Genomic DNA, 227,070 nt, shown 5'->3' with positions numbered 1-227,070 from the left:
TCCTCTCCCTTCCATTCGTCCAATAGTGCAGCAGCAGAGTGTGGTTGGTTTGGTTCTTTTTTTACAGCATTTTTCCGCATGCAAATGTAGGAAATCTTCACTGCTGTCCACTGATCTTATTTGCATGTGCGATTTTATTAAGAATGTCTCAGGTGTTTAGATTCGATATAAAAACAGCTGCGATAGCAGACTGTCGCTTCTTAATGCGGGTTTTTGAAAACCCTGGCCTTAATCCTCAACTGCCTCGTAGACAGACTGTGAGACTTCTCATTCAGATACAGAAAATGATTTGTAACCCGTTCTTTAGCTCCTTTAGAAGGACTGGCTAAATTAATAAATGCTATAGGGTGTTTTTTTTATAAGTTGTATGCATCTCTTGGCAACATGTACTCCCACGGCCCACTTGTACCTACCCTTGGCAGGTGCACGCTAACAGATTCTGTATAGGTTGCCCAAAGTTGGGCATGGATCCTAGCTCAACATGTAAACTAATTAGACAATTAAACTTTAGCATTCAATTAATTGAGCTGGGAGGCTGAAGGAGCAGAAAAAAACTCCTGGGCAAGAAAGAAAAAGTAGAACTGTCATTTTTTTATTGGTAGAGTTGTTAACTGGCTCCAGATTCACCTGAAAAGGTTTATCCAGCCCTGGGTTTGCCCCATTGCCTGCAGGGACTTGTAGTCTTGCATTACTTAAGGCATGGTCCCCAACACTGTCCTGGAGGGCCACCAGGCCAATGGGGTTTTCAGGCTAGCCCTAATGAATATGCATGAGAGAGATTTGCATATGATGGAAGTGACAGGCATGCAAATCTGCTCCATGCATATTCATTAGGGCTAGCCTGAAAACCCCATTGGCCTGCTGGTCCTCCAGGACAGGGTTGGGGACCACTGCCTTAAGAAGCCCAGTTTGGAAATCAGAACTACAAGTCCCTGCATGCAATGAGGAATTCTATGAGCGTCGGGAGCAGTGCGGCGCTCTGCACGCTCTCTGTGCTAAAAACCGCTAGCGTGGTTTCGTAGAAGGGGTCTGTGTCTGTGTTCAATAAAGTGTGGGATGAACACAGAGAATCTAGAATCAGAAAATAATAGTAAATATTGAAGAACTAAGGCCAGTATTGGGTAGACTTGCATTTTCTGTATATGGCCGTTTGGGGGAGAATGGGCTGGGGAGGGCATCAATGGCTGGAAGGGTGTAGAGCAGGGGTAGGGAACTCCGGTCCTTGAGAGCCGTATTCCAGTGGGGTTTTCAGGATTTCCCCAATGAATATGCATTGAAAGCAGTGCATGCACATAGATCTCATGCATATTCATTGGGGAAATCCTGAAAACCCCACTGGAATACGGCTCTCGAGGACCGGAGTTCCCTACCCCTGGTGTAGAGGGACTGGAGTGAGCTTTGACAGAGACTTCAGTAGTTGGAACCTAAGAACAGTATCGGGCAGAGCTTTGGATTCTTGCCCAGAAATAGCTAAAAAAAAATAAAAATTTTAGATTGAATCAGGCTGCGCAGACTTAGATGGACCATTCGGGTCTTTATCTGCCGTCATCTATGTTACTATGCCATCGCACACAGTAATAGAGTCTGAGAGACAGGGCCGACGCCACAGAACCAGGCATTAAATGTATTTTTGAAGCCAAGAAGAAAGTGTCATATCACATCGTTGAAGCCTACTCTATGCTCCCCGGGTCTCTCTCTCATTATAGAGGTATCGGTTTTGATCTGTTGAAAACTCTACGCCAGGTGTAGGGAACTCCGGTCCTCGAGAGCCGTATTCCAGTGGGGTTTTCAGGATTTCCCCAATGAATATGCATGAGATCTATGTGCCTGCACTGCTTTCAATGCATATTCATTGGGGAAATCCTGAAAACCCAACTGAAATACGGCTCTCGAGGACCGGAGTTCTCTACCCCTGCTCTACGCTATCACATCAGCTACAAAATATCCCTTTAAGTTTTCCCTGGAAGCCCCCCTTTGTCTCCTCCCTTTGTCTCTTTCTCCACTTCTTTGACAGAGATGAACGTATTTTGATCTACAGCAGACTGGACAAAAGAGCAACAGCTTTACAATAGATCTTAGTGAAAGTGTTTTGCTTTCATGAAGCCTTGTCTAACAGTGACACCCATTGGTTACACTCCTCACAAAGGTCAGAGTAAAAAAAAAAAAAAGATTTCATCACTTAAAAAAAATGCAAGCTATTGCAATGATCGCATGCAGAAATTGATAACATGCATTTTGTGATTGGTAGGCTTAAACCTTTGTAAGTCGTCCGACGCCAACTAAAACATCCTTCATCTTTACATAGGAATAACTTATTTTTATACTTTTAAAGAGCAATCCAGTATATTTTTTCCATGAACTGCCTCCAGAAAATGTCTTTGAAGGACAGGATGCTCTCTCTCTCTCCCTCCTTCCTTAAATGAGTCCTTCTGGTCTTCACCCTCCCCTGAGGGTAACGAGAATTATGTAGAGGAACATCACTTTCCATGTCTTAAAAGGGAGTTCCCTGATGCTAATAAATAGGAGTGCTGTCAAACCAGCCAACTGGTATCTGAGATCCTGCTTCAGCCTGCAATGCACAAGTGGGTTAAAGTGAGGCCATTGGTTTGAATGTGCTTTTTTTTTTTTTTTTTACATTTTGCAACAAATGAGTGAAGTCAGACAGGAACTTCACCAAGGGCCAACGAACTGAAACTTCAGGCCACCCATCCCTACTGTGCACACCAGGGATCTCAAATGAATATGTATGGAAAGCAGTGCATGCACATAGATCTCATGCATATTCATTGGGGAAATCCTGAAAACCCGACTGGATTGCGGCCCTCAAGGAGGGACTTTGAGATCCCTGGTCTAAAAGGATCTCAAAGTCCCTCCTTGAGGGCTGCAATCCGGTCGGGTTTTCAGGATTTCCCTAATGAATACGCATTGAAAACAGTGCATGCAAATAGATCTCATACATATTCATTGGGGAAATCCTGAAAACACGACTGAATTGTGGCCCTCAAGGAGGGACTTTGAGATCTCTGGTCTAAAAGGATCTAAAAGTCCCTCCTTCAGGGCTGCAATCCGGTTGGGTTTTCAGGATTTCCCTAATGAATATGCATTGAAAGCAGTGCATGCAAATAGATCTCTTGCATATTCATTGGGGAAATCCTGAAAACCCGACTGGATTGCGGCCCTCAAGGAGGGACTTTGAGATCCCTGGTCTAAAAGGATCTCAAAGTCTCTCCTTCAGGGCTGCAATCCGGTCGGGTTTTCAGGATTTCCCTAATGAATATGCATTGAAAGCAGTGCATGCAAATAGATCTCATGCATATTCATTGGAGAAATCCTGAAAACCCGACTGGATTGCAGCCCTCATGGAGGGACTTTGAGACCTCTGGTGTACACTGAAGAGTTATCTGGAATGTAAATGGACTACTTTTTTAACCTCGAATCCCTTCCACAGACGTGCTGGGGGAGGAAATCTCAGCTTTATCCCATTGCCTGGGACTTTGTTGCCCATAACCCCAAATAATCTGAATTTTTTTTCTTATCTGCAGCTCATCTGGATGAATCAGGCAGTCGATGGTGGATTCATAATCCTGCATAAATCCTCTTGAGTGCGACCCAGAGAGTTCAATTACATTAATCAGAAATTATGTTTTAACTTTCTTGAAGGTTAATTGGTTTATAAGCCGCCGTCCAATTTACCAAAAACATACAAATCTTGAAGATTGGGTGAGGGAGGGAGGGAGATTCAAGTCAAACTATGAATGCATCTATCTGTAATATGCAAAAAACTATTAAAATCGCATACACTATTATAAGATGGAACTACAGGATGCCTGAGTAAGAATGTGAGTGAGAGACTGAAGTAATGTGGGAAGAGGTATAGAGTGTATGCGGTTTTAATAGATTTTTGTATATTACAAATAGATGCAGTGTCGTCTATTGAACCCTTGAGAAAGCCTATATAAAGGGCGAAACAGGTCCCGTTGGGCTTTGGATCATTTGCATCTATTTAAGATAAATTATTCAGTTTCTTTGCTGGGTGGATAACGATTTATATAATAATAATAATAATAATAATAACTTTATTTTTCTATACCGCCATAGTCAGGCGACTTCTAGGCGGTTTACATTGTAAGAAGGCTGGACATTCAGCGAATAACAAGTACAGTACAATACTAATACAATACAATAAATCCACATATAATACAGTAGAGTGAGTCCAAATTCAATACCATACAATAAGTTTAAATACAGTACCGAATAAAGAGTCTAGATGCAGTACAATAGTCTAAATGGTAAACTTACATACTAATTGGAGATCTAAGGGTAATGAGTGTCTGAAAGATTTAGAACATCCGTGAGAGGGGTCTTAGTGGGGGAGGGGACCGTTTTAGCCTATAAGAAGAAGGATCCACTATTGGAAGTGTTTTAAAGAAAGAAATAATAAAGAACTGACTTTACAATTCTAGAAGGAGGGGGAGGTTTTGAGGATCAATGATTGAAACTTGGAACTTGTAAGTCTTGGCCGTGAGACCCATTTACGTCCACGCCGGCTTCATATGTTAAGAGTCCCATTGTATATGGGAGTAGGCGCCTTATCTTTGAACTTTTTTTTTGCCTTTTGTATACCGCGATACACCGTGAAGTTTGATGCGGTAAACAGGAATCAACTAAAGTCCGTACATAAGCGGTAAGGGTACCAATGCGAGCAGCCCCCCTTCGGACCAAGACGAGATCAGCGTCAGATGCAATCGTGGTAAATTAATACGCGGTATGTTTTGCTTCATTCTTTGTCCTCTATGTGACAGCACTGAAGAGGACATGAAGGGGTCTTGGTATTGCAAATACACTTCTCCCTTCGTATCCGCGGTTTCCATATCTGCGGATTCGCTTATTCGCGATTTTTTTTGGCTGTTGTCTCCGCCCCCCCCCAATTACATCATCATTAAAGTTCTTTTTCCTTTTACTGTGCCGATAAAAAAAGTTTATCGCTTACCATTAACTCTGAAAATTGCTGCTTATAAACTTTCTCCCAGAAATTCGCTGCTTCCCTGCTTCCCAGTGTGCACTGAGAAAAACGCTGCTTCCCAGCATCCATAGAGAGAAAGGCTTCTTCCCAGCATGCCTGGAGAAAATCACTGAGAATCGCTGCTTCCCAGCATCCACAGAGAGAAAGGCTTCTTCCCAGCATGCCTGGAGAAAATCACTGAGAATCGCTGCTTGTCTGCTCCAAGAAAGCCCTGAAATCGCTGCTTGCCTGTTCCAAGCCCTTAATTCTTTGGGAATCGCTGGGAATCATTGGGTATTCCAGTACTGAACTCTCAGTATTAAACTTTTTTTTTTGCCCTGAGAATATGACTGTACAGGTATTGTTGTATAATAAAAATTTGCAAATTTCAATAGCAGTAACAGTGCCTTATTTCAAAAACCGCGAACAACAGTTTCAATAATAAAAACTACGCCGTTTTCTAAAAACCGCAAATAACATATAAAAAGTTATTCGCGGTTTTTCCATATTCGCGCCTATGGTCTGCCCGCATCCTCCGCGAATACGGAGGGAGAAGTGTAATATTTTTCTCTTTATGGAGCAGATCAAGTCCTTAATTGGTTTTCTTCTTATCTTACCAATCGAACCTCTCATGTCAAATTCAACAACGAAGAATCAGAAGAATATACAACAACCTTTGGCATCCCTCAAGGTTCAATCCTATCTCCCCTGTTATTCAATATTTATCTTGCACCATTACTGAATCTGTGCCAGTCTATAGGATTCACTGCTTTTTCATACGCAGATGATATACAATTAATTCACCCATTTAATCCTGAAAATTACGAAGACATCAAATCTTTAAATGTAAAACTCAAACAAGTTCATAATTGGCTTAACAATAATAAATTATCATTAAATATAAATAAAACAAAAGCTATGATTTTTAACTGGAAAAGAGATATCGGACTTAATTCTCCTTTCCTCCTTAACAATAAACCCATTGAAATCGTCCCCAAAACGAAAATACTAGGCGTAATAATTGACGATAGTCTGGAATTTAAAGATCACATTAATAATCTAGTTAAAGCCTGCTTCTACAAATTGCGCTTAATTCGATCTCTTTCTAAATTTCTCGAACTCAAATCTCGCAATATCTTAATTCATTCTTTGGTTATATCAAAACTGGATTATTGCAACTCTTTGTTGCTCAATATCACCCAAAAGCAAAAACGACAAATGCAAATAGTTCAAAACTCGGCCATAAAACTAATTTATGATGCCAAGAAATTCGATCACGTCACTCCACTCTTTAAAGATGCACATTGGCTTCCAATTTGCCAACGTATACAGTTTAAAGTTTTACTACTTATCTATAAAAACTTGATCTTCAAAGAACCACAATGTATTTCTAAGATGCTAATTCCCTATTGTTCTGCACGTTCTCTCAGATCATCTTCCCAAAACCTATTAGTAATTCCATCTTTGAAAATTATAGGCACCCGTAGATTGGAAATGTTTTCGGTCGTCGGCCCCCAATGGTGGAACTCTTTGCCCCAATATATAAAAAACGAAAAAGATGTTCCTTCTTTTAAGAAATCTCTTAAAACTTATCTTTTTAAAAAAATTTTTAATACATAAAAATAAAAAACAAATTCTCCCATTTTTAAAAAAAAAAAAAAAAAAATTTAATTTTTCGTTTCAAGTATTTTAATACCTCCTTGATGTTCTATCCTTAAATGTAATTCTCTTTTTACGATATGTAACTTTAACCTCCCTTTCCTCCCAATTGTTGTTGGTCCTGTCTAAAATCTAATGTTTATTTATTGTATGTTATTATTACTTTAATGAATTGTATGTTTTTATTATCTTATCAAATTGTATTTTAATGTACATCGCTTTGTATAATGATATAGCGATCCATCAAATATTTAATAAACCTTGAAACCTTGAACTGGGAGTCTGAAAGCAGCTGAAGGTGGGGCATTTGTTCTGTAACATGTGGAATGAATTACTCAAATGAGAAGCAAATCCCAAAATGCAGCAATCGACGCGAGAAAGAGCTGTTGAGTATAATCACTGTTGACCATCGCTTTGGATTCATCCACCGCCAGTGTCAGCAAATTATAGCCATGAAAACTATAATAATATCAGATAGTGAGGCACAGAGGGCATCCTGAAGCCAAAACATAGGATCCCCATGAAATAAGGAGGATTATTTGTCCAGCTGTGAAGTTTAAGCCAAAGAGAAACAACAGGTGACTTTCTAAATAGCTGATTATCAAAGTGTAAGCCCCTGATATAGACAGAGTAAAAAACCCAACCCGCAAAGGGACAACGCATGACATGTAAACACGAGAACCACACGTTTAGCTGAAAATCCATCTTTAAAATAGTTGCCTATTGCCCCACACTGGAACACTTCTGGTCAATAATATGACTTTGTAAACATTGCTTTCTTCTTCTTTTTTTGATTGGCGTTTATATTTTGTTTTAAGTACTGATCACTAGGGGTCTGGTCTGCCTGGCATCCAAGCTGCATTGGCTTTTGCAATATCTAAAGCGATCTTTTATCAGATAGATTGGCATACCTTTGGCATGCGAGCCAAGTTCATTCCCACATTTTTTGGTTATCTTGAAACTCAAACCAGTTTGTAATTATCAATGGTTTGACCTCTGACACTAGAAGTTAAAGTAGGGATGCACTGGTGCTGGGGGGGGGGGAGGGGATGGGAGAGCTCTCTCAAGCCCTCTCTTAAATTATTTTATGTAACTGGAGTGTGTCAGCAAATAAAAGATATGTAACTGTTAAAATCTCAAATCTCAAAAGGAGAAGCTGTTTCTTACTAGACCTAAAAGCCAATTTAGCAGCTGTATTCTGTAATATGTGACGTTTAGTTCTGGATTTTATTGTCACCCTTGACTATCAGGAATTACAGTAATCCAGGTGAGAAAGGATCAGTGTCTGGACTAGAGGGCAAAACTGTTCTTTATAAAAGTAAGATCTTATAAAATGCAAAACATTGACACTCCCTGATTACTACTATGAATTATGTCTATAGCGCTGCCAGACGCACGCAGCGCTGTACAGAGTCACAAAGAGTAAGAAAACAGTCCCTGCTCAAAAGAGCTTACAATCTAAACAGGCAAGACAGACAAACAGGATGTCATGGATACATTTAAGGGGAACGGTTAATCAGCTGGCTGGGTTGGAAGGCAAAGGGGAGTTGCAGGACAATCAAGCCATTGTGACATCACTGATGAGATTGTTTCTTATTGGTGGAATGAGGCATTATGACATCACAATCTCAGCTCTGCTTCCCAAAGACAAACAGGATGTCATGGATACAGTTAAGGGGAACGGTTAATCAGCTGGCTGGGTTGGAAGGCAAAGGGGTGTGCAGGACAATCAAGCCATTGTGACATCACTGATGAGATTGTCTCTTATTGGTGGAATGAGGCATTATGACATCACAATCTCAGCTCTGCTTCCCAAAAACAAACAGGATCTCATGGATACAGTTAAGGGGAACGGTTAATCAGCTGGCTGGGTTGGAAGGCAAAGGGGAGTACAGGACAATCAAGCCATTGTGATATCACTGATGAGATTGTCTCTTATTGGTGGAATGAGGCATTATGACATCACAATCTCAGCTCTGCTTCCCAAAGACAAACAGGATCTCATGGATACAGTTAATCAGCTGGCTGGGTTGGAGGGCAGAAGAGTAGGGTTAAGGATTGAAGGTGGGTTTTCAGTCTGCTTTTAAACAAGGGAAGGGACTTGACGTACAAACTCGGGTAATTTATTCCAGGCATAGGAGGCAGCTAGATGAAAGGAATGAAGCCTGGAATTGGCAGTGGAGGAGAATGATAACGCTAAGAGTGACTTACCTGAGGAACGGATTGACAACAATCTATGATACAGTAGAGGAGAGTTGTGCAATAAAGTTTTATCTTATTTTGTACAAATTCTTCCCAACAATCTAACCTTGTACAGATAATCTGGTTTAAAGCTAAACCTTGCGCCCTGAAGGAGAGGGTCAAAGTACATCACAAACCGTATGCAGCAAAATGGCACCACCGGCCACCCAATTTAGGGACAATCAAGACGGTTTTATTGTCGGACCGGACACGGTCCGTGTTATGGTGAATCGACGCCTACTTCAGGGGTCAGAAATGACGATGGAAACTGAAAATGAGAATTAATGATCTCAAATACCTGAAGAAGTAAACTGCAGTTGCCCGCAAAATTGAGCACAATAAATTAGCTTTTTCGTGCCATTTTTTTGCTGTGGAAACACTAACAGCCCTGCTCGTTGGGTGCGCTTTATTTCTTCAGGTATCTGAATGATTGTGAGTTCGCATTTTCCAATTTTCATCCTCATTTCTGACCCCTGAAGCAAGCATAGATTCACCAAAACACAACATGTACTTGAATAAATTCATGTAAACCATTCTGAGCTCTCCTGGGAGAACGGTATAGAAAATTGAATAAATAAATAGTGTAAAAAGTTTCAGCCTCTTAATACCAGATCTGGTATTGTGACATCATAATGCCTCATTCCACCAATGCCTAAGAGCCAACCTCGTCAGTGATGTCACAATGGTTTCATTGTCCTATACTTGGCTCACTTTTGCTACATTTTGATTTCTAGAGCGGCAGAGTGGTTAAAGCTACAGCCTCGACACCCTGAGCTTGTGGGTTCAAATCCCATGCTGTTCCTTGTGACCCTGGGCAAGTCATTTAATCTTCCGTTTGCCCCAGGTACATTAGATTGTGAGCCCACCGGGACAGACAGGAGACAATGCTTCAGTACCTGAATAAATTCATGTAAATCATTCTGAGCTCCCCTGAGAGAACTGTATAGAAAATTGAATAAATAAATTATATGTTTATCCACTGGGTGGAAAAAAGCACTTCTGCAGAAGGTCGACTAGATAAATGCTTTTGAATATCAACCTGATAGTATCATCCATAAGACAAAACGTTCAGTACTTCACTTACAAAAAGACTTGCAAGGAGAGGGAAACGCCTACTATAAATGAAATGAAGTCACCTTCAACTACTACTGAAAAGGTGTGTGCTAAATCCAAAGAAATAAAAATACTCTTAAGGGATTCTGAAGTCTTATATAGGTTTTAAGAAAGGTTTGGACAATTTCCTGTTCTTGAGAAAGACATGGGGAAGCCACTGCTTGCCCTGGATCGGTAGCATGGAATATAGAAACATAGAAAGATAGAAAGTGACGGCAGAAAAGGGCCAAGGCCCATCAAGTCTGCCCACTCTATTGACCCCCCCCCCCTAGTTACCCTTTGAGAGATCGCACTCTGATGACCCATCCCCTCTTAGAGATCCGACAGGTACTAGTGACCTGGATTGGTCACTGTGAGAACGGGCTACTTTGCTAGATGGACCATTGGTATGACCCAGTATGACTGTTCTTATGCTCTTATGTGTGCCAAATATAGGACAATTAAGCCATTGTAACATCACTGATGAGGTTGGCTCTGAGGCATTATGACATCACAATCTCAGCTCTGGAACGTTGCTCTCATTGGGGTTCCGGAATCTTGCTGTTCTTTGAGATGCTGGAATGTTGCTACTCCTTGGGTTTTGGCCAGGTACTAGGCACCTGGATTGGCTACCATGAGAATGGGCTATTGGGCTTGATGGACCATTGGTCTGACCCAGTAAGACTATTCAATAACTTAGAATATAAATCTTTTAAGTTTTCCCACAGCTGTAAGATTTCCTTGTTCCGTCTCATCCCGCGCTTGATGTTTGGGTTCCGTTGGCCTCTACATTTTATTATTTTTCTTTGTTCAGATGCCATCTGCGTTCTACGTACATCACCTTGTTCTTTTAACTCCTGTTTTTTGTTTTGTTTTTGTTTTGTTGCGGTTCTCAGTGTTTTCACTTCACATGCTTTGGTTATTGGGTCCCTTTCAAGTTCAGTTTTCATTCTAATTTGTTTGCAAACTTTAGCATTGTATGGATTCATCTTCATCTTGATTTCATCATGTGGTCTTGTCTTGGATGAAGGCCGTGCTTTGTTCTTTCCTTATTGCTTTCTTTAATTTCATGAGTCAACACAGTTTTCCATTATTGTGCTGATTGTCATATTTCTGTCCACTCTTATTTTGTCTGAGTTCTTCTCTTTCCTGGCAAACCCCCGTCTTTTGCCTCGACTGTCTCTTTTAACCAGTTTCGCTTTTTCTGCTACGTTTAGAGATGTCCATTTGACATAGTTCCAAATTGCCCTAGTTAAAATAATTATTTTCTTTATCACGACTCATATAATAAGATGAAATTAAATAAATATCTCAGCTTGCCGAATGTGTTTGACACATCAGGTAATATACAGTGACACACAGCAAATGAGGGCAGATAAAGACCCACACAGTCCATCCAGTCTGCCCATTAAGGGACCAGTGTTCTGGAACGCCCTACCCTTAGAATTACGACAGAGTCCTACTTCTCTGCAGTGTAGAAAAGGTCTAAAAATGGCCTTCTTTGAGCACTGCTTTGCAAATTGATTGGATAAGGAGGAGATGAGGAGCAAGACCATTCTTTCCCCCTTATTTTCCTATTATATCTGTTTTAGTTGATTTATCTTGAATATATGCTTGACTATTTATTTACGTATTTGTTACTCTGTATGTTATGTCGTAAGCCGCATAGAATTGTTGGATATGGGGGCTAAAAATATTTAAATAAATAAATAAACAAACCTAATTTTAGGCACAAGCATCTTCGCTAGCTCAAAAGCTGGGGTAAATGTTTGCACTAGAGGTCTGCACGGGAACAGGGATCGCGGGAATCCCCCCTAACCCACGGGATTCCCACGGGGACCCCCCTCTAGCCAACGGGACTCCCACGGGGATGGAAGGCTTTGTTATCCGCGGGGACGGGAACGGTGATGAATTTTGTCACCGTGTCATTCTCTACTTCCGGGCCCCTCGTCCAGCCGACACGGGCAGCAAGTTGTGCTGTTGCTCACGCCAGACGAAGAGGGAGACTTGCAATCAGATGGCCGGGCATTTTGGGAAACAAGCCGCGGGGTGACGGTGGAGGACCTTATCTGATTGGCAGAAAAACCAATCTCTTTTTTGAGATCGGCAATTCAACAAGTCGCAAGGACTCACGCGTGAATCGATAGCACCTAACGACATTTTTTTTCAGTGCGGATCTATTAGACCAGCGTCTCTCAAACTTTTTTTTTTTTTTAACTCCGCAACACTAACCCCCTTTTTCACTAAGGCGCACTAGCCATTTTAGCCCACTCTAGATATTAGCGTGCGCCAAATGGTAACGCGTCCATAGGATATAATGGATGCATTAGCGTTCAGCGCGCCTCAGGGCTTCTTTTATCAAGCCGCGCTTGCGGGTTTAACGCGCGTGACGTTTCATCACGCGCTAGCCCCCGTGCTGGCCAAAAAACTACCGTCTGCTCAAGGGGAGGCGGTACCGGCTAGCGCGGCCGGTGGTTTAACGCACGCTATTACGTGCATTAAACCGCTAGCGCGGCTTGATAAAAGGAGCCCTTACTAAAAGGACCCCTAAATGGCGCTAACGTTTTTCATGGCACACTAAACAAAGCAAATGTTTTTCGTGGCACGTTATAATTGAATTATTTTATCCAAACGACACTCAATTTTTATATATAAATGTTCTTGTGAGGATCACCAATCAAACTCTCACCAAGATATATACCAAGCTCAGAATATATCTTTTTTTTTTTTTTTTAAATCTTTATTGATTTTCAAACTTTGACAGTGCAATACAGTTGATTGAATATATCTCAAACTCCTCACCTCCAATATATAATCCCCAGTGACGGGTCAAAAGCGCGCAAGGACAAAGGCGCGCCGACAACCCAGCGCAGGCAACTGAGCGCAGGGCTTGAACGCGCCGAAGAAAACCCGTATTTTAAAGGGCCCCCCCCCCCACTCTACTTAATAGGGATTGTGCTGCCTCACGCTGCCGTGTTGGGGGGGGGTGTAACCCCCACATTATACTGAAAACTTAACTTTTTCCCTAAAAATCAGGGGAAAAGTTAAGTTTCCAGTATAATGAGGGGGGTTAGCTTTTGATTGTGGTCTTCTTTTCAGGAAACTAGAAGCCAACATGTTTTACCTACAGAAGGTTTTTTCCAAGGCTTATCATCCCTATTTTTAAAAAAACAGAGCTGTTTAATTTATTTCAGAAACATTTAATATACTAATATCCATCTATTAACTCACTCCTCATGCAAGTATTGTTAAGAAATATATAGGTTTTACTAAAAACATCTCTCTCTTACCTCTTAGCAAGCTTTACACCGACATATTGGACCACTGAATGTTGATTCAAAATGGCCGCGGCTTCTTCCTCTCTCTTATACACACCCACCAGGACCGATCAGCTGACACTTATGTCGGTACTATCTACTTCAGCATTGCGGGCCCGGGAGGCCGCATAGGGGCTAGGTTAAAACTACCGTTACTTTGAAAACTAGTGAACTAGTTTTATAAGCACTCTCCATTTATAAAGAATCAAAGGACAACCTTCTGTAGGTGAAACATGTTGGCTCCTATTTCCCCTGAAAAGAAGACCACAATTAAAAGCTAAGTACCCTCAAAATATGCTAGAAGGGTTATTAAATACAAATTTAAAAGCAAAGTTTGTTAGTAAAAATTGATAGCGGCTCCAGTGAGGAGGTACTACATATAGCCTAGGGTAGTGAAAACTTGTGAGCCCTGGTGGTCCTTCTGAGGAGCTGGGGATTATACATTGGAGGTGAGGAGTTTGAGATAAATACCGAGTTTGGTATATATCTTGGTGAGAACATTATAATTGAAATCACAAAACCAACAAAAAATTAAATTTAAGAGTTATTTATTTAAAGTTCTTTGAACTATGTATGGTTAATTGCAACAATGGTGAAACTAAAGTAGATAGAATCGAATTGCTAATCAATGCGATGGATGTGCTTGTTTGTGAGAGCAAATTAACTCAAAACGTGGCTCGATAGTCGACAGGCAAACATGCATTTCATCATCCACCGTCTACCGTCGTTCTCTCTTTTTTTTTTTTTTTTTTTAAATTCTGTCAGAGCTGCAAATCCAAGTTCGTAAAGATAAGAAGATCTAAATGGTAACAAAGCCTTCGTTGTTTTGTGGCTCAAGTTAGGATAACTACTGTGTAAAAAAATAAAAATAAAATGACTTGCCTTTAGTTTTCAAGGACCGATCACGTCAAAGAATGATGCTTGTCTGGGCGCACAGATGCTCATAACATTGACAGACTCTTCTGGGCACGACATTTAATATACTAGTGTATATTTAGGAAGTGAATTTGGCCACTGTGAGAACAGGCTATTGACCCAGTAGGGCTATTCGTAGGTTCTTAAAAATAAAGTGAAATTCTGGAATCTCTCCTGGCACACCTTCGGGGCACGCCACTGTGCCTTGGCACACATTTGAGAGATATTATATTAGATCTTTGCCCAGACTGCCAAATGTATTTTATGAGGACTACACTCCCTTCTGAACCTAAAAAGTCCCTTTTAAAGGAAGGAAAATGAATGTTGAAAACTGCTGTTTTGTTTCAGATGTAATTCTTTAGCAGTGTCCTTTCACTTCCAATCTCTAATTGTTTCAGCATGACAAGGGATTGTAGGGAAGTGGAAAAAAAAAGAAGCCTAAGACAATAGCCCTTAGTGAAATGTCCCGAACGAGTGTCTCATTCCTGTCTCCTGTGAAAAGTTGCCAGCGAAGCCACTTGGCACTGGCCCCCGTGCTTGGTACCGTCATTAAGCGATCATTGTAATTGATCACAGGATTATATGGTATGGCAGCATTTTCTCGGTTCCCTAGGAAAAGGCTAAGGATTGTTTTTCCTGTGGAAGAGTCTCTCAGGATATGAACTGTGCAGTAAATCTCTGAGGTTTTGGCAACGTCTCTGATCCTTTTGCGAAAATCTGGAGTCGTTTAGAAGAAACATTGAAAGCTGTTGCCTGCACAGCCTTGCTTGGAGGGTAACAATTTTTTTTTTACAAGCTGAGCTGGCAAACCCTGGATCTCCACATGCACGCTCTATAAGGAATCGTATGTATAGGTAGGCCGAAACCCTTACCCTCAATGCTTTAGAAGTCTTCAAGAAGATGAATTATTTTCCACCTTTTATCTCATCTCGTTTAGTGTGGGCAGAAAGAAGTTAATTTTTCCATCTCCCCACTGCATTGTTCATTCCTTCTCTCTCCCCAACCTTTATTAATCTTTTGTTTTATCAAATTTCACCTAATACCTACTGTGCTGTTAGTTATTGATCCAGGCTTACTTGAAAGCTCATGGCACTTAGCTTCTTTGGCTCGGCTGAGACAATAATGCTGGCGATTTTTTTCTTAAATTGGAAAGCTGTTAATAATGTTGCACTCAACGGAGCGTCTCCGTTTCACTCTGTTAGGAGCTTCATCAGGAGGCCCATGAGCCTGGAGAAAGAACTAACAGCAGCACGGTTTAGAGAGCTAGCTGACTGATTTTCATCAGTGTTTAAAAGAAAATAAAGGCAATCAAGACCGGTGATAGATCACGTTTGGCTGTCTGGGCAGGTAGATTTCCAAACCCAGTTAGCTGTGAACACTTGAGGTCTTTCAGCCTAAAAATACATCAAACCTCATAATATTGTATATGTAGGATTTTTTAACCCTCTTATATACATCTATTTTCAAGGGATTTTTGTCATAGACTTGGTATACGGAGGATTAGTGTGCCTTCAAAGTAATACATATCGCCTTGTCAATCAGAAGACATTAGATCAAACAAACCAAATAATAACACAGGAAGGTTCTGGAAAAGATAAATCATATATATATATATATACACACACACGGACAGACTCACTCTGTCTTTGACTCTCTCACATACAAAGTCTCTCTCTCTCTTTCTTTCTTTGACTCTCTCTCGCACACAGGACACACACACACACACACACGTCCCCAAGAAGCAGCTTTGCAACAGCTATGTGTAACACCTGCTCGCATAAACTTCAATGAAACGCTGTCATTACAAAAGGTTCCTTGAGAGAACCTTTTCCTTTCAGTCGGCCAAAATGAACGCACGGCTTGCAAAAATTGTTTTAGAAGCTTCCTCCTATCTTGACTTTAGGAAACAGAGAAAAACACATCTATTTAACAGGCTAGAATCTCAATGTTGTATATTTTTTAACCTAACTTTTATCCTTTTAAATTGTTTGTATTTCTTTACATAGTTAGCATTTTATTATGTGGAATCTTCAGAAGATTTTAATCTGATGTATGCATTTGTATTGTATATTGCATTGTATGTAATGTAATGTAATGTAATTTATTTCTTATATACTGCTACATCCGTTAGGTTCTAAGCGGTTTACAGAAAATATACATTAAGATTAGAAATAAGAAAGGTACTTGAAAAATTCCCTTACTGTCCCGAAGGCTCACAATCTAACTAAAGTACCTGGAGGGTAATAGAGAAGTGAAAAGTAGAGTTAGAGGAAAAATAAAAATAAAATAAACATTTTAACAAGACAGCATTGATCTAAATACTTTGGAAGGTAGAAGAGAGGAGAGAAAGGAATAGAAGCAGAAGGGGGAGCCGTTGAACAGTAGAATTCTGGAGAAATTTAAATGATAGAAATAGAACAAAACAAAGACAAAAGGCAAAACAATAGATAAGATTAAAGATAAATCATAAGCTGGAAAGAAAAATAAAATGTATGTACTGTCATTCATTGTTGTAAACCACCTAGAACTCTCAAGTATATAAAAATAAATTATTATTATTATTTCTAAGTACTGTACATTTGCAATAAGCCTATTTCACTATAAAACACTTTTTTTCTGTTGTCTTATTGTGCTCCAACCCCACTGCCTCTGAGAAGTACCCACAGGACTAAAAGAAAAAGGAACCACTTAAAATCAAGATGAAAAGCAAACATTACATTGCCCTATCATAGAATGGCCCCTTTCATGTAGAGAAATTAGAACCCTGTAGGACAGGAATTTTTCATGATTTCACTTTGCATAAACTCAACTGTTATGGAATTAATTGCCAGACATACGTGTATTACATTTCTTTTTTTTTTTTTTGCTTAATTCTAATCCTTGGCCAGCAGTTTCTTTCTGGTCCTTTGGGCTTTCCTGCAAAATCAAAACAAGCCTCTATCAGGCGATTGCATCATGAGCCTACACTTGTAACCTTATGGGGTAGTTGCGCTATTTCTAGAACTTTCTTGAGCTCAGCCATTGCAGTGACAGTTTTAGACCAGGGCGTGCAGATCACCGTTCCCTCTTCAACCCACGACACATGCACTCTTATCTCCAGCCAGAAGGTGTGAGCAATGATCAAGACTCTCTCCTCCCCAGGGGGAGTCATCCTGCCTCTGTAGCATCCTGAGTTCTCTGGGGAGTAAAAGTCAGGCCTGGTAAGCATACCTGATACCTTCACCAAAACTACAGCTGTTCCACTGGACCACGCTGACATCTAGCTATAGGTAGGATTATCAGATTTTCCAAATGGAAAATCTGATCCCCCTAGATCCGTCGGGTTCCACCCATACCTGGCCAATTCCACCCCGGTCCCACCCCCAATCCCAACCGGTTCCACTATCTGGGGAAATCCAGACTGTCTGGTAACCCTAGCTATAGGTCTACATAAGAATAGGAGAGTAAGGCATAATGGTCAAAGCTACAGCCTCAGTACCCTGAGCAGTCCCCCATTGCCCTAGGTACATCAGATGGATTGTCAGCCCACCAGGACAGATAGTGAAAGTGCTTGACTACCTGATTTGTAAACCCATTCTGAGCTCCTTTGAGAGAACAGGCTAAAAAAAAAAGTCAAAGAAATAGTCATACTAGGTCAGACCAATGGTCCATGTAGCCTACTATCCTCTTTCCACGGTGGTCAATCCAGGACACAAATACATGACAGAAACCCAAACAGTAGAAACATTCCATTCTACTGACCCCAGGGCAAGCAGTGGCTTCCCCCATGTCTGTCTCAATAGCAGACTATGGACTTTTCCTCCAGGAACTTGCCCAAACCTTTCTAAAACCCAGCTACACTAACCGATGTTACAACATCCTCTGGCATCGAGTTCCAGAACGTAACTGTTCATTTAGGGACAAAATATTTCCTCCTATTTGTTTTAAAGGTATTTATTTCCATGTAATTTCATCGAGTGCCCCCCTCGATTATTGAAACAGTGAAAAATCAATTCACTTTTACCCGCTGCTCAGAATTTTGCAGACCTCAATCCTATCGCCCCTCAGCTCTCTTTTCCAAACTGAAGAGCCAAAACCTCTCTAGCCTTTCCTCGTTCGAGAGGAGTTCCATCCCCCTTTATCATTTTAGTCACTTTTCTTTGAACCTTTTCTTATTCCACTGTAGTTTGGCATAGGGTGACCAGAACTGAACACACTATTCAAAGTGCGGTCGCACTATGGATTGATTTAAAAGCATTGTAATGCATGAAACAGGCTATTTTCTGTATAGCTATGGCAGCAGGCATGGTGCATCCAATCAAAGCTAAACAGATGAAACCATTAGGGACACGTTCATACACTGGTGCGTAGGTGTTAATACTCAGATCTCATTATGTGCAAATTGTGCACTGGTTCAGAAAATCTTTGGCAATGTATCTTTCACGGAGAGATTTCTTTTCTCTCTTTTTTTTTTTTTGTTCCTATCACTTTGCGTTGGTTCTTTGGACAGAATACTTTGGAACAGCAATAGCTTAAATCAACCTTCTGAGTGGGAAATCTGATCCTGTGTTGCAGGAGTGTAGACTGCAGCCATCTGCCTTGCCTTTAATCAGGAACAGCTCCTTATTTCTGTAGAATAATGTAGGTTGTTGTACAGTTCTTGTCCACGCCAAGACAGATTGCATCCTGGAGCAGTAAATGAGCTTGGCTATGGGGAAAAATGCTGTCAATTTTTTTTTTTTTTTTTAAATAAAACCTCAGGTTCTATTGTCTGCAATCCTTATTATTAGTTTTGTTTAATTATGGCCCTCCTTTATAAAGCCACGCTAATGACTTTAGCGCCGGCCGTGGCGGTAAAACCTCTGATGCTCACAGGACTTCTATGAGCGTCGGAGTTCTTACTGCTGCGGCCGGTGCGGCTTTGTAAAAGGAGGGGAATTATTTGCTGAACTGTCTTTCAAGATAATTGTCAAGGCAGTGTACAACTGGTCAATAGAAAAATATACACACGGTAATTAAATTTAAATAAAATCAGTAGTTAATAATAAAAGTTAAGTGTACAATTTTAGAACAAGAAAGAGCAAAACATCTGATTAGCAATATGCAGACAAAGATTATATATCACCAAGAACAGTTGAGAAGACAGAAGTAAGGCACAAAAGGATAAAAACAGGCAGACAGTCCCCATGATTAACCTGGCTCATCTATAAGCCAGTGGCATGCGGTCAGGGCCTTCAGGAGATTCACCCAACCCCATGAAGGCCCTGAGGGCACTGCTCCAAATTTGATTGGCTGAGCAGGCAGCAGGCAGAAGCTGCTCAACCAATCAAATTCCAGATCAGTACTGTTAGGGCCTTCAGAGGGTCGGGTGAATCTCCAGCCCTAGAGCCCTGCTTTTTTATGGTTTACTTGTTCCTTGATGCAGTTTGACTGGTTGAGCAGGCTGCCTGCACAACAAATCAAACTGCATCAAGCTAAAAGTAACCCCCCCCCCCCCAGGGCTGTAGAACTGGGGAGTCACTGAATCCCCTGAAAGCTCTGACCACACATCACTGCTGTAAGCGAACTATAAATATATATATTTTTAGTCCCTACTTAAATTTAGAAAATCAATCTTCATCTCTGAAGTAAAAAGAGAGTGCATTCTACGGCACTGGAACGTGACAGAAGAAAACAGATTCTAGGATAGTCTCAAAAGCCCAGGTTCTCTAAACAGCACCGATATCGGTGGCCGCCTAAGATGCAGCCGCCGATCGCGTGCTAATCGCGCCACGGTGCCATTAAGAGAACTGCACCTCCAGGAAAGATAGATGCTGGAAATGGAATCCAGTGTTTTCAAAGCCTACATCTATGGCGCCTATCTTTGCCGTGAATCATACCTACAGAGGTGCTGTACGGTGCCTAATGCCGCTTCCAGGATTAGCCACGCCCATAGTGGCATTAAGCACCGGTAGGAACCTCTGGCGCTGTGATTCTGGCGCGTTTTGTATAGGTAATCATGTATAAAGAATATAACCCACTAAATATAGAAAGTGCAACACAAACTTAAATCCTAATCCAGGAAAAGGCCTCAGAATTTGAGCCTACGCGTAGTCCTATCATGGACTGAACTGTCAGCGTAGTAAAACACTCCACGCTCCAGGCTCCAATTCTGAGGCCTTTTCCTGGATTAGGATTTAAGTTTGTGTTGCACTTTCTATATTTAGTGGGTTATATTCTTTATACATGATTATTTATAATTTGGACCACTAGGGTAATTGGGATTGCGTTTTGTATAGGCACAGGTAGGTGCTTTAAATTTAACCTTAACTGCCTTTTCAAACAGCGTTTCCGAATTAACTTAGGTGCCATATGTAAAATTCCCTCAAAATGAATTGATAGCAGAAAGGAATGTCAAGAAACTTCCTGCTTGCAAATGCCTGAGCTGGAGTGGATGGTATTAAGAAACTGAAGAGATATTCTGGTTCACCTGTATGCAATGCCTTAGGTACCAGAATTGGGGACGTTTGAATTTGAGAAACTAGCAGTGAGGTATTCACCTTACTGGAGGGGATGCTACAGGCTCAGTTATTTTAAGCATTGTAATCATTTTTATCACAGTGTTTTGCATTACATTTGAAAGTGTTTAACGGTGGATAGAATTCAAATAATCAAGGTGAGACTGGGTGAACTCGTTTCCGCAATTTGTTGATGATCTGTGTAGTGTTTTACTTCCCTCTTGAATTGTTATAACGCTACCTTTTTTTTTTTTTAGGGTGGTGTAATTTTCTTTGTTATTACGCAACAGATTTAAACATAAAGGGGGAGAGGAGGGGGGGGGAGATAGTTGGCACGAGAACGTGACTGACATTTTTCGTACCGTCATATTTTTTTGTCTCGGTGTAGATTTCTGTAGTCGTCAATAACATTCCCCCTCTTTTACTAAGGCGCGCTCGTCAATATAGGGCGCAGTAAATCGGCTCGCACGCCTTAGTTATAGGACCCCCCCATTGGGCGCTGTTGTTGGGGTGGGGGAGGGAGTTCTTGGAGGATAATGCAAAAATGGGTGACCAGGGCATTCTGAGAAACTGAAGGGAGATAGGTTCAGAACAAATGCAAGGAAGTTCTTTTTCACCCAGAGGGTCGTGGACACTTGGAATGCGCTACCGGAGGAAGTGATCAGGCAGGGTACGGTCCAAGGATTCAAACAGGGATTGGACGGATTCCTGAGGGATAAAGGGATCATGGGATACTGAGGGAGGAGCTGGGATGTAACAAAAGTATAGAAAGTTTGTCAGGTAATGAGTATAAACCAACCAGGTCGTGCATGTGCAGGACCGGAGGGCTGGGACTTCGATGGGAAGGCAGGACCAAATTGGGAGGCCAAGGTGGCAGGGGAGCCCCTTCAGATGATTCAGACAGGTCGTGATCTGTTTGGGCCGCCGCGGGAGCGGACTGCTGGGCAGGATGGACCTATGGTCTGACCCGGCAGAGGCACTGCTTATGTTCTTATGTTCTTATGTTATACGCTGTTTATTGTTGTATTTTTGTGCAGTCATCAATCAAAACCATTGAATATAAAATATTCAAGATGAGAGTGAAGGATGGCTTTAAGGGGCTCAGCTCACATAATATTCTTTGACGGAGATCTTGAAGAAGTAATCCTTGTGACCCTTGACACTGAATCTCTCTAAACGAATATTCCTCAAATAGAGGCAATAAGCGTCATTGAAAAAACTTTGAGCAATAGAAATACCTCAGAACGCAACCCTAATAGATTTATTATAACAGTGGCAACCATGGCTCTCACGTAAAATTACTTTTGTTTTTTTAAATAAGTTTTACCTACAAATTAAGGGGACAGCATACAGTGCGGGATACATCACTTTAAAAGAAAAACAGTTCCTGATTATAGAACATCCAGTGATACCCACCATATATATTCTGCCTAAAATTCACAAAACACTTGTAGACCCTCCAGTGAGGCCTATCATATCAGCAAATGGATCCATCTTAGAACCTCTATCAGATTTCACAGACTTTTTCTTACGTCCACATGTGCCCAAGATACCCCCAGAGAGTGGTGGAAAACTGGAACGCTCTTCTGGAGGCTGTTATAGGGGAAAGCACCCTCCAGGGATTCAAGACAAAGTTAGACAAGTTTTTGCTGAACAAAAACATGCGCTGGAAAGGCTAGACTCAGGGCACTGGTCTTTGACCTAGGGGCTACCACGGGAGTGCACTGCTGGGCACGATGAGCCACTGGTCTGACCCAACAGCGGTAATTCTTATGTTCTTATCCTCTTCTCCCTCAAACAGAGGAGATTGAGAAGGGACATGATCAAAACATTCAAGGTGCTGAAGGGGATAGACTTAGTAGATAAAGACAGACTGTTCACACTCTCCAAGGTAGGGAGAACGAGAGGGCACTCTCTAAAGTTAAAAGGAGATAGATTCTGTACAAACGTAAGGAAGTTCTTCTTCACCCAGAGAGTGGTGGAAAACTGGAACGCTCTTTCGGAGGCTGTTATAGGGGAAAAGATCCTTCAGGGATTCAAGACAAAGTTCTTGCTGAACCAGAACTTACGCAGGTAGGCTAGACTCGGTTAGGTCACTGGTCTTTGACCAGAGGGCCACCGCGTGAGCGGACTGCTGGGCACGATGGACCGCCGGTCTCACCCAGCAGCAGCAATTCTTATGTTCTTATTAGCGCCTAATGCTGTTTGGTAACAGGGCCCCTAAACAGTGGCACGGTAAGGGTGAGCGGCACCCCCCTCCTCCGCCCCCACTGCGCATGCTCGCCCCCCTTCCCCCGTACCTTTTCAGCTTCTTCGGCGTGCCCTTTGACATCACTTCCTAGGTGCGGGTCCCGGAAGTGACATCGGAGAGCGCCGACGTTGACAACTTAAGAGAAGCTCGAACTTGAATTTTGTTTCTCCACGGGTTAAAGGATGTAAATTTAAAAGACACCATCAACATCTCTTCTCTTATCAGGCAGCATTATGGGGTAAAGATCTGAAACAATTACTCATGCTCGTGAATACGTATGGGGAATTTAGGAGACACCTAAAAACATATTTGTTCCTAAAGTACTTAGGCAGCTACACTGAATTTTTCCCAATAACTGACTGTTAAATCTTAACTCTGTTAGTACTACTCAATCTGTAACTTTTTAATCATTGTAAACCGCATAGAACTTCACGGTCCTGCGTTATATAAACTGTTATTATTATTGCTGCTCTTCACAATGAAGTGAGGCCCCTAGATAGAAACATAGAAACATAGAACATGATGGCAGAAAAGAGCCACGGCCCATCCAGTCTGCCCACCCTAATGGCCCACCCACCCCCTAACTACCTCCATGAAGAGATCCCACATGCCAATCCCATCTTTTCTTAAAATCTGGCATGCTGCTGGCCTCAATTACCTGTTGTGGAAGATTATTCCAGCAATCAACCACCCTTTCAGTGAAGAAATATTTTCTGGTGTCGCCATGAAATTTCCCACCCCTGATTTTCAACGGATGCCCTCTGGTTGCCGTATGCAACATTCATGTCATCTATTCTAGAAACATAGAAATAGACGGCAGATAAGGGCCACGGCCCATCTAGTCTGCCCACCCCAATGACCCTCCCCTACCTTTCTCTGTGAATAGATCCCACGTGTCTATCCCATTTGGCCTTAAAATCAGGCACGCTGCTGGCCTCAATCACCTGAAGTGGAAGACTATGTCCAGCGATCAACCGCCCTTTTAGTGAAAAAGAATTTCCTGGTGTCCCCGTGCAGTTTCCCGCCCCTGATTTTCCACGGATGCCCCCTTGTTGCCGCGGGACCCTTGAAAAAGAAGCTATCATCTTCCGCCTCGATGCGGCCCGTGAGATACTTGAATGTCTCGATCATGTCACCCCTCTCTCTGCGTTCCTCGAGCGAGTACAGCTGCAACTTATCCAGCCGTTCCTCGTACGGGAGATCCTTGAGTCCCGAGACCATCCGGGTGGCCATTCTCTGGACCGGCTAAGTGCGCTGATCCGTGCGCCTAACTTCAGGCGCCGTGTATAAAATCCGGGCCCGTGTGCATCGATCGTCAACGTTCACCGGTTGCTCCTGCAAACTTGCATAATTTCCAAACTATGCGCTGTGCCATTTAAGATTCATCCAGCCAAGTTCCACAGCATACGATTATGCTCCTCTTCCGCCCTCTAAAGGCATGTTGCAATTAAGGAATCGGCTGTTACTCTATTTTCCAACTAGAGTTAGATATAAACGGATTTATTTTTATGTCCTCCTTTTCTTACCAAAGCCACAGAGACGTGGAATGGTCTTCCTGTGAATATTAGTACATCCACTGACTATTTACAGTTTAGAAAATGTCTTAAAACTTGGTTATTTCAGAAATTTGTAAATCAAGACACTTGAATTGTATTTGATTACTGTACTTTGTATTTTCCCTGAGTATTCCTAGGTTTTTTTTTCAATTGTTAATTGCATTGAACTAAGTTAGGGATAAGTGGGCTATAAGCATTGCATTGAGATTGGTATTGTATTATGTCTTGCTGTGTGCTCAGAGTTCATGATCCAGATGCATCAGCGATGTAGCGAGGGAAGGAGACACCTGGGGCAGTGGAACCCAGCAATGTCATGTACTCTTCCCTGCCATGCCCTCCCCTCACACATACTTTTTGGCAGGGGGCTAGCACCTCTCCTCCTTTCTGTCCTCCCATCTGTTAATATATTCACTGACAGCAAGTGGCATCATCTACCTGTGCTCACACCGGCCTCAGCTCTCCCTCTGACATCACTTCCTGGTCACGGGGCCAGGAAATGACATCAGAGGAAGAGCCGAGGCAAATGTGAGCAGCAGGTAGGAGATGGATGGACAGCGAGGAGAAGACAACACCCAGGGCAGTCCAGCCCCTTGCTATACCACTGATATGCATGCACACATACATTCAGCTTACAGGGAAACACTGGACTCTACTCCCGTCTCTAGGAGTTGTATATGTCATCTGCTGCGGCATCTTCAGCCCAAGGAGCAGTGGCCATGCCCAAGAATTAAACTCAGGTCCTCCGCATGGCAGTGCACAGCAACCAATGTTTTCAGGTTTTCATACAGTATCAATTTGCTTTTTATATAATACAGCTATTTCTGTTGAGATCAAGCATTCAAAATTGAATTTGGACGTCATATTGAAAATGCCTCTCCATATCTCTTTGCTGTTGTTGTAGGTCCAAACACAGGGCTAATCGATTCAGTTTGTTTGATTTTTTTTTCTTTTTAATTAAAACTTGTTTAGGCTGTCAAAATTCTAAGCCAGAGGCGTGACTCTTTTGAAATGGCATTTTGGGGACAGGAGCATTTTACTCAGACTATAGAAACTCTGTTTTGGAGGCAAGTGCTTCAGCACTGAATGGATTTTCTCTCATTTGTACAGAACATTTTGTCACATTTTTTTTTTTTCCACTCTACTCTTCTGCTTGTGCAGCGCTTGAGATCCAAGCTGTCACAGTATTTCCAGAATCAGCCAAGAACCTCCCACTTCTAAGCATATGCCAACTGTCTTACCCTCACTTTCAGAGCTGGATTTACCACTAAGAGACTTTTTTTCATCCCAAAATCAGGAATATTTCTGAAAATTATGAAAATAAATCAACCCCCCCCCCCCTTTACTAAACCGCGATAGCTGTTTTTAGTGCAGGGAGCCGCGCTGCTCCCAACGGTCATAGGAACTCTATGAATGTCGGGAGCAGCGCAGAGCATTCAGCGTGTCTCCCTGCGCTAATAACCACTACCGCGGTTTACTAAAAGGAGGGGCAAATTTCCTAATACGCAGACTAACCATAATAGCACATGCCTTGGATTTTCCTTCATGTTTTTTTCAATGAATTATATCAATTCTCTGATCATAATTCCTTGAAACTATCAAGTGGTTAAGCTGCAGTTAAGAGTTATCCTTATTATAAAAGGCAAGCACATCTGGCCTCTGCATGATCCCCACCGAGCCATCGGAACTGCTGAGCTGAGCTCATTCCTCCCGAAGCTCTGCTTAAGTGGTACCAATGGAAGACTGCTGCCTCCAGTGGACATAGGAATAACTTCAAGTAATTCCTGATCCTTCAAGAACAGTGCATATCAATTTTTTATGGCTGTGATCTCATGACAGCAGCCAAATAAAATTGTGTGACCCAGTAGTGTCGCCACTGACAGGCAGCAAATTTGGGTGGATCTATGGGGAAAATGGGTGGGCGAGACAACCGGATTTTCCCGGACATGTCCTCCTTTTCAAGGACATGTCCGAGGGTCCTGGAGAGCTCTTCAAAACCCAGCACTTTGTGCGGGTTTTTGAAAAGTGTACACCTAGCAGCAACGTTGAGATGACATCTGCGCATTCGCGGATGCAACACGGTGACATCATGCACTCGCGCGCATGTGTGCGATGTCAATGCATGCGTAGATGCCCTTCCAACAAGTGACCAGGTTAAGGGGGCAGAATGGGGCATGTCTCGGGCGGAACAGGGCATGACTTGGGCAGAACAGGGTGGGCTTGGGGATGTTCCTGAAAATCTGGTAACCCTATGGGCATGGAATGTCTACTGTGCCCCTCACCCCACCCCGACTCTCTGTCCCCTCCCAACTCAACTTAAGATATATATATCTGAGCTGGCAGGGATCCCTAAGTCCCACCAACTGAAGACCTCCTCCAAAGGCATATTCATGATGCTGGGTTCTATGTTAGGAGTCACTGCCCAGGATCTAGGTTCTATGATGGGTTTTATGTTAGGAGTCATTGCCCAGGATCTAGGTTCTATGATGGGTTCTATGTTAGAAGTCACTGCCCAGGATCTAGGTTCTATGATGGGTTCTATGTTAGAAGTCACTGCCCAGGATCTAGGTTCTATGATGGGTTCTATGTTAGAAGTCACTGCCCAGGATCTAGGTTCTATGATGGGTTCTATGTTAGAAGTCACTGCCCAGGATCTAGGTTCTATGATGGGTTCTATGTTAGAAGTCACTGCCCAGGATCTAGGTTCTATGATGGGTTTTATGTTAGGAGTCATTGCCCAGGATCTAGGTTCTATGATGGGTTCTATGTTAGAAGTCACTGCCCAGGATCTAGGTTCTATGATGGGTTCTATGTTAGAAGTCACTGCCCAGGATCTAGGTTCTATGATGGGTTCTATGTTAGGAGTCACTGCCCAGGATCTAGGTGTCATTACTGAGGATATGTAGAAACCCTCAGCTCAATGGGTGGCAGCAGCTAAGAAAGCAAATAGAATGATAGGAATTATCAGCAAAGGAATAGAAAACAAAGATGAAAATGTTATTATACCCTATGGTATGGCCACACCTCGAATACTGTGTGCAGTTCTGGTCGCCGTATCTCATAAAAGATATAGCGGGATTGGAAAAGTACAGAGATGGGCAACAAAAATGATAAAAGGGATAGGATGACTTCCTTCTGAGGATTGGCTACAGCACCTAGGTTTCTTCAGCTTGGAGAAAAGATGGCTCAGGAGGGATATGATGGAGGTCTATGAAATAATGAGTGGTGTGGAAAGGGTAGAGGGGAATCTTTCCAAAAATGCTAGGACTAGGGGGCATGCGATGAAGCTACTAAATAGTGGACAAACCAGAGGAAATAGTTCTTCACATAATGTGTAAATAAACTCTGGAATTCATTGCAGGAGAATGTGGTGAAATCAGTTAGCTTAGCGGGATTTAAAAAAAGGCTTGCATACTTACCTAAAAGAGAAGTCCATAGGCCAATTTTTAGATGACTTGGGGGAAATCCACTGCTTATTCCTAAGATAAGCAGCATAAAATCTGTTTTACCGCTTGGGATCTAGTGGGTTGGCCACTGTTGGAGACAGGATACTGGGCTTGATGGACCTTCAGTCTGTCCCAGTATGGCAATTCTTATGTTCGTATGTGAGCCAAGTATAAGGATACTCAAGCCATTGTGACATCACTGATGAGTTTGGCACTTAGGGCACTGGTAAAATGAGACATTATGACATCACAATCTCAGATCTGGAATGTTTGGATTTCTGTCAGGTACCTGGGACCTGAGTTGGCCACTGTTAGAAACAGGATACTGGGCTTGATGGACCTTCGGCCTGTCCCCAGTATGGCAATTCTTATGTTCATCAATATACATAGCATTCTCTGAAGATCCCCTGTGTCCCATATTTCTAAGGATAATGACCAAGTCATTTAAATATATATGTTCATAGATAGATCCCAAAAACTTTAAAAAATATGTGCTGTCGTATACTGAATGTTGTGAAATATACTGATCTCATAATAAAAGATACAAAATGTTTCTCTAATTTTGTTCTGACATGGAAAATTCTTATTAAATACGCCTGTAAAATGGTTAAGTATTACTTCCTTGTTATTAATCTGACACTAAATCTTTGTTCTTCTGATGCAAGCAAGTCTAAAAATATAACATCTAATTGTCTTACTGTGGTTCCTACTGTCTCCTCCCATTTTTGCATGTGGAATTCATTATTATATTTACTGAACAGGCTCAGATGAGGCTGCAGAAGCAACATCAAAGATTCAATTCCTATAAATAACAAGCCCCCTCTTTTACGAAGGCATAGCGCGGGTTTAAGCGCCGGCAGCAGCTGTAATGCAATACTCCAGGTGCGGTCGCACCATGGAGCGATTCAGAGGCATTATAAGATCTTTAGTCTTGTTAACCATACCTTTTTTTTAATAATTCCTAGCATCTTGTTTGCTTTTTTGGCTGCAGCCAGACATTGGGAGGAAGGTTTCATCGTATTATCTACAATGATACCCAGTTCACTCTAGTGGTCCCTAGGGTGTCTCACTTAGGGTGATCATACATCCGGATTTCCCGGACATGTCCTCCTTTTGAGGACATATCCCGGGGTCCAGATGGCTTTTCAAAACCTGGCAATTTGTCCGGGTTTTGAAAAACCTTCTCTAAATCGCGTCAGGCAGACACGCGCGGATTTCCTCCTGCCTGAAGGCAGCGGGGGCTGGGGCATAATGGGGCAAAGATGGGTGGAACTGTCAACCCTAGCCTCACTGCTCTGCTGGGATGTCTGTGTGGTCAGGCTACTAAAAATGCTGTGCTTTAAAAGATAAAAATCACTTTCTTGTTTGAAACACACACTTCCACGCTCCCCACCCCCCCCCCCCCCCCAGCACACAACCTGTTCCTGGAGTGCTATTACAGCACAGTGTCAAGATCATGTTCATACCAACCTTAATGGAAATTGGACCGAACAAAGTGCCTTTATGTATTTCATCAATAGCAAAAGAGGAGTTATCATTTCAGTCTGACAGTGTTCTTTTTGCTAGCCACAATGCTACTTCATACTCCTACAAAAGATAAAATATGATTTAAGGAACACTGGACAAGAAGGAACACCATGTAATATGCATGCTCTTTCTGCAATGATTTTTGATTTTCTATCATTTCTAACCAATTACACTTGAATAAGAGGCCTCTAGGTAGGAATATAGATGCTTATTTTTGTGCATATATTTATTTATTTAAAAGATTTCTTAACTGGAATAGACTTAATTACTGTTTTTGGTGTAACTCTGTATGCCATATATATAAAATGGAAAGGACACTAGCTGTCCAAAAAGGAAATTATAGCAAATTTCAAGTTGAAAGACTATTGTAAAGATTAAAAAATATTCTTCCCTGAATAAAATTTTAAGACAATAAGGGGGGGGAAGGGAATATTTGATTATTAATGAAATAAATTATTTACATGTATTGAATGGATGAGGGAGGGGGATAATATTTTAGAATAAGATGATCAATTGTAAGAATTCAAGTGTATTTGAATGTTCAATTGTTAAGTCATTATTGTACTTGATCTAAGATATGAAATGAATAAAGATTTATTTAAAAAAAAAAAATTTCTTAACCGCCAATAACTAGGCAATAAAAAGACAATCATATAAAATAAGAAACATACAGCACATATTAAACAAATAACAACAGGTCATTCATATCAGCCATACTTTACAGAACTCGACAGCGTATCAATACAGAAATATTCAGAATCCTGGGGGGGGGGGGGGGGGGGGGGAGGGAAAAAACATTTATTGAAACGCTTCTACAAATAATGTAGCTTTCCAAAGTTTCTTAAACTTCTGAAAATCTACAAGAGCTCTTAGTGGTCCAGTCAACTTATTCCACAGCGTTACTCCCATGAAAGAGATAGCGGAGGGCCTAGTACTCTTACGGTGCGCCGCTGAGAAACCTGTCAGCGACAATCGTACTGCCTCCTCAGATCGCAGTGCTCTGAGTGGCCTATACTGTGCCATAACCTCTGGTTGTATTCTCTCCAAAAACAAATGCCAGGTTTTGGAAAAGTCCGGCCTGGAGCCCGGACAGTCCAGGTTTTCCTGGATGTCTGGTAACCCTATTCTCAGGAGCATTGTCTGTAAACACAGCACAGTGGTGAATGCCATATATTCATTCAGCATGGGTCAGTTGGGAGAACCTAGGCACCTCCAACTTCTTTGAAACTTCCTTATGGGTTCTGCTTTAGGAAATGTTCTATTGTCTCCTCTTTTTGCACACATTGGGCCAGATTCAGTACATGGCGCCAACGACAGATACTGTTAAGATCTGCGCTATGAGTAATGTGACCATCCCGTTTTTAATTAGCTTGTCCCATTGTCCCGAAACACAGCTTCGGGATGCCGAAATGTCCTATTTTTGTGCAACCCACTGCAGTGTTCTCCCTAGCGCAGGAGTGCCCAAAACGAAGGCAACGTGAGTCGATCGCCCGGCAACATCGGCGACGCAGGAACAGATCAGGTACATGCAGTGACTGCACAAGCCTTCCCCCTGACGTCAATTCTGATGTCGGAGAAGACGTTTTGGGTCAGCCAATCGCTGCCTGGCTGGCCAGGAACTTCCTCTCCGATGTCAGAATTGATGTCGGGGGGGGGAGGGGGGGGTAGTAGGCTTGTGCAGTCGTTGCACTCACCTCGCCTGTTGCTGTGACGGTGGTTTGGAGAAATCGATGGAAGCAGCTTGGGGGGGGGGGGGGCGCAGGGAGAGAGAAAGAAAGAAAGAAAAAAGGAGGGTAGGGAGAGAGAAAGAAAGACAGAAAGAAAGGATGCACAGTCAGAAGGAAGTACAACCAGCGACTCACCAAACAACAAAGGTAGGAAAAATTATTTTATTTTCAATTTAGTGATCAAAATGTGTCTGTTTTAAAGATTTATATCTGCTGTCTATATTTTGCACTATATTTGTCTATTTTTCTATAGTTGTTACTGAGGTGACATTGCATATTTTAGTCATCTGTCTTGACCTCTTAGAAAAAAAAAAACGACTATAAATTATAATTAACATTTTTCTCTGCATACAGTGTGCTCTGTGGGTTTTTAAAATTTTATGGTTACCATTATGAATTAATAAGATATTGTGTGTAAATGAACAGAGCATACTTTCAAGATTATTTCTGCCATTTAATTCATTCTGCCTGGTTAAAGACAGAAGCTTTATTGGCAGTTGCCATTGATGCAGAAAAAGCTTTTGACCAGGTAGAGTGAAATTATCTGTTTCATACCCTATATAATTTTGGTGGTCAAATATATTTTATTGAGCTGAACAAGAAATCAATATATAAAGTTAATGAAACTATTATACACATTCCTCTCAGCAAGAATAGCTGTAAATGATGAATTATCAATCCCCTTACTATATAGAAGTGCTCATCAGGTCTCCTTTCCTGTTTAATTCAGCTCAAGAACCCTTTTTCATTAAAATTAGGAATTCTTTACAGATCTAATGGATATGAATTAATGATATGGAATTAAAATTTATGGCTTATGCAGATGATATCTTATTATATCTATCCACCCCACAAAATTCTCTAGTAGGAAGTTGGTTGGTTGATCTGAGAACTTTTCAGCACCCCGTCTATCTACCACATTGTCTTAGGTTTAATTCTGTTCATGTTAGAACTTTTGCTTTCTCTTGTTGTTGGAGTAACAGTAGTTGTTATGCAAAGTTTGATGATTACACAGTTTTTGTAGAAAAAAAAATATATTTTCTCCAGTTTAGTACTTGATGACATTCATGAATGTTTTGTTTGTTGAATGTTTCTGTATTTTATTCCAAAATCAATAAAAACATTGATCTTAAAAAGATTAAAAGATGTAAAAAAACAAACAAACTCATTTTTCCAGCCTATATGCAACGCCTCTTCGGACGCGGCAGGTGGCGCTGCGCAGCCGCCTGGCGTTCTATCGCCTCGGATGCGACGCGTACCGCTGGAGAGTGGGCGGGGAGACACACCCGACGTCGATGACGCCGGAGAGCGACGTCCGCGCGGCCGCCGAGCCTTTCCGGGCTCGGGCGCCGTCGGTCTGACGCCCTCCCCCCCACGACGCGTGCGTGCCTACGTCCTAACCCCTTTCCTGACGTCTCTCGCGCGTGCCATCTTCACTTCCGGACGCGCCCCCGTGACGTCGCTTCCTGCGAGCCCCGGCGGCCGTCTCTTCCCGCGCCGAGAGCTGAAGGTGGCGCGAGCCGCGGCCCCGGTGACAGCGACGTGCTCGTCTCTCTCCCCCCGCCCCCGCCATGCCTCTGGAGAACCTGGAAGAGGAGGGGCTGCCCAAGAACCCGGACCTCCGCATCGCGCAGCTGAAGTTCCTGCTGAGCCTGGGCCCGCCGCACGGGGACACGGCGGTGAAGCAGGAGCTGATGGAGTCCGTCCGGCACAACAGTGAGTCGCTTTTTTTGACCGGGGGGAAGGTGGGGAGGGTGGAAGTGCAGCGTCATGCGGGCCTCGAGGCCCTTCCGCCCTGGGCGCGCGCTCCCGGCTCGCACTTCCTGCTCGCTCCTCGGGGGGGGGGGGCTGAGAGGAAAATGTTGGCTGGTTTGGGTCAGGGGTGCAGCGCTTCGGCCCTTGCAAGGCCGGCTCTAACGCGCGAGATCAGTAGGCAGACGGGGGGAAGCAGTGCGGGCGAATGGAGCTCGCTGGGGGAAATCCTGAAAACCAGGCTGGATTCGGCCCCCCCGAGGGCCTGAGCGGTGCCTCCCTGGTTTAGGTGGGTGGCGGGGAAGTGTGGCTTCTGGAGCCAGGGGCTGAGTCACGGTTGCGGGGTTGGTGATTATGGCAAGTGAAATGGTTGTCAGTCCCCTGTTTTTGAGATAATCTAGAGCAGTGGTTCCCAACCCTGTCCTGGAGGAACACCAGGCCAATCGGGTTTTCAGGCTAGTCCTAATGAATATGCATGAGAGAGATTTGCATATGATGGAAGTGATAGGCATGCAAATTTGCTTCATGCATATTCATTAGGGCTAGCCCGAAAACCCGCCTGGCCTGGTGGTCCTCCAGGACAGGGTTGGGAACCACTGGTTTAGAAGGTAACCCTTCAGATCAGAAATGAGATGTCAAACAAACAGCTGCTATGTAGCACACCTAACGGATTGGTGATTCATGTAGTTCAGGGGTAGGCAATTCTAGTCCTCGAAAGGGGAGCCAGGTCAGGTTTTCAGGATATCCACAATAAATATGCATGAGATAGATTTGCATCTCAAGGAGGCAGTGCATGCACATCCGTCTCATACATATTCATTGTGGATATCCCGAAAACCTGACCTGGCTCCGGCTCTCGAGGACCGGAATTGCCAACCCCTGGTGTAGTCAATGCATCTAAAGCAGACATGGGCAACTCCGGTCCTGGAGGACCAGAATCCAATTGGGTTTTCAGGATTTCCCCAATGACTATGCATTGAAAGAAGTGCGTGCAAATAGATTTCAGGCATAGTCATTGGGGAAATCCTGAAAACCCAATTGGATTCTGGCCCTCCAGGACTGGAGTTGCTCATGTCTGATCTAAAGGCTAATAATATTAATTTTCAGGTTTCCTATGTTGTGAGGATATCACCTTTGTCTTAGGCAGGAGCCTTGCGTCTTGCCTCATTTACTTTAGTTTTCAGTGATCTCACCCTTGGTAGCACAGATTGTTGTTTAGAGCAGTGGTTCCCAACCCTGTCCTGGAGGAACACCAGGCCAATTGGGTTTTCAGGCTAGCCCTAATGAATATGCATGAAGCAAATTTGCATGCCTATCACTTCCATCATATGCAAATCTCTCTCATGCATATTCATTAGGGCTAGCCTGAAAACCCGATTGGCCTGGTGTTCCTCCAGGACAAGGTTGGGAATCACTGGTTTAGAGCTTTGCTCTACTTTTGGAAAATTTAGCAAAAATTATATTTATTGCCAGTTACAAAGTTTGTAATAAGGTTGATTGTGAATCAGTTCTGCGCCCCCCCCCCCCCCCAAATAGGATTTGCTACTATTGCATAGGAGTTTAAAAACAACAACCTTCCAAATGGTTCATGGCAGGGTGGATTTCATTTAAATCATGCCCTGATATTATGAATGGAATTCATTTACCCAAAAATGTAAACATTGCATGAGTATACAGCCTCAAGCTACATAATTCAAAACAAATCCTTATTTCATGATGAATAATATTTGGACTATAATGTATCTTAAATTGAAAACTATTTTTAGATAAATTTTTCTCAAAAAAGCTTTAATGGGAAAAAAAATCCAGTTTAGATAAAATAAAAATCCTATTAAAAACATCCCCCCCCCCTTTTACTAAGCTGCAGTAGAGGTTTCTACCACAACCCGGAGCACTAAATGCTGTGACGCTGCTCCAACGCTCATAGAAACCTCTACTGCAACTCAGTAAGAGGGCCATTGATTTTTATCCACCCTGGTTCATGGATTGTATTACATAGTTATTATTTATTTATGAATGTGAAATGTTGCAGTTTGGTTTTAGCAACAAAATCTTTACGCATCGCTTTTTATTGTGTATGTCTGAAAATTGGAATTAATCTCTTGGTTTGAGGTCACTATGATGGCATCTATTATTGTAGGACCACTTATAAAAAGTATGTATGTATGTGCGTGATATATTTTTAAATTCAAATCATACCATGCACATATTTATATAAGTTTATGCATGATTTTTTAAAACTTAATGCAGGCAGGCCCTGGGTTATTACATTACATTACATTAGAGATTTCTATTCCGCCTGTGCCTTGCGGTTCTAGGCAGATTACAATATAGAAGATGTCTGGGCATTTCCAGTTGAATTGCATTACAGGAGAAGAGTAAATTACAGGTAACGGTAAAGAATTACAATACATTCAAGATTACGGAATATGTTACATAACAACAGATTCAAGTTACAGCGGATGGAGGGTAACAACATATACATGTTGGCGAAGGTGGTTACATAGCGTTGATGATTACATGACGTTGGTTACATTATGTTGATGATATAGTCTGTAGAGGTGTTTAGTTTGAGGATTGGGCAAGTGTTACTATAAGGGTGGTAATGATGAGAGAGGAGAGATATGATAGAGATGTTCAAATACTTACATGATATAAATGTGCATGGGTTCATTTGAAAGGAAGCTCTGGAATGAGAGAGCATAGGATGAAGTTAAGAGGTGATAGGCTCCGGAGTAATCTAAGGAAATACTTTTGTACAGTCTCCTGGAAGAGGTGGTGGAGACGGAGACTGTCTGAATTCAAGAAAGCCTGGGATAAACATGTGGGATCTCTTAGAGAGAGGAAAAGATGATGGTTACTGTGGATGGGCCATTTGGCCTTTATCTGCCATCATATTTCTATGTTTTTTTAAACAGCTCTTAAGATGAATTTGTATGTAACTCGGATCCTGTACAGTACACAATCTATAAAAACATTAAAGAAACAGTACTCAAAATAAAGTACTGTAGTTTAAATTGAAAGAAAAGATAGGAAGTTTACACTTACTTTCGTCTTCATCAGTCCCACTGTTCCCTCTCCACTGCCATATCCAACATTTTTCCCTCTCATCCCCATGCATCTGTACATCAGGCCTCTCCCACCACCATGTCCAATATTTCTCTCTCCCTCCCTAAGCCCAACAATTCACCTCTTTCTTCATTTCCCCATGTGCATCATCCCTCTTTCCCTCTCAGACACCTATGGCCAGCAATTCTTCCTTTCTATTTCCTCCCCACCTCAGCATCTCTTTCCCTCACTCCCTCCTGTGTCCCAAGTTCATGCTCCCCTCTCTCCATTGTGTCCCAGCTTCATGTTCCCTCCCTCCTTTCCTTCCATCCTTTGTCCGAAGTTTATCCTCCCTGTCCAGGATTTGTGACATAGAAAATCCTTGAACCCCCCTATTCCAAGAGAACTCAGTGTCAACTACATAAGGATGTAATCGACCAAGTCAGACACAGATAATAAAACAGCTTTCTGACCCTTCCCTAGCAAAGATCTACCTTCTACCAGTATAGCTGCAATTACTGTCTCTATTATAATGTTTACAAAATCTGGATTGTGAATAATGCAAGATGTTAAATCTTTCCAAATAGGACTCCAACTGCAATGATGAAAATTTTCAGTTTGTACTACATATGATTTCAAATGGTTTTCATTTTTTTTTGGTAGGTGTTTAACCCTTTATTTGGCATTATTGTTCAGAAGCAACATGTATTTTCTATGGCTCTTATAGGAGATGTGCATCTTCAAACGCCTGTTACTTGGCACTGTTCTCTTTATTCAGCATCAAGTTATGTAAAGCAGCCGTTTCACCATCTGCCAATTAAAGGGTTAAAGTGGTATTAGTGGGTAAAGGAAATTCATTTCTTGAGTTTACTGGTCATTTGTAAATAATGTAATGTTATTTTTCAGATATGGCACCATATTATGAAGGACTTTGTAAACAGCTTGACTGGCAAGTAGATACTGACTTGTTAAGTAAAATGAAAAAAGCTAATGAAGAAGAATTAAAGCGTCTTGATGTTGAATTAGAGGATGCAGAAAAAAATCTGGGAGAAAGTGAAATCCGTGATGCAATGATGGCTAAAGCAGAATATTTATGTCGAATTGGAGATAAGGTAACTTTGTTTGTATTTCCCTGCTTCTGTCCAAAAGCAATCACATGTTCATTGACTGGTGTCAGGTTAAAACCGTGGCAGACAAAGGCGCGCGCCAAAGAAAATAACTGTTTTTAGGGGCTCCGAGGGGGTGGGGTGGGGGGAACCCCCCCCCAACTTTACTTTATACAGATCGCGCCGCGTTGTGGGGACGTTGTGGGGGATTTGTAACCCCCCCACATTTTACTGAAAACTTCACTTTTTCCCTAAAAACAGGGAAAAAGTGAAGTTTACAGTATAATGAGGGGGGTTACAACCCCCCCAAACCACCCACAACGCCGCCGCAATCTGTATTAAGTAAATTGGGGGGGTTCCCCAACAAAACCCCATGTCGGAGCCCCTAAAAACTGTCATTTTCTTCGGTGCGCGCCTTTGTCTTCTGCGGTTTTGTCTATGAACCTCATTGACTATCTATCTTGGTAAGTACTCATGAATCTGCAAAAGTACCCTACCTTGAATTCAGCCCGCTACCCAGTTAGTTTTTTATTACTGTAATTGAAAATTTTAACATAACTACCGTGTTTCCCTGAAAACAAAACAGTTTCTTGTGCTTCGGTTGAAGGTAGGGCTTGTTCCTGGTCGGTGGGGAGGGAATGATGGAGGGGTTCGGCAACGCAGTTGGGGGAGGGGAGATTGAAGAGTTGCCAGCAAATCCCAGGACTAGGGCTTATTTTCAGGGAAACACTTTTATTGAACAGCAGCTGTAATTGAAATACAATGTAACATGCTTCTGGTCAGAGAAAGGAATCATAAGATGATGTACAAAAGTTTTCAAAAAAAGGGTCCCATCTTCAGCTGTCATACAAAGAATTTTAATTGTGTGAGAATGTCAGTAATGTTTTATGCAAATTGTCATATATTTGTAAATCTTATTTTTATATGTTTTCATTGTAAGGTTAACAATTTCTCAGGTGTTGTGTGTGTTAACTTTTTTCAAATATTCATTTCATAAGGATGGTGCATTGACTGCATTCCGGAAAACTTATGACAAAACTGTGGCTCTGGGTCATCGTTTGGATATTGTGTTCTATCTCCTGAGAATTGGCCTTTTTTATATGGATAATGACCTCATCACACGAAACACTGAAAAAGCAAAAAGGTAGTGAGCTTTTTAAATTTCCTTTCTGTTTTGTGTTCCTATGGAAGCATATAAATTAACTACATTTTTATATGCCACGTTTTGAACAGGGCTGTGGAGTCGGTAGATAAATCCTTCGCCTCCTCAGTTTCTGGTACCCAGGGCTCCGACTCCAGTACCCAAAATTGTCTCCGACTCCACAGCCCTGGTTTTAAATGCATTGGGCCTCATCTATCAAACTGTGCTAGTCATTTTTAGCGCAGAGAACTGCGCTGAATAGCCCGCACGGCTCCCGCTGCTCATAGGAACTCTATGAGCGTCGGGAGCAGCAAGGGCCATTCAAGTTTCAAGTTTATTCAAAATTTGTTGAATCGCTTATTTAAATTTACTAAGCGATTTACAAAAACAAGAAAAATAGTACAAATACGAGGTTCAACTTTAATACAATGTTAAAAACATAAAATTGAAATTATACAGACTAACGGACATATAAGGAGAGAAGGGTAAAATTACATATGTATAAAAAAAAAATAAAAAGGTGTAAGGTAAAAAACATGAGGTAAGGGAAGGTAATGAGGAGAAATATAAGTTTGATAGAAGAGGCCTATAGTTTGTGTATTGCAGTCAGGGAAGCAAAATGATCAGTAATTTACCTTAATCCATCATGTTGGTACCATAGCACCCCTTAATCCACTGAAGTAAAGATGGGATAATTCAGTCTCGCTAACCATATGAAAATTTAAACTATGTATTTCGCGCAAATATTCACAAATAACCCCCCTCCCCTCCTTTTTACAAAACCGTGGAAGTGGTTTATAGCGCATGCTGACGCACTGAATGCTGCTCTGCGCTGCTCCCAACATTAGAGTTCCTATGAGCGTCCGGAGCATAGCAGAGCATTCAGCGTGCCAACCTGCGCTAAAAACCACTTTTGTTTTGTAAAAAGGGGGAGGGGGGGTCTTTGATATAACTTGAGCTTGTCCCTGCTGCTTAACCCTGTGCATTTGCTTTTTTTCCTGTGGAGCTCAATAAAATATATTTGAATGTAAAAGGGGGGGAGGTTTAAAGTCTAAAATGCACTTACTTGCTCTTTTTGAGGTCTTCCCACACTGTTTCATGAAAGTACACTGTTTTTATTTATGTCTACTTATCAATTGGTGTTGAAAAATATTGGGATCTATATTCACTTACTGCAATGATGGTATTAATTTAAGCACCAGCACCTAATATGCATGTTTAGCACTGCTATAGGTATAAGAAGCAACACCGATAAAGCATGCACAATGTTGATGAGCGCTGTGTGTGCTTAGGTGTGATGCGCGCATATGCGATTGTTTATCGAGACGGCTTAATTTGGGAGCTGAGAACCTGGCAGCGGGATCTGAGCCGGCGGACAGCAGAGGCATCGCACTGAAGCGGGAGGGCAGCTGTAAGGGGACCCCCAAGGGTTGCCAGCACCTGGCCACCTGAAGGAAGTCACCCTTTTCACACGCTGATAGGTTAGAAAGGCTGGGGCTCTTCTCCCTGGAAAAGCGGAGACTTAGAGGAGACTTTCAAGATCATGAAAGGCATAGAGAAGGCAGACAGGGACAGATTCTTCAGACTGTGGGGAACCACAAGTACAAGGGAGCACTCGGAGAAACTGAAAGGGGACAGGTTTAGAACCAATGCCAGGAAGTTCTTCTTCACTCAGAGGGTGGTGGACATCTGGAACGCGCTCCCGGAGGTTGTGATAGGGCAGAATACGCTTCGGGGATTCAAAGAAGGATTGGATAAATTCCTGAAGGATAGGGGGATTGAGGGGTACAGATAAAAGTAGAGATAGGTTAGGAAGAGTATAGATAGAAGAAAAAGGGGAGATTATAGGGCTAAGTCAAGGAACACCTGACAGGTCATAGACCTGATGGGCCGCCGGGCGCGATGGACCCAGTGGAGGCAACTTCTTATGCTGAAGGGGCTGCAGCACCCGGTCATCATCCAGGCAGGTACCCACCCCTGGGCCACCATAGCAAACCTTTTGTGTTGTGGAACGAATCGTCTGAGTTTCCTTTATTGCCTATGAGAAATTTGCTTTGCTATATGAGTGCTTTGGATTACGAGCATGCTTCTGGAATGAATTATGCTCGTAACCCAAGGAACCACTGTATTTGAAAATATATACCAGAGAATGACACAGGGACAAATTTGTCCCTGTTTCTACCCCTGCAGGATCTATCTCCATACCCATCCCTAAGCTCTGTCCTTATCTTCACAAACCTTGAACAAAATACAGGGGATGGGACAGGGACGGAGATAGATCCCACAGGAATGGGAACAAATGTGTCCTAGTGTCATTCTCTAATATATACAAGGGCTTGTTCTATGTATGTCCGTGTCCAGTGAATTTATAACTAGCTTTGAATAATGGCCTGATTCTGTTTAAAAGTCATTTTGAGATTTGAATACTATAACAACAGAAACGATGAAAATTCATTCCATCTGTGTCACCTAATATATATAAAAAATCTTTTTATGTTTTTTTTTTAAGCCTCATCGAGGAAGGAGGCGACTGGGACAGGCGAAATCGACTGAAAGTCTATCAGGGTCTTTACTGTGTGGCTATTCGAGATTTTAAGCAAGCAGCAGAGCTCTTTCTGGATACAGTTTCCACGTTTACATCTTATGAACTGATGGATTATAAAACATTTGTAACTTATACTGTATATGTCAGCATGATTGCACTAGAAAGACCCGACCTCAGAGAGAAGGTAATAAAATCCCCTTTCCAAGTTTATAAAAAATTTGTTATACCGCCAAATCGAACTTCTTGGCGGTTTAAAATATAATAAAAGGGTATAACATAAAAGCTAAAAACAGAAAGTAAAACAAGCAAAGAAATGATGATAAATTATCATATAGTGCCTTTGTCTTTGAGATCTCATTTAGAGCACTGTGTCCAGTTCAGGATGGAATTAGCCAAGGGGCAGCCCCTAAAAAGTAGTCTTCATCATCAAACATCTGAGGAGATCTCAATATAAATCCTTTGGATGACAAGCAGGAAAATTAAGAGATATTTATAGACCTGTTTGGCATAAATGCACAAGAGGCAGGTCTGAAAGGAAGCACTGAAGTGAGGGGGAATAGAACAGAGGTTAAAGGGGATATAGTCAGGAAATGCTTCTTTATGGAAAAGGTGGTAGAGTGTAAGAATTGCTAGAGACAAGGATGGAATCTGAGGCTCTCTAAGGAGAGGAAAAGACAATAGAAATTAGTAATTGGGATGGATGGGTAGGTGGACAATAAGGAAGGTCTTTGTTGTCATGTTTTTTGAACTTTAAAACTATTTGAGGGTACATTTTTGGTATAATGTCAGCAGCTGGGATTGAAATGTTGTGCTTCTCTGCTGAGAGTGTTTGTTATGTTCTTAGGTTATTAAAGGTGCAGAGATCCTAGAGGTGCTACATAGTTTACCAACGGTGCGACAATATCTGTTTTCATTATATGAATGTCGGTACTCCGTTTTCTTCCAGTCATTAGGTAAGAGTGGATTTAATGAGTTTTTGTTTTCATTAGATAATATACTGTATATACTCATAGGATCTATAAGTCAAGAAATTTTTGCTTCAAGATCCCTTCAACAAACCAGGGCCATCTTATTATCTATGGGTCATTTTCATCAGTGCCATAGCTAGTTCAAGGAAATATGGTGAAAAGACTGGCTGTGCTGAAATTCCTTCACAGGATACAGCTAGTGCCATATATGTCCACAGTGTGGGAACAGCTCTTAATTCAGGGTGAGCATGTTCTAATTAAAGAGAAGAAGTTTGCAGGAGGTATGGAAGTGAGACTGGGAGAGTGATAAAAATAAATAGTACCGTATATACTCAAATATAAGTAGAGACTCCCCATTTTTCAACCCAAAAAGGAGGAAAAATGGTTGACTTGAATATAAGACAGGGGCTTATGTTCAAGTGCCAGGCTCTGCACCCTGTCCCACCTCCCTCTTCCACCTGGTGGTCTAGTGATAGGCCAGGACAGGAGAAATACCTCCCATTTCCTGTCCTGGCCCTGCTGATACTAATAATTTATTTCCCCCCCCCCCATACCTTTTTTTGTTATCCCTGGTGGTCCAGTGGTGCACCTCCTTCCGGGCTTGGGGCACACAGGCACGCAGGAGCGAGCTTCTCGAGCTCACGCAATGGCTGCCGCCTGTTCTCACAGGACCAGGTGGGAGCTCAAGAACTTCGCTTCTGTGTGCCCATGTGCTGCGAGCCCGGAAGGAGGTGCACTGCTGGACCACCAGGGATAATAGAAAAGATACGCAGGGCAGGGAGGTTGAAAATAAATTCTTAGTAGTATCGGCCGGGACGGGAGGGATCCCTCTTGTCCCGGCCTATCAGAGGTCTACATCAAGTCCGGCCATTTTTTGGGGGCCTAAAAATCTCGTTCTATATTCAAGTTTATACTGTAGTTATAAATTTGTAAATGTTCTGGCTGGTTGTAAGTTTGTTGTGAGCATGTAAACTGAGAAGGGCATGCCTGCAAGGATGACCTGGTGACAGCTATGGCTAAAAGCTTAAACAGTAGATTCAAAAAGGAAGTTTAGCTGAGATGGTGTTGAAAGAGGAGGTGAGTGAAATTGATTTTTTTTTTTTTTAAATAAAAGAAAATCAGGAGTATGTGTAGGTCCTGAAAAATACTGAATGAAACATTCTCCTTGAATAGTATTTGAGAAAATTCTTTTTGCCTTATTGAACTTGCCAAAGCTTAGAGTGAGGGGCTTATCAGTAGGAGATTAGCCTCGCATACGGAAATCTAATGATTTAACTGTTTTCTTCTGTGGTTGCTCTGGGTTTGGGAAAAGGAGGAATGTGAGACTTGGCCTCGACTGATCACGCCATTTTTGGCTATTTTTAGTCCTAAAACTGCTCTCAATTTAAACACAAGATCGACTTATAGACTAGTATATATGCTAGTTCTTACTTTTTCCATCTAAAAAGTGTGGGTTTTAAGTGCATTTTGGGGTTTTTGTCTTACAGCTACTGTAGAACAGGAGCTTAAAAAAGATTGGCTGTTTGCTCCTCACTATCGCTACTATGTAAGAGAGATGAGAATCCATGCATACGGCCAGCTATTAGAATCCTACAGGTCACTAACACTTGGTTACATGGCGGAAGCTTTTGGAGTTAGCGTGGAATTCATCGATCAGTAAGTCCAAGTGGCTTTTATTAATAATATATTTCCATATATTTGTTTCTGTAAGGCATTCAAAGAGAACAGTTACTTATTGAGTAGCTTTTTTTTCTCCCAGGAATAGCAGGATTTAAATAAAGCAGGCGATGTCACCAGCAGAGGCCGGTGCAGGAATCAGTACTCAAGCAACTTTCCAGAAACAGTTGGGTAGCTTCACCACACATGCTGGCTTGTTCCCATCGGCCGCAGTCATGTAGGACCTTCTTAGTTCATCATAATCTAAAGGAATACAACTCCTTGGGGAGGTGAGCGAGTTCTGAGTGCAGCTTTGTAAAAGGAGCCCTAAGTGTGACTGTGAAGCACAAGTTCTAAAAAATCAGATTTACAAGAATTTTTGACAGCGACCATGTTCTTGTGCGGTTTGAAAAGTTTGGTAAAAAGATAAAGTTAAGATAAATATTTTTAAAAAGTTGGCGGGATGGAAAAACTGGACACTCGCTAGACTATATTGAGAAATTATAACTTTTTTACCAAACTTTTCAAGGCTCCCTATAATGTATGAGCAATTGCTGACTTGCTCCACTTAAGAGGGAACATAGCCCAGAGTCCTGAGTTTCGTCTAGCTGAAATTTTCTGGACTCTCCCAAATCCTTCCATAGTGTAAGTCAAATTGGTTATCTTTTGCTGTGGAAGAAAGACAGTTGCTTGAATCGTGTGTAGCAAGGCTCCTGTGAGTTGGAATGAGACTTTGGATAATTTGACAAACCCTTGTAACTCCAGCAAATATTAAATGAAAGGATCTTTCTGCACCGGCCAGTGTCGGCATACTGCTACATTGTATTTTGCAAGTACTGTATATGCTCATGAAAAGCTAATAGAATGCTATATGGGCTGAGAGCATAGCATTTTGAAACACTTCCCAAAATGCTACAGTGGCCTAGCTCTACCAATGTTTGATGCTGCAAGTGACTAAGACATTTTCGATGTCCATGCAGCTCCTGTCATATGGAGGTTGTTATCAGTGCTTTTTTTCTTGTTCTCTTTGACATCTGTGAGCAGAGAATACAATGAGAAAGGATCGTGGTTGAGTTCCAGACATTGCAGGCACCATGAATAGGTATCTCAAGTGATAATAGTCTCATTGCACTGGGAAAACCTTTTGAAGCCTTTGGGTATTATCTTTTGGGACATACACTCTGGAAGGCGATTTAAAATGAGCTAATATGAAAAAAAAAGGTAAACTTCAAAATGACAACGTAACTAAAGAAGGGCCAGGTACTTTGCAAAAACCCATACAGCAGGACTTGGAAAGAAAGGCAAAACCAAAAAACCTGGAAGTGAAGGCACCGAGGTGACTGTAATGAAAAAAAGGTCTCCTATTAAAGTGGCAGGCACATTGCACGCTGAGCCGACCTAAATGCTTTTGGAAAAGATGCTGGGGTACTGCTTCCTATGCGGTGATATCACTGGAGAATTTTATAGTCCATGATCTCAGAAAAATATTAAGTGTAAGAAATGACTAATATTAATTGCTTCCATATTTCCTCGCATCTGGCAGTGGAGTATTTGTATAGCATGTGGATAATGAAGTCTCCTTTTCTCTTCATCAAATCACAATGTGAAAATAATCAGTAATGTAGTTAAGAGGTTTTTTTTGTGTTTTTTTTTAATGCTATGTTAGTAAAATAATTTATTAGCAGTTGTTAAAAAAAAGGAGTTAGCTGGCATGATGTTCCAGAAACATTAGAACGCACAGAGATGTTCTGTTTATATTCTTCAGTCTATCCAGATATATTTTAGAAATATGCGTTTTTATAAAGTTTGCAGACTTTTTATTCACCACTGCTAACAAATATATTTTCTTATACTTGAGTGTGTCTTAATCCCAAATATGCTTTTGTATTTCCCTTTTAATGCCATGGAAAGTGATTTGGATTAGAGGACAGCATAGGGACAAATTTTTTTCCGTCTCCACGAGTTCTTTTCCTGCCCCTGCCCCATTCCTGCAGGCTCTATCCTCACCTGCACAAGCCTCAAACATGTGTTTGAGGCTTGTGCATTTAAGGCCAAGCTTACAAGAATGGGGCAGGGACGGGGAAATTGAATTCATGTGGGGAAAGGGACAAATTTGTCCCCGTGTCATTCTCTAATTTGGATCATTCTCACAGAGGGCATGCAGGAATGTAGAGCCTGTAGCTGCAAGTCTGGACATCAGATGGACAGTGGGAGAATATGCTACACCGTCTATCATACTTCTAGGTGGTTTACAATATAAAAGATGTCTACAAACATGATATTAAAAACTAAGGGGAACCGACCAAAGACTAACATAAATGAATGGGTAAAGGGATGGAAATCCATTACCATAATAAAGCTGTTCAACAAAGGGGTAAAAACAAGAGGTAGGGAAAGACTCATCATTCTAGTGTCTTTGTTTTATAAAAAGTTATAACTGATGTCTGATGAAAAGCAGTTTAACAAAACAGACAGACACTAACCATAGAACTTTAGGCCCCACTCCCAAAGAGCCTCTTGGTCCCTCCTCATGATGTCTAGATACATTTTGTATTATTGTGGCGCAGATTCTGTAACCAGCGCTGGGTACAGAATCACACCTCCAGCAAAGGTAGGTGCCAAAAATGTAGGCGGGGATTTTCCAGGCCTCCATGGGTACTTTAGGCTACCTTAATGCCATTTCTGGCATTGGCCTAAAGCGCCTACAAAGGTGCAATTCTGGGGCTGATTTATTCAGGCACCTTGAAACTCAGTTAAAAATGTAATTTAAACTGGTTTTTACTGGTGCCAAAAAAAAATATCGGTGCCAGTTAGAGAATCTGGGCCTGTATGTCCAAGTTGCCTGGCTTATTAGTGATGCATTTTTATTGTTCTCAAACTTGATATTTTAATGATGTGCTGCATCAAATACCATAAAATTGACAGTTCTAGTCTGTATAGGTTGAAAGTTTGCTTAGATCAACCATTGAATCAATACTCAACTGCTCTGGTCTTTTTTCTTTTATGCCACTGCCGCAGTCCAAAAGTATCCGGCGCTGCTATTTAGATAGTGTATTCAGCGTTAGAACAGTCTTTTTGTTGTCCTTATTTATCAAAACAATCTGGATAAGTTCCAACACATCCAGATAGGGCCAAGGCACTCGTGAGAATAGGTGCTTTTGAATATTAACCTCAACGTTTATGAAAATGCAGTAACTTCAGATACTGATGAGTGGTTAATGTTTAGTTTATGACTTGTGTTTGACTCTTCAAGTGACCACCCTGTGATCTGGCTGTAATACGTTGAGTGTCTCTAGAAGAAATCTCCTCTTGTCCCACTCTAAAAGCTGAGCTACTTTGGACAGTGCACTGACCAAGATGTATTAGAGCTGAAGCGTTTGGATGAGAGGTTATTTCCTCACTAATACATTGGCTACACAATGGCTCTGGTTTTCTGGCTAGCTACTTACCTGTTTACCCATTCTCCTTTGCATTATGTTGTGAAGTAAAGAATAGTCCAGAGTTGATGGGGGGAATGTTGTGGCAGGAATATTTCTGTCGCTAGTTTGCTTTGCAAATATAACTTACTTATACTATAAATAATAATTTATTCAACCAGATGTTAGATTGATGCATTTTTTTTTTCTATGAAGTTGACCTATACTAGTATTTGTAGTACATTTTGGTTTGAACGGATATCTTGGCTTGTAAATAATCAAGAGTGCTTTCACCCACTTCTAGATAGTAGCAAGATCAGGTGCATTATACACTGCTGAGCATGGCACAGTGAACAAAACCTAAATTGTGTGAGGGTTTTTTTCCTATTTAATGTGGGACTAAAGCTGGAGAAAGGTTTAAAGTGTGTTTTGGAAGGATATCATTTTTCTCTTGTGATTATTTTTGAGCATGTGGATGTAGTGGCTAAAAACTGACCATACTGTATTTAACAAATAATGGCAATCACAATATCCCTTACCAAGGCCCGGAGTCTGTATAGGACACCCCTCTGCAGAATCCGGGCCCAAATGTGTACTCTGCTTTGACATTTTATTAGTAGAATATAAATGTTAATCCAGTTTTGTTTTCCTTACTCATCAGGGAACTTTCAAGATTTATTGCAGCTGGAAGGCTACATTGCAAAATTGATAAAGTAAATGAAATTGTAGAAACCAATAGGTAAGTATCTAATTATGCATATTGGAACAGTTAAGGGAGAAGACTGTAGACTTTCTTGATTAAGGAAGCCACTGGAAACAGTCTGTTTCTAGCAAATATACTGCACAGCTATTTCTATTAAGCTCAAACATTCTCAACCCTTATTTTTTGTACAGACCAGACAGTAAGAACTGGCAGTACCAGGAAACCATCAAGAAAGGAGACCTGTTGCTGAACAGAGTTCAGAAACTTTCCAGAGTAATTAACATGTAGTTTTTTTGAAAACAAGCCGATGACTAGTCAAGATGAATCACACCATTTTGGAGATTATCTCTGGATATATTATGTACCTGGGTATGAAGAGTGTGTTGTATGGTATCTAGTTTGGAATTGAATTCTTTTTTTCTGTGAACATTAATGCCTATATAAAATAAATGTTCTGGTTTCAGAATTGTTTGACTCTTATTGCAACTATCAGTGTTGTCACTACTCAAAGGCAAAAATGATCAAAATTACATGATCAAATTTATATGTTGCATCTTTTTCAAATGCACTCACTTCTTACATTTATAGGTTTATTATGTTAAATTTTATTGTATTTTTCAATAAATAATTATGGCTGTATGATTGTTACCCATGTCATTTGTGTATAGGGGGGAGGAATAGTGGATGCATTTTCCCTCAAAATGCCTACTGGTGACCAAGGGAAAAGAATGATCCACTGCGTTCCTAAACTCATTAAGCTGGGTGGAATGTGATGAATGAACTGTTCCACTTGAGTTCTAGTTTTTTTTATTCTTTAAAATGAAGGTGTAAAGATGAAAGGCAGTTACAAACACATTAAGCTTTGGCTTCCTCACTTCTGAATGGGGTGTAAGAGTATATTTTAATTCCAGTGCCACAACTGAGGAATTAGAGGTTAGTTTGGGTGGGTTGTTTTTTTTAGGTGTAGTGTGCTTTTAATGTAGAGGCTGAAAAGCATTTTTTGGAAGGATATTTAACTTAGACTGTCACAAATGGATGCCCCTAATCTATCGTGCATGGATTCATGTCAGATTTGTGCTGGATGGCTGTGGGGGGGGGGGGGGGGGGGGGGGAAGCAAGCGCCAACCTTTTTTGCAGAATCTTCCATGTACAAAGCTTATTTAGATTCTCCAGAAGCTGCTATGCTGTAAAAAATGTGCCTGCACTTCAAGGAGATAGTCTCCCCCCTGGTCAACATTGAATGGTGTCGGGCTTTTATTAGAAGGCCTCTCTGCTGGGAGGGGAAAGGTAATTAAATCTAATATCCAAAGGTTCACTACTTAACCCCCTCTTTAGCGCACACTGAACGCCAACGCGTCCTTAGAATATAATGGCCACATTAGCATTTAGCGTGCCTTAGTAAAAAGACCCCTAAATTTCAAGAAGTGCTTTTCAGACTAGCCCTTTACTTCCACTGTGGGGCAACCCCATTAAATTCTACAAGCATATCCTACAAAGGATAAAGAACATATTGAATGCAAGCAGTCACTCTTGAAAGTTACTGAAAACTCAGGTTGGATCCATTTCTTAGACAATACTGTAAAACACTGAATGATAAGGATTGAGGGCTGTTGAACAGCTGTATTTTTACCCCCTTTGTCTATTAAAACAAGTTTTTTTTCCTTTTATCCAGAAAACAAGGCACAACTTTTTCTTATAAATAGTATAAATTATTTTATTTACAGAAACCTGTTACAAAACAAATAGACTATATATTTATTTTCTTTTAAATAACCAAAGTAATTTTTCTATCCCATGACATTTGTTCATGAACTATACAGCAGCCAACACAAAGTCCAGCTGATCAGATGCTCTTGATTATGTATACAAATTATCAAACTATTCACACATTTTACATAGGAGATTGCTTTTAAAACCAGGCTCAAAACAGAGCAAGATGCTTTTTAGGCCTACATTCACATTGACAAGATGTAGTGCTCACGTAAATTACCTTTGAAAAAAAAAAAGATGATTTGCACAACCGCATGTAAAAATGGTTTCTGCTAGACAGTGACACCTTTAAATATCGGTTCAAAGTCCTGCTCCCCCCCCCCTTCCCCCTTAGTAGGACAGAATGCTTGAGAAAAAGAAAAAATTCCTTGGCAAGAGAACTCTTACAGGAAGACAACTACATCAGAAGTTGCATTTGGAATTCAGTCAATTTAGCTAATGGTGCAAGAGGTACTCGTTTCTTATTTTTGGAATATTTTTTTTTAAACATCTACCCAGTCACATAACTTGGATACACTAAAAAGTGAGAACAAGATTCCCGCTGTCATTTGATGCACAAGTGACTAAGATTCCTTCAACATGATTTAAAAAAAATATGGTCACACAAATTACCAATAGCAGTAAATTACCTGATACTCCCATAATTAAAACTCCATAACTTAAAATCGGGTGGAAATAGCAAGGTCTGCAAATATAACTGAACATTCAAGTCTTTAAGGAAAAGCTGTCTAAACAGTCCAACATTGAAACTATTAAAATCAGGCACTTTCAGTTTCTCCATTAAACACCTACGGATGAAGTGAAGCGGTTATCTCTTAGGTAAATGTAGTCTTCTGGGAATCCAGCAACTGATGTAAGCAATGCGACAGACCATTCAGTTGTTCATGTATAACCCACTCCCATGACATCAAAAGGAATGCCACTTTCAAATGGAAGCATTCCTACAAAATGTAAAAGGTACGTTATATAGCATAAGTACTGGTTTGGCAGTGAACCTCTTCAAATGCTAAAAAAGTATTTCTTTTTTTTTTTTTCTCCCTGTGTTGTTTATTTTTAATAAATACTAGATCAATTGTACCAAAAGTGGATATAAGAAAAAAAAGCCTGTGCAAAAATACATATTCAAATATGTACAATCAATTTTTAACAAAATATGTTTTTGTTTTTTTTTGTTGTTGAAATAGGGATACCTCAAGATTTTATAATTAATAGAAGAAATTCCAAAATAAAGATATAAAAAGTATGCTTTTGTATAAGTCTTTGTTCATCGTGCAGCAGTTTTTCCAATTGAAGAAAACTGCAGGAGTTTAAAAACAAAATCTGTAGGCCAGAGCATTACAAAAACAAAAAATGCACCTTTCGTCTCCAACCAAAATTGGTCTATAAATAACCACTACTGCAAATTCACTCTTGCAGGTTGAACAGGACTTGTGCTCTATTTGAAACTTCCTACAGCTTTCATGGTATTAAGCCTTGAAAACACATGGTTAAAGCCACTGCCACAAAGTCAATATAAGCACTGCCCTGATGGAGCTCTATGCTTTTGTCACCCCAATGAATAAGATGTGATCAGGATCTGGAGCAAAGTGGATGTCTTTAACCTACCAAGGCACAGCTATTGTTTAGCAGTGACTTTCTAATCCCTTGTGGGTACAGCAATGCTCCAAGCTGCTTGACAGCTGGCCATTTGCTGGCTTCTTGACAGGAAACAGCAATGGGATTTCAAGAGAGATGTATTTCTGGGGGTTGTTTACAAAATTTGGTTGCAGAATGCTTCAGTAACTAGTACTGGAAATGTCAGGGCAGCGTTTATGTTGGTTGGTGATGAAATACAGTAGCAATACGAAGCATTTGGTAACTAACCCACTGCACCTTGCTCTATTTAGCCTAAAAAGAAAAAAGCCCTGCCGTAAAAGCCTCAAGGCTAAAAACACAACAAAAATTTAAGAAAACAAATATTTTACAGTGCATACTACTGCTGTCATGTATCGTTTAATTTCAGAACCATATAGTTTTGTGAAAGTTTAGTACTGTAAAAAGTCTTAGAGTCATTTTAATTCATCAAAACCAAATTGCACTTGTGATTGAAAATAGCTTTTTCTTTTTGCCCAGTTGAACAATAAAATACTTTGGTTCAGATAAACCAATGAAACAGTCAAATTTTTTTCCCCCTTCCAGGCTATATTTTTCATGGCTCGTTTGGAATTCATGGTCTTATGTTTCATTGATAACACTGCAGACATCTTTTGCTTAAAAGGATTCCTATTTAAATGTCATTATATGTAAGGGCCCAAGATTGGTTTTCTATTTTGTAAACAGCAAGATTAGAGGGCTCTTTACAGCAGTAGGTGGAGCACAGAGTGCCTTTTATCTGCATATAGAACAAATCATTAATTGGATTTGTAGATTAGGGACTGCAATACATGGAAGGCACTTGCACTGCCTTGGAACTTGCTCTGCTAGAAAAGGGATGAAGGAACAACTTCAGACTACCTTCAAAGCCGTGTATGTATGTAGCAGACAAGACCTGTGCCAATGTTGACTGAGCGATTCAAGCTTTACTAATGAATAAAGCTCCAACAAGCAACTTCAAAACCTGTCGTCAGGTCCGTAAAATTGTAAATTATAACAACGTAAGACAATCTACATTGGACAGGGTTCTTGTATACAACTTGGAAACATATCAGCCAAGCCCTTTGTATATGGATAGATTAAGGGTGATCTGTCACTATTATGAGATGAAGCAAAATGTAAATGGAAGCAAATACCGCTACTGCCCTTTTGCAAGGTGGAAGTGCAACTTCCTTGCATAAAATAAGTGGCCTCAAAAAAAATAGCTAACGTTTGCACACTAACAGCAGCATGAGAATTATTCCAACATTTCAGCTGTGGGAAGAAGAGCAGCAAACCATCTGATAATGATTTGGTTAATGTTTCAACACTGTAAACAGAAAATGTCATAAACCTTGGGAACAGATATAGACTTATCTATAAAACTAATTTCTCTTCATTTGCATTATATTTTCCTTTATGAAGCCTAATTAAACGTTTTATTTTCCAGTTTTGGTTGAGTGATTTACTAAAATCTGCTTCTGCGTTGTGTACTCTTTTGGAGTACAGCAGATCACTTAGTAAAATCAAATATTTTAAAACTCCCGACAGCTTCTTACTCTAAATTACTTGCAAAAGGCTGGGCAATACATAGGTTTTATTATTTTTTAATTGTGCTATTTCAATATCATTGAAATATTGCTACAGGAAAACTAAAGCCGTATTTTCTTGGTTAGGATGCTTGGGTTGTGCTGTGCCTATCTGCCCGTTAACAGCATGGAGAGGAGACGTGCAGAAGTCTACAGCAAGGCTTTTCTCCAGATTTTTTTTTTTTTTTTTGCCCAGTCCCCCAAATAAAGAAAAAATGCCAAACAAAAACACAAAATTAAAACAAAAAACAACTCACAGATTTGTAGCAAACCGTTCAGTCCCACCATTAACACTGATAAAAGCAATGCGGCTTGTGTGGCTGAACACCTTCCAGTGTCTACAAATAGTATTCACTGCTACAGGCATGGCTTCAGGGAATTCCTAGGGTCGCTGACAGTCCAGCACATCGTCACACCTGAGAACCATGGGAAGCTGAGATAACTCAAAGGCATCGTGGAGTCCAGAGTGCCAGATGGAGGTTCTGATTGTAGTGAAAGCTGTCCAGTTTCTTTCCTCACCACTTTAAAACCAGCTGTCAGGGCCGTGCCTTTGGCTTTAAAAGCAAAAGTAAACGAGATAAGCAAGCAGTAATGAGTCCAAATTCATTTGCAGAGGCAAACAAAGCAAGACTGTTCACCCTCTCCTCCCCTTCCTCCCCGATTAACTCAAAATGAGGGCTGCAATCCAGTCGGGTTTTCAGGATTTCCCCAATGAATATGCTTTGAAAGCAGTGCATGCAAATAGATCTCATGCATATTTATTGGGGAGATCCCAAAAACCCGACCGGATTGCAGCCCTCGAAGATGGACTTTTGACACCTCTGGAAGAGCTGGTCCTTTCTAAATAAAAGGCAGCAAAATTACATTATTTCTATTCTACATATTAGTTCCAAGCTGATTACAAAAACAAACAAACAAAAAAACCTCCAAACCACAATATTACAATAAAAGCACCAATAACAAAATAAACTCACTACTGGCATTAATTTATGCATGGAAATCTTTCCAAATCTATGGAGCTGTAACTGTCAGGGGGCATTTTCAGTATCCTCCCATGCAGTAAGTCTATTGAAAATGAGCAGGGATGCACTTGTTGCCTTCTATTTAGGAAGTGTGAGCATGCAGTGAATTAACAGTGCACTAACGGCAATGCACTCTTATGTCCACTCCACCCATAACAGAGTATGCAGTTAGGGTGTAATAATTATTGTTAATTCACAAGCTAACTGCATAGTGTCCCTGTACTAAAGCGGTCACACATGAACTGGTGCACACTGTCATGTCAATACAATTAGCAGTTACCATGGCCACGCAATAAAAAAAAAAAAATTATCGCATGCTAATTCATATGTGAACTGCTTAGCGAACATTAGCAAAAGGGCCCGTAAATTAGTCACAATCCAATTAGCTAGTTTCATATTTTATAAGCCTATGTAAAAAGAACATAAAAAGCCAAGTTAGGCAATAGTAGCAAGCTAAACGCCCCCCACTCCCCACGTCTGAATATTAGTAAATTGGGAATTAGAAAACTGCTGACAGAACTGGTACAGCCACAGAGATGCAAAAAGCTCCCATTTCTGCTGAGTCATTTCCTTTTCAGTTTCTGCTGCATCTGTTGCTTTGATTGGAAATAGTGAACCAAATATCAAATTGTGTGCGACCCTAAAGATAGCCATTTTCATTTAAAAACATAAACACCCCCCCCCCCAACAGCTGAACATTGAAAAGAAATGTAAAATAAAACAGAGTGTCACTGAATGACTACAATAACGAGATGTTTATTTTGGATATTTTCCATGTCACACTTTATACTTATATTAAAGGGTTGGTCAAGGGGGTCAAACACAAAATAAAATTATATACTTAAGCAAGTTCTCACCTGTGGACAAAGTCACTTACAGCGCTCTGAAGCAGACACTGCGCAGTGATCTGTAACTTCTACTAGCCTTTGCCAAGGCCCCACCATGCAGGCGTGAGTGACTTTCTGTCTGCCTGAGTCATGCGAGACCCACAGATTTAAAAAAAAAAAAAGCACGGAGAATGCTATTCCTAGGGGAGGTGGGAGGGTATATCATAACACGTGTTCTGATGTCCTCAGAGAACACCTGCTCCAGGTAACTTCACTTTCTCAAGGACAAGCAGAACACAGTATTTCACATAGGGGAATCTCTACCTACCAGGCTTACCGAAAAACAACAGTGGTCGATAAAGACTCTTGCAACGGCAAGATCAACAAGAACCAACAACGCTAAAATAGGCTTGTGGTGGAGCCTGGAACATAAAGAAATAGGCCTAGGGAGTAGAGTTGGATTCTGGGTGCCAAACAAATTCTAATCTAATCTGAATTTCTGTATCGCACTTATCCAGTACAGGTTCATGGCGATTTACAAGAGGCCCATAAAGAAGTATGCAGAATGATCACATCAATAAGTATAATATATTTTGTTGCAAGTAGATAAGGTGATGAGAAGAAAAGGTTACATTAGCACAGAAGGAAGGGATAAACAGTAGAGGGAGATTGCAATTGCAGATTCACAAATGGAATAAGGGGAATATAGAGAAAGCACAGTTACTTACCGTAACAGTTGTTATCCAGGGACAGCAGGCAGATATTCTCAACAGTGGGTGACGTCACCGACAGAGCCCCGCAGCGGACAGCCTCGAAAGCAGACTTGCTTGAAGATCTTTGTAAGGACTGAAGATGTTGAGGTTGAGGCCGTCCCCGAAGCTAAGGTCGAGACCTTCTCAGGCGGTTGGTCCATAGTGCCAAAAAGTTGGAGAAACTCAGCATGGCGTCGACGAAAGGCCCGAGGTTGAAGGGTAGCACAGCGCAAGCAAGCGTTGGGGCAATGTTCAGGACCCAAACAAACAATACACCGACTAAGGGTATCGGTGATTGAAATGGTCTTGTTGCACTGGCTACACCTTTTGAACCCGGTAAGAGGCTGGGACATAGAAAAAACAAAGTCCGACGTTCCGAACGAGGTGAGCGGCCAGGCCTAGGCCAAAAGGCCACTGACAGGAAAGAAAAAACAAAAAAAACGAATGGAAACGCGAGCACAGCGACTTAATAAAAATAATAAAAAGCCGCGGTGAGAGAAAGCAACGAAGGCTGCAGAACTGAAAAGAAGAGGACTTCTCGGCTCCGCGGAAAACGTTGAACTGAGGTTCCTCACAGGAGACACGTGCCCTAACTCGGGCGGAAAGGCACTCGCGCATGCGCAATGCAGCACTCAGAAGCTCTTACAAAGATCTTCAAGCAAGTCTGCTTTCGAGGCTATCCGCTGCAGGGCTCTGTCGGTGATGTCACCCACTGTTGAGAATATGCTGCCTGCTTGACCTGGGATAAAATCAAATGGGATAAAAAAAATGTTGACAATTCTTAGCTTGGCAGGTAGGCTGAGAATAGTTGTAAGGGATTTATCAAACAAAAAGAAATGATGAACTTACCCTGGTAAGCTCTTTTCCAGTAGACAGGTGAGACATTCTAGACCAGGGGTAGGCAACGAGGGATGCAATCCAGTCAAGATTTTAGCATTTCCACAATGTACTGCCTCCATTGTATGCAAAATGGAACTCATGCATATTCATTGGGGAAATCCTAAAAACATGACTGGATTGCGGCACTTGTTGCTCTAGAATGTCTCACCTATTGCACTGGAAGTACGTTTTTAGCCCTTTCCTGAAGGTGAGGTAGTTGTGCGAAGGCCATTCCAGCTTCCTATGGCTGCATAAGTGAACAGTGTTGAATATTCATTTGCATTTCACTCCCCTGGATGAGGGGATTATCAGTTGGCGAGCGTTACTGAACTTGAACTTGGGACACAGAATGGAGGGAGTGAGGGAAAGAGATGCCGAGGTGGGGGAAGGAATAAAAAGGGAGAAGTGGGTGTCTTGAGTGAGAGAGAGAAGTGGTGCATAGGTGGAGATGAAGAAAGAGGAGAATTATTGGACACGGTGATGGGAGAGGAGTGAGGTAGAGATGAGAGAGAACAGTGGGATGGATGGAAAGGGAGGCAAGAGGGGCCTCAAGGAGGTGGAGAAGGTGGGAAGAATACTAGGATTCGAGTTACATACAAATTCAACTTAAGAACGGTTTAAAAAAAACCCAGAACCTGTTCTTAACCTGGGGACTGCCTGTATATTGGAAAAGGTGCAATGTATTTGAACCTGTGAATTTCCTTTCCTTGAGTCTGGCTAGAACAATACAAATAACTTGTGTTCCTCTACTAGCTCATGGAAGTAGAGAACTTGAACTGTTTTAGTGACAGCACCTGTATAAGGGTAAGTGCAGGCCACAACACATTAGTATGCTATTGCCAAAATAGAACAGGCTATATTCTACTCTTAAAACTCTTCAAGGAACTATTGCAGAATAATAATAATAATAACTTTATTTTTGTATACCGCAATACCACAAAACAGTTCAGAGCGGTTTACAGGAGAAGATGCAGAGTCTGATTAACCAGGGTAAAGTAACCAGTAACAGTAACAATTAAAATTAAAAAGTAAGATAGGTACTTAGAAATTCCCTTACTGTCCCGAAGGCTCACAATCTAACTAAAGTACCTGGAGAATAACAAAGAAGTGAAATATAGAGACAGAGGAAAAATAAGAAATAAACATTCTAACAAGACTACATTGATCTAAAATACTTTGGAAGGATGAAGAGAGGAGAGAAAGGAATATATACAGTTACAAGGGAGTGCAGGATGAGGATAGTAAGATCAGGGGAAGGAGAGGAAAGGAAGGAAGAATGGGGTTAGAGAAATTTGTCAAAGAGGTAAGCTTTGAGAGATTTTCTGAAGGATAGGTAGGATGGGGCAAGAGAGATGAGGGTGGTAAGGCAATCATTCCATTTGCCAGCTTGAAAAGAGAGGGTTTTGTCCAGGAATCTTTTGTAAATACATCCTTTTGGCGAGGGGAAAGGCAAACAGGTGGGCATTGCGTGTTCGGTTAGAGCCTGGGAACACAAAGTGACGTGACAGGTATATCGGGGATATCCACCAGAAATGAACTATTTCAACTAGCCCCTGCCAGAGCCCAACTAATATGGCTGTCTTCCAGGGTGGGTTTTGGCAAACTGGTACAAGTATATTTCATCTTCCTAATCATTTGTTTCTGTTAGACCAGTCCAAACAATTGGGATGTACAAAAGCAATGCCCAACTGTGAGGCTGATGCAAAAAGAATCCTGTAAATAATGAGCAGTCTACACACTCGTTACTAGCTGCAGGTTGCAAGAAAGGCTCCTGTGTTGAAGTTAACTCACATGGTAGACATTCACACACAGCCTATTAAAATGTATGGTAAGGAAGCTTTTAGTAATCCACAGCAATGTAAAGCTGTGCCTTGATGTCTACCCTGTAGTAGAGAATGACACAGAGACAAAATTTTCCTTGTCCCCACGGGAACTCATTTTCCCATCCCTGTGAGTTCTTTTCCTGTCCCACCCTTGCAAGCTCCGTCCTCATCTACACAAGCCTCAAACACTTTAAAATCATAAGTGTCAGAGGCTTGTGCAGTTAAGGCAGACTTACAGGAACAGGGCAGGGACAGCGACAAAACATGTGGGGACAGGGAAATTGAGTTCCCACGGGGATGGGGACAAATTTGTCCCTGTGTCATTCTCTACCCTGTAGCACAACACTAAAAAAAAATTTAAAAGTCGCAAGATTTGAGGCTGCATAAAGACCAACCTGGTAACTTTCTACATTACCCCCCAACATGACATGGCCTGACCCGATCAACTGTTGACTCCACCCCTGATATGACATGATTCCTCCCCTCCTACTCCCAACAATCCCTGGTAGTCTGGCAGCCCCAGACCCCCTCACCTCTCCTCCTGGCATTCCTGCTAGTCTAGTGCACCCCCTCCCCTCCTTGAGGCCCTAAACTCACACCACTTGGAAACTGGACAGGCAGGAGTGATGTCCACTTGCCCTTGACCCCAGTACCAGACTCATGGCGGTGCATTGCAGTGCCTTGCTGGATGTCAAAGCCACCACATGAAGGCCTTAGCCTAAACCTCAAAGAAACAAAGCACAAACCACAGGGCTGTATGACCTAACTGAGCATTGTACTGCACTAAAGCCCCTGACCAAAGAGGCATCCTCCATGGCATTGCAGAGATCTAAAAACTGTCCCCTGAAGGTAAAAACTAATAGCCCAGCACCTTGAGATATGCTCCAGCAGATCATCTCAGGCACTCCCACTTAGCTTGGGTGTGGTCCTTCCATTGACTTTGAAGGCCTAATTAACCAGAGAGAATTTATCCTGGATAGTCAACAACCACCCAGCCAGAAATCAGGACCTAGAAGGGAGCCAGCCTACCATATGTAATGACTTAACTCCCACTGGCACTCAGGTATTGCCACTGAAACAGTTTGAGTTCTCTACCTCCATCTGCTAGCAGGGGACAAAATTCCTTGTCTGGCCTGGTCTATCAAGATTAAAAAGAATATTTGTTTATAATATAACATACCTCAATCCCAGTGGTTTATGCATATAACATTTTAAAAATAAAAATTTAAGACTTCTATAAGATGCATCATCAAAAGCTTTGCTAAACCCCAAACCTATGTGCAATGCATGTTCCTGGTAGAAATTAATATAAAGAACAAGATGACAGATCGTTTGAGCATGGATTTAGTTAAGGGAAACCTTGCCTCACCAATCTACGACATTTCTTTGAAGGGGTGAATAAACATGTGGATAAAGGTGAGCTGACTGATATTATATATTTGGATTTTCAAAAGGCATTTGACAAAGTACCTTATGAAAAACTTCTGAGGAAATTAGAAAGTCATGGGATAGGAGGTAATGTCCTTTTGTGGATTAAGAACTGGTTGAAAGAGAGAAAACAGAGAGCGAGTTTAAGTGGTCAATATTCACAATGGAGAAGGGTAAAGAGTGGAGTTCCACAGGAGTCTATGCTGGGAATGCTGCTTTTTTAAAATCATTATCAATAATCTAGAGATGTAAATAACTAGCGAGATTATTTGTTTATTCATTCAATGTTCCATATCGCTCTCTCAGGGGAGCTCAGAATGGTTTACATGAATTTATTCAGGTACTCAAGCATTTTTCCCTGGCAGGCTCACAACCTATCTAATGTACCTGGGGCAATTGGGGGATTAAGTGACTTTCCCAGGGTCAAAAGGGGCAGCGTGGGTTTGAACCCACAACCTCAGGGTGCCGAGGCTGTCGCTTTAACCACTGCGCCACACTCTCCCCATGATGGCACAAAATTCTTGAAAGTTGTTAAATCACAAGAGGATTGTGAAAAATTGCCAGAGGTTTTTTCTAGGCCGACAACTAAAATATTTGCACCTTTCAGGAAGGTACAGCCAATGTGCAGAACAACAGAATTGATAAATACACAGAATGAAATCACCACCAAGATGAGGAATTGTATTATTTCTGGAATGAGAAGTAGCCTAGTTGTTACAGCAGAGGGCAGAGAACAAGAAAAGCCAGGGTTCAAATCTCAGCGACGTCATTGTGATCTTGGGTAAACCACATAACCCTCCATAAGCCTATGCGGACAGAAAAATACCAACTATACCTGAATGTAACCAGTCTTGAGCTGCAACGATAAAAAGGTGTAAGCTAAATCCCCCAGGATTTCCCCATCCCCACCTTCTCCTATGGCTATGGACCCCAAAACAGATGCATTCTAGAGCCCGGCCTTTCAAGCTGATTTACTAGAAATCATTTTCCCGCATTCAGTAGCTGGAACCACTACATTTCCTCTTTCCCACCACCACCTAATGCTTACCTGATGAAGTAAAGAACTGTTTGCCAGTCCTTGTGTCCCTGGGACTGCACTGGCGTGTTTTGTGTGATTGTTCACCGATGGCACTTTGGCAATCTTAGTGGATTTGCTGCTGTTGCTGTTCATGCTGCTAGAACCAGGCGAGCCTTTCCGCTTTTTTCCTATTTTGTCTAGGGAAGCATGTGAATGTGAAAAATTGCTGTGTGAATTTACAGGCTGCTCACTCGACTGATGGACAAAGGGTCCCAACGACAGGGTCGAGTCACTGCTGTTCATCACTACGCTCATCCGCTTTATCGATTCTGCCGGGCTTCCTGTCGGAGGACCCCTCCCTGATTGGTCATGTTTGAAACTCACAGAGTTAGCTTTATTAGTCATACAATTGAGGCCACCGCTGTGCAAGCCACTGTGGGACAAGGACGCCATCGATGAGTGATAGGAGGAGGTCGCAGAGTTCGCCACACAGTTTTTCCTAACAGACTCAGTGGAATGAGAAGAAGAATGTGCCAGCAGCGGGGAGCTGTTTTTTCGTTTCTTTCCTGAGCCGCCACTGCTAATGTTGCTACTGGTACTGTTACAGTTCAGGCTGCTAGCAGAAGATTCCTTAGGTTTTAAAGACTTGCTGGATTTCGGTTTCTGAGGTTTGCTGGACATGGGTGATGGGACAGAAGAAAGCACTGAAGGCGTTGCAGGGGATGGAGACACGTGTCTTGATTGCATACTACAGAGAGGATCCATGGCTCCCAGAACAGCGGGATGGGCGTTTAGTGTCGTTCCATATGACAGGACCTTACTATCGAGGGGTGTACAGGAAGGTGAAACCAGTAGCGGTGATGACATAAATGTACTGGGCGAAAAGAAGCCTGTTCCACTGACACTGTACATAGGCATTGAATTTGTGCTGATCCGGTGTGGAGCCTGCGCTGATGCCGAATTACCAGATGCTGGAGGAATTTTTCTACAAAAGCAAAAAACCAGAAGATATTGATTAGCACAAATATATGCGCAGTGAATGCATTTAGAATTTTTGGCCTCATGGAATGCTTTTATTCAGTGCACTAACAATTGTTCTCTTCTGGATTTTAAAATCTGTATTTTCTATGGAAGCAAAATATTAGAGCTTCTTACTGTGGGCCAGCGAAGTAAATGATCTGACGCTCGTAGGAACCGAATGAGCGTCGGAGCATTTACCTTACTGGCTCCTGGTAAAAATCTCTACCGTGGTTTAGTAAAAAAAGGAGCCCTAAATGATTAAACAGTAAGTGAAGTTTTACTGTTTAGACCTTCAACAAGCTAACTTTGGCTGACTTTATTGCAGAAAGCTTAGAATAGCTTTAAGTTGACCCTCGTCTGACTTCCAGGTTTCTTTTTCTAATATACTGCACTACTCTCCATATTGGGCAGAGTGAACAACTACTGGCCAACCTGGGGAATGCATGAGCACAATACGGTGGTGACAGGGAAGTGGAGGAGACGGGGAGAAAGCAGGCACAAGGTTGGGGGGAGAGGAATCTCTCACAGCTGCAGGCAGTTCTAGTGTAATTATCATCTTAACTATTTTAACGGTGACGCGTCAAAACCGGAGGACAACGGCGCACCGACAATCCCGCGTAGCAGAAAAGCGCACCGCCGCTTCCATGCCTCCCCTTTTGCGCTCTAAGGGGGGGGTGTAGGGGGAAACCCCCCACTACACTTAGAAGTCCTCGCGCTCCCATGGGGGGGGTTCCCCCATACCTCCCCTTAGAGCACAAAAGGGCAGGCATGGAAGTGGCGGTGCGCTTTTCTCCTACGCGGGATTGTCGGGGCGCCATGGTCCTCCGCAGTTTTGACTTGTCACGAGGACGAGGACTTCTAAGTGTAGTCAGGGGGTCCCCCACACCCCCTCAGAGCATAAAACCGAAGGCCTCAAAGTGGCAGCGCGCTTTTCTCCTGTGCTCAAATGTCGGGGCGGGATTGCTGGCGCGCCGCTGTCCTCCACGCTTTTGACACTTTACCATTTTAACTAATGGTATTTACATCCATAGAAGTTATAAGCAACACTTTTTCCAGCTTAAAAATAAATGTGTTTGGGAGAAATTTTGATGATACGAAGTACTGTGCTTTAAGCATTTGAACAGGCATCAAATAAACCAAATGGATAAATATTGCAAACCACAGCTGGTAGCTGAGTAGCTCAGACTGCGACAGATGAGCCAGAGGTGCAAACAAAACAGACATCATTGGGCTAGCTGAATATTGCTCAATAAAAACTTAAAAGATTTTATGAAAGCACATAAAACAAAGAAGCAGGTGGCCAGTCAACTGAACAGGCAACATTTATCTTCAGACTGGCAATGTGAAAATGGTCATTTATATTCTCTCACTGGCTCAGCATCAGTTTTGCTTTATGACGACTCTGACTTTTGGAAGAAAAAGGCGAGTTGCCCATGAGAGACATCTTTTATAGAGGCATTTGTCGTCCTGTCCCTTTCTATAATGGGGTGGGATAGCAATGTAGTTGTTAAGACAGAAGGCCAAGAACAAAGGAAGCCAGGGTTCAGATTCTGCTGATTCTCCTTGTGATCTTGGGCAATTCACTTGACCAGTGGTGCTACCATGTTAGCGCATGCTAAGACATAACATGCATTGCTACTATATAAAGTTCTATACTCCACTTCCATGTTCGTGGGGATTAGGGGCAAAGCCAGCCCGCAAATAAGAAAAATTTGCAAATAACTTTAGAGCCACCTCTGACCCAACCTCACCTCCCTCCCGCCTCCCAGACCCCTCCACATCTTACTTAGGACTGACTGGCCCACACCCACCTTCCTCCCACTTCCCGGACCTCTCCACAACTTACTTTTTAAAGCCTGGTGGTCTAGCGGTGAAGGAATGATCTTCCTACGCTCCTGCCCTGTGCAGAGGAACGAACAGAAATAGCTGTTGTGAGTTCCTGCTGTAGTCTCGGAAGACCACGGGAACTCATAGCAGCCATTTTTGTTCATGGTTCTGCATGGGGCAGGTGCAAAGGACGATCGCTCCAGTCCCGCTTCACTGTTAGACCACCAGGCTTTAAAAAGTAAGCTGTGGCGAGGTCCGGGAGGCAGGAGGGAGGTAGGGGGCGAGTCAGAATCAGCCCTAAGTAAGTTGTTTAAGCTTTAAAAAGTAAGTTATGGTGAGGCCAGGAGGGGGATCCATTCATTGCTTTTTCCTGAGGCATTCTTTAGTGATCCAGCAGATTGACTATTGTAACTCACGTCAGAAAGATATTTGAAGGTTCCAATTAATTCAAAATACGGCCATCCGATTGTTTTAAAATCGACCTAAATTTGATCATGTAAGGCTTTTTTTGAAAGAATCACATTGGCTACCCATAAATCATAGAAACACCTATAAAATTCTCTTATTGACATTTAAAACTCTGGATACTGGAGAACCTTTATATATCTTATGGGTTTGTTAATTCCATATACACCATTAAGGCCATTGAGATCCGGAAACCAAAATCTTCTTTCAATTCTATCATATCATGAAATACTTCACGAACACGTTAGGGCTGCCATTTTCTCAGTAGTAGGCCCTAAATTATGGAACGCTCTACCATTATCCCTAAGAATATTGAATTCATTGGATAAACTTAAAACCGATCTTAAAACATTTTTACTTGCAGACGCTTATCATACATAATAACAATAAGTTTGGAATACTGGATTTTTCATGCGCTGGAGAAAGATTGAGAACACAAGATTAGCATTTTAAAAAGATTACCTCATTTATAAAGTAAATTGTATTTCAGTTTTAACTTTGGATTCTAGTATTGTTTGTTCTACTTGTTTATAGATAAAACTGTCATATTTTAGATTGTAAACAGCCCAGAAGGGTAATCAATGGGGCAGGATTGTAAGATTTTAATAAACTTGGCGAACAATCAAAGTCACGCGTGAAGAACCCCGTGAATATGGAGTGGGGAGTGTATTGTGTATAAAAGAATCTACAGCAAACAGTGTGTGCAAATGCGTGTTTGTGCCCAGTAACCCCTTTTAGTACATCTCGTAGTGCAACAGTAAGCTCTCTTGAGACAGGGAAATATCGGTAACTTGCCTTGAGCTAAAAACCCAAATAACTTGAAAACTTCTAAAGTTGATAAAGTACCACTGAGCTCCAGTGTCATCAATCACACTGGATCTAACTTCCTGAATTCATGTAATATTACAGAGGGAAACGGGAAACCAAACACCTACTAATTAAGAACATAAGAATAGCCTTACTGGGTCAGACCAATGGTGGCCAATTCAGATCCCTAGTACCTGGCCAAAACCCAAGGAGTAGCAATATTCCATGCTAATGATCCAGGGCAAGCAGTGGCTTCCCACATGTCTTTCTCAACAACAGACTATGGACTTTTCCTCCAGGAAATTGTCCAAACCTTTCTTAAAACCAACCGACGCTATCTGCTCTTACCACAACCTCTGTCAATGTGTTCCAGAGCTTAACTATTTTCCGAGTGAAAAAATATTTCCTCCAATTGGTTTTAAAAGTATTTCCCTGTAACTTCATCGAGTGTCTCCTAGTCTTTGTAATTTTTAACGGCGTGAAAAATCGATCCATTTGTACCCGTTCTACTCCATCCAGGATTTAGTAGACTTCAATCATATTTGTGCTGCTCAAATCCCAAGCAGCATTTGGTTATCATATACCAACCCTGCAAATAACACCTTTTCAAATATTAGAAGTTACTGATGGGCAGCACACCACCCCATTATAAAATAACCTCTAACATTTTCAATTACTGCATATTTAGAAATATCATCAATCAAAACAATTAAGAGGCCGCTTTATTTGGTTATACAGTATATAGTAACATACATAGTAGATGACGGCAGATAAAGACCCGAATGGTCCATCCAGTCTGCCCAACCTGATTCAATTTAAATTTTTATTTTATTTTATTTTTTTAAAATTTTTCTTCTTAGCTATTTCTGGGCAAGAATCCAAAGCTTTTCCCGGTACTGTGCTTGGGTTCCAACTGCCGAAATCTCTTGTTAAGACTTACTCCAGCCCATCTACACCCTCCCATCCATTGAAGCCCTCCCCTGACCATCCTCCCCAAACGGCCATACACAGACACAAAAGACATAAAAAGACAAAAGCAAACCTTCAGTGCAGATGGAAAAGCATTTGCAGATATACAGATTTTAACTTACTTCCACATCTGTGAATTAAGATGCTTGTCTACCATGAAATTAAGTGCACATCGGATATGGTCCCATCGCTTATCAAACACATAACAACCTCTTCCGATCTGTCGGCTACCAAAAGCACAGAACTGGGAAGAAAACAAAAAATACATAAGCAGAAAAATAAGCATCTTTAAATCACATCACATTTAATAAGAAAAAACACTCTATCCCATGCTTTTCTTATAAAACTGATTGCAAAAGGAATCCTAAAACCTTTTCACTTACCCAAAATAATCCTATTGTGATTAGACGTCAATATTAACTGGGATATCTCATTATCAACATATATCCCCCAGTGTTGAAACAATTACATTAGCTACCTGTAACGTTTCACATGGAATATAAAATCTTGATGATTTTACATCAAGTAATATATGGAAAGGCACCTTGGTACCTAATGCAAGTCATCAGAAAATGTCTACTACTATCTCGTTCTTTGAGATTTGAATCTGCCATGAGGTTGAGCCTTGAGCATGGGTATGAGGAGTGTTATAAAAAGCATGGAGGGCAACAATTTCAATGGCAGGACCTCGATTATGAAATGATTTGAATGGGTCACCGAGGTTGTGTCAAGATCTGAAGAGTTAAAAAAACCCCCAAAAAAACAACTTTGAAAACTCACTTCTTTGTTAAAGCTTTTTGCTAAACTGGTAGCCCTCTGATGATGTTAAATTGGCATTGAATCTATGGTTCAGTCTTTTTACTTTGTATGTTAATTGTAATCCGCTTAGGTGAAACTTAAATATGCTGGCTAGCTCTCCATCTGCTACAAAGAGAACCCACTATCTCAAGAGTATATCTTTATTGGAGTGAATGTTTTCTCCTGCTCCTTTTAACTTTAATCTCAATCAGAACAATGGCTGGGATTATCCAGGGGTGTCTGCATTCAAAAACATGTTTATAAAATAAGCACATAGATGAAATCAACCACAATTTAGGGACACTTATTATTTTACCCATGTAAGACGTTTGACTACCCCCTTAACGTGGGGGCATGCTAGTAGCATTGCCAAACCACCAATATTGGGTGGGCACAAAAATTCTCTCTCCACCCCTGCCTCCTCCTACATATCCCTAATTCTCAGCATGTGAAAAATGAGTATGTATAGCAGGCCAGGAGCTAGATTCACTAAGGACACCGATCGTGTCTTGACCACTTTGCGACACCCGACCCAATTCACCTGTGATCCGATCCTCACATGCAAATGTAGGCAGGCAGTGATTCACTACAAAAAAAAATGAGGAACACCGACTGTGCTGGCCGATCAAAAAATAAGTGACTGCTGAGGTCCTTTCCGACTGCCCTGCTCTCTGCTCCAACTCGCCGCCCTGCTCTCTGCCCCGACTCTCCTGCCCTGCTCTCTGCCTTTCCCCGCAGTGTTAGCCTGTGGTTTTAACCCGTGGATTTAAAGCGGGTTAAAACTACAGGATCGTGAAACAACAGGAACAAGCTTGAAACATTTGAAAAAGATGAGTGAAAGTAAAAAAAAAATAATAATTCTAAAACTCTGTAAAAATGTGCAGACCATCTGCAGGCAAATAGGACGGTCTGTGCAAGCGTCGGGATCGCTGTTCAGCGATCTGTGCGGTCAGTTGGGGGCGCGATTACAATCGCCCCCATTTTCATGAGGGCGCTTCGTGAATCAGCCCCCTGGCCACGGATGGGGCTTAGTGAATCTAGCCCCAGGAGCACAAGGGTACTGCCTCTGTCTACTGAGCTTGGCAGGAGTTCTGGCTGCCAGATGAGGTGGTCTTCAACTGGCAGGGTTTGACGATCTCTACCAGCCACAGTAAAAAAGTGCATTGCAGCTGGGTGGGGCCGTCTGTCTGTCTGGGTCCAGCTGTGGCTACTCCTCCAGCACACATACTTTTATCCAACAAAGATAAAGGGGCAAAGTTAAATTTGGGGAGGAAACTGTGTGACACAATTTCATCTTTAAATCACAGCACGTCCTTCCTAACAAATATTTTGCATCTTTCAACATTCACTTGCAAGCCTGTGGATTCATAGCAGCCATGGGCCTGCAAACTGACTGCAGAGTTTCATTATTGCCCAATCTGGCTGTAGAACCAAAAGACAAAATGCAAATAAATACAAATGAGAATTACACTCGGAATTTGTCTAGTCTAGAGCCATGCTTTTCAGCCCTTTCTGGAGGCACACCTCGCCAGTAAGGTTTTCGGGACTACCACAATGAATATGCATGAGATAAAAGTTACATATACTGAATACCTATTATATGCAAATCTCTCATACATATTAATTGTGACAATCCTAAAACCTGACTGGCTGAGTGAACCTCCTGGAGAGGGTTAATAGAGAGCTGCACAGGAAGGGGGCCGACGGGAATCCTGTGGGTCCAAGGGGATACCTTGGGGTTCCTTCCGGGCTTGTGGGTATTCCACAGGGTGGAGGCACCTTGAGGCGTACCTATGTGTTACCTCAGAAGTGCCTCCTCCTTCCTGCCCTCCAGCCGCACTCACCCTCCACAAAGCTGCATGCAGCGCTCCCAAGCATGCCACCGAAGCTGACCTGGAAGCCTTCCCTCCAACGCGAGAGCTGATGTCAGAGGGAATACTTTCATGTCAGCCACGTGCAGTGTGCAGGAGCTGCTGCTTGCAGCCCTGCAAAGAAGCAAATGTAGCTGAAGGCAGGAAGGAGGCGGCCCACCTGGACGGCCCTGGTACACACCTGCGAGGAGGGCGCATGAATTTGGCCATAGAAGGGAGGGAGTGAGCATGTTGGGACGTAAGGGAGAGAGAGAAGATGAACGTGAGACAAAGGAAAGAAGGCAGCAGGGGGAAGGAGCGCATTGGGACATGGGAGGGAGGGGCACGAACTCAGGACATAGGAGGGAGGAAAGGAGTGTTTGGACACAGAATGGAAGGAAGAAGAGGGCATGAACTTGGGACACAGGAGGGAGGAAAAGAGATGTTGAGGTAGGGGAGGGAATAGAAAGGGAGACTTGCTGGGCATGGATGTGTGAGCAAGAGGGAAAGAGATGGTGCACATGGGGAAAGGAAGAAAGAGAATTGCTGGGTACTGGGAGGGGGAGGATGCATGGGGAACAAAAAGATGAGATGGAGAAATGTTGGATATGGTGGCGGTGAGGGAGCAGTGGCACAGATTGAAAGGGATACAAAAGGGAGGAATGTTGGACATAGTGATGGAGGGAGAGATGTGGCATGGTGCTGGAGAGAAGTGATAGGAGGAGAAATGTTGGGCATGGGGCTGGTGGGCAGGGGCAGAAGATTCTGCACATGGTCCAGGGGATTCGAGAGGGAGAAATGTTGAATATGGCAGTAGAAAGGGTGAGGGGGAGAGATACAACCTGGATCCCTCCCTCTCTCTTTCCTCACTCCCTTTGCAGTAAGGGAGGGAATGAAAGAGATGGTGGACAGAGAGAGATGGAGACATGTTGCACGAGAGGGTGGAGGAGAGAAGAGGAAATGCTCTGTAGGAGTGGGGAGGGGGAAAAAAAAGGGAGAATGAGCCAGGATAGAAGAGAGTGAGAATGCTGGAATCAATGGCTAGCAACTGTTTGAAGAAGAATTTGCAGAAGACAGAAAAGCAAAACAATCTCCAGACAACAAAGGTTAAAAAAAGGAATTTATTGACTGAAATATGTTAGCTTTAAGAAATGTCTATAGCAGATGTCTTTGTATTTTGTTCAGCAGAAAAGGAAACGCATTTCTGGTTTTATTTCTCCAGTGTTGAAGTACTTGCTGACCCTTGCTGTGACTGGTGGGGATTCCCAAGCACCACCAGTTGAGGACCTCCTCCAAAGGCAGCCAGAACTTCCCTCTACCAAGTGTAGCAGTCGCTGGCAGCATCCCTGAGCTACTAAGGTGCCAGCATCTGTGACTCAGGCACCCTGCTGCTGCCTGCCAAACTTGGCAAAAGGGACCCCCGGCTACCTTCAAAGGAAGTCCTCACCTGACATAGCTTGAGGGTCTTTATCAGCTGGAGTATTTATATTTTATATTTATATTACAGGCTTATTTGTAAATGGGTCTCTACCAGAGCTTTTAATTTAGCAGCAAAATTAAATAAAATAACTACTTCTGTACTTTATGGGGTTGGGCGGGGACGGAAGAGATTACTTGCGGAGAGGGGCAGGGACGGATTCGATCCCAGCAGGGACGAGTCTGATTTCTGTCCCCATGTAACTAGTTGTGAAGCACTGATCTAGTGCATTATCTGGCAAAACTTAAGTACCTTAATTTAAGTACAGATAAATAAAGTCACACCAAAACACTAAATACAAAAATGAATTTATTTAGGCACAGTTAACCCATAAATGTGTGTGTCTGGACAACAGCAGCCAAGTAAACCGGACTGACTAAATGTCAGCCCTGGTATGCCTGTGATCTGCTGAAAGCTAGGTTTCCTGAGCCAGCGGAAAATAGATTTTCCAATTAATAATATGCATTGACAGGTGCATATACTTCATGCTCTTCATAGCTTTTAAAATAGCTTTCAAGAGGAAAATTTTCAAAACAATTTTCACAGTAAAGTGCAGCTGTATTCTTATGTCTGATTTATATTTATGCTTATGGAGAACCCTCTCATCCCGTGGCATGGAGGGAGTTCCTGTGCAAGGGCCACCTTGCTGATCCTTATGCCCCCCCCCTTGCCGTGCTCTTTCACCAATGCGTCATTCTCCTCTCTACGAAACTGAGGCACAAGTGTATATAGGCACTTTTTCTTAAGCTAATTTTCAAAATCAAAAGAACCCGTATAATTTTGCAGCTATGCGAATAGCCATGACTCCCCCCTGAGCACTTTCACAGTGATATGCCAGAAATGTTTCACCCCCTCCATAACTATTGTGAACCTTCATAAATTCCCAACCATAAGTCTATCAACCCAGAATCTGAATTTAGGAATCTATTTATAACCAATTACGGCCTCAAAAATAGGCCCCAAAACACCTAAATTACATGCCAAATTAGACACATTACCCTTAATTTGGCATAATTCGTTACTAACTCAATTCTACCTTATTTAAGGATCCTTGTCTTAAGCACGGAAGGAATTTGATGGTGTTGTGCTGAAACGCAAGGGGACAGCTTTGATGCAGCCTGTGGGGCGAAACATGTCAGTTGAAGTCCCCAACCGACAAGAGCTTTGACTATAAATATAAGTGCTCTGGCTCAAATTTAAAAAAAAAAAAATAATAATAATATTGAAAAAGGAATAAAAATAATTTTAAAATAGTTATATTAAGGATCGATGATGATTGAAGCAGTCTTTTCTAAAAATTAAATGAAGGAAAGATCGCTGCATTATACTCTGAGGATCCTTAAATAAGGTTGAACTGATTTAGTAGCGATTGCATATATCTTGAATTTGAGTATAGCAATTAAAACACAGCATTCACCTGGTTCTGCCTTCTTTTATTTTTTTTTTTTTTAGGAAGCTTGTGAGAATTTATGAGCCTAAATTTAGCTACTCAGGCACATTCAACTTTCCAGAATGGAGCATCTTAGCCTTAAAGTTAGACACCTAGATCCACTGAATATCAGTATATTTGTCCCTCTAGCTGTTTCTTAATGGGATGTAGGAAGGAACAAGAAATCATACCAAGAGTAAAGAAGCCAAGACCTATCCAGAGAACTACAACTATTACTCAAAAGGATATTTCAAAAGAGCTGCAGAGGCTAAAACGCTACCTAGACCATTACCCAAAGGCCAAGATCAATCAAAGGCCATGAGCCCCTAACTAGATGGAGGCTAGGGTAGGGGAGAGTGGGCCTTTGGGCACTGCCTCATTGGTCAACAGACAGTCTGCCTTGCCCTCAAGAGAGTAATACTGTCATAAGACAGACAACTGTTCATATTTGAATCTCATCTCAGGCTGCATTCAACATGTGGCATCCTGATCAACTTTGTAGAGGCCTTGAATATTGCCAGGGATGAAATATTCTTTCAATGCGGGCTGCCTGGTTTTAAGGGTGTCACTTTTAAGGGACATCTGTCCCCTTCTTGGGAGAAATTTGGCAGTTGCTCTGGACAGTTTGATGTTATCGTATATATACTTTCTTCATATGTTTCATTATATCTTGCAATATGTGTTGTGTTGCGATATGGCATGTCTTGGTTGAATTTCTTGTTTTATGTTATATTTGAAAGCCAATAAAAAAAAAATTTAAATATTAAAAAAAATAAATGTTCTTTCAGGGTATATATTGCAATATTTCTGTGTGTGGCATTTAAACTCAGGCTAGCAAATTGCCTGTTTAGAAATTAAATTTTCCTCAACACCGGCTATGAAACATAAAAACTCAGGTTACAGGAAACATGCCATGACACTTACAGCTGCTGGCTGGGGATGGTGACCAGAATAATGACAGTCCAGTTTGTCAGCAAGTTCCTCTTTCTCGTCACCTTCTCCCTCATCACTAGACAGACGTGATGTGGCCTCGGCAGCAGGCACACCAGGGTGTAGAGATTCATTCACTGAGGGAGCGTCAATAAGAATATCCCCACTGTGCTGAGCTGGGTAGCCAGCAGGCCTTAGTGAAGAAAACAACACATCGTATTACCACAGACCCCATTCCAGCTGTGAGACTGATGTTTAGACAGACGTGACCCGTAATATTAAACACAATGCAGACAATGCTAAAAAAAATATCTAGGAAGATTATAAAGCTTCCACCTCGACCAATACTGAAGATACTCTGGTCCTAATTGACCTTGTATGAATATATCCTTCCAAGCCCCAGTCTTATCAGATTTTTCTCTTCCAACTCTAATCTCCTTGCATTTTGTCGAGCCCATTAAAATGTGCTACATTTTGATATGGGCAAAATATGGCCACCAGCAGTAGTTGAAGGTGCTCATTAAGCCTTATGGGAAGCCATGTATAGTATCTTCCATTTATTTATTCCCCAGCAAATACTGCTACAAGAGTTTTTATGGATTTGTTTCATCGGATCTTCTGATGTTCCAAGAAGAGGTCTGTACAGGAACGAGGATCGCGAGAATCCCCTTCTAACCCATGGGACTCCTACAGGGACCCCCCTCTAGCCAATGGGACTTCCACGGGGATGGAAGGCTTTGGAAGCAGGGTTCGTCCATATAATATAATGGACACGTCAGCCTTAGTAAAAGAGGGGGTTTATAAGTTAATTACCTGAACAGAAAACAAAAAAAGGGTCTCACCAAAGAGATTCCACAAGGAAAACAGCAGTGCAAACACAAAAGAAACTGCTTTTTATGGGAACGGGTGGGGATGGAGGTAATTCCTTGCGGGGACGGAGAGGATCCTGGCGGGGACAGGTGGGGACGGAGAGGATCCTGGCGGGGATGGGTGGGATTTCTGTCCCCATGCAACTCTCTAGTTCAAAGCACGTTTTTGAAAATTTTCTTGTACGAGTCATGCATTTGACATATCACCTTTTTGTGGTACAAATAAAGAAGTTTACATATTACATACAGGTACTTTCTCTGTCCCTAGTAGGCTCACAACTTATGGTTTGTTTGTTTTTTTAATTTCTTTATTCATTTTAAAGCCATAAGTAAATATAAAATACAATCACGTAATTCTATAAAAGCACTTAAAATACAATTACAATTATAATCTATGACAAAAAGATTATCACCCTCCCCCCCATAATTATATCTAAGAACTACACTCTAATGGAGAATTGAAAAATACAATCCAACCCGCCCTCCCATCCACCCACCCTGGACGTGTATAACCAAAGGGTATAATCAGCAAATCACTCTTTGCAAAATTTTGTCAATGGCTCCCAAATCTTCAGAAACTTCTTATAATATCCCTGATGTATGGCCATATTACGTTACATCTTAAAAACATGGCAGAGAGACTCCCACCAAAAGGAATAGTTCAGTCTATCCCAGTTTTTCAAATTCCTTAGAATAAGCTGTATGGCAACCCCTGTCATAATAAAGAGAAGCTTATTATTGTGAGATGATATTTGGCATTTAGCTCTCATCATAGTGCCAAATAGCACAGTGTCATATGTTAGTGCCACTGGATTTTCCATTACTTTGTTTACCTGATCCCAAATGGATCTTCAAAATTGAAGTATCAAGGGACAATAAAATAAAAAATGATCTAATGTCCCAGGTTCGAGATGACAGTGCCAACACCTATTAGACTTGGAATTATCTAATTTCTGTAACCGAACTGGGGTCCAAACTGCTCCATGTAACAAAAAGAAAACCAAGTCAACTTATGTTTTGGTACCTGAGACAATGGAGGGTTGAGTGACTTGCCAAAGGTCACAAGGAGCTGCAGTGGGAATCGAACCCAGTTCCCCCCCAATTCTCAGCCCATTGCACTAAGCCTTAGGCTACTCCTCTATTTTGGACTTGAACATTTCTGTGGTTGAAAATGGGGTATGAAGTTAGGCATTAGATGTCCTTTGGACGTCCTGTCGGCTAACTTGTCCAAGTAGGTGATTTCCCCCCCCACCAAAAAACATTTGTGGGATAAACAGCAATTCGCCTTTCGAAAATGGACATTTCTGTGCTTCTAAATCTGAACGTCTTGCAGGAAACGTCCAAATTGGACTAAGACGTCCTTTTTGAAAATGGCCCTCCACATGAGTTAAGAATGCATGTGTGTGCGATATCTGTGAGAAGATGAATTTTTATGTATGTTCACTTTGTAACCTGCCTAGGTTTTAAGCGAGAAATAAATTAGAAAAATAAATATTTCTCCCCCATCATGCATTCCCTGTCTCCAGACTGATGGAGAATTTTGGATTTCAGTACTTGGCCTTGTAGTTTGATGTATTAAAAGACCACCACCAGTTATCTCCAATCCCAGGGTCTGAAGACTGTGGCAGGAGTTCTCACCTTGGAAGACTGACATTGTGAGGTCTGGGTTTATTAGGTACTGAAGGCTTCGATTCTACAGGAGCAATTCCGTGAGAAGTTTGGTGCAGTTCCTGGGACGTTTTTGACGGTGAGGGATGTGGTTCCCTGAGAGGGGGCATCTGCTGCTGATGTTCTGAGTTGCGAAGTAATTCCCGGGTCTTGCTTTTGTGCTCAGCTAACAGTACATCAAACCGTTTCCTTCGACCCAGTACAGCTCTCCGGTACCCTAAGGAATGTGTCTGCAAGCAGAATGTTGAATATGTTATATAACAGGAATGGAAAATGAAAAATAGAAAATATTGCCTTTTCAACAGGAAAACGCTTATATCCTTTTCTTTTCCCACATATTACAAAGAACTCTTCACATTTTAAGTATGTGCTTCCCAAATTCTTAAGCTTACAAATTAGCTACCACTAGTCCCATATAGTACATGACTAATAACTATAAATTATCTTTACTATTTTTCAAATGGGATTAATTCTAGCAAAAACCGTGCCGAGCTCTGATTGTGGAGATGATGCGGTATACAAACTTACTTTTTGCGACGGTTCATTGCAGTTGGTGAATCTCGACGTCGCTAACATTTTGCTGCTACTCTACAATTTTTTGTGACTTTTCTTTTTGTTATCCTTTTTTACCATGGACCCCTGACGAAGGTTTGTCCGAAACACTGACCGTGTCGGGTCCCTTGATTGGTAAAAGGGTTTGCATATAATTATTTTGTCACAATAAATTTTGCCTACGTCTTATACAGATCTGCAGTTTTGTTTTGTTTGCTCTTAGTTTAGTTTAAAGAAAGACAATGTAAGAGCCAGTATCACTGCAGAACAAAGTGGAAGGAGATAAGAGAATTATCTCAAAAAGATGAGACTGCTCTGAAGTGACTCTTAACTTAAAAGGTTTGGACCCGCAGCCTCTCTTCCTCAGCCTGTCTTCGTACACACACACACTTTCTCTAGTTTGCTTTCCCAAACTGGATCTTGTAATCCCATTCACTGAACCTCCTTATACCCATCTCATTCAAGCTGGTGCCCTCACCACACTTTCTTTGCAGCCCTTGGTTTTCGTGCAGAGGGATTTTCAAAAATATTTTAATGGAGGTAGGAGTGAGGGAAGGAGGAAAAAAAAAAATCAGTAAAGACGTTTTGAAAATTAGGCCAGGATGGAGAACACATGCACAAACTCATTGCAACACACCTTAGGCACCCCTCTCTCCCCCCTCCCCCAACACATACACCGCTTGAACGTTCCAATGAAAACTGTGGGGAGTTTCACGTCAAAAATTAATTTGCGGCCTCATGGTCAGTCTCAAAATTGCATCCTTTGTGTTTCTTATTATTTTATAACTGACTAGCATTTATTTACAGTTTTTGTGGCAGAAACAGAGCCAAGCTGGTTGAGAACAGCCAGTTGCTTCAATAACTTTACTGCTTCTGTATCAAAGTCCTTGTCACTTCAGTTTTCATCTCTTTATCAGTGAATCGTGGCTGTTTATAAACGTGAACCATTCCAAATTCACTAACGCCATAATGGTTTTCCTTAAAAACCCTCCTGAATGGACTCGGTAGTTTCATATTGTGTTTCCTAGCGCAAACGCAGCCTTGCCATGGATTGTCTCTGCTCTCACAGTGAAGATCGCCTACCTTGCATGTCAAAGACCTAGTACAGGGCTTCTTGGTTTCCACATCGACCACACCACAGTGTATATCAGGATCAAACTTCCGCTCTGTAAAATGTATACAGATATCCTGTTAAAGATACAACTCCTATAGAACTCGAAAGAAAAGATGGTCTACACAATCTAGAAGAGCTTCTGAAACATGGAGTTTAGATACTGTTCTATAATTGATACTATGAGAATGCAAAAAAAAAAAAAAACAACAAACAACTCCCTCCCCCCCCCCACAGACTACTGGTAACACTTTGGCCCATATTCTATAAATGACGCCCTAAGTTAGGTCCCCTGATGTCTTGCAGGCCTCCTCTGGACCTGCCGTAAACCCTGGTGGCCAGGACATGAGGGATCCCTCCTGCCTCCTGTCCCAGCTGACACTGACAAATCCCACCTCACTCCTGCCTCCCAGACTTTAAAAAAAAAAACCTACCTTTAAAGCCCTAGTGGTCCAGTTGTGAACAGGGACAGGATCTTCCTATGCTCCTGCCCCTTGCAGAGCCACTATGTGAAATGGCAACCTTACAAGACTGCAGAACTCACAAGATTGCTGCGACGCCTCGTGGCAGCCATTTCAAATAGCAGCTTTGCACAGGGCAGGAGCATGGAAGATCGCTCCTGCCCCATTCACCGCTGGACCACCAGGGCTTTAAAGGTAGGGGTTTTTTTTATGTCTAAGAGGCAGGAGAGAGGAGGGATGTGTTAGTTGGCCGGAACAGGAGGAGGGAAGGATCCCACCTGTTCCAGCCCACCGCTGGATCACCAGTGCTTATGGCAGGCCCGGGAGGTGGGGACGGGTGGATGCTGACTCAAATATAAACAGAGACCCCCATTTTTGGACCATTTCTTTATATTTGAGTATATACAGTATACTTTCTTTGAGCCAAAGCAATTGAAGGCCTTCATCGATGTGTTAGGACTGCAACATTAATGGCTTTAGAATGATTTACAGTGGAGCGTATACAGAATAATGCCTTTGCTTTAATGTTTCCACTGTGAGCTTCTCATTGTTTTCAAGTTCACTCCCCCTACAATTGTGATCTAAGAAAGCATTTGAGTTTCCTTTTTGTATATTTCTTAATTTCATATTTCTACCTATCTGAGTTTCTTGTGCAAGCTTGTTTTAATTATTGATACAGAATAAAAATATATATTACACTATATATCAGTTCTGAGGCTGGCCTGGTGGATCAATAGCAGTGGAGAGCATAGTTACGATCACATGGGAAGTTTCTAGTCTGATCCCTCACGTTGGCGCTACTCCTCCTTGCCTGAGCAAAGGATGCTGCAGAAAACATCAGAGCCTCTGGCCTAAAACAAGCTGTAGTCGTTGATCAAAGGTGACACATGCTGGACAGATTCAATTTTCTAAAAGGGACTATTTTGCATGGCCTCTGGCTGTGAACTGTCACTACCATAACTGACTAAACTACAGTCATGTGAAGAAAAAAAATCAGGACACCCCCATGAAACATTCAGTTCTTTCTTAAGAAATGTTCACATATCAATGTCAAATCTTTTTTCTATTTATCTCTGGAAAGAAAGGGATGTAATTGCAGGTAAAACAACAAAAATGTCCTCGATTTACTCATGAAACAAAAGATATCCACAAAAATGTGTATTCTGAGGAATAAATTAGGACACCCCCCCACTGAAAGTGGCTCAAATCACACACAGGTGTATCACATCAGGTGCACATGGTCAATTTCATATATTCATTTATATTCGTGAGTTATAAGATAATCAATTTATAATATATCCACCGAGTCAATTCCAACCTCATATAGTTTATCTTTATATATTTTTGGCCTCAGTTCCACCACCTCCACCGCTTAACCATAATCTTTTAGCGGGAAACTTCGGGTGTTAAATCCTCACCGGCCTTCAAATAATTTAATCTAAAACTTTAGAATTAGCCCTATTTTGCATTTTTTTAAGAATAAAGTTTTAACTTATCTTAATTTTGTAGCTTTACTGCTAATAATAATTACAACCTGGAAGACATGGAGTCCAACATGTTTTCGCTAGGTCGTAATTATTGTTAGCAGTAAAGCTACAAAATTAAGATAAGTTAAAACTTTATTCTTAAAAAAATGCAAAATAGGGCCAATTCTAAAGTTTTAGATTATATTATTTGATGGCCGGTGAGGATTTAACACCCGAAGTTCCCCGCTAAAAGACTATGGTTAAGCGGTGGAGGTAGTGGAACTGAGGCCAAAAATATATACAGATAAAGCTATATGAGGTTGAAATTAACTCAGTGGATATATCATAAATTGACTTTTTTTAAAGCAAGCGCTGTAAGTAAAAATGAACTTGAAGATTAACTTCCTGCATAAAAGCCCAAGCATGGGACATTTTCAGCAGAATCACCCCAAGTACCAGTCTTTTAGGTGTCTTCTGTAAATGGGTTGAAAGATTTTGGTGAGAGAACAACAGGAGAAACCGCCTTCACGCAGGTGATGGGCAAGAAACGACGACGAAGGTGACCAATTGGGGCTCAGTCCTCTTTATTGTATTAAACGCTATCCATTTTGACTTGCGTCTCATCGTAGACATATCAATACTATTACTGTTGTTTGAAAAAAAAAATTTGTATTTGTAGTTTCCTGTTCAAGCGAAAAAAAATCCACTCTGGTTTGTAAGGGATCATATCTGGATGTCGGTACAAATGAAAGACCCTTCTGAAGTACTCGGTTTTCTATGGCAGTCAGTGTGTGTCCAGAAATATTGAATATGGTTATTATTGAGTAAATGTGAAAATGCGTTTTTTTGCTACTTGCCTGCGGTGTTCTTTGCTCACATGTTTTAAAGACAATAGACTGTTTTCAGTCCAATTCTTTATATATGAGTTTGCAACCCATTGGACCCCTGAGGAAACACGGACCGTGTAGGGTCCGGTTGGATTTTTATCACTGTATTTTTCATCACTGTATTTTTTTAATTGAATTTTCATGTTTTTATATGTCAGTGTATAATAAATTATCTCCAGAACATCTGTATCCACAGTTTTTATTTTTGTTTTCATTGGTGGATTGTTTTCACTGTGGATCATTGGGTCTCCCCATTTTTCTTTATTATTGAGTAAAGACATCATTCGCTGGGGGTACTGATAATTCCCCCTTCAATATGTTGTTTGCCACGTATAGTCTCTTCCCCTTTGTGGGCAAAAGTACCTCGTGTGATATTGTGGTTGTATTGTGTTGGTTGACTTGTTGACTGTAATACGGGTGTCTCATATCTGTATACTGATTGTGAAACTTCTGCTCATGGTTTCCTAATTGCGAATTGATTCTTAATTGTCTTGCTCTGTTTGGGCCTGCAAGCCAAATCTGATCTTAAAAAAAAAAAAACCTCAGCAGGATCCGTTGTTTTGACAACAGGTACGTAAGAAAGGGGTGATGAAAATAGGTCTCCAGAGTCACTTCTAACTCTTTTCCGCCCCCTTACATCTTCTGGAGATCTATTATTCTGATCTTGAACATTTGTCAGTAAGAGGATAGAGTTTAAAACAATAAAGAGGATCGAGCCCAAATTGGTCACCTTCGATGCTGTTTCTTGCTTGTGCAAGGTTTTGGTCCACATATGATGAAACCTAGCATCCATTTGGTTTGTTTATATGTATTTTTGTTAGAAATAAAAAATTGAAATAGTATACAGGTTTTATGATATCTTTACATCCATACTGTAAAATGGGTCATTTTACTATAAATGAAAATATTTACCTGCTAATCTTTTATACAAAAATTTCCTGTTATTTGCAGTATCATCTGGTTTCTTTTCCAAAATTGGAGGCGTAGAGAGAAGACCTTTACCATTTGGTATCTGTCCAGGGGAAGGCAAAGGTGGCTTTGGTATTGAGGGACAATTAAGGCCAGTCTTTATTGATGAACTCACAGTAGAAGAACAAGTTGGACCAGTTTTCAGAAGCACACCATCTATCTTTGGATTTGAATGCATCTTTTCCACTTTAACAGATGGTATCATGCTGTCAGAGCAGAGAAAAAAAAATGGGTCATTTGATATATATATATATATTTATTATTTTTTTATTTATTTATTTATTTTTACTTTTTTTTAAACAGTTTTACATTGCATCTCACATTTCAAACATCTTTTGAGTTATTTCAATTGGTCAATGACAGTGATTTCTTAACCCAATATGTGCTTGCAGGCCAGGGATGGATATGCCAAAAAGAAATTATTCACATTAGAGAATGATGCAAAGGGCCCAAAACAAAACAAAACTGTCTTTGCCCTGTGAGCTTAGCCCCGTCCCTGCCAGCTCAGGGACCGTCCCCGCAAACCATCTGATCCCTTCCGCACAAGCCTCAGATAATTATGATTTTATATTGAACTTATTTTATTAAAAAAGAAACGATATTCTAACTAATTGTCATTTTATAAATCACAAATAATACAGAGCAAGGATCAACAAAACCCTTGTCTCCCCTCTCCTCCCCCTCACAAATAGCCCCTCCATTATCGAGAAATTGATACTACAGAATGCTACATAGAAAAATTAAACTAACAGAATATTTCAGTCACACATGGCAGGAATAGTGTTAGGGGAGTGCAACTAGGGCAACTACCCCCTGGTCAGAGAGAGCCCTAAGCCAGCTGGAAGCTAAAGAAGCACAGCCTGGACTTTGCAGTCCCCAGTTAAGTCTAACACCAACTCTAGCAGGATACATATTTCAAATCTGATATATACTCTTATCACAAAATAGAAAATCATTTTTCTCTCTCTTTTGTTGTCTGGTCATTTTATTCTTCACATCACATTGGTCTCAGCCTCTGGTTTCTGCTTCCGTCTGTCTACTCTTAACTCACTTGCCAGGGTCTCCTATTTAGCATGTCTTCTTTTTCCATGCTCACCATTCATCTTCCATCTCTGTGTATGTTTTTTCCCCATGTTCAGCAAGCATTTCCCTTCTCTGCCTCCTATACTTCCCTTTCTAGAATTTCCCCTATGCCCATTTCCTTGCCTTCATCATCAAGTGTCCCTATCCCCTCTGTGCCCAGGGTCAATCCTCCCTCCAAAGTCCATCATCTCTCTTCTGTGTTCCTCTTCTCCCTCATGTCTAGCCATCTTCTATGTCCATATACCCTCCTGTGTCTGGCATTGCCCCACTGAATGTATCCATATAACACCCCCATAAAGTGTTCCCCTTTGTGTCCCTGTTCTTATGCTCCCATCCATGCCCACCATCTCCCTTACACCAAAGTGTGTCTCAAACTCTTTTTCCTCCCTCCCTCCACCATGTTAAATATTTCACTCCCTTCATCCCCTTGATTCAGCATCACTTTCCCTCTCCTTCTCCCTTCAGGTCCAGTACCTCTCTCCCTTTTCTCTAGTCCTGCCTCCCATGGGCAGACTAGATGGGCCTGACAAACCTCCGCTCAGAAGCCTCCTAAAGCAGCAGCGCTCTGAACAGGCTGCTTCATGGTCTTCCCCACTGAGGCTTTCCCTTTGCCGTGTCACAGTGGGAGGGTCAGTGGGGTTCTGCTGCACAGGGGGATGGGAGGGAGGGAGGGCTAGAAAGACGCTACAGAGGGAAGGCCTGGCCCTGGCGGGGAAGACTGTGAAGCAGTCCATTCAGAGCACTGCCACCGCTGCTGTTTTTGGAGGTCTCAGAGCGGAGGTATGTCAGTCTCATGATAGGAGGGTCAGTGGTGTTCTGCTGCACAGGGGGATGGGAGGGAGGAACAGAAAGATGCTGCACAAAGGGATGGGTGAGAGGGGAGGAAAGATGTTGCACATGGGGACGGGGAGAGAAAGGAAAGAGGAAGAATTGGGGTGGAGGAGAGGAAGGGAGAGATGATTATTGTACATGAAAAAAAATAAGATATCGCCCGAAAATAAGCTCTAATACATTTTTTGGACTCAAAATTAATATGAGACACTGTCTTATTTTTGGGGAAACAAGGTAATAGGGTGGAACAACCATTTCTGCTGAGATATAATCTCTCTCCCCCCAGGTCAGCTGAAAATAATTTAAATTGAGTGAGGGGGGGGGGGGAGTTGCAAGTACAGTTCTGACTGTCAAAGTAATTCTGATGAATAGATCGCCCAAATCTGGCCTCATAGTACAATGTTTATATGTGAAAAGAAGGCCACGATACTGCTCTGAATATCTCTTCACAAAGGGGTTATCAGCACAGCCATAGCTCCGACATCCTAAGCCTCGATAGGCCTCACTCAAGCCAGACGGGGCATAAACAAGACTATGTCGTCTGCTATCCAATCGGAGAAAAGAGAAACAAAGCTGGACAGGCTTTCAACAATTTAGGTTACAGCTCAGAGTGTGCAGCGCTGTTTCATCTTTGCCAGAATATGACCTAGGAATATCGTCAAAAGCACAGCTGACTGATTACGGTAGAAGTCTGACACCATCTCAGGCAGAAACTCAGAACGGTGCTGCACTCCCACCCTGCTGTGATCAAGTTTCACATGACGTGGTTAACTCACTCTGAGAGCCTGCAGGCTGAAGCGAGTGACTTATCACCAAGACAGCAATATTGCATAACTGTGCTTGTAACTTGTTACTAATCATCTGAAAGCTACCATTCAAAAGCATTGGAGGGTGGTCGCTGTAATGCCAGGTTTTAAAAAGGGTTTCCAGGGTGATCCAGGAAACTATAGATCAGCAAGCCAGATGTCAGTGCCAGGCAAAATAGCTGAAGCTACACTGAAGGGCAAAATTACTGAACGTGTAAACAGACATAGGAATGAGTCAGCATGAGTTTAGCAAAGGCAAGTCTTGCTTTCCCAATTTATTAGACTTTTTTTCAAAGTGTAAAAAAGTGGATAATTGTGAGGCAGCTGATTTGATATTATTGATTTTAATTTTGTGTTGGATAGGATTCTGGATTGTAAAATAATAAATATTTCGATTTTCAGACAAAGGCTCCTTACAAAGTTAAAAAATTATGGGATAGGAAGAGACATGCCCTATAGCAAACTTGCTAAGAGACAGGAAACAGAGAGGGGGATGAAACAAATCAATTATCCCTATAGAAATGCCCTAATGGCCTGTACTTGTGCTGTTTAATGCATGCATGTGTGACCACCACAAATTGTTAAAATGGAAGAGGTTTGTGAAGATTTATAAAATAAGCTGTTAAGACTAAGCCCTATCTAAATGGCAATATGGTAAAAGATTGCATGGCAAACATTGACAAAGAGAGCAAAACATAGCTAACAAAGCATGGTAAAGCATAGTATGATAAAACATGGCATGAGGCATAGCATGGTGAGAATAGTTTGTCAAAATTTAGCATGGCAAACATGGCATTACATGGTTAATACAGTATGACATGACTTGGCAAAAAATGGTAAGTCAAGCGTGCATGACGAAACATGGAATGGAAGACATGGAACAGCAAACATTGTGCGACAAACATAGTATGGTAAATAAGGATGGCGAATAGTATGACAGTGTGGCAGATCCAAAACACAGCAGCCACATTGATCTATAGGAGAAAGAAATACGATCATGTATCCACTTTGTTGAGGGCTCTTCACTGGTTGCCAGTTCACCTTAGAATTCAGTTCAAGTGTGCTACCATAGTGTTCAAACTTTTGAATGGAGTACTTTTGACTTTGGTCCCTATTTCTTTTAATTCTTTACGAACTATAAGACCAAGGACCTCTCAACTGTATAAACTTTCTTTTCCTTCAACTAAGGGAATAAAGGCATTAGGTTTTGTTTCTCGCTCCTTTGCTTCTATTCGGAACGACCTACCAGTTGAGATCAGATCTACTTTTTCTCTTTAGAAAATATCTAAAGAGTTTTCTTTTTCAAAAACTGTTAGATAAGTAATTTCACTTGAAGAAATTATTACAACCTCTCCTTGTGTAAACCGAGTCAAGCAGAGGGTGATCCAGTATATAAACTAAAAAACTGGATGCAAATAGGGAAAAAGAATTCCGACTACAGGTTCTAAAGTTGGAATCCAGTTCCCAAGAAAAAGTTCTACACTCATCATGGAGCAATACGATGGATATTCGGTCCACTGTGTCACGATTGCTAAACAAACAAACAGAATGTTAGGGATTAGTCAGAAAGGGATGAAGAACAAAACTGAGAATTATGTCTACACAGTACCGTGTGCAGTTCTAGTTTCAGCAGAACTGGAAAAAGTTCAGAAAGGTGACAAAAAATGATTAAGGGGAGAGAATGCCTTCAACGTGGAGAAAAAAAGGACAGTGGAGAATATGATAAGAGATTCATACAATCTTAAGGCCTGGAATGGTTACAGAGGGGAATGGTTGCTTCATTTTTAAAAACAAACAAACCCAGTAAGAACAAGTCTATAGCAGTGGTTCCTAACTCTGTCCTGGAGGACCACCAGGCCAGTCGGGTTTTCAGGATAGCCCTAATGAATATGCAAGAAGCAGATTTGCATGCCTGGCACCTCCATTATATGCAGATCTCTCTTATGCATATTCATTAGGGCTATCCTGAAAACCCGACTGGCCTGGAGGTCCTCCAGTACAGGGTTGGGAACCACTGGTCTATAGAGTTAAGCACCAGTAGAATGAAAACAAATTATAGAAAGTATTTTTTTCATGCAGTCCACAATGTGGCCAAAGTGACTAACATGGAGCTCAAAAGAAGTTTGGAAATATTCCTAGAGGAAAAGTCCATTAAAAAAATTATTAGCTAGGTAGACTTGTGAGAACCATTATTCGTCTCTGGGAACGATCTATAAGAAATAGATCTACTTTCTGGTATCTATCAAGTTCTTGTGACCTGGACTGGCCACTGTCAGAGGCCCCAATGGACCTTGATTGACAAAGCATGGCTTTCTTTAGAAACATAGAAAAAGACGGCAGAAAAGGGCTATAGCCCACCAAGTCTGCCCATTCCAAATACCCGCCCCCTGGTTTCACTCCCTTAGGGATCCCATGTGAATATCCCATCTTCTCTTAAAATCCGACACGCTGTTGGCCTCAATCACCTGCAGTGGGAGTTTGTTCCAATGATCCACCACTCTTTCAGTGAAGAAGTATTTTCTGGAGTCGCTATGGAACTTCCCTCCCCTGATTTTCAGCGGATGCCCCCTGGTGGTCGAGGGTCCCATGAGGTAGAAGATATCTTCTTCCGACTCGATACGGCCCGTGATGTACTTAAACGTTTCAATCATATCACCCCTCTCTCTTCGTTCCTCAAGTGAGTACAGCCTCAGTTTATTCAGTCTTTCTTCATACGCGAGATCCTTGAGCCCCAAGACCATCCTAGTGGCCATTTGTTGAACCGACTCGATTCTCAGCACATCCTTCCGGTAGTGTGGTCTCCAGAATTGAACGCATACTCCAAGTGAGGCCTCACCATGGACCTGTACAGATCAGATATTTTAGCCCACATGAAACCAGAGGCTCAGAGGTTATTATCTTCCGAGTTAAAACCACACTGAAGTTCGTGACACTGTGATGACTGGGCAGGAGATTTCAACTGAGCAAGTCCCATATGAATCTTACAACTGAAGCTTGTCTAGTCTATTAAGAAATCTGTCACTGGACTTCTTATTCTCTGGAACTATCCATAAGCTTCAGCATGAAAGCTATGGTCCTCATGCTTCTACTGTGTTTTCAATACCAGCTTGGTAAAGCTGGACTAAATTATGTTTTTACGAGGATAAATCAAAAAGTAAAGGCAAAATACATTTAACGGCTTTAATAAAAGTAACTTTTAGCAATTGAACATATCACTTTTCAACATAGTCCCCATGCGAGACAACACATTCGATGTATCATTCAACTAGCTTCTGCATTCCTATAGAGAAGTAGTTTATTGGCTGCTTCTTTTACTTCATCATGCTTTGTCTTTTGATTTCCAGGTCGCAGTGATGTACTCATGTCTCGTCACCAGTGACAATTCTCTCCAGAATACTCGGCTTGTCTTCATACCGTGTCTCAAGAACTGAGTCGCAATCTCCACAAGCTATTGCTTGTGCAGATCAGTAAGCTATTTAGGAACTCATCATGCGAAGACTTTCCTGCATCCCAAGTCATCATACATTATGGCAAATGCAGATCCATAGCCGATATCCAAATTTGCAGCCAATTGAGACGCCGTTATCAGTCGGTCTTCTCTAAGCAAAGCACCCGTTGTATGAGCAATGCTGATGAGCAACCAGAACGACCTTCGTCTGTTCCATCTGTTCTTCCCACATCTGTTCTTTTTACCCACTCATAAACCTTTCATTGATTCATAGTGCTATATCCATACTGAGTCAATATCCGATAGTGAATTTCCACAGGTTTCATTCCCTCTGCCCAAAGAAAGCGCACTACTGCACATTGTTTTTCGACGGTGCAATCTTGTAATGAAACGTCCATGTTTCTAACCTGGCTGTCACACGACTAAAAGCGAGCACTGCACTGTGCTTTTAATGTTTATAATCTTTTGTAAATCGCGTAGATATTTTTGGTAACGCAGTCTATAAGTATAATGTTATGTATGTTATACAACAGGCAATGTACAAGTACATCACGTTGCATTTCACTAGCTCTATTCTGGTCATCGCATAATTTAAGAGTTGCCTTTAATTTTTGATTCGTCCTTGTTTATACTGCATCACCATTCAACTATGCTCTTATCAGAACTTAGTAGTCGTCATCTGCAATATCCAGAAGCGGGAGCAGCAGAGGGACATATCAGGACCCTTACTCACACATCTGATTGCAGTATGAGCAGCTCTTGAGGTCAATGGCCTTTTTCTCTTGACATTAAAAAAAATAAATAAATCATCAACTATGTAAAATCAAAAAGCAGCTACCATGTGAGGCAGACTAAAGAAAAAAGGAAGCTCTGTAACCAAAAGTTTCTGACAGAAGCAAGGGCTTGCTGATAGAATGGAAACAAGAATTTTGGGGGGAAAAAAATTGAATACCAAAGTATTTTAGAAAAATGAAAAACCCATTTACTATGTCACATCACTACTAAAAGAGAAATTGAGGAAAAGGTGATGATAAACTCTACAGAGAGCAACAGGAATAGCAAAGCTGAAAAACTGATTAAATACAATGGAATGGCTCAACCACGGGAAGCGCAACTTTCATGCATGCTCAAAGAGGTATTCAGAACGGGAAAGGATTTGGAAAATGGAGTGTGTTCTCCCAGATGTTACCCATGTGTTTGGCTACAATGGGAACAGCCCGTCTTTCGAGAAAACCTGCATAAAATAATAGTAAAATGTGATGAGTTATGCCTCTGCCCCATGAAGGAGTCTCATGATTATAGCCATGTATCCACAACGGGGGGGGGGGGGGGGGGGGTGTTTAGAATATCTGGACAGGTTTTGTGAGGAAAACTCTCTCATTGTTTTATTACCTATGCCCTTTTTACTTGTTTATGAATTGTATTTAATCCTCTTTTTTTGCCTCTTGTGTCCGTTTTGTCAAAAGTTGTATTAATTGTCTGGTTTAATCAATGTGTTTTTCTTTTTCTTACCCTGATTTTCTTGTTATTTGTAAATCGCATTGGATTATGATTTTGATATCAAATCAAATTTTTAAATAAACTTGACATTTAGACCCGGATTCTCTATAGGGTGCCGATATCAATGGCTGCCGATCGCAAAAGAACATAAGAATTGCCGCTGCTGCTGGTCCATCGTGCCAATCCGTTCACGTGGCGGCCCTTAGGTCAAAGACCAGTGCCCTATTTGAGTCTAGCCTTACTTGCGTATGTTCTGTTCCAGTAGGAACTTATCCAACCTTGTCTTAAATCCCTGATGGGTGCTTTCCCCTACAACAGGACTGTACCCTATAGAGACTCGCATCCCCGCAAAAGATAAGGCACTGGAAATGTAAGACAGGGTTTTCCGGTGCCTATCTTTGTTGTGAATTGCGCCTACATAGGGTGCTTTAGGCTGCCTAACGCCACTTCCGGCATTAGCCAAGCTCATAGTGGTGTTCGACGTCCTAAAGCACCTATGTAGCCGCAAGTCTGGCGTGTATTTATTTAGGTGCTGGTAGGCGCTTTAATGGTGCAGTTTTATTGCCATTTTAAATGCAATTGTTAAGTAACTTAGGTGCTGACAGGTCATCTACCAGCGCCGTTTCCAGAATTTCCCCCCCTTACGGTCTGCTTGTCTCGAGAGGCAGGATGCAGACGTAAAGGACAAACCTGCCCTTAGGTTTAGCGTTTCAGGTAAGCTTTTACAGAACCTGTAAGCATGAAATGTTGGCTCCTCTTTGGGATTCCTTAAGGAATCTTGATACTCTATGGGGTTCTGGAACGTTGCTACTATTTGGGTTTCTGCTAGATATATGTGACCTGGACTGGCCATAGAATTTGCAGGAGCCCTTCAGGATGCTGCTGAGCAGCAGCGCCAAAGCACATTCCTGCTCGGTACCGCTCAGCGGCTTAAGCTACATCTCTGAACCACCAGGGATTCCAGCGGCAGAGGAGGTACAATGGACAGGGCAGGGGACAGGGTGCAAAGCCCGGCAGAGGAATGCAATAAGGATTAAGTCTGGGAGGAGGCGGGTGGGTGCTAACCCAAATATAAACTGGGACCCCCCCCACACACATACATATATCTCTCCGGTTAAAACCTGCGCTGGTAGCAAAAATGCTCAATGGTTTAACCCCTTGTCAGCACTGGACTACAATTCCAAGAAAGTATAGTTCAACAGGGGGAAACCTCTCAGAAGCTACAGGGCAAATGTTGCTACCAGCACTGGTTTTAACTGGAGATATATCATTTGATTTATTTGTATATTTTTCTCCAGTTCCTAATCACTTATGTGCATATGTGGACACACACATGTAGATGAAAATACTCCAGCTACACTTCATTCTGTTAGCATGTGCATATCTTCAATGAGTGCAGTGTGTGTAGCGCACAAAATGACGCATGGAGATTGTTGAAGAACTTGCGTAAATAATAGTATTCTATAATTTGGGTGCTAGCATTTACAACAGCTCTGTGGTTGGCGTTTCAAGTTCATTAAAAGTTTGTTGTACCCGCAATATCAAATACTTCAATGCGTATGACAATTTAAAATTGGGAGACAAAATAAAACTATTTGTACACATAAACATACAATGTATGTACACAAGTAATTAGCGATCCAAAAGGGAAGAGGGGTGAACTACAATCTTTAAGGAAAGTAAAAGTACATTTAAGGAAAAAAACAACATCAGGAAGGTAATGAAGAATGTTTTAAAAATATGGCTACGCCTAAAAAGAGGATAGGGGAGGTTGTGACCTATACATAAGGTCTGGTTAAAATTAGGTATTTGAGCCTGGGATTAATGATAGATGAATTATCCTATCTAGGACTCAAATGCGTCTTTGTACAGGTAGCATTTTAATGTGCTTTTAAATTTTTCTAATGAGGTTTCTCCACCTTGGTAAATTGGTGAATTGTTCCAAAGCTGGGGTGCTATGACTGAAAAAATTGTAGATCTTCTGGTACCTATTATTTTTAGAGAAGGGATAGTCAGCAGATGTTGTTCCGTTGATCTAAGTGTCCTGGGCTGGAGAATATGGTACCAAAAAACGATCTAGAAATATCGGTGCATTGGTTTGTTGGATTTTGAAGATTATCAGTGCAATTTTATAGATTATTCTGTGCGAAATTGGTAACCAGTGTGCTTTTCGTAGAAAAGGTGCGACATGATCATATTTTAAAGTGCTAAGGCCTAAATATATACAAGGCACCTACTTTTCTTTAGAGAATAGACTCTAAATAAGTGCATTATTGGGCCCTGATTCTATAAAAGAGGCCTATAGTCAGATACCTTGATCGGCACGGCTAGCCAATCTAGGTGCCCAACAATCAGCAATGATAACTGAACGCATCATTAAAAACCAGTTAAAAATGACTTAAAATATACTAATTTGCCAGTAGGCGCCTACCATTTCAAGGATGGCGCCTACTGCAAAGTGCCTACCAACATGCAGACATGACTAGGGGCAGAGTTTGGACATGGGTTGACTTAGGCACACTCATTTAGGCCAACCAAACTCTGGCCTAAATTGGCAGTGCGCCTAAGGATCCAACGCTTACCGCTGCCTAAGAACACTCAGGTGCCGCTAAGTGCGATTCTTTAAGCAATGTCTAAACAGTCACCCTCTCAGAGAGTTATCTTCCAAACATCTAAGGCAGGGGTGGTCAAAGTCCCTCCTCGAAGGCCACAATCCAGTCGGGTTTTCAGGATTTCCCCAATGAATATGCATGAGATCTATTAGCATACAATGAAAGCAGTGCATGCAAATAGATCTCGTGCATATTCATCGGGAAAATCTTGAAAACCCGACTGGATTGCGGCCCTCAAGGAGGGATTTTGACACCCCTGATCTAGGGGCACTTTGAATATCAGGTTCTGTGTCTTTTGCAATTGTCTTTTTTTTTTTTTTTTTAACTTTGATTACAAGCAAAATTTATTTTAGCTTATGGACCGTTCTGGTCTAAATTATACAAAGCGGGGAACATAAATACAGAAGAATCTGCTATACAATATCTTATATAAAATTCATTAAGTCCCACACTCCAAACAAAAACAGATCTAATGCAACCATACCAAACTTCCTGCCCCCCAAAAACGTCCATCATTTCAAACTACTGTCAAGGGTCAGCATCCGTTACTATAAAAAAGGTTCTGCCATGCACCACTTCAAATGCTCAATGATGGCCATCATTAACAATCTTTTATCTGAAATAATCTACAGGGAATTTTCAGCATTTCTCAACATTTAAAATCCACGTGAAAGTCATAATATACTAGATTAGAAAGAAATGCTGCAAAAGAGGCCCAAGTATATGAATTGGGAATACCGTTTCATACCGACAACTCGCCGGGAGATCTAAACAAAAGACTTCCTCTCAACGGCGCGCAGCCGTTCGGCGCGCCGGCGAAGGCGCACGGCAAAGGCGCGTGCCTTGCGCCTTAGCACGCGCCTTCGCGAAGCGACCAAGCGGAGCCCAAAGCTACCTCTCCACCCTATACCATCCACATCCAACTCTCCAGATCTGACTACCCAAAACCACACCAGACAGCCTCCTGCCGACGATTGCTTCCAAGCTGCCAAACTTCCAACCTGACCAGAATACTCCAGACCAGCCCAACAGCTAAGTATTTGCATGACCACCCCCTCTCATTTATCTGCACGCTTTATCATTCACTCTCCCCCCGCATGGCCCAGCTCCCCAACTGCATGCCACACTTGCATGCCCTAATCAAACAAAACAAATCTTCACTGACCACCTGACTTGAGACAAACCACCTTCATCCCAAACCAACTGAAGTCTCAGATAGTCGTGTATTGGAGCATTCTGTTGTGTATTGCATTGTATCAGATTATTCTAATTTAGCAAACTGTATTGTATTATATTGTATTCTACTGGATATATGATATATGGTAATAACCCGCATTGTACTGTATTGTATTATAAGGGGTACATGTCATACCATAGTACACTGCACCATACAAGATAAGAACAAACTCTACTATAGCCGGACAAGCCCTCCACAATGGCCTGGCTAAACACACACCAATGTGTAGCTTTACTCATACTCTACCTGCTAACCACCAGGCTCTGTAAGGCAGACAACACCAAGGCCTCTCCCATCCCCATCCACCTCACTTTACACCGAGCAGTAAAACCCAAAAACCCCATATACACCCACCACACCACACAAGACCACACCCAAACCCATTCGCCCATAATCCCCTCACATCCCCACAAACCAACCAAGCTCCACCCAACAAAACCAAGAACACTAAAAAAACTTGCATACTCCCACCTTGCCCCAATCACACATCAGTCCCTACTTGGCTATTACCTAAACATTAGATCAATGCGAAACAAAGCGCCCCTGATCAAAGATTGGCTGATTGAAACTAACCCTGACCTCGTCCTTCTCACCGAAACCTGGTTATTATCAGACAAAGATATTATCATAAAAGATTGTCTACCACCGGGATACAAGATTCTCTCTCTTGCCAGAACATGGGGAAGAGGAGGAGGACTTGCAATAATCTTCCGAGACCACCTAAAAGGTACCATACTCAACACAATATCTTCGCCCAACTCGGAAATCTTGACCATCTCCCTAACTTCAAATTCTCTGCCCTCCTCACTAACCATAACTTTATTCTACATACCCCCAAAAAAATGGACCACGATCAAAGAGAACTTCGCAGAATCCCTCCTAACCAACTCTTTAACAAGCCCCTATAACCTTCTATGCGGGGACATCAACCTACACCTTGAAAAAACGGACCAACCAGAAATAGCAGACTTTTGGTCTCTGCTCTCCCAATTAGGATACGAAAAACATCCCCCTGTCACAACCCACCAAGGAGGTCATCAGTTAGATCTGGTGACTCTCTCCTCCAAGGAACTATCCAACCCCACATTCTATTGGAAACAAGGAAACTGGTCAGACTCCCTCTGGTCCGACCACCGCCTATGTACCTTCTCCATCGGATGCCAAAACAAACCCCAAAAAAGCGGCAAAACAAGATCAATCAAAACCCACACTACTAGAGGAAAGATTGACCCAACAGAATTCTGGTCCCACTTCGAAATTAACACCATTCCTACCGAACAAACGGAACAACTCATGACATCCTGGATCCAGACCAGTACCAACATACTAAACGAGATTGCCCCCCCAAAAACCCGCAAAATTAGAACCCCCAACCAAGAAGGCTGGTTCGACCATGATCTGCTGCTATACAAGAAAGACCTTAGGAAAGCGGAAAGATTATGGCAAAAAACGGGATCCCCTGAACACAAATCGGCCTGGAGACAAAAAGTAAAAAATTACAAAACCCTCACAAATGAAAAAAGAAAAAACTTCTACTCCATCAAGATCGGAAACATAAAAACCAACAGCAGCAATCTCTTCAAACTGGTCAATGACCTATATAACTTAGAGACCCACACAAACACACACGAAGAATCCACCTTAACTCCTGACTCCCTCGCTGACTTCTTCAACACTAAGATTCAAAAACTAAGATTAACACTACCCCCCAGCCCCAACCCCCTCGAGCGGTTCCCCATTCTCCCAGACAACTACTTATCAAACCCAGACCTAGGAGCCAGAGCTGACCTCAGTTGGAAACAATTCGCAGTAATCGACTGGCAAACCTTTAACTCTTACTACAACAAATATACGCACTCCCATTGCAAATTAGACACATGCCCACCAAATATCATGAAAACGGCACCCCCCTGCTTCAAAGCAAAAATGATGACATGGGTTAACTTTCTACTATCCTCAGGAAACTTCCCGTCTGAGCAAGGCCACATTATGATCACCCCTATTATAAAAAATGCGAATGAACCACCCAATTCCCCATCTAACCATAGACCGATTGCCAGTATCCCCTTATTCACCAAAATTGCGGAGGGGCTGGTAAAGGCGGAACTCTCTACATACCTAGACAAATTTAACATACTCAGCGACTGTCAATCAGGCTTTCGCACTGACCACAGCACGGAAACCATCTTAGCTTCCCTTCTCGACCACCTCCACACGCTCTTCACTCAGGGCTCAAGTGCCTTAATCATACAACTTGACCTGAGCAGCGCTTTTGACCTGGTAGACCACACCATCCTCCTAGAATGCCTGGCACACATTGGCATCTCAGACCAGGTCCTTAACTGGTTTCAGGGGTTCCTAAGAAATAGATCCTACAAAGTATGCAAGAACAACTCTTTCTCTTACAGCTGGGACAACACCTGCGGGGTCCCGCAGGGCTCCCCCTTATCCCCCTCCCTTTTCAACATCTACCTGGCCTCCCTAGGCAACCTTCTTCATAACCTCAAGCTCAAATTCTTTATTTATGCAGACGACATCACAATATCCATCCCACTCACTAACTTGTCACATGAAATACTCGACCACACTACAAACATTCTCAACCAAATCGAACTCTGGATGCTAGCATTCAGACTGAAATTAAACCCCGATAAATCTAAATTCTTCCTAGCCACCCCCAATGACAAAATCAAAGAAACCACAATTCAACTGAAAGGTACGACCTTCCCCCTCGAACCAACCTTAAAAATCCTGGGAGTCACGCTGGACAAAAACCTTTCCTTAGAAAAGCACACCGACCTCGTCGTCAGAAAAAGCTTCTCTGCACTTTGGAAACTTCGCACCATAAAAAAATACTTCAATGACACTTCCTTCCGCCTTCTTGTACAATCCTCCATCCTCAGTATTCTAGATTATTGCAACATCATTTACCTTAACGCCACAAAGAAAACAACCAGGAGACTAAAAATAATCCAGAATACCGCCGTGCGCCTCATCTTTGGCCTAAAGAAATGGGAACATGTCACCCCATTCTACCACCAACTCCACTGGCTGCCTTTCGAGTCTAGAGTCCTTTACAAATTCGCATGCTTCTGTTACAGGGCGGTAAATGGGTCCTCACCAAGTTACATCAATCCTCACTTCAACCTCTACCGCACCAACAACAAATCCCGTCGTATTCAGCTGTTCGCCTTCCCCTCACCCAAACATTGTCTCTTCAAAAGATTCCTTGACAGAACTTTCGCCTTCCAAGCAGCCAAGCTGAACCCATGGCTAGCACAAATGATACTAGAGGCCCCCAATTACCTCGGGTTCAGAAAATCACTTAAAACTTACCTATTCCACAAACAAGACCCGAAAGGTTCCCCCCCCCTGACAATACCTCCCCCCCTCCCCAATCTGGCCCCCTCATGAGGCCTGCTCCTTTTTCTTCCCCTCTTTCCGCATCCTCTGTCTAGTTCAAATTAAGCTGATAAATAATTGAAACTATGTTACTCTGTAATTCTAATAACAAATCTGTAATTCTAATAACAAATCTGTAATTCTAATAACAACTCTGTAATTCTGACAAATAATTGTAAATCTGCCTGTCTATGCAGATCCTAATGTAACTCAATGTAAACCGCCTTGAACTCACATGGGTATGGCGGTATATAAAAATAAACTATTATTATTATTATTATTATTATTATTATATAAGCATAGCAATCTTTTTCTTTTCCCATATTACGAACACCGCAAATGTATGCAACACTGTGCAAAAAATTCATATACCTAGGCTTCCCTGGCCTTAACCCTTTCAGGACCATAAGGATCGTAGGCCAATTTTTGTGGTTTTGACGACATTTTTATGGTAAAAAGGGCTTGCAGATGCCAAAAAATTGATTTTTTTTTGTGAAATATCATTATTTTTTTTAAAAAAATCAAACTTCTGGCTTATGGACAGTGTGGCAAGTGAATCTTCTCGTCAATCTGGCAACGACGCTAATGAATGAATGTCTGAACCAGTTTGTTTACATAAAGGCAGTATCCTATGGAATCCGTACATATCAAATTTAGAACTGTAGACTATCCCAATCAAAATTTATAGGATTTTAAAGTTATGGGACAAATATGTCCCTTGGTCCTGAAAGGGTTAAGTGGTGAAGAGAGGGAACTGATGCTCTATGAGGAGAACCGATACCTCTTAGAAAGATCAGCAACCAAGCAGCAAAGACGACCTGCAGCACTGGGGTGGCTTGCATATTTTTCTTACTGTTCCCTCCCTTCGTATTATTAGCACTACACGTACAACAAATTTTGCAGTTACTGCCCCGACCCTTTGGAATTTATTACCTCCTGAATTACATGACGAAAGTACTCTAGAAAGATTTAAAGGAAAATGAAACACATTCCTCCTTAAAGACGCATTTAATCTTTAATACTCCTTCCATTCAAATATCACAGGTCCTTCTTGCTCTGGCTTTCAGATGAGATTCCCCCCTTTTTGTATTTCCCCTAGATGGCTACCTTCACTATTACTAAATGTATTTCCTACCTCCAACCCTATCGTTCCAGTAAGTCCCGTTTGTCTGATGTTTGTTACCCTGTTTAATGATTTTATTATTTAAAACCGCTTAGAAGTTTGATAGGCGGCATATCAATTTTTTTTTTTTTTTTATTAAACGTGCAACTTAACATTTTTTGTTTTGCATACGGCATATTTGACCCATAATAAAATAGCCAAGTTTAAACACTCAGTCTCATCAGGGAAATGCTGATCTTGCCATACACAGGCTGGCACTCTTATACATCTCCTTTATAAATGTCCTAACATACATTTGTCCTGGTCAAGTATATAGCCTAGAATTCTTTCTATAGCTCAATTAGACATTGGTTTGTCTATCTCTTATAAGGCCATTATTTTGCGCTCCTCAAACCCAGATCTCTCGATGCCATCAAAGTTCTTTAAAATATATGAAACTATGATAGCTCTGGCTATCCATCACATTGCCTGCAATTGGAAAGACAATTCTAATCTCAATTTTCACGAATGGTGGAATCATTTGTGTATAATTAGAAAATTTGAAGAAATAATTGCTTTCAAACATACCATTATTGCTAGCTTCAATAAGAAATAGGCCTCGCTAGACGATTTCTGTAGAAACACTCTGTAATCTCACTTAACTCCTCTATATCTGAAAAGATTATCCGCAGCTCTTGTGCATTTTGTTTTTTGTCTAATTTGTTTTAGGTTATTTCCTCTACTCTGTTTTTCAATATAATATTGTATTTATTAAAAAATTTATATACCGCATAAAAACTATGCGGTTTACAAAATTACACGCATACGTATTAAAAATACTAAAACATATTTTGACAGAACACAATAAAACATTAACTAACAGTATCATTATTAAAACCTTTTTTCAAATTCATCGCACTAGATGGAAAGTCAAAATCCCATAAAAACATTTACAGGATGGTAAGGCTTCAGCAGCAAATAGCATGAACAAATAATTGTGCTTTCAACATTTTCTTATGTATGTAATTAATTTATGTTGCTTGTATTATTTGTATTTGATCTATTTACTTGGTAAAATTAATAAAAAAATACTTGACCAAGAAACTTACATAAAAATCAGTTACTCAAGTCTAGCTTTTCCGAGATGATTCTGTCCTGCTACCTAAACATGCTTCCTTGATAACCCATGCCTCCAGTAGAATCGTCATCAAATACCAGCTTCCATGCAGCAAAAATAAATGCATAAAATACTTACATTTTACCATGGGGAACTTTGTGCTGCACAAAATGCATTGGCCTACTGTTTCCGCTAATCTGCAACTTTTCTTTGGGAGATTTCAACAGCTTGGAATTGGATGACACACTACTACTCCCACAGGAAGGACGGGTGCTGCCGCTGCTTGCGCCGCCGCCACCACCTTTACTCTTCGAAGGCAGGGAAGAAAATAGGGAATACACCGATGGAGGGGTCAGAGGGTGCTTGCTGGAGGAGCTGTGTCTTCTTTCTGGAAAAAAAAAAGAGGGGGGAACAAAAGCGGTTAGTTTGATAACGTTTATAAAGAGAGACAATCCGAGAACTTTTTTTTTTTTTTTTGAATGCCATAAAAATGAGACGAAGGGTTTTTTTACCCCACCACTGATCACTGCAGTCATTACAAAAATTGAGACGCAAACAGTACGGACTCGTAACTTTCTCTTGAAGAACTGGCGACTTTCTTTCACTTCTTCGACATATCCAATTTGAAAGCATTCTTTGTCTATGTACAGAACGTCATTATATGGTAGCTCCGTCCCTGGCAGTGTTCAAATCCAAGCTAAAGGCCCGCTTTTTTTGAAACTGCTTTCAACTCCCCCTCCACTATAATCTCCCCAACCCTGAAATGTCCTGTCTAAATTAGATTGGTAAGCTCTTCTGGGCAGGGACTGTGAAAACGTACAGCGCTGCGTACACTTTTTCAGCACTAATTAGAAATAAATAGCAGTAGTAGTAGCTCAAGTACCTGAATGTGAACTGCTTGGGCAACTTCCATTGATAGGCGATATATAAATAACTAATAAATAAAAAACAAACAAACAAAACAGCCAGAAAGGGAGACCTGGAATTAGCCCCAAATTTACAACTACTTTGATCTGAAATCCGTTCAGGATATTGGACTCAAGAGGCCGTTTCACTGGTTACTTTTCTCAGCTGCTCTGCTTGTCGTGTCATGCTTTAGGAATAGGCTCTAGCTCCATTATGAAGCATCACTGACCTAACAGCCTTTAAATAGTAAGAGAGGAATTCTTGCCGTTACTAAAAAAAGATACCTGGCAATAAACCGATTGAGTCATGACAAGAATCCCGAAAGAACGTATTAAATGTTTTTGAGATTAAAACAAAAAGCAATCACGGTAACTAAGGGGTCCTTCTACTAAGGCACTGAATGCTCACGCATCCTAATGGTTAGCGCGTGCCTTAGTGTTTTACACTATCGAGTTCCCAACCCCCTTTAACGGATCAATGAAACCCTTGCACCCACTTACTAAACCACATATCTTTACTAGTGACTGCTGCCAATACATCGCTTCTAACTGTTGACATTACTAAAGTACAATCGTACACAATTATATTATTAAAAACTGCCCTACCGTCTAGAAAGTTTCAATAAAATTGCCTCAGATTTCAATACCCTTCTCCACATCCAATTTGACCTCTTCCCACTGGTTAAGAATCCTCATTGTAAGCCCCCCCCAAAAAAAAAATAAAAAAATAAAAAATTATAAACTAAAAACGTGGCTTCAAAAAAAAAAAAATAGACTTTGCTGCAAGCAGGCAAAGTGACATAGCCACAGAAGCACAGTTCAGACAAAGGCTATAAATTCTTCCAGGGAACACCATTAGAAATGTATTTTGACAATTAGCGAGACCTACAGAACCATCCTTGCTGAGAATCCACCCTTTCTGGAAAGTCAAGACATACGAATTTTAGATTTCTCTTTCTAAATCTAAGCAGACAATGCACTACATACAGGCACATTATTTCCATACCAAGAGGGCTTATCTAAATTTTATATTTGAGATAATGAAGAGTTAAAATATCTTGCCTAAGGTTATAAAGAGCATCAGTGGAAGACAGTGAGCTCTGACCTTCCCTGGTCTGCTGCTCTAACCATTAGGTTACTCCAGGCTAGAAAATTAAGATTCTGCAGTACCTCCATATAAATATTATTTCCTAAAGAATAAAGTATACATATATGGCTCCCACCTAGCAATTTTGTTTTTAGTAAGGCAGACCCTCTTTCTACTTCCTAGATGTAATCAAAAATATGTCTTAATACAAGCAGCCTAGCCTTGGGCAGGCCTAGACAGACTTGGCCCACCGAGTTTGGGCTCAGGTTCGTCCATCCAGCAGCTACAAGCTGTCGGTGGCTGACCTGGAAGCCTTCCCTTTGACAAATTTGCGTTTTGCATCGAAGGAAGGCTTCTGGGTCAGCCATCGGCAGCGTGCAGGACCCAAGGCCAGCAGCTAGAAGAAAGAGAAAGACTGCATGGGTGGTAAGGGAAGGAGCACGAGAGGTGGACGATTGCGTGGATAACAGTGATGAGGACAGCTGCCATAAGTAACCCGGTTCTTCCTGCACCGCCCGTGCACCTGCACCAATCGGCATTGCTCGATTTATTCTCGCTGTAGTTGCTCCACTCTAGCTCAGCAGTGTGGTGGGACAACATGCCATTTTGCATCAGGGCCTGGGCACGGTACTTTTCAGATTTCCTTATGAAAAAGAAAGATGACATGTTGGCATTTTTTTTTTTGGGCCTGACTGCATGGCTTGTTCCGATTGGCTGCCGGGCAACATTTCTGTGGCAACACCCATTTTTCTGTCCTCTAGTTAATCATTTCTCACACTGTCTAGCAGCGCTATAGAGATGATAATTAGTATTAGTAGTAAGGGAGGGAAAGAGAGAGGCCCACTCAAAATTGGAGTGTCTGGCTATGCCACTGCCTAGAGTATGCCTGCACTCCTAGCTACTGCGGGAGGATTTAACCCAACCCACCTTACTTTTTGCCCGTCAACAAGCAGTACCAGTCCTCTTGCCCTTTGATTCCATCAATGAGGTGGGTTTTCTGGATAACCAAGATATACAAATTACATATAAGCATACATTTATTGCTGGAGTATTCCTTGTTGATAATTTTTAATAGAAGCCTTTAATAGGGGAGGGGGAGAAGCCCTTCAAGGGTCATCGAGTACCACTGCTTTGGCTGAAATACATAGATTGCAGTTACTGCTGGAACTCGGTATATCCACTGCTAACGAAGAAACGATGTCTGACATTCCTGTCCCTGGTAGCTCAAGGAGCAATAACCGGGTTCAAAACTTGAACCTCGGAGAACCCGCTGATACCCACAGGATTCTGCTAGCGCAAAACTAATAGCAAACAATCCTTGCTATGTGGGTGTTTATTATACAGCAGCCCTGGGGAATGGAGACAGAGAAAGAGAGAATAAAAGAAGGACGCTATTTCCTAAATGTGTGCTTGAAAACCAAAGCAACTTATTTGAAATATGAAGCTAAGTAGTCTAAGTCCTTCCTTAATTATTGATAAGTTGAAACATGTCCTGTGCAAGTTGTAATACGGTATCCGTCATCAGCAAAATTAATACGATTAAAGAGTAGTAGTTCAAATAGTAATCCTTTTATCACTTCCTACCTTGCAGGCATTAGAAAACATTCAGACTCTAGTCCTGCTTGGGACAACACCTGGGGCTTCTTTGTGAACTCTTGTGAAAGGACCGAGCAAAGGGGGGAAGTGGGGGAAATCAAAAGAAAACAGGAAGAACAGAACCTAGGACTCGCGTCAGCTAATAATTGGGAAAAATATATTCTTTCCCCATTCTAAATTACGTATTGTGCTAAATCTATTCTTTTGTGAATTTCTCATGAATCCAAATCTGCTCTTGGCAGACTGAATGTTGCACTGCGATAGTAAACACTGTACACTTTTGAAATGGCTAATTTTTTAATACTGGCCACGTCAATCAAAATTCTCCTAGAGACATATTCACAGGGCTGTGGAGTCGGTAGATAAATGTTCCAACTCCGACTCCTCAGTTTTTTGTACTTCAGACTCCGACTCCAGGTACCCAAAATTTCCTCCGACTCCGACTCCACAGCACTGGTTAATTTTCAGATCGTTTAAAATGGAATGTCAAGTTGAGAGAAATGAGCATTTTCGACTTTTTGCTTTTAATCAAGGTTCTAAGGCCGCAAAAGCTGCTTGCAACATTTGTGCTGTGTATATAGTGGGTGCTATAGCTGAAAGAATCGCTCATGATTGGTATGCCAAGTTCAAAAATGGAGTCGGTAGATAAATGTTCCAACTCCAACTCCTCAGTTTTTTGTACTTCTGACTCCGACTCCACAGCCCTGAATATTCAGCACCATTTTAGACAGAAGGCTGGTTTGTTGTTTCAGAATCGCCTCTTTTGCACTAGTCTGTTGCTTTACCTCTCTATTAGTAACTTGGGATCTTCCTGGCAATGTTATACGACCAGGGTGGATAAAAATATATATATAAATTATACTTTAAAAAACACAAACATGTTTTGAGGAAAAAACTATCTAAAAGATACATTATAGTCCAAATTGTGTGTATATATACATAAAAATTAGACTTTTTTTTTTTTTAAAAAAAAACATGCTTTTTTGAGGAAAAAAAGCTATCTTAAAGATAGTTTTCTATTTAAGATACGTTATAGTCCAAAATGTATTCACCATGAAATAAGGATTAATTTATAATTATGAAGCATATGGCTGTATATTCATACAACATTTAAATCTTTTGATAAATGAATTCCATTAATACATTCATAATGTCATGGGTAGATATCTTCACTGATGCTTGGTTTTGCATTTCTACAAACAGTGAATTTGTGTCTGCAGAGATAAAATGCTTCTTTACAGCAAAAAAATGTTATAAAATATAGCTTTGAAAAAAAAGGCCTTAGCTCTATTGTTCCTTTGCAAATCAATACACATAGAATTAACCCCTTACCTCTTTAAGTGCTAAGTTTATATATCTGCACAAGGAGCTTAAGTGTCATGAAGGAGGGGCAAGCAGTAAAAATGAAAGTGAAACCATTTGAAAGAATACTCCACTAGTCTTGAGATCTTCGTGTGTATATCCTGAGATTTATCATATTATTCTCTCCTTGGAGGAGAAAATCTATGATAAAAGAGATCCAGTGTGGGAATATTTTAATGAAGTTCCTCTATCTATGGGTAAGGCAGGCACGTGTGCAAAATGCAAAACACTGTAACAAAGTTATTTTTCAAAAAATGAAACCTTCAACTGGCTTTAAACATTAAGATTAAATCAGCAAGAAAACTATGATTTAAATCAAGACTTTCAGACTAGTGATTTAAAGTGATTTCAATCAAATCCACCCTGTATACTATGTAAAAGCATTTCACAAAAAAGGAATAAGGATATAGTAAAAGTTAATTTTGAATTTCTGTGAAATGTATATATCTGCATTATGGATTAGCTCTTCTCCCCTCTCCAGAAAAAAAACCAACCCCAAAGCAAAAACCCTTCTATATTTTTTTTTGTTTTTGTTCACTTCTCTATCGCCCTGATGACAAAGGTCAATAGCAGAAATGCTGTAATTCCCCGCGTGACGTATGGCTGACCTCCGCTACCAACAGGGCCCGGGTGTGTTGAGAAAACACAATCTTGCCTGGCTTTGGATCACTTCTTAGTTGTGTTTAACATATCGTGGAGTGTAACAGTGTCTGTTTTGAGAAGCTGTGCAATTCATGTGCCAAAAGTATGCTTCCAGGACATCTACTTTAGAGACTGAAGAAAAGAGCATCTTGGGGCTGCAGCTGCATATAAAGGTACTATTACCACCACAGCTGTAGGAGAAACGCTTATGCTAGAGCAGAAGTGTCAAAGTCCCTCCTCGAGGGCCGCAATCCAGTCGGGTTTTCAGGATTTCCCCAAATGAATATGCATGAGATCTATTTGCATGCATTGCTTTCATTGTATGCTAATAGATCTCATGCAGATTCATTGGGGGAATGCTGAAAACCCGGCTGGATTGTGGCCCTCAAGGAGGGACTTTGACACACCAGTGCTAGAGGAAAACACCATCAACAAAGGCAGGAGGCTGGTTTTCAACATAGTTACGTTTCAGAAAAATAAAACACATTTAACTTTTGACAGTCAAGCTGGAAGCTACCTGCATGTTAGAGGGAAAAAAAGTGGTTTTTATCATTAGCTAACGTACTATTGTTTGACTTACAGCATTATACATAGAAAGGGAAAAAAATGTTAATAACAGGCAAATCTTATATAGGTACTTTTAGAGAGTAGAGTATAATTTTATGTTTCAGCTTTGCATTGAATAAATCTAAACCACAAAATTGAAAGAATACATGATATTCCCGCCTCCCCCAAGAGCTACCAAACAAGAGAATGCATTTATTTCTATTAATCTAATCTAATCCTTAGGTTTGTATACCGCATCATCTCCACGTTCGTAGAGCTCGGCGCGGTTTACAGTAGAAGAAATAGGAAGGAACGACAACAGAGGGTTAGAGGTAGAAGTGTGAAGAAAATTTAGAGGACTTGGGATGCCAAGATAAAAGAGTTTCCTTGATTTCTCTTCATACTATGGTCCCTTTACATTACCATTCGCACTACTTTCTCTGGTAGTCAACGTTCTCTTCAGAACAGAGCAAGGAACACGTCAACGATGCAAGGTTGATATCATTTTCCCCTATCTATTTTCGTCAAATTCTCTAAAAGGGCAAATACTAAGAGAAAAGATTCATTCTTGATCATCTAAAGAAGAGCTAGTTGATGTGATTTTGACACAGCTGCGGTTATTACTGCAAACAATCCTGCCTGCTTTCCTAACGTACCTATCGCCCAAAACCCACTTTTTTTTAAAAAGCTGCTAAACAGTAGGGTGGACTGGACACACCCCCTTCTCTGGGGTTCTAAATCAGATCAGCAAGACAGAACAAATTGCTCTATGTAGCATAAATTAGGAAAGGAAATTAAAATCGGTCCCCAAGATTCCCTCCGTCAAAGCTTTGATGTTTTCTGCATTAGTACACGAAATGCCATTTTCTCATGTCTGTTTGTTATTTGAGTTGCACAATGCATCATCAATTGGAATCATATTTCTAGATCCCTTTTATTTAAAACCAAAATATTTTCTCAGCTGAAGCCGAGTCCTCGCAAAAAAAGTTGCTTTAAAAATGTTGGGGGGGGGAGGGACAGATTTTGTTTCTTTTTTTTGTTCCCTGTAAAGAAAACTGCTTCAAATTAAATTACTATGTTGGAAGAATTTCCTGTTGTCAAAAAAACCCCCAGTTACCCCAAACAAAACAAAAAATATAGCCCACATTTGCCACTGAAATAGCATTAACCGTTTCCAAGTTAAGTTTCAAAAGAACGTGAAACAATTCAACGTCTCTCACATTCTGAAAACAATAGATTTGTTTCAAGACATCAAGCTGGTTTAGTGCGAGCCTCAGCGTTCTGTCTCGGTTAATAGCAAACACAACTCCCATCTGTTTTTGAACTTTGGCCAAATCACTCAAATGACATTTCAGAATGGCTTATGTGGGCCGCTTGCAGGCGGCTAATCCCTCGTTGCAAGATTATCCACTTTGATCAACCAACTCTAGCAAAAGGCCAGATTCGTATGACTTGCAGAACGATTCAGCTCAAACCCTGACAGAGCACAAACAAGCTTCGACAAAAAAAAGCGCAACCTAGAATTCTTTTAGTTTCATGTAGTGTCAGTACAGAGCGATACCAACCTTCTGCAAACTCCATGCAGATCTGGGCTCTCTGCCAACTCCTGCCTCTGAAAACTGCACAAGAAAAAAAAAAACCACACACACACACACACACACCCAGAGCTGTCAGCTTTCCGCAGAGAAGAAAAGGCTGGTCTGCAAAGCTCTCCTTTCAGCTTCCATTCACATCATTTGATGGTGCTTCACTGCACACTTGCTACCAAATCCTTGCATCATAATTTGGTCTGCCCACAAACTGCAAACAGGCTCCATGTTTGGGCTTATGTAACATTTGCTAGTACTGTAAAAGTGTGCTTGAGTCACAAAGGTCCTGACAGATACGTAGGGGGAAAAAAAAAAGGGAGGTGGAGTCCGATTTCATCGAATATAGTCGGAGCAGGAGTCCTTGCTGCTGTAAATTAATCCCTCCATTATAAAAAGGGCAGCCTGCCAGGTTTTCAGAAGGCGGACCTTAAAACAATTCAAGTCCTAATCACTTACTGACCCAGTTTTGTCTTTCGTTCTCAGAGCTGAGTTACAGTCTTCCACATCCAAATCTGCTAAAGAAAATAAAACAAACCCCCCCCCCCTAAAATCCTTATCGTTCATGTATCATCTGCTTGCAGAATATAGTCAACACACTGATATAATATAATGTGTGCGTTTAAATATAAAAGAAAAATTTTGTGGCCAAAATTTTTCAAGGGAAACATCAGGTGTCAATGCACAGAACTAAAAATAGCTACATTTTAATTATAACAAAAGGTGAGCATAGGTCATGCTGCTAGAATCCTTATATATACTTGAAATAGTGGGTGTAAGGTGTGTGGATCAATTTATTCACAAACTATGTTTCTGTTACTTTATTCTTGATATGCCGATGTCATTATGTAAACCGCTCTGAACTGCTTGTGGTATTGCGGTATACAAATAAAAGTTATTATTATTATTATTACCGTGCACATCAAAATGATTTACAAAGCAGATATCAAAGATAGAAAATGAACTACACTTCTCCCTCCATATTTGCTGTGATAGGGGATTAACAGAACCGCAAATACAGAAAAACTGCGAATAACCTTTTCATATGTTATTCGAGGTTTTCTATTAAAAAACATCACGAATATGGTGAAACTGCGAATAACAGAGGGAGACCTGGCCTGTTCCTGAAGGAGAGGCAAAACACGGTGAAGAAAGCGCTGGGAATTGATTATTTTTTTCTGGAAACGCTGATGTAATTTGGGGGGCAGGAGCCAGCATGCTAAAATCTGCAAATACGGAGGGAGAAGTGTACAATATTCAATAGGAAAGTACACAAACAACAAAACAAACAAATAAAAAAAACACACACACAACACACAGGTACATTGCATTCAATTCTGGTCTCCTTATTTCAAAAAAAGATAAAGTGGCACTAGAAAAGGTTCAAAGAAGAGCGACCAAGATGGTAAAGGGGATGGAACTCCTCTTGTATGAGGAAAGACTAAAAAGGTTAGGGCTCTTCAGCCTGGAAAATAGATGGCTGAGGGGAGATATGATTGAAGTCTACAAAATCCGTCAAAAATTACAAAAGACTAGGGGACACTCAAAGTTACAGGGAAAAACTTTTAAAAGCAATAGGAGGAAAATTTTTTCACTCAGAGAGAATAGTTAAACTCTGGAACGCATTGCCGGAGGTTGTGGTAAGAGCGAATGGCGTAGCTGGTTTTAAGGAAGGTATGGACAAGTTCCTGGAGGAAAAATCCATAGTCTGTTATTGAGAAAGACATTGGGGAAGCCATTTGTTTGCCCTGGATCGGTAGCATGGAAAGTTGCTACTCTTTGGGTTTTGGCCAGGTACTAGTGACCTGGATTGGCTACCGTGAGAACGGGCTACTGGGCTTGATGGACCATTGGTCTGACCCAGTAAGACTATTAAAAAAAAAACAACAAAAAAAAAAAAACCCCAACAAAAAACAAAGGTACACAAATAGATATTGCTTATTGCAATCCTGTTCCTAATCCAAGTTAAAAAAAAAAAAAAAAAAAAGATAGGGATTCAAATCTAAGAGATTCCTCCTCTCTCAAAGGCTTTGGGACATCGTTCCATAAATATGGCATCAAAATATAAAAAGTGCTCTTATGAAACCATTCATGCCATGCTGTTGATGAAGAAGGAAGAACCAAATAGTAATCGCCAAGAGAACATAAAGCCCAAGATAAGGTATAATAGCATATCAAAGAAGCCAAGTAGCGAGGAGATTGTCCAAAGATCATTTTGGTAGGGCATCAGAATTATGCTCGATTGTTACTGGAGGTAAGAATAAAAAGTATCCCCGACGCTGAAACAGGAGGGCAAGATAAAGGGACCTCTCCCCCTGAACCCGAGCTTCTGAAAGGTCAAGCGAATTCCAATTACAGCATTAGGTGAATCTCTTCATTAAGGTGGTTAGTAAATCCCAAATTAATCAATATATGGTGCCCACTCCAGCTTCAGCCATATCAACTGTCTCCAGGGAAAAGAAGAAGATTGGCATAGAGCAGGGGTCTCAAAGACCCTCCTTGAGGGCCGCAATCCAGTCGGGTTTTCAGGATTTCCCCAATGAATATGCATGAGATCTATGTGCATGCGCTGCTTTCAATGCATATTCATTGGGGAAATCCTGAAAACCCGACTGGATTGCGGCCCTCAAGGAGGGACTTTGAGATCCCTGGCATAGAGGGTGATCGGAAACTCAGCCCAAGATCTCCAGCTACTCTCCTCTGGCTCTACAGGGGTGCTTGGTGCTGAAACTACAGTAGCCCCTTCACCTCTGGAGAGGCAACTTCTGGCTGCCTCCTGCGAGGGTGAAGCAGTGGCAAAAAGCCACCACAGACGATGGTTGACAATTTTGATGGCTAAGTTGTTTGCTGCATTGAAAGAAGGGCCCAATATGCAAGGTAAGGCCTCAGGCTTAGTACTTTCTCCAACCAGGAGTGTTGAGGCCACTTGACAGACTAATCGAAATTACGTTGAAGTCGATCTGCCCTGCAGTGAAGAATTTACATAAACTCTCAATTTAAAGGTTTGGAAACAAGGTTTAATAACCAAGGGAAGAAATCTACTGTGACGAAAATATTTTGGAAGACTACAGAAATTCAAAACTAGTTGCTGCCAAGACCACGCTTTCTTACTTTGGAAGATTAAAAGTGCAGAAAACAGGGCTAAGGCTCTGAATTTCAGAATATTACAAAATTCCCTTGAAAAGAGGAAACTGAGAGGGACATGATCAAAACGTTCAAGATAATGAAGGGAATAGACTTAGTAGATAAAGACAGGTTGTTCACTCTCTCCAAAGTAGAGAGAACGAGAGGGCACTCTCTAAAGTTGAAAGGGGATAGATTCCGTACGAACATAAGGAAGTTCTTCTTCACCCAGAGTGGTAGAAAACTGGAACGTTCTTCCAGAGTCTGTCATAGGGGAAAACACCCTTCAGGGATTCAAGACAAAGTAGATAAGGACAGGTTGTTCACCCTCTCCAAGGTAGCGAGAACGAGAGAGAACTCTCTAAAATTGGAAGGGGATAGATTCAGTACAAACGTAAGGAAGTTCTTCTTCACCCAGATGGTGGTAGAAAACTGGAACGCTCTTCCGGAGTCTGTCATAGGGGAAAACACTCTCCACGGATTCAAGACAAAGTTAGACAAGTTCCTGCTAACCAGAACCAGAACCAGAATGTACGCAGGTAAAGCTAGACTCAGTTAGGGCATTGGTCTTTGACCTAAGGGCCGCGGCGGGAATGGACTGCTGGGCACGATGAACCACTGATCTGACCCAGCAGCAGCAATTCTTATGTTCTTAAATACATGTCCCCTTGAGATACTTTAAAAAAAATAAAAAAAATTTGAGGGAGGTGTTTAATTATCTGCACACTGGTTTCCCACTGGTATTTATATGTCAAATAATTTTTGTTCTTCTAAGGTATTTTTGCTTTCTACTCCATTGATGACAGTTTATATCCTCCAACTTAGGAATCAAGGAAACTCTTATATCTTGGCATCCCAAGTCCTCTAAATTTTCTTCACACTTCTACCTCTAACCCTCTGTTGTAGTTCCTTCCTATTTCTTCTACTGTAAACCGCGATGAGCTCTACGAACGTGGAGATGATGCGGTATACAAACCTAAGGATTAGATTAGACTAGATATCTTACTGCAATGCTGGACTCTTCACAAGATGAGATTTCTTCTTACAGAACTACTCTATTGATCTCCTTTGTGCAGGATAAAGAAGCTTTACTTCGACTATACTATAGGATCTCCTTCAGTTACCTTTTTAGGTAATAACAATTTCTTGTTTCCTGATGTATCAAGATCAATACAAAAAAAAAAAAAAAAAAGAAAAAAAAAGGATTTCTTCTCATGAGACAGGGAGGTTACTTCCTTGGGTGGCAGATTTCAGCTACGCTTTCTTTGTAAATGTATTTGTAACTTGGAACAACATTACCTATCTTTTTTGATTCTTTGCAACATTGTAGGTTCTTACATAGTAAATTACCATCTGATGGTTCAAGTTGGTTTATACTGATTTAGGGAGTGAGGTTAGGTTTTTCGTTGCAACATTTATATACCTCACACTTACTCTTTTAGCCACAATGAGCGCAGGGGCAAGAGTCTGGGCATTCCATTAAGAGTTATTACAAATTTAACAATAAAAACCAAATCAAAATTTAGTAACCATGTACTTTCTAAATAAATATGTCTTCAACAATTTCCAAAGTTTACTATAGTTTGTCCGATATCTTATGGCACATGGTAACTCATTCCATCAACTCGCAGCCTGATAAAAACGTAGCCAAAACCATCTTCATAGTGTTTCGATAGTGCAAAATTAAAAATTCTCTAGATTATAGACTTGAGCTTCTATCTGATAAAATCAACAAGTGGAAACATATAGCTAGGAGCGTATCTATGCAAAAATAAAAAAAAAAAAAAAGATAAGACATGTTTCCACCGATAACCACTGCAGTTTTCAATAACAATGGCATAGCCCTCCCAAACTTTGAGACTTTAAAAATCATTTGGGCTGCAGCATTTAACAAGCACATATACTTCCCCCTCCCGATTTGCTGTTTTAAGATTCATGATTTCGATAATTCGTGATTTCCTAAAACCTGAATCAACCCCACCTCCCTCCCGCATCCCGGACCTTACCTGATGGTCTAGTAGTCTTTTGGGGCAGGAGCGATCTTCCTATGCTCCTGCCCCGTGCAGATCACTCATCCAAAATGGCTACCGTGAGTTCTCGTCGTAGTCCTTTTGGATAAGTGATCTGCACTGGGCAGGAGTGTAGGAAGATCGCTCCTGCCCCGAAAGATCGCCAGACCACCAGGTAAGGTCCGGGATGCCAGGGGGAAGGCAGGAGGGAGATGGGGGTGGTGTAGAGTCAGCCCAAAAGTTATTTGCGAGTTTTTTATATTCGCGGGCCTGCTCTGCCCCTAACCCCCGCGAAAATTGAGGGAGGAGTATATTTGTTTTGTATTATTTCTTATTGTTAGGCAGCTTTACCCTGCTTTTCAATCATGACCCCCTGCATTTTGTGGACCACTGTGCCTAACAAATGATTTAACGCTTATTTCTTGTTTAAAAATTCCGTGTATGGCAGATTTCTGTACAAACCCTCAAATTCCGTCTATGGTACTTAAAGTTCTGCACATACATTGGTGCACATATACGCGCAACTTAACTGGGATAATTGGTGCCGATAACTGAAAACCAGCACCTCGTAATTGACACTAATTTAAAAATTACATGCACGATTCAGAAAGTGTGATTCTATAGAAGAATGCACCAGTTGCAATGTGCAAATTTGAAAAGGGGGCATAATCAGGGTCAAAATCAGGGGGCATTCCTAAAAGATAGGTGCGTTGTTGTAGAATATACCCGATGCCTGCACCCAAGTTATGTGTTGCAGATTGGCACCAAGCGTGATTCTATAAATGGTACGTGCACCTTGCAGAAGCACACCAAGGAAAGGTTAGGTACTTACCTCGATAATCTTCTTTCTAGTAGACAGGCACATCATTCCTGAACCTGGGAAGCCAATCTGTTCCTGCGAGAATTCATGGAGAGCCTCATTATACTCTTTTGCTCCACCTTCCATCTCTCTAGTCTGTCCAAAGTCCCCAGCCTATGGTCATTGGTATCTTTCAATATTACTCCACCATCACTGGGGAGAGAGCTACGCTTGGTCATCTACGTCATCAGGGAATTCACCTTTTGTGTAGTAAATAGCTGGTAAAAGGATGCATCCATCGGATAAAGTTTAGTCATGGCCTCGGACACCCGAAGATACTCTTCCGGGACTTCTCAGTGGTCCGTTAACATTTTAGTAATGTCCTGGTGAAAGCATGCGGCCTAAGCCTTAGTGTTGCTCATCAACGAACCCTGGGTAGCAGAGGTTTGTGGAGTATCTTTAATTCCTGGAGAGACTCCGTAAGTATTTCCAAAACCACAGAGGGCTTAAGTAGCCTGTTCACCTGATCCAGATCTGGCCCGCCTTAACCATAAGGGTTTCTTCACTCTCTGGAAACTCAGATCTATTAAAGCATATTTCGATACGTCGGCATTCAAAACCCTGGTTCAAGCACTCGTTCTAAGCCTACTTGACTATTGTAACATCGCCTACTTATCCCTCTCCCAAAAGAATATGCGACACTTACAATTAATGCAAAATGCAGCGGTCAGACTAATCTTTGGGCTAAAGAAATTCGACCACGTGACACCCTACTACCGGCAGTTGCATTGGCTACCAATGGAAGCACGCGTAACATTTAAGTTTGCCTGCTTCTGCTTTAACCACAACAATACACTCCAAATTTTGCCAAAAAATCCTACAATAGAAATAACACAAAGAGGCAACCTAGTCACATCAAGGTTTGTGAGGGGGACGCTCAGGGCACCAAAAAATGGTTCACCACTTACAACCCAAACTTTAATGAAAAGTTGTAGATAAAGAGTGAAGGGTGAACCATCAGTGATAGGAGCACAGCTCCGACACTTCACTTCTGGGTCAAGGCGGTAAGCCTCCACCCCCACACCATCATCGAGCACCCTAAGTGTGCTGTAAATTAAAGGGACGGAATCCACTAAATCAAACAAATAAATTAATTAAGTGAGTAAATCAACTCAACACAGAAAACCTGAGCGACCCCCAGACAAACCCTGCCAGCCAGACCCCCCGGACCACACAACAGAATCACACGTCACCATACAAAAAATGCCAAATAAATACGATACTTATCAGAAACTATTAAACGCAAAACCGCGCCAGGAGAAAAAGGTTCAACCACGCTGGTTTTGGGAGGAGCCCTACTTCAGGAACCTGACCCCCGACGGAAAACAAACAAACGAACGGAGAGGTCGGCTGGAGGGCGGGGTGCCCGAGCGGAAGAGCACACACGCCTAAAACGGATCCCCAGGCGACGTCATACACAAACCAACCAATCATACAACAACAGTTTTTCGGAAGTCCACAGATCGGACTTCATATTTACATTACACCAGCTGTCATCCTGCCAGGTTGCGCCAATCGTTGCCTGTGGGGCAATTCCTCAGGATTCGCCGTATCTGTTCTTCTTTGGTGGAGTTTAAGGCTCAAGCCAAGTTATTATTCCAACGTTTTAAGGCCCGCGGCTATCCGGATTGGACTATCAGGAGAGCTTATCGCAGAGCACGTTATGCCAACCCTGAGCTATTACGATCTCCTGCCATCAGACCACATTTAGACCAGCAGGTGTGCGTTATATCGTTTTCCAATCAAGCCCATCAGATAGCGAACATCGTGAGAAAGCATTGGCACGTTTTGGACCACCATCTTGCCTTCAAGGAGTCCCCCTGCATAGCTTTTGCTCGTCCCAAAAATTTGAGGGACTTATTGTCCACGAGAAGCTGGGCTTCTATTGGGGGCTGCCATAAACCATGTGGCCACTGTGACATGTGCCCCCTATCTCTGTCTATTTCCAACTGGCAACATCCTCGGACTCAAAGCACTTATCATCTCAGATCTCAAACGTCTTGTGATTCTGAATGGGTAGTTTATGTTATTATCTGCCCATGTGCGTTATGCTATGTGGGGCGGACCAGTAGAAGGGTCAGAGTCAGGTTGCAAGAACACAGAAGTCGGATTCGCACTGGATCTCACTCTGCCCCTCTTGTACCGCACTGTGCTGAACTTGGACATCGGTTTACTGATCTGTCTTGGTTCGTGCTTGAGCAAGTCCCTTGGGATTTCAGGGGGGATAGGCAGTCCCATTTGAATCTTAGGGAACAATATTGGATTTTCCAATTGCAATCTGTCTATCCCAATGGCCTTAATGAAAGTGTGGAATGGAACACTATCATTTAACTGGGTCCTTGGTTTTGGGTTTCAGGTTTCAGTGGGGGGTTTTCTGGCTGGTGTGATTGGTTCGTTTCCTTGTAGGATGCGTTTTCTTTGTTTTTGAGTGGTGTGTGTAATTAAGGGCGTGTTTTCGCCCTTGTGTGTGATTGGTCTGTATGTTGTTGTATGATTGGTTGGTTTGTGTATGACTTCGCCTGGGGATCCGTTTTAGGCGTGTGTGCTCTTCCACTCGGGCACCCCGCCCTCCAGCCGACCTCTCCGTTCGTTTGTTTGTTTTCCGTCCGGGGTCAGGTTCCTGAAGAAGGGCTCCTCCCAAAACCAGCGTGGTTGAACCTTTTTCTCCTGGCGCGGTTTTGCGTTTAATAGTTTCAGATAAGTATCGTATTTATTTGGCATTTTTTGTATGGTGACGTGTGATTCTGTTGTGTGGTCTGGGGGGTCTGGCTGGCAGGGTTTGTCTGGGGGTCGCTCAGGTTTTCTGTGTTGAGTTGATTTACTCACTTAATTAATTTATTTGTTTGATTTAGTGGATTCCGTCCCTTTAATTTACAGCACCTTTCTCAAGCTCAATCAACTTGTACCTTCGCTTAATCTTTGTAAACCACATAGACCTTCACAGTACTGCGGTATATAAACTGTTGTTATTATTATTATTATAATGTAAGTCTCCCGCTATAGAGGACCCAGACTGGAAGAGTAAAGGCATATTTACTGAATTTTCCTCATCCCAGTTCTCATCCAACTGGACCCGGACTTGTGCACATGGTCCTGTTGGGGTTGACTTGCACTCTTAAGGGACCACCACAAACTCACAAGAGTTCCATGCGGCTGCTGCTGATCAAATAGGCTTTGTATATCATATTAATGAATGCTGGGGGAAATCCTTGTCTAGGATGCCCACAGGGCTCCTGTAGTTGTTCCCGCATCCCTTTCTGGGATTTTTCGGCAGGTGCGCAGCTGTGCTTCACCAGGGACAGAGATGCATGTTACACCAGGGATGCATTATCGCCTTTTCCCTGCTCCAATCAGGCCTTTTGCCCTGGAACTCAAATCATCCAAGAACTTACACCCTCAAGGAAATTAGAGGCTAAGCCAAAAGTTCCTGTTCCCCTACACACACCATGCGGAACATGGACAATCCTCAGGCAGCCATCCATCACAAATCTGCCATGAATATGAAGTAACCTGGCCTGAGGAATTGATCCCAACTAATTATGAGCTAAAGCGAGTTATTTTGAGGCAGATAGAGGCTTTTATCTCCAAATCAGGAAATCTTAAGATGGCTGCTCCGGCAGTGATTTTTGTGCTAAAAACGGCCAATGGGAGCTATGCTGAGGATCAAACTTTAGTGATTTTAGGGGTAAGGGACCCAGGTATTTGCCCTGCAACCCCAAAAAATAACCAATTTTACAGGCCCTTCCCCCCAATTTCAGTTTTAAGGCTGTCAGCCTTGTACTCGCTGTGAATTCAGGTGCTAGGAGCTGCAATTAGCTTACTGGGAAACTTTTGCCTCAAAGAAGCCTAGAAACCGGACTCTGCCTGCTTCTTCAGATAGCCTCTCAGATCCCACAACTCCCATCGGACCTCACGCATGGAGCTGGGGGAGGAAACCCAGTTGGATAAAACTGCCATGGAGCCACTCAGCCTGCGCTCAAGTCCACTGCGGATAGAGCCTGGCTCCCAATGAGACAGTCCCTGATCTCCAAACAGTTAGTGCAGACCAGCCAAGTGGGCGCACTGCCAAGCAGTCTGCTCCTTAGCTAAACCTTCTGACCTCAGTCTGAGTTCTCCCACAGCCAGAGAAGTCCCAGAACTAGAAGCCCCTGCAGCACTAAAAGCCTCACAAATGGATAGGAAAAAACCCCAAAAAAGAAACACGAGCAGAAAAGACTGGCTCATATCATCTCATGTGTCAAGAGAACTGGAGGACAGTTCAGAGAGATGGGAAGCAGAGCAAAAAATTATAATGAAGATCTCTACATGAATTTTCACGGGAATTGATTGGCTACCCAAAGGAATGATGTGTCTGTTGGTGCCAATTTTTTTAGGCGCAATATATAGAACATAGCCCAAAGTGGATCTGCTTTTGGTATGTATTTCAAAATGCAATAAAATTTTTAAAAGTATATTAAAAAAAAACCCAATATTTTATAATCAAAGATTAAACTGTATAAGTAGCCAATGCAGGTGGGTTAATAATGGATGGCCATGGTCAAGCTTATAGGTGCGGCACATGAAACAAGCAGTCATATTCTTCTACAATGTCTGAAGGTGTTTTAGAGACTATATTCCAGGTTACCAGAATAAGTGACTTTGCATTAGGTCAGTCTAGAAGGTACATACACATGTAATATAGTCTTTTAAGGCATCTCCACTACAATAGCTTTTACTGCATGCAACTGAAGTAAAGAACCAAAACCGGTTTTGACATTAGATATATGTTGCCCAATACACCCAAAACCTTAAATAATGAAACTTCTCACAATTTTCTTTTTTGTCTGTTCAAGCATAATATTGTTTCCGAGCCTGGAAAAGCTTGCACCCAAGATCTAGCATGGTACGGTGGGAAATAATTCTATACTTTTCAAAAAATCCCTGAAAAAGTCCTAACCTCTCAAGCTTCCTTCTTTCTCCCTCTAACCCCCTGAACTCCCAAATCAACCTGCTGTACTCTTTTTTTCCCCAAAAAGGACCAGAAATCTTCCTTCTTTCATTCCTCTAACCCCTGAACCCCCAAATCAACCTGCTCTACTTTTTTTTTCCCCAAAAAGGACCAGAAATCTTTTTGTAAAACACCCTCTTTAACTCTTCTGTAATCCGCCTTGAACCGCAAGGTACTGGCGGAATAAAAATCTCTAATGTAACTACTTTATCCAAGAAACAGGATTTATAGTCCTTTTTGACCTATTAATCCTGACCTGCAAGAAACATTCCAATACGATAAAATTATAAAACTATTCTAGTCTGCTGTGTACAAAAATTTCCAATACATATAATTTTAAATATCTAACCATGCTTTAGCTAGTCCAATAAAAAAGGCTATCACCTGAATTCCTTGTTTTGTTCTATTTCTTTTTATTTCTACATATTAGCAAATAAAGGTAACAGAATTATTATTTCCTAAAGTAATAATCTGAATTTAAATATATATATATATATATATATATATATATATATATATATATATATATTATATTTCCTCAGCTTTTGTCACTGACGCTCCAGACATCATTTTCACCTTGAAATACTCTGTTGCTAGGTGACTCATGCAGTCTGCATGAACTAAGGGAAAAAAAGGAATATTTAGTCTCAAGAACAGGCTTATGAGATTGTTTTGGACATTCATGTCTCTGTGACAAATAGCTTAAGAATATAACTTCTGATTGCTGCCACAACCTAGAACACTGCACCAAAAATGCATTAGTTCCTATAGTCCCGAGGTTACTGTATTTCCTGTGTGCAACTGTAAACTGCATAAAAGAATTGTTATGGAAGATCATGAATGGATGTTGGCTTTAGGCTTACATATCAATGTACCATATCATTATCCAAACATTTTTATTGCAAAACTCTTTTATTGGTCAAAAGCACAATCCAAATCAACAAACCAATAAATACAGTGAGACCAAATTTTCAATACAAAAAAAAACAAACCCTCCCCCCCACCAAAACAAGACAAAACCAGCACTTAAAATGTGAAACATCGACAAAAAAATCCTCTTGCAAAACCTTCCACATAGCCCTGGATATATGTTAGCATATATTTTAATATAACCTGTGCTGTGTCTTGCCACACAAGCAGACGTAAATTCAAGCCTATGTAAATTCAACTCTGCATCGCTGGACACACACAACCCATGTTCGACTTGTGGTTACCCCATGGCCAAGCTCATAATTTGTGCATCAGCCCCCTAGTGTTTATAAGGCCTGTCTACCTTTGTTGCACACCCATTGGGTAAAAAAAAAAAAATAGCACTACAGATTGATTAATATGAAAATCCAACGCCATCTTTGATAAAAACCTAGGGTCGGGCCAAAGAATTCTGCTACTGCGAAAATGTGGTGCTCCCCGGAGAAGCCTGTGAAGCTTGCTTACTCTCTAGTCCAGGGGTGTCAAAATCCCTCCTCCAGGGCTGTAATCTAGTCGGGTTTTCAGGATTTCCCCAATGAATATGCATGAGATCTATTTACATGCACTGCTTTCATTTTATGCTAATGGATCTCATGCATATTCATTGGGGAAATCCTGAAAACCCGACTGGATTGCGGGAAATCCTGAAAACCCAACTGGATTGCGGCCCTCGAGGAGGGACTTTGACACCCCTGCTCTAGTCCAAATGTACCGCTACTTTTCGGATCAAGTATTTCAATCCTGCCAGTTCAATGGATTCAAAGCGTAGTTATGTGCGTTTCATGCGGCCCAACCTATGCTCCATTCAGATTTCACCTGTGTGAATACCCACCTATGAAGTACCAAAGATATAGGTGTACTTACAAAACAGCTACAGCTTATGTTGGAATACTCTTAGATTTTGCCATTTGAGAAACACACAAAGATATAAATTAGCCTTCCCTTCCTTTAAGGGAATTAAATCTGCTGGGAAGCTTTTGTTTTTAAGTTTGTAGAAATCTGGAATGAACTTCCCGACTCCATTAGGTTTTTAGGCCAGCTGCAATTATTTCGTAAATTCCTGAAAACTTTGTTGTTCTTGCAATTTTTAAATGGTTTAACTACAGCCTCAATGAAATGATAATATTATAGTTATTTTTCTTATGTACTTTAGTTTTTAATTAGTTCTTCCTTCTCTTATGTTTTCTGCTATGTACTCTAGTCTTAATTATATGTGAACCGAGTTGAGCTCCGCTGGGAGATGACCCGGTATATAAACCAAAGATTAGGTTAGATTAGAACAGTGACATTTACTGCCTAATTGTAGGCAGCCACTTATATAAATTACCTCCTTTATAGCAAAAAACAAAACCCAATTAAGGCCTTACCGTAGTGCGATTGAAATGCCTGTGGTTTTATGACCTGATTGCAGTGGTTACACATCACCAAATAGAAATCATCATGAGATGGGCAGAGACCAAATATTGGCATATCTACAATAAATAAGAAAGAGAGACTTAACAAACATACAGGCCCCTAATAAGGTCACCATATCGACAACATACAGCATATAAAATGGGAAGAAAAATCTGTGCAAGACCTGTATCTTTAGGTAGGTTGGCTCCAACCTCTCATCCCTATTTCAGAATCTTCATATTGTATATGAGGACTCCACGTAGGGTAAAGGGTTAGGGATTTGATAGACTGCTTTTCTGAAGATATAGTCAAAGCGGTTTAATGTATATATTATGCGCAGGTATTCTCAATGCCTCTAGTGGGCTCACAGTCTAAATTTTGTACCCGGGGCAATCAAGCGTTAAGTGACACAAGGAGCTGCAGTGGAAACTATTAGCCATTGGGATACTCTTCCTCTCCAAATGTAAACCATGACACTATGCAAAATTAAGGAATTTTCTCTAATTTAACCCCCCCCACCTCCCCCGTTTGGTTTGGTTTATTTATATCCCACCTTTATCCAAGGCGGGTTACAAACTACATACAAAAATACATCTAAAAATATAAAACAAAAAATCAGTGACCAGCACCTTTCTGTCAGCAATCTCTATTCTTCCTTGTTCATTGAATCTCATACCCTGTACTTCATCAGGCAAAAGAGGTGCCGTTTAAGTAATCTCTTAAAATTTTGTATATTTTGTTGTTGACGAATATACCCAGGGAGGCTATTCCATTCTCTAGGCCTAATACAGTGGAAAGTACTATCCCTGGATGATGTAAGCCTCAGCTCTCTTATAGACGGAATATGCAGATCTAATTGTTCTGCAGACCGAAGCGAACGAGACGGAGCCAATGGCAGAATGTTCTGGACAAGATGTTTGGGAGCCAGATGGTACAGTTAACAATAACTTGCAGCGTGTCCTATCCCTCACCATCAACCAGTACAGGCTTACATAATATTCTGTCACATGCTCCCGTCTTCCTAATCTAAACAAAGTCCTGACCACTGAATTTTGGGCAATCTGGAGCGCGCTTAGTGCCGACCCCGGCACCCCCAGGAGTGCCAAACTACAATAAGAAAAGCCTAACTTTGCTTCAAAAAAGGGGGGGCCTTAATTTTTAGTCAGCAGGCAAGTAAACTCCCAGGAGAAGGACCCAGAGTTAAAGAAGGGTGGCACACAGCAGGCTGGCTCCACAGATCCACCAGAGTTTCTCTGTGAAGCAGCAGTCCAGCACTGTGGAACTGCATCCTTTTCTCCACCAGGGGACCACCAGAAGGGGGTCTCAAGGTACTGAAGCCACCGAACCAGAGAAGTAGAGTAACTGCAAGAGACTTCTGCATGGATTGTTGCACAAATTGTAAGTAAATATTTCCCCTATTTTGCTAGCTCTCAGGTTAAGGGAGTGGAGAATGTGCTCAGAAACGTTTGTGGATTTTTGCAACTCCCGGATTGCAGGTTGGGATTGAATACCTAGCGTCTGGAATCTGGAAGGGACATAACAGAATAGCATAGGCTTTAAAATCTGGTGACAACAAGAGCAGATAAACCAAGGGGAAATATTTAGAAAAACTCTTATCCTTGTGGAGAACACACAGCATAAAGTCCAACACAGTCTGTGTTTTGTTCATGCAAAGGCGGCAACAGGGGCTCAAAGAAATATGAGGGAGTAAAACAAACTGTACCACCAGTTGCTATGAACCATAAAATCCATAAGATGGCAGTGTCTCACAATAAATCCAACTAAGCAGCTGGCCATGTCATGGATTTTATGGTTCATACCACTTTGAGCCCCTGATGCAGCCTTTGAATGAAGAAACACGGGCCGTGTTGGGCTTATTTATGTTGTTTGTCCTCCACAAGAACAAGTGTACTTCTGAATATTTCCCCCTTGCTTATCTGCTCTTGTCGTCATCATCTTGGAGTTTGCAACCACCTGCCCTGTGGCTTTCTTAGACTTCAAATCCGCCACGTTTCACAAATTTGCAGATTGCCCACAGTTCATAAGAACTGAAGTGCTACAAATGGTACCAACTCAAGCGTGATAACTTCATTTCCCACCATCTACACAACTATTCGCTACAAAATGACAGCCTTAACTATTAAATAACTGAGGAATCTAGGACAATTGTGCACATAAATTATTGTGAAGATTTCAAATACCCTTTTAACAAAGTGATACCTTGAAAACTTACAGTGTGTACCATACAAATTAACCTTTCATGAGCATATAGGCAGTATTGTCAAAGCATCATTCTATAGACTCCGTCAAATTCGATCCCTGTCACAATATCTTTGTTCTAAATCATTAAATATTCTTACACATTCTTTAATAATTTCCAAAATCGATTATTTCAATGCCCTTTTTAAGGGAATTGCACAAAATGAAATAAGACGGTTACAAATAATACAAAATACTGCCATTAAACTAATAACAAAAAAGAAAAAATTTGATCACGTGATGCCACTTCTTAAGAACGCTCACTGGCTTCCAGTAACTCATAGAATAACATATAAAATATGTCTACTTACCTTTAAAGCAATGTTTTTTAAAACTCCTGCTTTTATTTATAAAACACTGATACCCTATTCCACAAATAGAATATTGCGGTCTAACGAACAGCATTTACTGACAATTCCATCTCTTAAAATTATAAATACTAGAAGACAATTTATCTTTTCTGTTACTGCACCACAAATGTGGAATTCCTTGCCAATCTACCTAAGAAAAGAGCATGATATTGAAAATTTCAAGATTAATTTAAAAACGTTCCTTTTTAAAGACGCCTTTGATTAATAACTTATAATCTGGATCACAATAATTCAATAATTTAAAAAAAAAAAAAAAAATTCCCACCTTATGTTTTTCCCCAACCTTCTTTTTATTATATTTTGTAGTTCTTATCCCCTTTTCCCTTTACTCATGTTTTGTTAAATATGTATTTAGGGTTTTTTTTGTTTTGTTTTGTTAAATATGTATTTAGGGGTTTTTTGTTTTTTTTTTTCTCTTTTAAATTAATTTTTAAGGTCATGTATAATTAATGTTTTAATTTCTATTTTTATATTGTAATATTAACTATTTCTATTTATATATATGTATGTTCATCGCTTTGAAAAAAAAGACTAAGCGATTAATCAAAAATTTTAATAAACTTGAAACTTTAATAAACTTGATACTTCATCTGTACTGAATCTATGTTAGCCTGTTAAGCAAGCTCAAATTTTATGGGAAAAGTAAATAGGCAGAGATGCCATCAGGTCAACAGGAATGAATGCCCTATTGCTTTGAATAAGATACACAAGTGTCACAGCTCATAATCAACTTCACTTAATGAATGAGATCATAGAGCAGCCCAAGAGCAACTGTATGTATTAATTACGGTTTACTGAGATTTGATTGTTTTTTTATTAGAATTGCTATTAGAATTATTATTATAGAGATGTTAACTGTTTAGTATTTTAGGAAGAAAATAAAATTTAACTTTTGCTTTTATTCTTTTCTCTCCTATTTTAAATGGAGTTCCTTTCTTAATGTATGTGTATTATATATTGTACATCGCTTGGATCCATTTTTAGGCTGTTATGCGGTATAGAAAGTTTTTAATAAACATAAACACTGCTTATACCAGACACAGGAAACCCCTTTGCTTGGTTTCCAAGGGTGCAAAACTTGAACTTCCTAATGTTCCTGCTCATTTACAAGAAGAAAACTAACATTTTTATTACACAGTATGAGCACTTATCGGCAAGTACCTGGAATATTTATATCAGGGGTATCAAACCGCAATTATAAATGGCCACAAACAGGTCTGGTTTTCAGGAGATCCATAATGAATATGCATACAATGGAGGTAGGGAATGCAGACTGTTTCATAACCTTCCAAAACGACAAGTTTGACACTCCCGATTTATACTGATTTAATCACCGAATCACACCATAAGATTACACTTTACCTACGACCCAATGAATTAAATGTACATTGAATGTTCATACACCTGAAAGAAATTACACCAACCTTCTCTACAGAGTCTCATGGCTTCACGGTGTTTCATGAATTCTTTAAAGCTGTCATCCAGCTCAGCACCTAAACAAAAATAAATAGACATGTGCATTATTTTATGGTCTCTTACATCCAGTGAATTTGGGATTACCCCATTCTGAGAGGCACTGAGTGAGATTGTTAGAGTCGCATGCCTACCATCATTCCTATGAAGTTTAGCAGCATTCACCCAATTATTCCAGGGCTCTCCAATCATTGCTTCTGGACTGGGCAGGGATCTGCATTCCCCTGCTGGGTCCATTGTTACCATTGAGTTTTCTCCCTGGTGATGCCAAAGCTGCAGCTGCTGCCGGGCCACTCTCCGCTGTTCCCCTCTGACATTGTCCTCAACCCTGTCCGACATTCTCTATGCTAGAATGTTTAAAAAAAAACAACAAAATCATCCATCACCATTTCATCATCACAAAGGTGGCATTAATTCCACAGAAGTGCAACACAACCATCCTAATCTCGTGAAATAAATACGTGGCAAGATGATACATGCTGTGTGCGCGCCTTAACTGGCACAGTTCTTCAACGCTCGGAGATCGCAGGAAAAATTATTCACGCCTTGAAACCAAACTACACAGCAATGAAATAATGTACTCGTATGTCATGACAGACACGTTGATTTCTAGGAATGTAGCCAGTCTTCAGCTAGTCAGAATGCTCCAGTTCCAGAACTGCCAGGTAATAATGACCTGTCAGAACATTACAAAAACTGTTTCTTTAGGCTCTTATGTCATAGACTGGTGATTATTTGTCAGGTGCACAAGAATTATAATATACTGTTAAGCTTAGCAGTAGTTTTAAAAAACAACGAGATGGGGGTGATCCCTAAACATTTTATTTTTATATATATATGTCCAAAAAAATGTAATTAACGCATTTTGTTTGTTCACAAGGCTAATTTTATTCCTTTATATAAGTGAAAAATATACAAAATTTTAGTTAGTTTAGGGATCGCCCCATCTCGCTTTTTTATTTATTTTTTTTTTTAAACAGCTGCTAAGCTTAACAGTATATTGTAATTCTTGTGCACTTGACAAATAATCAACAGTCTATGACATATATATATATATCACACACACACACACACATATATATACATACTTCCTGAAGCTGCCGACTTTGGGGCTTCCCCTGCTGGCTCAGCTGATAGCAGCTCGCAACTATCAGCTGAGCCTGCAGGGGAAGCCCCAAACAGCTGAGTGCAGGGGAAGCCCCAAAGCTGGCAGCTTTGGGAAGTCATGCCAGCTCAGCTGATCAGGGATTCCCCTGCTACGATCAGCTCTGCCGGCAGGGAAAGCAGCAGCGGCAGGCAGAAGAAAAAAAAAAAAAAAATTAATTTTAAGTGATTAGTAGTACTAGTAAATTTTGAGAGGAAGGATGGGAGGAGGAGCTTTGCCTATCTGCTCTTCTGAACAGGTACCGGGCACGGTTCCTCCCTCTTTTACCATGGCTGCTCCACACGAATCGCATGCATATAATCTGCATGCTATTCGTGCAGAGCATCACTCAGGAAAACAAAAATCGTTCCCACCATGGGGGCATTGTGCATCGGGGCCTTAGTCTTTAGTCCTACATGAACATTTTTGGCTAACCCAGTCTAACAAGTGTCATCTTGTCTGTATTCTTCTACCTGATGATGGTGTAGGAACAGTGGCAGTCTTTCTAAAGAGTTCTTCCAGGATCACCTGTCTAATTAACAAGGGTTTCTGTTTCAGTAGTCTCTCTTTGATCAAGTACGCTGCCATAATCTCATGCTCACCGATAAATGCACATTATTCCATGCCAGCAATTAACCGATCACACCTTTTCACCATATCATCTATAGGGATTTGTTTTCCGGGATTTTCAAGGTCATCATCACTACTACCCTCAAGCTTTTCTTTATTTAACACCGTTTTGGCAATCTTGCCATCACTGACAGAATGCACAACAGGTGCATCTTTGTCAATATTCAGCACTTCATTAATAGCTAACAGAAATTTTACTTTTCCACAAGAGGTTCTTAAGATGGATGTGCAGAGAAAGTGTCTTGAACCAGTAAAACTTCACAGTTCTCCTCCAGTTCAGCTTCTCCACAAGCTGTTGCTACTGGCACAAAGTTGTTATGGAGCCAATCACTAAATGTTTCTCTGGTTACTCATGCTTTCTTGTTAGCATAATAGTCCACAGGTAGATGACATACGCCCTTCAAACATCAGGGATGTTGGTTTTTTCCAATCATTACCAACTTTGTGTGTATCTGCAGCAATGGTTCATGCAAGAACAGTTACCCTGTCATTTATGTCCTTATCCAGATGGTACTCATTCATCAGCGTTTTTCTAGGAACACAGCACCAGTAGTGAGCTGTTTCATCAGCATTATAAATTTGTACAGGACCAAGGTTCCATTAGATATATTCTTAGCAAATTCATCAATGTAACTTTCAGCTGCCTTGTAATCAGCAGAAGCTTTTTCACCAAGCTTAAATATCTGCAGCCAACCTTCTGAATATTCACAATCCCCGTCAATATTCAGTTCTTGATGGTATTTTTGGCTTGCTGAATCAGTGAATGGCATGCATTCACACCTTCTTTGCCAAACCCACTCAATCAGCACATGATCTTAATCTTTGATTTTTGCCCTATGCAATGTTTTCCTGGTTTTCATTCATTTCTGGTCATCACTCTCACTGTAAAACTTCAACAGCTTATAACTTTTTGTTTTAAGTCACATATGGTTGTTGTTCCTACATCATATTCTTCAAGCAGCCATTGTACAGATGCATCTGCATCAAGCTTCTTCAATGCCTCAACTTTCCTATGCTATTGACAGAGATAAACGCTTCCATTTCTACTTCGCACTGCAACTCTGAGTGGAATCTGCATATCTCTGCCATTTTCCAGCCCTCTGATCTTTTCTGCTTCTCACTGCCACCCTGGAATTTGCAGATCTCCACTTTCCAGTCCTCAGACTTTAATTGTGCAAGAGATCAGGAGAAACACATGCATCTGCATTAGTTTCAGCATGTGTCGCGTCAAATTTCAGTTTTCGGAGCTTTTCGGTTTTCGTAATTTCAGATATAGGATCTTGTACCCGTAATACTTTGTGGGTGTGCAGGGGGACCCTGAAAGCATGTGCCTCAAATAGAGAGGCTTAATAGTTAAGAGCTGGAGAGCTTCCAAGTTACTCAGTTCCAGGAGAGAGATTCTGAACTAGTTCTAGATTTTTGCAACCCTAGCCCGATACATTATGGGTCATGAAGCACTGATTTTACTCGGTAGTATCAGGGACTACAACTAGCACACTGAATCGGTATGTGAAGTCAACCACAGGACTGGCCAAAGAGTCTTCGCACTGGAGCTGGGTAACTTCATAGCTCTGCAGCAGTAAGACAAAAACCAAAGAAGTTGGGCAAATCATTTTCGATACAAACCAGAGGTGTCGAGGACTAATTGAGGTATATATTTACAAAGTTTCATGTGTGAGAAAAGCTTCATAAATAGAAGCACCAAAATTTTATAAATAAATCAAGTCAGTATTAGAATAGCATTCAAAGAAATGTGTCCAGGAAACTTAATGGTAAGCTAGATAAATTTCCCAGGCTGAAAACTTCTCTTTTATTTATTATCCACAAAGGTTCATTGGTAAGAGTGAATTTTCAAAAGGAAAACTGTCCACATTTTCAGAGAGAGGCACTTTTTCTCCTATTCCCCCAGAATATTAACAAGTTCCACAACTTTCACCAAAACCCCAAACAGGGCTTAGCTTCTTCCTATGCTAGAAGCCTCCTCATTGACTGGATCCTATCACAGCCTTGCACTGAAGGAGGGAAGCACTGGAGAGCTAAATTGAGAAACGTTTCCAGATACTTTAGCAATCATTCCGACTTTCAGCCTGGAAATTTACAAATTTGTAGAATCCTTAAAAAAAAAATAAAAAAATATCCAGACAGCAGTCCAAGGCTCCCAAGTCCTCAGTACATATGACAGCCACCCCCTACTTATGGGCCCAAGGCACATGCCTAATATGCCTATGCCTTAATCCAGCTCTGCTAATACCTACCATATTTTTCGCTCCATAAGATGCACTTTTTTCCCACCCAAAAGTGGGTGGAAATCTCGGTGCATCTTATGAAACGAAGGTACAAATTTTTGTTACCCCCTCCTCCCCGTACCATTGTAAAACCTGCCCGCTGCTGCCGCACCTTCTTTTTAAACCCACTCGCCTGCTGCCGCCAGAGGCCAGGATTTTCAAAACCCACGTTAAAAAGCGACGGTCTGCTAACGCAGCCGTTTCGATACCGAATCTAAACACCCGAGACAATCTTAAAAAGTCACGCATGCAAATAAAATCAGCGGACAGCAACGAATATTTCCTACATTTGCAATTGCCCATCACTGATGGGCACATGTGCAGAAAAACGCCGTTTAAAAAAAAAACCCGCTCTCCTGCTACACTATTAGATGAATGGAAGGGAGAGGAGGGGAGAAGCAACGTCGACTTTTTTCAATCGCGCATAAAACATGCCTTTCTCTCCCAAAAAAACTACTATAATTCAGGTAAATCTTGTAATTTGTTTTTAATGTAAAATTTAATCAAGACCATAGCCAGAAACACACAAGATAATGCCAACAATTTGAAGCCAAGCTGGAAAATCCTACACAGGAGTTCTTAACCAGTGACGCCTGAATCCCCAGGTCAAATGGAGTACGGAGAAGGATATTGAAATCTAAGGCAAATATTCTTTTAAATGTTCTAAGAAGAGTGAATGCAATTATCTGTTAACTTTACTCCAAGCCATTGCTCTATGCCACTCACTCAGCTCTGCGGAATTTTATCACAATGGAAATATTTTTTTAAAAAAACACAAGAAACCAACAAACAAAAACGCTCACTACTATACAATATACTTAAAATATAACCAATAGTATTAGCTATGTTCAACCCCATTTTTTCCCTATCTGCAACAAACCATCAACTACTTCTGAAGATCCAAAATGGCCTCGTTTTCTCCCTTTTACTAATTTGTGAATTTCCTCGTTTTGGAACAGCCGTTTCCTTTTGCTCAGGCTTGTCTAATCTGTGGTCTGCAGACCATAATCTGACCCTCGGAAGCCTAGCAATTTTAGAAGTTCAGATACGTCATGCAATTCCAAATCTCATGAGACTTGAAAAGCGCTAACTTCTGCCACTATGCAGCTTGCAAAGAGCCATGTCGTGATGGGGAAGAAGGAATCCAAGGGAATGGAAAGAGACTTGGTGAATTTTTTTTTTTTGGGGGGGAGGGGGGTACAGAGAGATTGATTGAAGGCTATTTTACTAAACATATGGCAAAATATGAATGCGTGTTTTGGCCCTCCAAATAAATGAAACATATAAAACGTGGCCCCTAATAAAAAAAATTTGAACAAGCTTGCTTTTGCTTCTTTGCGCTGAGTAGAGATGTGGATTGTGGACCCATAAGCACACATCAGCAGATACAAGGCAATACAAGAAACAAGATAAATAGCTCAATGGAGAGAGGGTTTTTTTTGTTTTTCCACTTGATAAGTCACTAAATGAACCAAAACCCTACCTGTTCTTAAATTTGAGAGGATCCTGTTTGGATTATCAGTTGATCTTCATTTGCTTGGACTGTGAAAGCTTTCACTTCTAAATTATGTTTAAATCTGAAATGGAGAACGAGATATATATCAGTATAGTGTCAATCTGCAAAATCAAATGACAGTGTGCAGATATTGCAAAAACTTCCAATGACTATTTTTCAATATTGCAAAGATTCTACTCCTTAATGAATGCGGTTTATATGCAAAGTACAGCAAATTCAAAGGTGGCTGTATACAGTATATGCTGAACCTGGTCAACAAGGAAATTAATCTCATTCAGAACCAGCTTATCTTGGGGTTCAATGAAACCTGCAACTCAACTCTATTAATACATAATCAGTACAACAAGAGCCACCACTGAGTTTTGTAATACTGTATATACTCGAATATAAACCTAGATTTTTGGCCCCAAAATAGGGTCTCGGTTTATACTCGAGTCTTAGCACTACTACTACTTATTTCTATAAACACTGAGACATATGCAGCTCTTACATTAAACGTGTCAGAGAGAGTCCCTACTCAATAGAGCTTACAATCTAATTAAAACAAATCAGGACAAATAAGAGTTAGAGAATTTCTCAAAGAGGAAAAGATACAACAGACATGGACCCACTGCAGGCCTCTCGCCAGGTCTACTTTAAACCCTGCTGGTCCAGTGGTAAGCCAGGGCAAAAGCGATCCTCCTATGCTCCTGCCCAGTGGGGTTTAACTATTCAAAATGGTTGACACAGTAACCTCACGAGATTGTAATGGATTCGGTTTATATTTGAGTCAACCTTATCACCCTTTTTTTTTGGGGGGGGGGGAAGGTTACCTCTGTTTACATTCAGATGGGTTTATATTCAAGTTTATATGGTACTTTTGGGAAGGAATATGCAGAATATACGTCTGAATTTTTTTAGGACTACCAGAGATTTTATGCTTGCCTTCTGCATAACTATCTTCCAATATTCACCAGTGATGATTTAAAAGCATCATTTCTCAACTTCAAGACAAGTACCCACAAGTTGATCAAATTTCAACCAATACCTGGCTTCTAATCGGCAGAGAAAAATTTTGAAATAGATATGTCTACACCAGATCTGGCAGCTTACATTCTAAAAACTGACAGTCTAATCACAAAACAGAAAACAAATTTATTTTTTCTACCTCTGGTCATTTTTCTAATCATGTAGGTCCCAGTTTCTGGTTTCTAGGTTTGTCCGCTCTAAACTCTCTTGCCAGAGTTTCCTGTCTATTTGACATGTCTTTTCTCTCCATCATTTATCTCTCCTCTGCGTGTCTCTTCCCCTTTCCCAGCAGAATCTCCTTTGTCTCCCTCTACCCACCGTCCCTCCATCTCTTTTTCGGCCTGCCATATACCTTCCCTCACCAACCCCCATCTTATTAAATGCAGGTACTACAAATAATTTTGGGTAGAGCTAGTCAGTAAAAATAAGTACTGACTTCAAAATAAAAACTTGCAGTGTATTGGGCATATTTTTCATTTGACAATTTTATTTTTTTTTGTCAGGTTTTTTGTTCAAAGGATGTTTCTCTATGAACAAAGTTAGGGTTGATTCTCTACCTAAATCAAATGTCTTTTAGATTCACTATACATTGGAGAGTCAGAGTTGCACAGCAGAAAAATAGAGAAGTCGATATCAAAGATCTAATTACATTACAGATTTCTATTCCGCCATTACCTCGCAGTTCAAGGCGGATTACAAAAGAGTTATAGAAGGTGGATTACAGAAGATGTCTGGTCATTTTCAGGGAGAATAAAGAGTAGAGTAGGTTGTTTCTGGGGGTGGGGGAGTTAGTTAGTGGAAGGAAGGAAGAGGACTTGTGGTGTTAGGTCTTTTTCATGAATTTCTTAAACAGTATAGTCTTTATTTTTTTCTGAATGTTTTGTGGTCTGGGGTCGCTATCAGTAGATTGGAGATTTGGTTGTCTAGTTTTGCTGCTTGAGTGGCCAGGAGGCCATCATATAGTTTTTGCCTTTTAACTTCTTTGATTGGAGGGTGTGTGAATGGCGTGTGAGTTTTCCTGTGTCTGGTTGAAGCGGTTTGGATGAGGTGGTTGTTCAGGTAGGTTGGGTTGTCTCCATTTACAATTTTAAATAGTAGACAATAGAATTTGAATAGTATTCTTGCTGGAATTGGAAGCCAGTGTGAATTGAGGTAAGCCTCTGTAATGTGGTGGTGTTTCCTCAATGGGTAGATGAGTCTAAGTGCTGTGTTTTGAATTGTTTTGTTATTGTTGCAAGGCAACAATTGTTTGACTAATTGACTAAATAGAAAAAGAAACTAAAATTGGAGTCAATTCTTTTTGACTGGACTAGCCTTTGAGAGCTCTGCTCCTTTCATCACATCAGTTTATGGGAACTACTGTACCTACTCCAACCTATTATCAAATCGGAGAAAGTCAGGATGCTTCTTTAATTTTTTCCAGTCAAATTAAATTTGGAAAAGGAATGATTTTAGTAGCTGTTCCCCAAAACAATTGGGCCACTGTTCTTCTCAACCAAGGACAACAACAAAGGGTTCAAAGATTCACAAAGCATGGAAAATTAATTGCCATCCCTCATACATGGAAGCAGGTCTTTCTTGGATCATGTTCGCAAGAAAACTTTTGATTTCCTTAATAAAGAAGCCAGGAATCTCAAAACATATATGAAAGTACAGTAGTAATCACTGAAGGCCTCTTTTATCAAACAAATTAGCACAGGCTGGCGCAGTGAAGCCCACAGGGATTTGGTGCATCCGCCATGTGGCACTTGATAGTGTGGCTTCATAAAAGAAGCCCTTGGGCCCTCTACTATCAAACTGCGAAAGCATTTTTTAACGCGGGGAGCCACACTGAATGGCCCGTGCTGCTCCCGACACTCATAGATTTCCTATGAGCGTCGGGAGCAGCGCGGCTCCCCACACTTAAAAATTGCAGTTTGATAGAAGAGGGCCTAAGTCTCTACTGCAGCTGAATACCACATCATTGAAACGATGTCAGGTCAAAACCGCGGAAGACAAAGGTGTGCGCCGACAACTGAGCTCAGCGCGGAGGCGCGCGCCAAAGAAAATAACTGTTTTTAGGGGCTCCGACCCCCCCAATTTACTTTATACAGATCGCGCCGCATTGTGGGGGCGTTGGGGGGGTTTGGGGGATTATAACCCCCCACATTTTACTGAAAACTTCACTTTTCCCTAAAAACAGGGAAAAAGTTAAGTTTACAGTATAATGAGGGGGGTTACAACCCCCCAAACCATCCACAACGCTGGCGCGGTCTGTATTAAGTAAAGTGGGGGGGCTCCCCAACAAACCACCCCCCCGGAGCCCCTAAAAACTGTCATTTTCTTCGGCACGCGCCTCTGTCTTGCGCTCATTTGTCGGCGTGCGCCTTTGTCTTCCGCAGTTTTGTCTATGAACCCATTGAAACAATCCTGCTTGAAAATCACTACCCTTTAGATTCTGCAGTTAAATATTAACAACAGATTTAAAAAAAAACCAACAAAAAAACCCACACATCTATCCATTTAAAAACCTTTTGAATAGCAAAACCTTTTTTTTTGCTTTTTTACTATTCAGAAATTTCTTGACCTTTTTCAAAATGGCAAACAAGACCCCTTTCACTGGGCTAATTGAGTATATCTGTGACAAGCTTTTTGAGTTATATTTCATCACATCTAACTTGTTTGCTGACCTTAACATGTGCATATTTTATGGGAACTGCAGGGCTTCATACTATCTGCCGAATCCTATACTGTATTTATGAAATGTGTAACTAAATATTGTTTTATGCATTCCTGAAAACGTTGTGTCAGGAGGCTCAGAATGAGACTGGAATTCAGAGCAACAAAACTGATCGGCGGGGAACAATATTTTGACCATAAAGCTTCGACTTGCCTTTCAGATAGCCGTTTTATCTTGGCCTTTATTTTCTACTTGTTTCCAATGTTGGTTTCATACACAAATAATTCATGGTATATCATATACCGTGCTGCAGCAACAATAACAAAATACTATAAATCTAAAAGAAACAAACGATCTAAAGAAGGTATCGCCTCAGACTTTGAGAAGAGTTTCTGGTTTATCCCAACAGAATATTCCAGAAAAACTAGAGTTATATTGTGTCATTTGTGCTGCAATTTATATACTATGAAAGAGCAAAATATCTGTAAATTAAACAAGAAGCAGCATACATTAGTACAGGACAACGAGGTTTTACCGTGTTTATATTGGACTTACAAACAGAAGGAAAATCAGCAGCCAACCAGCCAACAAAAACAAAGACATTGATTGAAGGCACCTTCAAGTTTATTAGAACTGTTGGAAATGTATTTTTTGGCTGGTTACAGCTATATTTTATGAGTCAAGAATCTTGCATGTAACTTATTAATCAATGCAAAATATTTTTGCTATAAAGCAACGTTTTAGGCACATTTCGCTTCAAGCGATACTGCCTGTTCTCAAGAATGAGTTTGTCTGTCTGGCCATCTATACAGATTAGCTTAGTCTGAGCACATACAAATAAAAGTCAAACGTTTAAAGACTCGTTTGTTTATAATCTGCCTTTTATCAAAGCGGAGTATATACAACACACAAAGTTGACTTACTACATAAAAATATCATAAAACATAAAATTTCACACATTATAAATCAAATCCATAAAATCAATGTGGTTATACAACCATCAAATCATTTTTTCCATAACAAACTGATCATATTCGTGCATCTTCCTGACTTCATATGCAATTTGCTTGACATTAGTTGTCTTCTTTTCTATTATTCCATAGGTTTCACCTCCTCTTATACCCTATGCCGTCTATAAAGATTTTTTATTATGTTAAGATTGTTAAATAGCATAATATGTACTTCTCTTTGGATTTTTTTCTGTTGAAAATTGTCTATTGCCTATCTCCAAATTGATCTTGTACTACACCGCCTTGAGAGAATTTCTTCAAAGAGACAGTAAATAAAATAACAAATATTCTTAGGAAAAAAGTTTTCAGTACAGAACAATTTAGAATAATTTTCAAAGTGAGCATATATTTTAATTAAAGTTTATACTATTCAAACCCAGAAAAGGAGGACTAGGTCTATTATGTACTTGAGATAAAGATAGTAGTTTATAAATCAAAATTCAACTGAAACACAAAACTACTACAAAATAAATAGGACAGAGGCAATTTTAATCAAGTTAAAAATAGGGGTAAGGAAAGAGAGAATGTTCACCTGGAACACCAGTTAAGAATCTCGGTACAAGAGGACAAAGATACGTGTGCAACATTAATTGAAAAAGGATAATGAAATATTAGAGTACAAATGTTACCTATCTTAAATGTTCTTTGTTACAAATTATCACAGTAAAACTTTCAGGGGATTTTTGCTACTTTATATTCTATGAACTAATTAAATCTTGTACCAAGACATACAATTAGACTGAGAACAGAGACACCATTCTAACTGTTAAAGATAAGAAGCCAAATTTTTTATTTTTAATAAAATTAAAGCTTTGTCTAACAGCTGTGATACAACATATACTAATGTGATGAGAACAGCTAGGATGCTACAGTGTAAACATGGCATAAATTAGGGATGGAATTCTAAGAAAACCATTCGTAGTGTGCCCGATAACAAGGACCGAAGCTCAGTGCAACAAGGCAGGCCTAATTCTCAATCACAAGTAAGATTCAAGTTCAATCTAAGCAGTTTATATTGTCTCTATCGAGAGAAGTGGAGTCAACATACTGAACACAATAGGGTTGATGCAACTGTATGCACGAGGGAAGAAAGAGGAAAAAAAAAAGGTAAGGCTACAAGGTTTTACAAGAGAAAAGCATGTCATAGGAAGTCTTATTCATTATTCAAACGATGGTAAGAGAGGAGAGACTTGAACCTGGCAACTTCCTTTTGGGCTTCCAGTGCAATCTGAACCAGGACTGGGGTCCTTGTATCATGAGCTTTCATATGTAATGATCAGAGTTCCTCTTTTAATAATCCAGCCCAATGCACTTGGTCTGGTCATTGCACCCAACAGTCCACAGCCAAGGGTCACATACTAGAGCTCCTTCCAGAACCTGCAATCATTGACTAAATCCAGCCACTAGCTCTCTCTTAATCCCTAAATGTAGAATACTTGAACTTGTGTGCACATTCAACAGTATTCTAGAGTGCACAAGAAGTACAAGACGTACAGTGTGAAACTTCAAAGCGGTGGTCACAGGGAGAGCACATGGGTGGATCCTACACATACAGGCTAAACTTAAAGAAAACCAAGTTAAGCGATAAAATGCAACATTTCTGTGTCCACATTTTCACCTGCCTTTTACATGACATAAGCAAGGCCAGTGTGCAAATGCCAACTTCTGCTCTATAAACAGAATCTGGGGGCCCCGATAACACTATAGAATCTGCATTTAGCATTTTGGCACCTGATTTTGGAAGACCTTTATAGAACTGACCGCTAGGAGTCAGCCCTGAATAAAGGTCACGACTTGCTTTCCATGTGGGCTATGAATGCTGCCTGCACAGTACCCACAGCCCCAGCCAACCTGGGAAAGCAGAAGACCAGACTCGGGGATTAAACCAGATTTCCTACATTGAAGCATACAGCATTACCATTAGGCCATCCAGGAACTTATAGCCATCATCCACAATAAGAGGGCTGCAAATTTTATTCAACTTCCTTCTCAAATTGGAAAGTTGAGCAATAATTGACATAAAAAAAAGAGATTAGGTTTTAAACTTGTTAAAGTATTTTCCAGCAGATAGGGACGGTACGCTCCCCAATCTCTGCCGCCCACTTCAGTTTATATCAAAGCATGTGAGAAATTCTAAAGTAAAGGATAGGATGAGGAGGATCACGAGGAATTCCCCAAAATCAAGATTCTGATCTGCTCATATAATGGTTTAACAGTCAATAATAAAACTAATTTATAAATGAATGAACATTGCCCTTGAACAGTAAAACAACTCAAATAAAAGAAACAGCTTGACTATTAGTGGAGCTCAATGATCTCTTGAGATTTTATTTACAAATGACCTTGAACCCATAGGCCGACTGGCAGAGAAGTCTTAGCTATGGAGAGAACCATGAAGCTTAAGACAGAAACAGGAATATCAGAAATTATTGAACGGGGGTTCAGCACACCATCTCTAATGGAAAAGATATTATCAATGTAAGAACCTAATCTCTTTTTTCCAGTGCAATAAGGACGGTATACTGAACCATAGGGATGTACCTAAGCAGTCCCCAAAGTCCCAGGTGGAATAGATAAGCCTGCTCTCAGTACAGAGGATCCAAACGAAAAACCCTCCTGTACTGCCATGTCTACACTATGAATTTAGTGAACATGTGAAGGGAAGACCATATAGCAGATCTACATATCTCATTTGGAGGTATTGCCCACCCAAGAAGAAGCGACTCCTCTTATCGAATGTGCTTTCTCTGAGACCGGCAGTTGTTTGCCACAGACAGACAATGTATGTAGATGAGATTGCTGCCTGAATCCATCTGGAAATGGTGACCGTGGAAGCTGGGCTGCCTTACCTCTTTAGACGAAACTCATTAGTCATTTCCAGGTAATGCAAAAGAACTCTGTGTGAAGCTTTAAAGCCTTATCTTTCCTCTTAGAGCCTATAGGCTGAAAGGCTGGTAGTTTGGCTTCCTGGTTGATGTGAAATGCTGAAACAATCTTTGGCAAAAAGGTCACTCCTGCTTCCATGATCCTTAGGAACGGTTCCCTGCATGACAAAGCTTGTCTGAAAAAACTCATCTAGCCAAGGTAACTGCAACCAAGATTACCACTTTAATCGTAAGATCCATGAAAGAAACTTCCTCCAAGGGCTCATATGGAGCCCTCCTGAGACCCTCTAACATGATGTTGAGATTCCAGGATAGGAAAGGATATTGGATCAGCAGCCTAAGCCTCAGGGCTCCTTTGAAGAATCTAGTGCTTGCTAAGCGTTATTACAAGGATCCTTATATAAGCACCTTTAGGCACAGTGCTCATCGTTTTCTATCATGGGTATAAACATAGTTCTAAATTATTCTTGTGAACATGAAGCCAACTTACCCGTAAACTTCCCAAAACAGTCTCTAATGAAATTGAATACTTTCCACCACTGTACACTGTTGCGTATGTCCAACAGTCTTATAAAAATAATTATTAGCCCTCCCGCAAATCCCTATGGTGTCAGCTGATTTGAGAGAGCAAATCCTGATTTTTTCTAAAAAGGACAAATAATTATATATATAGAGAGAGAGAGAGACCTAATATTTGGAGGGAGCTTATCCCACAGATGTGGACATATATACAAAACCTTCATCTTACATGTTATCAACAATGCCCCGCTAAGCTTGCAACTAAAAAACCTCAGTTCCGTCTAGAAGACACAAAAAAGATCCTACCTCTCCAACTGTTTGTATCACTAAAATACAAAAAGTTTAACATTTGATATGATCAAGGACAGGGAGCAAATATATAAAGATTAAAGTAAAAAAAAGTGTCACTTAAATTCCTATCAGGTACTAAGTGACCACTATGCAAGCTGCTATATTCTGGTTTGCTTATAGTACGGAAATGGGACACGCAGGGAAGCCTATAGAGAACGACATGGTGACAGAATTCATCCCCGCCCCCCCACGGATAATTGCAGGAAACCATTCCGTGTCATTCTTTAGTGTCTATCTCAACCTCAGTACTTCTGCACCAGCATTCTTTAATGCAAGGCTTGAGGGTCAGCGGCTGTGTCCATTCATATTATGATTCTTCCCTCTCTCCTTAAAGAATGATACGGGGGTGGTTTCCCACGGTTAGCTGAGGGGATGGGAACGGGCACAACTTCTGTAATCTAACAACAAGCTCACCAGTGCCTGGAATCACTGTTCTCCAGGCAAGTTAAGCTGCAGCATGACTTATGAGAAACATCAGGAAACACTTTCATAAGGGGGACACAAAAGCCTGGAATAGGGATGTACATCCATTTGAAATGACATTTGCCATTTTGTGTACTTTTCATATTCTGTCAAAAGCACATATACTGTTCTGTGATAGCATAATGGGGGGGGGGGGAAGCCCATTTTATATGTACACATTCCCTAAAAAGCAAAAAAAAAGACACATTTTCTGGCTGCACACTCTTAACCTGGAATACCCTTCTAGTGCAGGTGTTGAGGGGCAAAAATACTGGCGTAATTCAAAATTGCATGGAAAAAAGAATAAATCAAAAAACTAAACTCTTATTTAGCACTCTGAACAAAGCATAGAATAGTGTAACTTGTACAGAGCGACAGACACAACAACCCTGGCCACCTTGTTGTGGAGACTGAATGGACCACAGGTCTTCATCTATCATTAAATTACTATAGAAACATAGAAAGATGACGGCAGAAAAGGGCTATAGCCCATCAAGTCTGCCCACTCTACTGACCCACCCAATTTAGTCTGTGTGCTAATGACCCAATTCTTTAACTTGACCTTCGTAGTGATCCTACGTAGGTGTCCCACTTATTCTTAAAGTCAGGCACGCTGGTGGCTTCGACCACCTGCACTGGAAGCTTGTTCCAGCGATCTATCACTCTTTCCGTGAAGAAGTACTTCCTGGTGTCGCCATTAAATTTCCCTCCTCTGAGTTTGAGCGGATGTCCTCTTGTGGCCGAGGGTCCTTTGGGAAAGAAAATGTCATCTTCCACCTCGACACGTCCTGTGATGTACTTAAATGTCTCAATCATGTCTCCCCTCTCCCTACTATGTAATTTCCCCAAAGGGTTGTAACCGCTTCACCAAACTAATAGATACTTTTACAAAGCTGCGGCCATAAAAACCCTCATTTTCCATAAAATTTATGGCTTCGGGATAATATTAACATTAGCGTGCAGCCATATAATAAAAAAAATAAAATAAAATTACTGCATGAGCACTAAAGGGCAAATTCTATAAAAAGCACCCAAAAATTAGGCAATGTTCGGCACGATTCAAGTACAACTGGGTGCTGTTTAGTGAATCGCGCTGAGCAGCACCTATTTTGGAGGTGCCCAAGAAATAGGCCAGCTCTAGGCGCAACTAAAAGTTAAGACGCCCATGCGAGCGCTCAAGAAGGTGCCTAAGACCTAGCCATGCCCACCATGCATAGCGTCTATTTTTTTTTTTTGAAGGCCGCCTACATTTTTAGAGGCGCCTTGTTACAGAATCGCGCTTTCTTGACAGGCGCCTATCTTTCAATCAGTGCTGATTCAAAAGCTTAATTGAGCTTGTTATTCAAGTTAGATAGGCGCCTATCTAGTTGGGCGCCTCCGAAATAGGTGACTAACTTTAGGCGCTGGTTACAGAATTTGGGCCTAACTTGCCACCAATTTGGGAGCCAATAAGGGCTCCCATATTTACCTGGGTTATGTAAATGTTATGACTAGTTAGTGCAGGAACATCCACTCTCCACCCCGACACACCCTCTTCAACAACAAAAAAATAAAATCCCACTTTTTTGTTTCAAAACACTTTTGATATTTAATATGTCTTATTTTGGACCCCTCCTATTTTGTTACAGATATTAACCCCATTAACTCCCTTCCCTCCCTCTCGTTTTTTTCCTTTTTCGTAATTTCAACATAAAATGAATTTGTAACTTTTCCCCCCTTTCCCCCTTCAACTCATGTTTGTCTCTAATCTGACCGCAAAAATGTTAGTCGGTTTATTTAATTTGTATGTTGTCTTTTATATCCAATTGTATGTGAGACCACTAACTAGAGGCTTTTAAATTGTTCATCGCTTAGAAAATTTGTATAAGCGATTCATCAAACGGTAATAAAACTTGAAACATGTGTCCCACATTAGGCCTTTTTGCTGCATTAGGCAAATGCATTAATACCTAGCACAGTTTGTAAAAGGACCCTTAATTCTTCGGGGAAAATAAACTAGTATGCACCAACATATGAACTTAAAGTTAGGCTCAAAAATTCACCAATGCACATGTACAATATTTAAATATCCACTGCAGTAGCACAAGAACTCAGAGCAATGGCACAAAGATCCCACTCTCGCTACCTCCATTTTTTTTTTTTTTAACACTATTGAAATTCAATTTATACAACAAAAGCCAAAAAAGGCTGCAATCAAAACTCTCTCCTATTGAGAAGGCCCCTCCCACCAAAATGTTTTGCATTATTTATTTATAATATAGTGCATTTGTATAACCACATATATCCTCGAGATCATAATATACACACTCTAAATACAAAACTACAATCCAAATAACAAAGGGAGACAAACCAAAGAAAGGTAAACAGAAAGGTACCGGCAGTTACCTACTATAGACGAGGCTGCATTATTTATTATTTAGCCTGCAGCCAGTCAAACAAATTCTCTCACATCTCGTCTCAAAAATGAGATCTAAACAACTGGTATCAACAATTTACTCTGGGAGAAATTCTGTGCTGAATTTCCCACCTGCACAAAATTATAGATAGGGCCCAAGAGAAAGAAGCTGTCAACCTGGCAGCTCACATGGATCCCTTTTTTCTTCCTCCCCCCCAAACACCTGTACTGAAAATAGCAAAATTAAGAGCAAAGCAGTTGGGGGAGGAGGGGGCGCTGCTTACCTTCAATCAAGCTGTCCAGCTTGAGCTCTTTGCTCCCGAGATTCCTTTAAAGAATCTGGCGATTATCACCATTATCCTACTTCAATTCTGCCTCTTTTGCTCTTATTGAAAATATAATACTGCCAGTGATGTCCTCAAAAAAATAATAAGTCAGACCCAGTCTATGATTCCGCTGCCAGCATCCAAATGGTCTAAGCACGCGTCTCAGCCCTCCTCAAAGACGGCCTTTCCTGCTGAAGGAGGATAATTCCTACAAACCATTATGGATGAACTCCTCTCCATCAAAAGTATTTTGTTTCAATCATGTTTATTGAGAAATAGGTAAAGAGTACAAACAGCGCTACAACAATCTCTAACAAATGTACAGGTTTGACAACAAATGAGCAAAGAACACGCTCAAAATTTCCATTAAATCCCAAAACCCCTCCCCCCCCACCCCTCCCAACATTAGTGGAGTGCCTGAAACCACAAAATCATGCTACCTATTCAAGAGACAGCTGCGCACTCCGGGGGAACGTAGCCCAAAAGGCTCACCAAATGCGTTTAAATTGACATCCCTGAAAAGAGTCAAAATCCTGAAACTGTAATCTTTCCATCTTAAGCAAAGTAAGCATCTGCATCCGCCACTGAGAGAGGCAGGGAGGAGTCAGAGCAAGCCAGTTAAGTAAAATAACTTTCTTCCCCAATAAAATGGCACGCTGTAAAAACAGATGATAGCCACTGGGAACAGGTGCTTGCAGCGAAAATGGGTCAAACAATATCAAAGGCTCCAACTTCACTCCACAGGTCCAGATAGACGACACACAGATGAGTACACTGTTCCAAAATGACAAAACAGCATGGCAGAGCTAAAACATATGCCCAAGCATAGCTGGAACATGACCACATTTAGGACAAGCTCCTGTCTGAGAAAGTCCCATATGTCTCACTCTGTTGGGCGCTATATAAAGGCGCAAAGCAAACTTGTAATGTTGTTCCCAATCCAGCATGTTGCTGGAGACTCTTGCTGCTGCCAGGACATGTTTTTTGTAATCCACAAGCGATAACTGTATTCCAAGATCAATATTCCAAGCATCGACATATGTAGAATAATGCAGTTCCGTTGTAGAGTCCTGGAGATAATGATGAAGAAACCTCAACAGAACAGGAAGTCAAGCTCCCAAAGTATAACACGTAGCCAATTCATCCTGAACATCCTCCGTGAGGTCCTCCCAAGGAAGGCCGTGAATATAGTGTTTGATTTGTAAGTAAGAAAAGATATCTCCAGGCAACAAAGAATAATCCGTTTGTAAAGTAGCAAAGGATTTCACAGGGCCCTCTTTGGTGAGTAAATGCAACAAATAAAGGATACCTTTCGCTTTCCAACGGTGAAATATAGAACCAATTTGGCCCGGCAGAGATTCCAGATTCCTACAAATATCAAGGTAAGGAGACCCTTCCACAGAAAAACCATGACGTTTACATGTCCAACGCCAAGCAGCTATCGCTACAGGCAAAATCCCTGAGTGCCGGAGTATTTCTGGCTGGTGGAGATCCATCTTATATAAATAACAATTAAAATGCCAGGGACCTAGAAAAGACAATTCCATGACAGTGGCAGAAATATGCTATGTTGTATTGTACCAGTCATGGATGTGTCTTATGGCACAGACTATTGTTAAATACCGGACATTGAGCAGACCCAATCCCCCATAACGTCTGAGTGTCTGTATGATGTGTATGGGAAAATGGGCCCGCCTGCCCTGCCAGAAGTAGGCCTGCAATAGAGAACACAGCCCCTTCTCATCCTTTACTTTCAAAAATAAAGGGAGCATTTGGAATAAATAAAGCCACTTTGGAGCCAATATCATGTTAAATAAATGAACACGGCCCAAAAGAGAAAGCGGACATGCTCTCCACAGTTGCAACTTAACAATAGTTTCAGACAATAATTTAGACACATTTTCTTTGTACAACAAGGTCAAATTAACAGATATCTGAACACCCAGGTATTTCAATGCAACCAGTTCCCACTGCAGTGGAAACTGTCCCTCCCAGTCATCTTTAACCTCCTTCAGCAAAGGCAGAGCTTTAGATTTGGTAAGATTAAGAGAGAAACCCGACAGAGCTCCATAAGCAGAAATGACATTTAATAGTGCAGATAAGGAAGTGGAAGGCTGTGTTAGCAAAAGCAAGATATCATTAGCATATGCCATAACATTCACCCCAGAAAGGAGGATCATCTCCATCAAAAGTATTCTACAAGACAACCACAATTCTTTATCTGCTCTTCGGGAGGACATTTCAGACCTCAAAACCCAACTCTCTTGATGTTAAAACTCAATCCGACTCCACTGAATTACAATGCAACGTTCACAAGGAAAACATATCAATGATCCAGAAGAAAATCAAAGAAATTGACCTACTGAAAAAAAAAAAAAAAAAGATATGGAGGATCAGAACAACAGATCACAGAGAAACAGCATCCGTAAATTGGGGATATCAGAGGGTACAGAAGGATCCCATCCGATATCCTTCTTAGAAAATCTCATCCCCAAAATACTGGGCTTACAATTAAATAAACCATTGGAAATCGAGCGAGCCCATTGTACGCCTTCTATGAAAGTCGCTCAACAAAAATATCCCAGACCCTTCGTCACTAAAGATCCTCTGTTACCCACATGTGCTACAAATTTTTCAGAAAGCAAAACTCAAATCACCTGTCTTACTTGAAGGATAGAAGCTCATGTTTTCTCTGGACCTAAATAAATCTACAGTTTAAGAGGAAAGCAGTTGCCCTTGGGCCATGTCCTCCTCCCATTGACGCCTAAGCCCACTTTGAGTGCCACTAAGCATGATTCTACAGTATAAAGTGTGCCTAACTTTTATAGAATCGAACTTAGCACCACCCTACTCAGCGCCTTTTAGGCACCATTTATAGAATCGGGGCCTATATGGCTGTCTAGGGCAGCAGCTTGAAGAGCGGCAGCATGGTGCCAGTGCAGACAGTGATGGAGAAGCACCATCAGTGCCAGCACCCTCACATACTCTCAAGGCTTGATGTATCCTGCTCCTCTGACAAAAGTTTGTGGAACGACAAGACCTGGCAGGCCAGGAGCAAGTGGGTGCCCAAAAGGTCCACCATCATGCTGTTTCCTTATGATGCAAAGGCAGGTGAGGACAGGTGAAACTGCCCAATTAATATTTCAGGGTAGATAATTTGTTAAGCGGGAGATGAATTAAATAATTTTATATCACTGTTCCCCCACATTTTGAGATCTTTAAGTCTGTTCCCATACACTTTATAGAAACATGATGGCAGATAAAAGCCAAATGGCTTATCTAGTCTGCCCATCCGCAGTAACAATTATCTCTTTCTCTCTCCAAGAGATCCCATGATAGAAACATAGAAACTTGATGGCAGATAAAGGCCAAATGGCTTATCTAGTCTGCCCATCCGCAGTAACAATTATCTCTTTCTCTCTCCAAGAGATCCCATGATAGAAACATAGAAACTTGATGGCAGATAAAGGCCAAATGGCTTATCTAGTCTGCCCATCTGCAGTAACAATTATCTCTTTCTCTCTCCAAGAGATCCCATGATAGAAACATAGAAACTTGTTGGCAGATAAAGGCCAAATGGCTTATCTAGACTGCCCATCCGCAGTAACTATGGACCATTTTAGAAGCTGCCCTCTGGACCAAATCCATCCCGTTTGAAGGTACATTCCCCAGAGAACTCACAACAGCCATTCAGCTAGTGGATCAGCACAGGACAGGAGCACAGGAAGACTGCTCCTGCTACTGCCCACTGCTCGACCACCAGGTATTTCAAAGGTACGCAGGGGAGGCCAGCATGGCATTGGGAGGGAGGGAGAGCTGGCAGTGTACAGGGCAGGCAGGGAAGGGGTGAACAGGGCACAGAGCCCGGCAGGGCATAAAGAAAGGGAGGTGGACTGGGTGCAGAGTCTGGCACAACAGGCCACTTGAATATTACCCCCCCCCCCAGTTTATATTTGAGTCAACCTTTTTTTCTCTCCTTTTTGGGTGGGAGGAAGGCTACCTCAGTTTATATTTGGGGTCGGATTACATTTGGAGTATATAGTTATATAGTTTATTTCCAAGGATAACCAATGGCTCTCCCAAGTTTACCTGGCTAATAATTCTTATGGACTTTTCTTCTAGAACACATCCAAACCTTTTCTGAATCCTGCTATTTGACCACATCCCCAAACAAATTTCACAGCTTAATTATGAGCTGTGTGGAAACAAAGGAAAAGCTTTCCAATAAGTTGCCTGTTATCTATATACCCTATGTGTACTAAGAATTGATTATAGCACTGTTTTGATGGGGGAGGAGTCATTTACTAGTGCAGGGGTACTCAACCTAACTGGCCTGTGGCCAGTGGTACTCAACCTAACTGGCCACAGGCAGGGGTACTCAACCTAACTGGCCTGTGGCAGGGGTACTCAACCTAACTGGCCTGTGGCTCCCTTTGCGTACCCCTATACTAATGGTTAGCACACACTAATTTCACACAATCAGCCATTTTGTAGACAAAGTCCTTTTACTAAAGCTTAATGCAAACTAACATTCAATAAATGCTTAAGAAGCCTGTTTTATACCTATGGGCTTCTTAGCATTTAGCAAATACTAAGTTTAGTAAAAGGACCCCAAATTTAGCAAATTACTTCTTATATAGGTAAAATGTGTTTTAAACTGCAGGTTACATTTGAAGATTCTGCCTCAAAGTCTAAGTTCAGTAGGTTTCTTTTTAAAGGTTTGTTTCTCTTTGGAGAGGAACTGGATAAGCTAATTCAGAGTTTAGGGGACTATATGGTCCCTCTCTTGCCAAAGGACAAACCTAGACTATCTGGTAAAGGAGGCTTGAGTAGGAGACGATTTCGGGTGGCTCACCATTATTGCTCTGGTAGAGTGTCTTACACTTCTTCTTACAGAGGTTGTGTTTTCCAGTGAATGAAGTCCTTTCGAGATGCTCGTCAGGGCAGCCCTGACTCTTCCCGCCTTGCCTCCTCCTCCTCTCATCCTGTGCAATGAGGATGCACAGGTCCTTCCCCAGTTCTGGTAGGAGCTAGGTTATGGGACTTTTACTTGGGGTGGACTAAGATTACAGCAGATCAGTGGGTCCTGGAGGTGATCAAGGACAGCTATGCCTTTTGGGGCCAGAGTGCTTTTTAAGTTTGGATGCATTTGTTATAAGGTGCTTTTTGGATTATCTCCTTCATATTTGTCCCCCTATCTGAAACTTTCTTACTCAACAAAAGGAACTGGAAAAATTCTGGAAAGTTCATCTTCCCTACTCCAAAGGCCTGTCGTTTTAAGACCTTTTTAGACATTTGAGGATTTCTTATATGCTAAAACATTTATTTTACTACTACATGACACATTCCACTTTTTTTTGGCATATACATGCCCACCAAGCTTCTCTCTCAAAGGCACCATTGGGATGTAGAGGTCTACTAAACACATACCATGAAATTCACCAGGCAAATATAGAGAACAAATATTCAAAAAAGGTTTTGCCCCTGAAAAGTTAAACCCACACTGAAAATACACTGTTATCCTCATAGCTGTGTAATATAACTAATCTGTAAGAATTTCTACACACACACACACAAAAAAAAAAAAATCCATGCTGCTTTTGAAAACATATTCATAATTTGAACACATTTCAAACAACTGAATGGCCATTTATCATAAAATAAGAAGGCATAAAAATCAGTTGCAAGGAAGTACACCCACTTTAAATGCTGGCCTCAAAATAACCAAGAAAGTTGAGGGGAAATCTAAGCAAAGAAACAACTAAAAATGCAAAACATTTTCTAATTTTATTTTTTACACCAGAATAATGGGCCTAGCAACCATAGTTAGAAATGCTAAATCTTTAACTCATGCTATAAAAAAGCTTCCTTAACAATTTTACACATAAGAATAGCCTTACTGGGTCAGACCAATGGCCAATCAAACCCAGCCCATTCTCACAGTGGCCAAAACACAAGGAGTAGCTTCCCCCATGTCTCTCTCAACAACAGATTATGGAGTCTTCCTCCAGGACATTGTCCAAGCCTTTCTTAAAACCAGCTACACTATCCGATCTTACCACAAGCTCTGGCAACGTGTTCCAGAGCTTAACTATTCTTCGAGTGAAAAAATATTTCTCCCTATTGGTTTTAAAAGTATTTCCCTATAACGTCATCAAGTGTCCCCTAGTTTTTGTACTTTTTGACAAAGTGAAAAACTGATCCACTTTTACCCGTTCTACGCCACTCAGGAGCACACCAACACATACCAAAGACAAACCTTTAATTGGCAGATGGTGAAACAACTGCTTTACGTAACTTAGGGCTCCTTTTACTAAGGTGTGCTTGCGATTCTACCGCATGCACAAAGTTACCACATGCTACAACGCACAGTATGCTTCTAGAATAACGCCAGCTCAATGCTGGGGTTAAGGTCTAGCGTGCGCCTACGTGTTAAGGCCCTAACGCACTTTAGTAAAAGGAGCCCTTAATGTTGAATGAGAGCAACAGTGCCAAGTAACAGGCATTTGGAGATGCAGATCTCCCATAAGAGCCCTAGAAAACACATGTTGATTTTGAGCAACAATGCCAAATAAACGGTTAAACTTGCAAGGAGTTCAGAACCAGAAAGAACCAGCAACCAAATTCAATATGAAATTACCATTTATTGCTGAATGAACAATCAAGAGTCAAAATTTAAAACACCATAGCAGGCACTGTTTCTATAAAAGCCCGTCCTGGCTTTTAAATAGAATCCAGATTCAGCACAGCTAGCAAGATGGTGAGCGACGCCGAATACCCAGATACAGTGGATAGTGCCTTTGATAACTGGACAGCTATTCCAACGTTACCTGGAGAGAGTTTTATCCATAGGAGCAGTGGAAGAGTATTATAAGGCTGAAGATTCACCCTAGGGCACATAACCCCTTCAAATTAATTTTCAGATGCTCAGTCCATTGACTCCTCCCCCTACCCAAAGGGTTTCGATGATCATCATCACCATCCTATAATAATATATATAAGTAGACAATATCAAGCTTATATATATATATATATATATATATATATATATATATATATATATATACACACACACACACACATACATACAAGGGGTATTTTGAAAGACATTTTCCAGGTAAATGAGCTATTTAAAACTTATCTATCTCCCTTGCTACAGGAAAAACATGCATGTGAATATTTCGCTGAGTTTTTGTGGCTATCAGGATGTACTGTTTTGCTTTGAGGCAGCTACTCTCTGCTGCTCTAATCAACCACCTAGTCTTGCCTAATGGTTAGACCAGACCTGGTTATCCGGTTAACCTCATAATGTTCACAATAACCTCAACAGTGATGATGATCACCCAGACCGTATCCCAGCTCTACCCGGGCAATGCTACTGAGCATCCCTCCACACCCAGCTCTAAAGAAAATATTGCGATAACTGGATATTTCCCTTTGAATACCTCCCCCCCTCCCCCAGGTTTCTAGAGGAATTAGAACCTGGAAACACTTTCCTTGCACACTCTCTCTAGAGAAAGCTCCAGAGCATAAACCAAGTGTACAATAAAGACAAATCCAGGGAAAGATCACTTTAAAAAAATGGGGTGCAAATAGACAGGAGCTCCTTACTCAGGGGTCTCCTCTTACAGGGCAAAAAAAAAAATAAAACAAACAGATCAAGCCCCAGGCCACTGTGGCCTTGCTGAGTCAGTGCCCTCCCCCCCCACCCCCCACCAACTCAAAAAGAGGAGGCAGGGGGCACGAGGAAACATAGTGACCGTGTGTCCGTCTACCTTACCATCTGTGACGGTCCCCATGGCAGCTCCTCTTCTCGGCGGCGTCCCGATCTGAAACACAAAACGAGGCCCGGGGGTGGGGGTGGGGGGAAGAGAGAGAACCTGAGCATTACTACATTCTGCGAAAGCACCAGCCCCCGCGCGCGCCCAGGGGAGACGGAAACCGGGGGTCTCTCGTCACTCAATGCTTCCTCCACCACAGACCTCGACACTGGCTTCCAGCTCGGGGGAGGGGGGCCAAGCCCCAACCCCCAACACACGCTTCCCCGGGAGCCCCCCCGGGAGAGGAAACGCCGCTGCCACCCCCAGGCACCGAAGCCCCGAGCGGAAATTCAAACCACAAACTCCACAGCCTCCTCCTCCTCCTCCCCCCCCTCCACTTCCTACCTCCAAGTCTGCAGGCCGGCGGCAAGAAAAAGGAAGAGCGCCGCTGATTGGCCGCGGCGCGGGCAGGCGCAGGAAGCGCCCGGAAAGACAGCCGGGGCAGTGGGCGGGCCGACGAAGGGCGCCCCTCCCGCACGCGCCGGCGGGCGGCGCTCGGCCGGATTGGTGGCGTCGCGAGAGGCCCGGAATGAGAAGGAGGCTCCGCCCCCCCAGTGCGCGGACGGTTGGGAGGGGGGGGGACTGCAGCGGGCGGGGCCAGAACGCCGTCGGACTCCGTCCGATTGGCTCCAGGAGGAAGGGCGGCCCCGGGTTGGCTGCGGGGCGACGAGGAAGTGGGGCTTTGCCGGAGAGTTAGCTGTACCGCTCTGGGGGACGACGGGAGAGGGAATCGGGGAGAGAAAAAAAAAAAAAAAGAGCACGTGTTTGTGTAGTTTGTAGGAGTATGGATGTTAAAAACGTTAGGATAGGACTGATTAGCATATTTAAATAAGGCGGTTACTAACATGTCTGCAAAAATAGGAGGAGAGGACACCTCTGCTCATCAATTAAAGAAAGAGGGAAAAGGTGAATGAGTGAATAAAAATAAATACTCCATAGAACTATAAATATATACAAGGTCTATAGGGGGAAAACTGTGAATGTAAGTTCTATAGAACTATATACAAGGTCTATAGGGGGAAAACTGAATGTAAGTTCTATAGAACTATATACAATGTCTATAGGGGGAAACTGAATGTAAGTTCTATAGAACTATAAATATATACAAGGTCTATAGGGGGAAACTGAATGTAAGTTCTATAGAACTATATATAAGGTCTATAGGGGAATACTGAATGTAAGTTCTATAGAACTATAAATATATACAAGGTCTATAGGGGGAAAACTGTGAATGTAAGTTCTATAGAACTATATATAAGGTCTATAGGGGAATACTGAATGTAAGTTCTATAGAACTATAAATATATACAAGGTCTATAGGGGGAAAACTGTGAATGTAAGTTCTATAGAACTATATATAATGCCTATAAGGGAAAACTGAATGTAAGTTCTATAGAACTATAAATATATACAAGGTCTATAGGGGGAAAACTGAATGTAAGTTCTATTGAATATTTATTTTTATTCACCTTTTCCCTCTTTCTTTAATTGATGAGCAGAGGTGTCTTCCTCCCTTCCTATTTTTGCCGATTCTTTATGAGTTTTCTGTTTGATATAGGGCTGATTTTTTTTTTTTTTTGGGGGGGGGGGGTTACATAATAGATGACGGCAGATAAAGACCCAAATGGTCCATCCAGTCTGCCCAACCTGATTCAATTTAAATTTTTAAAATTTTTTTCTTCTTAGTTATTTCTGGGCAAGAATCCCAAAGCTCTACCCGGTACCGTGCTTGGGTTCCTACTGCCGAAATCTCCGTTAAAATCTACTCCAGCCCATCTACACCCTCCCAGGCATTGAAGCCTTCCCCAGCCCATCTTCCACCAAACGGCCATATACAGACACAGACCGTGCAAGTCTGCCCACTACCCAGTACTGGCCTTAGTTCAATTTTTATGCCTCTTTTCTATGCCAGTGAACAGTGAGATCAGGCCAGGATGATGCCGAGATATAGATGCCCTCGACTCGTCTTCGAGTCCTAGCGACTTGATGAATGACAGATCTAAAAAGAAAATCGGTTTTGTGCTTGTCCACTAAGGTTCCACGGTTGTTGTTCAACAGCTGAGGGGAGATATGATTGAAGTGAGTGGAGTAGAACGGGTACAAGTGGATCGATGTTTTCACTCAGTCAAAAATGACAAAGATTAGGGGGACACTCGATGAAGTTACACGGAAATACTTTTTTAAAACCAGTAGGAGAAACATTTTTTTCATTCCGAGAATAGTTAAGCTCTGGAACGCGTTGCCAGAGGATGTGGTAAGAGTGGATAGCATAGCTGGTTTTAAGAAAGGTTTGGACAAGTTCCTGGAAGAAAAGTCTATAGTCTGTTATTGAAAAAGACACGGGAGAAGCCACTGCTTGCCCTGGATCGGTATCATGGAATATTTCTATTCCTTGGGTTTTGGCCAGGTACTAGTGACCTGGATTGGCCACCATGAGAACGGGCTACTGGGCTTGATTGGTCTGACCCAGTAAGGCTATTTTTATGTTCTTATCTAGATTCAAGTCGCCCTGTTCACTGATATTTTCAATCTTCCCAAACATGATGTTCTTCTCCACTGATCTCTCTCTTCTGATGGTGTGACCAAAATAAAACTGCTACCTTCATCATTTGGGCTTTGAGTGACATAGCCGGTTTGATCTCTTCCTGAATCTATTTCTTAATTATGGCTGTCCAAAGCATGCATTAAAAAAAATCCTTCTACAGCACAAAAGCTCAAACGAGTCAACCTTCTTTCTGTCTTGTTTCCCTAGTGCCTAGTTTTCGCATCCCTAATTGACCACTGAGAAAATGAGTTCTCTAAGACATGCAGCATTTGTTTCATTTAATTAGAATTTGCATGCAAACTTTTTGAAAATTCTTAGCACTCTATTACAAAGTTCTGTATCCTTGTTATTTTTATGGAGCATTTCCTCTCCATAAAGGCATGGCTTTTTCCTTTCCCAGGCTTGACATTCTCTGGCTTTCTGTTCAGGCAAAGACTTCCTGGCACTCTCTTCCCAGTTTAGCTTGTATCCCTTCCTAGGCTCGACACCCTTTCACTCCCACAATTCAGGCACAAACACCCCAACCCTCCCACCTCCCCTGTCAAGTACACCCCCATCCCTAGCTCTGTTTCTCAAACTCCTCCATACTCCTCACAACCCCTCTTTCTTTTTCTGAAAACAGCAAAAATAGTTTAAGGAAGCAAATGGTACAATTTCCTTTGAAAAGCTACAAAATATCTGTAACAAAATGTATTTGGAGTTGCCAATTGGCTAATCCAGTGCTGGTTTTCCCCCACAGTATACATCTATCTGTCCCATTTTGGAAATCAGAAATGTATGCATGCAGAAAATCAGGGTTGTTCAAAAAGTGCTTGGTCAAAGTGTTTAAGTAAAAATGTATTTTTTTAATACTTAAGTAAGATATTAACTTAAGTGATGGTATTACAACCATTACTTATCACTTTTATAACACTATCAGTCATACACAGCGCTGTACACCAAAACATGGAAGAGACAGTCCCTGCTCAAAAGATACATCTATACACAATGCTCAGGTGGTGGAATTACATAGGGAATGCTAAGCCAGATATGGGTGTTTAGCAGGTGGGTTGGGATTTGAAAGCAGCTTCAAAGAAGTGGGCTTTGAACCTGGACTTGAATACTGCCAGAGAAGGAACTTGATGTACTTACTGAGTCAGGCAGTTTGTTTCATGCATACATACATATGGAGCCTAGGACAATACCAGACTTTATAGTCTACGGCCCAGAAATATCAAAGAAGAGACAAGTTAATTTAATCATGTTATTTTTTAATGGCTATAACTTATGGGCAGACTGGCTAGAACATTCAGGTCTTTATCTGCCGTCATTTACTATGTTAGAAGTCGCAAGATTGCTGGCGGTATATAAGAATAAAGTTATTATTATTATTATTATTACTATGTTAAAGTAACTACAATGAATGCAACTATAGTTAACACTTTTATCCCAACAACTTTATTGCTCTACTATTCAATCCACTTTGCTTGTATTAAAACTAATATTTGAAAATGACTGTCATTCATGCAAGCAGTAGCGTAATGAGGGTAGGAGGCACCCGCCCATGCTCTCCTCTCTGTCCCCCCCTCACTTCTCCCCCCCCCCCCACTCCACGCTTGCACACTTCCTTCCCCCCCCCCAATACCTCTTTAAATCTTCACCAGCACGAGCAGCTTGTCTGGCCTGCTGCTCAAGCCGGCGTTGGCTTTCCCTCTACCGTGACTTCCTTGCCCCGCGACCAGGAAGTGATTTCAAGAGGGGAGCCAGGCCAGCGTGAACAGCAGGCCGGAGAAGTTGCTCGTGCTGGCAAAGATTTAAAAAGGTATGGGGGGGGAGAAAGGGTGTGGAGAGGTACCAGTGCCTCCCCCCCAATGGCACCCGGGGCAGTTTGCTCCCCTCCCTTACTATGCCATCACATGCAGGTGTGCTTGCGAGTCATTATTAAATAGCACAGCTAAAAAGGTGTTCAACAACTCCGCTGGCAGAAAGTCGATTGCCCAGTTTGATTAAAAAGTTCCTTCCAATTGAGCCAGTTAAAATTCTTCAATAAAAGTAACAAATGTTAACTTGTACTTCTTTACAAGTAACAAACCTTTTACTTAAGTAATAATAATAATAATTTTATTTCTTATATGCCGCTATACCATAAGTACAGCAACTAGTTACATTTACATAGTTACTCTACAATACTGCACAAAATGGAGTGAAATCAGCATTGGATCAAACTTGTCCAGAACCAATTAAGATGGTTAGTACCCTAGCCTTGAGCCACTGATGTGATATAGAAAGTCTAATCCAAAAAAGGTTGGGAACCTTTCTTTTACATTAATTTATTCAGGTACTCAAGCATTTTTTCCTGTCTGTCTTGTTGGGCTCACAATCTATCTAATGTACTTGGGCATTGGGGGGGAGGATTAGGTGACTTGCCCAGGGTCAGAAAGAGCAGTGTGGGTTTGAACCCACATCAGGGTGCTGAGGCTGTAGCTTTGACCACTGCACCACATTCTGCCCACCACCAATGTATTCCTTATATTCTCAGTGTATCAGATAGTACTTAAGGCTCTGTCTATAAATGTCAAAATGTACAGCACTGCGTAGGCCTTACAGCACTATAAAAGTGATAAGTAGTGGTAGTTCTGTCACCATAGGTCACATTTCTTGCAAATATCATTGCTGTTTAGCTGTCTGATTTCCTTGATGTTCTACGGTACAGAAATTGCATTGTATGCGTTGACCTGCTAGTCTCATTCACACTTATTAGCTGGTGCTGTACAAGCTGTGGTTTAGCAAGTATTTTTTTTTCCTGCAGACTGTACCACCAGTGCTTTTCATACACTTTCTGCTGCTTATCAGGAATCATTTTACCAGAAAACTACTTCCTCGATACAAACTCATAATTACTTAATCGCACGACTCCCTAAATCTTCAACCACAGGAAATGTCAAACGGCCTATATAGTGATCATTTCCTCAATCCCACAGCGAACAAATATGTCAAAGGGATGTGTGACATGAGACCTTTGCTTGTCCACTAAATGTGTTCTACCATTAACTGACAGAGCTTTGCTTAAAGTTACTTTAAATCAGGGATCTCAAAGTCCCTCCTTGAGGGCCGCAATCCAGTCGGGTTTTCAGGATTTCCCCAATGAATATGCATTGAAAGCAGTGCATGAACAAAGATCTCATGCATATTCATTGGGGAAACCCTGAAAACCCGACTGGATTGCGGCCCTCAAGGAGGGACTTTGAGACCCCTGCTTTAAATTGTAACTGTTGTTTCTGTTAACAGTTTTAATTGCCTTCTCATCAAGGTGTTTAGATCCACTTTTATTAGCTCATGTCGAATTGTTCAAATGGAGTACCAGCAATAACAAAAAAAAAGCCGCCTGTTGATGTGTTTAAATACAAAGGAGAGAACTACAGCACCGGCTTAAAAAAAAGACAAAGGGACAAATTCTACAAAAGCCACCAAATGTTAAGCCTCAGTAGTTGCCCTACCGCTGCCTAACTTAATTAATTTAATTGGGTTGCACCATTAAAACCCAATTAAAGCCTCATTAAAAAAAAAAAAAGCTGCTGCTACACGGCCTCCAGAACCGGCACCTGGTGGCTAGCGGCACATAGTGACCCAAAGTCTGGAAGTAGGCGTGGTTAGGGGACGGAGCTGGACTTCAGCATTACTATGTGCCGCTGGCCGCAATTCAGGAAGGATCCTGTAATCCGGAAATGTAGGCCTGTAAAACCTTGGTCTACATTTCGGGCGCCTAAGGTCCTTGGGAGCCACGATTCTGGAAGCAGTCTTTTCGGTGACTGACACGTGGCAGGTGCCACTTACAGCGTCCGGGCCATAATGGACAAGTTGTTGCTGCACAGAATAAAGAGTTAAACATTGGAGCACTGGGAACCAGGCATGCCATGCTCAGATGTCATGTTGCACTTTGATATTCCAGGGAATTGATTCTATTACAACTGATTTATAAGACTAAATATCTACCTTAAAATATATTTCTCTGACAAAGAGAGAAATATATTTTATACAGGCAACTGGGCCAATACCGGATGGCCCAGGCGCCTAAGGCCTCTCCTATGGGCAGGGCCTTAGGCGCCTTGCCTAATCAGGCCCTAGGCCCGCCATTCGGAGGATGGCAGGCCTGCGGGGCGGACGGGCTTGGGACCCATCCGGCTAACTTCTTGTAAGTTCAAAGGGGGGTGTCGGGGGTTTGGGGGATTTGAGGGGGAGCAATGGAAGGGCGGTCACGGGGGGTGGGGGCGGGGGCTGGGCAGAAGGGCCTGGGATCCCTCCTGCCTGTATTTTAGGGGGTGCATCATGGGCCTAGGATCCTTCCTGCCCAAATTTGAGAGGGGGTTCGCGGATTGCCTCGGCAGGAGGGGTTGGGCTTCCCCTGCTGGTATTGTTTTGGGGGTGGGGGGGTGGATCAAAGTAAGAGAGATTGGGCATCTCTCCTGCGAGGGTTACAGCAGTTCGGGGGTGGGGGGGAGAGATCACGATCACAGCAGGGGAGATAAGCCATCTCTCCTGCCGTGATCGTTGCGGTGGGGGGGGGGGCAGGTTGCCGGGGCTGCTGAGCTAATCACGGCAGCCGCGATCAGCTCAGCGGCCCCTATTCAGAACTTATACCTGTTTTGATTTGGTCTAAGTCAAAACGTATAAGTTCTGACTGGGCAACCTGCTCAAGTTTTTGGTTATGTTTGCTGTACAACTAAGTCTAGGTCGGCCCACCTCCCGCCCTTTCCCCTCCTCTAAAAACGCCTCTTTTTGTTCTAGCGTTTAGAGGCAGGGTAAAGGCCTAAGCTGGTTTTAGATACATCTAAAACCACTTTTCATTATTGGGACTTGGATGATCTGGCTTTTTGATTGTCCAAGTACCGATTTAGGCCACTTTTTTAATGTTTTTTTTTTGTTTGTTATTATGAGCCCCATACTGTATATTAAAGAACTGTAACTTAAAACATTTTAAAAGTAAACTGGAATTTTATTTCTTACAGAGCAGAATTCATTATATCAGGCGGGTAGAGCAGTTACAAATTAGTGTCGCTGAACAAGGGAAAATGTGCCACAAGATAAAATATTGCTGAGTCAGAATGATTAATTTAGCTGGGTTTATAAGTTACTCACAATGATGCAGGTTTTTGCTGACAGAATTCTTCAGTTGCAGTTAAGAGATCACAGCAGAGCTAGGCACATGGCCTGGGAGCACATGGGTCTATAGAAGAGAGCACGTCTCCAGCGATGGTCCAAAGAGAACAGAGAGGGAGCATGGGTCAATCTTCTTGTTTTTATGGATTTGGAGGAATTGAAATCTGGTCCAATTACTGGGGCAGGAACCCAGGAGCAATTGTCCAATCCAAAGGCAGGAACCTAGGTGTGATGTCTCCTCCCTGAGGCTGGCATTTTCTCCAATCCCAAAGCAGTTTCAATTCAAAACTTTTTCCTGTTTTTAATTGCATGATGCCATCTGATTGAATCTTAATCAAACATCCATCTGCCTTTGTCCTGAGCAAGCTAGCACAGCAGTGGTTAAACTGCCATCTTTTCAGCCTTGTGTGGTTTAAGTTCTTGTCTTTTGTCTTAAAAGTTTCAGGTGAATCTGTCTTTTGTTCTAAAAGTTTTAGGTCTCCAAGCCCCTGGTTGTCCTTGCAGACTGGAGTAGTTCACACTGTCCTTAGTTGAATGTGGTGTGAAGTGATACTGGCACACACCCTGCCTTCTTTTGTTTTCCACTGAATAGGTGTACTTAACACCTTCTGGATTCAGGCTGAAAGCACACCTCATTTCAAGCCATATTTTAATCCATCAAAACTCAATCATTTCTTGGCTCAGACAATAAATTTATACTTGAAATCTAACAAAATCAATGCTATCAAACTCCTAGTATGTTGGTATACTACCCCTGTTTTAATTAGCAAATATACTAAGCACAGTGATATTAGCTGCTGGAAAGGATGTGGCGAAAGAGGCACATTCTATCATATGTTGTGGGAATGTCAAAGGGTCCAGAAGTTCTGGGAGCAAGTTTTTGAGTATGTAAGCAAACTAATTCAGACCCCACTTAAGCTTAATGCTGAAAGGGCCCTGCTGGGAGTAAGAATAGAAGGTTTAACATTTTCTCGATCTAAACTTTTGGACTTGGCATGCATAGCTGCTAGATTGACATTAGCTCAGCAATGGCATACAGAAAATGTACCTACTTTGAGAGATGTAAGGGGACGTTTAGGAATAGTGTGTGAAAAATATAGACTTTCAGCCTTTTTAATTAATCAATGGGCACAATTTAATGACATATGGGGGGAGTTATATAGAATTGGAAAAAAGAAGCTTTATGGAGAACTATCTAATCACTATGGTTTTGGAACCAGATCTCTTGGGGGGGGGGTAAGATAATGAATGGGAATGCTCTAATTGTAGCATTGATAAGTTGTATTATTCTTATTAGTTTATTAACTTTATGAAGTATATCAACACTAATTGTGTTTTGTATTGAGTTTATTGTATTAAAATTATGAAATAAAGAATTTAAAAAAAAGAAATCTAACACAATCATATCGTGCTACAATTCTATTAAAGAAGTGATTGCATCAGGTTGAGTAGAGGTGGCTGACCACACCCAATTATGAACCTAAAGAGGAGTATATCCAGCTTTTAAGTGTTCATCAATTTATACCAGTGTGAGCAAAGAGAACTATTTTAATAAGAAAATTAAGAGGTTGTTGTCATCTTGAGAGTATATTTTACACAATATGGAATCTGAGGGGGCAATGTCTCCAAATGGGTTAATTTTGCACTTACCATGATAGCAATGAAGCTCATTCCCATGCCAGGGTATGTGAAGTATGCTTAAATTTGCTGCGATTGTTTGCTACAGTACTTGCATTGTGATAAAGAGAACTTCTTTCTGGAGTTCAAAAAATGTTACTGCCTCAGTTCCATTGTATATACAGTATATGAAATGTTATCTTTAACCATTGTATACTGGAAACTAGGCATATAGGCAACTTATCCACGAGTGCTTGAAAATTCCTTTTCAGTAAGCCTATGACATTCAAAATGCTGGAGAATATTTCTGCATCCCTCTGCCACATTTTCTTGGTCTCAGACTGCATTTTCAGGTCAGCCACTGGCAGCGTGGAATTACCGCTGCTGGTGACTTGAAGATGATGCACTGGCTGGGGGTGGAGGTGGGAAGAGAGGAAAAGAGAGAGGCTGCACGAGCTGGGAGGTGGAAAGGGGAGAGAGATGCCTGCCCACAGTGAGCTCAGGACCAACCAAAATTGGCTGTCTGGCTATGGCACTGCTACTTACTTACATAAACATCAATACCAGACATGCTGGGGGCCATCACTGATGAAGCATTGGATGCTAGGTTGGCTTCCTACTTTCTCATTGGTTCATAGTCAGTCGCGCGCAAGACACCAGCGCGCCGACAATGGAGAGCAGACAATTCAGCGCAAGATACCAGCACGCTGTGGGAAAACTTAGTTTTAAAGAGCTCTGAAGCACGATGTGAGTGGGAAACTGCCTCCACTTTACTGTATAGTGTTCGCGCTGCTGTTGGGGGGGGGGGTTGGAACCCTCCATTATAGAGAAAACTGAACTTTTTCTGATTTTTTTCTGGAAAAGTTCTATTTTCTCTATAATGTGGGGAGTTGCACCCCCCCAACGGTCCGATTTTTTTTCCAGAAAAGTTCCATTTTCTCTATAATGGGGGGGGGGGTTTGCACCCCCCACACACTCCCCCCAACGGCAGCGCGAATAGAAACACACACCCTGTTGGAGCTTTTTAAAACTAAGTTTTACCGCAACGCGCTTGTGTCTTGCGCTGAATTGTCAGCACTCAATTGTCAGCGCGCTGGTGTCTGGCGCGCGATTGTCCCGTCACCCTCTCATTTCCCCCTTCACCTTACCTGTCCACTTGCTATCAAGTTCTGATAACCCCAAGCTAGCAAAGGCCACAAAGTATGGGTCTCACTTTGCTGTACAGGAAAGAGATGAAACACTGTGCTGAGATCTACCAAGCCTTGATGGCAGAGCCAGCTTAAGGAATTATGATGTCCTAAGCCAACTTGCTTCAGCACCATCTCCTCCCCCACCTGCAAAGCTTCCATCCCTGACACCCCCCATGGGTTTGGCATTTCTCCCTTGCTCTTTCCAACATCTCTCACCAGTGGAGTAACGAGGGTGGGAGGCACATAGAACATGAAATCTCTATGCCCTCCTTTCTGCCCTCGCTCCTTCCATATCCCCACTCCTTCCCTACCCCCCATGCCACACTCACGTCCTCCCCCTTCCCCTTGGTACCTCTTTACATATTCTCCAGCACCCCTCCATTCTGCTGCTCGTGCTAGCACTGACTTTCCCTTTGATGTCACTTCCTGGCCCCGTGATTCGGAAGTGATTTCAGAGGGAAGCCAGGCCGGTGCGAGCAGGAGGCTACAAAAGTTGCTCACACTGGTGAAGATTTAAAGAGGTACCAGGGGAGGTGGAGGGAGGATGTGAGTGTGGTGTTTCCAAATCACTCCTGGTTATTGTTTCATTATTTTACTTCCCATTGCCTCTGATGCCTGAACCTTGGACCCAAAAAGGTTAGACATAAAAGAAAAGATTACAGTTAGCTTCTCACAAATTGGTTCTAAATCCAGATAAAACTATAACCTGTTGGATTACAGGTGCTCTATCACAAACAAATGTTATTCCTATTCTTTGGGTATACTTATCACTTCAGTAGATTTCTTCAGGTACTTGGGGGTTTGGATCAGCACACAACATATATCTGCAAAAATTATAAAAGGGTTAGTTACACTGCATTCTCATGTAGCTTTCTCAATTTTCCATCTTTACTGTAATGTTATTTTTGCAAGACTACCATAGACTCAGATATGCCATTTACAAAAACACTCCACAATACTGCTGCAAGATTACTTTGCAATACCAAGAAATTCAACCACATCACCCCATTATTCATCCGCTTCCACTGGTTACCTAATACCGAGTCTGGTTTAAGATTCTTATTCTAACCCATAAAGTCTTCTATTCAGATGAACCCTCATATCTTTCATTTTTTATATATATCTTTATATCAGAATCCTGGGTGTGCATCTATAGACAAGTGTCCATGTATGCCCAAGTCAACCATGTCACACGGAAAGGAATCAACATACTTTGGAAACTCTGATTCATCAGAAAATACTTTGACCAGGCACCTTTCAAACTCCTAGTCCAAACACTAGTCCTAAGCATCCTAGATTACTGCAACATCATCTACCTAGCAGGACTATGCAAACACTTCCGGAAACTATATAGGGGATAGATGGGGGACAGGGAGAGATAGACTTCAGGGAGGATAGAGGGGGCAGGAGAGGGAGAGATAGAAAAAGGGGTGCAAGGTAGTCATGGAAAGATGAGAGGATGTGAAAGGGGGAAAGAGAGATAAACTTGGTGGAGGGGGGAAAATGGGGAGAGATGGGAATAGGAGGCAGGGGAAGGAGCAAGATGGGAAATGGGAGAGCTAGGGGATGAAAGGAGATAAAGTTGATAGGTAGGTGAAAAGTAGGAGTAGGGTAAAATATGAGTGGACAGGGGCAAAAAAAAAAAGGTAGGAAAGAGCTAAAAAAGGATAAAAATCAGTATGTCAGAGACAGTTACTGTATATTGAGGGAACAAGGCAGGAGGAGAATTGAAAAAGACAACAGCCACTGGAAACAGAAGATAGACAGGAAAGCAGACAAGTAACTGGAACCAGCATAATAGAACATGAAACCATCCAGAAAACAAAGGCAGAATAAAGAGTTTTATTTGGAATGTGTTAATTGAAATAGGTTAGCTCTGGGAAATATTAATTACTACTATTACCACTTATCACTTATATAGTGCTGAAAGGCGTACGTAGTGCTGTACATTTTGACATTTAGAAATGGTCCCTGCTTGGAAGAGCTTATAATCTAACTTGGACAGACAGACACGACGTATAGAGTTGGGGATCAGAACCCAAGGTGAGAGGAGTTAGGAATCGAAAGCACTGTCGAAGAGGTGGGCTTTTAACTGGGCCTTGAACACTGCCAGAGACGGAGCCCGTCGTAGGGATTCGGGTAGCTTGTTCCAAGCATACGGCGCAGCAAGGTAGAAGGGACGGAGTCTGGAGTTGGCAGTTGAAGAGAAGGGCACAGAGAGGAGGGACTTACCAGCTGAGCAGAGCTCACGGGAGGGAGGGGTAACAGGTGGAGATAAGCGAAGAGAGACAGTGAGGAGCAGCTGAGTGAGTGCATTTGTAGGTCAGTAAGAGAAGTTTGAATTGTATTCGGAAACAGATGGGAAGCCAATGAAATGACTTTAGGAGAAAGTAATGCGAGTATAGCGGCTCTACTGGAATATGAGTTCTGCAGCCAAATTCTGGACGGATTGGAGGGGAGCGAGATGGCTAAGTGGGAGGCCTGAGAGTAGCGAGTTGCAGTAGTCTAAGCGCGAGGTGATGAGGGTGTGGATAAAAAGGGTCAGATTTTGGGTAATATAGAGGAAAAAGTGGCAGGTTTTAGCGATATGTTGCTTCTGGGCCGTGAAGGAGAGAGCGAGGAGTCAAAGATGACCCCGAGAGTCCGAGCAAGGCACAACAGAAAGGATCAGCGTATTGTCCACAGAGGCGGAGCGATGGGTTTAAAGGGGAAGATGAGCTAATCCCCGTTTTACACCATTACACGCATGAAAACGCAGTGCTGCCTTTCTATGGGAAGAGCATTTTATGCATGCAGAGCAAAAGCAACCCGCTCCAGAGGGTTTCGTTCACAGGAATCATCTTTGCACCTGCAAAACTGAGCAAGGTTCTTGGGTAATTTGCCTTCCAGTGGCCATCATAGATGTTCAAACCCCCCACCCAACACATCTCCTCCCTAGGCCGAGATTGCACGTTGAGCTAAATCCACTGCCGGAAGACAATCACGGCGGCAGGAAGCACAACCTCCTGTAAGTGCGCATGCGCGCACAGGGTTTTTATTATAGAGGAGAACAAGCCCCCATCCTATAACCTTTTACTGTATCAGTAATTGAAAAACTGCGACAATATTCTTTCCGATACTCTTACATATTGTTAGGGCAGCTTCGCGCACCGGCGGGAATACAACAGTCTAGCGCTGCCGGACCACTTCCTCGTTGGGCCGCAGCCAATCAACCGAGCCCCGTCCACTAGAGCCAATCAGCAGAGCTCGGAGGAGTTCTGCCTCCACCCCGCCCCCCTTCTTCCACTTCGCCAGCTGACCAACCGCACGTGCAATCGAGGGGGGGGAGCCAATCCGGGCTCTCGCGACGCCACCAATCAGCCGAGCGGCCCGCCCACTGCCCCGGCTGTCTTTTCCGGGCGCTTACTGCGCCTGCCCGCGGCGCGGCCAATCAGCGGCGCTCTTCCTTTTCTTGCCGCTGGCCTGCAGACTTGGAGGTGGGAAGTGTTGGGGGGAGGCTGTGGAGTTTCCTCTCCCAGGGGACCCTCGGGGAAGCGTGTGGGGTTGGGGCTTCGCCCCCCTACCCCCGAGCTGGAAGCCAGTGAGAGACGAGAGACACGGTTTCCGTAGTAATGCTCAGGCTTCCCCACCGGCCTCGTTTTTGTGTTTCACGAAATTTGTCAAATGATCTAACTCGGTGGTTCCCAACCCAGGCCAGTCCTGTTTTAGGGATAGCCCTCATGAATATGCATGATAGAGATTTGCATATAATGAAGTTGACTGGCATGCAAATCTTCCCCATGCATATTCATGAGGGCTATCCCAAAAACCCGACTGGCCTGGTGGTGGTCCTCCAGGACAGGGTTGGGAGCTACCGATAACTAAACCTGATCGACCCTCCGCAGCAGGGGTCCCCAAAGTCCCTCCTTGAGGGCCGCAATCCGGTCGGGTTTTCAGGATTTCCCCAATGAATATGCATGAGATGTATGTGCATGCACTGTTTTCAATGCATATTCATTGGGGAAAATCCTGAAAACCCGACCGGATTCGGGGGGGACCCCTGCTCCACAGACCCCCGATGCCTACTACATCTATTAACCATGCATGCTCCCTGGAAATGCCCAAGGCAACTCTTGTAAACCGTCTAGAATTGAAAGGCCGGATAGAAGACACTAATGCAATGTAATGTAATGTTTCAGATCGGGACGCCGCCGAGAGAGGAGCTGCCATGGGCGCTGTCACAGATGGTAAGGCAAGACTGGGGGGTGGGGGGAGAGCAGTTGCGATTCAGTACTTTCTGATAATTGGCAGAAACTCAAACCCCAGGAGCTGCTTCTATCTCAGTGAGTGCTTGAACTTGTTCAGTATATATACTGTATATGTATATATATATATATATATATAATTTTTTTTTTTCATCTATGGCACATGAGATTTTAGGAAGGAAAAGCCCTAGAATATTTTTCTAACACCAGCCTGTGATTTCATCCTTTTCCATAGTTGACAAAAACCTTCATGTGCAGAGAGTTTGCCTGCTCATGCGTTCCTATTGTGTTTTGTCACATTGTGTCTGTTTACACAACATGATGAAGGTAAACTGACTAGGCACTCCACATCCAGAACCATGGTCCTTCATTATTACCTGTAGCACTTTTTCCAAATAGAAACTGCCTAGAACTGAAAGGTATTGTCGGGATAGAGGACATCAATGTAATGTAATGTAATAATATGCACAATAGACAAATCAATGTGACAAATCAATAACTTGCAGCACTGGACTTTTTTTTCTGCTATTGTTTGAAATGTATTGAACAAATATTTGTGTCTGAATAGATGCAGAAATTTAACTGGCGGTTGTCTTAACTTTCAGCAGGTATATTGAATATGGGTCATTCCTCTTAATTAACAGGCCATTTATCTAGATTATTCTAGGAGGGTGGTGGTTGAGAGGCCTAAACCTTTGTGAGGAGAGGGCAGCAAGGCTGAAGATTTACCTGGAAAGTCTAATACCCTTGCACTGGCCCCGAGTAGCTGTGTATATACTTAGTTTCCTTCTTCCCTAGCCTGGGCTCTGATATTTTTAGGCTTGCAGCAGGAGATAGTCTGGCCCAAAGCTGCCAGGGACTTAATTCACTGTGTGTGAAGGGAGAGAGAGAAGATCCTGAACAAGGAGCTCCTTCCCATACTATGCCTGAGGTAAAAATTAGGACAAGGAATTCAATAATGTACTCGGCTCAATAGAGCATACCAAAGAATCTTAATAGTAGTGTGGAATGACAGTCTCTGCAGTATAGAGCTAATTCAAATAAATCACATCAGACAGGTGACATTTTCTTTCCTTTTTGTTTTTAGATGAAGTTATTCGTAAACGACTTTTAATTGATGGAGATGGAGCTGGGGACGATAGAAGAATTAACTTGTTGGTCAAGAGCTTCATTAAATGGTGTAATTCTGGATCTCAAGAGGAAGGGTATTAGATCTCATATTCATTACTTTATTCGAGGCCATGAGCCTTTGCATATTCTCTCTGCGATTTAAAGGTACATTTCAGGTTTTCAGATGTGGGAGTTCTATAATCCTTTACATCCCAAACATTAGGTTTTCAGGATAACAGCACTGGAACACTGACAGCTTAGACAAGGAGTGGAGAAATAATTGGTATATCAGGTTTTGGTTTTTTTTTTTTACTAAACTGAGGCTGGGGTTTTTAAGTGGAAGATGTTTTAAAGCTGACATCATGTGTCTATGATCCTGTAGCACTTACCCTTTTAACATAGTAGATGACGGCAGATAAAGACCCAAATGGTCCATCCAGTCTGCCCAACCTGATTCAATTTAAATTTTATTTTTTTTTTAAATTTTTTATTTTTTTCTAAATTTTTTTAATTTTTAATTTTTTTTACTTTTTGTTCTGCCGACCTGCTGCTTTTTGCTGTCAGTGCATCTATACCTGTTTACAGTGAATTGATGACTCCTGAGGCAGGTGCTTTCACAGGCATTTTACAGGAGTGGTCTGGCTTGCTTGTTTCTGATCTGAGAGCTATAAATTTGGACCTGCATCTGAGACATCATAAATGTGTCCTAAATTTCCATAAGTGCATTTGAGGATAGGAGATTTTTGGTAAAAATACATCTTGATGTTGCTATTTTTACTTTGTATGCAAGTTTCACCAGATACTCAAAAGGGTGATGGAGGGTAGAATCGGAGGAAAAGGGAGCTATTCATTGAAGTATGCTAAACGGCGCATGCTGATTCTCTCATTAACTGTCGAGCTGCTAAACTGTTATTCTACTGTCATTTCCACGATAAAGAGACTGGAGTGAGTAATGGGCAGGGACTGTGTTTTATAGTTACAATATACAGTACTCCCCCCAAAATTCGTGGGGGCTCCGTTCCGGTAACCCCCCGTGAATTTCAAAAAACAGCAAATGTGGTTTTTCACCTGTCAAGAGGCAGGAGAGGGCAGCTGGAGCGGCGGCAGGTGAAGAAAATCACTCGTAGTCTGCTCCAACTGCCTCTTCCTGTAGTAAAGTCGGGCTACACCAATCAGGAGCTGCTTTGACACACAGCTCCTGATTGGTGTAGCCCGATTTTACTACAGGAAGAGGCAATTGGAGCAGACCGCGAATGAGCGATTTGCGAACTGTGATTTTGCAGAGTAAAACTGTATAGAGGTAGTTATTGCATGTCAACTATAAACGCAACAAATAATGTGGATGCAGTTAATACCACCTTAATAAGTGACATTGGGGCTCATTTCAAAGCATTTACACACACAAAGTACCATAGGTTTATATGGTACTTTATGTGTCTAAATGCTTTGGAAATGACTCCCATTGCATATTATCTACGTTTACTATTTGAGGAGATGCTTTAAAGTTACCATAATTTAGCCATTATGTAATGTGCAGTAACTTCAAAATGTTAAATACACTTTAATAAATGAACCCCAAATATTGCATTTTCTTGATATTTCATTCTTTTTTTTCCCCTCTTTCCCCTCCCCCTAGATATAGCCAGTACCAGCGTATGCTGAGTACATTATCACAGTGTGAATTTTCAATGGGAAAGACTCTGCTAGTGTATGACATGAACCTTAAAGAAATGGAAAACTATGAACAAATCTACAATGAAATAGGTACATAAATTTTATGTACACCTTTCCACGTTTTAGAGAATTTAAATGCTGTATTATCTAATGGCCTCTTTTACAAAGCCGTACTAACAGCCCCGAAGCCCATAGAGATTTAAAGGGCTTCGGGGCTGTTGCTGCACGGTTTTGTAAAAGAGGCCATAAATTTCTAGAACAAAAGGCATACGAGTGTTGAACTAGTGGGTTATTCACCTCTAGTTGTGTAGAAGGCGTCATCTACATCTTTTTTTTTTTTTTTTTGTTACTACGCCTCCTCCATCACAGGGCTGTCCTGTAACTCCCCGGTTTTTCCTTCTACACCGCAAGTTGGAAGGTGTCTGTCTGATCTGCTCTGATTCTAGTTTATTATTTTTGGGTATTTTTAAATCCAGATTTTGAAGCTAGCAGTTCTCGGTGTTACTGGGGCAGCTTTGCCTGTGAGAAGACTCATTTGACAGAAGTCTGTAGCTGGGAGGGCAACCCCTTTACAAGGCACTTCACCTAGCCGGCCTACATGAACACTTTTGAGGCAGGGACATGTCAGCCGGTGCAGGCAAAATTGTGTTTGAAGTGTTTAATATTTGACTTATTTTGAAATAAAATGCCCTTCATCTTGTATGGATTGTTATCCTCTTTGCATTGCTTCTTTAATAAACATATTTAAAAAAAAAAAAAAAGGTTTGGTGGCTATTTTACAGTCTTATGGTCTGTCTTTTTCTGAAAACCTGTTCAGCATAGCTCCATCTCTGGATGTAGAATGTGTCTCTTAACTGCCTGTTTGGCTCAGCTCAATCTCCGTATGTAGAGCATGGCTTTAGTTGCCTGTTTGGCATGGCTCCAGCTCCTGGATAGAAACATGATGGCAGATAAAGGTCAAATGGCTCACCCTGTCTGCCTATCCACAGCATCTACTATCGCCATCTCTCTCTAAGAGATCCCGCATGCATTCCTATGCATTTTTGAACTCGGACACAGTTTTGTCTTCACCATCTCTACCAGGAGACTATTCTGTGCATATAGAACACCCATTCTGTAAAAAAAAAAAAAAAAAAGTATTTCCTTATATATGACAAGAGCTAAAGGAAAGAAAATTATCAGGTAAGATATATCATTTTTTTTTTCTTCTGGCCAGAGCTAGTTGTATATTTATACTTTTGGTAGGCTAGACATTTAAACACCATCTCCCCTACCTCTCATTTGCTTCAGGACATACTTGTTTAGACCTGTGTGTGCTTTATATTGAAGACCTGCTCCCCTGGACCATCTGGTTTCTAACCTTTTGAAAGTGCAGTTTACAGAATGTTTATTTGGCATATGATATACCACCTATCAAAGTACTGTAAAAGTGGTCTCCCCAGAGACTTAAACAAAAATATAGCATTTTGGTTGAATAGTTTGTTTTTTTGTGTTTTTGTTTTCCCAAGAAAATAGTATTGCTGCAGCCCATGAAAAAATTGCCGAATGTAAAAAACAGATTATGCAAGCAAAGCGGATAAGAAAGAATCGTCAAGGTAAAGCTGCTTCTTGAGGGCAGCGCCCTTATACCATCTTCAGAATCTTAACATATTTGGGGGGGGTCCTACTTCTGTGGTTGGTTTGGATCTTGAGCATGCTGCCAGTTTAGTCACTCTGTGAGAAATTCTGTAAATAGCATCTAAAAAGATAAACGCATGTCAGTCACGCTTAGGCTCCTTTTACAGAATTGCACCTATTGGTGTCTAGCTTAAAACTTAGGTACCTGTAATGTAGACCAGGGTTTTAAAGGCCTATATTATAGGTGCTTAAGTCCTTTAGAGAATAACACCTAAGTCCTTCTCCACCCCTAGAATTATGCCTAAGAAGATAGGTGCCTATCGCCTAATTTTAATTGTTTTCAATTATGAGCTTTTTAAAGCTCATAATTGAAGCCAATTTACTAATTATCCCCCCCTTACAAAACCATACCGGAGTTTTTAGCACCGGCCGTGGCGGTTACAACTCCAACATTCATCAGCGTCCTCTACTATCCAAAGTGGTTTACATTCAGGTACTCTTAAGTACTTTTCTCTAGTTGTCTTGGCAGGCTGACAATCTAACTAATGTCTGGGATTAGAACGTGCAAACCTTTTTTGATACTGACTGAGCAGGGCTTATACCAATTTCATTATCTTTCAGAATATGATGCTTTAGCCAAGGTGATACAGCATCATCCAGACCGGCATGAAACGTTGAAGTAAGTCCGGGGCCTGGGCCAAAAGTTGCAGATTGTTTTCTTGCACGCTGTAGGATTTTATTGCTGGGCTGCCCAGCTGCATTGAGTCCATTTGTGCTGTAAGAACTGTCCTAATGTTTGCCTAACCTTGCTGGTTCTATTTTAGTTGTTTCTAAAAGCAGCATTTTAAGACTCCTTTTTAGATGCTGTTTCTCAAATCTAACTGAAAGGGTGCGTGGCCATATTGGAATAGAAGAGGCACAAGTCTGTGTGCTGTTCCCAGCAGCCAAATTTTATCAAGCCTCTTTTCATTCTACATTAACACATCAAAAAGCATGTTCGACACATGAAAGAATTGCATTAAAAGAACTTCAGATAATAGGCTATCTCCCTTTCATTATAGCTTATATGGGAGAGAAGCAGAGCTATGTGGGAGAGACGAATGAAGGTGACCCTTGTAGTTGAGAGGTGTGATCTTTTATGTTGTGCATGAATTAGGGATCCACAACATATTTAGGAAGAATAGAAAAATGTATATGTTCTTGGTGTTTGAAACCCTGACTTGGGAGGAGGAGAGCAAAGGGAAAATAGTCTTGTATTCTTGGGTTGAGAGAGATGATGGGGAAGGCAGTGGGGTGCTAGTACAACTTTTTTGTTTTTGGATCAATCGGCACACCATTCCCTCTGTAATACCAACACTATATTTTCATAGGAACATAAGAATAGCCTTACTGGATCAGACCAATGGTCCATCAAGGCCAGTAGCCCGTTCTCACGGTGGCCAATCCAGGTCCCTAGTACCTGACCAAAACTCAAAGAGTAGCAACATTCCATGCAGAATTCCAAAGAGTAGCAACATTCCATGCTAGCGATCCAGGGCAAGCAGTGGCTTGCTCGTGTCTTTCTCAATAACAGACTATGGACTTTTCCTCCAGGAACTTGTCCAAACCTTTCTTAAAACCAGCTACGCTATTCGCTCTTACCACAACCTCCAGAGCTTAACTATTCTCTGAGTGGAAAAAAAAATGTCCTCCTATTGGTTTTAAAAGTATTTCACTCGATGAAGTTACAGGGAAATACTTTTAAAACCAATAGGAGGAAATTTTTTGGTCACTCAGAGAATATAAAAAGGGAGACCAAAGAGAAAACAGTCTTGTGTCCTTGGGTTGAGATGATAGGGAAGGCACTGGGGGTACTAGTAAAACTTTTGTGTTTGGACCACTTGGCACCTCATTCCCTCCATATTGCTAACACACTATATTTTCAAAACCTTACAGGCTACTGCTAATCTTTTGCACGCAAGATTAGTAGAGCTGGCCTATTCAGTCTTTTCAAACTGAGTATTTCTGAAAGAGGGTTCTGTGGCATACATGCTAGTGCTGCTACCCTCTCTTTTTGAGGTTCTGGGCGATGCCAGGTGTTTTGAAGCAGGATAGATGAATATTAAGAATACTGACTTAGTGTCTTAACGTCTATGTTGTGGTGTAGAAAGACGCTTTCTTTTTTTTCTGTCGGTGTACTTACCTTATTTTGTTGTTGTTCTTACACTCTCCTCCCCCCCCTCAATATTCGCAGGGGGATAGGGGCAGAGCCGGCCCACGAATATTTAAAATTTGTGAATAACTTTTGGGCCAACTCTAACCCACCCCTGCCTCACTCCCGCCTTCCTCTGGCATCCCGGACCTTACCCTATGCACGTCCTGCGCCTGAACCAGAAGCCTTCTCGCTGACATCGCTACGTCGCAGGGAAGGCTTCTTGAAGAGGCGCGGGACGTGCGAGGAGCCGCCGCACACAGCTTTGCGCACACTGCGGCAGTGAAGAAGAGGGAGACGGCCAGAAGATAACACCGGGGGCGGCAATGAAAATGCGCATCGCACCGCAGGCAGCATAAAATGGCCAGGCGGGAGAAGGCCAGAAGGTAAGACACCCGCCAGAGGGAGGCACCTAATTGAGGCAGAGCATGGAGGGAGGGAGACAACAAAGGTAGGGGGAATGATTTTATTTTCAATTTGGTGATTGAATGGTGTCAGTTTTGAGAATTTACATCTGCTGTCTATATTTTGCACTGTTCAGGAAGAAATGCATTTGTTTCTTTTTCTCTGGGGTTGTACAATATACAGAGTGTTGCACCTTAAGGTTTGTTTGTAAATATTGGTACTTTTAGTTTTTGGTCTTGTATTTGCATAGGGGTCATCTGTGTTCTGGTAGGAATGAATGTTGAGAAGCATACAGTGTGCTTTGTGTGGTTTAATTTTGTGGTTAACCAATATGTGTTGTTAATAAGATTATATTGTGTGTGTGTGTGTGTATATATATATGAAAAATGAACGGAAAAAATAGTGTTACAATTAGTATTATTATGGGGATGGGGTCTGGGGTGGAAATGGTCGGGGTCTTGCCCGCGACTTAGCCTGTGTGTTGGATTTCGGCTCCTTAATATGATTGAGTTTGACACCCCCGGACTAGATGACATAAGCTTGGATGAGCTGTTTGATTTTCGTGAAACAAAACTGCTCAGGATCTGCCTTGTATACGAGTGCATCTACTATCTGGAGCTTGGTTAAGCATGGCAGTGTATCTTGTTTTCTAGTAATCCAAGTGTATTTATAAAGGCAGAATCCCGATGCTGTCCCATGGATAGCTCATAGAATTTCATTATTTGTGGCTCTTGGCTTTAGTAAAGCACTTGCTCTGGTAATCTGGTGCAATATGGTATAAAACCCAACAGATCTCTTGAGGTTTGTCTTCCTCTTCTGGCGTACGTTAAAAGATTTCTTCTGAGCTGTCAACTGCTAAATGTGGCAGGAACTCATCCAGACTGGTGTTTCGGTAGTGAGTTGATTGGGTGAACCCCTTCCCCATCCCAGATACTTTCATAGGGCACTCCTGGACCCAGATCATTTTTGCTTTTCCGTTTTCACAATTGCAAACAGCAGACGCACAAGCATTCAATAGTATATGGTAACTGAAACTCCCAGTGCCTATTAAAAAAACAATTTACACAACACCAGTTCTATCAAGCAAGCGTAATCCATCTTATAACTGCTTCTCCCAAATAGAGTTCACAAGCATCTGTTTTCCTTAGGTTTATCTCTGTTATACATCTGTGTATTTAGATTTGTATGGGCTAATGAGCATGCTTGGATAAAACGAAGATAGCATCTAGAAAGAATACAAGACTGAGTACATTTAATGAGCTGTACTATTTACAATACACTGAAACCACTCGAGCACAAGATAATTAGCTGTACTGCGGTTCATCTGTTTTTGAGCTGATAGCAGTGACGCTCATGGAGACCGAGGACAATTACCACTCGCTATCACTCGGGACCCGAGGAGACTTGCTATGAGTAAAGCAGCGGAAAATGGAGAAAATTGCTTAGAGATCTATTGTTTTTGGTAACCTGTTGGTTTCCAAGGGTACCAGCCACAATGGTGACATGTGTTAGTTGCCAAGGCTCTTGGTGGTACCCTGAAGCTGATGACTGGCCTAGTGCTTCGTGCTCCATGTTGTTTATTCAGGGTTATTTATTTTTTACACTAATAGGGCTAATTTTAAAAGGAAAGTACTATCCATTTATTCATGTATCTAGAATCTCTGTTATGTTTTTTTCATGTTGTTCAACTTTAAAAAATTTGACTGCCAATCATATTTTGCTTTTTGCCAGTCCAGTTCAAGATGAAGTACAAACAAATCCATGTTTTATACAGATCTCATTAAAATGGTAAAAATCACAGCCACTACAAACTGCTAGTATCAGACAGCAAAAGCCTCTTTTTCACCTTTTCTGTTTCAAGCATAAATTTTGTGTCGCTTGCAGAAAAAGTTGTTGGGTAAAAGAGATGCCAAAGTGCTGTGGGAAGTTGATGCATATGTGCGCACTCGGGCCCAGATTCTCTAAATCAGGGGTGTCAAAGTCCCTCCTCGAGTTCCGCAATCCAGTCGGGTTTTCAGGATTTCCCCAATAGATATGCCTGAGATCTATTAGCATACAATGAAAGCAGTGCATGCAAATAGGTCTCATGCATATTCATTGGGGAAATCCTGCAAACCTGACTGGATCGCGGCCCTCGAGGAGGGACTTTGACACCCCTGCTCTAAATGATCCCTAAAGTTAAGTTCTCTAAATTCTCCTTTGACTGGGAGCCATAGCAATAAAATATATACACAGACTATATAGACAGTAAACTTAATTCCATTCAAACTTTGCAGGGTGTGCTTCTCTTCCAACCCCCCCCCCCCCCTCTTTAAAGCATCTATAGGGCAGCAATAAGGGTCATACGTGGCCACTATTGTCCAGTTCATGTCATTACACCATGGAGACTTGCATGCCAGAAAGCGTTTCATCAATTTAATTGACTAATTCAACGTTTTTTTAGTATGTCAATTTCCTCTTAGAAAATTACATCCTGTCAAAAGCTCTGATTTGGATCCGTTGAGTGTAAGACCTAGGGCTCCTTTAACTAATGTGCGCTAGCGTTTCTAGTGCACACAGGAAATTACCGTGCGCTACGCTTCTAGATCTCGTTGCTGGCGTTAAGGTGTAGCGCGCAGGGCAATGTAGCGTGCACTATTCCACGCGTTAAAGCCCTAACGCGGCTTAATAAAAGGAGCCCCTAGTGCACGGTAAAGGCGAAACACTATTCATTCAAGACATTGCATCAAGGTATGTACTGTTTACTTGGTTTATGACTCGCATTTCCTCACATAAGACCTGATGTGATTAGATATCATAAAATTGCAATATAACAAAAATGATTACATATTTCCCAATTCCATAATTAGATTCCCAATTAAAGAGGCGCAGTTTTTAAATAAAGATTTATTTGGAAAAAAAAAAATCCCTAAATGAATAAGGCCAAATGCAATTAGAATAACCAAGGCAATCTGTTTTGTTAGATGGTTGCAATTATTTCCGTCTAGCCACGTGTCATAGATGTCAAATCATTACCTGTTAATCACCAGCGGAAATACTGTTTTCTGCCTGAGTGATGCTCAGCAGTGTTAAACAAATCGCAAGATAAAGTCGAATTAGTGATGCTTGGAAAATTCGGAACATGGATTAATTTGCCAGTCTTATTTCCATTTGCATTTGTAAAGAATTTTTGTGAGGACAAATTAGGCAAAAAGATAGAAAAATCTGCCTTCCAGGGCTTACATTTTTGCAGTTACTTAGAAAGGCAACTCCGAGACGAGCTTCTCCAGTTTCAGTATTCTTGTGCACTTTTACGTAGAATTAGAAAAAAGGATAAAATATGATATGTTTACACTGTGCACTTTGAGCTGCATAATCAAAACGGAAATACGTTTAAAAACCTGCCTAAATCGGCACTTGGACGACCTAAAAGACGGGTCATCCAAGTGTCGATAATTGAACCGGGTTTTGGACGCATCTAGAGGCATCTTAGGCTTTTTGACTGCCGCTGTGCGTCCAAAACAAAAAGAGGCAATTTTTTTGGAGGAGTGGTTAGGGCGGGAGGTGGGCGGAATGTTGGCCAACCAAACTTAGTCGCCCTGCAGCGATAGTCAAAAGTTTGATGAGACTGCCCAGACGGAACTTAGGCGGTCTAAAAACAGGTATAAGTGCCTGGAAGGTATCCAAAGTGACCAGGGACAAAGTACAGACTCCCACGCACTCCCCCAGTGATCACTGACCTCCCCAACACACACACACACCGCCATAAAAATAGGAATAAAAACGTACATACCTGCCTCCAGAACATCAGCACCTGGCACAGAGGTGGCTTGAGTAGTCTGGGGGGTGGGCTAGTGAACCATAGAGAGGAGGACCTAGGCCCATAAGTACTCTAACCACTGCATTCATGGTGGAAAATAGGGCACCAACCCCCCCCCCAAACCCTAGTGTACTGACATTTAGGTGCCACTTGCTGCCATAAGGGCTATTGGGGTGGTAGACTGGTTGATATAGTAGGTTTTGGGGGGGCTCACCATGACCTGCAAGGGAGTTGTGGTGAGATGTTTACGTAGCACCCTTTTTGTGACGTTCACAGCAGTGACCTGTAAGGCACCCCACTTACTCTGTTGCCATGTCTGGGTGGCCAGTCCATCGCTTGCTGACCCCCCCTCCCACGTCCGAAAGGTCTTTTTCTAGGCGTTTTGGACGAGAATGCGGTATAAAGATAAGACGACTTGGCGGTCTGGTGAATCAAACGGCTGGATGTATAATTAGACGATTCTCGAAAAAAAAAAAATATTTTGGATGTATTTTTTGAGAATGGACTTTAGACGCTGCCGACTTTGGGCGACTAATGCCCTAAGCCCAAAATGGATTTGGATGGTTTTTTTTTTTTTTGTTATTATGCCACTTCATGTCACTCTTAGCTAAACCTCGGGAGTACTAGCCAGAGTTCAGATCGCATCAGTTTTCTTGTGACTTTGGGGTAGTCGGTTAACCCTTCACTGCTTCAGGTATAAACTTTAGCATGCATTTAACATGGTTAATGTGTGTTGTATTACCAAAGATCCCAAAATCAACTTGAAAATCTTAAATTACTCAAAAAACTTAAAATAGAAAAGATTATAAAGAGTATATTTGCACAATATTAACCTGATTTCTGAACCTCATACACCCAGAATGTTACTCAAATTTCTTTCATGCCCTTACTAGGGTGCGGTATTCATTCCTGGTCCTTCGTTATAACATTTCCATTTTTTTTTCTGATTTTGGCTATGTTACTGAAGACAAAAATATGGAACCAGGTCCTGGACTTCCAAGAGTTTAAAATTATGAAGTTTATTGGTGCAAAAACGAATTGGATATATGACAATGGCCAGACCCATAATCAGTGCAGTGTATTTATTGCTTTTAAATGTTGTACGAGGTTGACTTAGTACATTGTCATAGATTTGATTTGTTTTTGCCATAAAAAACTTTATAGGTGCTGGCTCCCACTGATTGCCCACAGGATGTGCCTCTCGCCATGTCCTGTAGAAAGTCGGTTGGCGCTGGTGAACTCTCCTCTTCCTCCACACCTGAAATCTCAGGAGGCACACAGTTTGAGATCCAGTGCCCTAGACCAACAGCTCTGGTTCTCGATGCCAAAAAGGCTTTCCTCCTGAGGCTGTGTAGGTCTGGCTACCGCAGGAAAAATCAGAATCTGGTCGCCGCAGAATTTCATATCTTTATTTTTTTAAAGTAAAGTTTCATAATCAGAACTTTTGTCCGATTCATTTAAAGGTACAGCAGTCATTTGTGGTAAATGCAATTTCAGTGCACAGAGTGAAGGGTTTGGTGCACGTTTAACACTTAAATGTTTTGTGTAATTTAAATATAAAGAGATTCCCTGATGTACCATGTTAGTTCTGTGAATGACATGGCTCTCGTTTTTGCATTGGTTGCAGGCAGCTCGATGCTTTGGGGAAAGAACTCCAGCAGTTTTTTCATATTAAAGGAAATGTGGAAGACAAGGTAAAACTGCTTCTTTACAAAACTGAACACTGAACGTTTTTAAGACTTTAAACATCTTAAGATTTTTTTTTTTTAAAGTTCAAATATTTTTTATTGAGAAAATTTTATAACAAACATTCAGACAGTTGAATACATATTACAACGCATTGTTTTAAATCATTTTGATCTTAAGCAAGGGATATGTGTGTGTTTTTAAACAAAAAAAAACCCTAAACCCTCCCCCATCCCACCCCTCCCCCCTCATACAGAGAGTGTAGCATACATACCATTCACTCCTAACATTCAAACCTTGTTATTTTCCACATATTGGGTAACGGGCAGCAAAATTTTATCAAACTTTGCTTTCTTTCCTCTTTTTCCCCAAATAATTGTTTCATATTTTCCTATTAGACAAACTGAATTCCACCAGAATTGAAAAGTCAATGAAGATGAGTCCTTCCACGTTGTTTTTTTTTTAATATGTTGAATGGCCACTGCAGTCAAGATAGCTAAAAGCCTTATTTTAATCTCACTCATATCAACAAGAGTCATCTAGAATATTAAATATAGCTCCTGCACTTGTTAAAGGTGTATTTATAGATAACAATATTTGAACATGACTCCAAATCTGATTCCAGAATGTCTGTACCATTGGATAGTAAAAGAGTGTATGATCCAACTAAACATTTAAGATTTGGTTTTCTTATATTTTTTTTCTGTTTTATAGCTTGAATTGAGACGCAAGCAGTTCCATGTCCTCCTTAGCACCATCCATGAACTTCAGCAAATCCTAGAAAGTAAGTGTGTGAAGGGGTGGCTTTTAAATCTACAAAATGGCATTTAAGGAAAAGAATGACTTAGAATGATCTTCCTTCTCATACGTGGAAGAAATACTCTTAAAATGTTTTTACACTCAAGGATCTGGATTTCATTGTTGCTTTGTCATTTACCCTTTGAGACTCCTGATGCAGGCTTTATAGCTGAAACACGGTCCGTGTCAAGTCCACAACTTGCCCACATGATTTTATGTTTGGCAAGACTGTTCTAGGTGGATTTTATTATCGGTTGCTAATAAAGAGGGTTTTTGAAGACCAGTTACACTCTGCTCTTTTCATTTGGATTTGATTATTTTTAGAGCCATTGATATGAGAGCTGTCCCGGCTTTGTGAATGTCCAGTTGAATAAATTGTTAGCATTTGCGAAGAGGGCTTTACATTTGTAACCTTGTTTCTGAAAAGAAGCTGCTGTTTGTTCCAGTCAGGTTTTCAAGATATTCCTAATGAATGTGCATGAAGCAGATTTGCATTCCTGTCACCTCTATTATATACAAGATATTTTAGTCGGGGATACCTTGAAAATCTGACTTGCTAGGGGTTCCCCCGGGACAGGGCTGAGAACTGAATGACACGGTGACAAAATTCATCACCGTTCCCATCCCCGCGGATAACCGTGGGAAATAATCCCATTTCATTTTTTAGTGTCTATTTCAGCCTCAGTCCTTCTACACCAGCATTCTTCAAAGCAAAGCTTGAGGGTCAGTGGTTGTGGCCATTCATACTCTGACTCTTCCCTCTCTCCTTAAAGAATGACATGAAGATGGTTTACCGCAGTTATCCACGGGGACGGGAACGGTGATGAATTTTGTCACCGTGTCATTCTCTACCACTGACCTAGACGAAGCTTATCTGCTCCAGAATTTTTGTGCCAACATAATTCATTTTTACCTGAGTTTTTCTCTTCTTGGAGTTTGAGGGAGCCTCCTCCACCTCAAAAAAAAAAAAAAGAGGTTAAGTAAAATTACATTGTGAAGAACGTAGAAATTCTTGGTGGTCTGAAATGTGTTGAGTGTTAGTATCTTGCTAAAGGGGTCATTTACTAAAGATTAGCGCATGGTATCTGCCACAGGAGGTTCTAGCCGATCTGTATATATAATAAATTAATGGACAACATGTGCTTACCTTTCAGATGATGAAAAACTTGCCGAAGAGTCCCAAGATGTGCAAATGGGAGCAGAAAGTAAACAGATGCCGTAATTTTCTGCTGCAAAGTGTTGAATTCAATCCCGAATGCTGTTTCATGAGAGAATGAACCCTAATGAAATTGTTTCAGTTTTTTTTATTTGATTTTTTTTTTTTTTTTTTTTTGCAATAGTGTATTTTTTTAAACTAAGCAAGGATATGCCGCAAATACATGAAGATGTAAAGCGAGTTTAGGTTTGTTTGTGTTTTTGTGAAATTCCGTCTCATCACAGGAAATGAATTTTTTTTGTCTTTAACGAAAGCAAGCTTCTTGTAATAGTGTTAACCAGGGGATTATTTCTAAATATTGTTTGAAAAGATTAAATTTCTTCCAGTTGTCGCACTAATAAAATTTTTAGTTTTTAATAAAATAACTTCACATTGATTTTTCTTTTTCTTCTACAAAATACCAATTCAATTTGGTTAGCATTATAGATAGAAAGTGGGGTCTTGTGATTCACATACATATAGATTTCAGGTTTGAATCTGTGTATTTTTTTTTTTTTTCTGTACCTAAACTTTCAGGCTTAGCGGTTTGGCACGTCTGCAAAACGTCATTTGATTTCTTGTAAAAAGTATTAAGAGGCTGGTCTGGTGACTTGGCGACAATGCGGTGCATTGCTACATGGAAGGTTTCCTGAATTGTGCATTCTGCTCCCTTGGTCTGCTGACTTAGGGATCCTTTTACTAAGGTGCGCTAGCGTTTTTTAGCGCGTGCTAACCCCGCGCTGCGCGGCTAGAACTAACGCCAGCTCAGTGCAGCTTAGTAAAAGGAGCCCTTAGTCTGGAAATATTAAGAAACCCTTTGCTTTTACAGTTTCCTACTTCTCAGGGACTACGTTCAAAGTCGGCTCTTTCTTCCACCTTTCACTATTTAGACGCTCAAGTTTTAAATTCCCTTCTAAATTCAAATCTTGATTACTTAGCCGTGGTAGCAAGTCCCCAGTGTGGCAAATGTGAGTCAGCCTGTAGGAATTAAATGGGCTGTGTCGCATTTGCGGCATAATTGTTATCACAGCTTTGTAAAAGGGACCCTTAAAAACTATCTTTTAAAATCTTTTATATAATTAGGTGGGTTGTTTTATTTATTTAGTCGTTTTATGTAATTATTATAATCGTTGCTTATTTTGATAATCCTTCAGGGTTTTCTGAATCTCTTGATATATGTAATCTGCCCTGAACTAAAAGGTGGTCGAGTGGAGAACAGGTAGACGTAAATTACACATTTACTCTTTCCAAAAATATTAGGACTAAAGGGCATGCAATGAAGCTACTAAGTAGTAAATTTAAAACAAACCAGAGACCGTATTTCTTCACTCAACATATGATTAAACTCTGGAATTTGTTGTCAGAAAATGTGGTAAAGGTAGTAAGCTTAGCAAGGTTTAAAAAAAAAAAAAAAAAAAAAAAAAATGGTGTGGACCATTTCCTAAAAGAGAAGTTCATAAGCCATTATTAAGATGGACAGGGAAAATCCGCTGCTTAATTCTAGGATAAGAGGCATTAATTCTGCTTTACTCATTTGGGATCTTGCTAGGTGTTTCTGACCTGGATTGGCCACTGTTGGAAACAGAATACTGGACTTAATGGACCTTCAGTCTGTCCCAATATGAATATGAGCGTCCGTATCGTTTTCGATTTCTTATCTTCAGGACCTAACCAAATCAACCCTGTTCAGATTTAATCTAATCGCTTTTGTAAAGGTATCTTCCCACAGAAAACCAAAATATGCATTCCCAGCAACCTTTTAGAAGACTCTGCCTTCCCCAGTCTCCTTGGGTGTGTATGCGTGTGCGCTTATTAATAAGGGGAAAGGGTATGGAACACTTACACCACCTTTTTGTAGTTTTTACAAGTGCGCTCAAAGCGGTTTACATACAGCAGGGATCTCAAAGTCCCTCCTTGAGGGCCGCAATCCAGTTGGGTTTTCAGGATTTCCCCAATGAATATGCATTGAAAGCAGTGCATGCACATAGATCTCATGCATATTCATTGGGGAAATCCTGAAAACCCGACTGGATTGCGGCCCTCAAGGAGGGACTTTGAGACCCCTGACATACATGTACTTCCAGCATTATTCCCTAGCTGTCCCGTAGGCTCTCAATCTACCTAACGTACCTGGGGCAGTGGATAAGTGACTTGCACAGGGTCAACAAGGAGCAGGGCAGGATTTGAACCCACAACCTCAGGGTGCTGAGGCTATGGTTCTAGCCACTACGCCACACTCTCCTCCAATAAGGAGCTCGTCTTGTCTTTTCTTTCCAAGATGCAACGAAACCAGGTCTTCAGCAGCAGCAGCAGACGCAGGGCAAGCACCCATTTTTCAATCTGTATTTCCTTGAATTTTTTTTGGAAATTCTTTGAAATTGTTTAGACGACTGAAGTATTTCGTCTCCCAGATATTGGCAGTGCTGGAGTTCTGCCTGCCTCTGTGCCAGAAGTTGGGTAGATTTATCAGCTATGGTTTCTATGAGATCATCCACCTGTCATGAAAAGAAAAGCAATGGGCAAGGGAGACAGAAATATGTTTGCTCTTGTAGAAAAAAATAACAATTTATCAAAAAATATACAAGCTGAATATCCCAAAAATCAAAAAAATAACCAACAAATATTCAGAGTAAAGCTGCTAATAGTGGAAGGTAACAGGCTGAAAGGCAAGTATCTAACATGGAGAAAAAGAGCTCAGTGTTTCAAGGAAACAACCAAGAAACCATATGTTCAGTTATAAACTGCCATACAAAACACATCCCAGGTCAAAAAACTCCATGGAAAAGATTTATAAAGATACAGTTTAAAGTATACAAATTAAACTGCAAATGACAGCAAAAAACTTGCACTTATCTTCCATTCATCTCCCACAGGCAGTGGAATAAATATCCGTTGCTCCAATACAGAACCAAACACACTTTTCAAAGAATGAACTCAGTATTCCCTGGAGTTTTTTGACCTGGGATGTGTTTTGTATGGCAGTTTATAACTGAACATATGGTTTCTTGGTTGTTTCCTTGAAACACTGAGCTCTTTTTCTCCATGTTAGATACTTGCCTTTCAGCCTGTTACCTTCCACTATTAGCAGCTTTACTCTGAATATTTGTTGGTTATTTTTTTGCTCTTGTAGAAAGCCATCATGGAACAGTTTCAGTAAACGGTGGCCAAATTTTGGGTGCTGAAAAAAAAATGCATGCTGAATGCTAACCTATAAATGGCACTCTGAGGTGGGTGCTCTTTAGAGATTAGTATGAGAATTCTATAATACTGCATGTATCCTCAGTGAATGCCCCTTACCCACCCATGCCCTCTTTTCAGTTGCATGCTCAAAGATTTGCACAAACATCTTTGCAAATCCTAATTGGAGCCAATTTACTGCAACGATTGATTTTAGCACTCAATTATTGCTAGTTAGCTTGTTGCTTAAATTGTGCATGCAAATTGGGTGCCATATATAGAATCCTGGGGAACATTCATGTGCTCAAGGTTTTAGGGGGTTCCCCCCCCATTACTCATGCATTTCCCATCCTGGCGAGTTCTTTTTGTGTCCCTGCCCCCTTCCTGTAAGTTCTGTCCTCATCTGCACACTTTAAAATCATAAGTAGCAACATTCTAGAGCTCAGATTGTGATATCATAATGCTTCATTCCACCAATGCCTAAGCTCTGACCTCATCTGCACAAGCCTCAAATGCTTTAAAATCCTAAGTAGCAACATTCTAGAGCTCAGATTGTAATGTCATAATGCCTCGTTCACCAATGCCTAAGCTCTGATCTCATCTGCACAAGCCTCAAACACTTTAAAATCGTAAGTAGCAACATTCTAGAGCTCATTGTGATGTCATAATGCTTCATTCCACCAGTGCCTAAGCTCTGACCTCATCTGCACAAGCCTCAAACACTTTAAAATCATAAGTAGCAACATTCTAGAGCTGAGATTGTGATGTCATAATGCCTCATTCCACCAATGCCTGAGCTCCGTCCTCATCTGCACAAGCCTCAAACCCTTTAAAATCATAAGTGTTCGAGGCTTGAGGGGGTAAGGCAGAGCTTACAGGAATGGGCCAGGGACTGACAAAACTCACGGGGACAGGGACAGATTTGACCCTGTGTCATTCTCTAAGTACAGAACAGTCCAATGTGCTCTTAAAAGCTCAGGTGCTGCAGTGTCATGTATTTACCTTTACTGGGAGTAACATATTTGTGAACAAGCATACAGGAATGTCCTTTTTCTAAAATCAGCTGAACTGCATGCACGCACGCATACCTCTCTTGTGTACAGGCTACATGGGCCTGATTCGACAAACGGTACCTAAAACATATGCGCCAAGAGACACAGCACTTATTGCCCGTCAATCTTCAGTTAGATGCTGTTTATAGAATTGCTCCTAGCGGTGCCTGAATTAGACTTAGGTACCAGTAGGCACCCTAATTATAGGCGCTTGCTATTTATGTCAGGGTTTTCTTGGCCTAAATATCGGCACCTAAGTCCAGTTTACAAGCAAAACACACCTAAGAACTGCCCATTAATCACACCCAATTTCTGGTAGGCACCTTGGACTAGGCAACTACCCGAAAGTCGTAGGCGCTTAAACCCCAATTCATTTTTTTGCCAATTAGCTGCTAATTGCTCATTATTGATGCCAGTTAAGCTTTTTAAATGTTAGGCCCCTAGGTCAGATGGGTATGCCAATCTTGATGCCTGACTTTAGGCATCTAATCTAATCTAATCCTTAGGTTTGTATACCGCATCATCTCCACGTTCGTAGAGCTCAACGCGGTTTATAGTAGGAGAAATAGGAAGATACTGCAACAGAGGGTTAGAGGTAGAAGTGTGAAGAAAATTTACAGGACTTGGGATGCCAAGCTGACGATAAGTTTTGTGAAAGTTTCTTTATTGTGGGAGAGCTTCCATACAACTACAGTAAAACCTTGGTTTGCGAGCAGAATTCGTTCCGGAAACATGCTTGTAATCCAAAGCACTTGTATATCAAAGCAAATTTCCCCATAAGAAATAATGGAAACTCAGACGATTTGTTCCATAACTCCCAAAACTTTAATCCAAAGTATTGTACTGTATAAAGTAAAAATATATACAGTAAAACAAATTAGCCTGTACTTGCAAGACCTCGCTCGTTTAGAAACAGCCACTACACTTCCGCAGGGTCAGAGAGAGAAGAACCATCGGCTCAGATGTGATGCACGTATGCAGTGTGCGCTTGCATTGCAAGACCTCGCAGCGTCGGAGAGAGAGACGAACCATCGGCTCAGTTGTGATGATGCGACATACGTATACTGTATGTACTGGTATTTCAAGAACACTCCGCAGCGTCAGAGAGAGAAGAACCATCGGCTCAGTTGTGCGCATATATTGTACATACTCGTATTTCAAGATGATGCTTGTCTATCAAGTTAAAATTTAATAAAAGATTTTGCTCATCTTGCAAAACACTTGCACACCGAGTTACTCACAATCCAAGGTTTTACTATACTAATGACTGGGGAGTCAATTCAGAACAGTTTACATGCGCTAATGGTGTTGGAGGTGGAGCTGGGGTATAGAGACATTTGTACGTATGCTGGTGTACATGTAACAATGTTCAAAGATAACTTACTGTATGTGCCTACCTTCAGCCAAAGTTAAGTGATTTGTTATAAAATCACTCTATCAGGTTCATTTTGTATGAGCATGTTCTAAAAAGTTCCCCAAAAGTTATTTTTGTAAGCAAAATTAAATTTATGAGAAACGGGAAAAGGAATGCCCTTGAATAGGACAGAAATCAGAGATATGGGATATGGGGTTTTAGGGAGAGAAAGTGAGAGTAAAGGAAGATGAAGGGGAGGGAGTATCAATGATAGTGGGGTCAAATATTCAACGGAGTTCAACCAGACAGCAGAGGCTCCTTAGGGGTGGGCCGGGGGTGAAGTAAGGCCAGAACGCCAACTTAGCCCGTTGGCAGACATAGGGGTAGCATGCATGCAATTGCATACGTATGTTATAGAGCAGTAGTAGTAGTTACGCTTGCAACTTTAGTGCCAATTAAGTAATTGGCTTTAAGTGGTTTTATTGGCACTACGTTGATTTAAATTTGTACTTATATGTGTGACAGCAAAAAGCTACTATTCTATAAAGTTAGCACAATTCTATAGTGTACAGCAGCAATGGGGGGGGGATGAATTCCACTTGTATGCATATAACATATAGGATACTATGTTATGTGGTAAAATGCCACATTTAGGCATGTGCATTTACACCATCCGTAGAGCAGGCATAAGTGTTCGCATAAATTCTGACTTACCCTTTATTCCATAATGGGATCTGGGCATCTACAAGACGTTACAGAATAGCACTTAGCACCCACCATTTCTAAACTAAACTAAACTAAACCAAACCTTAAGTTTATATACCACATCATCTCCACGGATGTTGTGGAGCTCAGCACGGTTTACAAGAACTTAAAATATAGGAAGAGAAGGAAAAAATAAAAAAGGTTTACATGAACTTATATATAGAAGAGAAGAGTGAGGGATAGAATTACATTTTAGTGAAAAGCCAGGTTTTCAGTTGCTTGCGGAATAATTGGAGGGAGCCCAGGTTCCGCAGTGGGGTAGTAAGGTCGTTCCAAAGACCTGTGATTCTGAAGAGAAGGGATTTTCCCAGTTTGCCTGCATAGCGAATACCGTGTAGAGAGGGGAAGGATACCTTTGGGTGGGTCTGGTAGATTCAGGACTCGAGGAGTTATAAGATAGTGGGATTAAGGGAGGAAGGATGCCGTGAATGATCTTAATCTCATGTGCATTTTGTCACCTAAACTTTGGTGATCTATACAGGTTCCCCTCCCTTTGTCTCACTGAGAGATGAACATTGTAGAAATTATGTAAGAGGAAGAGTACCTGCACCTGAAGGTTTTCTATAGTTAAATCTGGATGGTGTAATACTTGTGCTTTAGTTTTTTTCTTCCTTTTGATGACAGAAAAGTGCTTCTTTTTTGATGGATATGGGACCTGATTTAAAAAAAAAAGAGTTTAGTGTATTAGTAACATAGTTTGCACATCTGAATTCATAAACCAATAAGAAGAAATTAAATATTGTTCTATGTAATGAATACAGAGCACGAAGCAGACGTGCCACCATAGATAAAAAGACTGAAAACTGCAGAACAAGCAAAGGTTGTCTTATTATAAAGAGAACATTAGGTAGAAACCAGGTGCTTTCAGATGTGTAGGTACAGAAAAAAAAAAAAAATCACTGCCTGGCGTTTTTATCAGGAAAAGTGATATTCAAAGGGGCTTTAGATCAAACTAGGTAGTTGTCAGCATGATCATTTTTGCTTAATGGCAATACAAACCTCCCCTTCCCCTGCTTTTTTACAAAGCTGTGCAGCAAAGGCCCCAAAGCCCTTTAAGTGTTTAAGGGTTTTGGGGCAGTTACTGCAGCGGCCTGCGCTAAAAATCTTTGTAAAAGTGGCCCTTAATTAATTGTTAGATGTAAAATTAGGGATCTAAGGATTAGCAGAGTGACCTAGTGGTAAGAGCAGTAGATTTAGAATTAGGGAAGCAAAAGGTTAAAAACTGCTTCTACTAATGCTCTATGTGGGCCTGGACTTACATAGAAGCTACAATTTATGGTCTTTACTGTAAAACAGAAATTGCATTTGATGATAAAAACAATTATTTTATATTGTTAATGTTCATTATTGACTTGTGGGGGGTTTATATGTTTTGATATATATGCCTAGAAGTCCTGCCAATCCAATCTCATCAGCTTCTTTGACTGGGTAACAAGAAAGTTGGACTTGGGAGAGTCTTTGGACGTCGTGTACCTGGACTTCAGTAAAGCTTTTGACAGTGTCCCACACCGCAGGCTGCTAAGCAAGATGAAATCGATGGGGTTAGGAGAGACACTAACTGCATGGGTCAATGATTGGCTGAGTGGCAGACTTCAGAGGGTGGTGGTTAATGGTACCCTCTCTAAAACATCGGAGGTGACCAGTGGAGAGCCACAGGGCTCGGTCCTGGGTCCACTCCTTTTCAACATATTCATAGGGGATCTGACTCAAGGGCTTCAAGGTAAAATAACACTATTCGCCGATGACGCCAAACTATGTAATATAGTAAGTGAATGCAGTTTACAGAATTATATGGCGCAGGACCTGCTTACATTGGAAAGTTGGTCCTCAACCTGGCAGCTAGGCTTCAATGCTAAGAAATGTAAGGTCATGCACCTCGGAAGCGGAAATCCATGCAGGACGTACTTCTTGAACGGAGAAACTTTAACTAGGACTTCAGCAGAACGAGATTTAGGAGTAATCATCAGTGCAGACATGAAAACTGCCAATCAAGTGGAGAAGGCTTCATCTAAGGCAAGGCAGATATTGGGTTGTATCAATAGAAGTTTCGTCAGCCGAAAGCCTGAAGTCATAATGTCGTTGTACAGGGCCATGGTGAGACCTCATCTGGAGTACTGTGTGCAATTCTGGAGGCCACATTACAGTAAAGATGTGTGCAGAATTGAATCGGTTCAACGGACGGCCACCAGGATGATCTCGGGGCTCAAGGGTCTCTCGTACGAAGAGAGACTGAACAAATTGCAGCTCTACACTCTTGAGGAACGTAGGGAGAGGGGAGACACGATCTAAACATTTAAGTACCTCACGGGACGTGTCGAAGTGGAAGATGATATTTTCTTTCTCAAGGGACCCTCGGCCACAAGAGGGCACCCGCTCAAACTCAGGGGCGGAAAATTTCATGGCGACACCAGAAAGTATTTCTTCACAGAGAGAGTGGTTGATCATTGGAACAAGCTTCCAGTGCAGGTGATCGAGGCAGACAGCGTGCCAGACTTTAAGAATAAATGGGATACCCATGTGGGATCCCTACGAGGGTCAAGATAAGGAAATTGGGTCATTAGGGCATAGACAGGGGGTGGGTAAGCAGAGTGGGCAGACTTGATGGGCTGTAGCCCTTTTCTGCCATCATCTTCTATGTTTCTATGTTTCTAAGAACATAAGAATTGCCGCTGCTGGGTCAGGCCAGTGGTCCATCATGCCCAGCAGTCCACTCACGCGGCGGCCCTCTGGTCAAAGACCAGCGCCCTAACTGAGACTAGCCCTACCTGCGTATGTTCTGGTTCAGCAGGAACTTGTCTAACTTTGTCTTGAATCCCTGGAGGGTGTTTTCCCCTACGACAGACTCCGGAAGAGCGTTCCAGTTTTCTACCACTCTCTGGGTGGAGATTAAAATAAAGTGCTGTTTTCTGTCTCTTCAAATTCAAATGCAAGTTTGTTAAACATTGGGAGTTTTGGGCTGATGATAAGATATTTGACCTACGTACTAGAGAATGACACGGTGACAAAATTCATCACCGTTCCCATCCCCGCGGATAACCGCGGGAAACCATCTTCATGTCATTCTTTAAGGCGAGAGGGAAGAATCAGAGTATGAATGGCCACAACCACTGACCCTCAAGCTTTGCTTTGAAGAATGCTGGTGTAGAAGGACTGAGGTTGAAACAGACACTACAGAATGACAGTCTCTGGTATCCAGAGCAGATATTGTGATGTCATAATGCCTCATTCCACCAGTGCCTAAGAGCCAATCGCATCAGTGATGTCACAATGGCTTCATTATCCTTGGCTCACATAAGAATCGGAGTATGAATGGCCACAACCACTGACCCGCAAGCTTTGCTTTGAAGAATGCTGGTGTAGAAGGACTGAGGTGGAAATAGACACTAAAAAATGACATGGGATTATTTCCCGCGGTTATCCGCGGGACGGGAACAGTGATGAATTTTGTCACCGTGTCATTCTCTATTACGTACATAGAAGGGACATTGATGAATTCGATCCCTTTTGTGAGGTCTCATTTTTTTCTTTATCCTGAAGAAAAAATATTTAACTTGTCATATATGTTATTATGTGTATGATTGGTTAACTAAACAACAGGCAGTTGATATATTTTTGGAGTAACAGCATTGCCTCATTTGCAAGCAGGGACACTGGCAGAATTTGTTCATCGACTATATCTGAGTTTTGACTTAACCTTCCAAATAAGTAAACCTATGAAACTCATGCAGAAATAGCAGTCTGTGGTCCGAAAGCCAATGAGCATAAGGGTAGACTTTTACCTTTTTCAGTCCAGTGGGCAGAGATGTGACCGAAATCCGCCTCGTCACATTCCTTGACCGAACTACTGTGTTTTTCCCAGTTATTCGTTCAGTTTCGGCCTTCACAACATTAACGTCCAGTTGCATCGTTGCTTGTAAGAAAAAAGAAAAAATCTTATAAGCACGACAAACTTTGCCGTCTGACTCTGAAATCTTGCTGGTGAGAAGAGGGAGGTGAGACGCAGTGGCGTAGCGAGAGTGAGAGGCGTCCGGGGGGGGGGTGGTGGCACCCCTCTTCACACTCCTTCCTCGCCCCCCCTCCTGCCATGTGCATGCTGCTTCCCTTCCCCCGTGCCTCAGTCATGTTCCTGGCACAGGCAGCAACCCCTAAGCAGCTGCTGCGCCGGCATTGGCTCTGACTCCACTTTTCTAGGTGCGGGTCCAGGAAGTGACATCAGAGGAAGAGCCAATGCTGGCGCGATAGCAGGTTGGAGGTTGCTGCTCGTGCCAGGAACGTGACAGAGGAACGGGGGAAGGGATATGGCATGCACATGCAGCAATAGGGGATGGGAAAGGAGCAGGGGCAGAGAGAAGGACAGGTACCTGCACCCCAGGGTTGATTCTCCCCCCTCCCCCCCTCACTATACCACTGGTGAGACATGTTGCTTCTCAATGCAGAAAACCAAAATTTCATTTCCTTACCTGCATTTTCCTTTTCTGCTCTTGATCTGCTTTATGGCCCAGTGATTTACTCCTGCTCCCTTGAGCTTCCAGCTCCATAGCAACTAGTCTCTGTTGGACCGCAATGCCGCAAGCTGTGTTTCGCGGTTACCCGCGGTCACTACTCCATTTCTAATCACTATTTAGATCAACCATTTCAATGGCAGACCTTGGAACAATATGTACTGTGTATATCCTAAGTCTGGTCAGTAACACCCAGATTCTATAAATCCTGGGATGTGCATGCGACATACTTGGCTGAGCCAATTAATGCCAGTAATTGGTTGCTAATAATCAATTATTGCCCAACTTGCTAAGTGCTAAAGATCCATGCACAAATTCAATAGTACACACACCTCAAAAGGGGGACCTGGGTAGGTCAGGGGTCACTAAAGCTGCACACTGAATGTCGCAGATGTGCAACTAAGGTACATGCCAGGATTTATGCCCGGTTTCCGTTGGTGCACATCCTGGCACCCAGAGTTTGGTGCGGAAAGTGGCTCTCAGTGCTAGTCCATCAACAGCACTCAGCGTGGAGTGTTGTTTATAGAATAGGTCGTGTGGATCTTTTTCGACACAATTTTTAACCCTTTAATTGGCACATTGGTGAAACAGCTTCTTGACATAACTTAAGAACATAAAAATAGCTTTACTGGGTCAGACCAGTGGTCCATCAAGCCCATTAGAGACTCTCAATGTTAAGGATGGGCAGTCCAACATTTTTTCCTGTCTTTTGTTGTTGTTGTTCTTCTTCTTTGCAAAATAATTCACACTGTGTTCAAAGAGGGTCCATTTTTTTTTTTTTTTAATCTTTATTGATTGTCAAACTTTGACAGTGCAATACAATTAATTGAACATAAAAAACTGCACTATTAAAGAATGCACACACTTTTTCCTAATGCACACATTCGCAAACCATCATGCCCGCATGAGCATGCAAGTGCTGTCGGGAAAGACTGCACCCTCTTAAGCGTGCATGGCAACTATCGGTGAACCACATTTCATCCATAAAAACTGCCCAGTTCTTCCCTGTTCTGTTACAGTTCCTCAAACTTGGAACGCCCTCCCTATTTATCTCAGAGAAGAAAAGAACTTAGATAAATTTAAAAGTAAACTTAAGAGCTTTCTTTTCAAAGACGCTTATGATATTTTGGAGTCCCAGCCTATTTTTGCTTATTTTCACAAGGCTACTTCTTTTATTTCCCTCCTATTGTTCTTTACCATAATCATCCTTCTTTCTATCATTATGATTGTATTTCATTGCCCTGCCTTTCCCTTTGTTTTCCTTTTCTGTTTATTCTGTTAGTCGTTAATTTAATATGTTTTGTTCAGTGTCCATCTGTCTTTTATAACCCCTGTATGATCTGTAAATTGAATGATTTGTTTGTCGCTTAGATATTTGAGTAAGCGATTAATCCAATACTTATTAAACTTGAAACCTGAATGTTGCTTCCAGTTCTATTGTAAAAATCTGGACCTGTGGGCCCGCCCCCCAGGCCCGCCCAGTTCTACCCTGTTCTGCCCAAATCACACTCCGTCCCGCCCCAGCCTCTCACCCCCCCCCCCAACCTGTTCTCGTGGTCGGAGCCGCATCGGGAGGGCATCTGCGGCATGTGCGGGTGTGATGTGGTCACATACAGGCGCACATTACCGCGTTGCATTCGCAGATGCCCTCCCGGCGCCGTCCTGAGCCGGAAGCTTTTCAAAACCTGGACAAAGGGCTGGCTTTTGAAAAGCCATCCAAAAGCCATTTCCTGGCAGCACTAAATGTAGCCTCAGAGCATGGAGAAAGATCCGCTCTAGGCATAGCCTAGGCCACTTTTTAGTGCGGCTTTGTAAAAGGGCTCCTAAGTGCCGCTGGGTCAAATGTCACATTTCTCAACACCTGGTATGCGCAGTGCGTTAATCGCAGTATGCTGGCAACACCCCATCTGGTTAAAGCGTGACTTACTGTGCATTAATCAATATTTTACCGTAAACTCTGTAACCGCAGTCTGGCGAATTAGTACATGGGCATTCAATTTACCTTTCTGCGCCAGCCTGTCCACTTTTGTCTTGTGGAACAGCTTTGGAGAGGGCAATTCTTTCATTAGTTTTGGGAGGAGACTCTGCGTGCTTAGCAAGATGGTCACTTTGTTTTCCGTGTGGCCCTCGGTCCTGGGGTTCTGTTGCTTCACGGTTTTGGGCTCTCTGAAGTTGGAAGGCAACATCTTGGCTACTGTCAACTTCATTTTTGTCGCGAAATTCTTTTTCTTAGGTTCACGGGTGTCCAAAGGTTTAGCATCATTTGCGCTGGCTGTTTCTTCCTCAGGGATCAGGACGCTTTGGCTCGTTAAGTTATTTGACGCTGCTCCGGGCCACCTGCACGACAGAGAGTCTTCACTTGGCATCCACATTCATGTGAAAATGATCTGCATGGAAATTGATTATTACTGTACCCTGAAACACCCCCCACCCTTGAATAATATGACAGTGAATACCTAAATAAGCATCTCCCTTAGGTATCCACTTAACTGATTCCTTCAAAGTTAGGTATCTTTCTTCAGTTGCCTATATTGTTTTCCCCACTGAACCTTGTAACTACTTGAACCCTGTCAAGTTATTCTATCGATAAATCCAGATATCTTATACTTGTATTTCTATACCACAACATGTAATTTACTTAAATCGTTGTAATGTAATTCTCTCGGTAATGTCCTGATCTCTTTTAACTGTAATCCGCTTAGAACCGCAAGGCACAGGCGGAATAGAAATCACAAATGTAATGTAAAACCTTGGATTGCAAGTAACTTAGTATGCAAGCAAGCAAAACATTTTATTAAATTTTAACTTGATAAACAAGTAATGTCTTGCAATACAAGTACATACAGTATACACGCATCGCAACTGAGCCGATGGTTCTTCTCTCTCTGAAGCTGCGGGAGTGTAGTGACTGTTCTAAACGAGCGAGGTCATGCAATACGAGTACGTGTAGTATTTTGTATTAAAGTTTTTGGGTTGTGGAACGAATCGTCCGAGTTTCCATTATTTCTAATGGGGAAATTCGCTTTGATAGACGAGTGTTTTGGATTACAAAGCATGGTTTCGGAACGAATTCTGCTCGCAAACCAAGGTTTGACCGTGGTTTGTCTTATGACAGCGCTTCTGTGTGTGTTTACTAGAGGTGCGCCTTTAACAAGCTGCTTCTAAAAACCATGCTGCTAGATTTCACTCACCGTCTGGACGTTCCAAAAAGTGACTTGCCAGCATGACCTTAGGTCAGTGGTTCTCAATCCAATCTTCGGGGCCCATCCGAGCCATCAAGTGTTCAGGATATCCCCAATGAATATGCATGAGAGAGATCTGCATACCAAAGGAGGCACTGCATGCAAATCTATCTCATTTATATGCATACCCCCCATCCTCTGCCTTTGCGGTGCACTTGCTTTTTCTAATTAAAATCATGTAAGGCAATATTCAACATATTTTAAATCATAGACTGCCCCTGGATAATTTAAATGCTGATATGCAGTGCCGGGACAAACTTGGATATGGCCACTTAACATCTAGGTTTTCTGTGGTGCTGGAAGTTGTCCGGGTGTGGCCATACAGGCAAGTTAGGAGAGCTTTTTTATTGGGCCAGACTTGCAGACATAATTATTTAGGTACTGGTGCAGAAGATTAGCAGTGCCCAGAAAACATTTGGTTCCACCTTTGCTTCACCACTAGACCCCAGACAGTGCTGAGGCAGTCAGGCATGATAGTCATATAGGCACGATTCAGTTAGCCGGCACTGAATATCAAGTTGGGACTAATCAGTCGGTATTAACTGGACAGGAACCAGTCCTAATCAGTTAACTCACAGTGAGCAATGGCCTCTGTCTTTTTTAAATTATGTTTTGGTTTTTTTTTCCCTTGCTCACTGACATGTAACTATTTCTTACAGATTGCAATGTGGTTTTGACAGACAATTTTGAAACTGAAATCAAGGTAACCAACAGAGAGATTTGTTGTTGTTGATCACAAGATTGGCAGTCTCTCTGCCTGTCTCTCTCTCTCCCTCTCTTTGTCCATCTTGTCTGTCTGTTTCATTCTGTCTCTGTCTCTCTTTCTTTCTTTCTCTCTCTCTCTGTTCTTACCTTGAGTTCAGAAAATTGATATAAACCTATTTGGTAAATTTTATTACATTGTACTGCATCATATTGTATTTCACTATATTGTATTCCACTGAATTCTACTGTATTTTGTGTCTTCGCTGATATGTCTTAGTTCTCCTGCTGTGAACCACCCGGAACTTCCGGTTGGGTGGTATATAAGAAAATAAATTATTATTAAATTATTATATATTTAATCTCTTTGATGCTTTGAATCCAGTTTAATTATTGCTACTCTTTTCGTGCATTTTGGACCCAATGAGGGTGAAAGTAAAAGAAACCTTTTTTAAGTGATACACATTCATTTACTATCTCAGACAAGTTCAGTTTAAAAATTACACGGGCAAAAAAAATGTAGAAACATGACAGCAGATAAAGGACAAATGGCCCGTCCAGTCTGCCCATCCGCAGCACCCACTATCTCCTCCATTCCCTAAGAGATCCCACGTGATTGTCCCAGGCTTTCTTGAATTCAGACACAGTTTCTGTCTCCACCACCTCTTCCGGGAGACTGTTCCATGCATCTACCACCCTTTCTGTAAAAAAGTATTTCCTTATATTACTCTGTAGCCTATCACCTCTTAACTTCATCCTATGCCCTCTCATTGCAGAGTTTCCTTTCAAATGAAAGAGACTCAACTCATGCGCATTTACATTATGTAGGTATTTAAATGACTGTCATATCTCCTGCCTTTCCTCCAAAGTATACAGATTGAGATATTTAAGTCTGTCCCCATACGGCTTATGATGAAGGTCACATACCATTTTAGTTGCCTTCCTCTGGACTGACTCCATCCTTTTTATAACTTTATGAAGTTGTGGCCTCCAGAATTATACACAATATTCTAAATGAGGTCTCACCAAAGTCTTATACAGGGGCATTGATACCTCGTTTTTCCTACTGGCCATACCTCTCCCTATGCAACCTAACATCCTTCTAGCTTTCACTATCACCTTTTCGACCTGTTTGGCCACCTTAAGATCACACCCAAGTCCCGCTCCTCTATCACGCACAAAAGTTCTTCACCCCCCCTAAACTGTACCCTTCCCTTGGGTTTTTGCAGCCCAAATGCGTGACCTTGCATTTCTTAACATTAAATCTTAGCTGTCAAATTTCAGACTGCTCCTCAAGCTTCACTAGGTCCTCCCTCATGTTATCTATGTTCGTTTTTCTGTTACCCGCCCAGAGCATTTATAGGAGGGTAGTAAATAAATCTTACCAGACAGCCTTTTAGCAATACCACTTACAAAAATATTTAAAAGTGTTTAAAACATTTTTAGACCTCACTGTACAGTAGTCAAGTCACATTCATATTACTTACCTTAATATTCCTTTAATATTTTGTGGAGTGCTTTTTCTGTTGCTTTGGTTTAAATCATTATATTCTGCCCCTTTGCCGTAGATTATCCTTAGAGGTTCAGAAAGGTATAGTTGATTTTCCATTGTTTCCTTTCTTCAGACTCACCAATCTGTGAGTTTTTGATGTATCCTCGTCTGCTGATTTCTTTTCCAAGTGAGTTAAAGACACTGAAGTGGACTCCAAGTTGTTCCGAAGGAAGTTCTGGCCATTTGATGGAATTTCACCGTCATCGTCTTGTAGCTGTTAAGTTCTTCATGAAGAACATTGCCGTGCTCAAAGTGATTCTTGGATGGAGATGAGAAATGTGCTGGGGCTGTGAGAAATTCCACAAAACGCAACTTTTCAAAAGCTGTTTGGTTCTAGGATATTGCAAGGACTTGTAACACCGGGAGGACCTGTGACAGCAAAGCCCTTAGTATGGATAGCAAGACATATCCCCTGGAAAAACCCCTGAAGGTTTCACAAAGTCCAAAAAAGACTATCTCTACCCCGCCCTTTTCTCGGCATGTAGTTTATTTGTGTTCATCACAGGTGGTACAACACAGGGATATAGCCCAGTACGGGAGTGAAGTTTTTAGATTGAGTTGTAATGCCATTTAACCACCTCTAGATGGTAGAGTTGAGGCAAGGCAACTCCATGAGTTCCTACTTGCAGGATTCTATCTGTCAGGAAATTACCGGTAACATGCTTTGATGTATAAATCATATGGGCCAATTTTTTTGCTGTTATTTGGACCATTTTTAAATCCATGTACATAATACCTTGTGATTGGCTATTTGAAAACTGTTCTTTAGTAGCTGTGTATCTGCATTTTTCCACAGTGAGATCATCTTAAGCTGCGTGATTTGGGAGGATTGGAAAATAACATGCACAAAAAGCATTTTGAAGTCCGTGTGTGCTATTTTCATCCAAGGCAGTGTACTGTACGTATAACCCAGACAGCAGCAATAAATAATTACAGCATTCAAATTATTCATATAATGGTAGGTTTACGTTTGGGTTTAAGTAAACTAAGCGGTGTACAAAATTATGTATATCACAGTCACACAGCAAAAATGTTTCCAAATACATATATGCTATATCGACACCATATCAGAGAGATAGTATATTATAGTCTTATGATCTTATAGGACTTCAGTGGGATTAATTAGGGCACAAAAAGCACCTCTAAGCATACGGGCACCCAAACTCTTCATGAGTCAATATTGATGTCTATATGCATTACTTTTCTTTTAGAACTTTGTTATATCTTGTTTATATTATTAAATTAAGCTTTACTTACCTTCTATGCATAGGGTGTTATTCCACTTAGTCAGGGGCTAATTTACTGCAACGTTTCACTGTAAAGGCTTTGTCAAGGAACCCCTACTGAAAAATAAAAATATCTTAAATAAAGCAATAACTAATAAATAAAGCAATAAATAAATAAAGCAATAACTAATAAAGCAATAACCACTTACACCCCACGTACGGACTAAACGTATCTTTATTGTAAACCGTTTGCATCCCATGTACTGTCAAAATGTATCTTTATTGTAAACTGCTTCGAACTTCACGGTATATAAGAAATAAATAATAAATAAACTATATCCCCAACTACACTTTACTGTTATAAACCCTGCCCCCCTATGAGTGTCGGGAGCAGCGCAAAACATTCAGCATGCAAGGTTGCGCTAAAACTGCTATGGCGGTTTTGTAAAAGGGGTGAATGTGTGTTAGTGAGAGCAATCACCTGTAGACCCAGAAAGCCATTTCTTGTATTTAGATTTTAAAAGCAAGAAATGTCAATAAATAAAATAAAAATGATCTAGCTTGGCTTTTCTCCGGTACTAAAAGCTGCTCTTATTACTCCTCATGCACGCAGTAGACTTTTGAAGAGATAATTTTGTCACTATCTTATTTTACATGCTCTTGATATAATGTTTGTGCATGGGATTTGGGGGAAGGAGAGGATGGGGGATGTCTGGGGGTGGGGATTGTTTTGTGCACATATGTGATAAATATGTTATTATCTTTTCAATATTTTGTTGGCACTTCTTTGAAAAATTTGAATAAATATATTTAAACATAAAAGCTGCTCTTGTGTTTTTACTGTGAAGCCACTGGGTGACAGTAAAGACTTAAGCTTCTTTATAATTCCTTCGTAGGTTTGTGTTTTACACAATTCTGTAGATTTCTTACTTCCTATGTATTTCTGCACGATTTTAATTTGAAGTCTGTAACAGTTTGTGTCCTGAAAATGGCAAAGAAGGAAAATGCATATGCTATGGGTGGACCATGCAGATCCTTATCTGCCAACATATACTACGCTACTATGTAATAAAATTATTACAGGTGAGACTGTTGGGTGAAGTCTCTACATGTCCTTTTACCTGTGTTCTGTGCACCAGCAATCAAAGCAAATGTCCTCACTAGAGAGTTGCATAGAACAGAATTCAGAGAGAGGGCCTCAAACAGCATCAAACTTATGTCAAGAAACACATTTTGCAGCAAATGCACATTCATATTTAATACCCATACAGCATAACTCACATTTTAAAAGTTTTTCCCAGTTTGCTAGAATAGCTTTCAGTGCCACCAATAAAAGTGCCTTCAGAAGAGTGGCAGTAGAGTCTGAGATGGGAGTTTCAGGGCTACTCCACCATAAATAACAATAGCAAAGGAAATCGGGTCAGACAAATGAAGAACCTTACCTATGAACGCAAAAATCTTCTGCCAGGTAGGTTGGAGATGGGGGCAGAAAAAAAAAAAAAAGCATGTGATCGAGTGTGCCAGTGGCAGAATCGCAGGACCAACATTTATCCTGGGAAGAGCCAGGCAATTTGGACAAACGATATGGCGTCCAAAAGGCTTGGTTAAACAGGAAATAGGCCGACTGAGAAATGGAGGAGGAGCTTAAGGACTTGAGTGAACTGAGCCAGACATTAGACCATTGGTCATCCTCCAGTTTGAGATGTGTGTCCTTGTCTCATACATCTCTACGGCCCATAGCTGCCCGATATTTGAAATTCCACAAAGTCTTATACCATTTGGAGGACCTTGCGGTTCAAGGCGGATTAGATTAGAGTTGTTATGATAAGAAGAAGAACATTTTGATTAAGATATTAAGAAGTACTTAAGGAATAATTTGAGCACTTTCTAATTTGTTAAGGAGTAGTTGGTAATTGCAGGAAAGATATAAAAGGTTAAAGAAAGTGACCAAGATGGTAAAAGGGGATGGAACTTCTCTGGTTTGAGGAAAGACTACAATGGTTAGGGCTCTTCAGCTTGGAAAAGAGACGGCTGAGGGGAGATATGATTGAAGCCTACAAAATCTGATTGGAGTAGAACGGGTACAAGTTTTCACTTTGTCAAAAATTACAAAGACTAGGGGGACACTCGATGAAGTTACAGGGAAATACTTTTAAAACCAATTGGAGGAAATTTTTTTTTTCACTCCAAGAATATTTAAGCTCTGGAACCCATTGCCAGAGGATGTGGTAAGAGTAGATAGCGTAGCTGGTTTTAAGAAAGGTTTGGACAAGTTCCTGGAGAAAAAGTTCTTTAGTCTGTTATTGAGAAAAACACAGGGGAAGCCACTGCTTGCCCTGGAATGCTGCTATTTTTTGGGTTTTGGCCAGGTACTGGATTTGCCAATGTGAGAGCAGGCTACTGGGCATGATGGACCATTGGTCTGACCCAGTAAGGCTATTCTTATGTCTTAATTGCTTCTGATAATTTCAGATATACACAACTCAAAGCAGTGCAATATACAGAAAACGAAAAATGATCTAAACTTCCTAAAAACTATCTAAACTTCACTTTCTGCATGTTGCACTGCTTTTAGCTGTGTATAGCTGAAACGATCACACAATTTTGCATTTCATAGTTTATAAATCTTTGCTTAATTGTTTCTGATAATTTCAGCTATACACAGCTGAAAGCAGTGCAACATGCAGATAATAAAAACTATCTAAACTTCACTTTCTGCATGTTGCACTGCTTTGAGCTGTGTGTAGCTGAAATGATCACACAATTTTGCATTTTCCTTAATTGTTTCTGATAATTTCCTTAATTGTTTCCGATATACACAGCTGAAAGCAGTAGGGCAAGCATGTTGCATTGCGTTCAGCTGTGTGTAGTTGAAATTCTGAGAAGCAATTAAGGAAAGTTTTACAAACTATAAGTTTTTCTTCATGCAAAGTTGTCATTTCTGTCCTATGACATAAACTCTTTTTTTTGTGCTGCCCTCCAAGTGCAAAATGTGCCCATTTCTCGTCTAGAACGTGCAATCAGAGGGGTGGGGTTGCAGCTGTTTAAAATCAGGCTCGCGACGGAGCTTTGCCCAGGCCAGACGGACAGAAGCTACGGACGCCTTTGCAGAGACTTAAGACATGTGAGTTGGGTTTTTTCTTCTGTCTTTACTTTTGACCCTGTTTTCTGAAGTGTCTTTAAGACCCGGTGTGGGGGCAAAGTTTCCTCGGTGCTGTTTTCATAACTCGTCCAGGACCCCTTTTTTCTTTATAGCGCTGGACGCTCAAAGGAACGGGAGCCGCGCGGAGTATTGAGGGCGACCAAATCCCCGTTTACTAAACCTTCCGTCGCTCATAGAGTTGACCGGCGGCTACCGCGGTTTAGTAAATGGCGATTTTGCAGCCCTTTTTCCTAAACCGCGCTGGTCTCGCGCAATGCCGCGCTCCGCTTCCGCCGCCCATAGCGCGGTTTAGTGAACTGGGATTTTGCAGCCCTTTTTCCTAAACCGCGCTGGTCTCGCGCAGTGCCGCGCTCCGCTTCCGCCGCCCATAGCGCGGTTTAGTGAACAGGGATTTTTCAGCCCTTTTTCCTAAACCGCGCTGGTCTCGCGCAGTGCCGCGCTCCGCTTCCGCCGCCCATAGCGCGGTTTAGTGAACGGCGATTTTGCAGCCCTTTTTTTTTCTAAACCGCGCTGGTCTCGCGCAATGTCGCGCTCCGCTTCCGCCGCCCATAGCGCGGTTTAGTGAACTGGGATTTTGCAGCCCCTGTTACTAAAGCGCGCCTCGCCCCTCGCTTTCGACTCTCACAGAATTGCGCGTTGGCAGCAGCGCGGTTTAGTCAACGGCCTTTGGTCTCCTCAGCGTGTTTGATGTTGGCGCCAAAATGCTGAGGCGGCTAAACGAGCACGAGAGAGAAACGATTCTGTGGGATACGACCTGTCCGAGTTCTAGGGAAGAGCCTGGTTTGGCTATTTTGGCTACTGCAGAGGCTGACGGGGTTTTTGCACCTGTCTGCTTGACTTCAAGGCTGCAGCTTCTTTTATTTATATGTCAAATTTTCTTTCAATTACATTTAGCCACTTTTACATTTAGCTTCAATTACATTTACAAACTTATATATAAATAAAGAAGCTGCAGCCTTGAAGTCAAAGTTTCTTTCAATTACATTTAGCCAAATACATTTACAAACATATATAAATAAAAGAAGCTGCAGCATTGAAGTCAAAATTTCTTTTATTTATATATAAATATAAATAAAAAAGCTGCAGCCTTGAAGTCAAAGTTTCTTTCAATTGCATTTAGCCACTTTTACATTTAGCCAATTACATTTACAAACTTATATATAAAAGTCAAAGTTTCTTTCAATTGCATTTAGCCATTCCATGCAGTACTGAGCCCCAGGCTGACCTGCAGACAGGTGCAATATATATATTTCCTTTGACTGTTCAAGTAACTTAAGCTTTGGACTGAGTGCACCATAGATTTGAATGTGTGAAGAGAACTGGCCTAGCCTTTTACACTGGAAGACCAGAGATGGCCAATGGTGTTGCAATTCACCCTGTAGGAGGTGCACGTTTGCGTTCTTTTTATTTTCTTAGAATTGTGATCTGACGCCACTATATATCATTTTGTTACATCTGATAACTGGTGAATGTTATAGTCACAGTTTGGTCAGTGGCCTGAATAAACCTGAGTCAATTGATATCCTGATTGTGTATTCCTTTCTTGGAAAAGGGTTATTTGTTATACCAGCCCTAGGCTGTTGCCTAGTTTCACCCAAGTCCTGAAGGCTTCCCCTGCTTAGAGAGGACACGCCAGGCCAGAGATTACCATGACTCGAAGGGCCTGCTTCGAGCAACAGGGGCACAGGCGTGACAGTGTCCAGACATAGCCCAGCACTGAATATCACAACATACTTGTGGTGGCCAAAAAAAACCCACTGGCTGAATGTTTAACCCAGTGTTTTCTGGTGGCTTTTTACGTCTGCTGGGAAAATTTTGATAGTGCAGGCTTTGTCATGTGTGAAGCCATTCCTAGGGCCTCTTCTATCAAACGGTGATAGCAGTTTTTAGCGCAGGGAGCCACGCTGCTCCCACCGCTCATTCCTATGAGCGGCGGGAGCAGCACGGGCCATTCAGCACGGCTCCCTGTGCTTAAAAACTGATAACACAGTTTGATAGAAGAGGGTATTTATTTATTTAATTAAAAATGTATATACCGTTTAAAACTAAACAGTTTACATGAGGGGTGTCAAAGTCCCTCCTCGAGGGCTGCAATCCAGTCGGGTTTTCAGGATTTCCCAATGAATATGCATGAGATTTATTAGCATACAATGAAAGCAGTGCATGCAAATAAATCTCATGCATATTCATTGGAGAAATCCTGAAAACCTGACGATTGCGGCCCTCAAGGAGGGACTTTGACACCCCTGGTTTACATGGTTTACATACACAGTGTTAAAATGATGACAAAATAAACCCAAATACATAGTAAAATACTCATCTATTAAAAATAACATTACATACAATCCTCACAGTGTTTTCAGGGGAGAAGGTGATTCTTCCTTCCTCCCCAAAGTGGTTTCAACCTTTCATGTTGCCCAGAGCATTGAGTTGCTAGTTCTGGGAGGGGTGGAAGGGGATGGAGAGCAACAGGGTATTTATCTGTACAGGTTTTTTTTTTGAATTTTTGATCGGAAGAAGGTAATTGAAAAGTGTTTGGAAGCTAATCAAAAAATGTTTTAAGTTAATTTAATAAAGTGGTATAAGCAGTTAAGATAGCTGGTTTTAGGAAAGGTTTGGACAAGTTCCTGGAGGAAAAGTCCATAGTCTGTTATTGAGAAAGGCATGGGGCAAGCCACTGCTTGCCCTGGATCGGTAGCATGGAATGTTGCAACTATTTGGGTTTTGGCCAGGTACTAGGGACCTGGATTGGCTACCGTAAGAACGGGCTACTGGGTTTCATGGACCAGTGCTCTGACTCAGTAAGGTTGTTCTTATGATTTATTTATTTCTTCTTCCAAAAAAGCACAAATAAATACAAATATAATAGTCCCCATGTGTAGTCCTACCAGACCCTACACGGTCTGTGTTTCAGCGAACACACCTTCCTCAGGGGTCCAGTTGGATGCTATGGTCTCAAAAAACAATTGTAGACTAAAAACGATGAACAACTCTCCAAAAGACAGTGAGTACCAGCAGAGTGGCATTTTGACCTTTTTTTTGGTGCCACTCTGCTGGTACTCACTGTCTTTTGGAGAGTCGTTCATCGTTTTTAGTCTACAATTGTTTTTTGAGACCATAGCATTGAGACCATTGAGGCCATTGTTTTTTGGTGACTCACTGTCTTTTCGAGCCTACCTAGTTCTCAGGGGGTTGTTCCAGGGGTTAAGGCATTGTGAGCTGAAGGGAGGGGGTTATTTGTGAGGCCAGGAAGGGGGTAAAGGGGGTGGTATCTTTCAGGGTCAAGAATAGTTCTAAAGGTCCTGGAGAAATAGCCCAGTGGTTAGTGTAGCAGCTTGAGAACCTGGGGAACTGGGTTTGATTCCCACTGTAGCTCCTCTCGACTCTGGACAAGTGAAAGGGAAAGAGATTAGGATTTGATATACCGCCTGGACAAGGTGTATTAAGCGGTTTAAAATCAGGTACTCGAGCATTTTCCCTGTCTAATATACCTGGGGCAGTGGAGGATGAAGTGACTTGCCCAGGGTCCCAGGGAGCAGTGTGGGGTTTGAATCCTCAACTACACGTAGAAATCCCACTAATGGGAGCTATCAACTCTGCAACTTTAAGATAAGTAATTTCTGGCAGAGAATAAAAAATATTATTAATTTAAGAAATCAGTTAGAAAGAAGTTAATTAAAAATAGGAGGAGGAGGTCAGAGGGTCAGTGATGGAAACTATTAACCCCTGAAACATGGTATTGGGTGTAATTCTTTAGCCAAGTTGGTTTCTGAGACCCCTTATCCTCCATTCTCTTGTTAGCTCCCTATAGTAGGATTTATATGTGTATTTGAGGATTATCTCTAAATAATCTCACAAACTATCTTCTTGGATTTCCTCAGTGGTTTGAATCCACAACCTTAGGGTGCTGAGGCTGTAGCTCTAACCACCCAATCCTTCATTGCCCCAGTCACAAAATAAGTACCTGTATAAACCACTTTCATTGTAACCACAGAAAGGCAGTGTATCAATACCTGTTAAGTGCCTGTGTCCACATAGCTAAGCGGGTGCCAGCACTGAATATTTCCAACACCTGCAGAACCCCCAGCCCCTCCCCCAATGCTGCCCCTTAACTGCCTACGTTTTTGTTGGACAGTCTGTGGGAATACTCAGTGACAATGTTCGGCTAACTACCATTGAATATCCCTGCTTGGGATTTTAAGCAGCTAAGATTGGCTCTTGTCCGCTTAAATTGCTTTGAATATCAGCTGGAGAGTTTTCCCTTATTTCTCCTCAGGAAAGCTGTAGGACAGCGATTTGGTCTTCCTTATGTTCTTTTGTACAGTATTATCATGCAGACATTTAAGCCAAACAGGATGCTATCTTTGGGGCAGAGGTCTTGGCAGTGGGTTTGAGGAAGGCCCACTCAAAAGTTCACTGCTTTGGTACGAAGATAAGAATAGACATACTGGGTCGGTCTACCTCAATAGCCCTCTTCCAACAGTAGCCAATCCAGATCACAATTTATCTGGCAGAATCCCAAAATAGTATCTGCCTTCAAGTTTGTGGTGAAAGGGCATGGGATGGAATGAAGAGGTGATAGGATCAAGTGTCATCTAAGGAAATACTTTTTACAGAAAGATGGTGGTAGATGCATGGAATAGTCTCTTGGTAGAGGTGGTGGAGACTGTCTGTTTTTAAGAAAGTGTGGGACAGGCATATAGGATTGCTTAGGTAGACGAGGAGATAATGGGTGCAGCAGATGGGTAGACTGGATGAGCCATTTGGCTTTTATCTGCTGTCATGTTTTTAAGATTCTATGCTACCAATTTGGACTGGTCTGGAGGGATGCTAAAGAAGGAGACATTAGATCTTGCTTGCTAATTTTCTTTCCTTTTCAGTCCCTTCAGACTAGTCCAGAACCCACCTGGAACATAGAGTAGATGTATGGTGTTGCAAGAAGAGTACTTTGTTTGGAGAGGGGGCAGGTGTGATATATGTTTTGTTTTTATATTGCTGCTGTTTTGAATCTAGATTATGTATGCCAAAGTAAAGCATAATGGAGTAGTTTGTAGCCAACTCCATTTTAAAGGAGATCAATCGCACCTTAAGAAGAATAGCTATGTGTTGGAGAAGGTGGAGATTTGTGGACTTAGGCCATGGTTCATCAGCATTGTTGGGGAAATATTAGCTGACTGAGCACAGCACATGACGGTTATAGATTCACTCTGTAGCCTGCATAGAGAATGACGCGGACAAATTTGTCCCTGTCCCTGCAAGTTCGATCCTTGTTCCTTCCCTGAAAGCTCTGTCCTCCTCTCCAGTTTAAAATCATTAGGGTTCAAGGCTTGTGCAGATGAGGACAGAGCTTGTAGGGAAGGGACGGGGGATGGAGAGAGATCCTGCAGGGATGGGGACAAATTTGTCCCCGTGTTATTCTCTAGAGTCTCCGGTCTCCATCTGTAAGAGTGTATAATCCAGCTGTCCAATATAAATGAGCAGGAGAGGCTCCCGTCTGGGTAATCTCCACTGAACGAACTGGTTAGTGCTGATATTGCTGGTCTGTGGTAAAACTTACACCTACCGTATTTTTCGCTCTATAAGATGCACTCCCCCCCCCCCCCCCCAAAAAAAAAGTGAGTGGAAATAAGGGTGCGTCTTATTCAGCGAAAACAAACTAACCCCCCCTCCCCTATCTTAATTTCTCCGGCGGTATGGGCGGTCCAGCACTGTAGGGCAGGAGCTTTCAGCCTCCTGCCCTTCCATCCGGCTTTCTCCCCAGGCAGCAGCAGTCAGAGCGGCTAAAAGGCAAGCGCAAGTTTTTTGCTTCCTGCCTTCCACTCCGTGAACGGCAGTCCAGCACTGTAGGGCAGGAGCTTTCAGCCTCCTGCCCTTCTCTCCTGCTTTCTCCCCCCCAAGCGGCAGCGGCAGAGTGGCAAGAAGGTAGGTGAGAGTTTTTTGCTTCCTGCCTTGTCCCGTGCCGCTCTGTGAATGGCTGTCCCAGGCTGCCACTAGGCCTGCCTGCCCTGTCCCGGCCTAGCACTAGACCACCATAGGGGGGGACAGGGTCCAGAGCCTGGCAGGGAGTGTGGGGTTGGGTGCAGAGCCTGGCAGGAAGAATTTGGTTCATAATGTGTTTTTTCTTGTTTTCCTTCTCTAGTTCTTGGGTGCGTCTTATGGTCAGGTGCATCTTATGGAGCAAGTTAGCTGTGGTTTGGTGGGGGGTTTTTTTGTCACTCTGTTCGCTGGCTAAGTAACCTCATAAAGTTAAGACAGCAGAAAGGCAGTCCTAACCTTTTGCACTAAAGTTAACTCTGAATATTGGCTGATGTCCCGCTAACTTCAGGGTGACTGCTAATCCTTGGTCATTCAATGCCAGGAGCCACGTTTGCCCCTGGCAGGTCAGTTCAGCCCTTGGCTGTGAGCGGCTCCAAAACCGCATACCGGCCCAGGCTACATGTCAAGTGGCAAGTGCTTGGACTAAAGGAAAGAAAATTAGGGTAATACCTAATAGTCTTAATTTTATCTGGCAAACAGCAACTGATACATTCTTATATTCTCCTTCAATTCTCTTTTCTTATTTACTAGGCTTAGTATAAAAGTGACTCTTCCTAGAGCAGGGGTCTCAAAGTCCCTCCTTGAGGGCCGCAATCCAGTCGGGTTTTCAGGATTTCCCCAATGAATATGCATGAGATCTATGTGCATGCACTGCTTTCAGTGCATATTCTTTGGGGAAATCCTGAGAACCCGACTGGATTGCGACCCTCAAGGAGGGACTTTGAGATCCCCGTCCTAGAGGGATGTCTAGTGTTGGAGGCTTTACCTTGGCTTTCTCCTTTGCAGCCTGGCCCTTGTAGCATCTCTTTTCTTATATCCATTACTGCCTTCTGAACTGTTTTGTCATTCTGTTGTTTACCTGAAGTAGTCCTGTCGTCTTCCAGGCTCTGTTGTTGGGCCCCACTCCCATTACACCGGGGTCATAGACTCGGCTGCTCAGGAACCTTTCTTTCAGTAGGTAAAACAATGGTGCAGTCTTTGGATTAATGGATGGATTTTAGCCCTTGCATTAATGGCGCAGCATTGGCCAAGAACTCGGAGCCAAAGCCTGGTTTCCTTGCTGAGAGATGCAGTGGCTGGGGAGCTGGAGCCAAAGACAAGGAAACCACTCCTCCCAGTCTGGGGATTGATACCAGTCAAGTTTTTTTCCTCTTGGGGATGTCGGTCAAGAAGGGAGACACAGCCCTTGTTGTAGAAATTGGGAATAAGAAAAAGGTTAGAGTTGTTTCTCTGTGATAGAGCAACTAATGGTTTCTGATCTCAACAGGCAGAACCTTAGCCGCCTCTACATTTGAATGGGTTCAGAGAGCAAAGAAGTCATGCCCTATAAGAGATGTAATTTTGTTTTACTTCTGTCAGCAGATGCAAAAGGTCAGGACAAAGATGAAGAAACACATTACAGATCTTTGTGTATGGAATCAGAAAATTGGACAATGGAGAGACTGAATTGTGGGAGGAGAGGTAAAAGGATGGTGAATGCTGAACAGGTGAGGGTATCAGGGGTGAGATAAATTCCAAGGGACAACAGAGGTTCTGGTTAGGAAATAAATATTGGGAGATGTGAAGGGGAAAGCCTTGATAGCTATGCACAGGACCAGACGTACACACACTTCTAGAGACGGGAGGAGTACCCCATGTTGTCATGCATAGGGGACGATAACAACACAGTCAAGCCAGTTATGACTTTGATTCTTTTGGGGTCAGAATTCAAAGCAATTGAACTAGCCCAGAAATGTTTGTTTGTTTATTTCAGATTTGATATACCACTCCTGCATTTTTACTGACTTAAGTGGTTTACAAAGTATCAAACTAAAATGAAATTAGGTACTTGAGAAAAACTACCTTATCTCGAAGGCTCACAACCTAGCTAAAGTACCTGAGAAACTAAAAATATGCAATAACAACGTATAAAAATTCAAAAATATCACTGCAAAACGAAAGCACCACACAAGCCAAGAAAGCTAGCTTTTTACTTAAGCGAAAGACAAACGGAGAGGTGGACCCACACTCTTCCACCAAAGCAACAGAGGCAAAATACTTTCGCACAAGTTTAAAGTTAGCAGATGGGAGCAGACAAATAGCTGAGAATGATTAATGGTAAAAAATACTGAACACAAACAAAATACTTAATTTAATCATATTCAAATCAATAATTCCAATATTTTTGTACCAATCGTTTTAATGTTTCCCCTTTTGTGTTTTTCCTATGTATTTCTTTTATTTAACAAATGTATTTCATAAACCCCTCTTTCCCAATGTAATGTAGTTTATATTATTCATTGTAAGTATTTAAAGTCTGTATTGTATGTTTTCTTTTAATTATTTTTTATTATGTACATCGCTTTGAATTAGATAAAGCGATTAATCAAGAAAATAATAAACTTTTGAAACTTTGAAACTTTGAAAATAGATCGACGATCGTTTCGTGGCCGGTAACCACTGCTTCAGGGCCTTAGCGCCAAATCCAGGCTATCAGTGCGCAGATCCTGGTTGAAAGCAGCAGTTAGGATCTGCGTACCGATAGCCTGGATTTGGCGCTAAGGCCCTGAAGCAGTGGTTACCGGCCACGAAATGATCGTTGGCCTGGTCTGTGTGCATGCTGATAGCCTGGATTTGGCGCTAAGGCCCTGAAGCTGTGGTTACCGGCCACGAAACGATCTTCGGCCTGACCTGTTTGTGTTCAGTGGTTTTTACCATTAATCATTCTCGGTTATTTTTTTGCTCCCACCTGCTAACTTTAAACTTGTTTGAAAGCTTTTTGCCTATGATGCTTTGGTGGAAGAGTGTGGGTCCACCTCTCCGTTTGTCTGAGGCTTTTCATTCGCTTAAGTAATAAGCTAGCTTTCTTGGCTTGTGTGGTGCTTTTGTTTTGGAGTGATATTTTTGAAATTTTGTATTATACTTCCCTCCATTCCTCCCTGTTTTTCCTGGTTGTATAACATATAATACGTTTCCAAGATCGAAAATCAAAGAAATACGTCTGGAGTAGACGTTCATGGGGCACCTTGTCAAAGGCTTTTTGGAAATCTAGATATATGATGTCTATGGGGTCTCCTCTGTCCATTTGTTTGTTAACTCCCTCGAAGAAGTGCAATAAGTTCGTTAGGCACGATCTACCCTTGCAGAAACCATGTTGACTGGTTATCAGTAGTTCGTTCCTTTCTGCAAGGGTAGATCGTGCCTAACGAACTTATTGCACTTCTTCGAGGGAGTTAACAAACAAATGGACAGAGGAGACCCCATAGACATCATATATCTAGATTTCCAAAAAGCCTTTGACAAGGTGCCCCATGAACGTCTACTCCAGAAGCTGAAGAACCATGGGGTGGAAGGAGATGTACATAGATGGATCAGAAACTGGTTGGAAGGTAGAAAGCAAAGGGTAGGAGTGAAAGGCCACTACTCTGACTGGAGGAGGGTCACGAGTGGTGTACCGCAGGGCTCGGTGCTTGGGCCACTGCTATTTAATATATTCATAAATGATCTAGAAACAGGGACAAAGTGTGAGATAATAAAATTTGCAGACGACACCAAACTTTTTAGTGGTGCTCGGACTATAGAAGACTGCGAAGAATTGCAAAGGGACTTGAACAAGCTAGGGGAATGGGCGACGAGGTGGCAGATGAAGTTCAACGTTGAGAAATGTAAAGTATTACATATGGGAAGCAGAAACTTGAGGTACAACTATACGATGGGAGGGATATTATTGAAGGAGAGTACACAGGAAAGGGACTTGGGGGTAATGGTGGACACAACAATGAAGCCGATGGCACAGTGTGCAGCGGCCGCCAAGAAAGCGAATAGAATGCTTGGTATAATCAAGAAAGGTATTGCGACCAGAACGAAAGAAGTTATTCTGCCGTTGTATCGGGCGATGGTGCGCCCGCATCTGGAGTACTGCGTCCAATTTTGGTCACCATATCTTAAGAAGGATATGGCGTTACTCGAGAGGGTCCAGAGGAGAGCGACACGTCTGATAAAAGGTATGGAAAACCTTTCATACGCTGAGAGATTGGAGAAATTGGGTCTCTTTTCTCTGGAGAAGAGGAGACTTAGAGGGGATTTGATAGAAACTTACAAGATCATAAAGGGCATAGAGAAAGTAGAGAGAGACAGATTCTTCAAACTTTCAAAAAATAAAAGAACAAGAGGGCACTCGGAAAAGATAGAAGGGGACAGATTCAAAACGAATGCTAGGAAGTTCTTCTTTACCCAACGTGTGGTGGACACCTGGAATGCGCTTCCAGAGGACGTGATAGGGCAGAGTACAGTAATGGGGTTTAAGAAAGGATTAGAAAATTACCTACTGGAAAAGGGGATAGAGGGGTATAGATAGAGGATTACTGCACAGGTACTGGACCTGTTGGGCCGCCGCGAGAGCGGACTGCTGGGCACGATGGACCTCTGGTCTGACCCAGCAGAGGCATTGCTTAGGTTCTTATGTTCTTATATAATGGTTGTAACTCAAATAATGCCCTATGTGCCAGCATAAGGATTTTAAATTGAATTCTAAATTCCATTGGAATTTCAAATATAATGGAGTTACATGATCATAGATGTGTGAATGGAGAAGGTATCGGGGGTGAGAGAAATTCCAAGAGATATAACAGAAGTTCTGGGTAGGAAATAAATATTGGGAGATGGAAAGGGGAAATTCTTGATTGCTATGCAGAGAGCCAGGCGTTCACACACTTCTAGAGATGGGAGGAGTGCCCACCTCATGTTGCCATGCCTAGGGGGATAACATCATGTGTCCCCCCCCCCCCCTCCCTGTTCAGTTATGACTTTGATTCTTTTGGAGTCCATATTCAAAGCAATTGAACCAGCCAGAAATAACTGAAGACTGGTTTGGAGTCAACTGGTCATTTGCTGCTGAAAACGACCACAAAGCATTTAAAGCAAAACTGGCTCTTTTGGAGGCATTCCGGGGATGGAGCCGACACTTGGCTAGTTAGGAGTCAATATTCAGCACTGACCAGCCAAGGTCACGGCAGAGAAGTCCGTCCTATCTTTATATGGTGCTGAATATTGCATTTAACCGGTTATGATGTAGCCAGCTCCATACAACTGGAAATGCAAAGCTGGAACCTAGACATTTTGGGGTATAATGCCAGAGGGATGGACTTTTTCATGGGCGTACTGGGCCCAGATTCAAGGGCCCAAAGGTGGGGGTTGGGAGGGGGGGGGGCTTCTTATTATTGAGAATGACTTTGCATGAAAGCCTAGCTCTACAGTCCGGTGGTTGTGTTTTTCAGGATGTGCTCAATCCGTTTATAAAATCTGCTAATAGCATCCTGCAAGTTTCAACTAGGATTCAACACAGTTCACAATAAGCTTTGCTGATATTTACCATTTATTAATGCTTGGAGGACAGGGCCCAGAGGCACACAGACTTGTGATCTGTCCCTGCCACTGGCTGAATATTGATCCCTTTTTGTCTTTTTTATTGGTACTATTTTCAGTATTTTAATAATTAGTTATGTTTGTCTCATTATACCTTGCCTGCACATATGAAAGTATTTCACCTCATTAATTTCTTAGCTCCTTTTAATATATTGGTAATCCCATGGGATGAGGATCAGCGAAATAATCAGTGGCTAATTAAAACTGATTTGAACTTTAAAAACAATAACATAACCTAAGAAATAGAATTGGGAGTGTTTACTTAAGATTTATATTAACCACGGTTTCTAATCTCTGCCATTGACACAGATCTTGAACATATTCGCTGTGACGATGAGATGAGGATAGCAAATGGCTCTCGAGAAAGGAGGACGGACTGAGACATCTGGTTTTCCTCTGCGGCAGCCACAGTGATTGGTGAAATAAGGTCCCTTGTTGGGTTTTGGGAAATGCAGTGGCGAACGTGACGAAGTCCTGTTGAAGAGTGTTGGAGTGGAGTCCCATGGTTAAGATAAGTCCCTACAGTGTGCACTTAATTGGCAGATTTCTTTTTTTTAAACCTTGTTCAGTGAGTGGGAGTGTTGGGTTTTTAAAAAAATAAGACTGATATAAAAGCATAGAAACATGACGGCAGATAAAGGCCAAATGGCCCATCTAGTCTGCCCGTATGACTGAAAAGAGATACTTATTTGAGCTGCTACGTTAGTTTGAGGCTTTTTTTTTCTCCCCCTTTTGCAGGCCTTTTCTTTGTGATGAAATTGAGCCCAAAAATATCAAATTAAAGCTGGAGTGGATCTGCAAGAATTGTATAAATTGGGCAGAGGCTTTCTCGCTGACATATTATATGGCTAGAAGCTAGCTTCGCTTTAAATCAAAAGTCAACAGGTATAGTTCCATTAAAATTGGCAATAGATAGAAATAAACAAAATAACTAAGGAATAAGGCAATACCCTTTTTTATTGGACTAACTCAATGCTCATTAACTCACTAACTAACTCGCTCAATAAAGAAGGTATTACCTTATTGCCTTTGTTTTTTGTATTATTTCTATCTATTACCTTGGAAAGTGGACTAACATGGCCACCACACCATTTCACTCAAGATGTAACTTTAAATAAGCTAAACTGATTTCCTATAAATGATAGCACCAGCGTATGACTAGGGTTTAAAATCTGGAGCTCAAAGATAAAGGGGGGGAGGGTAAAACGATCTGGCATATAAAGTGTCAGCGACTCGTGGTAGATTATTAAATTTGTGACGATGACTTCTTGCCATCAGATGTGTTACTGGACTTTGACTTAATAGCCATGGGGGGGGGGGGGTGAGGCGGAGGGGACTGCTTTGTGCTCATGTAAGAGAATCTGATTTGGCCATTTGTATGTTTGTTCTAGCACTTTATTTTCAATTGTTGTTTTTTTCTGACTGTTATAACTTTCTATGCACGCCCCGCTCCTGGTTGTATGTTCCCTTTGCAATTGCTAATAAAGACAATTAAAAAAAAAAAAAAAACCTTAATAAAAATATTTACACATAAAGTGTCAGCGAGCTTGCTTCTCAAGGGCCTAGATTCTCAATAAACCTCATTAACAAGTGACAGTCTGCTGTAGCCGACATTCTGTTAGTGAATTTAAAAAAAGCGCATCGTTCTCCAAAAAAACGCTGAAGTAAATGAGGTTGGTGAGATTAGTGATGAGTCACTAAATTTGCATGTGCGCATAACTGCAGGGGGAGGGATGTTTATGACTGGAGAGACTAGGCATCTCTCCCGCTACTCATTGGGTGGGGGGGGGGGGTCACTTCAAAATGGCTTTTCCAGCAGTCTGACACTGCCATGCTGGGGTTTAAAACACTGCTGTGGGCACCTGTGGGCCAGTTGCTTATTTTTGTCGTCAAAAGCCGAACTGCTTTTAGAAAATTGCTTGGCAATTTTTAAGAATCTACCAGACTGCTCATTTTAATGATGAAGAGCTATGAATCAGTTTAGTGAGGGCATTAAAGTTTTGAGAATCTGGGCCTAGAAGAGAAGGTTAGGGTGTGGCCTCCACTGCTCCCCTACAGCCACTATTTCCTCATCCTGATTCTCCCCCCCCCATAAAATCCAGCTGATAAAATGAGGCGGAGCTTATTTAATTTCTTTATCCATCCTCTGAGTTGTAGATATGAAATTTAGCCTCTAATTTGTGAGCACATTGTGCCTGGAATTCATGCTAATACATAGAAGAGCTGAAATTCCAAGAGATATGTTGGCCATAAGCCATGTCTGTAAGACTTGTGGTTGGCTGCCTTGTACCGGATGCACTGCCACCATGGGACATGGGTTTTCTTTTCTTTGTGAGGGTGGATTCCATGGTGTTACGCAGAAAGACATGGGAGATAAGGCGTTTTCTGCCTGGCCTCTTGAATCTCCAACAGGAGGACTTGAAAAGCATGTGGACTATCTTCTCAGGTGTGTCGGTCGGTACGGAATGTAATGCAGCGAGGATAAAGAGTCACGTCTGAATTTCCTACTGGGCCCAGGGGTGAGTAATTCTGCATTAACCCTCGGAGCCAAAAGGTGCACCGTCTCTGAAAACAGGCACACAGTCAGCTTTGGCAGAAATGTAAATGCAATGCCAAAAAAATACAATTTATTTCCAAATAACTGTACTGTGGTGGATTAGTGTTTAATATATTTGGAAATGTTTGCATAATATATGCTGTGATGGCGCAGTGGTGTCGCGCTCTTCTGAGGTTCTTGCTGATTAGCGACACTTTTACAATGCATCGACGGTTTAAACAAAACAGCTGCAGAGGAACTGATGCGTAGAATTGCACATCACACATGGAGATTTTTTTTACTTGCTGGGTTACTTACATATTTTGTTTGTATTTCCTACTGCAGGGATTCCTGGGAGGCGAGTTACCTCATCACTGAAAGGAATCGGCTGAAATTTTACTGGAAGGATGGCAATTTGAATATGCAATAAGAATTTCCTCACTCCTATATGGTAAATTGGTTGGTAGTGATAGGTCGAGGAGAATTTTGAGATAGGAACTCAATTATATACAAAACAGAGGCCTTGCAATTTGAAAGGGACCATGTTACATTCTTTATAGGAAGTATTTTTAGAAGAGAGTGGCACAGTGATTGGAATCCTGAGGTTGTGGATTGAAACCCGTTCTGATCCTTGTGACCCTCGGCAGTGGCGTACCTAGGGTATGTGGCACCCGGGGCCCATCATTTTTTGACACCCCCCCCCTTCTATATGAAAAATATGATTTTTAGTACCAATCTACATATCGCACCACAAGAGTGTACCTAGGAAAAGGCTGCATCTTAAACATTGCAGTGAGCACTAGAACACCAACACATACATTGTAAAACTAAACAAGCCAGATCCCGCACAGTCAATTGGTCCTGTAGTCAATGCCAACTAAAAACTATGTCTTTTTCAGAACACACAGAACAGAGATACACCCTCGCCCAAAATGGAATAATCACAAACTAAAAATAGAAATATGTAGACAAAAGTTAAACTGATCCGCCAAGAAACCAGACCCTGGATACAATGCAACACCACAAAAAACAGTAACACATGTCCTCTAATACAGTGCAAAATATAAAGACAGTAGATGTAAATTTGAAAAACCTGATACATAACAATCACCACTTTATAAATTAACAAATAAAAATAAAACAAATAATGAGAAATAAAAAAATACCATTTTATTGGACTAATCCCCGTAAGCTCGGTCCCCATCCCGCAAACCACCTGATTCCATCCACACAAGCCTTGAATTGTTTATATTAAAGTATAAAAAGAAACAATATTCTGTACAATTGTCAATTTATAAATCAGCGTCTTCTCCCCACTCTCTTCCCCATTTCCCTTCAGCATCCTCAGCCCACTCTCTCTCCACTTTCCTTCAGCGCACGCACATAAAAACAAGCAAGTAATTTTATATCATTTTCATTCTATTCATTCATAGAAATTAAAGTCTAGATAATGCCAGTCACATAACAAAACATGATTTTACAAAAATAATTCCCTGCAGTCAAGCCTGCAAGGATTACTAGATGTCTTTCAGCAGTTCCCCTCCCTCCCTCCCCCTTACCTTTGTGGCCAAGTCAAAATGATCTACCAACAATAAAATTTTAAAAACACAAAGCACGCTGTACGCAGAGAAAATGTTAATTATCATTTATATTCCACGGGTTTTCAAAGAGGTCAAGGCAGATGACTTTATGCAATGTCACCTCAGTAACAACTATACAAAAATAGACAAATATTCCCCCTCCCTTTTTACTAAACTGCGATAGCGGTTTTTAGCGTAGGGAGCTGCGCTGAATGCCCCACGCTGCTCTCGACGCTCATAGGCTCCCTGCGCTAAAAAACTCTATTGCGGTTTAGTAAAAGGGGGCCATAGTGCAAAATATAGACAGCAGATATAAATTTTCTAAACGGACACATTTTGATCACTAAGTTGAAAATAAAATCATTTTTCCTACTTTTTTGTCTGGTGATTTCATGAGTCTCTGGTCCTTCTTCTGGTCCTTCTTCTTTCTCTCTCCCCCTGGCTCCCCTCTTTATTTCTGCCTTTCTTTCTCTCTCCTCCTGGCCCCCCTCTTTCTTTCTGCCTTTCTTTCTCTCCCCCTTGACCCCCCTCTTTATTTCTGCCTTTCTTTCTCTCCCCTTGGTCCCCCTCTTTCTTTCTGCCTTTCTTTCTCTCTCCCCCTGGCCCTCCTCTTTCTTTCTGTCTTTCTTTCTCTCCCCCTTGACCCCCTCTTTATTTCTGCCTTTCTTTCTCTCCCCTTGGTCCCCCTCTTTCTTTCTGCCTTTCTTTCTCTCTCCCCCTGACCCCTCTTTATTTCTGCCTTTCTTTCTCTCTCCCCCTGGCCCCCCCCCTCTTTATTTTTTCCTTTCTTTCTCTCTCCCCCTAGCCCGCACAAAGCCATCGTGCCGATTTCTCCACTTCCACGATTCTTTCCCTACCCTCACCCCCAAGCCAGCAGCCGATTTCTTCCTGCTCCTTCCCCGATGTCCTGATGTCCTGAACTTCATCGGGCAGCAGCAGCATTCACAATTCACTGATGTTGCCCGCTTCAGGCCTTCCTCTCTGTCGGGTCCTGTCTTCATGAAAACTGGAAGTAGGCAGGACCAGGCAGAGAACAAGGCCTGAAGCCGGCAACAGCAGCGAATTGTAAACGCTGCTGCTGCCCGAAGAAGGTAATGGAGCACCGAGGCAGTCCGCTTCTCCCCCCTCCCAGCCGAACCCCCGCTGACCCTCCTATCTCCCCCCCCCCCCGTGAACCTTTCCGACCTTCCCAGCGAGAGCAGCAAACCTCCTTCGCGGCTTTCTCCTCCCTCTGCCGCGTTACTGATGACGTCATCAGTGATGCGGCAGAGGGAGGATAAAGCCGACGCTACTGGAGGGAGGTTTGCTGCTTTCTCTGGGAGGGTCGGAAAGGTTCACTTGGGGGAGGAGAGATAGGATGGTCAGCGGGGTTTCGGCTGGGAGGGGGGAGAAGCGGTCTGCCTTGGTGCTCCAAGGCCTGGCGCCATTACCTTTTTCGATAATGGCGCCGATGCTGCTTTCGCTGGGAGGGTAGGAGCGCGATAGGGACCGGGCCAGCTGTGCACCCCCCCCCCTAAGGCGGCACCCGGGATGGACCTCCCATTCGCCCCCCTTGGTACGCTACTGCCCTGGGGAAACAGCCTGCAACAAGATCGCGCGATGCCAGAGATCTTTGCCTGCTTCGGCTGTTTCCTCCGCCGCGGTCCCGCCCCTCCTCTGACATCAGAGGAGGGGCAGGACCGTGGCGGAGGAAACAGTCGAAGCAGGCAAAGATCTCTGGCATCGCGATCTTGCTGCAGGCTGTTTCCAGATGCGACACCCGGCGAAGGGGGGGGAACTGGACCGGACCGGGAGCACCCCCTCAGGGCTTGGTACCCGGGGCGGACCGCCCCTCCCGCCCCCCCCTTGGTACGCCACTGACCCTCGGCAAGTCACTTAATCCCCCCACACCTATTGCCCCAACTACATTAGATTATCAGCCCACAAGGAGAGAAGGGTAAAATGCTTGAGCACCCAAATAAATTAATGTAAACCTTGGGAGAACAGTATAGAAAATTGAATAACTAACTAAACTCTCTTTTTCATAGGGTTGAGACTTTATGGCTGGAGATGCACAAGCAAAAGCGATCTTGATATGGGGAGAGACCTATCTGCAGGTCTGCTGCCGTTCGTGGAGCTTGAAATATGGGGAAGTTTCAAGTCTTTTTAGGAAGCTTTGGTGTGAACAATGATAGGCTCTATAGAGTGTGTTCTCATTCCACGTGTAAATCCAAGCGAGAATGAGATTTAAAGGATTTATCTTTGGCTGGAGTGAGCAGGGTTGTGACGTGTTCTGCAAGAGCAAGCAGGGTTGACGTTGAGTGTTAACGGGAGTGATCTACCTTACTCTCACATGGCTCTGTGCTGTCTGGTAGTTGGCAACGTTTCTTGCAGGACTTTTCTTTGTGGTGAAAGGGCCCAAAAGTGTAAATTTTAAAGCTGGGATGGATCAGCATGAGGCTTCAGTACGTAAGAAATGTATAAATTGAGCAGAGGCTTTCTCGCTGACACTTTATATGGCAGAAGATTGTTTCAATATAAATCTAATATCTTCAGGTGTAGCTCTATTAAAATCATTTTTCAATAACTATGCAATAGATGGAAATAAGGCAATACCTTTTTTGTTATTGGACTAACTCACTAACTAACTTATTAACTCTCTCACTCACTCACTCACTAACTCAATAAAAAAGGTAATCCCTTGTTTCGTTTGTTACGTGAAATAGGCTAAACCTATTTCCTATAAATGGTAGCAGAAATGTATAATTCGGTCTTAAAAGCTGGAGCTCAAAGATAAAGGGGGGAGGGTGTCTTATAAAGTGTCAGTGAGCTTACCTCTATTGCAGAGGAGGTAAGGGAGTAGCTGTAGGGGAGCTGTGGAGGCCACAGTTTCCTCATCCTGATCCACCCCCACCCCCTTAAAATCTAGCTGATAAAATGAGGCGGTGCTTATTTAATTTCCTTAGTCATCCTCTAAGTTGTAGATTATGAAATCTAGCCTCAAATGTATGAGCACATTGTGCCTGGAATTCATGCTAGTAAATAGAAGAGCTGAAATTCCAAGAGATATGTTGGCCATAAGCCATGTCTGTAAGACCTGTGGTTGGCTGCCTTGTACCGGATGCACTGCCATGATGGGATATGGTTTTTCTTTTCTTTGTGAGGGTGTCGGTTCCAATGGTGGTTTCTCCAAACTTCAGGTATCTGTTGTACCTAGCTGTTATACAGGAAGGCAAGGGAGATGATGAGGGGTTTCCTGTCTTAGCTTTGTAGATCTCGAACAGGAGGACATGAAAAGCACGTGGACCGTGTTCTGTTATGCATCTTAGTCGATATGCAATGTAATATAAGGAATTTGCTACTGTGCTCAAGTCTGCAGTAACCCTCAGAGTCAAAATGTACACGCTCTGATTAAAACGGGCGTACAGTCAACTTTGGCAGCAATTTAAAGGTAAGGAGCCAGGTGCCAAAGAAAATAATTTTTCACAAATAGTGGTGTATTAGTTTTTAATATATTTCATAAGGTTTGCATAATACGTGCTGGTGATGGGGCAGTTGCGATTAGGGACACTACTGCAAACCATCGATAGTTTAAACCAAAGACTTGCAGTGGAATAGACTTGAGGAATTGTACAATGAGCTTGGATAATCTTGCTGAGTTAATTGTCTTATTTTGTTTGGATTTTGCATTGCAGACAATCTGTGGGTGCGGGTTCCATAATCTCTGAAAGGACACAGCTGCAACTTTACAGGAAGGTTGGCAGTCCCTATGTGTAGTAAGATATTTATGACTGTCAAATGGTAAAATGGTTGGTAGTGATTGGTCAAGGAGAAGTTTGAGTTAGGAACCGAATTATACACCAAACGTAGGACTTGCATCTGATCTTCAGCAGGGACTGTGTTGCAACTCTTTTTATAGGAAGCATTTTGATAATAACGATGATGCACAGCCTTTACGACTGTAGATGTCACACAGCACAAGCGATCTTGATATGGGGAGAGACCTATCTGCAGGTCTGCTGCCGTTCGAGGAGCTTGAAATATGGGGATGTTTCAGGTCTTATTAGGAAGCTTTGTTGATTGGCTCTATAGAGTGTGTTCTCATTCCATGTATAAATCCAAGCGAGAATGAGATTTAAAGGATTTGTCTTTGGCTGGAGTGAGCAGGCTTGGGACGTGTTCTGCAATAACAAGCAGAGTTGACGTTGAGTGTTAACGGGAGTGATCTACCTGATTCTCACATGGCTCTGTGCTGTCTGGTACTTGGCAACGTTTCTTGCAGGACTTTTCTTTGTGGTGAAAGGTCCCAAAAGTGTAAATTTTAAAGCTGGGATGGATCAGCATGAGGCTTCAGTACGTAAGAAATGTATAAATTGAGCAGAGGCTTTCTCGCTGACACTTTATATGGCTAGAAGATGGTTTCAATATAAATCTAAGATCTTCAGGTGTAGCTCTATTAAAATCATTTTTCAATAACTATGCAATAGATGGAAATAAGGCAATACCTTTTTTATTATTGGGCTAACTAACTAACTAACTTATTAACTCTCTCACTCACTCACTCACTAACTCAATAAAAAAGGTAATCCCTTGTTTTGTTTGTTACATGAAATAGGCTAAACCGATTTCCTATAAATGGTAGCAGAAACGTATAATTCGGTCTAAAAAGTTGGAGCTCAAAGATAAAGGTGAGGGGGTATCACATAAAGTGTCAATGAGCTTACCTCTCTTGCAAAGGAGGTAAGGGAGTGGCTGTAGGGGAGATGTGGAGGCCACAATCTACTCATCCTGATCCACCCCCACCCCCTTAAAATCTAGCTGATAAAATGAGGCGGTGCTTATTTAATTTCCTTAGCCGTCCTCTAAATTGTAGATTATGAAATCTAGCCTCAAATGTATGAGCACATTGTGCCTGGAATTCATGCTAGTAAATAGAAGAGCTGAAATTCCAAGAGATATGTTGGCCATAAGCCATGTCTGTAAGGCTTGTGGTTGGCTGCCTTGTACCAGATGCACTGCCATGATGGGATATGGTTTTTCTTTTCTTTGTGAGGGTGTCGATTCCATGGTGGTTTCTCCAAACTTCAGGTATCTGTTGTGCCTAGCTGTTATACAGGAAGGCAAGGGAGATGATGAGGGTTTTCCTGCTTGGCCTTGTAGATCTCGAACAGGAGGACATAAAAAGCACGTGGACCGTGTTCTGTTTTGCATCTCGGTCGATATGCAATGTAATATAGGAAGGGTAAGGAATTTTCTACTCTGCTCAAGTCTGCAGTAATCCTCAGAGTCAAAATGTACACGCTCTGAATAAAACGGGCGTACAGTCAACTTTGGCAGAAATGTAAAGGTAAGGAGCCAGGTGCCAAAGAAAATAATTTTTCACAAATCGTGGTGTATTAGTTTTTAATATATTTCATAAGGTTTGCATAATACGTGCTGGTGATGGAGCAGTTGCGATTAGCGACACTACTGCAAACCATCGATGGTTTAAACCAAATACCTGCAGTGAAATAGACTTGAGAAATTGTACAATAAACTTGGATAATTTTGCTGAGTTAATTGTCTTATTTTGTTTGGATTTTGCATTGCAGACAATCTGTGGGTGCGGGTTCCATAATCTCTGAAAGGACACAGCTGCAACTTTACAGGAAGGTTGGCAGTCCCTATGTGTAGTAAGATATTTATGACTGTCAAATGGTAAAATGGTTGGTAGTGATTGGTCAAGGAGAAGTTTGAGTTAGGAACCGAATTATACACCAAACGTAGGTCTTGCATCTGATCTTCAGCAGGGACTGTGTTGCAACTCTTTTTATAGGAAGCATTTTGATAATAACGATGATGCACAGCCTTTACGACTGTAGATATGCAATCTTGATATGGGGAGAGACCTATCTGCAGGTCTGCTGCCGTTCGAGGAGCTTGAAATATGGGGAGGTTTCAGGTCTTATTAGGAAGCTTTGTTGATTGGCTCTATAGAGTGTGTTCTCATTCCATGTATAAATCCAAGCGAGAATGAGATTTAAAGGATTTGTCTTTGGCTGGAGTGAGCAGGCTTGGGACGTGTTCTGCAATAACAAGCAGAGTTGACGTTGAGTGTTAACGGGAGTGATCTACCTGATTCTCACATGGCTCTGTGCTGTCTGGTACTTGGCAACGTTTCTTGCAGGACTTTTCTTTGTGGTGAAAGGTCCCAAAAGTGTAAATTTTAAAGCTGGGATGGATCAGCATGAGGCTTCAGTACGTAAGAAATGTATAAATTGAGCAGAGGCTTTCTCGCTGACACTTTATATGGCTAGAAGATGGTTTCAATATAAATCTAAGATCTTCAGGTGTAGCTCTATTAAAATCATTTTTCAATAACTATGCAATAGATGGAAATAAGGCAATACCTTTTTTATTATTGGGCTAACTAACTAACTAACTTATTAACTCTCTCACTCACTCACTCACTAACTCAATAAAAAAGGTAATCCCTTGTTTTGTTTGTTACATGAAATAGGCTAAACCGATTTCCTATAAATGGTAGCAGAAACGTATAATTCGGTCTAAAAAGTTGGAGCTCAAAGATAAAGGTGAGGGGGTATCACATAAAGTGTCAATGAGCTTACCTCTCTTGCAAAGGAGGTAAGGGAGTGGCTGTAGGGGAGATGTGGAGGCCACAATCTACTCATCCTGATCCACCCCCACCCCCTTAAAATCTAGCTGATAAAATGAGGCGGTGCTTATTTAATTTCCTTAGCCGTCCTCTAAGTTGTAGATTATGAAATCTAGCCTCAAATGTATGAGCACATTGTGCCTGGAATTCATGCTAATAAATAGAAGAGCTGAAATTCCAAGAGATATGTTGGCCATAAGCCATGTCTGTAAGACCTGTGGTTGGCTGCCTTGTACCGGATGCACTGCCACCCCACCCCCTTAAAATCTAGCTGATAAAATGAGGCGGTGCTTATTTAATTTCCTTAGCCGTCCTCTAAATTGTAGATTATGAAATCTAGCCTCAAATGTATGAGCACATTGTGCCTGGAATTCATGCTAGTAAATAGAAGAGCTGAAATTCCAAGAGATTTGTTGGCCATAAGCCATGTCTGTAAGGCTTGTGGTTGGCTGCCTTGTACCAGATGCACTGCCATGATGGGATATGGTTTTTCTTTTCTTTGTGAGGGTGTCGATTCCATGGTGGTTTCTCCAAACTTCAGGTATCTGTTGTGCCTAGCTGTTATACAGGAAGGCAAGGGAGATGATGAGGGTTTTCCTGCTTGGCCTTGTAGATCTCGAACAGGAGGACATAAAAAGCACGTGGACCGTGTTCTGTTTTGCATCTCGGTCAATATGCAATGTAATATAGGAAGGGTAAGGAATTTTCTACTCTGCTCAAGTCTGCAGTAATCCTCAGAGTCAAAATGTACACGCTCTGAATAAAACGGGCGTACAGTCAACTTTGGCAGAAATGTAAAGGTAAGGAGCCAGGTGCCAAAGAAAATAATTTTTCACAAATCGTGGTGTATTAGTTTTTAATATATTTCATAAGGTTTGCATAATACGTGCTGGTGATGGAGCAGTTGCGATTAGCGACACTACTGCAAACCATCGATGGTTTAAACCAAATACCTGCAGTGAAATAGACTTGAGAAATTGTACAATAAACTTGGATAATTTTGCTGAATTAATTGTCTTATTTTGTTTGGATTTTGCATTGCAGACAATCTGTGGGTGCGGGTTCCATAATCTCTGAAAGGACACAGCTGCAACTTTACAGGAAGGTTGGCAGTCCCTATGTGTAGTAAGATATTTATGACTGTCAAATGGTAAAATGGTTGGTAGTGATTGGTCAAGGAGAAGTTTGAGTTAGGAACCGAATTATACACCAAACGTAGGTCTTGCATCTGATCTTCAGCAGGGACTGTGTTGCAACTCTTTTTATAGGAATCATTTTGATAATAACGAAGATGCACAGCCTTTACGACTGTAGATGTCACACAGCACAAGCGATCTTGATATGGGGAGAGACCTATCTGCAGGTCTGCTGCCGTTCGAAGAGCTTGAAATATGGGGAGGTTTCAGGTCTTATTAAGAAGCTTTGTTGATTGGCTCTATAGAGTGTGTTCTCATTCCATGTATAAATCCAAGCGAGAATGAGATTTAAAGGATTTGTCTTTGGCTGGAGTGAGCAGGCTTAGGACGTGTTCTGCAATAACAAGCAGAGTTGACGTTGAGTGTTAACGGGAGTGATCTACCTGATTCTCACATGGCTCTGTGCTGTCTGGTACTTGGCAACGTTTCTTGCAGGACTTTTCTTTGTGGTGAAAGGTCCCAAAAGTGTAAATTTTAAAGCTGGGATGGATCAGCATGAGGCTTCAGTACGTAAGAAATGTATAAATTGAGCAGAGGCTTTCTCGCTGACACTTTATATGGCTAGAAGATGGTTTCAATATAAATCTAAGATCTTCAGGTGTAGCTCTATTAAAATCATTTTTCAATAACTATGCAATAGATGGAAATAAGGCAATACCTTTTTTATTATTGGGCTAACTAACTAACTAACTTATTAACTCTCTCACTCACTCACTCACTAACTCAATAAAAAAGGTAATCCCTTGTTTTGTTTGTTACATGAAATAGGCTAAACCGATTTCCTATAAATGGTAGCAGAAACGTATAATTCGGTCTAAAAAGTTGGAGCTCAAAGATAAAGGTGAGGGGGTATCACCTAAAGTGTCAATGAGCTTACCTCTCTTGCAAAGGAGGTAAGGGAGTGGCTGTAGGGGAGATGTGGAGGCCACAATCTACTCATCCTGATCCACCCCCACCCCCTTAAAATCTAGCTGATAAAATGAGGCGGTGCTTATTTAATTTCCTTAGCCGTCCTCTAAGTTGTAGATTATGAAATCTAGCCTCAAATGTATGAGCACATTGTGCCTGGAATTCATGCTAATAAATAGAAGAGCTGAAATTCCAAGAGATATGTTGGCCATAAGCCATGTCTGTAAGACCTGTGGTTGGCTGCCTTGTACCGGATGCACTGCCACCCCACCCCCTTAAAATCTAGCTGATAAAATGAGGCGGTGCTTATTTAATTTCCTTAGCCGTCCTCTAAATTGTAGATTATGAAATCTAGCCTCAAATGTATGAGCACATTGTGCCTGGAATTCATGCTAGTAAATAGAAGAGCTGAAATTCCAAGAGATATGTTGGCCATAAGCCATGTCTGTAAGGCTTGTGGTTGGCTGCCTTGTACCAGATGCACTGCCATGATGGGATATGGTTTTTCTTTTCTTTGTGAGGGTGTCGATTCCATGGTGGTTTCTCCAAACTTCAGGTATCTGTTGTGCCTAGCTGTTATACAGGAAGGCAAGGGAGATGATGAGGGTTTTCCTGCTTGGCCTTGTAGATCTCGAACAGGAGGACATAAAAAGCATGTGGACCGTGTTCTGTTTTGCATCTCGGTCGATATGCAATGTAATATAGGAAGGGTAAAGAATTTTCTACTCTGCTCAAGTCTGCAGTAATCCTCAGAGTCAAAATGTACACGCTCTGAATAAAACGGGCGTACAGTCAACTTTGGCAGAAATGTAAAGGTAAGGAGCCAGGTGCCAAAGAAAATAATTTTTCACAAATCGTGGTTTTTAATATATTTCATAAGGTTTGCATAATACGTGCTGGTGATGGAGCAGTTGCGATTAGCGACACTACTGCAAACCATCGATGGTTTAAACCAAATACCTGCAGTGAAATAGACTTGAGAAATTGTACAATAAACTTGGATAATTTTGCTGAGTTAATTGTCTTATTTTGTTTGGATTTTGCATTGCAGACAATCTGTGGGTGCGGGTTCCATAATCTCTGAAAGGACACAGCTGCAACTTTACAGGAAGGTTGGCAGTCCCTATGTGTAGTAAGATATTTATGACTGTCAAATGGTAAAATGGTTGGTAGTGATTGGTCAAGGAGAAGTTTGAGTTAGGAACCGAATTATACACCAAACGTAGGTCTTGCATCTGATTTTCAGCAGGGACTGTGTTGCAACTCTTTTTATAGGAAGCATTTTGATAATAACGATGATGCACAGCCTTTACGACTGTAGATATGCGATCTTGATATGGGGAGAGACCTATCTGCAGGTCTGCTGCCGTTCAAGGAGCTTGAAATATGGGGAGGTTTCAGGTCTTATTAGGAAGCTTTGTTGATTGGCTCTATAGAGTGTGTTCTCATTCCATGTATAAATCCAAGCGAGAATGAGATTTAAAGGATTTGTCTTTGGCTGGAGTGAGCAGGCTTAGGACGTGTTCTGCAATAACAAGCAGAGTTGACGTTGAGTGTTAACGGGAGTGATCTACCTGATTCTCACATGGCTCTGTGCTGTCTGGTACTTGGCAACGTTTCTTGCAGGACTTTTCTTTGTGGTGAAAGGTCCCAAAAGTGTAAATTTTAAAGCTGGGATGGATCAGCATGAGGCTTCAGTACGTAAGAAATGTATAAATTGAGCAGAGGCTTTCTCGCTGACACTTTATATGGCTAGAAGATGGTTTCAATATAAATCTAAGATCTTCAGGTGTAGCTCTATTAAAATCATTTTTCAATAACTATGCAATAGATGGAAATAAGGCAATACCTTTTTTATTATTGGGCTAACTAACTAACTAACTTATTAACTCTCTCACTCACTCACTCACTAACTCAATAAAAAAGGTAATCCCTTGTTTCGTTTGTTACATGAAATAGGCTAAACCGATTTCCTATAAATGGTAGCAGAAACATATAATTCGGTCTAAAAAGTTGGAGCTCAAAGATAAAGGTGAGGGGGTATCACCTAAAGTGTCAATGAGCTTACCTCTCTTGCAAAGGAGGTAAGGGAGTGGCTGTAGGGGAGATGTGGAGGCCACAATCTACTCATCCTGATCCACCCCCACCCCCTTAAAATCTAGCTGATAAAATGAGGCGGTGCTTATTTAATTTCCTTAGCCGTCCTCTAAGTTGTAGATTATGAAATCTAGCCTCAAATGTATGAGCACATTGTGCCTGGAATTCATGCTAATAAATAGAGCTGAAATTCCAAGAGATATGTTGGCCATAAGCCATGTCTGTAAGACCTGTGGTTGGCTGCCTTGTACCGGATGCACTGCCACCCCACCCCCTTAAAATCTAGCTGATAAAATGAGGCGGTGCTTATTTAATTTCCTTAGCCGTCCTCTAAATTGTAGATTATGAAATCTAGCCTCAAATGTATGAGCACATTGTGCCTGGAATTCATGCTAGTAAATAGAAGAGCTGAAATTCCAAGAGATATGTTGGCCATAAGCCATGTCTGTAAGGCTTGTGGTTGGCTGCCTTGTACCAGATGCACTGCCATGATGGGATATGGTTTTTCTTTTCTTTGTGAGGGTGTCGATTCCATGGTGGTTTCTCCAAACTTCAGGTATCTGTTGTGCCTAGCTGTTATACAGGAAGGCAAGGGAGATGATGAGGGTTTTCCTGCTTGGCCTTGTAGATCTCGAACAGGAGGACATAAAAAGCACGTGGACCGTGTTCTGTTTTGCATCTCGGTCGATATGCAATGTAATATAGGAAGGGTAAGGAATTTTCTACTCTGCTCAAGTCTGCAGTAATCCTCAGAGTCAAAATGTACACGCTCTGAATAAAACGGGCGTACAGTCAACTTTGGCAGAAATGTAAAGGTAAGGAGCCAGGTGCCAAAGAAAATAATTTTTCACAAATCGTGGTGTATTAGTTTTTAATATATTTCATAAGGTTTGCATAATACGTGCTGGTGATGGAGCAGTTGCGATTAGCGACACTACTGCAAACCATCGATGGTTTAAACCAAATACCTGCAGTGAAATAGACTTGAGAAATTGTACAATAAACTTGGATAATTTTGCTGAGTTAATTGTCTTATTTTGTTTGGATTTTGCATTGCAGACAATCTGTGGGTGCGGGTTCCATAATCTCTGAAAGGACACAGCTGCAACTTTACAGGAAGGTTGGCAGTCCCTATGTGTAGTAAGATATTTATGACTGTCAAATGGTAAAATGGTTGGTAGTGATTGGTCAAGGAGAAGTTTGAGTTAGGAACCGAATTATACACCAAACGTAGGTCTTGCATCTGATCTTCAGCAGGGACTGTGTTGCAACTCTTTTTATAGGAAGCATTTTGATAATAACGATGATGCACAGCCTTTACGACTGTAGATATGCAATCTTGATATGGGGAGAGACCTATCTGCAGGTCTGCTGCCGTTCGAGGAGCTTGAAATATGGGGAGGTTTCAGGTCTTATTAGGAAGCTTTGTTGATTGGCTCTATAGAGTGTGTTCTCATTCCATGTATAAATCCAAGCGAGAATGAGATTTAAAGGATTTGTCTTTGGCTGGAGTGAACAGGCTTGGGACGTGTTCTGCAATAACAAGCAGAGTTGACGTTGAGTGTTAACGGGAGTGATCTACCTGATTCTCACATGGCTCTGTGCTGTCTGGTACTTGGCAACGTTTCTTGCAGGACTTTTCTTTGTGGTGAAAGGTCTCAAAAGTGTAAATTTTAAAGCTGGGATGGATCAGCATGAGGCTTCAGTACGTAAGAAATGTATAAATTGAGCAGAGGCTTTCTCGCTGACACTTTATATGGCTAGAAGATGGTTTCAATATAAATCTAAGATCTTCAGGTGTAGCTCTATTAAAATCATTTTTCAATAACTATGCAATAGATGGAAATAAGGCAATACCTTTTTTATTATTGGGCTAACTAACTAACTAACTTATTAACTCTCTCACTCACTCACTCACTAACTCAATAAAAAAGGTAATCCCTTGTTTCGTTTGTTACGTGAAATAGGCTAAACCTATTTCCTATAAATGGTAGCAGAAATGTATAATTCGGTCTTAAAACTGGAGCTCAAAGATAAAGGGGGTGGGTGTCTTATAAAGTGTCAGTGAGCTTACCTCTATTGCAGAGGAGGTAAGGGAGTGGCTGTAGGGGAGCTGTGGAGGCCACAGTTTCCTCATCCTGATCCACCCCCACCCCCTTAAAATCTAGCTGATAAAATGAGGCGGTGCTTATTTAATTTCCTTAGTCATCCTCTAAGTTGTAGATTATGAAATCTAGCCTCAAATGTATGAGCACATTGTGCCTGGAATTCATGCTAGTAAATAGAAGAGCTGAAATTCCAAGAGATATGTTGGCCATAAGCCATGTATGTAAGACCTGTGGTTGGCTGCCTTGTACCGGATGCACTGCCATGATGGGATATGGTTTTTCTTTTCTTTGTGAGGGTGTCGGTTCCATGGTGGTTTCTCCAAACTTCAGGTATCTGTTGTACCTAGCTGATACAGGAAGGCAAGGGAGATGATGAGGGGTTTCCTGTCTTAGCTTTGTAGATCTCGAACAGGAGGACATGAAAAGCATGTGGACCGTGTTCTGTTATGCATCTTAGTCGATATGCAATGTAATATAAGGAATTTGCTACTGTGCTCAAGTCTGCAGTAACCCTCAGAGTCAAAATGTACACGCTCTGATTAAAACGGGCGTACAGTCAACTTTGGCAGCAATGTAAAGGTAAGGAGCCAGGTGCCAAAGAAAATAATTTTTCACAAATAGTGGTGTATTAGTTTTTAATATATTTCATAAGGTTTGCATAATACGTGCTGGTGATGGGGCAGTTGCGATTAGGGACACTACTGCAAACCATCGATAGTTTAAACCAAAGACTTGCAGTGGAATAGACTTGAGGAATTGTACAATGAGCTTGGATAATCTTGCTGAGTTAATTGTCTTATTTTGTTTGGATTTTGCATTGCAGACAATCTGTGGGTGCGGGTTCCATAATCTCTGAAAGGACACAGCTGCAACTTTACAGGAAGGTTGGCAGTCCCTATGTGTAGTAAGATATTTATGACTGTCAAATGGTAAAATGGTTGGTAGTGATTGGTCAAGGAGAAGTTTGAGTTAGGAACCGAATTATACACCAAACGTAGGTCTTGCATCTGATCTTCAGCAGGGACTGTGTTGCAACTCTTTTTATAGGAAGCATTTTGATAATAACGATGATGCACAGCCTTTACGACTGTAGATGTCACACAGCACAAGCGATCTTGATATGGGGAAAGACCTATCTGCAGGTCTGCTGCCGTTCGAGGAGCTTGAAATATGGGGAGGTTTCAGTCTTAGATCTTTGTGATTGGCTCTATAGAGTGTGTTCTCATTCCATGTATAAATCCAAGCGAGAATGAGATTTAAAGGATTTGTCTTTGGCTGGAGTGAGCAGGCTTGGGACGTGTTCTGCAATAACAAGCAGAGTTGACGTTGAGTGTTAACGGGAGTGATCTACCTGATTCTCACATGGCTCTGTGCTGTCTGGTACTTGGCAACGTTTCTTGCAGGACTTTTCTTTGTGGTGAAAGGTCTCAAAAGTGTAAATTTTAAAGCTGGGATGGATCAGCATGAGGCTTCAGTACGTAAGAAATGTATAAATTG

General features: G+C 41.6%; 4 protein-coding genes across 9 annotated transcripts; 2 read left to right on the top strand and 2 right to left on the bottom strand.

The window, feature by feature from the left end:
• The first annotated feature begins 32,625 nt into the window (after positions 1 to 32,625).
• PSMD6 (proteasome 26S subunit, non-ATPase 6) lies at positions 32,626 to 48,180 on the top strand. The gene is made up of 8 exons (XM_033926597.1): positions 32,626 to 32,922; positions 36,913 to 37,118; positions 38,111 to 38,256; positions 40,763 to 40,982; positions 41,643 to 41,751; positions 43,254 to 43,422; positions 47,500 to 47,577; positions 47,733 to 48,180. Exons 1-8 carry the CDS (start codon positions 32,778 to 32,780, stop codon positions 47,827 to 47,829), a joined length of 1,170 nt encoding a protein of 389 aa, XP_033782488.1. The 5' UTR covers positions 32,626 to 32,777; the 3' UTR covers positions 47,830 to 48,180.
• A 1,089-nt stretch (positions 48,181 to 49,269) lies between these two features.
• Positions 49,270 to 157,330, bottom strand: ATXN7 (ataxin 7). 5 transcript variants are annotated; one of them, XR_004537350.1, is made up of 14 exons: positions 147,093 to 147,454; positions 127,665 to 127,758; positions 122,257 to 122,469; positions 122,074 to 122,142; positions 117,992 to 118,096; positions 97,092 to 97,341; positions 79,759 to 80,021; positions 76,005 to 76,087; positions 74,340 to 74,599; positions 71,827 to 72,025; positions 65,471 to 65,592; positions 60,291 to 61,245; positions 52,769 to 53,065; positions 49,270 to 50,252 (listed from the first exon to the last, which is right to left on the bottom strand). XR_004537350.1 is itself a non-coding variant. In XM_033926172.1 (14 exons), the coding sequence occupies exons 4-14, from the start codon at positions 122,459 to 122,461 to the stop codon at positions 53,048 to 53,050; spliced, it is 2,529 nt and encodes an 842-aa protein (XP_033782063.1). In that variant the 5' UTR covers positions 122,462 to 122,469; positions 127,665 to 127,758; positions 147,093 to 147,141; positions 147,478 to 147,618; the 3' UTR covers positions 49,270 to 53,047. The 5 variants fall into 5 exon arrangements, 4 of the variants coding, with proteins under 4 accessions (XP_033782063.1, XP_033782065.1, XP_033782062.1 ...); XM_033926172.1 differs by adding an exon at positions 147,478 to 147,618 and having other exon boundaries at positions 49,270 to 53,065; positions 147,093 to 147,141; XM_033926174.1 differs by lacking the exon at positions 147,093 to 147,454 and adding an exon at positions 154,793 to 157,330 and having other exon boundaries at positions 49,270 to 53,065.
• Positions 157,331 to 160,990: 3,660 nt separating this feature from the next.
• On the top strand, positions 160,991 to 176,736 carry THOC7 (THO complex 7). 2 transcript variants are annotated; one of them, XM_033926801.1, is made up of 9 exons: positions 160,991 to 161,096; positions 161,799 to 161,846; positions 162,952 to 163,069; positions 164,611 to 164,738; positions 166,157 to 166,243; positions 166,887 to 166,944; positions 174,288 to 174,354; positions 175,061 to 175,130; positions 176,299 to 176,736. In XM_033926801.1, the coding sequence occupies exons 2-9, from the start codon at positions 161,828 to 161,830 to the stop codon at positions 176,364 to 176,366; spliced, it is 615 nt and encodes a 204-aa protein (XP_033782692.1). In that variant the 5' UTR covers positions 160,991 to 161,096; positions 161,799 to 161,827; the 3' UTR covers positions 176,367 to 176,736. The 2 variants fall into 2 exon arrangements, with proteins under 2 accessions (XP_033782692.1, XP_033782693.1); XM_033926802.1 differs by lacking the exons at positions 160,991 to 161,096; positions 161,799 to 161,846 and having other exon boundaries at positions 163,004 to 163,139.
• A 1,900-nt stretch (positions 176,737 to 178,636) lies between these two features.
• On the bottom strand, positions 178,637 to 189,561 carry C17H3orf49 (chromosome 17 C3orf49 homolog). Its single transcript, XM_033926613.1, has 4 exons — positions 189,192 to 189,561; positions 186,467 to 186,597; positions 183,232 to 183,342; positions 178,637 to 178,834 (listed from the first exon to the last, which is right to left on the bottom strand). The coding sequence occupies exons 1-4, from the start codon at positions 189,559 to 189,561 to the stop codon at positions 178,637 to 178,639; spliced, it is 810 nt and encodes a 269-aa protein (XP_033782504.1).
• Positions 189,562 to 227,070: the final 37,509 nt, after the last annotated feature.

This window comes from Geotrypetes seraphini, chromosome 17 (assembly GCF_902459505.1).
Source record: "Geotrypetes seraphini chromosome 17, aGeoSer1.1, whole genome shotgun sequence".
In the NCBI taxonomy this organism is placed as follows: Eukaryota; Metazoa; Chordata; class Amphibia; order Gymnophiona; family Dermophiidae; genus Geotrypetes; species Geotrypetes seraphini.
This window is presented reverse-complemented; position numbering and strand designations above follow the sequence as displayed.

What these genes read in the sequence shown, in the direction of transcription:
- PSMD6 (XM_033926597.1), top strand. Translation starts at nt 32,778, where the DNA reads ATGCCTCTGGAGAACCTGGAAGAGGAGGGGCTGCCCAAGAACCCGGAC. An exon ending in TATGTCGAATTGGAGATAAG is followed by an intron (nt 37,119 to 38,110) that starts GTAACTTTGTTT and finishes TCATTTCATAAG; the next exon opens with GATGGTGCATTGACTGCATT. An exon ending in CGTTTTCTTCCAGTCATTAG is followed by an intron (nt 41,752 to 43,253) that starts GTAAGAGTGGAT and finishes TTTGTCTTACAG; the next exon opens with CTACTGTAGAACAGGAGCTT.
- ATXN7 (XM_033926174.1), bottom strand. Translation starts at nt 122,461, where the DNA reads ATGTCGGACAGGGTTGAGGACAATGTCAGAGGGGAACAGCGGAGAGTG. An exon ending in AAAGTTCCCCATGGTAAAAT is followed by an intron (nt 80,022 to 97,091) that starts GTAAGTATTTTA and finishes CTGCTCTGACAG; the next exon opens with CATGATACCATCTGTTAAAG. An exon ending in CTTAATTCACAGATGTGGAA is followed by an intron (nt 61,246 to 65,470) that starts GTAAGTTAAAAT and finishes TTGCTTTTGTAG; the next exon opens with AAAAATTCCTCCAGCATCTG.
- THOC7 (XM_033926801.1), top strand. An exon ending in GATAAGAAAGAATCGTCAAG is followed by an intron (nt 166,244 to 166,886) that starts GTAAAGCTGCTT and finishes ATTATCTTTCAG; the next exon opens with AATATGATGCTTTAGCCAAG. An exon ending in GACCGGCATGAAACGTTGAA is followed by an intron (nt 166,945 to 174,287) that starts GTAAGTCCGGGG and finishes CATTGGTTGCAG; the next exon opens with GCAGCTCGATGCTTTGGGGA.
- C17H3orf49 (XM_033926613.1), bottom strand. Translation starts at nt 189,561, where the DNA reads ATGTGGATGCCAAGTGAAGACTCTCTGTCGTGCAGGTGGCCCGGAGCA. An exon ending in GGACAGGCTGGCGCAGAAAG is followed by an intron (nt 186,598 to 189,191) that starts GTAAATTGAATG and finishes TTTTCTTACAAG; the next exon opens with CAACGATGCAACTGGACGTT. An exon ending in TAGAAAACCTTCAGGTGCAG is followed by an intron (nt 178,835 to 183,231) that starts GTACTCTTCCTC and finishes TTTTCATGACAG; the next exon opens with GTGGATGATCTCATAGAAAC.